This window comes from Mobula birostris, chromosome 8, assembly GCF_030028105.1.
Source record: "Mobula birostris isolate sMobBir1 chromosome 8, sMobBir1.hap1, whole genome shotgun sequence".
Classification (NCBI taxonomy): Eukaryota; Metazoa; Chordata; class Chondrichthyes; order Myliobatiformes; family Myliobatidae; genus Mobula; species Mobula birostris.
In genome coordinates, this window is record NC_092377.1 from 164,505,983 (window position 1) to 164,765,297 (window position 259,315).

Below are 259,315 nucleotides of genomic sequence, written 5' to 3' on the forward strand. Positions count from 1 at the left end.
CTGTAAATGTCCTGAACAGTGGGAAGCTCACACTACAGATGTACTGGGCTGTCCGCACCACTCTGCAGAGTCCTGTGATTGAGGGAAGTACAGTTCCCATACCAGGTAGTGATGCAGCCAGTCAGGATGCTCTCAATTGTGCCCCTGTAGAAAGTCCTTAGGATTTCGGGACTCATGCCAAACTTTTTCAACTATCTATAAGGCGAAAGAGGCGCTATTCACCACACAGCCAGTACGTACAGACCTCGTGAGATCCTTGGTGATGTGTATGCCGAAGGACTTAAAGCTGTTCACCCTCTCAACCCCAGATCCATTGATGTCAATAAGCCTGTCTCCATTCCTCTTGTAAGCCACAACCAGCTCCTTTGTTTTTGCAACACTGAGGGAAAGGTTGTTTTCTTGACACCACTGTGTCGGGGTGATGACTTCTCTGTAGGCTGCCTTGTTATTATTTTAGATAAGGCCAATCAATGTAGTATCATCAGCAAATTTAAGCTGTGGGAGGCGACACAGTTATGGGTATACAGAGAATAAAGGAGGGGGCTTAGCACACAGCCCAGACGGGCACCTGTGTTGAGAGTCAGAGGTGAGGAAGCCTACTCTTAACACCTGCCAGCCATCTGACAGGAAGTCCATGATCCAGCTGCACAAGGCAGGGTGAAAGCTGAGGTCTCTGAGCTTCTTGTCAAGCCTGGAGGGAATTATGGTGTTGAATGCTGAACAGTAAGTCCAAGAACAGCATTCTCACAAAAGCATTCTTCTTCTCCAGGTGTGTAGAGCTGTGGCTATTGCATCATCTATTGATTAGTTGTCAGCAGGTGAACTGTAGAGGGTCCAGTGTGGGTGGCAACATGCTGCAGGTATAGTCCTTGACCAGCCTCTCAAAGCATTTGCTCGTTGAGGTGATTGTGACAGGACGCTAGTCCTTCAGACACAGTCTTTTTAGGTACAGGGACAACGATGGACATTTTGAAGCAGGACAGCACCCTACACTGGGAGAGGGAGAGATTAAAAATGTCAGTAAACACACCTGCCAGTTGTGCCGCGCACATCCTGAGTACCCGCCCTGGGATGCCGTCCGGTCCCGCAGCCTTGCAACTGTCTTTCGCAGCACTGCAAACTGCTGCTTGCTTGCTTTTATTATTTGCACGATTTTTTTTAAACATTAGATGTTTGCTGGATTTTATTTTTTGTTGAGTTCTGTTGAGTTTCTTTGTTTCACGGCTGCCTGTTAGGAGACAAATCTCAAGATGTATATGTACGTACACTGAACTTTACATTTTTTGGTTTCTCTGTCAGAATCAGAATTAGTTATCATCACTGATGGGTTATGACATTTACTTGTGGTACCAGTACAGCGTTGAGATGGCCTCATGGCCCTAGGTACACACAGAAGACCACCAAGGTTGTCACCATATCTCCAGCACAGATGTGATACACGGAGAAGATAGATTTGGGGTTGAGAGGGAAATGGATCAGCCATGATGAAATGGCAAAGCAGACTCAATGGTGAAATGGCCCAATTCTGCTCCTATATCTTATAGTCTTATGCATTAAATAAAGAACTGACAGACACATAGAGCCAAGAAAAGTTTTTATTCAAATAGTTTAACAATTTGTAATGGGTCAAACCAACAAGAACTCAATGTTCTAGTCCATAGTGATCTGGTATAAAAAGCAGGTTATATATTTCACATGTTCAGAAATGTAAAAGTGGGCTACAGTCATCACTTCATCTCACGCCCAACATATTTACATATTCCTGCCACTCTGCAGGAGATTTCAGGTCAAATGTCACACAGGATTTCACAGATTACTAAAAGGTAGAGGAGAGAATGACATGTTATGGATCAGACAAGAAAAAGCAGAGGCAAGACCAAGTGGGTTTCTTTAATCCTAGAGTTAAATTTCTTTACAGTTGATTAGTACCATCTCTCAACTGCGACATCAGGGCACTACTGTCCTGGAGTGGCCTGGATTCAAAGTGAAGGGTCTGGTAAAGTATCAGCACATTTACTGCCCAAAGCAACATACCTTCCCTGACTTATAACCCAACTTCCTTAAGGAGGGGTCAACAGAATCAAGGAAAAAGTTAAAACGTTGTTTACACCTGCCAGCCCATTGTCTTGCTATGCGTATATACCCAATGTCCTAGAGGATACCTGAAAGCTTACCAATACCAGGCCAATGACCATCTTTCAATGAAGAAAACACAGAAAACTCCAGGGTTAGCAGTGACTTTTGTCATGTAACACTTTATTAGAGAATGATTTAGTAAATAGCACCACACAGTGATTATATAGAGAATTAAAAGAACCCCTTTGTACTCGTGACTATTGTAGGCTCCTAGTTTGGGGAATAATTTTTGCTTTAACAACGTTAAAGAGCTTGTTATATGGCTCAGTGCGAACAATGACTGATGGATGACACACACAAAATGCTGGAGGAACTCAGCAGGTCAGGCAGCATCCATGGAGGGAAATAATCAGTCAAAGTTTCAGGTGAAGACCCTTCATCAGGACTGGAAAGGGGGAAGAGGCCAGAGTAAGAAGGTGGGGGAGAGGAGGAGGAGTACAAGCTGGCAGGTGACAGGTGAGACCAGGTGAGGGGGAAGGTATGTCGGTGGGAGAGGGAAGGGATGAAGTGAGAAGTTGGCAGGTGATAGCTGAAATGGGGTGAGGGGAAGGTAGGTGAGATAGGAAGCTGGCAGGTGATAGGTGGAAGAGGTAAAGGGCTGAAGGATGACAGTGGACCATGGAAGAAAGGGGCATCGGAGAGAGATAAGGAGAAGAGATGGTGTAAGAGTGGAGCCAAGAATTGGGAATGGAAAAATAAATTACTGGAAGTCAGAGAAAGCTATGTTCATGACATTGAGAATGAAGATCTAAGCTGAAAGACAAATGGATATAGGATTCCTGTCAACACAAGTACATAACCACGAATGCAAAACCAGAAACGAACTGAACTTTTACACATAACACTAATGAACAGGAGAGAAAGTACAGGATGTGGTGCAAGTGTACTGTATTTTATTCTGGTTTGCATCTTAATCAAAACTCACTAAATTGATGGGATTCACACAGGCAGAAAAATGGAAAAGGAATACTACTAGCAGAGACAAAATAATCATTTGTAGCAGAAGCATGAAATGCAACATGGATGCAAAGAAAAAACAGTTTAGGCAACTTAGAATGTCTGCAATGGTGGAGACCAACTGCTCATGTACATTGTTCTCTCATTCCTTCTAATCATCTGGTCTTACCTAATTCAATGCTCTCCTTTCTAAAGTTAATGGGAGCGGAAATATGGGTCTTGTAGAGCTAGACGGCTTTTAGCTGGATGTCTTAATGACAAAAGGCTGCAAATTCAGAAACAGATCTCAGACTTTAAGACACAGAAGCAGGAAAGCTAGACACCACCTTTGCTTCCTAACAGTTCCCTTCCAACATCTAAAAGCTCTGTATCACAGAGAGAAATATGCTGTACTATTTATTCTTTGCTGGTGTACATATATTCTCAGAGCTTTTTGAACAATGGAGAGGTAACAAAATCCAAACCAATCTCAGGCTAATGCACTGAACATAATTCATTTTATTGAACATCCTGTAGGGACACAAGATCTCTCACCCACTGAGGTATATCAGTCTGATGGGCTGTCCTCACCAATTGACCAGACTATTTGCTTACTTTTATGGTTTGCACAATTATTTTTTCTCTGTCTCTCTCTTTGCACATTGAGGGTTTGCCAGCCTTTTTAATGGGTTCTTTTGGGTTTCTTGTTTTGTGACTGCCTGTACGGAGACAAACCTCAAGGATGTATGATGTATACATACTTTGATAATAAATATACTTTGAACTTTGGACTCTGAGGAACAAGTATGAATTATTAATCACAAAGCATTGGAGGTACTCAGCATCTACAGAGAGGAATAAAGAGCTGACATTTTGGATTGAGAACCTTCACCAGTCCTGATTCCCCTCCATAGCTGCTGCCTGACCTGCTGAGTCTCTCCAGCATTGTTTGTGTGTGTGTGTGTGTGTGTGTGTGTGTGGTAGTTACTCTGGATTTCCAGCATGTGCAGGATCTCCTGAGTTTATGTTCGTCCATCACACACAAGGACACCAGTTTGGTGACGGTGACCAGGCTGTTCTCCTCGTGCACAAGTAAATAGGCATGCTGATCAGATGCTGGCTGTACCCAAGAACCTGCTCTAGAAAAGTGTTCATGACTTGGAGAACATTTAGTGATCACGTCAAAGCACATGGTGAGTTGGGAGTTCATCTGAAGTGGACAATCACATATTTACACATAGGAATCAAATCTGACTGTAGATAATAAAGATAGCCATAAATTACTAACAGTTAATAAAAAGAGTAGCTGAGTACTGAGGATCCCAGTGTGCAAACAGAAGGTGTTCCAGACCTCTGTCTGTCTCCCAGAACAAAAGCTTCAGTACCAACATAACTAAAGTATGAGATGTGCAGAAGACTGGAGATTGCCATCTTGGTGTCACACTGGTCAGTTGTTTATGTTGGCAAAGGAAACGTTCAATATCTTTAAGCAGATATTTTCTTGATTTTTTAAGATTTCCCTTTGGGATAACTTCCATCCCTTTAAACTGGGCCAGTATTCACTGGAGTTTAGAAGAATGAAGGGGATATAATTGAAATCTATTGATGTGAAAGTGTGGATGTGGCAAGGATGTTTTCTATGGTGGGGAAGTCTAAGACCAGAGGGCACAGCCTCAGAATAGAGATGAGGAGCAATTACCTTAGCCAGAGAGTGGTGAATCTGTGTAATTCATTGCCACAGATAGCTGTGGATGCCATCACTGGGTATACTTGGAGTCATAGAAAAGTACAGCACAGAAACAGGCCCTTCAGCCCTAGTCCATGCTGAGCATTTAAAGCAGACGTTGATAGGTTCTTGATTAGTAAGGAGGTCAAAGGTTACAGGAGAAGGCAGGATTATGGCTTCTCAAAGTCCAACCCTACATCCCCGCCTTGAGAGGTGGAAATGGGTAAGGCCAGCCAACAGGCTTCCAGTGAAGCTGTACAGGCCAATCCCCTGTACAGTGGATGCAGAAGCATTGATGAACCCCAACCAGACCATCCACTTCAGAGGACGATGGAGATGGGAGGTCACTGATGGTCTATGCTCCACTGGAGCAAAGAGCCCAAAGCAAGCAGAACGGGGTTGAAAGGGATAATAAGTCAGCCATGATGGAATGCCAGAGCAAACTCAATGGCAGTTTTTCCTAATTTGCTATGTCTTATGGTCTAAACCCAGAGGAAACACCATAAAGAATTCTCAATCATGCTATTTTGACCATTCTGCCCGTTGTTTCTCCAGTATTTTCTGTTTTTTAAAACATAAAGTTGAGTCCAATTTCAGTGACATTAAGGTGTGTGTGTGTGTGTGTGTGTGTGTGTGTGTGTGTGTGTCAGCATGGAGACAGGAACCCTCTGCACAGCTCCAACATACACACCACTGTACAGTGAACCTACACATGATGCCAGTATCTAACCTGTCACTTGGTGTGCATGGTTTCAGTTAGTGTCAAGTCAACATGACATGGACAGATCCTTCCACTGAGTTCCTTTATCCACTTACATTTACTCAATCGATCCAAATTGTAATCAGATGTAGTATTTCCCTTCAATGAGTTTAACTTTTTCTTGTGTTGCCATGGTTGCCAATCACTATCTACGTGACAGGAAACAGGACAATGGTTGTTAAGAGTCGTGCAGTGTGCTTGTACTCCTAGACACCATGCTGCGGACTGACCGGACACAGTTCAGCATCCACAACCCTCCATGTTGCGAGTCCCGGGTCTCATCCTGGCAGTGCCAGGGAGACGGTGAGTGGCAGCCATTGTGGATTGCCCTGAACCGCTCTCTCACACACACCTCTCAGCTGCCGGTCAACAGCGACATTGACGGAGGCCTGGGATCAGGGATCTGTCCTCTCAGCCTAAGAATGATGCATGGCATGGAGGATCTAAACAGATGGGAGAAATAAAAATTACAAAAAGAAAAACTGACCACGAAGTAATCACTCAGAATAGAAGGACATCCCTTTAGAACAGAGATGAGGAAGAATTTCTTTAGCCAGAGGGTGGTGAATCCGTGGAACTCATTGCCACAAATGGCTGTCAAGGCCAAGTAAATGGATATATTTAAAGTGAAGGTTGACAGGTTCTTGATTAGTAAGGGAATCAAAGGTTATGTGGAGAAGGCAGGAGAATAGGTTTGAGAGGGATAATAAATCAGCCATGATAGAATGGCAGGGCAGACTTGATGGGCTGAATGGCCTAACCCTGCTCCTACGTCTTACGTCTCAGCATTTCAGCAAGTTCTGGGAATCCTGAAAACCTCAAAGAAATCCCAGAACCTCTGTACCTGCTGAGCTGGTGGGCGAGAGAGAGAAGAGAATGAGATTTCTGTGACAGATCTATATTTCCAGATTTGCTTCATAGGTGACACAAAATGACAGCGGGAAATGTTCTGCTGTTCGGTTTACTTGCAACTATTTGAAAACCCAATGGAACTCAAAAAGCAATTTTTAATTGCCCTTCAACCTTTGACAATGGGGATGAAAACAACTTCGGTTAAAATAAACCGTACAAGACAAAAAGCAACCCGTTCAATGTAGTAAAATCAATTCATCAGCATTTGACATTAACAATGTTATACAACACACCAGCACAGAAACGTCAGTTGATAGCAGGGCAAAGATAAGTGCATTAAATCGAAACTTCAGGTGAACTGAAACATAACCCCAACTATCACTGTTTAAAAAAAAACTTGGCTAGGAAGTTCCAGCAAACTCAACAGAGCATTCCAAAAATGTTCACCCCTACTTGACTGGGCTAAATATAAAGGAAAGCACAGAAATAATTTAGCATTAAATTCCCTAACAGAAAAAATCCTTGTGTTCTAGGAAGGGAGTCTGGGTCATCCCCACCTCCTTGAGTATGAGCTTAGTGCTGTGGCATTTCAAAAATAAATGGAAATACAATTAATCTGACCATTTTTGGTTTCTCGCAACTCATAATTATAAACTTAGTTTAATAAATGTTCTGAAAGGCCTTGGAAAAACACAGACCCAGGTTTTTCTTCACCAAGTTTCAGAATGGAAAAGTACCAAACGTACATTCAAAAACAGTCAGCTATCCCTGTGCAAACGGGATGAGATAAGGAGGGAAGCACTTCATATGGATTAATAAAGCTCCCTTTATTCAATCCACTGGCAGTCCAGTTGAGGGCCGTGCTTAAGCTAAACTTCTCTTAGACATCAAGAAGAAATCCCTGAATAAGTGCCAATAGAACTGATGGTGAGGCTACAATTTGAATTCAAAACTGGTAAAGAGGCCAATGCTGACCAATGCTTACAAGGTCGACCTTTTCCCTTTGTGAACTTCTGCTGTCACCCTAGTCCTTACTGGTGGAAGAATTTCACTGGCACTGTGATTCTTCACTGTGACTCTTCATTCAAGCACAGTACATCACGAGTGAACTGCATTTCTGGCTTCTAGCTGTCTGATCAACCCAAGCCCACTTTCAGTGCTCGTGGTCATTGGAGAGAAATAAGAAGCAGGAACGAAGTCTGGTTTTCACGTCCGTTTTCCAAACAGGCAGACAAGACTGGGCACAGAACCTAGCCCTTGTGACCCTGGCTAATGTCCCACATGGTCCACGTACTCTCCAAATGGACGCAGTTTCACCTCTAAAAAAATTAATACACTTACTTTATGCCCTGGATCACTGTTTAAGCAGCAAATTTTTTCCACAACTGTCACAACTGGGTTAAACCTTCGAATGCAAGAGTCCCTGTAACTCTTAAGTTAGTAAAACTCTCAATACCATTACTGAGACGCAGGGTTGTCAGACTTGCTCTCCTGGCTTGATGGTGGTTTACTGTTCCAAGGACTGCTACTCCCCAAGGTTGGCAAGTTATGGAAGTCGTCCTCGTCATCGATACCATTGGCTGCATCATACTGGCCGTTCTCTAACCGCGTGATTAGGCGCTCATCCTCGTCACCGAACTCCCCACCCATTAGTGCTGGCTCACCCACAACCATAACGTCCTACAATAAGTAGGTCGCATCGATTACACCACAGCAAAGATGACAATCAAAATGAATTGTTCTGTTTCCCCTACACTTCAACCCTGCACCGATTGAAGCAATTTCTTTGATTGGAATGCAGTAATCCTGCATGTACAACTGGAATGGGAGCGGTAGACCCAGGTATGCTGTCTCAGTTTGGTTCTACTGCTTGTGTCTGCGTGTCTTTCACTCTGCGCGCGTGCATGTGCGTGTCTTCCTATCTACTGTTGTGTCTTTAAATAAACCAGCCAACTACTTTTTTTTGTTAACTAAGCTGAAAAATGGTTTTAGAAATATCAGTTCTGTACTATTCTTAACTCATATGTATATTGTGCTTGTTTAATTCAGTGAGGAGATCTCATTGACCAATCAACTGAGCCCAGATGACTGATGATCAGATCTGTTTCTCGGTACAACTAACATCTCATGCCAATACAGGCACAGGAGCAGTGTGTACAAAGTGTGAACAATCCTACCTCCGGGGCCAATATGAGATTAGTAAACTGACGAAATTGTTCAAATTTCTCTGAATTTTATATGTTTATGAATAAAGAAACAATTTTCTAAAAAGGATATGATTTATATTGTACTTTTCAGAATGTTCCAGAGAGCTTTACAACCAATAAAGCACAATGGGAGATGGCCTTTTGTCTACAGAATGAAATAGGGCCAATCAGCTCACAAGAAAAGTGATAATGCTCTGGTAATCGGTTCGTAACAATACCGGCTCAGGAATACTGAGATTAACTTCCCCGATTTTCTCCAGTCATCATGGAATCTGTTACATCCACCCGAGAGAGCAGAAGGGGCCTCGATTTAATGACTTGATCAAGAAAATCAATGGAATGGGTTTAGAACGGTTCCCACTTGGAGATGGGCAGCAGGCACGGGTGCCAGTAACAGAAAGAAATATTTCACAGTGGTGCACTAGGATGGAAACTGTACTAATGTGAAAAACCCAGAGTATGAAATAGAATGAGTGCGATGCAGACATGACTGAAGTCCACACTGCCTGCAAAAGGGAAGGGGAGCAGGGCATCAATCAACTTTACTGTAACAAGCAATAGCTCAGACTGCAGACAATTCCTATTGGCCTCACCTGCAGTTGACAAGCACATACTGGGCTCTCCACACCTAACAGAGTGAGAGCACAGTGTCCACATGACGATGGGGACCAGAGATGAGGTACCCACAATTTCTGTTTGTTCTTTGGTGAGAGAAACCCAGAAAAGTTTTTGCAATGCAGTAAGTAGGGTGACCATCCACCGGAGCTCTTTAATTCGGAACCGCTTGCGTCCTTTGTGCTTCAACATATGATGAATAGCAGGGTCTCACGTGGTATTTGGTGACTCGGGCACAACAAATTTAAAGGCTACTTTCAGATCAGCTTTAAAAGCTTACAGTCCTTAGGTAAACCAATACATTCCCCTTAGCATTGAAATGTAACTTAGGAAAGAATGTGCTTGCATTCGCTGTTACCCAATGACCATAGCTGGTACTCTCACTGAGGAATCTGGTGTTAAGTTTCACTATTGGCTTAAGGTACACCATCTCCTGTATCTTTTCCACTGACAAAAGGCTTAGCTCCAGTTTACATGCAGCAAGAAACGAACTGCTGGAAGAATTCAACAAGTCCGGCAGCATCTGTGGAGGCAAAGGGATGGCCGACATTTCCCAGTAGCCAAACATTTTGATTCCCATCTCCATTCCGACATGTTGGTCCATGGCCTCCTCTTCTGCCACGATGAGGCCACTGGAGGAGCAACTTCTCATATTCCATCTGGGTAGTCTCCAACCTGATGGCATGAACATCCATTTATCCTTCTGGTAAAATACTTTTCCCTCCCTCTTCTTCTATTCCCCACCCTGGGCTTTTACCTCTTCTCACCTATCATCTCCCACTGGGTACTCCCTCCCTTCCCTTTCTCTCATAGTCCACTCTCCTCTCCTACCTGATTCCTTCTTCTCCAGCCCTTTACCTTTCCCACCCACCTGGCTTCACCCATCACCTTCTGGTCATCCTCCTTCCCTTTCCCCCACCTTTTTACTCTGGTGTTTTCCCCATTCCTTCTCAGTCCTGAAGAACGGTCTCAGACCAAAACATCAACTGTTTATTCATTTCCATAGATCTTGCTTGACTTGCTGAGTTCCTCTAGCATTTTGTGTGTGTTGTTTTGGAATTCCAGCATCTGCAGAACCTCCTGTATTTACAAGAGGAGTCCTGGTTCAGACTCCATCAGCATTGTGTGCGTGTGTTGCTCTGGAATTCGAGAATCTGCAGAATCTCGAGCTCACAAGGTAAGGAATCCTAGTGCAGTGCCTTGACCTGAAATATGAACCATCCAACTGAACATTCACTGATGCTGTCTGACCTACTGAGTTCTTCCAGTGAGTTCTCTTTTTGCTCCAGGTCCCAGTAATTGGAGTCTCTCGTGTTTTCAGTTTGTATGCACATACACTCAGCTGCCACTTTATTGGGTACAGGAGTGGAACACGGTGCAGTCTTCTGCTGCTGTAGCCCATCCACTTCAAGGTTCGATGTGTTGTGCATTCAGAGATGCTCTTCTGCACATCACTGTTGTAATGTGTGATTATTAGAATTACAGTAATCTTCCTGTCAGCATGAACTGGTCCAACCTCTGACCTCAATCGTTAACGTTTTCACCCACAGAATTGCTGCTCACTGGATGTTTTGTTTTGTTTGTCATACCACTCTCTGTAAACTCTAGAGACATTGTGCATGAAAACCCCAAGAGATCAGCAGTTTCTGAGATACTCAAATCATCCTGTCTGGCACCAATAATCATTCCATGATCAAAGTCACTTAGGTCACATTTCTTTCCCATTTTGATGTTTGGTCTGAACAACGACTGAACTTCGTGTCTGTGTGCTTTTATCATTGAGTTGTTGCACCGTGATTGGCTGATTAGATATTTACATTAATGATCAGGCGTACAAGTGTGCCTGATAAAGTGGCCACAGAGTGTAAATCAGTGCTTTCCCCTCCTCCACCCCATTATTCATGAATGCTCTGTATCCATGTATTGTTGACTTTGTCACTGTAATCCCGCCAATCTCTTCTGCTTCCCCTTCCTTGTTGTGGCAGCTAGATCAGGCTTCCATAAAATTAGCAATCACATAATACAACTCAACTTTCGATGCTCATGGATAAAATGTGGATGTAAAAAAAACATGCAGCCCTCAGTTACGTTGGACAATCCAATCTCTGAATTTCAACGACTTCTCTGGATGTCTGTTAAGGATGCAGCTCTAACTTGTCTATCTTCTTTGCTCTCTCAGTTCAATGCCCACTATTGCGGTAATTTGTGCAGAGAATCTTCTCACATGGGGGAGAGGTGGTTATCATCTGTTAATTCTCCTTCTCATGTCAGGTTTGATCTCCAGCTTCCTCTAAGGAAATCTACACAGATTTTAATGAATAAAGTCTCTCTGGATTATATTTAATAAATCTTAAAAGTTATAAAGAGCTACCTTGTACAAAATGTCTGCGGACTGCTCAGTATGAAAAAGTTTCTTTAAAAAAACTTTGATGTGCAGAAATACACCACTTATTGGCCAGAATCTGGCCAAACCACCTTAGTCTTCAACACATTACAGTTTTGCCCTATTTACCAACGTCCTAGAAGCATCAACTAACCACTGGGTAATCCTTGTTCAATTCTGCCAGGGCAGAATCTGAAGGTGAAGTAGTCCAGAGCTCAACCTGGACTATTATAATGTTCTGTCAGCCAATTATTCCATTCCTCAATATTTTCCAGACAAGGCCATTAGCTTTAATGGTCTGATTTTCAAAGTGTAGAGTGAAATGCTGACGGGTTTCAGTCCATTTGCAATCTCTCTGTCCCATAACCACACCAGGCACCGACAGAATCAAAGACTGGTTGGATTCAAGGAATAGAACTCATTTGGTTAGATTCAAGGAAATCCTAACAGCATTAACGTGATTCTTTTAAATGTTTGTCCGCCTTTATATCTACAACATGGAGGGTAGGATGAAAACCAATCTCCTGAGTTTTTGAAGCAGTCTGCCTTGTCCCCAGCTGCCGAAACCCACCTATTGTCTAACAATGTTCTACCTTGGCCTAGATTGGTGCAGGGACAGGGTCACAAACCCTACCCTCTTAGCCCAGCAAGTTACTCTCAGGCTGAACCTGCAAGAGAAGAGGGCACTCTTAATCAAAGGCTCGTCTTGCCAACCCATTCTTCACTTATTCACTACATGCAATTCCTCAAATTTTATTTGGGATTTTTAAAAAATAGTTGGGAACAACTTGTATTCCTTTTTAGGTATCACATCCAATGTATGATACAGGAATCTGCTGTGTTCTTTAGCAAAGGTGTAATAGGTCATTGTTTCCCTGGAGGCTTAAAGATGATCTAACTTCAATCAATGCAAAGGAGAGTGGTCAATACTTTAATTATTAGCAGGTGATGCTTGAGGATCATTTTTCATACAACACTCTCTGGTAACATATTAAAATATTGTCTTATCAAACCAAGTACCAAAATAAACTAAAGATTGCCACTCAATGAGACAATGACATTAATTCTCTCAGCAAAATTAAGTTGTTTATTGTTCCTTTCCGCGTCTCGTGGCGCATGGTGTGGCAATCTTGCTATTTCTTTAGCATTTCTGTCTGTATTTTACAAGGCCGAGTTGCTAGATCAACACTCAGTACAGCACGGATGGAAAGCGTGCAAGGAACCAGTTGGATTGGAACCTGGGATCACTCACCTCGAAGTCCAGTGCTGATGTCACTACACTACCAGCTGACTTCAGCAAAGACTAATATATCAAAATAGTATTGTTCTGGTCATCCATTTTATTGAAGTCTTTGGTAACACAAAATGGGCCTTAGTGGAATGTTTTTGGAAAAGGCAATGATGATGAAAATTTGGTTCCCCTGATACAAGATGCCAATTAACCTACAATGGTGGCTGATCAATGATTTTTGTGCCAGCTGAGGTAGTAAGACAGCCAACTCATTCAGAATCTGGGACTTAGAAATGTGTTCTTTACCTGAGCTCTAACCAAGATTACAGCCTCACACACAAAATACTGGAAAAACTCAGCAGGTCAGACAGCATCAATGGAGGGGAACAAACAGCTGGCATTTTAGTTGAGGCTCTTCATTGGGACTGGAAAGAGTGGCGGGAGGGGGAGAAGATGGAACAAGGGAGAGGAGGAGTGCAAGCTTGAAAGTGGTAGATGAAAACAGGTGAGGGAGAAGGTGGGTGGGAGAGGCAGAATGAAGTAAGATGCTGGGAGAGTGATAAATGGCTGAAGAAGGAGGAATTTGATAGGAGATGAGGATGGACCATGGGGGAGAGGGAAGGAAGAGGGAAACCAGAGGGAGGTGAACAGTAGGAGAGGAGAAAGGGAGAAAGGGGAACCAGAATGGGGAGTGGGAATGGCCTAAAATGTCAACTGCTTATCCCTGACTGATGCTACCTGACTTGCTGCGTTTCTCCAGCACTTTGGTGTTACTCAAGATTTCCAGCATCTGCTGAACCTCTTGTGTTTAAGATTACAGCCTCTGTGCTCAGCATATCAGCCACGTGCTGAACTACAACATTAATCCATCTATTCTCCACAGAAAAGGGCACCACCATTATCACTTTCAAACTTTATAATGTGTACCTTCAATATCACGCATAGTCCCACAGATGGAGCAAACAACTATTGCCAAATTGGGATTCAAGGCAGAAGACTGGGGCAATCCAGATTGAAAGGGAAATTACAACTGGAGTTTAAAACACCAATAAAAGGTGACGTGTGGCTTTAAGGCGAACCTCGGTGAGAGCTTGAGAATTTGAGAAGGTGTGTAAAATTATAATTCATGAACTACAGAATGTAAAGAACACAGCAGGTCAGTGCTACACCAAAAACAGACACCTCTGTAAACCCGACTTCCCACACCTATAGAACATTCAGAGTAAGGAACAGCAAATGTTTCACATGATTGTTAAGGAAAGAAGACAAGAGCTTATTGACAGTTTCAAACACTCAGCTTCCATCTACAATCACAGACTGGTTGAGGATGGCATCTATATTTGAAGGTCAGTAAGCTGCTTGCTGAATTTAAAGGTGTCAAAATGCTTCCACAGAATTTATTAGCCAGTTAGCTTCCCCATCCTTCCGTATAAGCCCATATCTGCACACGAATCCAGCAGACCTGTTTACACAGCACTTGCACTGGCCACTGCATTCTGCTTTTGAATTCATATCCAAATGTGTATCATCTAAGGTAAATTCAGGATTGCAGAACCATAAATAAGAAATAAGACAACTCTTTATTTATCTAGATATTTAAGATTCATGGTTTTATCAGCATGATTTATGATGTCCCTTGGTTTTACCCTCCAAGGTCACCTAAAGCAGGGGTTTACAACCTTTTTTTATGCCATGAACCCCTACCATTAACCGAGGGGGTCTGTGAACCCCAGGTTGGGAACCCCTGATCTAAGGAATGCTTCTACATTTCAGCAATCCTTGCTGAACTGCACATGAATAGTAACTTACCCAAGACCCATGACTAATCCCAACACAACTTGAAGTATTTTTCTACCATGCTCTCCCCTACCACAACACCAGCTATTTCTTTGAGTAACACACACAAAATGATGGAGGAACTCAACAGGTCAAACAGTATCTGCAGAGGAGAATAAACAGTCGATGTTTCAGACCGAACCCCTTCATCAGGGCTGAAAAACTGCGGGGGGGGGGGGGTCAAAAGCCAGAATAAAATGGGGAGAGGGGAGGTGGGGGAGTACAAGCTGGTAGGGGATAGGTGAGGCCGGGTGACGGGGAGGGAGGATGAAGTGAGAAGCCAGGAGGTGATAGGTGGAAAAAGTAAAGGACTGAATGAAAAATCTGAGCTATTTCTTTCTGTAATCAAGTTAAGAAATATATTTTCTTGCTTGCAGTAAGAAATAGCTGGTTCCTATGAGATTCATCTTTTAATCACCTTCCTCATCCTTAACTATTTCAATCCTCTAACTCCCTTTCCTAATGTCCCTGCCTCAACTGTGCACTTTCTGTTACAGTACTATACACTCACACCAGCACCTTATTTCTCTCCTTATAAACATGGCCACAAGTATCTTGTAACAGCCAGATGGGAGTACAAGCACAAATAATAACACTTTTGATGTTCTTAACTCATGGTACATCTGACAGGAATCCACACACAAGTGATATTTTACTTTATTTGAAGGAACTTTGTTTTCAAATTAGTGCCACTTAGCCTCACTTGCAGATAACTGTCTATATTGCCTGACCCTGATCTTCAGTCAATTAGCATTTATTAGTGCAGATAACACTTGAGTAACAGCCAACCGTTAGAGACAGACAACCATCATGAAAGCTGCTCCACACACAGTTGGGGATATTAGCTTTTATCAGGAGTAGCCAGTGGTATAGTATATCAATTTTCTCTGAAGAATTAGAACCAGTTCCGTAAGAACTAGAAAAAGAATTAGGCTATTCGGCCATCGAGTCTGCTCTGCCACTTCATCTTGGCGGATTTATTACCCCTCTCAACCCCATAGCATCTGATACTAAACAACCTCTGCTTCAAATACATCCAATGACTTGTGCTCCACAGCCGTCTGTGGCAATAAAACCTACAGGTTCATCACTCTGGCTCATAAACTTCCTCACCTCCACCCTAAAGGGATGTTCTTGTGTCCTCTGGTCATAGACTCCCCCACTATAGGAAACATCCTCTCCTCATCCACTTTATCCAGGCCTTTCAATATTTGATGGGTTTAAGTGTCAACTTGAGCTAATTTTGTAGCAATGCCTCTACTATTTATCTAAGCCTCATTTATGGAAACACTGTAGACTTGCATTCTGTACTAGAAGAACAATTCTCTCAACCTAACCCGGGACAGAACATTTCAGATGACACCCAGATTGAACGTCCCAGCGGATACGTCACTCACAGATTGCCCAAGGTCTGTGTAAAGAGGCCAGCTGGTTTCACAGTGTTAGCGATAGTCGACTCAGTAGAGAAGGATGCTTACAGGTACCTGACTGGACAGACTGAAGCCCGTGGCAGGACTGCTCTTTCTTTTACTGCCCCCGCTGCTGTTAGTGGATGGCCCCACACTGGATGTGTTGCCCCCGGACTGTTTCCTCTTTCGCCGCTTAGCAGTTGGAGGTCTGACGGGTTCCGCTATGTGAAAATAAGAAAAACAAGCTGAAAAGCTGTTGGAAATTAATTTGAACAAGTGGTTAAATATGGAGCCCATCGCCTATTTCTATTTCTGGGCAACACGTGCAAGCTGCCCAGCACAATCCTCACTGATTTGATGCAAACGACACATTTCACTGTACGTTTCAACGTAGGTGTGACAAGATAAAACTGATCCTTAATCCCCTCTCTTTCATTGAAATCCCAGTGCTCACAAGTAATTACATTCAACATGTGGGTGAGAGATGGTCCAAAGTAAATACCTCTCCTGACCCGAAAGGTGCCATAGTGGCTGGCTGCTGTCCCAGATGGCAGACACAGTGACGCCGCAGAGAGTGTGGAACATTCACAGATCAGTGTGGTTCTGATCTCAGCTTCCATGTGTGGAGTTTGCACGTTCTTCTTATAACTGTGTGTTTCCCCCCATGTGCTTTTGTATCCTCCCACATCCCAAAGACAAATAGAATATCAATTGTCCACTGTAAACTGGAGGTGGTTCATGAGAGAAGCTGGAGGGGGTTGTTAGCGGGGGACTAGGTCACTGGGAAAAAAAAACATGTCACAGAGCCACCAATAGGGGTTCAATGCCTTCACAGGCAGCTTGTACGTTCTCCCCGTGACCGCGTGGGTTTCCTTCCACAATCCAAAGACGTGCAGGTTAGGGTTAGGATTGGTGAGCTGTGGGCATGCTATGTTTGCACTGGAAACATGGCGGCACTGGGGGGCTACCCCGGTATGTCCTCGGACTGCATAGGTCGTTAACGTAACTGACACATTTCACTATATGCTTCAACGTACATGTGACAAATAAAGGTAACCTTTCTCATCTTTACTGGTACCTTTCTGCAGATATTCCCAGCCACCGGCAACATAGGCTCCTCTGCCACTTACCGGGAGGAGCCACCATCCGCTGCCACTTCTGAAACAGGCAGGTCTTCAGACAGTCTCGAGGGCTAAGGTTATAGGTTTTGTGTCTTGACATCAGTTCCTGCATTGGCTCCAAAATAACGCAGAGCTGGATTGTGCAAAAGCAAAATAAATAGATAAATAAATCACACAATCTGTCCAAGATAGTTGATTTTAGAACCAGTTTTATCAGTTTTTACAGCAAAGTCCTAGACACAAAACGTGCCATAAATACCTCTTACTGCAACTTTCTTTGTTCCCCGCACTTCTATTACATACACATTATTAAGAAAAATCCAAGGAAAATGCCTTTTTCTCAACTGTGATCCGATAACATGAATCCGCAAGTTTGAGAAGAATTCTGTTGTCCGGTTGAGTGATCGTATCATCATCATGTGCCATGACGTATGACACAGGTGACTATGGTCTCATGACCATGATTATTCTTGGCATATTTTTCTACAGAAGTGGTTTGCCATTGCCTTCCTCTGGGCAGTGTCTTTACAAGATGGGTGACCCCAGCCATTATCAATACTCTTCAGAGATTATCTGCCTGGAGTCAGTGGTCACATAACCAGGACTTGTGATAGACACCAGTTACTCATACGACCATCCAATACCTGTTCCCTTGGATTCACGTGACCCTGATCGGAGGGAAGCTAAGCAGGTGGGGAGCTAAACATCTTGTCCAAGGGCGACCTGCAGGCTAGCGGAGGGAAGGAGCGCCTTACACCTCCTTTTGTGGAGACATATCTCCACCATCTTGCCACCTTATTACACAGTCATATCAGGAAAAATCCAAGGAAAACACTTTTGCTACAAATGTGATTTGGTAACATGAGTTTCAGAAAAACACTGTTGTCCATCTGGGTGAGCCCAGGGTTTGAAAGACTTCACAACTTTAGCCTTATCCCTTCCTCAACTCCATCCCCCAAAAAAATCCTATAATCCTTTCTGAAAGACAGTGACTTCTTTATTTTGTTAGGACCAGAGGCATCCATCAGAAACCACAGAATTTGCCAGAATTGCTTCAGCGCGACTGGAAAATCATTTTGATGCAGTCTACGGCCTGTTGAAAGTCTCAGATCTCACTTCTTGTAATGGAACCACTTCAAAACAAATGGGTTTGCTCCTGCACCTGCACTTTCTACCGCAGTCTGCAACTGAGTTTCTATTCATGGTGACAACATACTGAACACTTTTGTAAAACCACGAGGTGGTCTGGTAAAGACATCAGTATCTGCCTATGGAAAAACAGGCACAAACAACAGCTCTTATTACATCTTTTAACAGGCTGCAGGCAGATACTGTTCTCTAACATCTCCTTTCCTAACTTCACTCTTTACTGATGCCTTATTTAGCTCCAGAACATCTCTGCAGGAGTTGCTAGGCCCAACCACCTTCAGCTGCTTCATCAATAACTTTCCTTCCATTGAGATGGGATGCATTACAGTCTTCAACTCCACTCACAACTCTTCAACAAATGAAAGCAATTCAAGAGAGATCTGGACAACATTTGAATGTGGGCCACAAGTAACATCTGTACTAGAAAATTGACAAAGACAATCTCTAACAAAAAAGGATCTACCCATCTACTCCTGATATTGAATGACATTATCATTGCTGAATCCCCTACCACCAACAATCTTGTCCAACAGCTCAATGGTGTTGTGATTGTGACTAACTCACCAGAGAAACTGGTGAATATGAAAGTCTTTATCCATCACAACAAGCAGGCATTTTCTTGGGGAGACCCTCTTGGTAGTCTCCCAAACTCAAAGAACATCAAGATTTTATACTTTTGAAGGCAATGGTAACAGTAGGTATTTCAATATAATTTCGGAAGCTACACTGACATTGATTTCTTCAACATTTTGTGTCTGACAAATGATTCCTTTGAGAAACCAAATTGTAATTGATAAGACACCTCTGAAGGTTTAAACACCTTTGCTGAGACAAACTAATTCACACAAGTGCTCTAAAAGCTTTAGGACAGGGAACCTGGACCCCAAGATAAGTGCTGTACGGGCTGTCTTTGAGTACACAGATATCCCAACTATTGATAAATTAGCTATGCCTGTGACCATGCTTGATGTGCTGAGTGACAATATCAGTCTGGTCTGCAAGCTTCCTTGAACTTGGTTACAATAGCGTAAATAATTTAGCTCATAGCTGGTTTGACACAGGCCAATTAACATGATGTTTAACGTTCGGCCAATACACTCATGGTGGCCACTTCGCCAACCATATCTCTGAGCAGCCAACCTGCAGCAGTAATTTTACTGAGTGGATTTCCTGAGCATGCCCACAAAAAGAAACTAACCTCAGGTTCATATATGGTGAAATATGTGCTTTGAACTTTGCTCCACAGGCAGTACTGTTTCTTATCAAAACTATCCTTAAACTGATTATTTCTAAAGCAATTTTAAACAATAAAGACTTAATTAATATTTGCCATGTTCTTATAATTCCATAACTCCTGAGCAATCCCCAACAGATGGGACCACATTTATTCAAGGGACCCTACTGTTTCACCACCAACTTCTCAAAGGTAGTTAGAGACGGATAGCAATGCTGATCCTGCCAGTAATGCAGAGATCCCAAACACTAACTAAACAAGACAGAACTGCATTTACACACAAAAATAAATTCCTGTCAACGCTTAAGAACAGGTGATCAGTTTCAAACACTGACCAGGCGGAGCACAGTAAGATGGGCAAATGCTTTTTAATCCTATCAGGTTAGATTCGGTACTTTCAATCACAAGAACTGCCTCTTCATCGACTTCAAGAACTCTACTAAGTGTCCCGACAGCAGAGAAAAGTGCCTGTTTCATACCAAATAATTCTAAATTTAAAATAAAAACAGAAGTCTTGACTCATAGACCTCAGCTACCACTTGAGTAGCCACACTTACTCTGAGGTAGTTAAGAGTGAAGTTCGAGAGGCCAGAGCGGGTGATACTATTGGATAGCTGTTCCAACATTGGAGGATCCTGGGCCTAAAAGAAATAACACAACAGGATCAAAACCACAAAATGTTTTTCCCAAGATCATCATCTCTGTGCTTCAAACTATCACAACTTTATACCTCACTTAATACTTTGTTGGTAAGTACAGCCAATTCAAATCCCGATTACAACCAAGGATAGTGTATGACATTTAAGAAAATATCTACTTGTTCAAGTGGACAAAAGTGAATTTAATCAGCTTTGTACATAATACTATAGAGAGACATCAGAATATACAGGCAGCACAGTAGTATAGTGAATAGTACAATGCTTTACAGTACCAGGGACCCGAGTTCATTTCCCACTGCTGTCCACAAGGAGTTTGCGCGTTCTCCCTGTGACTGCTTGGGTTTCCTCCAGGTGCTCCGGTTTCCTCCCACAGTCCAAAGGCATACTGGTTAGTAGGTTACTTGGTCATTGTAAACTGTCCTGTGGTTAGGCTAGGATCAAATTGGGGGATTACTGGGCAGTTCAGCTCAAAGGGCCTGTTCCCTGTTGTATCTCTATAAAATAAATATTATGCAGAGTGCAACAAAAACCTTTATTGTTCTTTTCCCTCTACACATTCCAAAAGTCTGAACACTGACTAATGAGCCTGCCTTGATAGTCTAAGTTTCGCCAAGCATACTGCTCACGCACATAAAGAGTTAAACATTAACAACATCATTCAGATGTTGCAGAAGTCACATTTCAGGAACGTGGGAATTGGTCGCTGCTATGCTGTGATCATTCCATGATCTCAGAACACCTTGTGGTCATTCAATGTGTGGAAGATGTTTTTATTTTGCCCGCCACATGGCAAAGCATTTAGCGTGACACCATTATAACTCAGGGCATTCCAGCATTTGGAGCTCAGCTCTGGCGTTGTCCATGAGGAGCTCGTACGTTCTTCCCTGTGAACTGTGTGGATTTCCTCCGGGTGCTCTGGTCTCCTACCACATTCCAAAGACGTAATGATTAGTAGAGTAATTGATCATTGTAAATTGTCCTGTTTTAGGCTAGGGTTAAATCGGTGGGTTGCTGGGTGGTGTAACTCAAAGGGCCAGAAGGGCCTGTTCTAAGCTGTGTCTGTAAATAAATAAACAAATCTCCCAGTTTCATTGGTAATGAACTTTACTTTGCAAGGTGACAAATAATAATGTGGTTAGTTATACAAAATACTAAAATATAAAATGAAAACAAAATGAATTCATTTTTTAAAGTTTTTTTTCCTAATATCAAACCTGCCACTAACAGAATAAACTCTATGACTACAAAGTCAGGTAAACTTTCAGGAATGTACACTCAGTGGCCACTTTATTAGGTACACCTGCCTAATAATGCAAATATCTAATCAACCAATCATGTGACAGTAGCTCAATGCATAGAAACATGCAGATACAGTCAAGAAATTCAGTTGTTGACAGCAGAATGAGGAACAAACACGTTCTAAGAGATCTTGACTGTGGATTGATTATTGGTGCCAGACAGGGTGGTTTCAGTATCTGAGAAACTGCTGATCCCTTGGGATTTTCATGCACAGCAGTCTCTGGAGATTTCAGAGAAACATGCAAAACACAAAAAAAAACATCCAGTGGGCGGCAGATCTGTGTGCGAAAATGACCTGTTAATGAGAGAGGTCAGAGGAGAATGGGCAGACTGGTTCAAGCTGACAGGAAGGTGACAGTAACTCAAATTACCATGCGTTACAGAAGTGGCATGCATCTCTGAATACACAACACGTCAAACCTTGACGTAGATGGGCTACAGTAGAAGAAGACCACACCTGGTTCCATTCCTGTACCCAATAAAGAGGCCACTGTGTGTATTTTTGTCATGTACCCTCTTTTGTAGGGAGCTGCCTTTTAGGGTGGCTTTCCGTAACACCATCAGTGAATACATCTTCATGTGGTGTTAGACTAACCAGCTGAAACCACTTTTAAGTAAAAGTCAGATACTCACGTGCGTTGCAAGGATGCTGCGTGAGAGGAGTTCACGATTTTGTCTGATATTAAAATGCCAATTCTTTATGCGCATCAAATCATCAAAGGTAAATTCAAGGTAGAGGCGACCTTCTGTACACACCTGGATAAAGAGACAGGTGCAAACTGAATGACACAACACCTCATTCAACTTCAATTCATCAAGGCTATGGTTCATAATCAAACTGTCTCTTAAATTCATAATTTATCAGTCTTATCCTGCATCCTTGTTCTACCAGTACCAACACACACAAAATGCTGGAGGAACTCAGCAGGTCAGGCAGCATCTATAGAGGGGAATTAACAGGGAACACTTGGGCCCGAGACCATTCATCAGGACTGGAATGGAAGGGGGCAGAAGCCAGTATAAGAAGGTGGAAGGGGCGGGGAAAGAGTACAAGCTGGCAGGTGATAGGTGGGACCAGATGAGGGAAAAGGTGTGTGTGGGGGTGTGGTGTTGCTTGAAGTGAGAAGCTGGAGGTGATAGGTGGAAGAAGGGCTGGAGAATAACGAGTAGGATTCATCTGATGAAGGGTCTCAGCCAAAAACGTCAACTGTTTATTCTCCTCCAAAGATGCTGCCTCACCTGCTGAGTTTTTCCAGCATTTTGTGTGTGTTACTCTGGATTTTCAGCATTTGCAGAATCTTGTGTTAATGTCCTTGTTCTATTAAACTCTGCCTCTCTGTTGTCCTAGATACTATTGCTTGGGCCCTGGACCATATTTTTCAATAAAAACTACACCAGAATTTGGTCCAAAACATCGACTGTTTATTCCTTTCCATAGCTGCTGTCTTACCCGCTGAGCTTCTCCAGTATTTTGCTTGTGTTGCATCAGAACTAAAAAGTTGTGCAAAGCATCTACAAGTTAGGACTAATATTCTGCAAACTCGATTCTCTACTTTTGACACTAGCCACTTTTTTTTAGCTCATCTGTATTTCTAAATGAATGCCAGAGCAAAAATTAACTGGGATAAATAGCAAAATATAAAACACAAGATAAAAACTAAATAAGTAGTTCCCGATCTAACTGCAGGTTCAGAGTGGCAGCAAGAACTCAAGCCACCCACTCAAATATGCAGGCTTGTCCTACCTTGGTGAAGATAGGTTTGTTGTGTAGTGTGACCATGCTGCACAGATCACAGTCCAATATCACCAGATTGCCATGGAATGATTCTTTTGAGTGCTTCAAGTTAAAATAAAGGTCTGTTGCTCCACCATCAAAGATACTACGAAAATAGCGAGGGATTAGGGTCCGGCCAATTGCTTAGTAGAAACAAGAGATAGGAATAGTTAAACTTCAGATTTTGAACCAGCTTTTCCACAATGTAATGAATTGAAAGCATCTAGTAGTCTGCAGAATGCTGGATATTTCTCATCTGTAAAGTGAGTAACATACATTTCAGAATCAGAATAAGGTTTAATATCACCAGCATATGTCATGAAATTTGTTAACTTTGCAGCAGTAGTACAACGAATACATCATAATTGCGAGAAAAAAAACTTAATTACAATACAAATACAGCTGAATTAGATAAATAATGACGTAATGCTCATGGGTTCACTGTCCATTCAGAAATCAGATGGCAGAAGAGAAGAACCTGTTCCTGAATTGCTGAGTGGGTGCCTTTAGGCCTAATGGCAACAATGAGAAGAGAACATGTCCTGGGTGGTTGGGAGACCATAGTGGTGGACACCAGCTTTCAGAGGCACCGCTCCTTGAAGATGTCCTGGATACTTCGGAGGCTAGTATCCATGATGGAGATGACTAATTCTAGCCTCTGAGCTGTCCTTGTAGCCACATAACTGTCCTAGCTGAGTTAACAGTGACCCCAGGATACTGACAGTGGGGACTCAGCAATAGTAATGCCAGTAAATAGAAAATTCTAAGTATATTTTGTTGGAGAGAGTCACTGTCTAGCACTTCTATGACATAAATGTTACTTACCATTTACTGGCCTATGCCTGAATGTTGTCCATTTCCTGCTACATTCGACATGGGCTGGTTTAGTTGTTGAGGAGTTGTGAATAAAGTTGAACCAATGATATTAAAGAGGATACCAAAAGTTTCTTCAAACACATAAGTGTCAAAGAGAGGCAAAAGTGGATATCGGACCACCAGAAACAAAGCTGGAGAGGTAGTAATGAGGGACAACGAAATGGCAGACGAACTGAAAAAGTATTATGCATTGGTCTTTACCGTGGAAGACACTAGCAGTATGGTGGAAGCTCCAGGTGTCAGGGGTCATGAAGTGTGTGAAGTTACCATTACAAGGGAGAAGGTTCTTGGGAAACTGAAATGTCTGAAGGTAAAAAAAAAGTCACCTAGACCAGAATGAGGTGGCTGAAGAGATTGTGAAGGCATTAGTAATCTCTCAAGAATCACCAGATTCTGGAATGGTTCCAGAACACTGGAAAATTGCAAAAGTCACTCTACTTTTTAAGAAGGGAGAAAGGCAGAAGAAAGAAAACTATAGGCTAGTTAGTCTTCAGTGGTAGGGAAGATACTGGTCTATTATTAAGGATGAGGTCTCAGGGTACTTGGAGGCACATGATAAAATAGGCCGTAGTCAGCATGGTTTTCTCAAGGGAAAATCTCGCCCGACAAATCCGTTGGAATTCTTTGAAGAAATAACAAGCAAGATAGACAATGGATAATCAGTTGATGTTGTGTACTTAAACTTCCAGAAGGCCTTTGACAAAGTGCCACACATGAGGCTGCTTAACAAGTTCAAGCCCATGGCATTCTAGCATGGATAAAGCAGAGCTGACTGGTAGGAAGCAAAGAGTGGGAATAAACAAAGCCATTTCTACCTGGCTGCCGGCGACTAGCGGTGTTCCACAGGGTCTGTGTTGAGACCGATTCTTTTTACATTATATGTCAATGATTTGGATGATGGAATTGATGGCTTTGTTGCAAAGTTTGCCAACCATATGAAGATAGATGGAGGGGCATGTAGGTTTGAGGAAGTAGAGAAGCTACAGAGGACTTAGATTAAGAGAATGGGCAAAGAAGTGGCAGATGGAATGCAACATCAGGAAGTGTATGGTCATGCACTTCGGTAGAATAAATAAAAGGGTTGATATTTTCTAAATGGAGGGAAAATACAAAAACTAAGGTGAAGAGACTTGGGAAATTGAGTCAGGATGAGTCTGTGGTGAGGAAGTTAAATGCAATGTTAGCATTCATTTCAAGAGGACTAGAATATAAAATCAAGGATGTAATATTGAAACTTTATAAAGCACTGGTGAGGCCTCACTTGGAGCATTGTGAGCAGTTTTAGGCCCTTATCTTAGAAAGGATGTGCTGAATTTGGACAGGGTTCAAAGAAGGTTCACAAAAATTAAACATCATTGAAACCTATCAAATGGTGAATGGCCTTGGTGGAGTGGATGTGGAGAGGATGTTTCCTATGGTGGGGGAGCCTGACATTTGAAGGTACAGCCTCAGAATGAAGATGAGGAGGAATTTCTTTAACCAGAGAGTGGTGAATCTGTGGAATTCGTTGCCACGGGCAGCTGTGGAAGCCAAGTCTTTATGTATATTTAAAGCAGAGGTTAATAGATTCTTTATTGGTCAGGGCATGAAGGGATATGGGGAGAAGACAGGAGATTGGGACTCAGAGGAAAATTGGATCAGCCATGGTGAAATAATGGAGCAGAGTCGATAGGCCAAATGGCCTAATCTGCTCCTGTATCTTATGGTCGTCTGCACTCTACTGAACTTATCATGAAAGGAAGGTCAATGAAGCAGATAAATACGGTTGGACCAAGGACACTGCCCTAAGGAATTCCTGCAGTAACATCCTGGATCTAAAGTTAAATTGATTTTACAAAAATTAGTTTTAATTGTCACATGTACATTAACACATACAGTGAAATGCACTGTTTTGCATCAAAGTCCAACACAGCCCCTGGATTGTGCTGGGAGCAGTCCACAAGTGTCATCGTGCTTCCAGCACCAACATAGCATGCCCACAGTTTACTAACCCCAGCCTGTACGTCACAGGGAGAACATCAAACCCCTTACAGACAGCAGCAAGAATCCAACCCTAACTGGTGATCACTAGCTCTGTAAAGCGATTGCGCTAACCCCTACACTACCATGCTGCCTACCTCCAGAAAGACAGACAACAACCATCTGTCTTGGTGGAGATATGACCACAACCTTTGGAGTATTTTCCCAGTTGATTTCAGTTTTATCAGCCCACCCTGGTGCCATTGTCTATCAAGTGCTGCCTCCTTGGCAACGGCCGTCACTCCAACCTCAGTAAAGAGCTCTTTCACCCACATCTATATTGGTAGCGTAAAGGTTAGCATAAATCTTTACAGCTCCTGAGATTGGAAGATCGTGGTACGACTCCCGTTGCTGTCTCCAAGTTTATACTCTTCATCATGTCCACGTGGGTTTTCTCCGGTACTCCAGTTTCCTCCCACATTCTAAAGACGGACGCATCAGGGTCATTATGTTGAACCGTGTTATGTTGGTGCTGTTAAGTGTGGCTACACTTGCATGCTGCCCCCAGCATATCCTCAGACTGTGCTGCTCATTGATGCAAATGGCATGTTTCACTATATATTTCAACATACTTGCAACAAATCAAGCTAATATCTACTTCTCTTTATTTATCTGCAACATGGTTGTGATGAGATCTGGAGCCAAAAGGTTCTGCTGAAGCCTAAACCAGGGTGGTGGCGTGGAGATGCATCTCCATCAAAGGAGGTATAAGGAGCTCCATCCCTCCGCGAGTCAGGTCATCCTTGGAAAAGGTGTAGCACCTGCTTAGCCCCTACACAAATCAGGGTCACGTGAAGCCATGGGAGCAGGTGGTGGATGATCGTATGAGCAGCTGGTACATATCACAAGTCCTGGTTATGTGACCACTGACACCAGGCAGACAGTCTCTGAAGAGTATTGATAATGGCTGGGGTCACCCATCTTGTAAAGACCCTGCCCAGAAGAAGGCAAAGACAAATCACTTCTGTAGAAAAATTTGGCAAGAACAATCAAGGTCATGGAGCCATGATCACCTACGTCACTTGTCATGGCACAGAATGATGATGATGAAGCCTAAATTGGGTAACTGTGAGTAAACATTTGGTAAGTACTGGCTGATAACAATTTACTGATATACAGGGTATTTGTAGAGGTCATTTTACAATACTTGACACATTTTATCAATTCTTCTTGCTAATTTTTATGCCTTTAAATAAAAGCACAGTATTTTGTAATTTACTTTATTACATGCTTTTTACTTGAAATATGTGCAAGCTGTGATGGAGAACAGCAAAAACTCACTGTATCTTTTCGGTCCATCTTCTAGGCAGCAGGCCACAGTCAATACCGCATCGTCTTCAAAAAATTCCGTGGTGAAAGCATCCCACCAAAGGTTGTCACACTCCTGCGGAGAGAGAGGGAAAAAAAAAAATCACACTAACAATGTACTCACTGGAGACAAAAGTCCTTCACACTTGTTGAACAAGGAACCAAATTAAACTAGCAGAGAAACATACATGAGATTAGCTTTGTCAGATGTACAGTACATTACAACATCCAGTGAAATGTGCCGTTTGCTTCAAATCAAATCAATGAAGATTGTGCTGGGCAGCCCACAAGTATCACCACGCTACCGGCATCAACATGGTATACCCACGACTCATTAACCCTGTCTTTTTTCACTTTCAAAGGGACTTGTGTTCAGAAACCCCACGGTGGAACAACACTAATTTAATTGAAGATCACTCTGGAAGAGTACTAAGAAAAGCATGGCTGCAGTGGCACTGTACCCCAGAGACTAGTGAATGATGCCAGGAGTAGTAAAGGAAATTGGTCACAGACCCTCCTGATGCAGGTAGTTACAGGTTAGTTTTTCTCTGTCTATTTATTTACTTACAGATAGAGCACAGAGTAGGCCCTTTCAGCTATTCAAGCCACACTGCCCAACAACCGCAATTTAACCCTAACCTAATCACGGGACAATTAACAATGACCAACTAACCCACCCAGTACGCCTTTGGACTGTGGGAGGAAACTGGAGCACCCAGACGTTCCATGGGAAGACGTACAAACTCCTTACAGAGAATGCCGGGATTGAACTCTGATGCTCTGAATTGTAATATTGTCATGCTAACTGCTATGCTACCTCGACCAATTCGGTTTCTTACATTTCCGGATAATAACTTTACTAATTTTCACTATGGAGTTTAAACAGACGACAAATTTTAGCTATAAGCGGATTGGAAGTTCAGACAATATACATAACTTAAACCCCTACTGACTAACCACCTTGAAATTACTTACCTCTGTCCAGTTCTGGAGACGTTTGTTGAGTTCATAGATCCTGAACTCGGGTTGTGACATATAGGGTGTGTGTCTTCTGAAACAGTGGGATTGCATTAGTAAGCAAATTAAATTTAAAAAGATCTGTGACAACTGTTACACAAATAGACTACCATTTCAAAGACTATAACAAGACACCTGATATTACCAAAACAATTATGAAATAATTGTATATTTGATATAATAGTGTGAGCTAGAAAGAATTGGGCCAATTTTCACATTATTTACATTACTATTGACAGTGAATAAGTAGCTGACTTGTTTGTACATATGGCGGGAGCAAAGCATGTTGGGATTGTTGAGGGTGGAGCGCTGCGGGGGGGGGGACAGGTGGCAGCGAAGGAGTACTGGGGTGGGGGGTGGCACAGGTGCAGACACACCCAGCCCTGAGACACCAGGAAAGGTCATTTGATTCCAAACAGTCAGTTTATTGATCATTACAGAATGTCGCTGGTGCCTCCCGCTCCCTGCCCTCTCCCTTCCCCTTTTCCCAACCATGATTCCCTTCTCCCTGCCCCCTTCCCACTCAGTCCACAATAAAGACCCATTTTAGAATCAGGTTTATCATCACTCACATACCTCATGAAATTTCTTTTTTTGTGGCAGCAGTACAGCGTAATACATAAAATTACCACAGTACTGTGCAAAAGTCTTAAACACCCTAGCAATATATGTATGCCTAAGACTTGTCCAGTACTGTAATACAAAAATGGTGTATAATCAGTTAGCCAGCAGAGATCTACTTTTCAAATCATCAGTAGCTCTTGCCGAACTGCTAAACTTCCATGGCAATAATAAAATCAGCTCAATATTTAAAGTCTATATAAGGTACAATACAAAGATTATAGTTGACACCCAGAATATGGATCCATAACAGAATGAAAGGTCCTTTCAATTAAAGATATTTCATAGATACCAAGCAGAACTAAAATGTCCTTACCCGATATTGGGCTCCGGATACGTAGCAGGGTAAGACGGGGTTGGACTACAAATGAAAATGAAAGTGGCAATGTTAATTGCTGATGCACTCAGTAACATTATTGCTCTTTTAAGAGTAGATTCTGAATTATTTATCACGCGCACATCAAAACATACAGAGAACTGCATCACCTGCATTAAAACCAGCACAGTCTGGAGATGTGCTGGGAGCAGCCCACAAGAGTCGCCACACATTCCGGCAACAACATAGCATGTCCACAAATTTTGGCAAAACAACATAGACGACCACAAGCGACAAAACAACAACAGCAAGACAGGCCCCAATCCTCCCTCCGATTCACCACATAGTCCTCCAACTCCAGGACTGACCTCCTGGCTTGGGCCATTGGCCCTCGACGATTGATCGACCTTCGGTTTTGACACCCGCACCCCAAGACAAGCCAATGATGGGACCCGAATTCCGGGCTTGAATTCCAAATATGTCAACTGCCTGGATCTCATGCCTCCTCCTCGCATGGACATCCAATGATGGGACACACTGACACAGCAGTCCTTCATCACTGGCCTTCGAGCACAGAGCTGAAGCCTGGACTGTAGATTTCCTTTGTCTTACATCCACACTGCTAGAACTTCCAGCGCAGAGCGGAGACTTGGACTGTAGATTTCCTTTGTCTTACATCCACACTGCCAGAACTTCGAGCGCAGAGCGGAGACTTGGACTGCAGATACCCTTTGTCACCCGTCCGCGTTGCTGGACTTTGAACAGAGTGGAGGCCTGATCTCGAACTCCTCCACATCCCTATCCCCAATCTGACCTCTAATATCTCCACATCTAACACACTTGTACTCTCCTTAGATCATCACGACCAAGGATGAGAACGGGTAGCAAGCCTTCTCTAGAGAACAGAGGCTGTGCCACTCTGAATTGGTCAATAAAAAGGCTGCAGGACATCTTAGGGAGAGCAAATGGAGAGGCACGGACTCCTCAGAGATAAGTCTGCAGTTTGGTAGATAAAAGTAGAAGACCATGATTAAATATCATTGCTCACTACCATCCCAATGCTGTAGGATGTGCCGTTCCAGTTCTGACTATAACAGAGAAACAGCAACCAAAAGGAATTAAGGATGTGTGTATCAAAAGGAAATCTCAGTTAACAGAAACTGTCCATTAAAAACTCAACAGTAAGTTCTAACTGGGCAGCTTTTGTTTATGGTAATAGAATATTCATATCCATGTAATCTCCAAATTCAACACTGCACGTTAGAGTTGGATCCTGGTTAAACAGCTGATCAGCTTTGAGTTAAGAACTGAACATTAACAGCAAGCTGCAATTCAAAGATAATTTACAGAAATATTCGCGACATTCTACTTTAGTTAATACAATTCCCAGATAATTCTGGGCTGGATTTCCCTCTGAGGCACTAAAATACTGAACACTTAATCAAATCCAGCAGTTTGACCAATTGCAATTGAGTTTCAGCTACTAATCTGCAATAAATACTAGGGTAAATTGTTCTACATATTGCCAAGCTCTGTCCAAAATCGCCTCATATTACACATAATTTGTTTAGGTGATCCAATTCAGATTTATTTATCACATGCACACTGAAGCATACAGAGATGTGGCATTTGCATTAGCAACCAACACATATGAAGATGCGATGGGGGAAGCCCGCAAGTCTGGCATATATTTCTGTGCCAACATAGCATGCCCACAGTGCTAGGCAAACACAAGCAGCAAAACAATAGCAAAAAAAAAAAACAAGCCCCTTCCCTCCCAATACCCACACCCACCAATGGCCCTCCAACCTCAGGGCAGGACTCTGGGCCTCCAGCCTCCCACCATAGGGCTATGACTTCCAAACTTCTGATCAATCTTTGGACTCTGACCCCTGGACTAGCCAACGATGGGACACTGGATTCCCAACTCAAAATCTGGGGGACAGGTGTGCCTCCAGCTCGCACAGACTTTCGAACCCAGAACCCTCCAACCTGGAACAGCCTAACATCTACCGCTGCCCTTCACCACCCGTATGAAGTTTTAAATCCCAATACTGAATTGGGTGTATGGGGTGTCCAGGGAGGGATAGCACCTCTGGTGAAGGGGCTTGTCATGTCCATTCTGGGGCAGCTCACTCACCTTTGGTCCCCACCCAAAACTCAGCTCTCACCTGTGGCTCTAAGTAGCTGTTTGCATGTGACAGTGGCCACACCCCAATACACCGCTTTGACAAGTGGGCTTAACCAAGTGACGGTGGCCTGCAGCTTCATACCTCAATGAGATAAGGACATACCTGTCCTAGCATGCAAAGTCAGCTCCTGCGGACTGGGCGGATGGGATCTACAGAGGGATGGAACTGCAGCGCTCCGTGGAGAGCAAAGGGCACGACGAGACAAAGACGACATCACGGTCATCCACTGTAACTAAGGAGGGCTCCAGTTTGTGATACTTGTTCACGTTACTTCACCCAGACTTGTGAGAATCAGAGAGTGGAACTGCCCGTACAACGGTTTTTCCACATTAAAAGCTCTCCCGCACAGATTTCCTGCTGTTGTCAGACATGATAGACAACCACCAGCACTGAATGCCTCACCATTAACTGAATTTAACATCAATCAGTTAGTCTGATATATGACATCAGGTTATTATAACAAATTTTCAGCCGATTGCAAAATCAACACAATCTGTTTAACCTATTTGCTAAATACAATACTGACTCCATCCTGAAACGATGACTTGCCCAGCTAAACAGTCCTGATTCAAACTAATGTGCAACAAGAAATAGGACACTTTTAAAATATCCTCCAAGAGGACCACAACCTTGTCGTTGGGTTTGGGGGCTTTCATGCCTCAATGACCCAGAGAGCGATGTTGACTCGAGTCAGGGCTTTATGCTTTGGCTCTTGGTTGGGACACCCATGCTAAACAGGTCAAAGATTCATTTTATTATCAAAGCATACAACTCTAAAATCCTTCAATTCTCTGGTAGCCATAACCAAAAAAGAAAGAAACGAAAGGCAACAGGATCATCGACCCCCAAATTCCACCTCCCCACAAAAATAGAACAGACACATCAACCCCCCAAATCCCTCCTCCCGCACAAAAAAAATCAGCAAAATGGATCAGAAACCTCAACCCTCCCCCAAATCCCTCTTCCCACACAAAAAACAAGCAAAATGGATCAGAAACATTAACCCACACCCGCATCCCTCCTCCTGCATAAAAAAATGAACAAAATGGATCAGGCACATTGCCCCCCCCCCCAATCCTCTTTCCCACACAAAAAAACCCAGAAGATGGGAAGAAAAAACAGAATATAAAAACTAAAAGACTGAAACAAAGATGTTATAGTCCAAGTCCACATCCAAGATGCAGAAAAACCTGGAAAACACTACCTGAGCCCAGCGGCAGACCTTTCCAGCTCCTGTACAGAGCGATCAAGACAGGCAGCTGGTGCTCACCCTCTGCACTTGCTTCAATCTCCCTCGAAGCTTTCGTCGGTGAACAACAGAAGCTTTAATCGGCAAAACATCAGCTTGTGCCCCGCCCTGCAGCCTGCCCACTATGGGGTGCCCACATGCAGTCTCTACCTCTTGGAGACGGCAGAGTGCTGGAACACCTAAATGATATCCAAACTTCCACACTTGCCTTAATGTTTCAATCACCCTCGTCGCTTTTATCGGCAAACAATGGAAGCTACTATCAGTGAAATGTGGTCAAATATTGGCACATGCGCCAGCCTGCAAGCTGCTCGCCACAAGGTTCGCTCACACTGCCTCGGCGTCTCAGAATCTCAGAGACTGTAGAGTAGCAAAGCACCCAAACGATCTCCAAACAGCAAAAGTCTCCAATAGTTCCAGAATCACATCCAAGACAAGAAACAAATGTAAATGACATAAAAGAGAAAAAGAGGGTTCCATGATCTATCCAGAAGATGTCAACCAAAGGAGCGTCGTATGCAGGCACCACCTTGGTAAGAAGTTCATGGCCAAAAGTCAGACTAAGAGTGGTCACCGGTTCTCCAGGTTCGGGGGATCAGCTCAGGGCTAACAACCCCGAATGGTAAAACAAAGTTGTTCCGGAAACAGCAATGAAGAATCTTTCTACAACTGAACGCGATGGTATTCCTGAGTCTTCACCCTGGACTTGCAAGGCTGACAGTAGTGAAAACCCAGAGAAAGCTACTGACATGATGAAAGAAGCCCTGAACACCACCAGAGATGGAGGACCTTCATTGCTGCCCTAAATGCCAGCCATAATAGACAGTAAGCTCTAAAATACACAGTGACAATGACATGCATTCTTAGATCGCAGTGTAACAACTTTGCATAGAATGACACCAAATTTACAGAACAGAAACAGGTCACCTGATGTCTGAGCTCATGCCTTCTCCCAGCATCACCCCAACAAATACTCGCTGTTTCTTATGTACACATCTAGTTATCCTTCACCATTCACCTCAACAACAGGTGACACCCCCCCCACCCCCCATCCACCAGCTCCCATCTCGGGTGGAGCTTAAATTCCTAAGTAACGGTCCATCATTTTTCATAACACCAAACTGCATATGTTAAGAAATACAAGTTGAAAATCCAGATGAAATCCTGAGCCCTGATGAAGTGTCTCGGTCCAAAATTTTCACTGCTTATTCCTCCCCATAGGTGCTGCCTGACCTGTTGAGTTCCTTCAGGATTTTGTGTGACAAGTTGAAAATAAACTGTTTTAACTTTTTCACAAAAATTCCACAAGAGCAAATTTTATTCCATACCTCAAACGTCTAGTTTGTATAAGTGTCAATTACTATTTCTCATAATGCCAGAGTAGCCTGCTCTTGTATTGCCTTTTCCCACATGCTTGCAATGAATCCCCTTACAGGGTTATCATCTTACATGTCCATTAATATTAGCGTTTTTGTCATGAAAAAGCCCAATTCATTCCTCAGTATGATCGTCAGCTTCATCCAGCTCTGTTGAGTCTTCTCCTAATCCACCTGCTGCGTAAATTTCATGCCAGTTGACCAAGCAACTCCAGTCAAATCTGATAGTCCAATAACACTAGTTTTCAAATTTTTAAGTAAATTTATTATCAAAGTTAACTATATATCACCATATACTACCTGGAGATTTGTTTTTTTTGGAGGCATTTACAGGAAAATCAAGAAAAGGAGTAGAATTTATGGAAAAAACTATAATAACAAAGACTGCCAATCAATGAGAACATCCCAATCCTGGCTAACTGTCATATAGCCTCAGTTTATCACTAAATTTTATTGGCTCTCAAAGAGTATTCTTCTGGAAGAAGTTGCTGATAAACAGAGAAACAGGATACTAGATTGCAGACCAACAACTGAATGTTCCGTTTCACAAGTTGTATACCCACCCGAGGTCTCGGTCCAGCATAACTGCCTCAGTCTCCGGAATGCACTTCAGGGTGGAATAATAGCAAAATGGGCTCAGACTAGATATCCGGACTAGGTACCCTGTAACAAAGCAAAAACATAAATGAGGAAAACTGCAACAACTACTTCATTCATGTCACCAGCCCATCATGGGCAAAGCTCTCACCTCCATTAGGCACATATTCATACAGTGCTGTTACAAGAGAGCAGTATCCATCGTCCAGGACCCCCACTCTAGTCCGGGGCTCAGTCCCAGAGACCCTTTCCACCCATGAATCTCCGATGAGGCCATGCTCTCTTCTCACTGCTACCATTGGGAAGGAGGTACAGGAGCCTTGGGTCCCACACCACCAGGTTCAGGAACAGTTCCACTGAACTGATTCCACAACCTATAGAATCACTGTCAAGGGCTCCATAACTCATCTTTTCATGTTTCTCTTATTTGCGATTTGTCTTGTTTTACCCATTATCAACACTCTTCAGAGATTGTCTGCCTGGTGTCAGTGGTCACATAACCAGGGTTTGTGTTATGCACCAGCTGCTCATACAACCATTCTCCACTTGCTCTTATGGTTTCACATGACCCTGATCGGGGGCTAAGCAGGTGTTACACCTTGTTCAAGGGTGACCTGCAGGCTAGCAGAGGGAAAAAGCACCTTACACCTCCTTTGGTAGGATGTATCTCCACTCCGCCACCCATATAGATGTGTTTGGTAATAAATTTACTTTGAACACCATCTGTCTCTCTTGCTTTCTCTCTGAGCTTGCACACTGGAAGCAGCATTGATAAATTCATTTTGACTTTCAGCCATTATACTGTAAGACAAAAGGAATTCCGAAGTTTTACTAATGGAAATGCTATGGACTGCAAATGACTGCCTCTTACACTTCATGAATAACACTCCTAAGGATACGGAGAATCTGCAGAGAGACATCGATAGGTTTAGTGAGTGGGCAGATGGAGTAAATGTTGGTAAATGCGAGGTCACCCACTTTGGAAGGAAGAATGGAAGACCAGGTTACTATTTAAATGGTAAATCATCACAGCATGCTGCTGTGCAGAGGGACTTGGGAGTGCTTGTGCATGGATTGCAAAAGGTTGGCTTGCAGGTGCAGCAGACTATCAAGGCAAATGGAATGTTGACCTTTATTGCTAGGGGTATTGAAGTTAAGAGCAGAGAGGTTATGCTGCAACTGTACAGGGTACTGGTGAGGCCACATCTGGAGTACTGCATGCAATTCTAGTCTCCTTACTTGAAGAACGATATACTGGCTTTGGAGGCGGTGCAGAGGAGGTTCAGCAGGTTGATTCCAGAGATGAGGGGGTTAGTCTATGAAGAGAGACTGAGTCACCTGGGATTGTACTCACTGAAATTCAGAAGAATGAGAGGAGATCTTATAGAAACATATACAATTGTGAAAGGGATAGATAAGATAGAGGCAGGAAAGTTGTTTCCACTGGTAGGTGAGACTAGAACTAGGGGCCATAGCCTCAAGATTTGGGGGAATAAATTTAGGATGGAGATGAGGAGGAACTGCTTTTCCCAAAGAGTGGTGAATCCGTGGAATTCTATTCCCAATGAAGCAGTGGGGGCTACCTCAGCAAGTATATTTAAGGCAAGGTTGGATAGATTTTTTCACAGTAGGGGAATTAAGCATTATGGGGAAAAGGCAAGTAGGTGCAGATAAGTCCATAGCCAGATCAACCATGATTTTATTAAATGGCAGAGCAGGCCTGACTGGCCAGGTAGCCTATTCCTGCTCCTATTTCTTATCTTCTGTCTCTCTGCTCATTACACCGCTGGCATTTAGGGCAGCAATGAAGATCCTCCATCTCTGGTGGTGTTCAGGGCTTCCTTCATCATGTCAGTAGCTTCCTCTCGATTTTCACTACTGTCAGCCATGCAAGTCCCAGGTGGAGACTCAGGAATACCGTCACATTCAGATGTATAAGGATTCTTCATTATCAAGAAAAAATGTACAGATGTTGGAAATCCAAGCAACAATGCTGGAGGAACCCAGTATGTCAGGTAGTATCTACAGAAAAGAGAACAGTCAGCACATTGGGCCGAGACCCTTCATCAGGACTGGAGTAAAAAGATGATAAGTCAGAGTGAGAAGGTGGAGGGGCGGGGGGGGGGGGGGGAGTACAAGGTGGTCCATTATAGGTGAAACTGGGAGAGGGGGAGGGGAAAACAAGACTATTGAAGGGATTGAGTAAAAAAAGTTGGAAAATCAGTCTCACCCATGACTCTTAACACATGAAATGAATCAGATGAAGATGGCTGATCCAAGTCATTTCCAAGCAGGGGTCCACGGTCCCCTTACTTAATAGCTGGGAACCACTGTTCCCAGGGAACTCTTCCAATTATGACCACACAAAGGATGTATTCTATGTGGAATCAGCTGCCAAAGGAAATTATTGAGGAAGGAACAATAACAACTTTTAAAAAGCTGGTTGAGCAGGTACATGGATTGGAAAGGTTTAGGTTATGGGTCCAACGGGATAGGGAATATTGGTCAACACTGCCAATTGAGGCAAAGAGTCTGTTTCCATGCAGTATAACGCAATGAATCTAATCTATAAACTGTGTTAAAACAACCACTTTCTTCCATAAGTGACTCCCCAAAGTGGATGTTCAACACAGGCCTCAACTTTATTTAAAGCCCGCTTTAATTTTTGGGGTGACTAGAGTCATGGTGATAAATCCTAGTTATCCAATACATCCAAGTCAACTGTCAAGCACTATTCACACTAATCTCATCTCCTGGCATTGGAAAGGGATAGGACCCAAATGGTTCTAACAAAATCCAAAATGGACATTACTCTTTTAATCAACAGCAAATGGTAATCTTCATTACCAGACTGCAAGCTATCAATCCTCAGGGTAGTAAAACATTAACAATTTCAATCTTTTCCCTTCTGGGATAATTTTTAGTGTTCTTGATTTAGAAATGTATTAATCTTTTCCTGCTACGAATTTGAGGTATAAAGTTCATTTTGAAAGGAGCAGGGAACAGGGGGATCACCGGACACCTGTCCCACCAGCCCCTCCAACTGCCCAGCAGGACCCTCTTTACCCCATCCAATCCATTTATCAATCACCCACATCCACATCTCAAATATCAGCTATTGCTGACACGGTATCCCCACCTATCAACCCTCTCCAACCTCCTCCGCCTCTCTGAAAGATGAGTACAATTCAGCCTTCTGCAGTGATGAGCAATGCTTTCCTGACACCACCCTCCGATTTCCCCCTTCACACTCTCGTGTTCTTTCCAACTCCCTCAAAACAATCAGACATCTCTAGCTGTCCCCAAACAAACTCTCCCTGCAACCACCTTATGAGGGTTTTCCACCCAGCTGCCATGCACCCTCACCCACAGGCCACACCCCTTCTCCCCAGGCCACAGCCCCTCCCCAGTCTCCCTCCAGGCCACAACCCCTCTCCCCAGTTTTTCCCCAGACCCCCCAGGCCTCACCCCCTCTCCCCAGTTCCCCCAGGCCTCACCCCCTCTCTCCAGTTCCCCCAGGCTTCACCTCCTCTCCCCAGTTTCATCCCAGGCCTCACCCCCTCTCCCCAGTTTCACCCCAGGCAACACCCGTCTCCCCAGTTCCCCCCCAGACCTCACCCCCTCTCCCCAATCCCCCCCAGGCCACATCCCCTCTCCCCAGTTTCACCCCAGGCAACACCCCTCTCCCCAGTTCCCCCCCAGATCTCACCCCCTCTCCTCAATCCCCCCCAAGTCACATCCCCTCTCCCCAGTTCCCCCCCCAGGCCACACCCCCTCCCCAGTTTCACCCCAGGCCACTCCTCCTCTCCTCAGTTTCACCCCAGGCCTCACCCTCTCTCCCCAGTTTCACCCCAGGCCACACCCCCTCCCCAGTTTCACCCCAGGCCACTCCTCCTCTCCTCAGTTTCACCCCCAGGCCTCACCCTCTCTCCCCAGTTTCACCCCAGGCCACACCCCCTCTCCCCAGTTCTCCCCCCTAGGCCTCACCCCCTCTCCCCAGTTTCACCCCAGGCCACTCCCCTCTACCCAGTTCCCCTCAGGTCACACCCCCTCTCTCCAGTTCCCCCCCCCAGACCTCACCCCCTCTCCCCTCAGGTCACACCCCCTCTCCCCAGTTCCCCTCAGGTCACACTCCCTCTCCCCAGTTCCCCCAGGCCTCAGCCCCTCTCCCCAGTTCCCCCCCAGGCCACACCCTTTCTCCCCAGGCCACACCCCCTCTCCCCAGTTCCCCCCCAGGCCACACCCCTTCTCCCCAGGCCACACCCCCTCTCCCCAGTTCCCCTCAGGTCACACTCCCTCTCCCCAGTTCCCCCAGGCCTCAGCCCCTCTCCCCAGTTCCCCCCCCAGGCCACATCCCTTCTCCCCAGTTCCCCCAGGCCACTCCCCTTAGTCTCCCCTAGGCCACACCCCTCTTTCCAGTCTCCCCAGGCCACACCCCCTTCCCCCCCCAGGATACAGCCTACCTCCCCAGTTCCCCCACGACCCAACCCCTTCACCCCAGACTCCCACCCATCGCCCCCACTCCTCAGTCAGCTATCCAGGCCCCGCCCCCTCCACAGTCCCCCAGTTCCCCCTCATCTCCTCAGGAGAGTCCGGTGCTTATCCCGGGCCTCAGCCCTCTCAGCACCCCTCCATTTCCCAGCTATCCCGATCGCCGGCTCTACTACTCCGGCCAACCCTGCCGCCGAACGGCCCGCGGTCCCCCTCACTCACCGACCCTTCCGCCGCAACTCGACGCGGGACCCTCACTTCCGGCGGAAGAGAGTGGAGGCGGCGGCGGCGCGCGGCAGGCGGGAGCGCGCTTTCGGTGACGTCACTGCTGCTCTGTGTCGGTGGATGAGGAGGGAAGGGGAGGGTTGATAGGTGAGGGAGGCAGGGAAGGGAAGAGTTGCCTCATGGTTTGGGATGGCATTTTGATTGTGCAGGAATGTAAGAATCTGCAGAGTACTGGAATCTCTGCCCAATACATCCAACCAACCATCTACAGGAGGTTCATGAATTGAATTGACTTTATTTCTCACATCCTTCATTCACATCCAGGAGGAGTAAAAATCTTTACGTTACGTCTCCATCTAAACGTGCAATACACAATCATAGTAATTTATAATAAATAGAACAGTCAGTGTAATATAAAGTACTCCAGTTCGCCTACCAGCCCCGACTAGGAGTTGAGGATGCCATAGTCTACCTGCTGAACTGTGTCTACGCCCACCTGGACAAGCCAGCGAGCACTGTGAGGGTCATGTTTTTTGACTTCTCCAGTGCGTTCAACACCATCTGCCCTGCTCTGCTGGAGGAGAAGCTGACAGCGATGCAGGTGGATGCTTTCCTGGTGTCATGGATTCTTGATTACCTGACTGGCAGACCGCAGTACGTGTGCTTGCAACACTGTGTGTCCGACAGAGTGATCAGCAGCACTGGGGCTCCACAGGGGACTGTCTTGTCTCCCTTTCTCTTCACCATTTACACCTCGAACTTCAACTACTGCACAGAGTCTTGTCATCTTCAGAAGTTTTCAGATGACTCTGCCATAGCTGGATGCATCAGCAAGGGAGATGAGGCTGAGTACAGGGCTACGGTAGAAAACTTTGTCACATGGTGTGAGCAGAATTATCTGCAGCTTAATGTGAAAGAGACTAAGGAGCTGGTGGTAGACCTGAGGAGAGCTAAGGTACCGGTGACCCCTGTTTCCATCCAGGGGGTCGGTGTGGACATGGTGGAGGATTACAGATACCTGGGGATACGAATTGACAATAAACTGGACTGGTCAAAGAACACTGAGGCTGTCTACAAGAAGGGTCAGAGCTGTCTCTAATTCCTAAGAAGACTAAGGTCCTTTAACATCTGCCGGACGATGCTGAGGATGTTCTACGAGTCTGTGGTGGGCCAGTGCTATCATGTTTGCTGTTGTGTGCTGGAGCAGCAGGCTGAGGGTAGCAGACACCAACAGAATCAACGAACTCATTCGTAAGGCCAGTGATGTGGTGGGGATGGAACTGGACTCTCCGACGGTGGTGTCTGAAAAGAGGATGCTGTCCAAGTTGCATGCCATCTTGGTCAATGCCTCCCATCCACTACATAATGTACTGGTTGGGCACAGGAGTACATTCAGCCAGAGACTCATTCCACCGAGATGCAACACAGAGCGTCATAGGAAGTCATTCCTGCCTGTGGCCATCAAACTTTACAACTCCTCCCTTGGACGGTCAGACATTCTGAGCCAATAGGCTGCTCCTGGACTTATTTCATAATTTACTGGCATAATTTACATATTACTATTTAACTATTTATGGTTCTATTACTATTTATTATTTATGGAGCAACTGTAACGAAAACCAATTTCCCCCGGGATCAATAAAGTATGACTATGACTATGACTAAATCAGCGTGAGGTCATCAGTCTGATAACCTGGTGGAAGAAGGAGCCTGTTGGTCCTGGCTTTTATGCTGCGGTACCACTTCCCCGATGGTAGCAGTTGGAATAGATTCTGGTTGGGATGAGTTGGGTCCCCAATGATCATATGGGCCTTATTTACATATCTGTCTTTGTAAATGTCCTGAATCATGGGAAGTTCACAACTACAGATGCACTGGGCTGTCTGCACCACTCTCTGCAGAGTCCTGCGATTAAGGGAGGTACAGTTCCCATAGCAGGCAGTGATGCAGCCAGTCAGGATGCTCTCAATTGTGCCCCTGTAGAAAGGTCTTTGGATTTGGGGGGCCCATACCAAACTTCTTCACCAGTCTGAGGTGAAAGAGGTGCTGTTGTGCCTTTTTCACCACACAGCCGGCGTGCACAGACCACATGAGGTCCTCGGTGGTGTGGATGCTGAGGAACCTAAAGCTGTTTACTCTCTCAACCCCATATCTATTGATGTCTATAGGGCTTAGCCTGTCTCCATTCCTCTTGTAATCCACAACCAGCTCCTTGTTTTTGCGACATTCAAGGAGAGGTTGTTTTCTTGACACCACTGTGTCAGGGTGATGACTTCTTCCCTGTAGGCTACCTCGTTATTGTTTAAGATTAGATCAATCAATGTAGTGTCGTCGGCAAATTTAATTAGCAGATTGGAGCTGTGGGTGGCGACACAGTCACGGGTATACAGGGAATAAAGGAGGGAAGTCAGTACACAGCCCTGAGGGGCTCCTGTATTGAGAGTCAGAGGGATGGAGGTGAGGGAGCCCACTCTTACAACCTGCTGGCGATCTGACAGGAAGTCCAGGATCCAGCCGCACAAGGCAGGATCAAGGCCGAGGCCTCTGAGCTTCTTGTCGAGCCTGGATGGATTTATGTTGTTGAATGTTGAATCAAAGATCCCCAGCATCCAGGCTATGCCATCTTCACGCAGTTCTATTGGGCAGGAGGTGCAGAAGCGTGGAGCCCCACAGCATCATGTTCAATGGAACACGCACAGCACGCTGGAGGAACTCAGCAGGTCGGGCAGCATCAGTGGAAACGATGCTGAACGTCGACTCATCGTTTCCACCGATGCTGCCCGACCTGCTGAGTTCCTCAAGCGTGCTGTGAGCGTTGCTTTGATCCCAGCATCTGCAGATTATTTTGTGTTTACGCATCATGTTCAATACCATCCACTTCTTGAACCAACCTAATCACTGCATCGAAGTCTCAGCATTAGCTCAACAATTACATTTATACAGACTGTCATGCTGTTCTAGTAAAATGGGTTTGACTGCATGGTTATAGAATCATAGAATGCTACCCCTCAACCCACCTAGTCAGTGGCAGACTAGTAATCTGACTAGTACATATTCGAATTTTCTTAAAAGTTGAACTTAAACCTAAATGCACAACCTCTGCTGGCAGCTCATTCTGCACTCTCAGCACCCTCTGAGTGAAGAAGTTTCACACTCAGTTCACCTTTCACCCTTAACCCATGACCTTTAGTTCTAGTCCCACCCAACCTCAGTGGAAAAAGTCTGCTTGCATTTACCCTAACTATGCCCCTCATAATTTTGTATACCTCTATCAAATCTCCTCTCATTCTTCTATGCTCTGGAGAATAATGTTCAAACTTTTTCAACCTTTTTTTGTAACTCTTTAAGTCCTTACGTCCTAGCAACACCCTTGTGAAATCTCTTTGGACTCTTTCAATGTTACTGATATCTCTCCTGCACACAATTCTCTAAAGGCCTCACCAACGTCTTACACAACTTCAACATCCCAACTCCTGTATTCAATATTTTGATTTATGAAGGCGAATGTTCCAAAACCTTTCTTTTAGTCACTCTCAAGGAATTATGGATCTGTATTCCTAGATCTCTCTGTTCTACCATACTCCTCAGTGCCCTGTCACTCACTGTGTAGATGCTACCCTGGTTTGTCCTCCCAAAGTGCAACACCTCACACTTGTCTGCATTAAGTTCCATCTGCCATTTTTAGCTCATTTTTCCAGCTGTTCCAGATCCCACTGCACGCTTTGATAAGTTTCGTCACTGTTATCTACATTCCCAGTCTCGGTACCATCCACAAATTTGCTGATCCAGTTTACCACACCATCATCAAGATCGTTGACATAGATGATAAAAAAAATTGGACCCAGCACCAGTTCCTGCAGCACACCAGTAGTTTCAAGCCGCGGTCAGAGAGGTATCCATCTACAACCACCCTCTGGCTTCTCCCACAGAGCCAATGTCCAACCCAATTTACTACCTCATCTTGAACGCTGAGCGCCTGAACCATTTTGACCAATCTCCCATGCGAGACCTTGTCAAAGGCCTTGCTAAATTATTCATTGTTTTTTTTGTATTTGCATAGTTTGCCTCCTTTTGCACATTGGTTGTTTGTCGTCTTTGTGTGTAGTTTGTTTATATTGATTCCATTGTATTTCTTTAAACCTATTGTGAATGCCCACAAGTAAATGAATCACATTCAAAGGAAATATATTATCAAAGTGCCTATATACAATGTTGAGATTCATTTTCTTGTAGGCATTGACAGTAAGTACAAGAAATACAATCAAATCAATGAAAGGCCATCCTCACCATTGAGCAAAAGACAAACAGCTGATACAGAAACAAAATAAATAAATAGATAAGCAATAAATATGGAGAACCGAAGATGAAGAGTCCTTGAAAGTGAGTTTATAGGTTGTGGGAAGATTTCAATGATAGGGCAGGGGAAGTTATCCCCTCCGGTTCAGGAGCCTGATGGTTGAGGGGTGGTAACTGTTCCTGAACCTGGTGGTGTGAGTCCTGAGGCTCTTGCACCTTCTACCTGATGGTCGCAGTGGGCAGAGATCATGGCAGGGTGGTGAGGTCCCTCGATGTCGAATTCTGCTTTCCTGCAACGGTACTCCCTGTAGATGTGCTCAGTGGTTGGGAGGACTTTGCCTGTGATGAATTGGACCATTTCCACTACTTTATGTAGGCTTCTAAATGCAAGAGCATTGGTGTCCCCATACCAGATTGGTAACCAGTCAACATACTCTGCACCACAAATCTATAGAAGTTTGTCAGAGATTTAGAAAACTTGCTGAATCTTCACAAACTTTTAAGTAGAGGTACTGCTGTGCTTTCTATGTAAGAGCACTGCCTTGCTGGGCCCAAGACAGATCCTCTGAAATGGTAACACCAAGGAATTTAAAGTTGCTGACCCTCTCCACCTCCGATCCTCTGGCTCAAAGAACTTTAGTTTCCTCTTCCAGAAGTCAATAATCAACTCCTTAGTCTTGCTGACATTGTGTAAGAGGATGTTGGTTATGACATTACTCAGCCAGATTTTCAGTTTTCCTCTTATATGCTGATTCATCACCACCTTTGATCCAGCCAACAGCAGTAGTGTCATCAGAAAACATATTGGACATACAGTATATATGTACCTGATAATAAATCTACTTTGAACTACGATTGTTTTACACTCAAATTGACTTCGTATTTTTGTTGCAGTTGTGTTCTTTCTTGTAAAAATTGTGTATGATTTATGCTTAATTTGTTTATCTTTTGAATGCAAGTTTGTTAAGGTTCTTATAGCCCGGTGTGGTAGTGGGTATAAGCTCCCACTACCAATTGAATGCTCCCAATGGTGTGCATCTCAAATAGCCTCTAACGACCCAACGTGTGGCTTAGCTACTAACCCCAGCAGAACTGTTTCGACTGACAGGGAGAAGAGGCAGAGGCAGGTAACTGGTGCCTTAAAACCTGTCACTTTGGACAAATGGGGCTCATCAGCCACAGTTAGTAGCTCATCAAGGAGAAAGAAAGCTCTGATCCTTAATGCCTTGCAGCTATACCCACTCGTGGAGAACGCCTTGGGGGTAAACCCCAAGGGAAAATCCAGAGCTGAAGGCAATAGACAATAGGTGCAGGAGCAGGCCATTTGGCCCTTTGAGCCAGCACCGCCATTCACTGTGATCATGGCTGATCATCCACAATCAGTATCCAGTTCCTGCCTTATCCCCATAACCTTTGATTCCGCTATCTTTAAGAGCTCTATCCATCTCTTTCTTGAAAGCATCCAGAGACTTGGCCTCCACAGCCTTCTGGGGCAGAGCATTCCACATATCCACCACTCTCTGGGTGAAATAGTTTTTCCTCAACTCCGTTCTAAATGGCCTACCCCTTATCTTAAACTATGGCCTCCGGTTCTGGACTCACCCATCAGCGGGAACATGCTTCCTGCCTCCAGCATGTCCAATTCCTTAATAATCTTATATGTTTCAATAAGATCCCCTCTCAGCCTCCTAAATTCCAGTGTATACAAGCCCAGTCACTCCAATCGTTCAATATATGATAGTCCCGCCATGCTGGGAATTAACCTTGTGAACCTACGCTGCACTCCCTCAATAGCTAGAATGTCCTTCTTCAGATTTGGAGACCAAAGCTGCACACAATACTCTGGGTGTGGTCTCACCAGGGCCCTGTACAGCTGCAGAAGGACCTCTTTGTTCCTATATTTAATTCCCCTTGTTATGAAGGCCAGCATGCCATTAGCACTCCTATGTTGACCGGTAACTCCAGTGGTGCTGCTGGTGCCAAACTGTATTGGTCTCTGTTGTTCCTTTGGTTTTATCAGCTGCGTGAAGAGGGGGAGCCTGCTACATGGCAACAACTTGCTCTCCGTATCATGTTGCGTATCACATGGACAGCTGGTATGCGACAAGCACAGTCCACCCAGACCAATGGAAGGAAGGCTATGATGCTCGTGGTGATGTTGCTGCCAGTAGGTTTTTCATTGCACCTGTTAAGCTTGGCTACACGTGAAGGCCAGAGCTGGGGTTGGTTGTCAGGGACTGTTAGAGACATATGCCATTCAGTAGCTAGTGGGACCTTGCCCCCGTTACCACCACCTCAACCCCCCCGCAACCTTTAAGGAACCATATGTTAACATAAACAATACTGCCGGGAGGTAATTTTCTTGATGAATTTACAGGAAAACAAAGAAATACAAACAACCAATGAGCAAAAAGGGAGTCTGTAGGTTGTGGAATCAGCTCAGAGTTGTGGTTACAGGCAGATAACATTGGTCACTCCTATCACAGACTGGAAAGGATAGTTACTAGAAATCTATTCCAGCGGCAACGGAGACACTTCGCCTGAAGCTGCTCCTCTCCTCGCCGACAGACAGGAGACTGCAGATGCTGGAATCCGCAGCAAGTCACGAAAAGCTTATGGAACTCAGCGGGTCAGAGAGCATCTGGGGAGGGAAACGGACAGCCCGCGGCCACGGCCGAGACGCTTCACATGCATGCCGACTGTCTGTCTGTCGCCGTCTCTCGCTCTCTCCCTGTCCGACAATGACTAACCCGCTACGCCCTTTCTCCCCACCCGGCCATGGCTGCCGGGGGAAGAGAGGGAGAGACGGATTCCCGACTGCGCCTGCGCACCGCCCGCTAGCCCCCCCACCCCTCCGGATGGTTTTTTTTCATTCCTCCCGAGGTACTGTAAATGAGGGGAAGGGTTTAAACGCCGGAACGGTTTCCGGGAGTGACGTGTGCAGGTCGGGGATTTTGGGGTGAGTTAATGAGTGAGGGAGGCTCTGGCAATGGAGGGGAGGGAAAGATAAAAAAGGAAACTGGGTGAGGAGAATTGTCGGTTGGCGTATGCCTAGGCTGGGAGTGGAGGTGTGTATGGGGCCGCTGGGGCGGACGTTCCCAATGGTGGATGGGGTCGGGGGTGTGGCAAGGCTGGTGAGTATGCCCTGGGGTGGTAAGACACGGGGCTTCTGTTGTGATGGGCTGAGATCGGACTTTGGGGAAGTGGCGGGGGGGCGGGATGGTCTCTGGGGTAGGGAACGGTGGGATTGGGGCTGGGGAGCAATGAGGGTGTTAGGCATGGGCGTTTGTTGGGACAATGGAGGGAGGATGTGGGACTGAGGCCGTGATTTGGTGCCGGGAGGGAGAATGATTGTAAACACAAAATAATTTGCAGATGCTGGGATCAAAGCAACAACTTACAGTACGCTGGATGAACTCAGCAGGTCGAGAATGATTGACCAAGGAAGGAAATTGTGACATGGGGCTGGAAGGGGAGTACGTGGATCCTGTGTGTGAAGGACACAGAATTAGAACACTTAGAAACATAGAAAACCTACAGCACAGGCCCTTCAGCCCACAATGCTGTGCTGAACATGTACCTACTTTAGAAATTACCTAGGGTTACCTGTAGCCCTCTATTTTTATAATCTCCATGTACCTATCCAGGAGTCTCTTATCATATCCGCCTCCACCACCGTTGCCAGTGGACCATTCCACGCACTTTCCACTCTCTGCGTAAAAAAAAAGTAGTAACAACTTACCCCTGACAGCTCCTCTGTACCTACTTCCAAGCAGCTTAAAACTGTGCCCTCTTGTGTTAGCCATTTCAGCCCTGGGGGAAAAAGCCTCTGACTATCCACACAATCAATGCCTCTCATCATCTTATTTCTCAAAGAATGACAAGCAACCAGCTGAAGAGCATAGAGTTATTCTTTGCAACGTTCTAGCTGGATAGAAGCAGGTTTTGTTGTAACTTTTAGCTGGGATTTGGACTTCTAAGGAATGGGCAATATCACAGAGGGAGTGAATCAAATCCTTGAGGATGCTGTTACAGATACAGTAAGCTGAATGTGTGTCTTGTTATGTTGAATTGTGCTAGGATTGGCATGGACTTGATTGCCTCAGTTACTGGGGTGGGGGGAGGAGGAGACTGGGCAGGTGACATCTTTATTTGTTGGAATATAGAAGACTGAAGGGCAGACCTTACAGGGGTACCAAAATCATGAGGGCCGTAGTTGGATGATAGCACATAGTTTCTTTTCCCGGGGAAAAATAAGCTCAAAACTAGACAGCAGAGGTTAAGATGAGAGGGGAAAGATGTAAATGGGACCTCGAGCAAATTCATGCAGAAAGTGGTGTGTGTATGTGTGTAAGGAGATGTTGGAGGAAATTGTTGAGGTAGATACAATGACACCTGTCTGGATGGCAGAGATTTAGAGCAGGGGTTCCCAACCTAGGGTCCACAGACCCCTCTGTTAATGGTATCGGTCCAGGGCATATAATGGTTGGGAGCCCCTAGGATAGAGGAATCTGGGCCAAATGTGGTAAGTGGGACCAACTTAGCTGCAGCTTTCAGTTGGCATGGGCCAGCTGAACTGAAGGGCCTGTATCTGTGCTGTTTGACGATGACTGGCTGTATTTTAAAAGAAAAAAATGCTGTATTCATTGGGGGGGGGTGAGGCTGAAATTAAAACCATTAGATTGTAAGACACAGGAGCAGAATTGAGCCATTTGGCCCATCAAGTCTCGCAGTGTGAAAAGGGAGTGACTGGTGGGGAGTTATTTGTGTCCAACCCTCGCCTGGGTTGATCATTCCGCCACAGAAGAACAGTCCTCTCATGGCTGATTTATTATCCCTCTTCTGCCTTCTCCCTGTAACCTTTGACGCACTTACTAATCAACAACCTATCAACCTCTGCCTTAAATATGACTTGGCCTCCACAGCTGTCTGTGGCTATGAATTCCACAGATTTGCTACCCTCTGCCTAAAGAACATCCTCCTCATCTTTGCAGGACTGCCTTAAGGACTCCAGCTCTGGATTTTTCCTCAGGGTTTACTCCCGGAGCCTTCCTCATGAGTGGGTATAGCTATGTCAGTGGAGATCAGAGTTTTCTTTCTCCTAGATGAGCTGCCAGCCACAGCTGATGAGCCCAATCTGCCCGAAGCAACTGGCTTTAAGGTGCCAGTAACCCATCTTTGCCCCTTCTCCTGTCATTAGAAACAGTTCCGCTGAGCTTAATAGTTAAGCCACGTGTGATGGCCAGGAGTTGGACTTAATTTTCAGAGGCTATTTGAGTCCCACACCATTGGGAGCATTTAATAGGTATTGGGAGCTTATCCCCACTACCACACCCAGTTATGACAACCTTGAGGAACTGATGAAATAAGAAAGATTCAAAATAAGCTGGCCCTATTGCAATGGCATGATTTAACTGGCATTCCGTAAGTCAGTGCTGGTATGACGACTGTTGCAATGTGTGAGTTGAAATAGTGATTTTAAAAAAGCATCTAATGATGGAAGACTGTGAAGAAAACCACCATTGTCTGTAAGGAGTTTGTACGTTCTCCTGACCCCATGGGTTTCCTGTGGGTGCTCCTGCTTCCTCCCACGGTCCAAAGTGTACTGGTTGTAAGGTTAATTGGTCATTGTAAATTGTCCCATGATTAGGCTGGAGTTAAAATAGGATGGTTGCAGGAAGGGCCTACTTTTCACTATATTACAATAAATATGTAAAAGGACATATGCGGGCAAGTGTGAGGTTTTGCACTTCAGTAGGACCAACTAGGTCTTACACAGTGAACAATAGGGCACTGAGGAGTGTAGTAGAACAAAGGGATCTGGGAATACAGGTCCATAATTTGTTGAAAGTGGCGTCACAGGTATATAGGGTCATAAAGAAAGCTTTTGGCACACTGGCCTTCATAAATCAATGTATTGAGTACAGGAAATAGAATGTTGTTGCTTTGACCCTAGCATCTGCAGGGTATTTTGTGTTTCTTATGAATGTTAATGTCTCTAATAGGCTTAAGATCACTAAAGCTGCTGCTTAGACCATTATTTAATTATATTGCTAGTTTTAGTTTTTCGTCTTTACAGGATTGTTTGTCTCGGCTAGCTTCTTAAAGAAAATGTTGAAGTACTCTTTTCAACTTTGGAACTTTGTTACTTGGAGTGCAGGTTCATCTCTGAGATGTTATATACACACACGCGTACAGTGTCAACCCTCGTGTTTAGTCTCTGAGATGTTTTGGTTTGTTTTCTAGTAACCACTACAGAGTTACTTGATGTATACAAAGCAGTTTATTCAATTTCAGACTCCTTTCATGTTTAGAGAGAGATTTGCAAAATGATCCCTTAGATAATATAGTTGTTCTCTGAAGAAAAATAAATCATAGGAAAAGCCCTTCCTGCCATTGAACAAACTACAAGGAGTGTTGACACAGAAAGCCTTAGAAGGGACCCCCCACCATCCAAGCCATGCTCTCTTCTTGCTGCTGCCATCAGGCAGGAGGTTCAGGAGCCTCAGTTCCCATGTTACCAAATTTAACCATCAGGCTCCTTAACCAGAGTGGATAATTTCACTCACCTCAACACTGAACTGCTTCCACAACCTACAGACTCGCTTTCAATGACTCCACAACTCATGTTCTTGGTTTTATTTACTTGTATTTGCACAGTTTGTCTTTTGCATATTGTTGGTCTTTTTGTGTAGTTTTTCCACAAATTCAATTGTATTTCTTTGTTCTACCTGCAAGAAAATGAATCTCAGGGTAGTATATGTACTTTAATAATTGACTTTGAGTGTACAGACAAGAGATGGCAGGCATGGTTGTTCCCTGTGAAGATCGGCTGCAGAGGTTTCCCAGCCAAATCAGCATGGCGGTTGTTGTCAGATCTGGGCCTGGACGAAAGGAGCAAAAAACAAGCAGCTCGTAGGATGGGGGAAGAGGCAGAACGAGCCTCCTGTTGGATTTGGAGTAGGCGAGAGGAGGGAAGCTGGAAGCCAGGAGCAGATGGGCAGTGATTTGGCCACCACTGCCGGCCCACCAGCTGGAGAGTGTCGTGGTTAAAGGTCGAAACACTCGGTGAAGGTTGGGAACCACTTGATGACATCTGCTCCTGGCTGAAGAATGCACCCTAACAGGTGTTTGTAACAAGAACTTTGAGATAAGTTTGGTAAGAATTATCTATATCAGCAAGGATGATTGAGATCTCTGTGAAACTGTAAGCTTGCCAGGGTGGATGCTGAGAGCCTGTTTGAAAATCTGGAGCTATAAGTACTAAATTTCAGTGGCACTTGGGATTTTTCTCCCAAAGGCTTTGAATCTTTGGAATTTTCTATCTTAGGGCTGTGGGTGTTTAATCTTTGAATATATTCTAGGGTGATCATCTTGGGTACCATTTTGACCTTTAGGGTGCATATTCCTATCATAGTTTCCTTACCAACTGCCTTCATGGAGTTGCCTTTGAAGACTTTTAACAAGTTCTGAAGTTTACATGACTGGCAGACTGACTATTAGTGGAGTTGTTCCTGTGACCGTGGTGACCTTGGGTGCTATCTGATAATTGTTCTGTCTCAGCCTGGCACCACGTTTTATTCTTTCTCCTTAGGCGTGCCAGCAGTGCAGACATGAAGTTATACAGCCTGAGTGTATTGTACAAAGGCGCCACAAAGGTTAACCTTCTCAAAGCTGCATATGATGTCTCGTCCTTCAGCTTTTTCCAGCGATCCAGGTACGAGGGGTTTCAGTCAAATGCTTCTATCTAAGGCTGGGAAGTGGGAGATTAATTAAACCAGGGGTCCAAGGACCCCTTGCTTAATGCTTCACGGGATTAAAAATACGTTTGGGAACCCAGCTGCTCTCTCTGTCTTTTGACTTCATTGTCAATTAATCTGAGTGAACTTTTAAATAGTAAAATTGGAAAGCTAATGTCTCAGTTTAAAAACAATAGCCACTAGTGATGGGTGAGTTCCTACACTAAGCACACTGCTTTGCACAAGTGAATATTAATTAGAAGGAATATGAGGTGTTAAATCTGTGTATTTTCTGATCCTTGGAATTCTTCAGGGAGTCAGGAACGATGAGCGGTCTTAATTCAAATGATCGTTTATTTTATTGAATTGACTTTATTTTTTGTATCCTTCACATATCTTTATGTTATGTCTCCATCTAAATGTGCCATGTGCAATCATAGTGATTTATAATAAATAGAACAGTCAATATAATATAGAGTACACTCAAATCAGCGTGAGTTCATCAGTCTGATGGCCTGGTGGAAGAAGCTGTCCCGGAGCCTGTTGGTCCTGGCTTTTATGCTGCAGTACCGCTTCCTGAAGGTAGCAGCTGGAATAGATTGTGGTTGGGATGACTTGGGTCCCCAATGATCCTACGGGCCCTTTTTACACACCTGTCCTTGTAAATGTCCTGAATCATGGGAGGTTCCCAACTACAGATGTACTGGGCTGTCCGCACCACTCTCTGCAGAGACCTGTGATTGAGGGAGGTACAGTTCCCATACCAGGCAGTGATGCAGCCAGTCAGGATGCTCTCAGTTGTGCCCCTGTAGAAAGTTCTTAGGATTTGGGGGCCCACACCAAACTACTTCAACCGCCTAAGGTGAAAGAGACGCTGTTGTGCCTTTTTCACCACACAAACATACAAATACTAAGCAAATTAAATAAAGAGCTGAGAAGGAGGCTAAGAGAGGAGTGAACGACAAAGGATGCAAAGACAGAAGAAAAAAGATGGGATCTCTGCAAAATCCATCACCTTTACAGAAAAGATGAGGAAAATTCCTCAGATAGGAGTAAACTAGTTAATAGGGTACATAATTAAAACAATGACATAATGTGGGTAATGTGCTATACTTAGCCAATGAAAAATGAGAAAGATGATGAGCCTTTAGTTTAGCTGCTCTACATCCTTCTGCCAGTGAGTGGGGATGAGCCACCATGCACTGAAAAATACATAAGTTTGTTTAAAAAGTACAAATCTTATAAAAAGTATTATTTTAAAAAAACAGTAGTTTCCAGCAGTGGGCATATTTCAGTATTTGGGCTTGGTCAAGGAGTTGACGATAGATTTTCCAAAAAGGCCATCGCTGCTTTTTCTGTATAGCTGATGATAGGTTTTCCAAAAGGGCCATCATGGCTTTTTCTCCACAGCATGTTGACATCCTTCAGAAATGCATTGTGGACATGCAAGTCCAGCTGCTGGTCTGAGAAATGTATTGTTGAATATCATGAAAATAATTTGGGACAATGATGGTTTTAACCCTACAACATTTCCATGTGGGTCCTTCATATTTTTGTAAAATATTGCTCCTGGTGGACTGGAAGGTTGTATACAGAGCAACACACACAAAATGCTGGAGGAACTCAGCAGATCAGGCAGCATCTATGGAGAGGAATAAACAGCCAAGGTTTTGGGCTGAGACTTTTTGTGTGATGTTACTACTCAGTAACTGAAAGTGTCACTTTAACCTATTAAGAGAGGAAATGCGTGTAAAATATTAGTGGAGATATCCATGTGATTTCAACTGTTTTTGACGACTATACATCTGACTGAATTTGTAGATTATTCCTTTAGTAACGGGTGTAAAATTATTCTGGATGGCAACATTTTCCTGTGCAAGAAGTGACAGAACAATGCAGGACCTTGACTCGAATCTTATAATTTCACCTTCCAGTAAAAAAAAAACCTCCTCCTCCATTCCCACTCTGGCCCCTTACCTCATCTCACTTGCCTATCACCTCCCCTGGATCCTCTCCTCCTTCCCTTTCTCCTATGGTCCACTCTCCTCTATCAGTCTCCTTCCTCTCTAGCCCTTTACCTTTCCCAGCCACCTGGCTTCACCTGTTACCTTCCAGCTGTCCTCCTTCCCTTCCCTCCACCTTTTTATTCTGTCATCTTCCTTCTTTCCTTTCCAGTCTCGAACTTTCTCAACTTGAAATGTCAACCGTTTATTCATTTCCACAGATGCTGCCTAACCTGCTGAGTTCCTCCAGCATCTTGTATGTGCTGCTTTGGATTTCCAGAATCTGCAGAATTTCTGATGTTTAATTGCTAGTTGTCTTTGTCACCTTCCTATGACAGGTGTCTTAATGCTGCATTAACTTTCTTTGTTCATGCACTGTCTTGTGAAATCAGGTTCTCTTCTTGTACAAAGGTGTTGTTGGATTATAATTTCTGTTTGTTACCCCTAGTGTCCAGGAGTTCATGACATTCACAAGTCAACTAATTGTGGAGCGGTCGCAGAAAGGAAACCGGGCTGCAGTGAAGGAGCAAGGTAAGGAGCAGCACACTGGTACATTCAGTTTGTACAATAACCATTAATTACTAAATTCAAGTGTAACCCTCATTGGGGACTTGTATATAAATCTGACTCATTATCTAACTCTGCTGACACTCGTGACTCAGCAGTGAGGAAGCCACCTTTCATAAGCAACACGCGTCTAGGGTGGGTATGACTTGGGTTCAACCAAACGGGAAAGTTGGAATGTCCCAGGGAGGGACGTGAATGTTGCGTAAATACTGCCCCATGCAAAATTATTGTTCACCAGAAAAATAACATTGTACACTGGCATAAAATTACAAAGGAAATATATTTGTTAGTATTTTAACTTTAACAAACAGTTAACAGAAAAAGAAAATTAAAGATAAAAGGGCCCATTACAGTTAAACCAGTCCAAATGTGCACATAAACATTGGAGCTCGTTTCTGGTGCTTTGCTTTGATTATTCATGTGCTGGTCCCACATTCTGCAGAGGGACACCAGCCATAGTTCGAACTTCTCGCAGACCATTTCAAGTGAACTGGCTAACTCCGGAGTATTGGCACTTCCTCCTCTGAACCATTTTCCTGCACAAAGCACTTCTTACAAAGGAGTCTCCCCTTCAGGTGGAATCCTCCAAACATCTTCCCTTGTGCTCTTCTTTGCACTTGCTCAAAAAATACCCCAAAATAGACTACTGTCCTTCAAAAATTTGATACTGCCCAGTTCTCTCAAATGTTCTATAGTAAATGTTCCTTGTCTTCAGCTGAAGCCAAAACAATAGTCCCTGAAGCTTACTAACAGGACACACGGTGTTTGCAGAAACTGCTTAAATAAAAATTCTTCCCAGCATAGCAGTAGAAATCTTAACCAGGGTATTACACAGGTGTTTACCTCTGAACCTTTACCAGTCATCTACACTTGTGTCTGACTTTCTGTTACCACTGCAATTAATGGTCGACTGCAAGAGCACACTTTCTTATGGTGCGGTGAATGTGTCGTTAGTGTCCAATTTTTGAGCTGAAACAAGTGAAACTACATTGCGCTTGATTGGGAACGGGACAACAGTGATGTTGCTTGTTCTGTCTGTCCTGACCTGTCTGTAGCCTGTCATGTGCTCTCTCTCAGCACCTTCCTTGTGTTAAGCTTGTTGGGTCACAAGGGTTTGTTTTCGTGCTGTATGACTGTAACACCAGTGAGTAAGAATCAGCCGTTGTAAAGGTTTGTATGGCCACCATGGATAGATATGGTATCATATCTACCTACTTCACTTCAGTCTCTCCTGAAGGAAGGCCTCTGCATTCAAATGGTCTCTCTCTCCCTTGGTGCTGTTGGAGGATGATACCGAAATTCTGTGTCTGTGATTTATGGATTGGACTGTAGTTCTCTTAGATTCTTTCAGTTTTATGCTTTTATATTCTGTGTTTTTGCTAGTTCTTTGTGTTGTTTGTACAATTTGTTTGTTTTTTTGTGCGGGGAGAGGTTTGGGATTTGATTTTCTTGTTGCTGTATACGTGATTTGGGTTTTATTTGTGTTTGGGAGGGAGTTGATATTTTTCTTTGAATGGTTGCCATGGTTTTCTTTGTTCCGTGGCTGTCTGGAGAAGATGAATCTCAGAGTTGTATACTGCATACATAGTTTGATAATAAATGTACCTAGAAACCCGTACAAATGCTGTTGCTTACTCACTGGTGTTAAGAGTCATACAGGATGGAAAGAAGCCCTTTGTCCCAGCTGGTCCATGTTCTCCAAGGACTTAACACCTTCTCCAAACATCTATTATTCTTCATCCATGTGCTGCCACTCGGTAAAGCCACCAAAAGCATGGCAGAACATTCCTTTTCTATATGGAGACTGAAAAAGAAATGTCTGTGGAGGTGGAGTATGTAGTTGAAATTCCTAACAAATACTGTAAAGGTTGTCCTTGAAAAAGATGGGGGGCACTGGTGATGTTGTGGTTAAGGAGGATGAGCAAGAATTGTTGGATAGATAAATATAATAAGAGGAAGTTTAGTATGCAGCTTATTTTTATTTATTTAGAGATCTGTGGAATAGGCCCTTCCAACCCAGCGATCCACACTGCCCAGCGATCCACCTATTTAAAGCTAGCCTAATCACAGCACAGTTCACAATGACCAATTAACCTACTGACCAGTACAATTTTGGACTGTGGGAGGAAATTGGAAAGCCTGAAGGAAACCTACATGGGCATGGGAGAACGTGCTAACGCCTTACAGATGTCGCTGGAATTGAACTCCTAACTGCAATGCCCCAAGGTGAAATATCATTGCACTAACACTGCGCTATGGCGGGGCCCTAGGCCTGCATAAACTCTATACCATATTATGTGAAGTTGCAGAGGATCTTCCTGTCACTTTTCATTCCCCAAAGTCAAAGGATTGAATAAGAATAACCGCTGTCACTGAATTGGATTGTATGTTGTTGTACCGACCATGTTTTCATTTCTGCCAATTCTCCTTGTTCTTCACAGACTACTTGTGTCATGTCTACATTCGCAATGATTCACTGGCAGGGGTGGTTATTGCAGACAGCGAATATCCATCAAGAGTTTGCTTCACACTACTCGATAAGGTTTGGTCCACTATCTGCTTTTAAGTGTTGTCCAGAAACAGTGGATTTGGGTTCTGGAGTTCGTTTCCTCACATTTCAGAATCAGGTTTATTATCGCAGCTATGTCATGAAATATCATTTTGTGGCGGCAGTACAGTGAAATACTTGTATAGTACTCCAAGTAAGAACAAGAAGTATAAAATAAATAAGTAGTTCAAAAGGGCAATCAAATAGTAAGGGAGCGTTCATGGATCCACCATTGAACACGTGTACAAAGAGCACTACCACAAGAAAGCAACATCCATCAAGGACCCCCACCATCGAGACTATGCTCTCTTATTGCTGCTACCATCGGACAGGAGGTACAGGAGCCTTGAGTCTCATGCCACCAAGTTCAAGAACAGTAATTACCCCATGACCATCAGGTCCCACACCACCAGGTTTAGGAACAGTTATTACCCCTCAACCATCAGGTCCCACACCACCATGTTCAGGAACAGTTATTACCCCTCAACCATCAGGTCCCACACCACCAGGTTCAGGAACAGTTATTACCCCTCAACCATCAGGTCCCACATCACCAGGTTCAGGAACAGTTATTACCCTACAACCATCAGGTCCCACACCACCAGATTCAGGAACAGTTATTACCCTACAACCATCAGGTCCCACACAACCAGGTTCAGGAACAGTTATTACCCTACAACCATCAGGTCCCACACCACCAGGTTCAGGAACAGTTATTACCCCTCAACCATCAGGTCCCACACCACCAGGTTTAGGAACAGTTATTACCCCTCAACCATCAGGTCCCACACCACCATGTTCAGGAACAGTTATTACCCCTCAACCATCAGGTCCCACACCACCAGGTTCAGGAACAGTTATTACCCCTCAACCATCAGGTCCCACATCACCAGGTTCAGGAACAGTTATTACCCCAACCATCAGGTCCCACACCACCAGATTCAGGAACAGTTATTACCCCTCAACCATCAGGTCCCACACAACCAGGTTCAGGAACAGTTATTACCCTACAACCATCAGGTCCCACACAACCAGGTTCAGGAACAGTTATTACCCTACAACCATCAGGTCCCACACCACCAGGTTCAGGAACAGTTATTACCCCTCAACCATCAGGTCCCACACCACCAGGTTCAGGAACAGTTATTACCCCTCAACCATCAGATCCCACACCACCAGGGTCAGGAACAGTTATTACCCTAAACCATCAGGTCCCACACCACCAGGTTCAGGAACAGTTATTACCCCTCAACCATCAGGCTCCCAAACCAACATGCACAACTTCACTCACCCCAATTCTCAACTGATTCCACAACCTACAGACTCTGTCTGAAATACTCTACTACTCATGTTCTCAATATTATTTCTTTTGTATTGATTGCTTGTACTATTTGTCCTTTGCAAATTGGTTTGTCAATCTTTTCATAAATTCTATTGTACTATATCTTACTGTGAATGCCTGCAAGAAAATGAATCTTGATGTAGTATATGGTAACATACACTCAGTGGCCAAGTTGTTAGATACACCCCTTCGTTAATTGGCGGGTTAGATATTTGTATTATGTGGCAGCAACTCAGTGTATAAAAACATGCAGAAATAGTCAAGGCGTTCAGTTGTTCAGATCAAACATCAGAAAAGAAATGTGATCGAAGTGACTTTGATTGTGGAATGATTGTTGGTGCCAGATGGGGTGGTTTGAGTATCTTAAACTGCTGACCTGCGGTTTTCATACATGACAGTGTCTGGGGTTTACAGAGAATGATGGAAAAAACATCCAGTGAGCAGCAGTTCTGTGGGTCAAAACGCCTTGCTAATGAGAGAGGTCAGAGGAGAATGGTCAGACTGGTTCAAGCTGACAGGAAGGTGACAGTAACTCAAATAACCACGCATTATTAACAGTGGTGTGTAGAAGAGCTTCTCTGAACACAATACATCGAACATTGAAGTGGATGAATTATAGCAGTGGAAGACCTCAACCTTTGCCCAGTGGCCACTTTATGCACAGTTGGTACTTAATAGACCATAAGATATAGGAGCAGAATAACACCATTTGGCCTATCAAGTCTGCTCCACCATTTCATCATTGCTGATCCATTTCCCTTTCAGCTCCAGTCGCCCGCCTTTTCCCCGATAAGGTCAAAAAGTGGCTACTGAGTGTGTATGTACTTTGATAGTAAATTAACTTTGAACTATGAGTGCAGAAAGTTCACACTAAGCTGAATGGCTTTTTCTTGTCTGGTGCAAATGCTTTTCAATTGCACAGATCGTCTCTAAATTCCACTGAAATAACCGTACAACCCAACACGTAGAGCAGCTGCTTGACGGTGGACCTGGCTTTGTTCCAGACCTCCAGTGCTATCAGTGTGGAGTTTGCACGCTCTCCCTGAGATGGCATAAACTTCCCTTGTGTTTCAGGTGGTGAATCTGTGGAATTCATTCCCATGGATGACAATGGAGGCCAGGTCAGTGGGTATATGGATCAGCCACAGTGAAATGGCAGAGCAGGCTCAGTGGGCCAGATGCCTGATTCTGCTCCCGTATCTTATGGTCTTGCATTTAAAGCCATGATTAATTTGAAAGGGGGGAGGTGGGAGAATAGGCCTGAGAGGGAAAACAAGCTAGCCGTGATAGAATGGTGAAGCAGACTCAAAGGGCTGAATGGCCCGATTCTGCTCCTCTGTCTTGTGGTCTTGTATGTCCTTCCTCATCCCAACAGTTTGGGGTTAATTGCCCATTTGAGGGAAGTTGGATGAGAATATGGTGGGGGGTGGTACGAGCCAGTTTTGGTAGGGTTAATGTAACGATGGGTGCTTGATTATTGGAGTGGGCTGAAGGGCCTGTCTCTCTGTCTCTCTGTCTCTCTGTCTCTCTGTCTCTCTGTCTCTCTGTCTCTCTGTCTCTCTGTCTCCCCCTGTCTCACAGTCTTCTGATGTTCTCTTTGTGTTTAGGTACTAGATGACTTCTCCAAGCAGGTGGACAGTATAGACTGGCCGTCAGGAAATCCAAACACTATTCACTACACAGGACTGGATGCTCAGCTGGCTCGCTATCAGGTACTGTACCAGCCAAGAGTTGATCTTTGTTTCTACACAACTGCATTTCATTGCAGGGAGGGTCAGAGGTGACCCTATCCCTCCGCTTCCTGGCTTCTTCCCTCTTCCTTTCCAGTCTTGAAGAAGGGTCTCGGCCTGAAGCATTAACTGTTTATTCATTTCCATCGATGCTGTTTGACCTGCTGAGTTTCTCCCAGCATCTTGTGTACGTCTTTATGAAAGAACTGCCCTATTTGATTTGCTCCCCTGCCTGTTTCCCATAGTCCTTGGTACCTTTTCCTTTAAGAATTATTATTTATTCACATACATTGTTTTGTAAAGAGAGTATTGCAGGGAAACTCAGAGTTAGGTTTATTATCAAAGATAAAGATTAGTTTTATTCATCACATGTACATCGAGACGTACAGTGAAATGCGTCATATCAAATCGAATCAAGGATACAAACTCCTTATAGTGGTGAAATTAAACGTCAGTCACTGCCACTGTAATAAAACATACTTGCTGCTGTTATCAAACCGCTTGTGTGTTTACTTTCAGTGATTAGTGGACAATACACCATCAACATTTTCCAACCTTTTAAACATCTTTTAAATAATACTTTGCTTTTAGACCATAGCATATAGAAACAGGTTTAGGCCATTTGGCCCATCGAGTCTACGTCACCATTATATCATGACTGATCCAATTTTCCTCTCGGCCCCAATGTCCTGCCTTCTCCCCATATCCCTTCATACCCTGATCAATCAAGAATCTATCAACCTCTGCCTTAAAGATACATATAAAGACTTGGCCTGAGCAGCTGCCTGTGGCAAAAAATTCCACTCTGGCCATTCTCTGGCTAAAGTAATTCCCCCTCATCTCCATTCTAAAAGGACTCCCCTATATTCTGAGGCAGTGTCCTCTTGATTTTGCTGTCCCACGATAGGAAACATTCTCTCCACAGCCACTCTATCAAGGCTTTTCACCGTTTAGTAGGTTTCACCCCTCACTCTTCCGACGCCGTTCATATGACAAAACCATTCAATCCTTAATCATTTTTGTGAGCCTTCTTTGAACCCCCTCCAGTTTCAGCACATTCTTTCTAAGATAAGGGGCCCAAACCTCACAGTACTCAGTAAGGCCTTACCAGTGCTTTATAAAATTTCCACATTACATCCTTGCTTCTATGTTTTAGTCCTCTTGAAATGAATGCGGACATTGCATTTGCCTTCCTCACAGACTCGACCTGCAAATTAATCTTTATGGAATCCTGCACAAGGGCTCCAAGTCCCTTCGTGTCTCAGTTCTTCTACCAAAGGGCATGACCATACACTTCCTGACACTGTATTCTATCTTCCGTTTCTTTACCCATTCTCCTAGTCTGTCTTTCTGTAGCCTCTCTGATTCTTCAAAACTACCTGCCCCTCCACCTATCTTCATATCATCTGCAAACTTTGCAACAAAGCCATCAGTTCCACTACCCATCTCATTGACAAATAATGTTAAATGAGTACCACCAGTCACTGGCAGCCAGTTAGGAAAGGTTTCCTTTATTCCCAAGTCAGAAAAAGCTCCCTTTATTTCCCACTGGTTGTCCTACTCCTAGATTTTTTAAAGTCTTCAAATAGTTTTGCTTATTAAAGTATCTATAGCTGTGACTGTAGACATCAAGCGGATTATCATGACCTTGAGCAAGACAGGAAAGAATGGTCACCATTTCTGTTCAGTGCAGTGAGGTGATGATAGAAAGAAAAGCGAAGAAGAAAATCCATTGTTACACCAACATAATGAAAGAGCAACCCTATTAGAATTGCAAGCCTGCCTTTTTTCCTTAGTCCCTGGTTCATTTTCCCTTTTTTTTTTGGGATCATTATTTATCAAAATACTTTGCAATATTTTTCACCTGGAATTTTGGAGAGTGCATCACAGGTGAAAGTTTGTGTCAAATTAATTCACTCCTCTTGCGTGTAGTTCTTCAGACAATGGTTGCCCTACAACCATCAGGCTCCTGAACCAGCTTGGATAACCTCACTCACCTCAATGCTAAATTGACTCCAGAAGCCTGAAGGCACACACTCAGCGAGTCAGGAACTGCTTCTTTCCCTCTGCCATCCGATTCCTAAATGGACATTGAACCCATGAACACTACCGCACTTTTTAAAATCAATATTATATCTGCTTTTTGCAAGATTTTTAATCTATTCAATATGTGTGTACTGTAATTGCTTTACTTTATTATTTTTTTCTTTTATATTGTGTATTGCATTGATCAGCTGCTGCTAAGTTAACAAATTTCATGACATGCCAGTGATAATAAACTGAAAACTATAGATTCACTTTCAAGGATTATGCAGCTCGTATTCTCAGTACAGGTTGAGTACCTCATCTGAAAGACCAAAATCCAAAAAAAAATTTTGAGTGCAGACATGACATTGCAGTTGGAAAAATCCCACAAGGCGCTGATATGCAGATCTCCAGGCATCACAGACAGTTCTAAGAAGTCACCTCACATATGTAATGAACTGAAGTTAATGAAAAATAGAAAAACACTGCATAAAGTGAATAATGAAGATCTCGATTGTGTATTGAAAGAGTGGATTTGTCAGCGTTGTAGTGAACATGCTGCTTGGTGTGCTGATCATGAAACAAGCAAAGGTCTATCATGTTGAACTGAAGATTGAAAGTAATTGTAAATACTCAGCAGGTTGGTTGAAGAAATTTAAGATACACAGCATTAAATTTTTAAGGATTGTCTCTGCTGATCACAAAGCAACAGCGAAATGCATTGATAAGTTCGCCAAGATCGTTGCTGACTAAAATTTAACGCTAGAACAAGTCTACATTGCTGATTGTTTTTGTACTTTACATAAAACCTTAAAAAAAGTAAGATATAAATACAGTGTATAGTAACCTTTTAATCAAAGCATGGCAGGGTAGTTGGAGATTGAAAGGCTGCAGTTATTGTTATTCAACAGCTGATTCAGGTATTCTCCAGAAGCTGCTGTACTGCTTTTGTTACCCTACACACACATTTTCATTATATTAATGGTATGTAATAATTTTTACTAAGTACATGAACAAGTATAAGATAGACTGCTTTCCAGTAGCACACAGATTCAGAGTCGGAAGTGATTGCAATCACAAGCTGTTTCATTATATATTCCAAAATCCAGAACAGTTCTGGCCCCAAGCATTTCGGATAAGGTATTACTCACAGTATTATATTTTATTATTTGCATGATTTGTCTTTTGCCCATTGGTTGTTTTTGTTTATGGCTTTTCAAAAGTTCTATTGTATTCCCTTATTTTTCTGTGAATACCTGCGAGGAAGTGAATCTCACGGTGGTACATGGTGGCATATATGTACTTTAAATTACATTAAAGTTGCTGTCTCTGTGTTGCACATCCTTGCTCTGGGTTAAGGTGATTTGTCATGTGAGCGTGTGTGTGGAAGTTAACGGACAGTGCGTGGCGGTTAAAATAAACGAATATAGTCACCTGTTTGCCTACTTGGCGGTATAGAGAGGGAGTGAGTAGGGAGCATATTTTTCATTGACTGCACATCTTTGACCCCTTGATCTTGTTTGAATTTGATTCAATTACGCTCATTTTTGTTCTACATGAAGTTGAGTAATTTTTTTGTAATTAAGGATTAAACATACTATTTTGACCTGGAATTCAGTTAGTTGGAAGCACATCAATAAGTGCAGTACTCCCTCAGTTTTACATGCTTCCCTCTAGATCACTATTTCACCCACTATGTTTGCCTGCCTTTCTACAGAACCCTCGAGAAGCCGACGCAATGACTAAAGTACGAGCGGAACTGGATGAGACCAAAGTCATCTTGGTAAGAGTCGGGGTGAATGACTAGTGATGTTTGAACCTGGTTGTACGGTATGGAGCTGGTATCCCCTCTCCTTCCTTGACCCCTTTCGCTGACTACCAGCTGACTGCTTCAATGCCATTTCCCGTCTCTGTCGATCAACCCTACCAGACTGTGCACCCATCGTGCTTGCATTCTACACACTGCTGCTTTTCTCGGTCTAGAGAGTCGCTGACTTTTTGATGAGGTGAGCTGGCACAGACAAGTAGGCCACGTGGCCCCGTCCAGCCTATTCGACCATCCATTCATTGAGATAAGGTGTGGAATAGAACAGGCCCATACAGCACTCTGAGCCACGCTGCCCAGCAATCCCCCGATTTAATCGCGGGACAGTTTACAATGACCAACTAACCTAGCAACCCATAAGCCTTTGGACTGTGGGTGGAAACCAGAGCACCCAGAGAAAACCACGCAATCTCAGGGAGAATGTACAACCTCCTTACAGGCAGCAGCGGGAATTGAACCCAGGTCACTGGTACTGTAAAGTGTTCATACGAACCACTACATTCATTAATTTGAGCTTTGATCAGTTTAACTGCCTAGAAGACTGTAACTGTGCACACCTGCCTGCCAGTGCTCTAAATAATTTTTGCCTCCACTATGCTTTAAAGAGTTTCAGAGACCCACTACCCCAGGGGTTCCCAACATGGGGTCTGTGGACCCCTCTAATGGTAGGGGTTAATGGCATAAAGTTTGGGAACACCTGCTTTATCCTCTAGGAGTCGAGAGTTCTGCCATGTCTAATTTAAATAGGTGATCCCTTTTTAAACAATGGCTTCTAGTTCTAGATTCTTCCTCAAGGGTCAAGGATCAACTTAGTCACCATTTACATTCACATGTATTAGGAATTTGCTGTGTTGGTCAGGGTGTGATATTCAACAGAAAACAACAGTTAACAAATATAAAGAATTGGATAAAAAGTAAATTTGGATATTAAAATACAGATATGGAATAAAATGTGCATGTATTTACAATGTAAATAGCATTATAAAGTGGTTTGGAGTCTTTACAGTACAGTGTTAATTGGAATGGTTGATTCTATTGTATTTTGTTTTACTGAGAATTCTACTGTAAGTTAATCTCAGGAGACATATACATGCTTTGATATAAATTTACTTTGAACTTTGATCAGGTTAACTGCCTAGGGGAAGAAACATTTAAGATGTCAATAGCCTTAGAGTGCTTTCCATAAGGGAGTTTTTGGGAAAGGTAGTGTCCGCAATGATTTTTTTCCTGCCTGATTCCTTGTACTGGTCACATTCAAGTCCTGCGGTGATGGTAGATTCCAGCCAATTACCTGCCCTGCTGACCTGACATTTCACTGTAGTTTTCATGCATTGTGGGGGTGTGCTGCATCAAACCAGACAGTAACGGATGATGTGAAGAGAAAAATATTCTCTCCATATCCACCCTGTTAAGTCCCTTCAGCATCTTTGTGTTTTATTAATCTCTTATGAACTTCAATTGATACTAGCCTGGTCCGTCCAACTTTTCTCAGAGATGGCCCTCCAACTGTAGGCATTAGTCTAGTAAACTCTTCTGAATTTTCTTGAACACATTACCATCCTTCCTGAAATAAGTAGACCAATACTGTGCATTCCAGATGTATAAACTCTTACTTCTGCACTCAATTGCCATTGCAATAATTAAACATTTGTTTTCTGGTCCTGTATAATTTTACAAATGATGTACATGGATACGTGTGTATCACGGAGCAGTACAGTTTCTCACTATTGAAATGGTGCTACGCCTGCCCATTCACCAACTCCCTCGTCTCCATTCAGGGCCCCAAACAGTGCTTGCAGATGAGGCAACACTTCACCTGCGAGTATGCTGGGCTCATTGATTATGCCCAGTGCTCCCAATGCAGCCTCCTTTACGGTAGTGAGACCCATCGTAAATTGGAGGAGGTCCTTCACTCCATCTGCCAAAAGCAGAACTTCCCAGTGGCTAAACATTTTAATTCTGATTCCCGTTCCAGCGTGTCGGTCCCGGCCACCTCTTGTGCCAAGATGAGGCCACCCTCAGGGTGGAGGAGCAACACCTTGTATTCCTTCTGGGTAGCCTCCAACATGATAGCATAAATATTGATTTCTTCTTCCAGTTTAAAAAAGAAACTCCCTATCCCTCCCCTCTTCTATTCCCCATTCTGGCATCTTGCCTCTTCTCTCCTGTCAGATTCCTCTCTCTCCAGCCCTTTACCTTTCCCACCCAATTAGCTTCACCTATCACCTTCTAGCTTGTCCAACTTTCCCCACCCCCCAAACATTTTTATTCTGGCATTTCCCCCTTTCTTTCCAGTCCTGAAGAAGGGTCTTGTCCCAAACCATTCATTTACACAGATTCGACCTGACCCGAATTCCTTCAGCATTTTGTGTGTGTTGCTTTGGATTTCCTGCATCTGCTGACTTTCCCATACTTTTAATATTTTTGATTTTGCATTACCATGGACAGTTTTACATTTTCTGACATTGTGTTCCATTTTCCCAGTCATTTAACCTTTTGTCTTCCATGTGTTACACCTTACCTATAGACTCCTCTAGGATTATAATTTCCTGTTAATCATTCACTCTTGCTCCACAGTCACCATTTAATGAGAGTTATAAAATAGAAACAATGTTCAGATCTGTGAAATTCAGAAAATAATTTTACTTATCTTTCATGAACTGTAAATAATTGCAGGCATGATAGACAGCTACATTTGTACTTAAACACAAGAGATTGTGTAAATGTTGGAATTCCAGACCTGCACACAATGCTGGAGGAACTCAGCACATCTACAATGGCCTGAAGGCTGAGGAGGGAAAAAGGTTCAGCCATGATTAAATGGCGATGCAGACTTGATTGGCCTATTTCTGCTCCCATGTCTTATGGAAACACTAACTGTTTGTTAAAACCATTAGGCATGGGAACAGAATTGGGGCATTCAGTCCAGAGTCTGCGCTACCAGTCAATCATAACTGATTTATTTTCTCTGTCAACCCCATTCTCCCCATAGTGTTTAACACCCTTACTAATCAAGAACCTTTGCTTTAAATATACCCAGTGACTTGGCCTCCACAATCATCTGTGATAATGAATTTCACCCTCTAGCTAAAGAAATGCGTCCTCTTCTCTCTTCTAAAGGGGCATCCATAGTTCCTCCAGCATTTTGTGTGATGCATTTGTACATGGGTGTAGCATAAAGAATTATCACCTGTTGTAAATCTGTTTGGCTTATAACTGTGGTGCTTTGCAGCATAACACAATGGAGTCTCTGCTAGAACGAGGAGAGAAACTAGATGATCTGGTGTCAAAGTCAGAAGTTTTAGGCACACAATCAAAAGCTTTCTACAAAACGGTAAGTTTGTGCTTCTGAGTCAGTGGAATCACAGAATGTCCTATTTCCTTTATTTGCCCTTTTGGTCTCTGGCCCAAAATGTTAATTACAGTGGATTCTGCTTAATTGGGACACATCAGGACACATTTTGGCCCAATTAAGCAGCTGCCCCAATTGACTAAAGTTTCATAGTATAAAAAGACAAATTACTGTTTAGCTGAGTAAAAATTTATCTATTTGAATGAAATTCAGAACAAATTACAATACTACCAATACTACTACAGCTCCTTAAAACTGTATTAGTTCCTAATAGTTATAGATGGAGAAACTGATCCTGTGAATGCTGCTGTGTTCTTTTGACTGTAAATGGACAAAATCAGTGCAGACACCTTCATTGTCTTCAAGCATGAAGTAGTATTGTAATCCAACAATAAATTTCCTGGTATCCTGTGTAGTCACCAGCTCAAGTTCAGATATGTCATCTTCGTAACCTTCCTTGTCTTCATATTTCCCACCTTGGTATTTTTGGTACAATGCTTTCAATGATTGCATCCAACAAATCTTCATTTTCATTATGATCATATTCTTCATAGTTCCTAACTTGAAGTAGTGAAATCATTTAATTTTCACCGTTCACATTAAGCAAGGTGTAATGTCTAACGGCCACTCAAGTGCACATGATTGATGCTAGTTAGAAACGATTTGGCAACAGTTTCATGTTCCAATTAAAGGAACATAGTGTCCCAAATCAACAAAGGGAATCCTGGCTATTTTCTCAATTACTTGAGTTATCCAAAGTAATCTGAAAAGAGTGCAAAAAAGATTTGAGAATGGTGCCAGGTCTTTAGGGGCTGGGTTATCAGAAGGGGTTGGGCTGACTAGGACTTAAAATGTAGGTGATAGAGAGATGCGTCTGAAATCATGAGGGACATGGGTAGGTACAGTCTTTTTTCTAGAGTTGGGGAATCAAGATCTAGAGAGCATAGGTTTAAGGTAAGAAGAGCGTAACTAATATGAACCGAGGGGGAAACCATTCCACACACGGGTATGTAAGTACCAGAGAATGTAGTTGAGGCAGATACAGTAACAGCATTGATTTAAAAGCCCTTTTGACAGGTACGTGGGTAGGAAGGGTTTGAATTATGGGTCATACACAGCTGAATGGGACTAGTTTAAATGGGATCTCGCTCGCCATTGACAAGTTGGGCTGAAGGCCTGCTTCTGTGCTCTGACTGTCCCTGAGATGGGCTAAGTGGTCACCTTTATCTCACATACTCTGATTGTTCTAATGTTGAGTGAGAGGTTGTTGTGGCACAATTCAGTTAGGTTTTCAATCTCCCCCCCCCATGGGCCGATTCGACAAGCTTAACTATGGAATTGGAGCTGTGCCTAACCACACGGTCATAAGTGTAAAGTGAGTAGAGCAGGGAGCTAAGCGGAGAGCCTGTGGGGCACCTGTGCTAACGGTGATTGTAGAAGAGATGCTATTTCTTTCTTCATTTGTTGAGGTACAGTGTGGAGTGTGCCATTCGAGCCACACTGCCCAATTTAAATCCTCACCTAATACAGGACAATTTACAGTGGCCGATTAACCTTCCAACTGGTAGATCTGTGGACTGTGGGAGGAAACCGGAGCACCCAGAGGAAATCCACGCGGTCCCAGGGAGAACGTATAAATTGCTTACAGGCAGCGGTGGGATTTGAACACAGGTCACAGTACTGTAAAGCACTGGTACTAACCACTACGGTACTGTGCTGCCACAATCCGTACAGACCGTCTGCAAGTGAACTCTGAGCTGATTCCACAACTTGCAGAGTCACTTCCTTAATATTTATTTAAATTTTTTTGCACATTGGTTATTAGGCTTTATTTATGTATAGTTTTTCATAAATTCTATTGTATTTATTTTCCTGTAAATGCCTGCAAGAAAATAAATCTCTAGGTAGTAGGTAAATAGTGATGTGTGTACATTGATAATGCATTTATTTGGTAAGAATTGGCATGTCAACAAATACACTCAAAATCTTCTATAGTTGTACAGTGGAGAGCATTCTGACAGGCTGCAGCACTGTCTGGTATGGAGAAGCTGCATATGGAGAGGCTGTAAATCTAGTCAGCCCCATCTTGGGCACTAGTCTACAAAGTACCCAGACATCTTCAGGGAGCGGTGTCTCAGAAAGGCAGCGTCCAATATTAAGGACGTCCAGCACCCAGAGCATGCCCTTTTCTCACTGTTACCATCAGGTAGAAGGTACAGAAGCCTGAAGGCACACACTCAGTGATTCAGGAACAGCTTCTTCACCTTTGCCATCCAATTCCTAAATAGACATTGAAACTTCTTTAATGTACTGTATTTCTATTTTTGCTGGTTTTTAATTATTCAATATATGTTTACTGTAATTGATTTACTTATTATTATTTTATTTTTTTCTCTCTGCTAACTTGTGTATTGCATTGAACTGCTGCTGCTAAGTTAACAAATTTCACGTCACATGCCGGAGATAATAAACCCGATTCTGATATTTTGACTTAGACTCTTGTTTGCCTTTCAAGAAATGGAACTGCTCGTGGTCAGCTTCATCCATGTTTGAGACAGGCCTTGGATGTGTGAAGGTGCTCAGAACGGGCTCAGTGGTTTTCGTGTTTTTTTAAAAAAAACACTTAATTTGTTTTCTCTTCTTCCTTAAGGCTCGGAAACAGAACTCCTGCTGTGAGATCATGTGATCTGCGCACTGGCCCACTCCTCTGCCTTCACTAACATTTGGTTTTTGAGAAATGTCTTCAGCCCGTCTGGCAAATAACGGTCCCATCACGTGGACAACCGCAGAACATCATACTGAGGCTAGCCTGCCGACACCATGGCACACATGGGTTGAAGACGGCTATTTCTTTTGTTTTGGTGTGCAGCTGTGAGTGAGCGCAGCCTCTTCTGGTCCTCCCTAAATCGCCGACGGAGTTGTGATCGTTTCCTGTTGGCTACCGGCGGTTGTCATGGTGATTGCAGCAGCTTTCAGTCTCTGCTTGTGTGATGTCCCTTGTTAAAATGAACTTTGTGAAACTCAATCTGAGTGCTTGTGTGACGCTGGGCATTCTGTATGTTAGTGATGAGCCCACCTGGCAGCATCTGGTGGAGAATTAACTTGGGGACCTCTTTTCCCCTTTGCAAATGTGGCAGTGTGCTTGGTGTACAGTTTCTGGGTGATGGTGTCTTCCATGGTCCACACTGGTGTGCCTTGACATTGCATCCATCACAGCTTAATACTGTCCCTTCCTGTGTTAGACCTGCCTGCCTGTAGATCAGAAACAGGGGTCTTGGTTTTATTATTGTGATTTGTTACCAGCTACTGTCTTTGCTTGTGTTGAGATGATAACAGTTTTGCCCACTAAAGCCATTAGAGCGGGGTTCACGGCCTGGTTTTTTTTTACTGCCATGGACCCCTACCATTAACCGAAGGTCTGTGGACCCCTGGTTGGGAGCCCCTGCACTAGAAGAAAGCCTTAATTTAACCAAACTGGCTTGAACAATTTGCTTTCAATGCATGAGGCAAAATGCAGGAACAAAATAAGGGTCCAGGGTCCTCTCTATTGTGCACTGATCTAGATTGTCCAGTTTTGGCACACGGGAATTGATTTTGACTAAACCAAAGGTTACACTGAGGCGGAGCCCTGGTGGCCAGTGCTGTGGAAGATGTGTGTAACTGTTTGTGTCTTTCTAGTTAATCTTTTAAGTGGTGAGAACTATCTCCACCAGTGAAGCTATTTCATTACTGTATCAGCTATTCTCTTGCCTCAGCAGGTTACTTGCTCCCCCTAGTGAACTACTTTGATCATCTTTTTGGATGAGGTTTGCCCTTTGACAACGCCACTCACAAACCAGCTTTGAAGGTAGGAGTGGCACAGAATGGATTTGAATTCCCTCCACCCTGCTCCCTGGGAATGGCATGCAGCTGATGTCGTGACCTGGACACACTCACCATTAAGGTACCAACCCTAAAGCGAAGCTGCTCATTTTAATTGTCTCCCCGATCCAGCAATCCAAAATCAGTGTGCAAGTGCATTTCTGTACAAATGTCGCCTTGTCTGTGCGTGCACACAACTGTGGCACTGTTCTTGTTTCCGGTCTCTCCTGCTCAAGTGGTGTACACCATTATAGTGAGATTATCTCCACGTGGAGAAGTTTAGCTTTTATGCTTGAGGACGGTTCTCGACAAGCATTCCAATTTCTGTGACGTAGCTTGAAAGCAAGTTTTCATATTGCCTCTAATATAGAAATGGCTTCTGGAAATAATTGGGAAGATGTCTAGCTCAGGTGGTTGATGGGTTGAGTTCTGTGATCTTGGCGATTTATGAGTGTTTTGTCAGCATACGAGGAGACATTGTCAGTGCGCTGTTGAAGTCTCCTCGCATAGTAACAAAACATTTGCAAGCAAATTGCCAGGATTGGAGAATAACTCAACCCAACCGGAAGAGGCTTCTGTTCACTGTACAATACCTCAGTCAAGTTCAAGGAGGGTCTTAATATCAAAAAGCATGTCAGATTCTGTAGTTCAGCTGCACAAGCCGAGTTTCTTAGTGCTTCACTGAATACACTAAATTATTCCATACAAGAGCAAACCTGCTCGAGGCAATACCTATGATTGGTAGCAATGAGCAAGTATGATTCCACAATGTAATGAGTACTTTCCCAGCGATGGAGGACTGCTTTAAAACTGTACTTCAGTGGCTGGATTGGAAATGATGACATTTTGGAAACTATGAAATATACTTCTGGGAACATATTCCATGTACCATTTTAGTATTACTATTTAATACAGCGTCTAATATAGCAACAAGCATCTCGCTTATGATCACCTTGTGAGTTACTAGATGTTTAATTCTCTACCAGGTTCTTCTCTCCCCCCCCCCCCCCCCCCCACACCCCCCAAGAGATACACACAAGAGATTCTGCAGATGCTCTAACACACACAAAAATGCTGGAGGAGCTCAGCAGGGCAGGCAGCATCTATGGATAAACATAACTTTAGTCTTTGTAAAATGACAAATGTTTGTGTATGAATACTGGTGAACTTTAGTGGAAATTGTATTTGAAGTTACTGATTGGGTTCTAATGTGTTGATTACTTACACTGTTGTAATCTTGCCTTTTCCAAGTGTACAAAGTTCACCTTCAAAAAATATTCTATGGATAAATAGTCAATGTTTTGGGCCAAGACCCTTCAGGACTAGAAAGGAAGGGGGAAGAAGCCAGTGTCCTCTCTTATCAGATTCATTCTTCTTTGGCCTTTTAACCTCTTCCGCCCATCTCCACCTACCTTCTGAATTCATCCTTCTGTGCCCACCTGTCTTCCTCCTTACCTGGTCTCATCTATCACCTGTCAGCTTATACTCCTCCCCCCGCTCCCCTTTCTCCTTCCTTTCCAGTCCCGATGAAAGCTTTTGTCCCATAACGTTGCCTGTTTATTCCCCTCCATGGGTGCTGCCTGGCCTGCTCAGTTTCTTCAGCATTTTCTGTATGTCTGTTATCCCCCAACAGATGCTTTGCTTAATTAAGCCAACAGACATCTGTCTTAATTTTCAGCAAATGGCCACGTCATTAGCTGCATGTTTTTAACCAGCTCTTCAAGGCACGATCATTAAGCAGGAATGTGCAGAGGCTCACACAGACTAGTCTCGTCAGAGTCTGTCAGATCCTGGTCCTGCACAAGCTTTTAATCTTGTGTGCTATCAGAAGTTAAAATGCAGCTTTATCAGTTTTCCAGCTTGTTCTGAAATCTGCTTATCATTGGTGCTCTGCGCTTTGCATTACATTGGTGTAATGGTTAACATCTGAAATAGACTTTCATCAGTCTGTGATTTAGAATCTAAGGGTTTAAATTTAACTACATTGTTATCCTGCATTTTATCCTACACTTAAACGTAGGACTATTTTACTCGCATCCATTGTCTGGGCTTCATTTGCTACATTACTTTGTGGTATCGGTACTGAAGTGACCAGTCTGTGCCCAGACAAAGACTCCTTCATGTAGAATAGGGTTGCCACCTTTGATTATTCTTTTGTTTACATGTCTTTTGCAAAGTCCACCATGATCTTGCAAGTCTCCATCTCCATATCTGGCTGTTCTGGCTTTTGCAAACATGTCTGGCAAATGCCTGGAGTCTTTTTCTCGAGTAACACACTCAAAATGCAGCAGGTCAGATATCATCCATGGAGAGAAATAAACATTTGACATCTCAGCCCAACACAGACTTTTAACTCCTCTCCATAGATGCTGACTGACCTGAGTTGCTCCGGCATTTTGTGTGGTGTAACTCTGGATTTCCAGCACCTGCAGAATCTCTTGTGTTCATTGTGTTTTTTTTTCCCCTTCTGCATTGATGTGTCCTTTTGGAATTGTTAGCACTGTGATCCTTGGTCCAACCCGTATCGTGTTCACAAGGCCTGTGTCAACACGTGCTTTTAAATGATGATTGTGGGGTGTTCCTTTCATGGCTGCATCACAAGCAAGAATGAGAACTTTCGATATCCTCTACTGTCATAACTCTGGAATTTATCCAGCTGACACCTTTTGAACCAAACTGTTCTGCTTAGTGACAGGTTGCAACAAGAACAAGTTTCCACTTTTCTCCATTTTCCCACTTGAATAAGGCACAGGCTGACTATCAGGCCAGGGAGCAGACCACCCCAACAATGCTCACTTCCCTAAAATACTTTCTAAGTAGGTGCTGGGTGTAATATTACATCACTGCCTCATGGAAGGAGACGTCAAATAACTTTGTATGTGGCCTTTTTTTTTTTTAAAGAATGTATCATGCTTGAGCTCTCAACGGATCAGTTGGTCCTGGCCATTTTGATTGATTAGTGAAGAGTTTCTTGTGTTTGGTCGCACAAGGGTGATCTTGAACGGAAAGCGATTTGGGCTACCCTTGGAAATGGCATAAGCACTTGCGGGAGTATGGCGGGAGCATGGCCTGTGACGTTAAAACAAATCGTGCGACAGTTGGAACAAACCTGCAGCACTTCTGGTGTGGCTTGCCTCCCACGCTGGTTTCCATAACCACAGAAAGTGTCCATCATCCACAGTCTCATCCCAGTGAATGCTGCCCTGATGACAATGGGTGCATCGGAAAGGGGGCTGTACCATCTGAAAAAGCACTCCATGCAATGTAGCTACTATGAGTGAGGATTAAATACAATTTGTACAAGTATTTTGCTTTTTCTAATCAGTCAAACTGTAAATGTGCTGTAACAAATAACTTTAGTCTTAATTGTAAAATAACAAATGTTTCTGTATGAATACTGGTGATCTTTAATGGAAATTGTATTTGAAGTTACTGGTTTGGTTCTAATGTATTGATTACTTACACTGTTGTAATCTTGCCTTTTCCAAATGTATAAAGTTTACTTTCAAAATAATCATGGTCATTTAGAATGGATGTGTCGTCTGCTTTATAGAGATGGGATTTGACAATTGGGCATCAAGCACAAATCTCATATTTAATAACTCAAACCTATTGTTGAAAATCTTGAGCAGCACCCACAAAATGTTGGAAAAATTCAGCTGGTCAGTCAGTACCTGTGGAAGGAAATGAATAAGTGATGTGGTGTCTGAGACCCTTCAGGCCTGGAGAGGAAGGGGACAGAAGCTAGACCAGGAAGGGGAGGGGTGGGGGAAGAGTACAAGCCAGCAGGAGATGGGTGAGACCAAGAGGGTTGCTGGTTGGTAGAGGAGGGGAAATTAAGAAAGAACCTGGGAGGTGATTGATGGAAGAAGTAAAAGGGCTGAAGAAGAAAAATATCTGAAGGACAGTGGGCCATGGAAGAATGGGAAGGAGGTGGGGCAGTAGGGAGGTGAGGAGAAGCAATGGGAAAAGAGGAGGGAGAAATTACTGGATTTTGAAGAAATCAATGGTTTTGTTATCAGTTTAATATTATATTCTATCCTGAGGCTGTGCCCTTTTGTCCTAGACATCCCCCACCATGAGAAACTAGGGGTTTGGTGGTGTCACGTACCCCGTCACGGGAATAAAGTACCAGCAGAGATGGAAAACACTTTGGAGTCCAATACTGCTATAAATTAATAATATTTATTAGTAACTATGCAACACAGTGATAGAAATGTAAATAAATCAAACAGGTTAGCAATGATTATATATAAAAGTAAGTAAGTCAGTAAGTGTGGAAATATATGTATGAAAAACCAAGCTTTTTTAAGTCTGGGGTAAAAAGATACAGTCTTACGATGTTGAGTAAAGTTCAGTTCAGTTCGTGGTATTGAGTTGAGTAGTGATGGAGAGAGAGAGAGAGTTGAGTCTTCAGGTGAGCTGTTGCCATCGATCTTCTCATCATCCTCCAAAATCCTTCACAAGTCACCGACTGTGACTTTAACCAGGGGGACCGGTTTTCTTGTGGTGGAGCTATCACCCCGGCAAGGGTGGACACATAGACAACTCCCCACCAGTCAACCCCTTCTGCTACGTTGGAATAGCAATTTGGATCGATCCTCCAAAACCCACTTTCTCCTGTGGGCACAAAATGCTCATTTAGTGTCCGGATCATGTGTCTGAGGTCTGTATCACCTGACCTCCCATTTATTTCACCAGGCTGAGCATCACCTGTCACTCAAAGAGCCCCTCCTCCTTTGTGAAGAAATGCACAAGCAGGCAACAAGTCCTTGGAAGTAACATCAACAATCGGCCTTTGGTCACCATAGCAACTTACGAGCTGCTCGGTGCTGTCTCTAACTCCAAACTCAGTAAAAATCCAAAGTTACTTCCAATGCTTTAAAGTGACAGTCCAACCGTTAATCTTAGTCTCTCTCTCTTTTCAATCAGTTAATAGGAGTACCCCAGGATCTCCTCACAGTGGTTACTGCCTGTTGTGTGTTGGTGTTTAGGGTAGCAATGAAGGTCCTCCATCTCTGGCAGTGTTCATGTCAGTAGGTTCCTCTCAGTTTTCGCTGCTGTCAGGCACAGAAGCTCAGATGGAGACTAAGGACTCAGTCAGGGTTGTTTGCCCTGAACCTGGAGGAGCGGCGGCTCACTCTCAGTCTGGCCTTTGACTGTTTGGCAAGAGCCAAAGCATAAATCCCTGACTCTAGTGAATATCACTCACTGGGTCATTGAGGCACACAAGCCTCCAAACCCTATGACAAGATTTCAATGCAGCCATAGCCAAAACAGGCATTTTCCACTTGGGTTGGGTGAGGGAGAAAGGCAAATAATTTTAAAAGGAAACTTCCTGACTCTGGGAGCGCTGCAAGTGTGGAACGAGCTGTCAGTGGAAATGGGGCATGTGGGTTCAATTGTAACATATCAGACAAGCTGGATAGCTACATGGATGTGAGAGGTTTGGAGGGATGTAGTCAAGGTGCAGTTAGATAGGACTGGGATTTGTTTGTTTATTTAGAGTACAGTAACAGGCCCTTCTGGCCCAGTGCGCCCAATGCAGCCCAGTTACACCCATGTGACCAACTAACCTGTACATCTTTGGAATGTAGGAGTGGCAGAATTGAACTCTGGTTTTAGCACTGTAAAGTGATACATTAACTGCTATATTACTGTACTGTAATGGCATGGAACAAATTTGCCAAAGGGCCTATTTCAGTGCTTTAGGTAGTCTCCAGCCCCTTGGTATGAACATAGAATTCTCCAACTTCTGGTAATTCCCTCTCCCTCCCTTCCTCTATCCCTATGTCACTCTGCCCCTCCCCCAGCTGCCTATCACCTCCCTCATGGTTTGTCCTCCTCCTACTACCCATTGTGTTTTCCCCTATTCCTTCTTCACCTTTCCTGCCTATCACTTCCCTGCTTCCTCTCCCCCACCCCTTTATCTTTCCCCTTACTGGTTTTTCACCTGGAACCTACCAGCCTTCTCCTTCCCACCCTCTCCCCACCTTCTTTATAGGGCCGCTGCCCCCTCCCTCTACAGTCCTGACGAAGGGTTCCGGCCCGAAACGTCGACCGATCTTTTCCACAGATGCTGCCCGACTTGCTGAGTTCCTCCAGCATGTTGTGAGTGTTGCTTTCATGATGGACAGTTGATCCATCATGTCCATCAGTTATCAGAGTTTTTAAAGGATGCATCGAAAAACTAGAGACAGATTTACAACTTTGGTCAGGTGTCGTCACTATGCACAAGGAAATGCCCAAGTATTTTGCTTGGGGGAATTCTGTAGATGAGGATCAGGAGTTGATCATGAAGTAGCCTGCGATTGTGAGTCATTGCGGCTGTCTCCTGACGCGTGTGGCTAAGAAAAGTAAGATGGGCAAAGTACTGAAATAAAATGAGTAATCTGCAGCTCAGTTCGTGACTGTCAGAAATGAGAACTGTTTGCGGGATAGCAGTTTCTAAATGCAGAGAGAAAGGCAAGGGGAATGAGGGGGATGGATGCAGGAAGATTTAATTCCTTGTTGGATTATTTATTCTTGTTGCTAGGTTTCCATGGTGATTTTCCTCATGTGATGTCTCCATGTTCCATGAAGGTCAGGGGTTCCCACACGGTTTTATTCCATGGAGCCTTACCAGTAACCAAGGTGTCCGTGGATCCCAGGTTGGGAACCCCTGATGTAGGTAGTACCTGCAGGAGGTGGAGGAACTCAACAGATTGGGCAACATCTATGGAGGGAAACGGACAGACCTTTCTAAGTTTGTTGATACTGAAGATACAGCATTATCACCTCAGAGTGGAAATCGACAGTGTCTTTAATTGAATGTCCTCTCCCTTAATCCTGTTGTGTGCATTGTCCAACTGTACATACAACACCCTGACAATATGCCTAAACCATTACACTCATCACACAAATACACACAGACACTCTCTCATCCTTTCTCTTCCACCCTCCCCACTCTCTCTCTCTGACCCTCTGCTTTCTCTCACTTTTCCTCTTACCCCCCTCTCCTTCTCCCTCTTCCCCCTTCCTGTCTCCTCTGTCCCAGTCGTCGTGCCCTGTCGCTGTAGAAGAGCCAGTAGAGAGTGGGAGTCTGGCCTCAGACATGATCGGGTGAAGGAGCCTGATTCTGGTGAGCAGTGGAGGCTGATGGGAAACCTGACAGAAGTTTCTAAAGTTAGGAGGTGGCTATACAGAAAAGACAGCCAGTGTCCTTTTACCGGGGTCACAATGTCTAATACCGGAGGGCATGAATTTAGAATGAGGGGGTAAGTTCAATGGAGATGTGCAGGGCAAGCTTTTACACAGAGTGGTGGGTGCTTGGAATGTGCGGCCTGGGGTGGAGATGGAGGCAGATACGTTAGAAGTGATAAAAAGACTCCTAGGCACATGAATATGCAGAGATGGAGGAATATGGGCATTGTGTAAACAGAAGGAGGGGGCTTAGTTTAGTTAAAGTTATTTTATTATCAAAGTCACCACCATCATTATGTGCCGTGTTGTATGACGTGGGTCATCATTACCCCATGACCATGATTGTTCTTGGCAAACTTTTCTACAAAAGTGGTTTGCATTGCCTTCTGACGGGTGAGCCCAGCCGTTACCAATACTCTTCAGAGATTGTCTGCCTGACGTCAGTGGTCACATAACCAGGACTTGTGATATGCACCAGCTGCTCATACGACCGTCCACCACCAGCTCTCACGGCACATGACCCTGATCAGGGGCTAAGCAGGTGCTCCACCTTGCCCAAGAGTGACCTGCAGGCTAGCAGAGGGAAGGACACGTTACATCTCCCTTGGTACAGATGTACTGTATCTCCATCCCAGTGGAGTCCTTGCAAGTTAGTCTGTAGGTCATGGAATCAGTTCAGAATTGAGTTAATTAGTTCTGCGCATCATCATGCACTGTGGAGTCTGTTTCTGAGCTGTACCGTTTTATGTTTCAGAGAAAATAAGAAGATACATCAGTAAATGCACCTGCAATGATCCCCACATATGTGATCTATCTATATCACAGACATTCTAGACAACTTCCTACAAACTGGTGCTTTGTTATAAACTCTAAACTGAGGAATTTTGTCAGATCTTTTTGAAGTTATGCAGACTCCTTTAGTTTGAATTTAAACAGCCAGTATATTAATGACAAGCCAGGCTGTTGCATGACTTCAACACTTACATGTCAAAAATGTTATTGTAAGCGAATTCTTACGGGGTGGGGCAGTTTATAGCTTTAGGTACTGAATACTCCCTGAGCAGATGAGTAGACATGGAGAGAATGTTTCCAATAGTGTGGGAGTCTAGGACCAGAGGGCACAGTCTAAGGCTAGGAGCAACACAGCAGTGTAGTGGTTAGCACAACACTGTGCAGTACAGGTGACCTGTGTTCAATACCTGCCACTGTCTGTAAGGAGTTTGTACGTCCTCCCCATGACTGCGCGAGTTTCCTCCGCGTGCTCTGGTTTCCTCCCACATTCCAAAGACATACCTGTTGGGAGGATAATTTGTCATTGTGAATTGTCCTGTGATTAGGCTAGGGTTAAATCAGAGGCTTGCTGGACAACATGGCTCGAAGGGCTGTATCTCAATAAATAAATAGAGGGGCGTCCCTTTAGAACAGAGATGTGGAGGAATTTCTTTAGCCAGAGGGTGGTGAATCTGTGGAATTCTTCGCCAGTCAGCTGTAGAGACCAAGTCATCAGGTATATTTAAAGCCGAGGTTGATAGGTTCTTTAGTAGTCAGGGTGTGAAACTAACTCCTCATTCAGGGAGGAGGCAGGAGGATGGGATTGAGGGAGATAATAAATCAGCCATGATGGAATGGCAGAACAGACTTGAAGAGCTGAATGGCTCAGTTCCGCTCCTTTGTCTCCTGCTCTTATGGTGTACATTTACAAATGATTTAGACATCGAAGTTTCAGATTCAGATTTATGTAACATGTCTTACATTGAAACATGGTGCAAAATGCACATTGCTTGCATTAACAACCAACACACACAAGAATGTGCTGGGGGCAGCCCACAAGTGTTGCCAAACATTCCAGTGCCAACATATCATACCCACAATGTTGAAAAGAACAACACAGAACACGACAAGCAACAAAACAACAGCAGCGAAGCTTCCTCCCTAACACCCATGCAGATAGACTTCCAAATCCAGGACAGGTGTCCAGACCTCCAGGCTTTGGCCATTGGGTTTCTGGTTCACCTTCAGGCTCCGATCTTTGGTATCAACCCCCAGACTATCCACTCCTCAGTTGTGGCCGCATGAGGCGTCCTCTTATAGGAGATTTTTGATGCCAGTCAAAAATGGCCCAAAACATCGACTGTTTATTCCCCTCCATAGATGCTGCCTGACCTGCTGAGGTCCTCCAGCATTTTGTGTGTGTGTTGCAAACACAAGGAAATCTGCAGATGCTGGAAATCCAAAGCAACACACATACACAAAATGCTGGAGGAACTCAGCTGGTCGGACGGCATCTATGGAAAAGTATAAACAGTTGACTTTTCGGGTCGAGACCCTTCATCAGGACTGGAAAGAAAGGGAAGTCAGAGAAAGAGGGTGGGGGGAGGGGAGGAAGAGGTTCAAGGTGGTAGGCGATAGGTGACACTAGGAGGGGGAGGGGTGAAGTAAAGAGCAGCGATGTTGATTGGTGAAAGAGATAAAGGGCTGGAGAAGGGGGAATCTGATAGGAGAGGATGGAAGGCATGGAAGAAAGGGAAGGGGGAGGAGCACTAGAGGGAGGTGATGAGCAGGTAAGAAGGGAGAGGGAAATGGGAATGGAGAACCTATCTCCTTCCTGTGCATCACCCCTCTCTGGTGTTCCTGCCCCTTTCCTGTTCTGCATTCCGTGCATTGTACCAGTGAAATGGTCTGTCTGAATGGTATGCAAGTCAAGTTTTTAGTCATAGTCATACTTTATTGATCCCAGGAGAAATTGGTTTTCGTTACAGTTGCACCATAAATAATAAATAGTAATAGAACCATAAATAGTTAAATAGGAATATGTAAATTATGCCAGGAAATAAGTCCAGGATCAGCCTATTGGCTCAGGGTGTCTGACCCTCCAAGGGAGGAGTTGTAAAGTTTGATGGCCACAGGCAGGAATGACTTCCTATGATGCTCTGTGTTGCATCTCGGTGGAATGAGTCTCTGGCTGAATGTACTCCTGTGCCCACCCAGTACATTATGTAGTGGATGGGAGACATTGTCCAGGATGGCATGCAACTTGGACAGCATCCTCTTTTCAGACACCACCGTCAGAGAGTACACTGTACACGTGACGATAAACCCATTTTTCTCCCCCGTCCGATCCAATCCTAACTAAGGATCTCGGCCCGATACGCCGGCTGTTTATTCCTCTCCATAGATGCTGCCTGACCCGCGGAGTTCCTCCAGCACTTTGTGTGTGTGTTACTCAAGATTTCCAGAATCTCTTGTGTTTATCTACTTCCATCGTGCATTCTACAATATTTCTACACTTTGCATTGTAGATCATTCTTTATCAATCACATTGAATGATTTGATTGTGATCGACGACCAAAACTTTGCGAGTGAGGGAGGAGAGGTGGCTCTCCTGCCTGTATTCCTCCGCGACACGCCGCCCCTGCCAAAAGCGGGGGACTAGTTGTCTCCAGGTGGAGGAGAGCGGGGCGGTGAGATGGCGGGCGCTGGTTGAGTTCGGACCCGGCGGCAGCCCGCAGGGGACGCGACCCAGTTCAGGCTGAGCATTACTTTCAACAGCGGCGAACAGGTAAGAGAGAGCTATGGGTGAATCCCCGCCGAGTTTAAACTGGAACCGTGTGAATGCTGACTTTCTGTCTCTGCGAACAGTTTAAATTTGCACGGATTTTTAGGCAGCATTTCTCCCTGTATGTTCTTTAAGTGTGTTCCAAAAGCGACGTGTGTTGTATTAAGGCAGGGTCCTGTCTGCTTTAAATGTTCACGTTTGCATTTGCCTCCGCTTTCACATTCTATCACAACAGTCTGGGCGTCCCAGTACTGATCTGAAGAACACAAGCCCTCGCTAAAGGTTGCTAATGTTTGGTTGCGGTTCGGTTAGCAGCCTGGCTTGGCGCTGACAGGGATATCATCGTTATGAGCCCACGGACGTTCCCAAAACAGAATACAGCGCACGCCCACAAATTCTGTGCCGCACTGATTACATTAGTAATTAAATACCCGACTAAACGAATCACTTCTGCCTACACCATTTCCTGCACGTGTATTGAGCCCCTTGAACTCCGGTGCCTCTTCCACCGTCCCTGGGAGGGCGTTCCGGGCTCCAAAGACAAAATGCTGGAGGAGCTCTGCTGGTCAGGCAGCGTCTGTGGAGAGGAATAAACAGTCAACGTTCCGGGCCGGGATGCGTCAGCAGGGCTGGAAAGGAAAGGGGACAGAAGCCGGAATAAGAAACTTAAGAGCTTCTGCAGATGCTGGAAATCCAGAGGGACACACATAAAATGCTGGAGGAACTCAGCAGGTCAGGCAGCATCTGTGGGGGTGGGGGAATGAACCGTCAATGTTGCTGGCTGAGACCCTTCATCAGAAGCCAGAATAAGAAGGTAGGAGGGAGGGGAAGGAGTAGAAGTTTGCAGCTGGTTCCAGGCATCCATCACTGTGTGTTTTAAAAAAAACACTTGATTTATGAGTGTAGTTTTCACTGAGCCCTTCCCATTTTAAATGCTTGCCCTCTGGGAATAACAAATCATCCGTAATGGAACAGCAGAACAGATTCAATGGGCCTAATGGCCTAATTCTGCTATGTCTTATGGTATTAGATATTTAAACTCTGGGATAAAAAAATACACCCTGTCTGCTCTATCTATGCCTCTCATAACCTCCATCAGCTCCACTGTTCCCTCTGAGCTCAGTGAGTGTACGGCCACGCAATAACTGCAATGCTCCTGCGCACGTAGCCTCTGTTGCGTCGCAGCTGGAATTGGACACAACTAGAAAAAGTTTAGGAAACATGAAAGATTTGTTGTATTTCATTATACCCTTCAATTGAAAAATAGACTCAAAAAGTAAGTGATTTTTCAATTTTCATTCTGAATATTCATAGTATACATATTCCAAAAAAAACATATCGAGTGCCATGCATTTTCCAGGTCGTGTAAAAAAATTTCCTGTTCAGAGCAACAGTTGGTCTGCGCAGCTGTTTTTAAAACAAAGAATTAGAGGTAACATTGAACATAGAATAGTACAACACAGTACAGGCCCTTCGGCCCACAATGTTGTGCCGACCCTCAAACCCTGCCTCCCATATAAGCCCCCACCTTAAATTTCTCCATCTCTTAAACTTCACTAGTGTATCTGCCTCCACCACTGACTCAGGCAGTGCATTCCACACACCAACCACTCTGAGTAAAAAACCTTCCTCTAATATCTCCCCTGAACTTCCCACCCCTTACCTTAAAGCCATGTCCTCTTGTATTGAGCAGTGGTGCCCTGGGGAAGAGGTGCTGGCTATCCACTCTATCTATTCCTCTTATTATCTTGTACACCTCTGTCATGTCTTCTCTCATCCTCCTTCTCTCCAAAGGATAAAGCCCTAGCTCCCTTAATCTCTGATCATAATGCATACTCTAAACCAGGCAGCATCCTGGTAAATCTCCTCTGTAAACTCTCCCCTCTCCCCTCAGCCTCTGTATCTGAAGTAGCCCCACCTTCCTCTCCTACCCCTGAGATTGTGGATTCCATGGACTCTGGTGACTGGTAAAGCCCCCATGAGACCCACAGATTTTGATACAGGAGGGTAGGTGGGGCTGGATTAGAATGTTGACCCCTACCCCCTTTAGAACTCCTGCTTTGACTCGGAGCAGTCTTTTCCTCAGTGTCTTCATTGGTACTGGATTATTAATGTCACGTACTAAAATGCAAAGAAAATCTCTTTAGTACAGCACAGCAACAGGCTCCTAGGCCCACAATGTTGTATCGAACCAGCTAAAAGTAAATTTTAAAAAAACAAACACTCATCTCTCCAACCTACACAATGTCCATATCCCTCCATCTTCCTCACATCCATGTGCCTATCCAATCGTCTCTTAAAAGCCTCTAATGTATTTGCCTCTACCATCACACCAGGCATCCACCTCTCTGAGTAAAAAACTTACCCCTCACATCCCCTTTGAACCTACCCCCCTCTCACCTTCAATGCGTGTCTTCTGGTATGAGACATTTCAGCCCTAGGACGAAGATAGTCTCTGTCCACTCTATCAATGCCTCTCATAATCTTATAGACCTCTATCGGATGTCCCCCCAGTCTCTGCCGCTACAGAGGAAACAACCCAAGTTTATCCAGCTTCTGGTTATAGCACATGCCCTCTAATCCAGGCAGCGTCCTGGTAAACCTCTACTGTGCCCTCTCTGATGCCTCGACATCTTTCCTATAGTGGGGCAATGAGAACTGTATGCAACACAGTTTTGTATGGTTTTCTTTCAGATCATTCCATACATGGGTACATTGAGATAGTTGTTTTAAAATGCAGACTATAATGTTGCAGTTACAGAGAAAGCGTAGTGAGCAAATAAAGTATGAAGGCGCGATGGGGATGGATTCAGATATCAAGAGTTCATCTTGATCACAGGAGTCTCATTTTTAAAGTCTGATAACAGTGGGATAGAAGCTGTCCTTGAGCCTGGTGGTACGTGATCTCAAGATTTGATGTCTTGTGCCTGACAGGGGAAGAGTAAATATCTGGGGTGGGTGGGGTGTTATGTTCTTTAGTGGGGCAGTAAAAAGTGTAGACAGAGTCCGTAGAGGAGAAACTGGTTTCTGTGATGTGCTGATGAGCTGTGCCCACAACTGTGGTCTTGGCCAGAGCAGTTACTTTCTGTGGTGCACTTGTAAAAATTGGTGAGGATCAACAGGAAGCTGCTGATTTCCTTGGCCTCCTGATGAAGTATAGGCATTGACAAGCTTTCTTGCCTGTAGCATTCTTGATGTGGCTGATCCAGGACAAACTGATGATATTTATATCTCCCGGTCTATGCCAGCTCCCAATAGTGCTCTTAAACGTTCAAAGTAAGTATGTATCACCGTATACTACCTTGGTTTTCATCCCATCAACCAATCCCCTTCCAGGTCTCCTTGTTTCCCTGAATTCCTGCGATTTATTTTCCCTCACATGCCCCTCAACTCCCTATTGGTTCCTTTGCCCCGAAGGTGTAATTTATAGTGGCCAGTCAGGTTCATTTATTTATCACAGGTACATTGAAGCATGCAATGAAATGCATTGTTTGCATTAACAATTAACACACCCGGGGATGTGCTGGGGGCAAGCCGCAGGTGTTGCCACGCATATATCGGCACCAACATAGCATGCCCACCATGTTCGGCAGAACAACATGGGCAGCTACAGCAACAAAACAAGATCCACCCACCCACTCTCACGCACAGGTAATTCCCCTACCCAGGATAGGCCTCCTGTGGACTCATGGGCATTGGGCCTCCAACTTACCCAATGGACTTCCAGACTGGCAGACCCAGGGCTTAGACCTCCGAACTCGCTGACCCCCGATTTAACCCTAGCCTAATCACGGGACAGTTTACAACGACCAGTTAGCCTACTAAGCAGTACACCTTTGGTCTTTGGGAAGAAATTGGAGGACCCAGAGCAAACCCACACGTTCCTTAGGGAGGACGGACTTACAGATGATGTCAGAATTGAATTCTGATACCCTGAGCTGCAATAGCATTGTGCTAAAGAACAGATGGTGTCACTTTCACTGATAGTGCCAGGTGTGAGTCCTTGAACATCCCATCTCCTGAAGTCCAAGGAACCAGTTGTCATCTTCAACTAACAGTGGTGAGCCCGGACTTTTCTCTTTGAGGAGAAGGAGGACGGGAGGTGACTTGACAGATGTACAAGATGATTAGTAAAGGCATCCGTTCGTCTTGCGAGACCATGGATCTGCACCTGGAAAGTCTTCACTCTCCAGGGCACAGGCCTGGGCAAGGTTGTATGGAAGACCGGCAGTTGCCCATGCTGCAAGTCTCCCCTCTCCGCGCCACCGATGTTGTCCAAGGGAAGGGCATTAGGACCCATACAGCTTGGCACCAGTGTCGTCGCAGAGCATTGTGTGGTTAAGTGCCTCACTCAAGGACACAACACACTGCCTCGGCCGGGGCTCGAACTCACGACCTTCAGATCGCTAGCTGAATGCCTTAACCACTTGGCCACGTGCCCACACATACAAGATGATTAGAAGCATAGGACGAGTGGATAGCCAGCACCTTTTTCACAGGGTGGTAATAGTATAACCAGAGGATATAATTTTGAGGTGATTGGAGGAAAGTATAGGGAAGTTGTCAGAGGTAGGCCTTTTTTACACAGTAGTAAGTGTGTGGAACACCCTAGCAGGGGCGGTGGTAGGGGCAGGTACATTAGGGAGAATTAAGAGATTCCTAGATAGGCACATGGATGGATTAATGAAAAATGGAGGGTTATGGGCTGCGTAGCACGGAAGAGTTAAATTGATCCGAGAGTAGGTTTATAAAGGATGAATGAAAAAATTAAAAACCTATGTGGGAGTAAAGCATTAAATTCCAATGACCAATGAGATCCTCTCAGAATCACAGTGTGGATTCTTGCCAATCAGAAGGCAGAATAGCATCTTCACCGGTCAGACAGATCCCAGCGAGCAGCACGGAACAACGTGAGTGGCCAAGTAGTCCAATGTGCAGAACACAGACTGTGGAAGAGTGCAGCAAAGAGGCAGCCCTTCGACTTGTGATGCCTGCACAAAATCAAAGTCATTTATATTCGTAACCTATAGTAATCTTGGTGTCTTGAGTGGAAGTGAATGATGCCTATGCAATTCCTTGAAGAACATGGGAGGTCTCCCGTTCTCTGGATAGCCAGGAAAACACTTGTCTCTTAAGAAACAAAACTTGCAGATAGACAATAGGTGCAGGGGTAGGCCATTCGGCCCTTCGAGCCAGCACCACCATTCACTGTGATCATGGCTGATCATCCACAATCAGTACCCCGTTCCTGCCTTCTCCCCATATCCCTTCACTCCGCTATCTTTAAGAGCTCTATCTAACTCTTTCTTGAAAGAATCCAGAGAATTGGCCTCCACTGCCCTCTGAGGCAGAGCATTCCACAGATCGACAACTCTCTGGGTGAAAAAGTTTTTCCTCAGCTCCGTTCTAAATTGTCTTCCCCTTATTCTTAAACTGTGGCCTCTGGTTCTGGACTCCCCCAACATCGGGAACATGTTTCCTGCCTCTAGCGTGTCCAATCCCTTAATAATCTTATATGTTAACTTGTTAATATGTTAACTTGATCTTTTAACTTGTTCAATATTTGCTCACTACATCATAAAAATGGCTTGACTTCCCAAAGAATTGTCAAACCATGCATTTCACTGTATGTTTGATGTCATTATCATTATCTGCCATAGTGTACGACGTGGCGATCATGGTCTTTCCACGACCGTGAATGTTCTTTGGCAATATTTTCTGCAGAAATCATTTGCCATTGCTGCCTTCTGGGCAGTGTCTTTACAAGACGGGTGACCCCAGCCATTATCAATACTCTACAGTGATTGTCTGCCTGGTGTCAGTGGTCGCATAACCAGGACTTGTGATATGTACCAGCTGCTCATACGACCATCCACCACCTGCTCCCGTGGCTTCACGTGACCCTGATCGGGGGCAAAGCAGGTGCTACACTTTGCCCGAGGGTGACCTGCAGCCTGCGGGCTAGCGGAGTGACGGAGCACCTTGTAACTCCTTTGGTAAAGCCGTATCTCCACCCCACCACCCGGATGTTTTGATGTCCGCGTGTCAAGTAAAGCAGATCTTTTTAATCTGAGCTTTATAGACGGACATGTCTCAATTGGCAGCTTTGGCCCTCGGACCAGAAGTTGGGTACTTTCGGGCTCACTTTCAAAGACTCTACAACTTGTGCTCTCAGTATTGTCTGTTATCTATCACCTTAGTTAATTTTTTTTGTATGTGCACAGTTGTTCTTTTGCACATTGGTTATTTGTCAGTCTTTATTTGTGCGGAGCTTTTCATTGTACTTTTGTAGAAGAAGTACAATAGAATCAAAATTTAAAGTAAATTTTATAATCAAAGTACTATCAAAGTACATATTTGTCACCATATACAACCCTGAGATTCATTTTCTTGCAGGCATACTCAGCAAATCTATAGAATTGTAACTATAACAGGATCAATGAAAGATCAACCGGAGTGCAGAAGACAACAAACTGGCAAATGGAATATAAACAAAGAGCAATAAATAACAAGAACATCAGATAATGAGATAAAGAGTCTTTGAAGTGAGATCATTCATTGTGGGAAACATCTCAATGGATGGGCAAATGTGTGTAGTTATCCCCTTTTGTTCAAGAGCCTGTTGGTTGAGGAGTAATAACTGTTCCTGAACCTGGTGGTGTGGGACCTGATGGTTGACGGGTAATAACTGTTCCTGAACCTGGTGGTGTGGGACCTGATGGTTGAGGGGTAATAACTGTTCCTGAACCTGGTGGTGTGGGACCTGATGGTTGAGGGGTAATAACTGTTCCTGAACCTGGTGGTGTGGGACCTGATGGTTGAGGGGTAATAACTGTTCCTGAACCTGGTGGTGTGGGACCTGATGGTTGAGGGGTAATAACTGTTCCTGAATCTGGTGGTGTGGGACCTGATGGTTGAGGGGTAATAACTGTTCCTGAACCTGGTGGTGTGGGACCTGATGGTTGAGGGGTAATAACTGTTCCTGAACCTGGTGGTGTGGGACCTGATGGTTGAGGGGTAATAACTGTTCCTGAACCTGGTGGTGTGGGACCTGATGGTTGTAGGGTAATAACTGTTCCTGAACCTGGTGGTGTGGGACCTGATGGTTGAGGGGTAATAACTGTTCCTGAACCTGGTGGTGTGGGACCTGATGGATGAGGGGTAATAACTGTTCCTGAACCTGGTTGTGTGGAACCTGATGGTTGAGGGGTAATAACTGTTCCTGAACCTGGTGGTGTGGGACCTGATGGTTGAAGGGTAATAACTGTTCCTGAACTTGGTGGTGTGGGACCTGATGGTTGAGGGGTAATAACTGTTCCTGAACCTGGTGGTGTGGGACCTGATGGATGAGGGGTAATAATTGTTCCTGAACCTGGTGGCGTGAGGCTCTTGTACCTTCTTCCTGATGGCAGCTGTGAGTAAGGAGCATGCCCTGGATGGTGGTGATCTCTGATGCTGGTTTCCTATGGCAGAGTTTCACGTTGATGTGTTCAATGGTTACCTGCGATTTGTGGGCTGATTCCACTATCTTTTGTTTGATTTTCCATTCAAAGGCATTGGTGTTCCTATACCAAGCCGTGGTACAGCCTGGCTCCACTACACATCTATAGAAGTTTGTCAAAAGTTTGTAAGTGCCTGGGCGAGAAAATGAATCTCAGAGTAGCATATGGTGACATACACGTATTTGATAATAAATTTACTTTACACTTTTGAACATATGTTGAACATCTTCACGTGACCCTATGGGTGTATGAACCGAGTCAAGTCAAGTTTATTGTCATTTAACTCTATACATGCATGCCATCAAATGAGATGTTTCTCTGAACCAGGGTGTAAAGCACAGTAATACACATAACACATGATAACTTATTTTAAAAAGGATAAAATCTACTGATGAATTATGCATAAACAAACTAAAGCACATAAATTATTGTAAGGTACGGAACAGATTAACCAGTGACACTTTGAATGTGACACTCACAACACGCTGGAGGAACTCAGCAGGTCGGGCAGCATCCGTGGAAACGATCAGTCAACGTTTCGGGCTGGAACCCTTCGTCAGGACTGAAGAAGGAAGGAGCAGCGGCCCTATAAAGAAGATGGGGGGAGGGTGGGAAGGAGAAGGCTGGTAGGTTCCAGGTGAAAAAGCTGTAAGGGGAAAGATCAAGGGGTGGGGGAGGGGATAGGCAGGAAAGGTGAAGAAAGCATAGGGGAAAACACAATGGGTAGTGCAAGGAGGCGGAACAGATTATTTTGCGTTTACTTTGAATGTGATGTGGCAGGGAGTTCAGAAGCCTAATGGCCTGAGGGAAGAAACTGTTTCCCACCCTGACTATTCTTGTTTTTATACGTCGGAGTCTCCTGCCTGATGGTTGAAAGTCAAAGAGGATGCTGGATGGATGGGTGGGAAATGATAAGGGCCTTTAGTATTTGATCACCTTTGTTTTATTCACTGTTCTTACATTTTGTTTTTCATGTTAACACCCTTGGTATAATTGGCAGGGAGTTGAGCAATTCAGCAAATTGCAGAGTGTCTCTGCCAACAACAGGAAAAATGAGCCTGGGGCATTTGACCGGAGTTTGTATTTGTGCAGCAAGATAAGAATTGTACCATGTAACTGCAAAGCTGCTTATTCAGCAGTTTCTGGGTTCGTCAGTGACTGTTTATTGAGCCGCAGAAGATTTACTGCTTCTGTAACTGAAACCACTTGTTCCTTTCAGCAGGCGGAGGCCGTACACATTAGCGCAAGTTGCGGCTGCATGGTAGCACAGTGGTTAGCACAACACCCTACAGTACCAGTGACCCTGGTTCAATTCCCATCACTGTCTGTGAGGAGTTTGTATGTTCTCCCCGTGACCGCGTGGGTATCTTCCGGGTGCTCCAGTTTCCTCCCGCAGTCCAAGGATGTACCAGTAGGTAGGTTACTTTGTCACTATAACTTGTCCTGTGGTTAGGCTAGGATTGAATCGGGCATTGATTGCTGGCCGGTGCAGCTCCAAGGGCCAGAAAGGGCCTATTCAGTGCTGTATCTCAATAAACAAACACGAGATTACGGAGATGCCGGAAATCCACGGTAACACTCACAAAATGCCGGAGAAACTCTGCAGGTCAGGCTGAATCTATAGAGGGGAATAATAAACAGCTGACATTTCAGACTGGAAAGGAAGGGGTTAGTTGGTGGGGGAAGGGGGAAGAGGGGGGAAGGGAGAAGGTGGGGGAGGGGGAAGAAGCAGGGGAGGGGGGAAGGGAGAAGGTGGGGGAGGGGGAAGTGTACAAGCTGGCAGCTGACAGGTGAGACCAGATGAGGGAGAGGGTGGGTGGGTAGCAGGGTTGAGGTGAGAATCTGGGAGGTGATAGGTGGAAAGGGTAAAGGGCTTGGAGATGGTCACCAATGGATGTTTATGATGGGAATGTACCTTGCTTTGGACTCAGGAACATGAGATTCTGCAGGTGCTGGAAATCCACAGCAACACACACACAATGCTGGAGGAACTCAGCAGGTCAGGCAAGATCTATGGAAATGAATAAACAGTTGACTTTCAGGCCATAATTCTTCATCAGATCACGTGCCACACTCTGTTTTTATACATGTCACTTAACTTTCCTCCACTCACCCTAAAAAGATGTCCTCTGATGTTGGCCATTACCAAATGGGGAGAGAGTCTCAGGCTGTCCATTCAATCTGTGCCTCTTATCATTTTGTACACTTCTATCAAGTCACCTCTCATCCTCCTCCACTCCAAAGAGAAAAGCCCTTTCCTTCATACTGTTACTGTGCTTCCTCAAGCTGTTCCCTTGGTGGCTCATTTCTAGTTACAGATCACTGTGGGTGGAAGAATTTGCCCCTCAGTTCTTCTTCCCTCCCCCACCTTAAAGATTAGATTTCCCAAACCAGCTCCTGTAAACTGTCTTCCTTTTCACTTAAACTGTGTTGTTCCCTCGAATGTGTTCTTAGCCACATCTCCTCTGTTTCCTACTTGCCCGCTCGTGACCTCGACCTCCCCGTGCCTCCGTACTGGAATGAGGAGAAGGCTCCCCTCAATTTTCCCCTTTCTCCTTGGCCACCACACACTCACGGATTATCCACCGTAATCTCTGCTGCATTTTATGGGATTCCAGCTGATCGGCTGCTTCCAACAGGGTTTCTGTTCTCCCAGTTTCCACCTACATTGTATTACAGTACAGAAGCAGGCCCTTTGGCCCATCTGGTCCATGCTGACCAAGATTATCCCAGCTAATTCCACCACGGGTAATGGAACCTGATAGACTAAAGCAGAGACTGATAGCTTCTTTATTAGTAAGGGTGTCAGAAGTGACGGGGACAGGGCAGAAGGAGGAAGGTAAAGATTAGCTTTATTTGTCATAGGTACAACGAAGTATACAGTGAGAGGAAAGAGGAGGAAGTTATGGGGAAATGGGTTTGACAGGACTGCTGTGAGAGCTGGCATCTATTTGATGGGCTGAATGGCTGCATTATTATGGAATATGTAACTCCCTCTTCTCTTCTAACAATCAGTGGGCTGCACAATCCAGTGCTGTTAAAGAGAAATCTGACAATCCTTTTATTTTCAGAATTTAATTTTATTTAAGAATAAGGGGTCATTAAAAAAAAATCTTTTTGGAAGGTTGGAAACAGAGTCTTTGAATATCTTTAAGGCTGAGTTAGACTCATGATAATCTTTATCAGGTTCATTGGGATACTTAAAATATACTATAAATTACAATGAGAAGTGAGTGAATGAAGTCTCCGTTAGTCAGGATTGACCATGAATGTTGTGTCCTAGCTGTCTAGATATGCCAAGCGTGGGCAGTACGATATGGAGAGCAAGCTGTTGCCCATGCCCCCTCCATGCACCTGATGAGCCCAAAGGAACAGCAGACGCCGATACAGTTTGGTACCTACGACGTCACAGGTGCTGCCAGTCGGTGTTGAGTTCAACATAGGATTGCCTGAGGGACTCCAGCTCTGGATCTTTCCCTCAGGTTTTATTCCTGAAGTCTTCCCCATCAGTGGGTAGGGCCACAATGCAGCAGAGGCTTAAGATCAGAGTTTTCCTTCTCCTGGATGAGCTGCCGACCACAGCAGAAGAGCCCCATCTGCCCGAAGTGACCAGTTTTAAGGCACCAGTAATCCAACTTTACCCCTTCTCCTGTCAGTAAAAACGGTTCCATCAGACCTAGTAGCTAAGCCACATGTGAAGGCCAGGAGCCGGACTTGGCTGTCAGAGGCTGTTTGAGATGCACGCCATTGGGAGCATTTAATAGGCAGTGGGAGCTCATGACCACTATCGGCTGTAACAACCTTAAGGAGCCAATGAGAAATGTGTACTGTATTAAAAATTCAATAAGTAGTGCTTTCAGTCTGCTGAAGAGATCGGAATCTTCAGTAGTCTGTGAGGACGAAGGGCCCCTGACCACACTCCCCACCCTCCAAAAAATTAAACCCTTCTTCCTTTGTGTTAAGTTTGTTACTGCTACCATTTGCATACAAGTTTAGAGGTCTGGTTCTGAAAGGTAAACGTGTAACAATAACATTTGCATCATTTTCATTTGGGTAGCATGTTCAGACATATCCGGGCGGTGGTTTTAAAAGATCATCTTGTGCAGTTCCAGTTTGTGTTTGACCACACGAGGCCAAGTTCGGACTCCGGTCACCAAACACTGGAGATTCTGCAGGTGCTGGAAATCCAGAACCACATACACTGAATGCTGGAGATGCTCAGGCCAGGCAGCATCTATGGAGGGAGGAGAATGTCTTCACCCTATAAACACGAGATTCTCCAGATGGTGGTAATCCAGAGCAACACACAAAATGCTGGAGGAACTCAGCAGGTCAGGCAGCATCAACTTCCTCAGGACTGGAAAGGAACAGGGAGGATACCAGAATAAAAAGGTAAGGGCGAGGGAGAGAGATTAGCTAGAAGGTGACAGGTGAAGCCAGGTGGGTGGGAATGGTCAAGGAGTGGAGAGAAAGGAATCTGATACAAGGGGAAAGTGGACCATAAGAGACATCACAGCAGCTTAGTGGTTGGCACAACGCTATATCTGGGTTCAATTCCCACCACTGCCTGTAAGGGGTTTGTACATTCTCCCCTGTGACTGTGTGGGTTCTCTCTGGGTGCTCCAGTTTCCTCCCACAGTCCAAAGACGTACCAGTTGGTAGGTTAATTGGTCATTGTAAATTGTCCCGTGATTAGGCTCGGGTTACATTGGAGCATTGCTGGGTAAAGTGGCTTGAAGGGTTGGAAGGGCCTACTCTGTATTCAATCTAGATAGATAGAGTGCCCATCAAATGGATTCACACCCTTGGAAATTTTTGTGTTTTTTTGTTTTACAGCATTGAATCACAGTGGATTTAATTTGGTTTTTTTGACACCGGTCAACAGAAAAAGGCTCTTTCGTGTTAAAGTGAAAACAGATCTCTACAAACATAAAACACAAAATAATTGATTACATAAGTATTCACCCTCTTCAAGTCAGTATTTAGTAGATGCAGCTTTGGCAGCAATTACAGCCTGAGTGTGTCTAGACGCACTCTTTATCAATTTTGCACACCGGGACACTGCAATTTTTCCTCATTCTTCTCTACAAAACTGCTTAAGCTCTGTCAGATTGCATGGGGATCATGAGTGAACAACCCTTTTCAAGTCCAGTCACAAATTCTCAGTTGGTTAGAGGTCTGGACTCTGACTTGGCCACTCCAGGACATTAACTTTGTTGTTTTTAAGCCATTCCTATGTAGCTTTGGCTTTATGCTTAGAGTCATTGTCTTGCTGGAAAACAAGTCTCCAAGCTGTATTTTGCTGCATTCATTTTACCCTCTACCTTCACAAGCCTTCCAGGGCCCACTGCAGTGAAGCATCCCCACAGCATGGTGCAGCCACCACCTTGCTTCACAGTAGGGACAGTGCATTTTTGATGTGTGGTGTTGACTTACGCCAAACATAGCATCGAGTCTGATGGCCAAGAAGCTCAATTTTGGTTTCATCATACCAGAGAACCTTCTAGCTGACTTCAAAGTCTCCCACATGCCTTCTGGCATACTCTAGCCAAGATTTCATGTGAGTTATTTTCAATAGTGGCTTTCTCTTTGCCACTCTTGCATAAAGCTGTGACTGGTGAAGCACCCGGGCAACAGTTGTATGCGTAGTCTCTCCATCTCAGCCACTGAAGCTTGTAACTCCTCCAGAGCTGTCATAGGTCTCTTGGTGGCCTCCCTCACTAATCCCCTCCTTGCACGGTCACTTAGTTTTTGAGGACAGCCTGCTCCAGGCAGATTTACAGCTGTGCCATATTCTTTCCATTTCTTGATGATTGACTTAACTGTACTCCAAGGGATATTCAGTGACTTGGAAATGTTCTTGTATCCATCTCCTGACTTGTGCTTTTCAATAACCTTTTCACAGAGTTGCTTGGAGTGTTCTTTTGTCTTCATGGTGTAGTTTTTGCCAGGATACTGACTCACCAGCAGTTGGACCTTCCAGATACCGGTGTATTTTTAATACAATGAATTGAAACACCGTGTCCGTACACAGGTGATCTCCATTTAACTAATGATGTGACTTTAAAAACCAATTGGCTGCACCTGTGATTACTTGGTATGTCATTAAAGGGGGTGAGTACTTATGCAATCAATTATTTTGTGTTTTATATTTATAATCAATTTAGTTCACTTTGTAGAGATCTGTTTTCACTTTGACATGTAAGTTTTTTTCTTTCTGTTGATCAGTGTCAAAAAAGCCAAATTGAATCACGGTGGATTTAATGTTGTAAAACAATAAAACATGAAAACTTCCAGGGGTGGGTGTGAATACTTTTTCTAGGCACTGTGGATAGATGGATTGAGGAGGGTGGGTGGGTATAGGGCTGGAGGGGGAGGAATCTAATGAGAGGAGAGTAGACCGTGGAGAAAGGGAAGGAAGAGGGGACCCAGGAGGAGGTGATAGGCCAGAGTGGAGAATAGAAGAAGAGGGGAGAGGGAGGGAATTATTTTTACAGGAAGGAGAAATCGATATTCGTGCCATCAGGTTGGAGGCTACCCAGATGGAATATAAGGTGTTGCTCCTCCACCCTCAGGGTGGCCCCATCTTGGTAGAGATTTGTTTCCACTTTGACACGAAAGAGTCTTTTTCTGTTGATCAGTGTCCTTGGGACTGGAAAGGAACGGGGATAAAAGGTGGGGCAAGGAAATGGAGGACAAGCTAGAAGGTGATAGGTGAAGTCAGGTGAGGGAGAAGGTGACACAAAATGCTGGAGGAACTCAGGTCGGGCAGCTTCTACAGAGAGGAATGAACGGTTGACAGTGTGAGCCGAGACCCTTCATCGGGGAAGGTGGGTGGGGTAGGGGGATGAAGTGAGAGGCAGGGAGGTGATGAATTGATAGGTGGAAGAGGTAAAGGGCCGAAGAAGGAATCTGATAGAGGGCATTGGACCATGGGGGAGAGGGAGAAGGAGGAGAACCAGAGGGAGGTGATGGGCAGGTCACAAGGGGAGGTAAAGGGATGAGAGGGCCACCAAAATTTTGGACACAACAGTTTCTGCAGATGCTGAAAATTCAGAGCAACACACTGAAAGCGCTGGAAAAACTGAACAGATCAGGCAACATCTAATCCTCATTCTGACCTCGTCTCTTCTCACCTCCCCCTGGTGTCCATCTTCCTTCCTTTTCTCCTTCCACTCTCCTCCCATATTGGATTCCTTCCTCTCCCCTTTACCTTTCATACCCACCTGGCATCACCGGTCATCCTCCTGGAATCCTCCTTCCCCTCTCCTCCCACTTCTTTATCCTGGTGTCTTCCCCTTCCTTTCCAGTCCTGATGAAGGGTCTTGTCCCAAAATGTTGACTGTTCATTCCTCTCCATAGATGCTGCCTAACCTGCTGAGTACTTCCAGCATTGTGTGTGTGTTACTTTAGATTTCCAGCATCTGTAGAATTTCTCATGTTTATCTCTGAAGGGGAATAAGCAGTTGATGTTTCAGGTTGAGACCCTTCATCATGACTGGAAAGAGATCCTCCAACCAGCGGGTTGAGTGTAAAGCAGATGACTGGATTCCAGGGTCCAGGCATTGGGATGAGGATGTACAACCATCTCCATAGCAACTAAAATGTCCTGGTTTACAAGAGTCAGGGCTGTGTAAATGTGAGTCGGTCGATCAGCACAGATCAGATCAGAACTGTGATTAGCATTGCTCTAGGCACTGGGGAGGGGAACTGTAATGCATTCCTGACTGGGACATCTCACAACCACTATTTACATCTTTAACATCCCCAACACAAAGAAAGGAGGTCATAAACACAGGAGATTCTGCAGATGCTGGAAATCCAGAGCAACATGCACAAAGTACTGGAGGAACTCAGCAGGTTGGGCAGTAGCTATGGAAATGAGTAGACGGCCGATGTTTCAATAGCCCTGCGGAACAGTTTCAGCCCGAAACGTTGACTGTACTCTGCCTGACCTGCCGAGTTCCTCCAGCATTTTGTATGCGTTGCTCTGGATTTCCAGCACCTGCAGATTTTCTCTTGTCTGTGAGTTGATGCTTTTAGCTGAGACCCTTCATCAGGGCTGGAGGTGAAGGGGGCAGGAGCTGGGGAGAGGGGAAGAGTACAAGCTGGCAGGTGATCAGTGGGACCAGGTGAAGGGGGTAGGTGGGTGAGATCCATCTTGCAGGCATACTCAGTAAATCCCTGAAACGTACAGAATCAATGACAGAAGGCAGCCAACAGAACAGACAACCAATGTGCAAAAGACGACAAACTGTGCAAATATGAAAGAAAAAAAGAAATAATAATAATACTAAATAAATGAGCAATAAATATAAAGAACATGAGGTAAAAAGTCCTAGGTTGTAGGAACATTTCAGGAATGGGGTGAAGTTGTCCACACTGGTTCAAGAGCCTGATGAGTGAAGGTTAATAACTGTTCCTAAACCTGGTGGTGGGAGTTCTGAAGCTTCTGTACCTTCTTCCTGATAGTAGCAGTGAGAAGGGAGCGTGGCCTGGGTGGTGGGGGTCCTTCATGATAGATGCTGCTTTTCTGCGAACGTCCTCTGATTAGATGCGCTCAGTGATGGGAGGGGCTCTACCTGTGACGGACAAGCCTGAACCCACCACTTTTTGCAGGATTTTCTGTTCAATGGCGTTGGTGTTTCCGTACCAGGCCGTGCTACAACCAGCCAGTAAACTCCACCACACATCTGTAGCAGTTTGTCAGCGTTGTAGGTTACGTACCGAACCTTTGCAAACTCCTAACGAAGTAGAGGCACTGCTCTGCTTTCTTCACAATTGCACTTGCGTTGTGGGCCCAGGTCAGATAATCAGGAACAGTAACACAGAGGAGTGTGTTGCTGACACTCTCCACCTCCTGATCACCTGGTGAGACCATGATCTCTTCTTGCTACTGCTGCCGGGCAGAAGGTAAGTAATCCACAGATCCCACACCACCAGGTTCAGGAACAGTTATTGCCCACAACCATCAGGTCCCACACCACCAGGTTCAGGAACAGTTATTACCCTACGACCATCAGGTCCCACACCACCAGGTTCAGGAACAGTTATTACCCCTCAACCATCAGGTCCCACACCACCAGGTTCAGGAACAGTTATTACCCCACAACCATCAGATCCCACACCACCAGGTTCAGGAACAGTTATTGCCCCTCAACCATCAGGTCCCACACCACCAGGTTCAGGAACAGTTATTACCTCTCAACCATCAGGTCCCATACCACCAGGTTCAAGAACAGTTATTACCCTACAACCATCAGGTCCCACACCACCAGGTTCAGGAACAGTTATTACCCCACAACCATCAGATCCCACACGCCCAGGTTCAGGAACAGTTATTACCCCTCAACCATCAGGTCCCACACCACCAGGTTCAGGAACAGTTATTACCCTACAACCATCAGGTCCCACACCACCAGGTTCAGGAACAGTTATTACCCTATAACCATCAGATCCCACACCACCAGGTTCAGGAACAGTTATTACCCCTCAACCATCAGGTCCCACACCACCAGGTTCAGGAACAGTTATTACCCCTCAACCATCAGATCGCACACCACCAGGTTCAGGAACAGTTATTACCCAACAACCATCAGACTCTTAAATGGGTGTGGTCAACTTCACCTCACCACAACTCTGAACTGATACCACAATGTATAAACACACTTTCAGGACTCTACAACTCTTGTTTTCCATAACGTTTAATTTCTTATTTGACTATTTTGTCTTCTGTTGCACATTGGCCAGTTGTCAGCCTTTATTTACGTATAGCTTTCTGTAAATTCTATTGTATTTTTTATTTTCCTGTGAATGTCTGCACGAAAATGCTAGGAGTCACACTCATGTCCCCATCTACGTCAACGGAGCTGTAGTGGAGCGCGTATCAAGCTTCAAATTCTTTGGTGTCCACATTTCCGAGGATCTCACCTGGTCCCTGAACTCCTCCATCCTGATCAAAAAGGCGCAACAGCGCCTTTATTTCCTGCAGAGCATCAAGAAAGCTCACCTCTGTCCCAGGATACTGACGGACTTTTACCACTGTACCATTGAGAGCATATTCACCAATTGCATCTCAGTGTGGTATGGCAATTGTCCCGTATCGGACCGCAAAGCACTCCAGCGTGTGGTGAAAACTGCCCAGCGGGCAGGGCGAAAAGCATTATCAGGGATGCATCTCACCTTAACCATGGACTTTTTACTCTCCTCCCATCCGGTAGGCACTACAGGAGCCTCCGCTTCCGCACCAGCAGGCACAGGAAGAGCTTCTTCCCTGAGGCTGTGACACTGTTGAACCTTTCATCACAGCACGAAGCAGTATTGCACCCATATTGTACTGTCTCAGTACTTTTATATTTGTGTGCTGTAGCACTTACTTTTTATTCGCAGCTATTTTGTAAATAACACTATTCTTTGTATTTCTGATCAGATGCAAATTGCATTTCATTGGCTTTGTATCTGTACTCGGCACAATGAGAATAAAGTTAAATCTAATCTAGTCTAAAATAAATCTTACAGTAGTATACAGCGACTTTGATAATAAATTTACTTTGGATTTTGCTGGCTTAATGCCCTGGACTCTGAGCAAGTGCCTTCCAGCAGACTGAAGTGCAAATCTTCTTTGATAAAAGCTCCACGAAGAAGTCACCCAGATACACTGTTTATAAAATATTTCAATGACTACTTGTAGACATTGTAACTTCCATTGTGCAAGCTCAGAGAGAAAGCAGGGGTAACAGAGACAGAGTTCAAAGTTAATTCATTATCCAAAGTATGTACAAGTTACCATATACTACCCTGAGATTCATTTCCTTGCGTGCATTTACATGAAAATAAAAAATACAAAGAATTTATGAAAAACTATACATGAAGACTGTTCTCCTGTCTCTCAGATCTCAGCAATATTTATTTGCACAATTTAGGTGCCACGGTAGCGTAGCTATTGCACTATTGCAGTTGAGGGCGTTACGGAGTTTGGAGTTCAATTCCAGTGCTGTTCTATAAAGAGTATCCGTATGTCCTCCCCGTGGAATACGTGGGTTTTCTCCAGGACCTGATGGTTGAGGGGTAATAACTGTTCCTGAACCTGGTGGTGTGGGACCTGATGGTTGAGGGGTAATAACTGTTCCTGAACTTGGTGGTGTGGGACCTGATGGTTGTAGGGTAATAACTGTCCCTGAATCTGGTGGTGTGGGACCTGATGGTTGTAGGGTAATAACTGTTCCTGAACCTGGTGCTGTGGGACTTGATGGTTGTCGGGTAATAACTGTTCCTGAATCTGGTGCTGTGGGACCTGATGGTTGAGGGGTAATAATTGTTCCTGAACCTGGTGGTGTGGGACCTGATGGTTGAGGGGTAATAACTGTTCCTGAACCTGGTGGTGTGGGATCTAAGGCTCTGGTACCTCCTGTCTGATGGTAATAGTGAGAAGAGAGCATGACCTGGATGTTGGGGGTCCTTGATGATGGATGCTGCTTTCTTGTGACAGCGCTGCTTGTAAATGTGCTCAATGGTGGGGAGGGCTTTGCCTGTGATGGACTAGGCTGCATCCACCACCTTCTGTAGACTTTTCCATTCCTGGGCGTTGGTGTTTCCGTACCAGGCTGTGATGCAACCAGCTCGAATTATCTCCATTGTGCACCCATAGAGGTATATTAAAATTTTAGTTGACATACTGAATCCACACAAACGTCTGAGAAAGTGGAGGTGTCGACGTGATGACACTTGCACACTGGCCCTAGGACAGATCCTCTGTTACAATGATGCCAAGGGATTTATAGCTACTGACCCTCTCCGTCTCTGATTGCCTAATAAGCAGGCACACAATGGAGACGTGGCTTCACTTACATTTTTACTGGTGTTTGAGCTGACTGATGTGAACAAGGCAGAAACACGCTTTTGCAAACTCCAGGAAAGTGTTAACTGGTTCTTGATGGAAACACTATACAACAATGTTCAAAATCCATGAGGACCTGAGGATGTGCTCAGAGGTCAATGAGGCCAAGGGTGGATATTCAGACTGAGAAAGTCCTCTTTACAGCTGGTGTCCGTGCTTAGTGCAGTCAGCAGCAACCTCACTCCCGAAATGTGGGAAGTCTGCTCATGAAGTTTGAGTCTATTCAATAACCTGTTGCGTTATGCTCAGTGGCCTCTTTATTAGGTACCTCCAGAACCATATGAAATGGCCACTGACTGTAAGTTTGTGGTCTTCTGCTGCTGTAGCCCGTCCACTTCAAGGATTGACATGTTGTGCATTCAGAGATACTCTTCTGCACACCACTATTGCAATGTGTGGTTATTTGAGTTCCTGTCACCTTGAACCAGTCTGGGCATTCCCCTCTGACCTCCTCTCATTAATGAGACATTTTTGCCCATAGAGCTGCCACTCGCTGGATATTTTTGTGTTTTCAGACTATTCTGTGTAAACTTTAGAGATTGTTGGGTGTGCAGAACCCAGGAGATCAGTGGTTTCTGAAATACTCAATCCACCCTGTCTGGCACCAACAATCATTCCACAATCAAAATCACTTGGATCAAATTTCCTCCCCATTCTGATGTTTCATCTGAACAACAACTGAACCTCTTGACTATGCCAGCCTGTTTTTCTGTATGGAGTTGCTGTCACATGATTGGCTGTTTAGATATTTGCATTAATGAGCAGGTGTATCTAATGAAGTGGCCACTGAGCGAATTTGCAGAAAGGGGCAGTTGGTCATTTTTCCCGCTCTGAGTACAATGTGAATCTGTTCCCTTCTCTCTTTCTTGTCTTAGAACACCCAAGTCTCCCACAACCCTGTACCTTGGGCAGGTGTATGGATAGTAAGTATTCTTTACAACATTCTCTGTGCAAAATAGCTTTGGGTGTTGTTGCTCAATTCAGAGTTCCAAACTTGACACTGGATACATGCAACAAGATGCTGGAGCAGCTCAGCGGGTCAGGCGTTTGAGACCCTTCATCTGCACTGGGAGATTGGAAGGAGATACCCGGTGGAAAGAGGTGAGGGGAAGGGGTGGAGCAAGAGCTGGCAGGTAATATGGGTGGATCCTGGTGAGAGGGAGCGGTAAACGGACAGAGGAGGAGAGAGTGGGAATAGGGACAGAGACTGGGAGGTGATAGGTGGATCCTGGTGAGAGGGAGCGGTAAATGGACAGAGGAGGAGAGAGTGGGAATACGGACAGAGACTGGGAGGTGATAGGTGGATCCTGGTGAGAGGGAGCAGTAAACGGACAGAGGAGGAGAGAGTGGGAATAGGGACAGAGACTGGGAGGTGATAGGTGGATCCTGGTGAGGGGGAGCGGTAAACGGACAGAGGAGGAGAGAGTGGGAATAGGGACAGAGACTGGGAGGTGATAGGTGGATCCTGGTGAGGGGGAGCGGTAAACAGACAGAGGAGGAGAGAGTGGGAATAGGGACAGAGACTGGGAGGTGACAGATGCAGATGGTAGCATCTGATTGGAGAGGAAGGTGGAGCACAGAACCAAATAAGGGAGGTGGGGAGAGCAGGTGGGAGCACAGGGGGAAGGGAAATCTGGGAGGAATGTGTAGATGATGGGGCAAAGTTATGGGATGATGGAATTGGGGAAGAACTATCAAAAGTCCAAAGTAAAATTTATTATCAAAGTACATATATGTTACCATATACTATCTTAAGATTCGTTTTCTCGCAAGCATTTACAAGAAAATAGATGAATACTATAGAATTTATGAAAAATAAATAAAGACTGACAAACAACCAATGTGCAGATTAAACAAAATTACTGAGAACATGAGTTGAGTGTGAGTCTGTAGGTAGTAGAATCAATTCAGCACTGAGGTGAGTGAAGTTATCCATGAAGATTTAGGAGCCTGATGGTTGAGGGGTAATAACTGATCATGAACCTGCTGGTGTGGGACGTGATGGTTGAGGGTTAATAACTGTTCCTGAACCTGGTGGTGTGGGACCTGATGGTTGAGGGGTGATGACTGTGTCCTGAACCTGGTGGTGTGGGACCTGATGGTTGAGGGGTAATAACTGTTCCTGAACTTGGTGGTGTGGGACCTGATGGTTGTAGGGTAATAACTGTTCCTGAACCTGGTGGTGTGGGACCTGATGGTTGAGGGGTAATAACTGTTCCTGAACCTGGTGGTATGGGACCTAAGGCTCCTGTTCCTCCTGCCCGATGGGAGCAGAAGGAAGGGAGCATGGTCTGGATGATGGTTGTGCAGTTACCTGGAGCTGTAGATCAGGAGGTCAGGGAAAAGGGACAGAGAGGGAACAGTCCAAGACATTGATGGTCTATTTCCCGCCCCCCTCCAGGTGAAGGGCTGAATGAGAAAGAATCTGATAGGAGAGGAAAGTGGACAATGGAGAACTTAATGGCCATTGTTTCCCTGAGCATTGATAACTATTGGGTTAATTATTCTCACAAAACTCTGCTGGTCAGGCTGCATCTATGGAAATGAATGAACGATCAACATTTCAGGCCAAGGCCCATTGTCAGGTCCTCACACTTGAGTTCTTCCAGCATTTTGTCTGTGTGTTGCTTTGGATTTCCAGCACTGGCAGAACCTCTTGTGTTCAGGGCTAACTAATTCTGACTTTATTAATGGTCTGCCTGGGTGAATCAAATGTAACCTGCTCCTCATCTCTCCCCACAAGACGTGACACAAGTCCAGAAGTTCCATTCTGTTCCCAATCATTCCGATGGTCCATCATCAGCGAGTGGATTAATTCCAGGTAAGAGCTACTCATTGGGCTTGAATTGAGAGGCAAGGACTTGCATGGTGTTGGATTAGGGTTTAGAGTTTTTATTTACCTGGTATCCTTCAGATGCGCCGTTGAGAGCATCCTAACATGCTGCATCACTGGAAGGTATGGAAACTGCACCTCTACAGGCGGGAGGATTCTACTCATTCATTCGTAATGTGCCATGTTGTGTGACGTGAATGATCGTGGTTTTTCCATGACCATGATTGTTCTTGGCAAATTTTCCGAAAGGAGCAGTTTGCCATTGCCTTCTCCTTGGGCAGTGTCTTTACAAGATGGGTGACCCCGGCCATTATCAATACCCTTCAGAGATTGTCTGCCTGGTGTCAGTGGTCACATATCCAGTACCGGGTGCTTATACGACCATCCACCACCTGCTCCCCTGGGTTCACCTGACCCTGATCGGGGGGCTGAGCAGGTGCTACACCTTGCCCAAGGGTGACCTGCAGGGTAGCGGAGGGAAGGAGCATGTTACATCTCTTTTGGTAGAGACGCATCTCCATCCGGCCACGTGGTGGCCCTAATACAGGTAGTTAAAACTGCCCAACATGTCACTGGTAACAGCTTACCTACTACTGTACACACAGAGAAGTTGCTGGGAAAAGGCCAGCAATATCACGAAGGATCCCACCGCTCTGCTCGTGCACTGTTTGTCAGTCCCATCAGTATCCACTTCAGGACCCCCAGACTCAAAAATTGTTACTTCCTGCATTCCGGCCGGCTGATCAGCACCTCCCGCTGTGGCGCTGGTGACTGAGTTTCCAACCTTCTGCAGCTTTTTCCGAGCCCGTGCATTGGCGCTCCCGTACCAGACCGTAATGCAATCAGTCAGAATGCTCTCCACGGTACAGCTGTAGAGGTTTTGCTGACAGTAAATCTCAAGCTCTGAAAGAAATATCAATGCTGTTGTGCCTGCTTTGTACTTGCATCTCTATGTTGGACCCAGGATAGATCGTCAGAGATAGAAACATAGAAACATAGAAAATAGGTGCAGGAGTAGGCCATTCGGCCCTTCAAGCCTGCACCGCCATTTATTATGATCATAGCTGATCATCCAACTCAGAACCCTGCCCCAGCCTTCCCTCCATACCCCTTGATCCCCGTAGCCACAAGGGCCATATCTAACTCCCTCTTAAATATAGCCAATGAACTGGCCTCAACTGTTTCCTGTGGCAGAGAATTCCACAGATTCACCACTCTCTGAGTGAAGAAGTTTTTCCTAATCTCAGTCCTAAAAGGCTTCCCCTTTATCCTCAAACTGTGACCCCTCGTTCTGGACTTCTCCAACATCGGGAACAATCTTCCTGCATCTAGCCTGTCCAATCCCTTTAGGATTTTATACGTTTCAATCAGATCCCCCCTCAATCTTCTAAATTCCAACGAGTACAAGCCCAGTTCATCCAGTCTTTCTTCATATGAAAGTCCTGCCATCCCAGGAATCAATCTGGTGAACCTTCTTTGTACTCCCTCTATGGCAAGGATGTCTTTCCTCAGATTAGGGGACCAAAACTGCACTCAATACTCCAGGTGTGGTCTCACCAAGGCCTTGTACAACTGCAGTAGTACCTCCCTGCTCCTGTACTCGAATCCTCTCGCTATAAATGCCAGCATACCATTTGCCTTTTTCACCGCCTGCTGTACCTGCATGCCCACTTTCAATGACTGGTGTATAATGACACCCAGGTCTCGTTGCACCTCCCCTTTTCCTAATCGACCACCATTCAGATAATAATCTGTTTTCCTATTTTTGCCACCAAAGTGGATAACTTCACATTTATCCACATTAAATTGCATCTGCCATGAATTTGCCCACTCACCCAACCTATCCAAGTCACCCTGCATCCTCTTAGCATCCTCCTCACAGCTAACACTGCCACCCAGCTTCGTGTCATCCGCAAACTTGGAGATGCTGCATTTAATTCCCTCATCCAAGTCATTAATATATATTGTAAACAACTGGGGTCCCAGCACTGAGCCTTGCGGTACCCCACTAGTCACCGCCTGCCATTCTGAAAAGGTCCCGTTTATTCCCACTCTTTGCTTCCTGTCTGCTAACCAATTCTCCATCCATATCAATACCTTACCCCCAATACCGTGTGCTTTAAGTTTGCACACTAATCTCCTGTGTGGGACCTTGTCAAAAGCCTTTTGAAAATCCAAATATACCACATCCACTGGTTCTCCCCTATCCACTCTACTAGTTACATCCTCAAAAAATTCAATGAGATTCGTCAGACATGATTTTCCTTTCACAAATCCATGTTGACTTTGTCCGATGATTTCACCGCTTTCCAAATGTGCTGTTATCACATCTTTGATAACTGACTCCAGCAGTTTCCCCACCACCGACGTTAGGCTAACCGGTCTATAATTCCCTGGTTTCTCTCTCCCTCCTTTTTTAAAAAGTTGGGTTACATTAGCCACCCTCCAATCCTCAGGAACTAGTCCAGAATCTAATGAGTTTTGAAAAATTATCACTAATGCATCCACTATTTCTTGGGCTACTTCCTTAAGCACTCTAGGATGCAGACCATCTGGCCCTGGGGATTTATCTGCCTTCAATCCCTTCAATTTACCTAACACCACTTCCCTACTAACAAGTATTTCGCTCAGTTCCTCCATCTCACTGGACCCTCTGTCCCCTACTATTTCTGGAAGATTATTTATGTCCTCCTTAGTGAAGACAGAACCAAAGTAATTATTCAATTGGTCTGCCATGTCCTTGCTCCCCATAAGTCAATTCACCTGTTTCTGTCTGTAGGGGACCTACATTTGTCTTTACCAGTCTTTTCCTTTTTACATACCTATAAAAGCTTTTACAGTCTTTTAAAGTCAGATATTGACACCCAGGAACTTGAAACTACTTGCTGATCCCTCGAGGACTGGCGTGTGGTCCTTCGACTAGATCGACGAAGATCTATCTTCAAAGAACTGGATAGTGGATTATCAGAGTTTTCACTTGGATGGCTCCTCGTGAAGGAATTCACAATCTGTTCACAACTAACACGAGGCGGGATGGCAGGACTGTCATATGTCAGAAGATTGGAGTGACTGGGCTAGTATATTCTGGAACTTAGAAGGTTGAGAGGGGATCTTATTGAAAGATATAAGATTATTAAGGGATTGGACACGCTGGAGGCAGGAAGCATGTTCCCGCTGATGGGTGAGTCCAGAACCAGAGGCTACAGTTTAAGAATTAGGGGTAGGCTATTTAGAACGGAGTTGAGGAAAAACTTTTTCACCCAGAGAGTGGTGGATATATGGAATGCTCTGCCCCAGAAGGCTGTGGAGGCCAAGTCTCTGGATGCTTTCAAGAAAGAGATGGATAGAGCTCTTAAAGATAGCGGAATCAAAGGTTATGGGGATAAGGCAGGAACTGGATACTGATTGTGGATGATCAGCCATGATCACAGTGAATGGTGGTGCTGGCTCGAAGGGCTGAATGGCCTACTCCTGCACCTATTGTCTATTGAGGCTGTGAGGCGGTGGGGCCCAGGCCCAAGAGTGTATCGAAGTAACGGCCCGGATCCATGAGTGAGGAACAGCCCAAGGTTTGGATAATTTAAGCGCCAGGCCAGATTGAAAAGCTCAGGGTGTTGGGGTTGGAGGTGAGGGGTAGGCCAGCTCAGCCCACTGCTCCGCGAGGTCTACTCGTCTCTGCACCGAGCCTGAGGCTGTGGCCCTGCAACTAACAGGCTCCTGAATCGGCTGTGGACTCACTTCCGTGAACTTCAACTGATTGTTTGCTTTTGTTTGCACCATGTTTTTTTCCCTGCACGTTGGGTGTTTGAAGGTCGTCTTTGTTTTAGTTGGGTTCAGTTGGGTTTCTTTGCTTTTGTAGCTACTTGTAAGGAAATGAATCTCAAGGCTGAGTATAGTATACATACTTCAACAATAAATATACTTTGAATTTTGAGGTACAAACTGTGACCCTGAGTGTACAATAATCTCCATTTCCAGGCCTAAATGCAAACGAGTTGGCATACAGCTTGTAAATTAAGAATGCACTGTGTGTTACTTTAACTGACATTCCAAACAAATTTATGCAAACTACTTTGCAGGAATGACGGCAGCCGCGATCTTCATCGTCTTCCTGCTGGGATTGTACACGATTCTGTGGAAATGCATGAGCTTCCAGACTAAGAGGTAGGAATCGCCATGGATTCGCATGGCAGTCGCCAATCTCTGTTCAGTTACAGCAGACTTTCAGACCGAAGAATGAAGCATTTTCAGTCCTCTCCAGGTTACACCTCAGTTATTATCATGTAGTGGAGCCACAACACAATTTGCCATAAAAACAAAGGGACCGGGAAATACATCAGCCCTGGAGAGGAGGGGCACTGAAGCCAGGATAAGATTGGGGGAGGGGAAGAAACGCAAGGCCTCCTCTAGATAGACGTAGATCGGCGGACTGCTTATTTATACTTCTGTGTCAAATCGACGCCATAGCCGCGAACCCTATGCAGAGACTACGCGGATCCCTACGCCGTAGCCTGACGCGCACTTCTCCCAAAATGTAACTACGCGTTGTGGCAACGCAGACCGCAACAACTGTGATTGGTCCACTTGGTAGCATCGCATTTCCTCCTATGCTGCAACAGCTTCCCATTGGCCGACTGAAGGTCAGGGAAGGAACTCTGGCTGCAATGCTTTCCATAAAGCTTTACAGACCTCCAAAATTATGGAGGACACATTTCGCTTTTACGAAAAACGACGCTCGCTTTAAACTTGTTTACCCCGAGAAAGACTGCCAAGACCATGAAGCCTTGCGCGGGCAGGTGTGTGCGCATGAGTGACGTGCGTGAGATGCAGAGCGATGCAGACACACCAACGCACGAGTATAAATGACCACAACGCGCGTAGTCACTTGCGCAGGTTACAGCGTCGATTTGACGCACAAGTATAAATCAGCCTTTAGTCAAGCACCTTGGCCCTGTCAGCAAAAGGCAGAATTTTCCGGTGGCCAACCACTTTAATTCCAATCCCACTCTCATGTCGGTCCATGCCCTCCTCTACTGCCACAACGAGGTCACTCTCAGGTTGGAGGAGTAATATACATCTGGGTAGCCTCCAATCTGACAGCATAAACATCAATTTCTCCCACTCCCTCTCCCCTCTTTTCCATTCCTCATTCAGTGTTGGATATGGTTAATGAAGGCGCGGGCCAGATCAGAGTTGCGTGACACTGAATCTTGAGTGACAAGAGATGATTTTCCCACTGCACGCATAATCTCAACCTAACCCTAACCTCTTTGCTGCCCTCTTACCTCTTTGCTTCACCTCACCTGCCTTTCACATCCTCCTTGACATTCTCCCATGGTCCACACTGCTCTCCTGTCAGATCCCTTCTTCTTCAGCCCATTTACCTCTTCCACCTCCCCCTCCTCCCCAGCTTCTTACTTCATCCCCCTCCCCCACCAACTTCCCCCTCAACAGTTATCACCTGCCAGCTTGTACTCCTTCCCCTCACCACCACCTCCCCCCAACCCTCTTACTCTGGCTTCTCCCTTTCTTTCCCGTTCTGATCGAGGATCTCAGCTAGAAACATGACTTCTTTATTGCTCGCCATGGATGCTGCCTAACCTTCAGCAGTTTGTGTGTGTGTGTCAAGTCGACAGGTGGTAGGTGAGACCAGTGAAGGGAAGGTGGGTGGGTGGTGGAGGGGAGATGAAGGAAGATACTGGCAGGTGATAGGACTGAAGAAGAAGGAGAGAACAATGGACCATGGGAGAAAGGGAAGGAGGAGGGGAACCAGAGGGAGATGATGGGCAGGTGAGGAGAAGAGAAGGGGTGAGAGGGGAGCCAGAATGGGGAATGGAAAAAGTGAAGAAGAATGGGGAGAAATTATCGGAAGTTGGAGAAATCAATGTTCACACCATCACACTTGAGACTAGCTACCCAGATGGAATATGAGGTGTTGCTTCTCCAGCCTGAGCGAGGCTTCATTTTGGCAGCAGAGGAGGCCGCGGACTGACGTGTCTGAATGGGGAAATTGAAACGGGGTGGCCACCAGTAGCTCCTGTCTTCTGCGGCGGACAGAGCGAAGGTGTTCAACAAAGCAGTGCTCTGTGTTCGCTGGAGTTTGGCAGAGTGAGGGACGGGGAAACCACGCAGGAATGTACAGGGTCCTGAGCGGTTTGGACGGGGTGCAGATGTGGAGAGGGCGATTCCTCACGTGGCTGAATCTAGAACTGGAAGTCATGGTTTAAAAGGAGGCAGTCACCCACATAAAACAAACACCGGAGGGGGCAAGAGGGTTATGAGCCTTTTGAACTTCACGTCCTCCAAAAATGGTAGTACAGTTGTCATCTAATAATTTTAGGTAGATATCAATACAGTAGATACTTGATAAGCGAGAGTTGAAAGGTCATGGAGTACTAAGACTGTCGAACATTGAATGTTTCAGCACAGTACAGGCCCTTCGGCCCACGATGTTGTGCCAGCTTTTTAACCTACGCCAAGATCAAACTAACCCTTCCCTCCTACCTAGCCCTCCATTTCTCTGTCAGTCATGAGTTTATGGTTATGATCTTACTGAAGGGCAGAGAAGGCCTCAGGACTGAGTCCCACTCCCCGTTTGCCTGGTTTTAACCATCTGTGATTTCATCCACAGGCACCGAGGGAGCGGGCGGTCGAAGCTGAGGGCTGCGCACGTCTCCTGCTGACACCGGGTTTGACGCCTTCCGCCAGCTGCCACATGGGCCCCGTAGATCTGACAGACCTTCCGTGTGAGCGGCTGACTGGCCCACCGCTGAGCCGTTGTGAATGGAGCCTGTGCGACAGTCCCGGGGGGGTGGGGGGGTGTAAATGTCAGTGCGGGCACTGCATCTGCATTCAAGGCCTCCAGCCTGCGGAGACTGGATTGAGTCCTGCCGCTGTTCCACCTTTCCGCAACGCGAGCCGAGTGATGTGGGCGACCCTTCCTATCTGAATATAAATGGGACCCTGTAACTGGGTTGACTGGACAGCAAGCAACTTAAATTGCCTCTAACCCAACTCTCTGTAGTATTAAGCAGAAATATTAAAATCAGCTGGTTACTGTAAGGGTTAAAGCTGGCTGCTAACTGCAAGGTGTTTGGTAACCCTTGCCTGGGATTCGCCTTTAAATCAGGTTCCAGTTCGGCACGCTGACATTGTGATGTTTATCCCTGGCGCCTGGAAGCCTTGTGTTATGGAAGAACTGTTCATTGTATTCCCCAAGTGGAAGGGGAAATAACGGCTGGCCCTTCTCCCTATCTCAGTGAGAGTCCTCTTCAAGGGCGCTCCATGGGGACACAACTGCGGCTCGTTCGCTCGCGCCTTCTGAACAAACCGTAACCCAGGAGCTCCTGGGTGAGGGCGTACGAGCAGACGGCCGTCCACGTCTGGAAAGAACCACCAACTGAAGCAGGTGGCCTGCCAAGTGTGGAACAGCCGACCGGTGACCTCAGCGAGGAGCCGCTGCCGAAAGGGGACGGGATGGCTCTGGAATTACCTCCTCCCGATGGGGACGCATCCTCACTCCCAACGATTCAGTCCGATTAAAACATTACAGCGCAGTACAGGCCCTTCAGCCCACAATATTGTGCTGACCTTTTCAACTACCCTAAGATCAATCAAACCCTTCCCTCCACTTTTCTTTCTTCCTTGTGTCAATCTAAGAGCTTGTTAGATGTTCCAAGTATATCGCCTGTCCCACCACCCCTGGCAGCGCATTCCAAGCACCCACCACTCTGTGTAACAAAAAATAATTTACTCCTGACACCCTCCCTATATGTTCCTCCATTTGCCTTGTAATTATGTTCCCTCATATTAGCCATTTCTGCATTTCGAAAAAGTCTCTGGCTGCCCACTCTCTCTATGCCTCATCATCTTTTACACCTCTGTCATCTCCTCTCATTCTCCTCCTTCAATTGATCGTAGTTGACCCATTACTGAAAACAGGTAAGATCCAGTGGGTCGTTGGCTCCCAGCCGGGGGTAAGTGTTGAATAGTAACTCTCGGACCTTGTCACCCTGGAAGACGAGGAACCAAGAGCTGCAGTGATCTGGAATGTTTTGGTGTCCACCTCTGGAGCAAGTCAACAAGTAGAAACATAGAAAACCTACAGCACAATACAGGCCCTTCGGCCCACAAAGCTGTGCCGGACATGTCCTTACCCTAGAACTACCTAGGCTTATCCATAGCCCTCTATTTTTCTAAGCTCCATGTACCTATCCAGGAGTCTCTTAAAAGACCCTATTGTATCTGCCTGCACCACCGCCGCCAGCAGCCCATTCCACGCACTCAGCACTCTATGCGTAAAAAAACTTACCCCTGACATCTCCCCTGTACCTACTTCCCTCTCGTGGTAGCCATTTCAGCCCTGGGAAAAAGCCCCTGACTACCCACACAATCAATGCCTCTCATTATCTTGTACACCTTTAACAGGTCACTTCTCATCTTCTGTCACTCCAAGGAGAAAAGGCCGAGTTCACTCAACCTGTTCTCATAAGGCATGCTCCCCAATCCAAGCAACATCCTTGTAAATCTCCCCTGCACCCTTTCTATGGTTTTCACATCCTTCCTGTAGTGAGGTGACCAGAACTGAGCACAGTACTCCAAGTGGGGTCTGACTAGGGTCCTATATAGTTGTAACATTACCTCTCAGCTCTTAAACTCAAACCCATGGTTGTTGAAGGCCAATGCACGTACGCCTTCTTAACCACAGAGTCGACCTACATAGCAGCTTTGAGTGTCCCATGGACACGCACCCCAAGATCCCTCTGATCCTCCACACTGTCAACAGTCTTACCATTAATGCTATATTCTGCCATCATATTTGACCTACCAAAATGAACCACCTCACACTTATCTGGGTTGAACTCCATCTGCCACTTCTCAGCCCAGTTTTGCATCCTATCAATGTCCCACTGTAACTTTGACGGCCCTCCACACTATCCACAACACCCCAACCTTTGTGTCATCAGCAAATTTACTAACCCATTCCTCCACTTCCTCATCCATGTCATTTATAAAAATCACCAAGAGTAAGGGTCCCAGAACAGATCCCTGAGGCACACCACTGGTCACTGACCTCCATGCAGAATATGACCCATCTACAACCACTCTTTGCCTTCTGTGGGCAAGCCAGTTCTGGATCCACAAAGCAATGTCCCCTTGGATCCCATGCTTCCTTACTTTCTCAATAAGCCTTGCATGGAGTACCTTATCAAATGCCTTGCTGAAATCCATACACTACATCTACTGCTCTACCTTCATCAATGTGTTTAGTTACATCCTCAAAAAATTCAATTGGGCTCGTAAGGCACGACCTGCATTTGACAAAGCCATGCTGACTATTCCTAATCATATTGTGCCTCCCCAAGTAGAGAAATGATGTCAAAGACTTTATGAAGGAGCTGGAGTGGGACAGCATGATATTCCTTAACAGAAATGAGCCTTTCATTGGGAAGATAATGCTGTCCATGAAAGATTCCAACATGGTTTTCACAGGAATAGGGTTGGGGGGATGTTTGCTGTTGAGCCTGGCTTATGTCCTTTGACTCTTGGAATCTGTGGTGTGGGTGGTGAAAGGATTGGTAGGACAGTACACTAAGGAACAGGCCCTTCGGCTCACAATGTTGGTGCCAAACCAATTAAATAAGTAATGAAAATGATTAACTAATGTCTTTGGCCATGTCTAATGTCCATATCCTTCTGTTTCCCTCACCATCACGTGAGTCTGAGTCTCTTAAAAGTCTCTAATGTTTTTGCCTTTACCACCACCCTAGGCACCCACCACTTTGTGTATATATAAAAAAAAAATTCCCTCACATCTCCTCTGTAATTAATCCCTCTCACCTTAAATGCATGCTCTCTGATATTAAGGTATTTCAACTCTTGGAAAAAGATATTGTCATCTATCTATGCCTCTCATAATCTTATAAACCTCTATCAGATCTCCCCTCAGCCTCTGGCACTCCAGAGTAAACAACCCAAGTTTGTCCAGCCTCTCGTTATAGCACATTCCCTCTAATCCAGGCAGCATCCTGGTAAACCCTCCCCCCCAATGAAGTGTTGATGGAGTTCCTTTTATTGAGGGAATCTCAGGATGGAGAGGGGGTGAATTTTGGGATTAAGGCTAGTAATAAAGTTGTTTCAAGCAGTTGCGGCTTAAATTGAATGGCTGGGGGAAGAGTCAAACGTTGATAAAATAAGATGTCGATGGAATTAAGATGCCGAGGATGATCAGGAAAGTTCAGGGGAGCTATCCCTATACCTACTCCGCTTCTGAATATAGACCAAGAAAAACTTTAAATCCCTGGACTTTATTTATGTTTAAAGTCTGATGTGCAATAGGGCATTTATGTAGATATTTATCTCTGTGGAGAAAATATTAGCATATATAAATACAAAAAACGTTTTTTGGTGTTTCGTTATGTTACAAAATATTGCCACTTTATTACACTGCTGCAGTGTTTCATTAGTGGGGGGAAAGTCCCAGGAGCAGTGAGGACATCTCAAAGACCTGCAGATGCTGGAAACCTGAAATAAAATCAGCAAGCGCTGGAAAAACTTGGCAGGTCAGGTGACATATGCGAGAAGATCATCCAGCTGAAATATGCTGTGAAACAACAAATTTCACGACATATGCCAGTGATATTAAACCTGATTCTGAAACGTTTTCACTGCTTCCCTCTCCATGGGCGGTGCACCACCTGCTGGGTGTTTCTAGCATTTTTTAAGCCGAGCTTGATTTGTCACATGTACATCGAAATGTCTGGTGAAATGCGTCGTTTGCAACAACGGCCAACACGGTCCGAAATATGCTGGGGACAGCCCACAAGTGTCGCCTGCTACAACATGGGCAGAATCTTGTGTTTATAATTGGCTGCAGGAGTTCAGCAGCTCTGAGGGGAGAAATGGACTCTATTTCTGGTGGCGATGCTTCATTTGGACATGGAATGGGTGTCAACCCAAAACAATGACTGCCCATTTCCTTCCACAGATGCTGTCTGACCCTCCGGGTTTCTCCAGCACTTTGGTTGTTGCTTCAGTTTCCATCATCTCTCATGTATCCAAGGAGAAAACACAAACTGGAGCTCCCTCTACAGTAAGGAGGGAGCACTGCACCTCAAGGCACAATTAAAACCAAAAGACCGAGCTGAGAGTATAAATAACAATAGGAGGCACTGACATAAGTGTGATCTCCCTGACATGATAGTTAATTACTTAACCCACACCAATAAACATATGAACTAGGCATTAACTGCCATGTGGGACCGGGCTGTGCAAAAATTGAATGTTATGTTCCCTGCACAAAGCAAACTCAGTTTTGTTCTTAAGGTGTTATAGCTGGGGCTGGTAATGGGGATAAGCTCCCAGTACCTATTAAATATTCCCAGTGGCGTGCGCCTCAGATAGCCTCTGACAACCAAGTCCGGCTCCTGGCCTTCACGTGTGGCTTAGCTACTAAACCCGGCGGAACTGTTCCTACGAGCAGAACAGGGGGCAACAGCAGGTTACTGGTGCCTTAAAACCAGTGGCTTCGGGCAGATGGGGCTCGTCAGCCATGGTTGGCAGCTCATCTCGGAGAAGGAAAACTCTGATCTCAAACCTCCACTACCTTGCGGCTACACCCACTCATGGGGAAGCCTTTGGGAGTTAACCCAGAGGAGATGTCTGGAGCTGGAGTCCCTAAGGCAGTCCTACATTCAGTTCAATGCTGGCTGGCAACGCCGCAGGTACCCAAACTGTATTGGTCTCTGCGGTTCGTTTGGATTCATCAGCTGCATGGAGAGGGAGAGCTTGCAACATGGGCAACAGCTCACTCTCCATATTGTACTGCCCTGGCCTGCCCATCCCATAGACAATTAGGACATAGCATCATGATTGACCCTGACTAACAGAGGGCTTCCCTCAACTTGCGGCCTAGATTTTTTAAAAAATCTGCACGACTGGTGGGGGTGGGGTGGGGGGGTCTCACCGAAACCTGTCGAATATTGGAAAGCCTAGATAGAGTGGATGTGGAGAGGATGTTTCCTATAGTGGGGGAGCTGAGGGTTAGAGGACACAGCCTCAGAATAAAAGGACGTCACTTTAGAACAGAGACAGACAGAGGCAGAGGGTGGTGAATCCGTGGAATTCATTGCCACAGAGGACTTTGGAGGCCAAGTCATTGGGTGTACTGAAAGCAGAGGTTAATAGGTTTGTGCACACGTGTGTGTGTGTGTAAATGGGTGGGAGGGAAGGGGCTTGCATTGTCCTGCTGAACACTGTGGGTGCCGGAATGTGTGGTGACGCTTATGGGCTGTGCCCAGCACATCGTTCAGTTGGTTCAAAGATGCAAAGTACATTTATTATCAAAGTATGTATGCAGTATACAACCCTGAGATTTGTTGTTAACACAAACGCCACATTTCTGTTTCATGTGATAAACGAATGAATCTGATTAGTCAGGGTGTCAAAGGTTACAGGGAGACAACAGGGGAATGGGGTTGAGAAGGATTAATAAATCAGCCATAATGGAATGGTAGAGCAGACTTGATGGGCCAAATGGCTTAATTCTGCTCCCTGGTCTTCCACGTGTGCCACGCGTTGCAGAGGGATGGGTTGGAAAGTTCACAGTGTCCCACGGGGAAAGGTGTGGTAATTGCCGTTGAGTGAATGTGTTCCAGGAACTCAAGGGATTCTGCAGACACTGGAAACATAAGCAGGTCACTGGGAACTGAGCAGCAGAATACACAATTGATTCAGTCCAGCAGGTTATAGTAGGGGTGGGCACTGCATCTCCCGAGGGGTTAAACAGTAAACCATGTGATCCCAATGGGAGAATTCACCCCAATGAATTTCAGAGTTGGCTGACCAGCTGTTACCATATCCCCAGCTCCTCAGTGTGAGAGGTAGGACACAAGGAGGTTTCACAAGGGAGTGCCCAAGGGGCCTGTACAGTTCGTCTGTGTTTTGGACTGGGTGCAATCTTCCTCAGGAGAGGCTGTTGTGTGTCCTGGAGTTGAGGGTTCTTCCTGCTCAGCTGTTCCATTGCACTGCGCAGTGGGTGGGGGTTTCCAATCCTTGACGAGACCGTTGTACCCGGAGGCAATGCAGTATATGTTCTGGGCCGGAGTCTCACTGTCTGCTCGTCCTTGCTGGAGCGCTGCAGTGTTGATACTTGGGCCTGTATTTGGATGACAGTTGTTATTGAACTGGCTAATAGACTCACAGCAATGGGGTACAGATACCAGCCCTTCATCCTGTAAGATCAGATTTCATTCATTCAGATTTACTTACAACACAACCATTAGAGAACCCTGGCAGTGTAGCTGTTACTTTGCTGGCTTTTAGGGCAGCAATGAAGGTCCGTAATCTCTGGCTGCCCTGGGCCACTCAGATGTAGAAGGATTCTTCATTGCTATTTCCAAAGCTTTTTTGGATCAATCAGTATTATTAGCCCTGAGCTGAACCCCCAGACCTGGAGGACCAGTGGACCACTCTTGGTCTGGCCTCTATCCTTTGACCTGTTTGGCATGGGTGACCCTACCAAGAGCCAAAGCATGAAGCCTTGACTCCAGCCAGCACAACTCTCTGGTTATTGAGGCACGCGAGCCTCCAAACCCTACCACAAGGTTGTGATTCTCTTGGAGGAGCGTAGCAGTTAGTACAACACTTCCACAAAGTTCAATTCTGTCGCCATTCGGTAAGGGGCCCCCGTATGTCCTCCCCTGTGGAACGTGTGGGTTTTCTCCCGCAGTCCAAAGAGGTACCGGGAAGGTGAACTGGTCATGGTAAATTGCCCTGTGATTAGGTTGGAGTTAATTGGGGTTGTCGGTGGGCGAGGGGGGGGTTGCTGGAATGCTGGAACAGATTGGCTGGGAGGGGCCGAGACGGTGACTCCGCTGTGCTTTGCTAAATAAATAACTAAAGACTGAATAGGCCAGCACTTTCCACCACCATGGGTTAGATTATAATGGTTCCTCATTCACTGCGACCTCAAACCATGGCAAGTCGGTGGTCGTTACAAGCGTCAACTTTTGGTCACTGGTGACCAAATAATCACATCCCTTACCCTGCCCTTCTCTATCTCCAACGTCTCTTGGGCATGGAACAAGATTGAAAGAGCGCAGAGAAAATTTACAAGCATGCTGCCGGGACTTGAGGACCTCAATCACAGGGAAAGGTTGAATAGTTTACGACTTTGTTCCCTGAAGTGAGAGGAGATTTGATAGAGGTATACTAGACTGTGAGGGGTATAGATAGGGTAAATATAAGCAGGCTTTTCTGCTGAGGCTGGATGGGACTGGAACCAGAAATCATGCGTGAAATACGTAAGGGAACATGAGGAGAATGCCTTCACTCAGAGAGTGGGGAGAGTGTGGAACGAGCCACCAGAGGGAGTGGTGGATGAGGGTTTGATTTCAACATTCAACAGAAATTTGTTCAGGGGTAGAGGGCGGAGATATGTCTCTACCAAAGAAGGTGTAAGACACTCCTTCCCTCCGCTAGCCTGCAGGTCACCTTTGGGCGAGGTGTAGCACCTGCTTAGCCCCCGATCAGGGTCATGTGAAGCCATGGGAGCAGGTGGTGGATGGTCGTACGAGCAGCTGGTGCAGATCACAAGTCCTGGTTATGTGACCACTGACACCAGGCAGACAATCTCTGCAGAGTATTGGTAATGGCTTTACAAGACAGGTGGCAGAGAAGGAGTACCAACAGCACAGGAGGTGGTGGAGGTGCAGACACACCCAGCCCTGAGCCACCAGGCATGTTCATTTGATTCCAAACAATTGGTTTATCGATCGTTACAGAATCTCTCTCTCTGGTGCTTCCCACTCCTTCCTCTTTTCCCAATCATGATTCCCCTCTCCCTGCCCTGTTCCCACTCTCAGTCCAGAATAGAGACCCATATCAGAATCAGGTTTATCATCACTCACATATGTAGTGTAATGGCAAAATGGAGTTTAATACAGACAAGTGTGAGGTATTGCACGTTGGAAGGACAAACCAAGGTAGAACATACAGGGTTAATGGTAAGGCACTGAGGAGTGCAATAGAACAGAGGGATCTGGGAATACAGATACAAAATTCCCTAAAAGTGGTGTCACAGGTAGATAGGGTCGTAAAGAGAGCTTTTGGTACATTGGCCTTTATTAATCAAAGTACTGAGTATAAGAGCTGGAATGTTATGATGAGGTTGTATAAGGCATTGGTGAGGCCGAATCTGGAGTATTGTGTTCAGTTTTGGTCACCAAGTTACAGGAAGGATATAAATAAGGTTGAAAGAGTGCAGAGAAGGTTTACAAGGATGTTGCCAGGACTTGAGAAACTCAGTTACAGAGAAAGGTTGAATAGGTTAGGACTTTATTCCCTGGAGCGTAGAAGAATGAGGGGAGATTTGATAGAGGTATATAAAATTATGATGGGTATAGATAGAGTGAATGCAAGCAGGCTTTTTCCACTGAGGCAAGGGGAGAAAAAAACCAGAGGACATGGGTTAAGGGTGAGGGGGGGAAAGTTTAAAGGGAACATTCGGGGGGGGCTTCTTCACACAGAGAGTGGTGGGAGTATGGAATGAGCTGCCAGGCGAGGTGGTAAATGCGGGTTCTTTTTTTAACATTTAAGAATAAATTGGATGGATACATGGATGGGAGATGTATGGAGGGATATGGTCCGTGTGCAGGTCAGTGGGACTAGGCAGAAAATGGTTCGGCACAGCCAAGAAGGGCCAAAGGGCCTGTTTATGGGCTGTAGTTTTTCTGTGGTTTCTATGTCATGAAATTTGTTTTTTTTTTCTGGCAGCAGTACGATGCAAGACATAAAATTACTACAGTACTGTGCAAAAGTTTTAGGCACCCCAGCCACATATGAGCATAAGATTTTTGCACAGTACGCAGGGCCGGACACATTGTCAAGGATCGCTACCCATCCCACAATCTCTTTGACCCACTATTGTCAGGAAGGAGGAACAGGATCATCAGGAGTAGGACTGCCAGACTGGTTAACAGCTTCTTCCCTCAGGCTGTGAGACTAATGAAAACCCTGCCACCAGAGAGGTCTCGTCACTAGGACAGTGAGCTCTTTACTGTCCACCTGAGGTACATACTATATGCACTTCGAATGATATTTTATTAACTTATTTGTGATAGTATTTTGTTTTATGTACTATGTGTGGTAAATGTTTTGTGGGGGCACTGTGGTCTGGAGGAACATTGTTTTGTTTGGTTGTATATGTGTACAGTCAGATGACAATAAACTCCACAAGGCAAAAGCCTTACCTGACTCTATGTACTGTGTACACAGTGCACAGGGGTTAGAAATAGTGAGGGGGAAAGGTACGAAATGGTGAAAACTTTGGATCTGTTGTTCTAGGGCGAATGACTCAGATTAACTTGATCTGTGAGATGTACATTGAGACATCGAAGCATACGGTGAAATGTGTGGTCAATGACCAGCACGGTCCAAGGATGTGCTGGGGGCAGCCCACAAGGGTCACCATGTTTCCTGGGCCAACAGAGCATGCCCACAACTTCTAGCCCTAACTCTAACCCATACGTCTTTGGAATGTGGGAGGAAACATACGCAGTCACGGGCTCCTTACAGCAGCGTGAATTGAAACAGGGTCGCGTTAACCGCTACGCTGCCGTGCCGCCCCGTCTACGACCGGAGATATTGCGACACATTTAGGATAACAATGCGAGTTCACCGAAGGCCCTGTCCACCACCTTTGGACTTACCGAAGTAGCTGAGGAGAACGGGGAGGAAGATGAGGCCGTGAACCATACCCAGCAGCGTGATCACAAGGTTCAGACGGAAGAAGAAGATCTGGATGAGCTGCGCCTTTGCAAAGTACAGCACGATGATGCCGGGAAGGTTGGTCATGGCAACGCCAGCAAACACCTGGGCAAAGACCAGAAAACAGGTAAGTACGCCGGTGAATAGGCTGATAAACACAAGAGATTCTGCAGACACTGGCAACCCAGAGCAACACACACAAAACGCTGGAGGAAATCGGCAGGTCGGGCAGCGTCTATAGAGGGGAATATACAGTTAATGTTTCGGGCTGAGACCTTTCATCAGGACTAGAAAGGAAGGGGGAAAAAGACAGGTTGGAGGAGCAACGCCTCATATTCCATCTGGGTAGCCTCTAACATTGCATGAACATCGATTTCTCTAACTTCCAGTAATTTCTTGCCAGTTCCTGGTCTCTCTTCTCCCATTTCCCCATTCTGGCTCCCCTCTAACCCCTTCTCTTCTCACCTGCCTATCTCATCCCTCCGGTTCCCCTCCCCCTATGGTCCACTGTCTTCTCCAATCACAATCCTCCTCCTTCCACCTATCACCTTCCTGCTTCTTACATCATCCTCCCACCGCCCCCCCAAGCCATCCACTTACCCCCTCACCTGGTCTCACCTATCGCCTTCTAGCTTTCCTCCTTCCCCTCCTCCCGCCTTCTGACTCTTCCCCCTTCCTTTCTAGTTCTGATGAAGGGTCTCAGCCTGAAACATTGACTGTTCATTCCTCTCCCTAGATGCTGCCTGACCTGCTGAGTTCCACCAGCACTTTCATGTGTGTGTTGTCACAAGTACCGAGATGCGCAGGAGAGATTTTGTCCTGCGTGCTACCCATGCAAATCATTTCATTGCATCAGCACACTGAGGTAAAACAACAGCAGAATACAGACGGGTGTTAAAGTTACCAGGAAAATGCACTGTAGGGATACAATTAGCTTCAAGGGCCACGACGACGTAGGTGGGAAGTTGGGGCCCAGTGGCCTAGGCCCTGTGTCTGTAAGTGCTCGAGTCTACTGGGGAATCACAGGCCTGATGTCTGTGAGTCCATGGAGGACTGGATGTGGCCAGTCTCGAGAAGGACCACCGTCCGTGTGTGAGTGGGTGGGAGGGAGAGAAGAGGTTTTATTTATGGAGCACCGTTTGTGTGTGTGAGTGGGTGGGAGGGAGAGAAGGGGTTTTATTTATGGAGCACTGTCTGTGTGTGTGTGTGTGTGTGTGTGTGTGTGTGTGTGTGTGTGAGTGGGTGGGAGGGAGAAAAGGGGTTTTATTCATTTATTGAGATACAGCAGAGAGTAGGCTCTTCTGGCCCTTCGAGTCGCACCGCCCAGCAATCACGGGACAATTTACAACGACCAATTAACCTACCCACCATTACGTCTTTGGACTGTGGGAGGAAACCGGAGCACCCGGAGGAAACCCACACGGTCACGGGGAGAACGTGCAGTCTCCTTGCAGACAGTGGTGGGAATCGAACCTGGGTCGCTGGCGCTGTAAAGCGTTGCGCTGACCACTACACTACCGTGCCACCAACCCGTCTTGTTTTGCTGTGATTTTATTTCGTTGCTATGGTTGCCGTGTTGTCCTGCTGAACGTGGTGAGCACGCTATGTGGGTGCCGGAAGGTGTGGGGACACTTGCGGGTTGCCCCCAGCACATCCCTTGGTTGTGTTGGTTGTTAACGCATTTCACTGTACGTGTGATAAATAAATGAATCTGAATCTGAGGTTGTGAGGTCAAGCCTCCATCTCATTGTAACAGGAGACCAGGCAACAGGTAAATGATGTTCTACCGTGGGACGTGCCCCTCATTAGTGTACAGAGGTAGGGTGACGGGGCAGAGACGCCTCCACCAAACGAGGTGTAAGGTGCTCCTTCCCTCCGCTGGCCTGCAGGTCACCCTTGGGCAAGGTGTAGCACCTGCTCAGCCCCCGATCAGGGTCACGTGAGGCCGTGGGAGCAGGTGGTGGATGGTCGTACGAGCAGCTGGTGCAGATCACAAGTCCTGGTTACGTGACCACTGACACCAGGCAGACAATCTCTGAAGAGTATTGATAATGGCTGGGGTCACCTGACTTGTAAAGTCACTGCCCAGAAGAAGGCAATGGCAAACCACTTCTGTAGAAAACTTTGCCAAGGACAATCATGCTCATGAGACTGTGATTGTCTACGTCATACAACGCTGCACGTTATGAATGAAGTGTACAGAAGAGGTGGCTGGGAGTTCCCGCGAGTCAGGGACTCAGTTTGTGGGGTGTCACGTTCTCCCCGCGACCGTGTGGGCTTCCCCTGGGTGCTCCCGTTACCTCCCACGTCCCAAAGAAAGGCGGCGCTGTCGCGCAGCAGATAGTGCAATTGCTATACCGTACCAGCGATCGCTGATTGGAGTTCGATTCCCGCCTCTTGTCTGTAAGGAGTTGTCCCCGTGACCGTGTGGGTTTCCTCAGGGTGCTCCAGCTCCCCCCCCCACCCCAAAGACTAAAGCCTTGGTAACTTGCGTGTGTGTGCCATATTGGTGCCAGAAACATGGCCCCCACCACACCCTACAACTGTTCTTCAATGTTTCAATGTACATGTGACAAATAAATTAATCTTAAAATGTTTATCTTTAATGATGTGCAAATTGGCAGCATAATTGGGCACTGTTAATTGCTCCCAGTGTGCGGGTGAGTGGTAGAAACTTGGGGGGGGGTATAGTTGATGGGATATGTGGGGAGAACAGTACGGTGCAGTCGGTCTAATTGGATGGTTTACAGTTGGCGTGGACTTGCTGGGCCAAAGGGCCTTTTACAGACTCAATCTGTGTTAGTCATACCTAACATACAAACACAGTGAGCAGAGCCAATCTGAGGCCTCCTTGTCACATACCATAAGACCATAAGATATAGGAGCAGAATAAGGCCATCTGGCCCATCAGGACTTCTTTTCATCAAGACTGATCTGGTTTTCCTATCAGCCCCGCTCTCCTGCCTTCTCCCAGTATCCCTTCATACTCTGATCTGTCAAGAACCTATCAATCTCTGCCTTAAATATACGTAAAGACTTGGCTTCCACAGCTGCCTGTGGCGAAGAATTCCACAGATTCACCACACTCTGGCTAAAGAAATTCCTCCTCATCTCCATTCCATCAGGACATCCCTCTCTTCTGAGGCTGTGTCCTCTGGTCTTAGACTCTCCCAACATCGGAAACATCCTCTCCACATCCACTCTATTGTGGCTTTTCACCATTCCGTTCGATAGGCTTCAATCAGGTTTCCCCCCTCAATCTTCAGAATTCTAGTGAATACAGGCCCAGAGCCCTCAAACACTCTGCAAGCCATTCAATCCTGCAATCATTTTTGTGAACCTCTTTGAACCCTCTCCAGTTTCAGCATATCCTTTCTAAGAATAGGGGCCCAAAACTGTTCACGATACTCCATACGCCCCCACCCCCCCCCCCCCACCGCCTCCCAGGCCAGCCCCAACCACTCCATCCCACTTGACGTACTGCACTACCCATTATATTCTATACGCCCCCACCGCCTCCCAGGCCAGCCCCAACCACTCCATCCCACGACGTACCGCACTGCCCATGTTTGCGGTCGCTTCCTTCGCTCGTTCCACTTTACTCTCCTTGGTGCTGACAGCAAACGTGCGCGTGAGGTGAGAGACAAACTCCACAGACATGCCCACGGCCTGACGGACAAAGAAGAGGAGTTAAGTGTCGGGCCTGAGAGGAACATCAACAGCAAGCTGTGAGAAACAGGGAGGACTTTCTTTCTTTTTAAATCTTTTTATTGAATAAGTATACAAAAAGGTAAGCCATATAGGCACTAATACACTGTTAGAATATAATAAAATTACAGGAGGTATTAATACAAAAAAAATGATACAAACAATGTAATTTAAACATAACATACCAAGGTAACATAATAGTATACTAATTTATATATATATATCAATAGAGAAAAGGAAGAAAAAACCCCAAAAAAACCACCGTGCAACTAACTAAAAGCAAAGCAAAGCAATGGGCTAACTTGAAACCAAGCAGAGTTAAAAAACTTAAAATCACGTCCTCAATCCTGACCTCCATTAAAAACAGTAAAAAAAAAACAAGAAGGGTATATATTACATTAAATGAAAATATTGAATAAAAGATCTCCAGGTCTGTTCAAACTTAAGTGAGGAATCATAAAGATTGCTTCTAATTTTCTCCAAATTCAAGCATAATATCGTCTGAGAAAATCAAAAAAAGGTAGTTGGAGCATTAAGCTCTTTCCAATGTTGTAAGATACATCTTTTCGCCATTAAAGTAAGAAATGCAATCATTCTACGGACTGAAGGAGAAAAATTACTGGAAATTTTAGGTAGTCCAAAGATAGCAGTAATAGGGTGAGGAGAGATATCTATATTCAATACCTTGGAGATAATATTAAAAATGTCTCTCCAAAAGAAACAGGGAGGACTTTCAACCCATATTATAGAACAACACAGCAACAGGCCCTTTGGCCCATGAAGCTGTGTTGAACCAATCCTTTCTGTCCACACAATATCCATATTCCTCCATTCTCACATACACGGGAGATGCTGGAAACCCACAGCAACACATGCAAAATGCTGGAGGATCTCAGCAGATCAGGAGCATCTATAAAGGGGAACAAGGAGTCGATTTTTCAGGCTGAGACCATTCATCGGGACTGGGAAGGAAGGAGGAAGAAGGTGGGGGGGGGTGAGGGGAAGTAGTACAAACTGGCAGTGATGCGAGGCCACGTGAGGGAGAAGGTGGGCGGGTGGGGGGGGAGTATAGGTGAAAAAGGTAAAGGTATGAAGAATAAGGAATCTGATAGGAGAGGACAGTGGACCATGGGAGAAAGGGAAGGCAGAGGGGAACCAGAGGAAGACGATGAGCAGGTGAGGAGAAGAGAAGGGGTCAGAGGGGAGCCAGAATGGGGAATGGAAGAAGTTCAAGATACCTTTGTAATTTCATGCAATAAATAACACAAAATTCAGGAGAAGCAACATTTCATATCTCAAGGTAATGTTTGGTGACGTGTACCATACATACATTGATGTATTTTCTTTGAACTTTGGTCCCCTCGTCAAGTGACTGATATACACTCTGGCCACTTTATTAGTTATACCTGTACGCTAATGCAAAAAGCTAATCAGCCAATCATGTGGGAGCAACTCAATGCGTAAAAGCACGCAGACATGGTCAAGAGGTTCAGTTGTTGTTCAGAATGGGGAAGAACTCCGATCTAAGTGACATTGACCATGAAATGATTACGCTGGACAACTAAGATTTTGCTTCCTGCATACTTTTGGATGTATCTTTATGGATTTTGGGCTGCTGATCATGAAAGTCACCATGAAATTTCTCTATCATGCACCATTTTTTTCAAATTGCCTATATTTGTTATTTCAATTCAATAATTCAAGTCAGAATAACTGATGCCAAGAAGGTCCGCAAATCAAACAGGTCATCAATGACAGGAATTTTGAAGAACATCTGGTGGGACCAGAGAAAAGCACATGGAAAGTATTCAAGGATGTTGTTTAAAATTTTCTTGGCAACTACAGAGTATCAAACTGTGTGCAGCTGGTTGACAACATGCTTCAAGCATCCAAAACCAGAGTTATTTTCTGCATTCCCATTTAGACTTCTTCCCTGCAAATCCTGGCACGTCAGCAATCAGCATGGTGAAGGGTTTCAGCAGGACATTGCAGTCTGGAGAAACGGTATCAGGGCAACTGGAATCCATCAATGCCGGCTGATTACTGTTGGGCACTTAAGCAAGAAGCCTCAGACACTGAGTACAAATGAAAATCATCAGCAAAACATCTTTAGCTTAGTTGAACTATCGCAAAGCATCAGCACCGTCATGCAATTAAACGCATTATTTTCAATAAAAGTTACTTTCTATTTCTCCAAATTCCTACATGCTTCAAGTAGTCTGAAACTATATTCATGTTCAGCTTCAAGCGGTCTATCATAAAGAAAGCAAACTTCTGAGGAAGCAAAAACAAGAGATAATATTTCATGGTCATCTACCCTCTCCTATCAGATTCCCCCTTCTCCAGCCCTCCTATCACCTGCCACCTTGTACTTCTTCCTCCAACCCCCACCTTCTTGCCCTAACTTCTCATCTTTTTTTCCCAATCCTGGTGAAGGGTCTCGGCCCGAAACGTTGACTGTTTACTCTTTTCCATAGATGCTGCCTGGCCTGCTGAGTTCCTCCAGAACTTTGTGTGTTCCTGAGGAAGCAACACTTTCAAAGAGATTTGTTGTCCAGTGTTGTTGGTGCCAGATGGGGGCGGTTTGAGCATCTCAGAGACTGCTATTCTCTTGGGATTTCCACATGCTCACATTTTTACTGCTGTGCTGTGGGTATTGCATTTCAGCAGTTCTGTCAGAGCAGTCTGTTCTGCTTTCAGCCCGTCCGGGTGATCACCGAAGATAAGGGATGCTGAGGAACGTGTGTCATCCAATAAGGATTGTGGAACTGGGAGAAGGTTCCAGAGAACGCTAAGGCAGAGAGGTTTTGTGAGGGACACGAAGGTTAGTCTTGCTCTTTGTTCAGCGGGAGGTGAAGAGAGAAGATGCTGGAGGGAACCGGTCATAGGATTCGATCCAGTGGGAAACGCAAATTGATGGAGCCAAGGCGCGGAGACGTCAAGGATCGGTGAATATGGCTTTTAGAAGATTTGAGCTCTAGCCTGTGCACATTTGACTGTTTAATTATAATGGGCCCTTCTTGTTTCTTTCTTTCCTTTCTTTACTCACTCTTTGGTTAAGATAACGTTCATAAATATGCTTATTTATAATTGTCTGCAGCATGCAATCTGTTTTTCATGCTAATGGGCTATTGCAGGGGCAGTAAATCATACAGCATTCACACAATCCGGGGTCTGGGTGGATGAGAGATTCCAACCTCACCGATTTGGCGGGACTGGAGTCATATACTGTACTCCCTAGACGTAGGAAGCTGGAGGAAGGTGGGTTCTCGCCGCCGAATACAGTGGCTGTTAGCAAGGGGCGAAACAGCCACGTTTCCAGAGACTCCCAGTAAAAGGGGGTTTCAGGTGCACAGGGAGTTCTGTATCTAATAAAGTGGCCATCTCTGTATGATCACCTCTCATTCTGTCACACTCCATCGCAGCAAGTTCACTGCTCAGCTACTCTCTGTCATTCAGTGCAGAGTCCTGCCCACGAGTTGATCTTCTGAAAGAACGTCAATGCTTACCGTAACCAAGTTGATGAGAGAGACGGCATTGAAGTCGATATTCCACAGGGTCATCGCTCCGACCGTGTCCACGATGATCATGACTATAGTGATGAGGTTCAGGAAGCCCGACCGGATGTCCATTCCCAACAGGATGCAGCACACCATGAACGTCGGGATCAGGCAGATACCGACATTGAAAACCCCTTCACTGACTACGGTCAGATACTGTTCGTAGTACACGTAGGTAATTCTGTGAACCCGGGAGAAAGAGCAAACTCAGTAAACGGGCCCAGTGAACTCAGGCAAGCACGTGGACACACCCATGCATAATCCCTCCCGTACACAAACCCACCCACTCACAATCCCACCCGTACACAAACCCACCCACGCACAATCCCACCCGTACACAAACGCACCCACGCACAATCCCACCCGTACACAAACCCACTCTGCACAATCCCACCCGTACACAATCCCACTCACTCACAATCCCACCCGTACACAAACCCACTCACTCACAATCCCACCCGTACACAAACCCACTCTGCACAATCCCACCCGTACACAATCCCACTCACTCACAATCCCACCCGTACACAATCCCACTCTGCACAATCCCACCCGTACACAAACCCACTCACTCACAATCCCACCCGTACACAATCCCACTCTGCACAATCCCACCCGTACACAAACCCACTCACTCACAATCCCACCCGTACACAAACCCACTCTGCACAATCCCACCCGTACACAAACCCACTCTGCACAATCCCACCCGTACACAAACCCACTCACTCACAATCCCACCCGTACACAAACCCACTAACTCACAATCCCACCCGTACACAAACCCACTCACTCACAATCCCACCCGTACACAAACCCACTCTGCACAATCCCACCCGTACACAAACCCACTCACTCACAATCCCACCCGTACACAAACCCACTCACTCACAATCCCACCCGTACACAAACCCACTCACTCACAATCCCACCCGTACACAAACCCACTCACTCACAATCCCTCCCGTACACAAACCCACTCACTCACAATCCCACCCGTACACAAACCCACTCACTCACAATCCCACCCGTACACAAACCCACTCACTCACAATCCCACCCGTACACAAACCCACTCCGCACAATCCCACCCGTACACAAACCCACTCCGCACAATCCCACCCGTACACAATCCCACTCCGCACAATCCCACCCGTATACAAACCCACTCACTCACAATCCCACCCGTACACAAACCCACTCACTCACAATCCCACCCGAACACAAACCCACTCACTCACAATCCCACCCGTACACAAACCCACTCTGCACAATCCCACCCGTACACAAACCCACTCACTCAGAATCCCACCCGGACACAAACCCACTCACTCACAATCCCACCTGTACACAAACCCACTCACTCACAATCCCACCCGTACACAAACCCACTCACTCACAATCCCACCCGTACACAAACCCACTCACTCACAATCCCACCCGTACACAAACCCACTCCGCACAATCCCACCCGTACACAATCCCACTCCGCACAATCCCACCCGTACACAAACCCATTCACTCACAATCCCACCCGTACACAAACCCACTCTGCACAATCCCACCCGTACACAAACCCACTCACTCACAATCCCACCCGTACACAAACCCACTCACTCACAATCGCACCCGTACACAAACCCACTCACTCACAATCCCACCCGTACACAAACCCACTCACTCACAATCCCACCCGTACACAAACCCACTCACTCACAATCCCACCCGTACACAAACCCACTCACTCACAATCCCACCCGTACACAAACCCACTCACTCACAACCCCACCCGTACACAAACCCACTCACTCACAATCCCACCCGTACACAAACCCACTCTGCACAATCCCACCCGTACACAAACCCACTCCGCACAATCCCACCCGTACACAATCCCACTCCGCACAATCCCACCCGTATACAAACCCACTCACTCACAATCCCACCCGTACACAAACCCACTCACTCACAATCCCACCCGAACACAAACCCACTCACTCACAATCCCACCCGTACACAAACCCACTCTGCATAATCCCTCCCGTACACAAACCCACTCATTCACAATCCCACCCGTACACAAACCCACTCACTCACAATCCCACCCGTACACAAACCCACTCACTCACAATCCCACCCGTACACAAACCCACTCACTCACAATCCCACCCGTACACAAACCCACTCACTCACAATCCCACCCGTACACAAACCCACTCAGTCACAATCCCACCCGTACACAAACCCACTCACTCACAATCCCACCCGTACACAAACCCATTCACTCACAATCCCACCCGTACACAAACCCACTCTGCACAATACCACCCGTACACAAACCCACTCACTCAGAATCCCACCCGTACACAAACCCACTCACTCACCATCCCACCCGTACACAAACCCACTCTGCACAATCCCACCCGTACACAAACCCACTCTGCACAATCCCACCCGTACACAAACCCACTCACTCACAATCCCACCCGTACACAAACCCACTCACTCACAATCCCACCCGTACACAAACCCACTCACTCACAATCCCACCCGAACACAAACCCATTCACTCACAATCCCACCCGTACACAAACCCACTCTGCACAATCCCACCCGTACACATACCCACTCACTCACAATCCCACCCGTACACAAACCCACTCTGCACAATCCCACCCGTACACAAACCCACTCACTCAGAATCCCACCCGTACACAAACCCACTCACTCACAATCCCACCCGTACACAAACCCACTCTGCACAATCCCACCCGTACACAAACCCATTCACTCACAATCCCACCCGTACACAAACCCACTCTGCACAATCCCACCCGTACACAAACCCACTCACTCACAATCCCACCCGTACACAAACCCACTCTGCACAATCCCACCCGTACACAAACCCACTCTGCACAATCCCACCCGTACACAAACCCACTCACTCACAATCCCACCCGTACACAAACCCACTCTGCACAATCCCACCCGTACACAAACCCACTCACTCACAATCCCACCCGTACACAAACCCACTCACTCACAATCCCACCCGTACACAAACCCACTCTGCACAATCCCACCCGTACACAAACCCACTCACTCACAATCCCACCCGTACACAAACCCACTCCGCACAATCCCACCCGTATACAAACCCACTCACTCACAATTCCACCCGTACACAAACCCACTCTGCACAATCCCACCCGTATACAAACCCACTCACTCACAATCCCACCCGTACACAAACCCACTCTGCACAATCCCACCAGTACACAAACCCACTCACTCACAATCCCACCCGTACACAAACCCACTCCGCACAATCCCACCCGTATACAAACCCACTCACTCACAATCCCACCCGTACACAAACCCACTCTGCACAATCCCACCCGTATACAAACCCACTCACTCACAATCCCACTCGTACACAAACCCACTCTGCACAATCCCACCCGTACACAAACCCACTCCGCACAATCCCACCCGTACACAATCCCACTCACTCACAATCCCACCCGTACACAAACCCACTCACTCACAATCCCACCCGTGCACAAACCCACCCACTCACAATCCCACCCGTACACAAACCCACTCACTCACAATCCCACCCGTACACAAACCCACTCACTCACAATCCCACACGTACACAAACCCACTCTGCACAATCCCACCCGTACACAATCCCACTCTGCACAATCCCACCCGTACACAAACCCACTCTGCACAATCCCACCCGTACACAAACCCACTCACTCACAATCCCACCCGTACACAAACCCACTCACTCACAATCCCACCCGTACACAAACCCACTCACTCACAATCCCACCCGTGCACAAACCCACCCACTCACAATCCCACCCGTACACAAACCCACTCACTCACAATCCCACCCGTACACAAACCCACTCACTCACAATCCCACACGTACACAAACCCACTCTGCACAATCCCACCCGTACACAAACCCACTCTGCACAATCCCACCCGTACACAAACCCACTCTGCACAATCCCACCCGTACACAAACCCACTCACTCACAATCCCACCCGTACACAAACCCACTCTGCACAATCCCACCCGTACACAAACCCACTCACTCACAATCCCACCCGTACACAAACCCACTCACTCACAATCCCACCCGTATACAAACCCACTCACTCACAATCACACCCGTACACAAACCCACTCTGCACAATCCCACCCGTACACAAACCCACTCACTCACAATCCCACCCGTACACAATCCCACTCTGCACAATCCCACCCGTACACAAACACACTCACTCACAATCCCACCCGTACACAAACCCACTCTGCACAATCCCACCCGTACACAAACCCACTCTGCACAATCCCACCCGTACACAAACCCACTCACTCACAATCCCACCCGTACACAAACCCACTAACTCACAATCCCACCCGTACACAAACCCATTCACTCACAATCCCACCCGTACACAAACCCACTCACTCACAATCCCACCCGTACACAAACCCACTCTGCACAATCCCACCCGTACACAAACCCACTCACTCACAATCCCACCCGTACACAAACCCACTCACTCACAATCCCACCCGTACACAAACCCACTCACTCACAATCCCTCCCGTACACAAACCCACTCACTCACAATCCCACCCGTACACAAACCCACTCACTCACAATCCCACCCGTACACAAACCCACTCACTCACAATCCCACCCGTACACAAACCCACTCCGCACAATCCCACCCGTACACAAACCCACTCCGCACAATCACACCCGTACACAAAGCCACTCCGCACAATCCCTCCCGTACACAATCCCACTCCGCACAATCCCACCCGTATACAAACCCACTCACTCACAATCCCACCCGTACACAAACCCACTCACTCACAATACCACCCGAACACAAACCCACTCACTCACAATCCCACCCGTATACAAACCCACTCACTCACAATCCCACCCGTACACAAACCCACTCTGCACAATCCCACCCGTACACAAACCCACTCACTCACAATCCCACCCGGACACAAACCCACTCACTCACAATCCCACCCGTACACAAACCCACTCACTCACAATCCCACCCGTACACAAACCCACTCACTCACAATCCCACCCGTACACAACCCCACTCACTCACAATCACACCCGTACACAAACCCACTCTGCACAATCCCACCCGTACACAAACCCACTCCGCACAATCCCACCCGTACACAATCCCACTCCGCACAATCCCACCCGTACACAAACCCATTCACTCACAATCCCACCCGTACACAAACCCACTCTGCACAATCCCACCCGTACACAAACCCACTCACTCACAATCGCACCCGTACACAAACCCACTCACTCACAATCCCACCCGTACACAAACCCACTCACTCACAATCCCACCCGTACACAAACCCACTCACTCACAATCCCACCCGTACACAAACCCACTCACTCACAATCCCACCCGTACACAAACCCACTCACTCACAACCCCACCCGTACACAAACCCACTCACTCACAATCCCACCCGTACACAAACCCACTCACTCACAATCCCACCCGTACACAAACCCACTCACTCACAATCCCACCCGTACACAACCCCACTCACTCACAATCACACCCGTACACAAACCCACTCTGCACAATCCCACCCGTACACAAACCCACTCCGCACAATCCCACCCGTACACAATCCCACTCCGCACAATCCCACCCGTACACAAACCCATTCACTCACAATCCCACCCGTACACAAACCCACTCACTCACAATCCCACCCGTACACAAACCCACTCTGCACAATCCCACCCGTACACAAACCCACTCCGCACAATCCCACCCGTAGACAATCCCACTCCGCACAATCCCACCCGTATACAAACCCACTCACTCACAATCCCACCCGTACACAAACCCACTCACTCACAATCCCACCCGAACACAAACCCACTCACTCACAATCCCACCCGTACACAAACCCACTCTGCATAATCCCTCCCGTACACAAACCCACTCATTCACAATCCCACCCGTACACAAACCCACTCACTCACAATCCCACCCGTACACAAACCCACTCACTCACAATCCCACCCGTACACAAACCCACTCACTCACAATCCCACCCGTACACAAACCCACTCACTCACAATCCCACCCGTACACAAACCCACTCACTCACAATCCCACCCGTACACAAACCCATTCACTCACAATCCCACCCGTACACAAACCCACTCTGCACAATCCCACCCGTACACAAACCCACTCACTCAGAATCCCACCCGTACACAAACCCACTCACTCACCATCCCACCCGTACACAAACCCACTCTGCACAATCCCACCCGTACACAAACCCACTCTGCACAATCCCACCCGTACACAAACCCACTCACTCACAATCCCACCCGTACACAAACCCACTCACTCACAATCCCACCCGTACACAAACCCACTCACTCACAATCCCACCCGAACACAAACCCATTCACTCACAATCCCACCCGTACACAAACCCACTCTGCACAATCCCACCCGTACACATACCCACTCACTCACAATCCCACCCGTACACAAACCCACTCTGCACAATCCCACCCGTACACAAACCCACTCACTCACAATCCCACCCGTACACAAACCCACTCACTCACAATCCCACCCGTACACAAACCCACTCTGCACAATCCCACCCGTACACAAACCCATTCACTCACAATCCCACCCGTACACAAACCCACTCTGCACAATCCCACCTGTACACATACCCACTCACTCACAATCCCACCCGTACACAAACCCACTCTGCACAATCCCACCCGTACACAAACCCACTCACTCAGAATCCCACCCGTACACAAACCCACTCACTCACAATCCCACCCGTACACAAACCCACTCTGCACAATCCCACCCGTACACAAACCCATTCACTCACAATCCCACCCGTACACAAACCCACTCTGCACAATCCCATCCGTACACAAACCCACTCACTCACAATCCCACCCGTAAACAAACCCACTCACTCAGAATCCCACCCGTACACAATCCCACTCACTCACAATCCCACCCGTACACAAACCCACTCTGCACAATCCCACCCGTACACAAACCCACTCACTCACAATCCCACCCGTACACAAACCCACTCTGCACAATCCCACCCGTACACAAACCCACTCTGCACAATCCCACCCGTACACAAACCCACTCACTCACAATCCCACCCGTACACAAACCCACTCTGCACAATCCCACCCATACACAAACCCACTCACTCACAATCCCACCCGTACACAAACCCACTCACTCACAATCCCACCCGTACACAAACCCACTCACTCACAATCCCACCCGTATACAAACTCAGTCACAATCCCACCCGTACACAAACCCACTCACTCACAATCCCACCCGTACACAAACCCACTCACTCACAATCCCACCCGTACACAAACCCACTCACTCACAATCCCACCCGTACACAAACCCACTCCGCACAATCCCACCCGTATACAAACCCACTCACTCACAATCCCACCCGTACACAAACCCACTCAGTCACAATCCCACCCGTACGCAAACCCACTCACTCAGAATCCCACCCATATACAAACTCACTCACAATCCCACCCGTACACAAACCCACTCACTCACAATCCCACCCGTACACAAACCCACTCACTCACAATCCCACCCGTACACAATCCCACTCACTCACAATCCCACCCGTACACAAACCCACTCACTCACAATCCCACCCGTACACAAACCCACTCTGCACAATCCCACCCGTACACAAACCCACTCTGCACAATCCCACCCGTACACAACCCCACTCACTCACAATCCCACCCGTACACAAACCCACTCTGCACAATCCCACCCGTACACAAACCCACTCACTCAGAATCCCACCCGTACACAAACCCACTCCGCACAATCCCACCCGTACACAAACCCACTCTGCACAATCCCACCCGTACACAAACCCACTCACTCACAATCCCACCCGTACACAAACCCACTCTGCACAATCCCACCCGTACACAATCCCACTCCGCACAATCCCACCCGTACACAAACCCATTCACTCACAATCCCACCCGTACACAAACCCACTCCGCACAATCCCACCCGTACACAATCCCACTCCGCACAATCCCACCCGTACACAAACCCACTCACTCACAATCCCACCCGTACACAAACCCACTCTGCACAATCCCACCCGTACACGAACCCACTCACTCACAATCCCACCCGTACACAAACCCACTCTGCACAATCCCACCCGTACACAAACCCACTCTGCACAATCCCACCCGTACACAAACCCACTCACTCACAATCCCACCCGTACACAATCCCACTCTGCACAATCCCACCCGTACACAAACCCGCTCACTCACGATCCCACCCGTACACAAACCCACTCACTCACAATCCCACCCGTACACAAACCCACTCACTCACAATCCCACCCGTACACAAACCCACTCTGCACAATCCCACCCGTACACAAACCGACTCCGCACAATCCCACCCGTACACAAACCCACTCCGCACAATCCCACCCGTACACAATCCCACTCCGCACAATCCCACCCGTATACAAACCCACTCACTCACAATCCCACCCGTACACAAACCCACTCTGCACAATCCCACCCGTACACAAACCCACTCACTCACAATCCCACCCGTACACAAACCCACTCACTCACAATCCCACCCGTACACAAACCCACTCACTCACAATCCCACCCGTACACAAACCCACTCTGCACAATCCCACCCGTACACAAACCCATTCACTCACAATCCCACCCGTACACAAACCCACTCACTCACAATCCCACCCGTACACAATCCCACTCTGCACAATCCCACCCGTACACAATCCCACTCTGCACAATCCCACCCGTACACAACCACACTCACTCACAATCCCACCCGTACACAAACCCACTCTGCACAATCCCACCCGTACACAATCCCACTCCGCACAATCCCACCCGTATACAAACCCACTCACTCACAGTCCCACCCGTACACAAACCCACTCCGCACAATCCCACCCGTACACAAACCCACTCACTCACAATCCCACCCGTACACAAACCCACTCCGCACAATCCCACCCGTACACAAACCCACTCACTCACAATCCCACCCGTACACAAACCCATTCACTCACAATCCCACCCATACACAAACCCACTCTGCACAATCCCACCCGTATGCAAACCCACTCTGCACAATCCCACCCGTACACAAACCCACTCACTCACAATCCCACCCGTACACAAACCCACTCTGCACAATCCCACCCGTGCACAAACCCAGTCACTCACAATCCCACCCGTACACAAACCCACTCTGCACAATCCCACCCGTACACAAACCCACTCACTCACAATCCCACCCGTACACAAACCCACTCACTCACAATCCCACCCGTACACAAACCCACTCACTCACAATCCCACCCGTACACAAACCCACTCACTCACAATCCCACCCGTACACAAACCCACTCACTCACAATCCCACCCGTACACAAACCCACTCTGCACAATCCCACCCGTACACAAACCCACTCACTCACAATCCCACCCGTACACAAACCCACTCACTCACAATCCCACCCGTACACAAACCCACTCACTCACAATCCCACCCGTACACAAACCCACTCTGCACAATCCCACCCGTACACAAACCCACTCTGCACAATCCCACCCGTACACAAACCCACTCACTCACAATCCCACCCGTACACAAACCCACTCTGCACAATCCCACCCGTACACAAACCCACTCTGCACAATCCCACCTGTACACAAACCCACTCACTCACAATCCCACCCGTACACAAACCCACTCACTCACAATCCCACCCGTACACAAACCCACTCCGCACAATCCCCCCCGTTCACAATCCCACTCACTCACAATCCCACCCGTACACAAACCCACTCCGCACAATCGCACCCGTACACAATCCCACTCCGCACAATCCCATCCGTATACAAACCCACTCACTCACAATCCCACCCGTACACAAACCCACTCACTCACAATCCCACCCGTACACAAACCCACTCTGCACAATCCCACTCGTACACAAACCCACTCACTCACAATCCCACCCGTACACAAACCCACTCACTCACAATCCCACCCGTACACAAACCCACTCACTCACAATCCCACCCGTACACAAACCCACTCTGCACAATCCCACCCGTACACAAACCCACTCTGCACAATCCCACTCGTACACAATCCCACTCACTCACAATCCCACCCGTACACAAATGCACTCACTCACAATCCCACCCGTACACAAACCCACTCACTCACAATCCCACCCGTACACAAACCCACTCACTCACAATCCCACCCGTACACAAACCCACTCACTCACAATCCCACCCGTACACAAACCCACTCTGCACAATCGCACCCGTACACAAACCCACTCTGCACAATCCCACCCGTACACAACCCCACTCACTCACAATCCCACCCGTACACAAACCCACTCTGCACAATCCCACCCGTACACAATCCCACTGAATGGCACAATCCCACCCGTACACAAACCCACTCACTCACAATCCCTCCCGTACACAAACCCACTCACTCACAATCCCACCCGTACACAAACCCACCCACTCACAATCCCACCCGTACACAATCCCACTGAATGGCACAATCCCCGCCGACCCATACAAACGCACTCACACACAATCGCACCCACCCGTGCTCAGTCCCACCCTCACGTACAATCCCACCCATGCACAGTAATACATACAACATTAACCATACGCTCAGTCTCTCTCTTGCAGACACACAGTCACACAAGCATGCACGCACCTTACAGACATAAACTTCCACTAACAGCCTGGCTGAATTTTGGATTTTTCTGCAGTGCCCTTTCCATGCAGTTTGTAATTCCACAATCCGTACATTCCCATAGCTTGTTCCCCACCCCCTTTCGCAGTACACACCGGCCCCTCTAACTGCCCCCCCTCCCCCCAACAGATGCCAACTCTGCTTATAGACCTTCCCTGTTAAATCATGGGACTGGGCACTGGTTCAGCTGAATTAACCAGCCTGTCTTCTGGGGGCCAGGCTGGGAACAACGAGGGCTTTCTCCACTTGTACGTCTTGTGCAAATGGGGGCAAAATAAGACTGATAGTACCATTCTATGTTCTATTATGGGAGGCAGGGTTTAAGGGTCGGCACAACATTGTGGGCCGAAGGGCCTGTACTGTGCTGTACTATGTTCTTCTATAGTCAAGCAGAGACTTCCACAGACTGATGAAAGAAGAACTTCATCTTCACCTCCTCCTGGTTATGGGAGATCCCTTATACTGAGATGATCCAGATCCAACAAACTTAGTGGAGACCATATTGTTCTAGGTACCAGCACACACACTCTCTCCTCATCTACCCCCAGATTATCTGTCTCTCAGCAACAGAACACTACTGACCACCTCTTGCACCACTGTAGACTTGTCTGTGTGGCTTACTGGGATATATTGATTTGCAACATAATTTTCTTCACTGTCTTGTATAACTTATGTTAGAACACAGAACGTTACAGCACAGTACAGGCCCTTCAGCCCACCTTATCGTAATGACCTTTTAACCTCCTCTAAGATCAATCTAACCCTTCCCTCTCACATAGCCCTCCGTTTTTCTAGCATCCATGTGCCCTATCGTATCTGCGACTACCACCATCTCCGGCAGCCCGTTCCGCACACCCACACTCTGTGTAAAAGTATTATCTCTGATATCCCCCCCTATAGTTTCCTCCAATCACCTTAAAATTGTTCCCCTTAGTATTAGTCATTTCCACCTGGGAGAATGGGTATCTACTCAATTTAAGCTTCTTCTCACTTTGCACATCTCTATCAAGTTGCCTCCTATCCTCCTTCGCTCCAAAGTGTTCTCTGCATCTATCATAAAACCATAAGACACAGGAGTAAAATTATCCCTCTCAACCCCATCTCATGTCCTTTACCCTGTATCCTTTGCCTTCCATGTTAAATACTGTTTAATGACCACAAGACATAGGAGCAGAATTAGGCCATTCAGCCCATTGACTCTACTCTGCTGTTCCAACATGGCTGATTTATTATTCCTCCCACTCCTATTGTCCTGCCTTCTCCCCGTAACTTTTGACTCCCTGACTAATCAAGAACACATCAACCTCCACCAAATATACCCAATGACTTGGCCTCCACAGCCGTCAGTAGCGATGAATTCCACAGATTCACCACCCTCTGGCTAAAGAAATTCCTCCTCATCTCTGTTCTAAAGGGACATTCTTCACGTCAGAGGCTGTGCTCTCTGGTGACTTGGCCATCTGTAGCAATGAAGTCCAGAGATTCATCACTCTCACACTAAAGAAATGAGTCAGAGGTTGATGGATCTCTGTTCTGAGGGGACATCCTCGTACTCTGAGGCTGTGCCTTCTGATCCTAGACTCCCCCACTACTGGAAACTTCCTCTCCATGTCCACTCTCTCCAGGTGCGGGATGCTGCTGCAAACAGGGTTTTCTTTATGTCCCTACCTCGTGCACATGAACTACATGGATTTTAGTAAGGCATTTGACAAGGTTCCACACGGTAGGCTTATTCAGAAAGTCAGAAGGCATGGGATCCAGGGAAGTTTGGCCAGGTGGATTTAGAATTGGCTTGCCTGCAGAAAGCAGAGGGTCGTGGTGGAGGGAGTACAATCAGATTGGAGGGTGTGGTGTCCCACAAGGATCTGTTCTGGGACCTCTACTCTTCGTGATTTTTATTAACGACCTGGATGTGGGGGTAGAAGGGTGGGTTGGCAAGTTTGCAGACGACACAAAGGTTGGTGGTGTTGTAGATAGTCTAGAGGATTGTCAAAGATTGCAGAGAGACATTGATAGGATGCAGAAGTGGGCTGAGAAGTGGCAGATGGAGTTCAACCCGGAGAAGTGTGAAGTGGTACACTTTGGAAGGACAAACTCCAAGGCAGAGTACAAAGTAAATGGCAGGATACTTGGTAGTGTGGAGGAGCAGAGGGATCTGAGGGTACATGTCCACAGATCCCTGAAAGTTGCCTCACAGGTAGATAGGGTAGTTAAGAAAGCTTATGGGGTGTTAGCTTTCATAAGTTCAGGGACAGAGTTTAAGAGTTGCGATGTAATGATGCAGCTCTATAGAACTCTGGTTAGGCCACAATTGGAGTACTGCGTCCAGTTCTGGTCGCCTCACTATAGGAAGGATGTGGAAGCATTGGAAAGGGTACAGAAGAGATTTACCAGGATGCTGCCTGGTTTAGAGAGTATGGATTATGATCAGAGATTAAGGGAGCTAGGGCTTTACTCTTTGGAGAGAAGGAGGATGAGAGGAGACATGATAGAGGTGTACAAGATAATAAGAGGAGTAGATAGAGTGGATAGCCAGCGCCTCTTCCCCAGGGCACCACTGCTTAATACAAGAGGACATGGCTTTAAGGTAAGGGGTGGGAAGTTCAAGGGGGATATTAGAGGAAGGTTTTTTACTCAGAGAGTGGTTGGTGCGTGGAATGCACTGCCTGAGTCAGTGGTGGAGGCAGATACACTAGTGAAGTTTAAGAGACTACTAGACAGGTATATGGAGGAATTTAAGGTGGGGGGTTATATGGGAGGCAGGGTTTGAGGGTCAGCAGGACATCGTGGGCCGAAGGGCCTGTAATGTGCTATGTTCTATAATAAGCTCAACTTGACTTAACTTGATTCACTGCTTCTCTGTAGCACAAAAGCAAATTAATGAGGAGGGTTTGGCTCCTGACACCTACCCCCATCCAATCCTGGTCACCCATGTGATAAAGTCATGCCTGATCTGAGGTAACCTCAGCTCCACCTTGGTGTTCACCCTCAGTAACTCTCAGCCCCTCGCATCTGCCCACCTTAAAAATATTCAGATTGTCTACTCCCGCTGCCTAATCAGGAAGAAAGTCCCAAAAAATTGTGACCCTCCGAGGAGAAATCATTCTTGCATGTTACTCAACACTCTGAGAAATATCCACTGTTGAACGTATCCTGACCGGAAATACTTTGGAAGATGTGTATCTCTGGCGGTTGATGGTTGGGTTGAGTTGTTCTCTGAACTTCGCAGTTTTCATCACCATGCGGGAAGTCACCGTCAGTGCGCTGCTGATTGTGGCGTGTCCTCCGAATGCTTGGCCTTTATATGCTTTTCAATCAGCTGACTGGACGTCATTTCAGAAACTCGATCGTGATGTAGGGAGGAAATCTCGTCGCTGATTGTGGTGAACTTTGTGCTTTGTGGTCTGGAACTCTGCCCACATCGGCTCATAAATAGGAAACAGGTCTATGCGTTTGATCACTGACAATGTCTTCTCACATGGTGATGGACGTTTGCAAGTAAATTTCCAAGATCAGGGAGCAGCTCAACCCAACCAGTATCCTGACTGCTTTCATCATGGTTTGGTACGGGAATTGATAGAGATGTGCAGGTGGTGGATGGTCATATGAGCAGCCAGTGCAGATCACAAGTCCTGGTTATGTGACCACTGACACCAGGCAGACAATCTGTGAAGAGTATTGATAATGGCTGGGGTCTCTCATCTTGTAAGGACACTGCCCAGAAGAAGGCAATGGCAAACCACTTCTTTAGGAAAATTTGTCAAGAGCAATCATGGTCATGGAGCGAGGACCAGGATCGGCCAATCATACCACACGGCACATAATGATGATTTCATATGACAGGGCACATAATGATGATGTCATTCGACAGGGCACATTACAATAACTGTACTGCCACATAAAATAACAAATTTCATGACGTATGTCAGTGATAATAAACCTGATTTTGTTTCATAGAATCTGGGTTTAATATAGCTAAGAGTGTAACCTGCTATCGAAATTCTGACAATAATCTCATCCTCATTTGTTCTCAAGAATGCTGTCCTCACGTTTGCCAAGATCCCTCTCATTGGTGAAGACTGAAGCAAAGTATTCATTAAGGACTTCCCCTACCTCCTCTGACTCCAGGTATGTTTCCTCCTTTAACCCTGATTGATCCTACCTACCCTCCCTCCAGTTACCCTGTTCTTCATGTACATGAAGGTAGAACAGCCCCCATCCCCCAGCCCCGGGCTGAGTGTGGAATTAAGGAATGCAAGTTATTAGAAAGAGACCAAATACCCAATTGATTAATCAGCTGTCATCTTCAAAAGTATACATAAACGTACGAGTAAGGGAAGACTTCGAAGCTTGGGTCTGTCCCCGGAACCTTTCTCATGGTTTCTGTGATACTGTCGGCGATCACTCGAGCTGCCTTCAGTGCCGCGGTGTATTCCAGGGAGTTTTTCAGAGGTGTGTGATATGCCATGAATCTGGAGGCTGGTTAACAACACAGGAGTGAGATTAGCACGCCGAGGAGCAATTAACAAGGCCAAAGGGACTCTGGTTTACCATGAGGGAGTGTTAAGGGAAGGAGATCGGAGAACTGTAGGCGGTGAAAAAGAGGAGATAGGAGGTATTGCAGATGAAGGAATCTGGAGCAACGGGGAACCTGCAAGCCAAGAAACATCTGTGGTGGTGGTAGGCCAAACTGTCGATGTTTCAGGTCCAGAGCCTGCATCGGGACTGACCGTGTAGAGAGCAGGCAGCTGGGGTAGATAGTTAAGGTGGCCAAGACAGAGCCTGGAGTGAGCAGACTGTAAAGGGAGGAGGGGATTGTCGTAGCGGGCATGTAATGAAGGGGGCGGGAGACACCACTTGCGGGCAGCCCCCAGCACATCCTTAGATTGCATTGGTTGTTAATGCAAACGATGCACTTCACAACAAATAAACTTTTATCTTGATTGAACTGGATAAGCAACAAGAGATTCTGTAGATGCTGGAAATCCAGAGCAACACTATGGCACAGTGGCATACACTTTACAGCACCAGTGACCCGGGTTCAATTCCGGCCACTGTTTCTCTGTCTCTCCGTGACCACATGGGTTTCCTCCGGATGCTCCGGTTTCCACCCACAGTCCAAAGACGTACCCATCGGTCATTGTAAATTGTCCCGTGATTAAGATAGGGTTAAATCGGGGGATTGCTGGGCAGCACGGCTCGAAGGGCCAGAAGGCCCTATTCCATGCTGTATCTCAATAAGTAATAAATAATAAACAACACTGGAGGAACTCAGCAGGTCAGGCAGCATCTATGGAAAGGAATAAAGAGTTGGAGCTTCGGTCCATATAGGAATTTAGAAGAACAGAGGCAAGTCTAATGAAGCCCTGGTGAACAACGAGCAATGTTAGTGGAACTCTGGAGGAAAGGAATTGCTGAAGCCCTGCCTGGGGACCCTGTGTAAGAGCCCGAGACGAATAGAGGGGCACAGAGAGAGGGTCACACAGAACCACCGGGGGGAAAGCGAGGAAAACTGCTTCCAAGTCGGAGTCCCACAAAAAGACTTTGCAGTGGGGCGGTGGAACGGAGACACAAGAGACGGCATTTGCATCAACAACCAACACAGTGCGAGGATGTGCTGGGGGCAGCCCGCAAGTACCGCCATGCTTCTGGCGCCAACGTAGCACGCCCACAACATACCGACCCGTACTCCTTGGAATGTGGGAGGAAACCAGAGCACCCAGAGGAAATCCGCGCGGTCACAGAGAGAACATACAAACTCCTTACAGGCAGCAGCGGGAATTGAACCCAGATCACAATTACTGGTGTCGTAATAACGTTACGTTACCACGCCACGCTTAGGTGACCCCGCTAGGGTGGAATCTGGGAGAACGACTGCTCCGGTGGGAGACGCACTCTCTCGGGGGGGGTGTTTGCCTGCACCGTAACAGTGTGAAACTATGAATATTTAACATGGTCTGCCCCATTCAACAGGCAGTTGGGTTGATGTTCGGATACTTAGCAATCACAGGATTACGAGCTGGAACGGGAACATCGAGTGAGATGGGATTTTGGTTTTCTTCTTATCCACATGAGAAACCTTGTGCCTCTCATGCTTGTATCTAAGAGTTCTTCCATGAAGCTTGTCACCTTGTCACAGTGAAGAGGCTTCTGAGTTCTTGAGATCGGAAGAATCCCGGCGAAGAGCGATTCTGCCTGGTGTTTAGCTCCTGCTGGGGTCACCCGTGGCAGTAAGGTCAAGGGAGAGGATCCAGGCAAAGAGCAATCCAAACAAGACTACAATGCTGGAGCTGGCGGAAGGTGATCACATCACAGTGGCGGTGAAGACGGAGGAAGGCGACAGGAGTGAAGGGTCCCCGGTCGTCTTGTACTCCACGTCACTAAACCCTGACACTGATCTGTCAAGGACGGTGTAGCTGCTGCCCGCACATCAGCCACCCCACGTTGAACAGTGTCGAGCACAGGCAGTCGCCACTGAAATAATCTATCTATACATTTAAGAGTTACAATATTCCTGAGGCATCCCTTATGTTGAACAGAAAAGCTGAAGTTTCTTGAAATCTTGAAGTGTGTGTATCTGATCTGAGCGTGTGTGTCTGATCTGAGTGTGGGGGTTTGATCTGATTGTGTGGGTCTGATCGGAGTGTGTGGGTCTGATCTGAGTGTGTGGGTCTGATCTGAGTGTGTGTCTGATCTGAGTGTGTGTGTCTGATCTGAGTGTGTGTGTGTGTCTGATCTGATTGTGTGGGTCTGATCTGAGCGTGTGTGCCTGATCTGAGCGTGTGTGCCTGATCTGAGTGTGTGTGCCTGATCTGAGTGTGTGGGTCTGATCTCATTGTGGTGGTGGGTTGACACTGTTCAGTCTGAGTGGGTGTGATGATACACATTCTTTCTAGGGCTGAGGTATCTGCTGTATTCAAAATGACTCCTGATGAAGGCCCGAAACGTGGACTGTTTATTCTTCTCTGTAGATGCTACTTCACCTGCTGAATTATGTGTTCCTATTTATTTATTATTTAGAGATTCAGCGTGGAACTGGTCCTTCTGGCCCTTTGAGTCACAACACCCAGCAATCCCCCCTTTAATCCTAGCCTAATCATGGGGTTGACTAGGATTAAACTACCAATCGGTAGTTTTCCGGTACGTCTTTGGTCTGTACGATGAAACCGGAGCAGCCGGGGTAAAACCCGAGCACACACGGGAAGGAAGATGCAAACTTGCTGACAGAGGATGCTGGAACTGAACTCCGACGTCCAACGCTGGGAGCTTTGCTGGCATCGTGCTAACTGCTGAGCAACTGTGGCACCCACATTTCCTCCACCATTGTGTGTGTATGTGTCTGTGTGTGTGTGTGTGTGGGGGAGTTGTGTGTGTGTGTGCAGGGGTGGTGTCTGTGTGTGTGTGTGTGTGGGGGGGGGGTGTCTGTGTGTGTGTGGTGGTGTGTGTGTGTGTGTGTGTGGGGTGTGTGTGTGTGGGTGTGTGTGGTGGTGTGTGTGTGTGTGTGTGTGTGTGTGGGGTGTGGGTGTGTGTGTGGTGGTGTGTGTGTGTGTGGTATGTGTGTCTGTGTGGGGTGTGTGTGTGTGTGTGTGGGGTATGTGTGTCTGTGTGGGGGTGTGTCTGTGTGTGTGTGTGTGGGGTGTGTGTGTGTGTGTGTGGTATGTGTGTCTGTGTGGGGGTGTGTGTGTGTGTGTGGTATGTGTGTCTGTGTGGGGGTGTGCCTGTGTGTGTGGTGTGTGTGTGTGGGGTGTGTGTGTGTGTCTGTGTGTGTGGTGTGTGTGTGTGTGTGTGTGTGTGTGTGTGTGTGTCTGTGTGTGTGTCTGTGTTTCTCTGCATTTCCAACATCTGCAGAATCTCTTATGATTATTATCTACTGCACTCTGTGTGTGTGATTTACCGCAAGGACACAAAAGCATTCCCCCATGAGACTACCCTCCACACTTACCCAAAATTTCCCCTCCTTCACCTCTCCTCACAGCGTTCCCATAGGCTCCCAAACCCCTGAAAAATAAAACGTAACAAATAGAAGACAGAACTGAGAACTGTACAGCACAGGAACAGGCCCTTCAGCCCACAGTGTTGTGCTGCTCCCAAATAAATTAGTAATTAGATGGTCAATTAATCTCTTCTGCCTACACAAAAGTTCAAAGTATTTTTATTATCAAAGTACATATAAATTATGCTCCAATATCTTATGGTCTTTGGTCTCATAACTGTCAACACTTTAACAAAAAACCCTGTCATATTCAATTCCCAGGTTCAATTCCCGATGCTGGAGTTTGTACGTTCTCCCTGTGACTGCGGGGGTTTCCTCTGGGTGCTACAGTTTCCCCCCATGTTCCAAATCATATGGGTTAGTACTGATTAGAATGTTGTGGGCGTGCTATGTTGACATCAGAAATAAGGTTCTGGGCCTGTACTCACTGCAGTTTAGAAGAATGAAACCTATCGAATATTGAAAGGCCTGACTAGAGGTTGTAGAGAGGATGATTCCTATGGTGGGGGAGGAGTCTAGGAACAGAGGACACAAGGACGTCCCTTTAGAACAGAGATGAGGAGGAATTTCTTTAGCCAGAGGGTGGTGAATCTGTGGAATTCATTGCCACGGACATTGGGTATATTTAAAGTGGAGTTCGATAGGTTCTTGATTAGTCAGGGTGTCAAAGGTTACAGGAACAGGGCAGGAGAATGGGGTTGAAAGGGAACACGATGGTTTAATGGTGCAGCATATTTGATAGGCCGAATGGCCTAATTCTGTTCCTAACTCTTGCAGTCTTATGGCAACACCTTTGGGCTGCCTCCAGCACATCTGTCAACGTGAACCAGTCTGGCCATTCTCCTCCGACCTCGCTCTCACTGGATTTTTTTTTTGTCTTTTTGCACCACTCTCTGTAAAATCTAGGCACTGTTGTGGATGAAAATCCCAGGAGCTCAGCAGTTTCTGAGATACTCAAACCACCCCATCTGGCACCAACAATCATTCCATAGTCAAAGTCACTTAGATCACATTTCTGCCCCATTCTGATGTTTGGTCTGAACAACTGAACCTCTTGACCATGTCTGTATGCTTTTATGCATTGAGTTGCTGCCATGATTGGCTGATTAGATATTTGCATTAATGAGCAGGCGTACAGGTGTACCTAATAAAGAGGCCACTGAGTAAAATCGCAACATTTAAGAGTGTTTAAATAGGCACTTTAGTATACCGACTAGCGAAATTCTTAGCGCCAGCAATCAATACTGTGACAGTATGCATGACGAGTGAAAAACTTGCCTTGCGCGCTGTTCACTCAGATCATAAAGTCATAGAAAAGTACAGCACAGAAATAGGTCCTTTGGCCCATCTAGTCCGTGCCAAACCATTTAAGCTACCTACTCCCATCGACCTGCTCTAGGACTGTAGCCCCTACCATTCATGTACCTGTCCGGGTGCTGGAAATCCAGAATAACACACACAAAATGCTGGAGGAACTCAGCAGGTCAGGCAGCATCTATGGAAATTAATAAACAGTCGATATTTCGAGCTGAATTCCTTCTTCAGGACTTAGCGCATGTAAGTCGAGGGAAGGTGAAGTCATTATGTAGATATAGGTACCGAATGGCGTCTTATTACAGGAAAATCCTGGGGTAAAAGTTATCTTTGAGTCTTGAGGGGATGGGTCTTCAAGGGTAGAAAAAGGAGCACTTTTTTTGTGCAAGGGGAGAGATTTTCCCTTAGGCTTGGTCACGGGCAGTACCTGTGCTAAGAGTTGGAGAAGATAGGGACAGTTGTCCGGTGAAAATGATATCGTATCGGTTAAATAGGGGCCGTGGACAATTCTGATTTGATGGAGACAGACGTGAGAGCAGAGGAACATCTGGAGAAATTTCTGAAACGCCAGTTCACTGCCACTGTTACTGGGCGATCAAGAATCTTCCGGAGGATAGGCCCCAAAATCCCCGGCTTTGCCTGCTGCTGGCGACCAAGATTGAGGTCGAATCGTTCGGATAGCGATGGTGCTCGGTACTTGGTGTCGGAGGGCTGATCGGAGGCTCGAAGTTTTCGGATGACTCAGAGCCGGACTGTGGTCAGCATGGCAGGGAGAGTTTTCTTCCTTCTCCCGTCTGCATGAGATGTGGGACATTCGAGAGACTTTGAACTCTTTTACTGTGCCATGGACTGTTCTTCATCAAGTTATGGTATTGTTGCACTGTTGTACCTATATGTTATAATTATGTGGTTTTGTCAGTTTTTTCAGTCTTGGTTTGTCCTGTATTTTGTGATATCACACCGGAGGAATATTGTATCATTTCTTAATGCATGCATTACTAAATGACAGTAAAAGAGGACTGCGTGTCTTCATAATCTAATCTAATCTAAAAAAAGGTATGTCGAGAAAGTGAGAGTGAGTTGAGAGGGTGAGAGAAAGAGAGAGAGAAGGCTGCAGGGAAGGTTTTGGATTTGTGGTTCCCTCTGGCATTCTGCAGATCAGCCCGTTCAGTGCAGGAAGGGTCTCACCCCGAAACGTCAGCTATCTACTCTTTTCCATTGCTGCAGCCTGGCCTGCAGAGTTCCAGCATTTTGTATAAATTGCTTGGATTTCCAGCATCTGCAGATTTGCTCATGTTGAGGATAAATATTAGTTTGTTTTCTGTACTGCTATTTCATTAACCGCCATTTCTGCTTCTATAACTCCAACAAAGAGTGTTCGTGTATTTTACCACGGGTGCAGTGCCTCCCTTTGTTTCTGAATACATATGCAGATACCCTTGGCTGAGTCAGGGAAGAACACAGAATTAATCTTTAATATAATGTTCCTCACGTGATTGTGCTGGCTGCCTTGAAAACGTGGGCAGAGTTAATGGAAAGGAGGCTGAATCCCATAATGCTCTGAGCTGTGTGCAGACCAGTAGCATCATGGTTAGCAGAGACTTTGCAGGCCGAAGGGCCTGTCCCAGTGCTATACTGTCCTGCGTTGATTGTTCACGAGGCTGCAGACGCAGCCCAGCCCATGTTCGGTGAGGGTTACTTACCCCTTGGAGCACTCCAGCGTGGGGGTATCATTCAGAAAGTAGGGTAGGAACTTGTTAAACTTCCCAGTGGTTGGTCTGATGATGCCACTGAGGTTCGGCGGGAGGCATTTCTTCGCACAGAACAGTTTATCTGAAGACCAGAAAGCAGAAGCAAGAGTCACTTGGCAGCCCCATGTCACAGGGGAAAGCTGTACATGGCAGAGATCCCACCTCTCCCGGAAGTTCCGGGAGTCTCCCACATATTAATAGTGGCTCCCTGATGCCCGCAAATTATATACAATATCATGGAAATCAATTTTTTTGAGAGCGAGCGAGAGAGAGAGAGCGTGAGAGTGCGCCATGGCAGAGTGTTCCAAAAAAAAGAAAATATGAAACGTACGTCTCCCCAGACTACACTAAAGTGTACCCCTGCCTAATAGGGGTCAAAAATAATGACAGTGTTGCTCGCTGCACTGTTTGCAACAGTGACTTTTCTATTGCCCATGGTGGGTTAAGACTGTAAAAGACATGTTGAGGTGAGTTTAACAGGTGTCATTCGTTCATTAGCATAGCTAACGTTATTTAAACTAGCTGGCTAGCTGTTAAGGAGCTACTCTATTGCAGACATCCCACCTCTCCTGGAAGTTCCGGGAGTCTCCCGCAAATTGATAGTGCTACCTCCCTGAAATGAGTTTTTGCAGGGTGGGATGTCTGACATGGTTTTGTATGTATTTCCACGTACAGAACGGAAACAGGCCTGGAACATGGATTGCTCCACGTATGAAACTCGCATGGCCACAGGGAGAATGTGCAAACTCCACACGGGCAGTATTAGTGGTCAGGCTCGAACCTGGGTCTCTGGCAGGCTGAGGTAGCGGCACTTCCAGCTGTGTGGCTTTTAACGTGGTGGGTTCCCGTGTAACTAGCTTCTCACTTCGGTGATTACAATGCTATTCATTCTGCAGGTGGCAAATTAAAATGACTCCCTCACACTCCCACACTCCAGCCTCAGAGGAGATGCTACGGCCAAGAGAGCACACCGAGCGCCTCTACTCCCTCAGAAGGCTAAGGAAACTCAGTACCTCTCCGTTGACCCTCACCAACATTTACAGATGCACTACTGACAGCATCCTATCTCAAAGCATCACAGCTGGGCACGGTAACTGCTCTGCCCTCAAGGCAGACAGCTCTGGATACAGATCAGTCCCTCACAGAAAACCACCACCCAGATGAAGTAGGTACAGAGGAGATGTCAGGGTCAGTTTTTTTAAGCAGAGAGTGGTGAGTGCGTGGAAATGGGCTGCCGGCGACGGTGACGGTGGTGGAGGCTACAGGTAACCCATTTCTAAAGTACGTACATGTTTGGCACAACATCATGGGCCGAAAGGCCTGTATTGTGCTGTAGGTTTTCTATGTTTTCTACAAAAACCACATAGTCGCAGGAAGGAATGTACCAACTCCATATCGACTGCACTGGAATTGAACCCTGAACCCTGACCCCTGACCTGTAAGAGTGTTGATCTAATTGCCAGTATTTATGTATAACTGTGAAGTGAATTTTCCAGTAATTGTAACATAGCTGCTTCTGTAAGCTTCTTTGTTTTTCTGCAGCAGGTGTCATGTCTTTTGAACCTGGCTATTTCATAGTCTATTTGTTATCGTAAAATATACAAAATACTGGAGGAACTCTGCAGGCCAGGCAGCATCTATGGAGAGGAGAGGAGTAAACAGTCAACGTTCGGGCCGAGACCATTCATCAGGACTCGGCCTGAAACTTCCAACCGTATATTCGCCTCCGTAGAAGTTGCCTTGGACGGTCCCTAGCCCACCTGTGAAAGGACGGGGGGTTGGGCAACTCCATCCTGTGAAAACCCAGTGTTACAGAGAAGAAGCTCCAAAGACCTCAGCCCTGGGAGAGGAAGGATACAGCAGGAAGATGGACTACCCCAGAGACAACGGGAAAGACTGGTCCAAGGCAGAAGACTCTGGTGAGATACTGTTGGTGGCCTATGCCCCAGCAGGGGTGAGGGGGGGCTTCATAGATGCCCCCTGACCTGCCGAGTTCCTCCAGCATCTGTAGAATCTCTTGGGTTTACGTTTTCATGCAATGCTTTGTAATCTTTTGAGTCTGAGCTAGTTTTTATACAGAGCGACCGCAATGTCTTTGTTCTTTGTCATTTTCTTTGTTCATCCTTTGCTCTTGTAACACTCAAGAAATGGCAGAAAGCAACACGTTTCACGCCTCGTTCTTTACTTCTGAAGAACCCAAATCACCGGATCCAATGCCATGGGCATTGAGCAAAGAGACCTCACACGGGTGGGAAAGAGTGCATACCATTGGTAGCTGGGCAGAATTGGCCAGCATTGGGTCCAAGGATGAAGGTTCTACAGCAACGTGACATGGGGTTTAGCCAGTCAATAAAATCATCCACCCACGAGGAAGCAGGGATGGCCATATAGGACCTGAGGGGAGAGAGAGAGAGAGAGGGCTAGGGTGAGAAAAACAACACAAACTGTTCGGACACAAGAGAGTCTGCAGATGACGGAAATCCACAGCAACACACAAACAAAGTCTGGAGAAATTCAGCGGGTCAGGCAGCCTGTATGGAGAGGAATAACCAGTAATATTTTGGGCCAAGAACCAAGTTGTTCAATTTGGTCAACTCCAGAGAGGCTCAGTATCTTGGCAGATAGTCACAGCAACACAGAGCTGCTCAGTCCAAAGTCTCTGCGCAACCACAGAACATAGACCAGTACAGCACAATACAGGCCTTTCAGCCCACAATGTTGAGCTGACCCTTTAACCCACTCCAAGATCAAACTCTTCCCTCTCACATAACCCTCCATTTTTATTAGACCATAAGACCATGAGGCAAGGGTGCAGAATTAGCCAACTGAGTCAGCTATGTCATTCCATCAAGGCTGATTTATTATCCCTCTCAACCCCAGTCTCCTGCTTCTCCCTGTAACCTCTGACACCCTTACCAATCAAGGACCTATCAATCTCCGCCAATGACTTGCCCTCCACAGCCATCTCTGGCAATGGGTTCCACCAATTCACCACCCTCTTGTTGAAGAACTTCCTCCTCATCTCTGTTCTAAAGGGACGGAGTTGCTCTATTCTAAGGCTGTGCCCCCTGATCCTAGACACCCCCTCCGGGAAACATCCTCTCCACATCCATTCTACTTCGGCCTTTCAATATTTGATAGGTTTCAATGAGATCACCCTTCATTCATCTAAACTCCAGTGAGTACAGGCCCAGAACCATCAAATACTCCTCATATTTTAACCCTTTCGTTTCTAGGATGATTGTTGTGAATCTCCTCTGGAGCCTCTCCAATGCCAGCACATTATTCTTAAATCCAAGGAATTCTTTCATCCGTGTTACTTTCTAAGAGGGGGAGCAGGTGAGAGACTTACATGGTGCTGACCTATTTGTATTGTATTGGTTTATCATTGTCTCAAGTACCAAGGTGCAGGGAAAATCTTGACCGACAGATGTTATTCAAATGATACTCCCTCAATTCAACTGTCGTACACTGTAAAAATAATATTTTTTCCATTGAATCTGGTGAATTTATAGGGAGTGTGGCCAGAAAAGTCCTGGTAAGTTTCAAGATGGGCAGAAAACAGTTTGTCCATTACACACCGTGTTGTACGACGTGGGCGATCGTGGTCTTACACCTCCTTTGGTGGAAGCATAGCTCCACCCTGCCACACTGGAGAACAGTACCAGGTGAATTTAGAGGGGGCGCAGGCACTAGTGATGGCTGAGGTGTGCTTTGAGGGAAACCGAGCCCCGGTGGGTAGAAGAGAGTGCAGGAATCATCGGCGATGTATTAGGGTTCCCTAAGAGTTGGATGGTGAATTACCAATTCCACTATCAATGGAAGTATTTTTTTTAACGTGGTGGACTTTACACTGGACACACACACACACACACACACACACACACACACACACACGTGTGACTATCAGAGTCACAGAGCACTACAGCACAGAAACAGGCCCTTTGGCCCATCTAGTTCATGCCAACCTGAACTTCTGCCTAGTCTCATCGACCTGCGCCTGGACCATAGCTCTCCATACCCCTCCCATCCATGTAGCGGTCCGAATTTCTCTTCAATGTTACAACTGAGCCCACACCCACCAGTCCCACTGGCAGCTCATCCCACACTCACACCATTCCGAGTGAAAAAGCTCCCCTCGGATTCCCCTTAAACATTGCACCTTTCACCCGAAACCTATCACGTCTGATTGTAATGTCCCTGAGGAGAAAAGGCCTGCATGCATTCACCCTTATACCCTCATAACCTTGCAAACCCCTGTAAGACCTCTCATCAGATTCAGATTCTCACTCTGTAGCGCTCCACGGAATAAAGTCCCAACCTATTCAACCTTTCCCTCTAACTCGGGTCCTCGCGTCCTGGCAACATCCTCGTACATCTCCTTGGGGGCCACGAAACCATGACACTATTACAGCTCGGGGCACCGGAGTTTGGAGTTCAATTCTGAGGACTTTTCTGTGGATTTTTCTTCAGTTCCTCCAGTTTCCTCCCAGAGTCCAAATGTACCCGGTTAGTAGGTTAATTGGTCATTGTAAGTTGTCCCGTGGTCATACTAGGGTTAAATCAGGGGTTGCTGGGTGGTGCAGCTTGAAGGGCTGGAAGAGCCTATTCCGTGCTGTATCATAAATAAAATAAATAAATAAATAAAATCATTTTTTCTACACTCTTTCAAGCTTATCGATACCTTTTCTGTAGGTAGGCAATCAGAACTGCAAACAATACTCCAAATTTGGCCTCACCAACGTCTTGTACAACTGCAACATGGTTGCATGGTTTTGTGTGTGTGTGTGTGTGTGTATATGTGTGTTCGTGTGTGTGTGTATGTGTGTGTGTGTATGTGTATATGTGTGTGTGTATATATATGTGTGAGTGTATATGTGTATGTGTGTGTGTGTATATGTGTGTTCGTGTGTGTCTGTGTATATGTGTGTTTGTGTGTGTGTACATGTGTGTGTGTATGTGTATGTGTGTGTATGTATGTGTATGTGTGTGTGTATGTGTGTGTGTCTGTGTGAGTGACCTGTCTACGTTATTTCAATGACACTCACTCTTTGGAGAACTCCGTGGCGTACTGGATCTTCTGCGCCAGGGAGTTGTTGTCACATCCCACGCTGGCACAGACTCCGTTCATCCCAGCTCTGGTGGAGAAGTTGTAACCGGCAGTTGTGACGAAGTACACAGGGACACCCACTTCAAAATATTTGTTGAGGGCAGCAAAGTAATCCAACATGTATGAGTCCTGAGAGAAGTGAAGTTTAGATTGTAGGTCAGGCACGATGATAGCACATAGAACGTAATACAGTCCAGGCCTTTCGGCCCACAATGTTGTGCTGATCTTTCAACCTATTCTCATCCTTTCCTGCTACATAATCCTCCATTTTTTTATCCTCCACATGCCATCTAGATGTCCCTAATGTATCCACCTCTACCACCACCCCTGGCTCAGAACACCAGTATGCCTTGTGAGCTTCTCACATTCAGGACAGATGGAAGGCCGTGATCACCCGCTTCACGCGACGTGGCACATAACTGATGATGACGAGTACGCCCTGTGGGCACCGAGCTCTGCCCCTCCATTCAGTGAGACCAGTTTGATTCCCCACTCCCTTCCCAAATCAGCCAATTCCCTGAAAGTTCCCAAATCCATCAGTCCGAACAGAGACAGCCCTGGGAGGAGAGAACCTCTCAGTCAAAGCCATTCCAGTCATTACACAGACAGGCTCCTGGGTTCTAGATCTGCTGCATGAAGAACCAGCTTCCTGGTATCTCGCCCATCCATCCCTCATTCATCCCGGGGACGTCACCACTAATACTTCTGCAAACCTGTGGACTCACCTTCAAGGACTTTTCATCTCATGTTTATCATTATTGTTTGTGTATATTTTGTTTCTTTGTATTTACTGTGAATGCCTACAAGAAAATGAATCTCAACATTGTATATGGTGACATGTATGTTTGGGTGGTGTGGTGGGGATACATTTCTACCAAAGGAGGTGTGAGGTGCTCCTTCCCTCCGCTAGCCTGCAGGTCACCCTTGGGCAAGGTGTGGCACCTGCTTAGCCCCCGAACAGGGTCAGGTGAAGCCATGAGAGCAGGCGGTGGATGGTCGTATGAGCAGCCGGTGCACATCACAAGTCCTGGTTATGTGACCACTGACGCCAGGCAGACAATCTCTGAAGAGTATTGATAATGGCTGGGGTCACCTGTCTGGTAAAGACACTGCCCAGAAGAAGGCAATGGCAAACCACTTCTGTAGAAAAATTTGCCAAGCTGCGGAAAGACCATGATCGTTTATGTCATATTACATGGTACATCATGATCAGATGACAAATATGTACTTTGATAATAAAGTTAATTTCAACTTTTGATCGTAGGCCAAATTGGGCTCGATGGGCCCAATGGCCTCCTTTTGTACTCCCCTCTTCCCCATGGTGCTGTTCCGCAAGGAGCAGGCCACGCCTCCAGTCTGACTACTATGACCATCTCTGTGTCCGTTCGAGTCCCGCGGATCTTCACTGGTCCACAACCTTCACATTCGGACTCGCATCAACTCATCGATAACAACCAACACAACCCAAAGAGGTGCTGGGGGCAGCCCGCAAGTATGGCTACACATCCTAATGCCAATGTAGGATGCCCACAACGCTCGGCAGTAACAACACAGAGCACAGCAAGCAGCAAAGCCTTGATGATTCAGGTGCTTATCCAAATGCTTCCTAAATGTCATTCGCCTCTGCCTCCTATCTCCCACCCCCTTCAGTGTAATCCAGATTTCAACAGGAGGGAGGGGAGTTGGGGGTTCTTTGGGGTTCTTATGTTTAACTGTCGTTCATTCTTTGGGGCACTCCTCTGTTTTCGTGGATGTGTGCGAAGAACCTTTGAACCATCCTCTGGGTGTAAAAAATATCCCTCTCAGATCCCCTCTAAGCCTCCTTATATTCTTGTTTTAAGTACCCTCACACAGGGAAAATAAACTTTCTTACTACCTCAGATCTCCAACAGGACCACAACCTTGTCGTAGGGTTTGGAGGCTTGTGTGCCTCAATGACCCAGAGAGCTATGTTGGCTGGAGTCAGGGCTTTAAGTTGTGGCTCTTGGTAGGGTCACCCATGCTAAACAGGTCAAAGGGTAGAGACCAGTCTAAGAGTGGTCCACCCGTCCTCCACGTTTGGGGTTCAACCCAGGGCTAACAACGCTGACTGTTACGGAAACAGCAATGAAGAATCCTTCTACATCTGAGTGCGATGGTAATCCTGAGTTTCCACTCAGAACTTGCATCACTGACAGCAGTGAAACCCGAGCTACTGACACGATGAAGGAAGTCCTGAACACCACCAGAGATGGAGGACCTTCATTGCCGCCCTAAACACCAGCGGTGGAACAGGCAGTAGGATAGAGTACATGCGAGGACTGGGCCTCAAAACCACCAATTTGCCTAGAGGGAGTCGGGCTTCGGAGCAAGGACTGGGCCTTAAAGCAACGGTGTTGCCTAGCGGGAGTCAGGTATCGGGCCAAGGACCGGGCCTCAAAGCCATGGTGTCATCTGGAGAGGGTTGGGAGTCAGGGTGAGAACAAGGCCTCAAAGCCACGGATTCGCCTAGAGGGAGTCAGGCTTCAGGGTGGGGACTGGACCTCAAAGCCACCGATTCGCCTAGCGGGAGTCAGGTGTTGGGCCAAGGACCGGGCCTCAAAGCCATGGTGTCACCTAGAGAGAGCTGGGCGTCAGGGTGGGAACTGGGCCACAAAGCTACGGATTCGCCTAAAGGGAGTTGGGCTTCAGGACAAGGACTAGGCCTGAAAGCCATGGTACCACCTATTGGGCATCGGGGGCCAGTTGACAGATGATATCAGTGGGCTGGGAGGGTCTGGACTCTACATACGCATTTTCTGTGTCTTCATGTTTTTACCCATATTTTGTGGGTGGGTTTGTTGACTTGTACACATCAAACCGCGATGTCGCGAGGAGCGAGGAGGTGGATCTCGGGACTCTTATTACCTGCTTGTGATCTTGTGTGTGCTTACTGTGTGTGTCTTTGCACCTTGTCCCCACAGCAACACTGTCTCGTTTGGCCGTATTCATGAGTATTCATGTATGGTTAAATGACAATTAAACTTGAATTGAACTGAACTATTTCTGAGTGGATGTGCAGAAGATGTTTCCGATAGTGAGAGAGTCTCAGACCAGAGGGCACGGCCACAGAATAGAAGGACGTCCCTGTAGAACAGAGATGAGGAGGAATTTCTTTAACCAGAGGGCGGTGAATCTGTGGAATTCTTTGCCACAGATGGCTCAGAAGGCCAAGTCACTGGATATATTTAAAGCAGAAGATGATAAGTTCTTGATTAGTCAGGGTGTCAAAGGTTACAGGGGGAAGGCAGGAGAATGGTGTTGAGAGGGAAAATAAATCAGCCACGATGGAATGGTGGAGCAGACTAGATGGGCTGAATGGCCTAATTCTGCACCTATGTCTTCTGGTCTTACCGTATCAGCATGTCTTAAGGCAAAGGAGAGGAGGGAGAAAAGGGGAATATTGTGATATGGAGGAGGTTAAGTGACAGAGTGTATTTAAAACAGGTTGATAGGTTCTTGATTAGTCAGGGCATCAAAGGTTACAGGGAGAAGGCAGGAGAATAGTTTTCAGAGGAATAATAAATTCCACATGATGGAAGGGTAGAGCAGACTTGATGGGCCAAATTATGTTCCTGTCTATCTACCAGGAAACAGCCAGCCAGCTGGGGGAACGGTCCAGGCGGAGGGAGTGAGATGGCTGAACACTAACCGTTGGCAAAGCCAGTTCCTGGTCGAGGCCCACGCGGACATGTAACATCAAAAATATAGCAGCGCACAGCATGAAGAGGAACGTAATCATCTAGAAATAAAGAAAGATTTGTCAGTAAAGTTTGACACAGGGAGACCTACAATGGACAAGTGAGACCAGACGGACTGTGGGTAGAACATGGTGGCTGGGTGTGGGTGAGGGTGGGGGGGGTGCACGACAGCCTGCAGCATTGTGGACACATCACGGAAACCAGCCTCCCCTCCACAGACTCTGCCGGTACTTCCCGCAGCCTCAGTAAAACAGCCAGAGCAATCAAAGACCCCCACCCACCCCAAACATTCTCTCTTTTAGAACACAGGCTCTTCGGCCCACAACGTTGTGCCGACCTTTTAACCTACCAGGTCTGTGATCAATCTAACCCTTCTCTCCCGTAGCCCTCCATTTTTCTACTATCCATGTGCCTATCTAAGAGTCCCTTAAATGACCCCAATGTTCACACATCCACCACATCCTTCCTGTTAGGAGGTGACCGGAACTGAACACAATACACCAAGTGCGGTCTAACCAGAGTTTTATAGAGCCACAGCATTACCTCACGGCTCTTGAACTCAGTGCCCAGGCTAATGAAGGCCAACACACTCTACGCTTTCTAACCTCCCTATCAACTTGCGCTACAACTTGGAGGTATCTATGTACAAGGACCCAAACATGTAACTAGTAGAGTGGATAGGGGAGAACCAATGGATGTGGTATATTTGGATTTTCAGAAGGCTTTTGACAAGGTCCCACACAGGAGATTAGTGTGCAAACTTAAAGCACATGGTATTGGGGGTAAGGTATTGGTGTGGGTGGAGAGTTGGTTAGCAGACAGGAAGCAAAGAGTGGGAATAAACGGGACCTTTTCAGAATGGCAGGCGGTGACTAGTGGGGTACCGCAAGGCTCAGTGCTGGGACCCCAGTTGTTTACAATATATATTAATGACTTGGATGAGGGAATTAAATGCAGCATCTCCAAGTTTGCGGATGACACGAAGCTGGGTGGCAGTGTTAGCTGTGAGGAGGATGCTAAGAGGATGCAGGGTGACTTGGATAGGTTGGGTGAGTGGGCAAATTCATGGCAGATGCAATTTAATGTGGATAAATGTGAAGTTATCCACTTTGGTGGCAAAACTAGGAAAACAGATTATTATCTGAATGGTGGCCGATTAGGAAAAGGGGAGGTGCAACGAGACCTGGGTGTCATTATACACCAGTCATTGAAAGTGGGCATGCAGGTACAGCAGGCGGTGAAAAAGGCGAATGGTATGCTGGCATTTATAGCGAGAGGATTCGAGTACAGGAGCAGGGAGGTACTACTGCAGTTGTACAAGGCCTTGGTGAGACCACACCTGGAGTATTGTGTGCAGTTTTGGTCCCCTAATCTGAGGAAAGACATCCTTGCCATAGAGGGAGTACAAAGAAGGTTCACCAGATTGATTCCTGGGATGGCAGGACTTTCATATGAAGAAAGACTGGATGAACTGGGCTTGTACTCGTTGGAATTTAGAAGATTGAGGGGGGATCTGATTGAAACGTATAAGATCCTAAAGAGATTGGACAGGCTAGATGCAGGAAGATTGTTCCCGATGTTGGGGAAGTCCAGAACGAGGGGCCACAGTTTGAGGATAGAGGGGAAGCCTTTTAGGACCAAGATTAGGAAAAACTTCTTCACACAGAGAGTGGTGAATCTGTGGAATTCTCTGCCACAGGAAGCAGTTGAGACCAGTACATTGGCTATATTTAAGAGGGAGTTAGGTATGGCCCTTGTGGCTACGGGGATCAGGGGGTATGGAGGGAAGGCTGGGGCGGGGTTCTGAGTTGGATGATCAGCCATGATCATAATAAATGGCGGTGCAGGCTCGAAGGGCCGAATGGCCTACTCCTGCACCTATTTTCTATGTACGTTTCTAAGATCCCCCTGTTCCTCCACTCTGACTCCTCTTGTGCCTCGTCAAGCCCTTCGGTCTCCACGGAGCGCTGCAGTACCGTCTTCCTGGCCGTCAGATCTCCCTGTAGATCCCATCCGCCCAGTCTGCAGGAGCTGACTTTGCAGGTTAGGACAGGCATGTCCCTATCGCACTGGGGTGTGAGGGCAACAGCTACCCTCACCTGGTTTAATCCGGATGTCAAAGCATGCCAACAGCTACTTGGAGCCACAGGTGAGAGCTGAGTGTCCGGTGGGGACCAAAGGTGAGCAAGCTGCCCCAGAATGGACATGACAAGCCCCTTCACCAGAGGTGCTAACTCTCCCTAAGCGTTGGTACATCAGTACACGATCAGTATATCAAGTCAAGTCAAGCTATTGTTATCTAACTATATACATGTATATTGTCAAACAAAGACAACGTTTCTCTGGATCAGGGTGTAAAGCACAGTAGTACATATCTAATAATCTAATAGGCATCTGCTAGTCTCATGAGACCATGGAATTGCACCTTGAAAAGTTTCCAGGGCGCAGGCCTGGGCAAGGTTGTATGGAAGACCGGCGGCTGCCCATGCTGCAAGTCTCCCCTCTCCACGACACTGATGTTGTCTAAGGGAAGGGCATTAGGACCCATACAGCTTGGCACTGATGTCGTCGCAGAGCAATGTGTGGTTAAGTGCCTTGCTCAAGGACACAACACATTGCCTCAGCTGAGGCCCGAACTAGCGACCTTCAAATCGCTAGACGAACACCTTAACCACTTGGCCACGCGTCAACACAGTAGTACATATAACACACAGTAATTTAGGAAAGTAAGAATTAAATCTACAGATTAATTAGGCATAGATAAACAAAGTAAAGTACACAAATTAAATATTGTCGAGTGCAGTACAAATGATCCAGTGACACGTCAAATGCAACGTGGCAGGGAGTTCAGAAGCCTAATGGCCTGGGGGGAAGAATTTGTTTCCCATCCTGACCGTTCTTGTCTTTATACATCGGAGCTTCCTGCCTGATGGTAGAAAGTACCTGTGACAATACTAAACCAATTTCAATTCTCTTACCACAATAATCCTTGTAACAGAGTGCAGCAGGAAAGGGGCATAATACTCTCTCATTAAGGTCAGCAAGACACCGTCTCTCTTCTTCTTCTTCTTCCTATGTTTTGACTGTACGCAGCAACATATGTCAAACCTGGCTGCCTACAGGAGAGAGTGCAAGAATAGTGACATGCTTCAGATTTTATGTAAAGCAATGTGTTTTACATGCGCTGATCACAGAATTGGATTAATCAAAGAGGCAAATTCTTTGTGGCCATGTTATTTGTGTGTTCTTTACGTCTGCCTCAGATTATTTGATCAAGGATTGTAGGTAACGCACACAAAATACTAGAGGAACTCAGCAGGTCAGGCAGCAACAGAGGAAGGAACAGTCGATGTTTCAGACTGAGACCCCTCATCAGGAACTTGAAGGGTCTTGACCTGAAGGACTCTGAGTAGTCCTGAGAAAGGGTCTCGGCCTGAAACGTCAGCTGTTTATTCCCCTCTACAGCTGCTGCCTGACCTGCTCAGTTCCTCCAACATTGTGTCTGCTGCTTTGGATTTCCAGCATCTGCAGAATCTCATGTTGAGGACTGTAGATTTGATATGTTGCCTTATTTGTACTGAAAAATGTTTGTTTCAAATGTTTGTTAGACACTCTCTGCTTGGAGGTGACTGCTAGCTGACATTTAGGAGAGGAACGTATCTTGCTTTGTATTCAGAGACACAAGAGCTGCTGGAAATCTTGATCAATGAAGGCTGAGACCCTTCATCAAAGATTTATTCCCCTTGACAGATGTTGCCTCACTCGCTGACTTCCTCTAGTATTTTGTGTTCCTCGGGATTTGCAGCATCTGCAGAATCTTGTGTTTTCCCCCTTGCTTTCCAGTCCTGATGCAGGGCATTGGCCCGAAACGTTGACTGTTTATTCCCTTCCATAGATGCTGCCCGACCTGCTGAGCTCCTCCAGCGTTTTGTGTGTGTGTTGCTCTGGATTTCCAGCATCTGCAGAACCTCTTGTGTTTATTAATAACAGAAATGGATCAATCGAAGTGGCAAGTTCTTTGTGGCCATATTATTTGTGTATTAAAGTGCTACATATTATCTGTTGTGAGGTTATTTGATGGAGGGTTGTAGATGTGGGTTGGAAATGTTTGTAATCAATCTCCCAATGAGTGATCACACCAGTGATCTATGCTATCTGACTGTGTAAATGCTTCGATCGAGAGGCAGAATCAAGCCAGGGTGAGTCCACAGTACCTCCTCTCTCCGAGCGTCCAGGGACAACAGGGCTACGAAGGCCGACATCTGGAGCAGGAAGTCGAGGAGTACAGCCAGTGCCGCGTACAGTGCAAACGTGCGCACCGCTGGCATCTTGGTGAGGGCACCTGCGGCGACATTTCTCCTTTTAAGCCAGGCAGTTGCTCAAACCAGTGAAACAGCCATTACCATCCCCACCAACAATAACGGGTAATCGGTTTAAATCCTCCAGCTAGCTGCTCTGAGGCGTCAAGGTTAAACCACTCAGCTCCATGTTTGTATGCAACAGCATGGTAGTGTAGTGGTTATTTTAACACTATTGCAGTGTCAGTGATCTGGGTTCGATTCCCACCACTGACATTAAGTTTATACGCTCTTCCTGTACTCATAGTCATAGTTATAGTCATACTTTATTGATCCTGGGGGAAATTGGTTTTCATTACAGTTGCACCATAAATAATTAAATAGTGATAAAACCATAGATAATTAAATAGTAATATGAAAATTATGCCAGGAAATAAGTCCAGGGCCAGCCTATTTGCTCAGGGTGTCTGACCCTCCAAGGGAGGAGTTGTAAAGTTTGGTGGCCACAGGCAGGAATGACTTCCTATGACGCTCTGTGCTGCATCTCGCTGGAATGAGTCTCTGGCTGTAACTGCCATATTCTAACTTGCACCCACACTGGGGGCAACGTACAGGCGCCAGAAGCCTCACAACCCTTTGCAATGAGGAGCGCCGGGGGAACACACAGAGTCACAAGGAAAGTGTGCGTAAGTGTAGGCTCAGGATTGACAGGGGTCACAGGAGCCGTCGGACAGTGTCATTGCTACCTACCACATTCTGTCCTTCGAGCTAACCTGGTGTTCAAGATTACCACTCACAGAACTCTTCCATTTTACCAAAAACTCTCGCAAATTTCTACAGATGTGCTGTGGAAACTATTCTAACTGGCTGCACCAACGTCTGGTATTGGGGGCGGGGGGTGGGGGGAGGCTACTGCACAGTATCAAAGTAAGCCGCAAAGAGTTGTAAACTTCATCAGCTCCGTCATGGGCACTAGCCTCCGTAGTATCCATGACACCCTCAGAAAAGGTGGCGTCCATCATTAAGGACCTCCACCACCCAGGACATGCCCTCTTCTCATTGCTACCATCAGGAAGGAGGTACAGGAGCCTGAAAAGAACACACTCAGTGGTTCAGGAACAGCTTCTTCCCCTCTGCTGTCGATTTCTGAATGGGCACTGAACCCGTGAACGCTACCCCACTACTATTTTTTATTTCTTATTTTTTGCACTATTACTTAACTATTTTATATATGCACACTAACTATAATTCACATTTTTTCTCTCTTTTATCATGTATTGCATTGTACTGCTGCCGCAAAGTTAACAACAAACTTCATGGTGTACGCCGGTGACAGTAAACCTGATTCTGATGTGTGAAGTGTGGAAGGGGCTCGATACGCGCACTCAGTGATTCGGGAACAGCTTCTCCTGCTCTGCCGCCAGATTTCTGAGCCCGTGAACACTACCTCACTATTTGCTCTCTCTCGCATTACTTTTATTTTTTTATATTCCTTGTTGTATATTGTGGTCATTTTTTTAAACGTATTGCAGTGTACTGCTGCCACAAAATGTCAAATTTCACAACGTATCTCGGTGCTAACAAACCTGGCTCCGATCAGAATCAAACTGAAGGAGGTCTCGCGTTAGAGAAGAGGAATTGGGTCTGAAGCAAAGCCTGACTCGAAAGCTTTAAGGAACACTTTAAGTGACAGAGATGTAGAGGCAGAGATGTTTAGGGATGGATTTCGAAAGATTAGAGCTCTTGGAAAGCTAACATTTGAGTAGAACATTTAAACTTGGGTGGGGTGCGGGGAGTCAGCTGACCAGAATTGGAAGTTTCGGTACTTTGGAGGCAATGGAGCAGGAGGAGGTTACAGAGACAGGGAGAGGCAAAACCGCTGAGGGATTTAAAAAGCTGGAGAGTAATCTGAAATTTAAGGCTTCACTTAAGCAGGATGCTGTGGTGGTGGTGGCTGAGTAAGACACAACACACTCCTTACTTTGAACTTTGAACGCACGGACAGAAGATTTTCCGATATGAAATGAATGGGGTCAACCAAGAGAGTTGTTGGTATCACCAAACGAGGAGGTATTACAGCGGTGGGTGAGGGCTTCGGCGGGGGGTCAAGTCAAGTCATATTATGTAGATGGCAAAGGCTCGATCCTGACCTCTGGTGCTTTCTGTGCGGAGTTTTCACGTTCTCCCTGTTACTGTGGTTCCCTTCCAGGTCCCACTCCTCAGGCATCTTATCTGGGCTCGGAACGGCACCTGGCTCTGCCCGTGACCGTTAGAAACTGCAGAGAGTTGTGAGTGCAGCTCATCACATTGCAGAAACCAGCCTCCCCTCCATGGACTCTCTCCACACTTCTTGCTGCTGCCCCCAAATCAGCCAGCAGAATCAAAGATCCCAACTACCCCGGACATCTTCTCTTCCACCCTTTCCCGTCAGGCAGCAGATCCAAAATTCTGAAAGCACGTTACCACCAGGTTGAAGGAGAGCTTCTACCCTGCTGTTCACCAGACTTCTTGTGTGTTAAGATAGATTCTTGGCCTCACAATCTACCTTGTTATGGTGTTGCACTTTAACGTTTACCTGTGCTGCACTCTTTTGGTGGCTTATGGAGGTTTTCTGCATTGTTATTGTTCTACCTCAATGCAATGCTCTGATCTGTAGGAACAGTACGCAAGACTATCTATCTCAGCACATGTGACAATAATAAACCAATATCATTACCTCCTCTCCATGTCCACTCGGTCTAGGCCAGGGTTCCCCTGGGGTCCGTGGACCCTTTGGTTAATGGTAGGAGATCATGGTATAAAAAAGGTTGGGCAACCCTGATCTTTCAATATTCAGTAGGGTTCAATATCATCCTCCCCTCATCCTTCTAAACTCCATTGTGTACAGGCCAGAGACAATGAAGTCTCCTCATATATTAAGCCCTTCATTCTCACCAGGCCACACAACATACATATGTATATAAGCTAACCTTACGTTTATATCACTACACTCATTACGTTTATAGGATTGCATTTAGATTGTTATTTATTGTGTTCTTTATGCTTATTATGGTTCCTTAATATTGTTATAGCTGGGGGCGGTAATGGGGACAAGCTCCCACTACCTATTCAATGCTCCCAATGGCGAACATGTCAAATAGCCTCTGACAACCAAGTCCAGCTCCTGGCCTTTGTGTATGGCTTAGCTACTAAACCCGACAGAACTTTTTCTACTGACAGGGGAAAGGGCAAAGGGGCGCCTTAAAATCAGTCGCTTTGAACAGATTGAGCTCATCTGCTGTGGTTGGCAGCTCATCTAGGAGAAGGAAAACTCTGATCTCAAACCTCCGCTGCCTTGCGACTCCACCCGCTCATGGGGAAGGCTTCGGGAGCAAACCCCGAGGGAAAAATCTGGAGCTGGAATCCCTAAGGCAGTCCTACATTGAGTTCAATGTTGCCTGACAGCTCCCGTGACACCGCTGGTGCCAAACTGTATCAGTCTCTGCTGTACCTTTGGGTTCATCAGATGTGTCAAGAGGGAGAGCTTGCGACATGGGCAACCAGCTTGCTGTCTATATCGTACTGCCTGCCCAGGCTTGTGTATAAGACAGCTAGGATGCATTATCCATGGTCAGTCCTGACTGATGGAGGCCCTCACATGCTTATTGTGTTTCTTGATGCTGACTGGGATCCAGAGTACAATTATTTTGTTGTCCGTTACACACGTGGTAATAAACAACCTTGAATCTTTAACTTGCACTGGTCTGTGCTGGGGCCTTTATTGCTGTGGGAGGATCTCCCAGGGGAAGTTCTAATCCCCCCACGTCTGAGCATTGCTCGGCGAAGAAATAAAACGAAATGTAACTCTTACCAAGGAAGAAGCAGATGGACTCGGAGAAGCTGCAGAGAAGCATGCTGGGAGCCACCTCGCCCAGCACACGGCCAATCTGTTCCTCCCGACATTCTCCCGCTTTCCTCTCGTCCCTCTGTGAAGGGAAGGTCACAGTCTGTAAGCACCCTGTCAGCGGCAAGACGCCCGAGTCGGTCTTCGTTGAACTGTTCAGGGGCCCCACGCAGGAAGCTCCCTCCTCAACAATTCAGGAAGAGCTTCTTCCCCATCAGATTTCTCAAAGGCCCACGAACCCATGAGCACCACCGGCCATTTACACTGCTTATTCTCCCCACTTACAGCAACCTGATGACTTCCTCGAGCAGTTCCGCTCCATCTGCCAAAAGCAGAACTTCCCGGTGGCCAAACATTTTAATCCCTATTCCCACTCCCATTCCAACATGTCGGTCCATGCCCTCCTCTTGTGTGAAGATGAGGACACCCTCTGGGGGGAGGAGCAACATCTAACTGTCTGGGTCACCTCCAATCTGAAGTTATGAACATCGATTGCTCCCTCCAGTAAAACCATTTTCTCTTCTCCTCTTCTATTCCCCTTACCTCTTCTCACCTGCCTATCTGGGTCCCTTCCTCCCTCCTTTCTCCTATGGTCCATTCTCCTCTCCTATCAGATTCCTTCCTCCCCAGTCCTTTACCTTCTAGCTAGCCTCCATCCCCTCTCCGCACCTTTTTATTCTGGCATTCTACCCTTTCCTGTCTTGACGAAGGGGCTCAGCCCAAAACATCGCTGGTTTATTCCCCTCCATAGATGCTGCCTGACCTGCTGAGTCCCTCCAGCATTTTGTGTGCGTTGCTTTCGATTTCCTGCATCTGCAGCTTCTCTCGTGATTACGATTTGATGTCTTTGCACTGTTCCGCCACGGCAAGACAATAAAGTTCACATTGTGTAGGACAGTAATAATCAACCTGATTGCCCCTGAACAAGGTGGGCACACTATGCTGCCAATGCAATGCGTGGCGACATTCGCGGGCTGCCCCACAGCACACCCTTACCCGTGCTGGTTGTTAACACATTTCACTGTACATGCGAATCTGAATCAGAAACTGTGGCTGACCTGATAGTGGAGAACGAGGATGAATATATTGTCTGCACCCACAGCAAGCACTAGAAAGGGAACCACCTCCAGAACGACGAGGGAGGAAGGAACTCCAATATAAGCGTAAAAGCCCATGGACGATAGGACAGCTCCCAGCACCACAAGAATCCCGCCTAACCCAAGCGTAATCTTTGAGTCGATCTGTGGATGAAGAGAGTCCGGAAAAAAAATCAAGTTAATACTTTTTCATATCTTCCATTGTTCTTTCTCTTACTACATTGTCACATCTGTTCACAAAACACACCAGTCCTCATCGAGGGATCAGAAGTGGAAAGAGTTCCTGGGTGTCTATATCTCTGAGGATCTAACCTGGGCAAAACTATTCGATGCAGCTACAAAGAAGGCACAACAGTGGTTATGTTTCATTAGGAGTTTGCGGAGATTTGGTATGCTACCAAAGATCCTCACAAATTCCTACAGATGTACCGTGGAGAGCATTGTCAATAAAGTATGACTATGACTATACTAACTGGTTGCATCACCGTCTGGTACGGGGTTGGGGCGCTGCTGCACAGGACTGGAAAAAGCTGCAGAAAGTTGTAGACTTAGTCATCTCCATCAGGGGCATGAGCCTCCCCAGTATCCAGGACGTCTTCAAAAAGCAATGCCTTAAAAACGTGGCGTCCATCATTAAGGACCCCCATCACCCAGGTCATGCCTTGTTCTCATTGCTACCACCAGGGAGGAGGTACAGAAGCCTGAAGACACACAATCAACGTTTCAGGAACAGCTTCTTCCCAACAGCCATCAGATTTCTGAACAGACAATGAACCCATGAACACTACCTCACTAATTTTTGTTCTCTTTTTTCACTATTAATTTAATTTAATTTTTAGATATATATTTCTTATTGCAATATATTATTTTTTACTGCAATGTACGGCTGCTGCAAAATAACAAAATTCACAACGTATGTCAGTGTTAAACCTGACTCTGATTCTGGAGATCAGGGACAAGGCACAAAACCTGTTACTTCTGTTTCTTTTATTAAGTGCTACAAGGGGGGAGAGGAGGAGGAGGAGGAGGAGGAGGGGGAGGGGGAGGGGGAGGGGGAGGGGGAGGAGGGGGAGGAGGAGGAGGGGAGGGGGAGGAGGGGGAGGGGGAGGGGAGGGGGAGGGGGAGGGGGAGGGGGAGGGGGAGGGGGAGGGGGAAGAGGGGGAGGAGGGGGAGGAGGGGGAGGGGGAGGAGGGGGAGGAGGGGGAGGAGGGGGAGGGGGAGGGGGAGGAGGAGGAGGAGGGGGAGGGGAGGAGGAGGAGGAGGGGAGGAGGAGGAGGAGGAGGGGAGGAGGGGGAGGAGGGGGAGGGGAGGAGGAGGGGGAGGGGAGGAGGGGGAGGAGGAGGGGGGGAGGGGGAGGAGGAGGGGGGGAGGGGGAGGAGGAGGGGGGGAGGGGGAGGAGGAGGGGGGGAGGGGAGGAGGAGGGGGGGAGGGGGAGGAGGAGGGGGGGAGGGGGAGGAGGAGGGGGGGAGGGGGAGGAGGGGGAGGAGGGGGAGGAGGAGGGGGAGGAGGGGGAGGAGGAGGGGGAGGAGGGGGAGGAGGAGGGGGAGGAGGGGGAGGAGGAGGGGGAGGAGGGGGAGGAGGAGGGGGAGGAGGGGGAGGAGGAGGGGGAGGAGGGGGAGGAGGAGGGGGAGGAGGGGGAGGAGGAGGGGGAGGAGGGGGAGGAGGAGGGGGAGGAGGGGGAGGAGGAGGGGAGGAGGGGGAGGAGGAGGAGGGGGGGAGGGGGAGGGGGAGGGGGAGGGGAGGGGGAGGGGGAGGGGGAGGAGGGGGAGGAGGAGGAGGGGGAGGAGGAGGAGGGGGAGGAGGAGGAGGGGGAGGAGGAGGGGGAGGAGGAGGAGGGGGAGGAGGAGGAGGGGGAGGAGGAGGAGGGGGAGGGGGAGGGGGAGGGGGAGGGGGAGGGGGAGGGGGAGGGGGAGGGGGAGGGGGAGGGGGGAGGGGGGAGGAGGAGGGGGAGGGGGAGGGGGAGGGGGAGGGGGAGGGGGAGGGGGAGGGGGAGGGGGAGGGGGAGGAGGAGGAGGAGGAGGAGGAGGAGGAGGAGGAGGAGGAGGAAGAGAAGAAAAAAAAACAAAGAGAAAAGCATCAGACTAAAGTGTGGTGTGGTTTTCCCAAACCGGACGACTGAAAACAGAACATTTCATTGATAACAGTTAACCATTGAGATAGCCAGATTCAAGTATTGTGATACCTGCCACTGAAACCAAGCAGTTACAGTAACAATGGCGGCCCCTGTTTCCATCCAGGGGGTCAGTGTGGACATGGTGGAGGATTACAAATACCTGGGGATACGAATTGACAATAAACTGGACTGGTCAAAGAACACTGAGGCTGTCTACAAGAAGAGTCAGAGCCGTCTCTATTTCCTGAGGAGACTGAGGTCCTTTAACATCTGCCGGACGATGCTGAGGATGTTCTACGAGTCTGTGGTGGCCAGTGCTATCATGCTTGCTGTTGTGTGCTGGGGCAGCAGGCTGAGCGTAGCAGACACCAACAGAATCAACAAATTCATTCGTAAGGCCAGTGATGTTGTGGGGATGGAACTAGTCTCTCTCACGGTGGTGTCTGAAAAGAGGATACTGTCCAAGTCGCATGCCATCTTGGACAATGTCTCCCATCCACTACATAATGTACTGGGTGGGCACAGGAGTACATTCAGCCAGAGACTCATTCCACCCAGATGCAACACAGAGCGTCGTAGGAAGTCATTCCTGCCTGTGGCCATCAAACTTTACAACTCCTCCCTTGGAGGGTCAGACACCCTGAGCCAATAGGCTGGTCCTGGACTTATTTCCTGGCATAATTTACATATTACTATTTATTATTTATGGTGCAACTGTAATGAAAACCAATTTCCCCTGGGATCAATAAAGTATGACTATGACTATGACTATAACTGGACAACTCACTGAACAAGCAGTCTATAGGTGATTATATAAAAATACTAGCAAGCAACCACAAGGAAATAAACAATTCTACAGCCTGATCCAACACAACATATACTTTAACAAGAAAAAAATCTACAGTCGCTGGAATTCCAAGAGACGCACACAAAATGGTAGGGGAACTCAGCAGGCCAGGCAGCATCCATGGAAAAGAGTAAACAGTCAACGTTTCGGGCCGAGACCCTTCATCAGGACTGGAGAAAAACAGATAAGGAGTCAAGAGTTAGAAGGTGGGGGGAGGGGGAGGAAGAAACACAGGGTGATCGGTGAAACCAGGAGGGCTAAAGAACTGGGAAGTTGATTGGTAAAGAGATACAGGGTTGGAGAAGGGGAATCTGATAGGAGAGGACAGAAGACCGTGGAAGAAAGGGAAGGGGGAGGAGCACCTGAGGGAGTTGATGGGCAGGTAAGGAGATGAGGTGAGAGAGGGAAAGGGGATGGGGAGCAGTGAAGGGGGGTGGGGGGATTACCGGAAGTTCAAGAAATCGATGTTCAAGTTGGAGGCTACCCAGGCAGAATATAAGCTGTTGCTCCTCCAACCTGAGTGTGGCCTCAGCACATCAGTAGAGGAGGCCATGGATGTACATGTTAGAATGGGAATGGGAAGTGGAATTAAACAAGTAGAAACATTAAATTTAAATAAGTAAAATTAAACATTCTCTAGTATTTGGACATCATACCAAATCTGGGCCGACAGTAATTTAGTGGTAAGCCAGTGTTAGAACTCAGAATCAGAATCAGAATATTGTTTATTAGCACTGACACGTTGTGAAATCTGTTGTTTTGTGGCAGCAGTACAGAACAATACAAAAACGATCACTATACATCATACTGAAAAATGTACACTCCGTGGCCACTTTATTAGGTACACCTGCTCTTTAATGCAAATATCCAATCAGCCAATTGTGTTGCAACAACTCAATGCATAAAAGCATGTTGATACGGTCAAGAGGTTCAGTTGTTGTTCAGACCAAACATCAGAATGGGGAAGAAATGTGATCTAAGTGACTTTGACCATGAGATGCTTGTTGGTGCCAGACAGGGTGGTTTGAGTATCTCAGAAACTGCTGATCTCCTGGGATTTTCATGCACAACAGTTCCTAGAGTTTACGGAAAATTGTGTGAAAAGCAAAAAACACCTAGTGAGTGGCAGCTCTGTGGGTGAAAATGCCTTGTTAATGAGAGGGGTCAGAGGAGAATGGCCAGACCGGTTCAAGCTGACAGGAAGGCGATAGTAACTCAGATAACCACATGTTACAACAGTGATGTGCAGAAGAGCATCTCTGAACGCAGAACATGTTGCACCTTGAGGTGGATGGGCTACAGCAGCAGAAGACCACAAACACACCCAGAAGCCAGTTTATTATGTGCAGGAGGTCCCTAATGAAGCAGCCACAGAGCCTCGACAATTAACAACGTTGAGACACACCCAAGGCTGCGCTGGGACACATCATCAGTGATATAACCTGGGATCGAGTGCTCCTGCTCTTTCAACATCAGACACCCTTGCCAAGGTGACCCAGCCAGGGTTGATCAGGCCCTGGCTTGTGTCCCAGCACCACTGGTCCACAGGTCACACCTCTTGATCATTTGGAGCCTCTGTGACACTCTTTTCTTTGCAGCCCCCTACTGCCAAGGAGAGAGTAGGTTCTGCAGAGCAAGCAGCTAGCAAAGCCTCTACACCCCACCTCTATAGGCTCGCATCGTGCCCTCCACCCCTGTCCCTGGCACCGCTCTGCCAACTCCTGCCATTTGGCTTTCTTACAGTCAAACGCCTCTTCAATGTGGAATTCCCAAGGCTCTGTCAGTTCTACCGTGACCACCTGCTGCATGGTGTCTGACAGAACCACCATGTCAGGCCTCAGTGACGACGATGTCGTGCAAAAAGAGATAGCAAGATATAAACATATGAATTAGGTGTAGAGTGGGCTATAGGCAAATTCAATGAGGCCTTAGCTAATTTTAATAATTTCATTCTCTCCAGCCCTGGTTACCTCTCACCCTTTTGATTATTAAGACACGTCTGCTTTTAAAATGGGTAAATATATTCCGAGTACTGGGTGGTGCAATTTTAGAGATACTGCCCCTCAACTCCCGTCAGCTGCTGTGGTCTTGACCGAGAGCAGGACGAGAATATAAAAACGAGGATGTGATGCTAAGGCTTTATGAGGCACTGGTCAGAGCACGCGCGCGCTTGGGGTGTTCTGAGCTGTTCTGGGCCCCTTATCTGAGAAAGGATGTTTTGGCATTAACGAGGTTCCAGAGGAGGTTCATGAAAATTATCCCAGGAATGAAAGAGTTAATGTAGGAGGAGCTCTGGGCCTGTACTCACTGACGTTTAGAAAAATAAGGGGGTTTCATTGAATCCTATCGAATATTGAAAGGCCTAGACAGAGTGGAGATGATGCTTCCTGTAGTGGGTGAGTCTAGGACTAGAGGGCACAGCTTCAGAACAGAGGGATGTCCATTTAGAACAAAGATTTCTTTAGCCAGAGGATGGTGAATCTGTGAAATTCATTGCCACAGGCAGCTGTGGCGACCAAATCACTGGGTATATTTACTGGAGTTCTTTGAGGATATAACGAGTGCAGTTGCTTCCACTGGTAGGCGGGACTAGAACTAGCAAGAAGAGAGCATGATCTGGGTGGAGGGGTTCCCCGATGATGGATGTTTCCCTGCCTTCTTTGTGTTAAATAGTCCGCCATCTCTTTTCAATCAATAGCCTTTATACATTCACCCCTCATCCACCCTCTCAAAACCACTCAGGATCCAATCAATAAGGGGGGGTGTCAAGGATAAGTTTTTTGCACAGAGAGTAGTGGGTGCGTGGTAGAGGCAGTTATAATAGGGGATTTAAGAAAGTCTTAGATAGGTACATGGATGTGAGGAAGATGGGGGGTTATGGACATTGTGTAAGTAAGAGGGATTAGTGTTTGGGTGCTTTTGATTTGCTTTTTAGCTGTTCTGGTGCTGTACTATTCTATGTTCTTAAAAATGGAGGGTGGTAAAGGTAGGTATAATCGGGCAATTACGTATCTCTTAGATAAGCACATGGATGATAGGCACATGGGGACTATGTAGGAGGGAAGGGCTAGATTGATTTTAGCTTACAGTAGGTTTACAGATTGGCACAACATCATGGGTTGAGGGCCTGTACAGTGCTGTAATGTTCTAGATGTCCGTTTGTCATGTGCCATGTTGTATGACGTGAGCCATCGTGGTCTTGGTCAATTTTTCCACAGAAGTGATTTGCCATTGCCTTCTTCTGGTCAGTGTCTTTACAAGACGAGTAACCCCAGCCATTATCAATACTCCTCAGAGATTGTCTGCCTGGTGTCAGTGGTCATATAACCAGGACTTGTGATCTGCACCAGCTGCTCGTATGACCATCCACCACCTGCTCCCATGGCTTCACCTGACCCTGATAGGGGGCTAAGCAGGTGCTACACCTTGCCCGAGGGTGACCTGCAGGCTAGAGGAGGGAAGGAGCACCTTACACCTCCTTTGGTAGAGACATATCTCCACCCAGCCACCCACTTAAATTAAACTTTCAGAAAAGGTTCCGTGAAAAATGTGATCGAACATGTGTAGGAGCAAGTTACATACCATAATAGTCTTCCAGCTGGAATACTCCCCAAGGGCCAAGGCAATGTAAATAAATATAACCAAGTAACTGATGGCAAAAATTGGAATATCTTGTGCCGTGGTTCTGTTGATCTCATCTTCCAGGGAGCGCTACAACCCAAGAGGAAACAAAGTTCAAAGTTCAAAATTATTATCAAAGTACATATATGTCATCATATACAACCCTGAGATTCAGTTTCTTGTGGGCATACTCAATGAATCTATAGAATCATAACCATAACAGAAATGAGTGGAAGTCTGGGGGTTCAACCTATGTACTAGAGACAAGCTGTGCAAATACAAAAAGAAATAATTAATAATAATAAATAAAAAAGCAATAAATATCAAGAACATGAGATGAAGCGTCCTTGAAAGTGAGTCCATAGGTTATGGGAACATATCAAAGATGGGGCAAGTGAAGTTATCTCCTTTGGTTTAAGGGCCTGATGGCTGAGTCCTGGGCGGTGGGGGTCCCTGGTGATTGATGCTGCTTTCCTGCATCAACATTTCATGCAGATGTGCTCAGTGGTGGGAAGGCTTCACCTGTGATGGACTGGGCCATATCCACTACTTTTTGTAGGATTAAAGCAAACAAGCTCTTAAACTACACAATGGCCAAACTACACTTCTATTCAGGTCTCACAGAGGAGCGTCGTCTCAGGATGGTCAATGTGTCCGCAGACTGAGTGAAGAGAGTATTATACTGGCCACATTATCTGGTACACCTGTACACCTGCTCGTTAATGCAAATATCTAATCAGCCAATCATGTGCCAGCAACTCAATGCATAAAAGCATGGGGACATGGTCAAGAGGTTCTGATAAAGCATGTAAAAGGCTTAACACATTAGTTAAAGAATAGCAGCCTGTTATTTCTGAAAGAAATTGCTGATGATCAACAGATGTGCTAAGCCACGCTGAGCCACATTTCTTCTCGGAGTTAGACAGTGTTTCAAGGTCTTTGCTTCTTCGTGCAGTCATGCGCAGTGATAAGACCAGCCTGTTCTGTGTATGTTCTGTCCATTATACCTAGTCTGTAATTTGTCTCTCGGTACTGTCAAGCAATAGATAGGTCTGACTGCAGCTTGGTATGTGTGGGGGTATCTGAACACTATATCTCTTCTGTAAGGGGAATTGTGAGTTAGTTGGTGGATGAGGCAGGAATAGTCACAGACAGACTGTTCCTGTTTTGAGCAACTATCTGAGTAAGCCCCGGGTGTTTTGAATAAAGAGTTTGTACTCATACGGTCTGTGAGTGACTTTATCTGGATTTGACTACCACAGTTCAGTTTAACTACATGTCGTATATACGCTTTGTGTCAAATTGTACAGAGAACATACAAGAGTACAGAACAGGAACAGGCCATTTGGCCCACAGTGTTGTGCTGGACCGACTAAAAAGCAAATCAAAAACACCCAAACACTAATCCCTCCCACCTACACCATGTCCATATCCTCGATCTTCCTCACACCCATGTTCCTATCCAAACGTCTCTTAAAAGCCTCTAATGTAGGTACTTACCTCTACCACCATAACAGGCAGCACATTCCAGGCGTTCACCACTCTCTGAGTAAAAAACTTACCCCTCACATCCCCCTTGAACCTACTCTCTCTCTCCTTCAAAGCTCAGGTTGTAGATACTTCAACCCTGGGAAACAGATACTCTCTGCCCACTCTATCCATTCATCTCATAATCTTATAAACCTGTATCAGATCTCCCCTCAGTCTCCGGTGCTACAGAGAAAACATCTGCAGAATACTTTTTTATCTGTTCATGTATTGTATTAATACTATTTTATGTGCTGTATGTTGTACCTCCTGACTACAGAGGAGGTGTTGAGGGACCAGGTGAGATCATTTATGATGTACAGTCCAAGAAACGTGGTGCTCCTGACTCTTTCTAAGGAGAAGCCGGTGATATGCAGAGGGGAGTGGTCAGCCTGTACCTTCCTAAAGTCCACAATCATCTCTTTAGTCTCATCCGTGTTGAGAGTAAAGTTGTTGTGCTCGTATAGTGTTTCACACCGTGGGTCCTGAGGATCTTAGTTTCGTTTAGCTGTATACATGTGTAGGGTTAGATGACAATAAACTTCAACTTAAAAGAATTTGACAGGGTTGAGACTTTGGAGATACCATACCTCTGACATGTAGACAAAGTTGAAACTGATGGATTTGTTCTGCTTGTACTGTTGTAGAATTTTTAAGTATTCTTTCTCCCAGAGCAACGTAAATTCGAATTTGGGATCGTCGCGACTGTAGCTGTTTAGAGAGAATGTCATGATGAGTGCTTGGGCTTGGGAGAAATCTTCACCTGTCAGACGACAAAGCAGAGGTTAAAGTAGAATGCTGGAGTGACCATAACGCTGTCCCAAATGCCAGAGGCTCAACATTTCCAGGGGATAAACTGAAGGGGAAGTTACATGCCAGGTAGGCTCAGCAAAATCCCCCGGGATTTTCCAGGCTTTGTTAAATCAGCAGAAAGGCGGTTTTCTGAGTGGGAATGATCCCAGGAATTAAACCAATTATTCTGGGGAGCAGCTTCAGTAAGATTGAGGAGGAATTTCTTTTGCCAGAGGGTGGTGAATCTGTGGAATTTACTGCCACAGACAGGGGTGGCCAGCTCATTGGGTATATTTAAAGCAGAGGGTGATAGGTTCTTGATTAGTCTGGGTGACAAAGGTTGTTTATTTACATATTTAGAGACACAGCACCAAATCGGCCCTCTGGCCCAACGAGCCACGCCTAGCAACCCACTAGCCTAATCACAGCGAAATTTACAATGGCCGATTAACCCACTAACCGGTCTTTGGACTGTGGGAGGAAACCGGAACGCTCAGAGGAAACCCACGCGGTCACAGGGGACGGCGCAGGCATTGACCTCTGAACTCCGACACTCCATGCTCCCAATAGCATCGCGCCAACTGCTACGCTACGCCACCATGGCGCTGTATGGGGAGGAGGCAGGAGGATGGGACTGAGGGAACAATAAATCAGCCGTAACAGACCGACTCAGTGTGCCAAATTGCCTAATTCTGCTCCTACGTGTTGTGGTTTCATCAGACCCGGGCATCCATTTCTCATTTCCAACTATTCCACTCTCCTCTCCACATTCCTCAGCTACTTTTTCCCCACAGAACTACAAGTTTCCTGAACATATTGATCATTTTTTGTAATTCATTAATGCGACATGTTGAGGCTTGGGCGGGCTGTTCTTGCGAAGGCCGCGTTCAGCCGCTGTGATGAAAATACTGAAACACTGCTGCTCGGGCAGACCCTGCGGGGCTAAAGTAACTGGGGTATATTTCCAAGTGGGAATTGTGGGCTACCTGCAGTTGGGACCTGCAAAGGGCTGGTAGGTCCCATATACCTGCGGCCCCGTGTAGAGCTCACGGGTTTACACAGAACCTCCAAAGAAGGCTTGATGTCAGCTTTGGAATGGAGGAAGTTTAGTGGGGTCTTAACTGGGGTGAATAAAGTAATGTGGGGCTGAGACTATCCCTTAGCAGAGTATCAACAAATTGAAGCACAGAGACTGAGGGACAGATTAGATGGTAAGGCCATAAGACAGCAGAAGCAGAATTAGGCCATTTGGCCCATCGAGTCTGTTCCGTCATTCCATCACGGTTTATTTATTACTCCCCTCCTCCCCCATTCTCCTGACTTCTCCCCGTAACCTGCCTTATCGTCCTATGAAACTGGTGTTTAATGGTCAGCATGGATTTGACGGGCCAAAGGGCCTGCTTTTCATGCTGACTGAGCCCAAGGCAAAACAGGCCACTGAAAATCTTACCTGAGTATCCACCAACCGCCAAGAATGGAAAGACGGGCGCACCGTAATCGGCCATGCAGCTCAAACCCATCTCTGTATTGTCCTTGAATGACAGAGGAGAGCTGCAGAAAGAAAGACATTCTCACTCGCAGGGAGCCACTGCAGCCAACAGAATCGCTACCTCTTAGTGCGGTCACATGTACTGAGGTACAGTCAAAAGCTCATTCGCATACCACCCTGACAGATCACTCCACATGCAAGCACGTCAAAGTAGTTAAAAAGGAACACAGACTGCAGAGACACAAGAGATTGTCCGGGTGCCGGAAATCTTTAGCAACACACACACACACAATGCTGGAGGAACCCAGCAGGTCAGGCAGCATCTATGGAGGGGAATGAAAGTCCATCTATGGGTGGGTGGGGATAGGAAGTGAAGAAAGAAGCCGAGATTTCAAAGCTCAAAGTAAATTTACTACCAAAATACTGTGTATATGTCACCACATACTACCCTGAGATGCATTCTATTGCAGGCATTCACAGTAGAACAAAGAAATACAACAGAATCCATGACTGACAGAGAGCCAAAGTGCAAAATAAGACAAATATGCAAATACAAAATAGATAAATAATGACTGAATAGATGAATGAATAAATAATATTGAGAACTTGATCTGAATGTGAGTCCATAATTTGTGGAATCAGTTCAGGGTTGAGGTGAGTAAAGTTATTATCAAAGGCAGAGCAAGATGTGAACTGCAAATCTAACACTATATTCTGTACCAACTACAACATGCTGGAGGATCTCAGCAGGTCAGGCAGCATCTAAGGAGGGAAATGAACAGGGCCAAGACCCTTCAACAGGATGTCTTGGTGCAAAATGCAACTGTTTACTCCTCCCCATGGATGCTGCCTGACCTGCTGAGTTCCTCCAGCATTTAATACAGTACTGTGCAAAAGTCTTAGGCACATACAGTATATATAGGGAGGGTGCCTGAGACTTTACACAGTACTGTATTTGTCAATGTGGGGCAGAGAGTGGGTTTGTAGGTCTGACAGGAGCAAAGGATATTGGGAAAAGCAAGGGTGGAGGGGTGGGGGACAGATGGCAGAGGAGTGCCAGAGGTGGGGATTAGCGTGGGTGCACACACACCCAGCTGTGAGTCACCAGGCAAGGTCATTTGGTTCCAAGCTATTGGCTTATTGATCATTACAGAATGTCTCTCTGGTGCTTCCCACTCCCTCCCTTCTCCCCTCCCCTTTTCCCAACCATGATTCCCCCTCTCCCTACCCCCTTCCCACTCTCAGTCCACAACAGAGACTCACATCAGAATCAGGTTTATCATCACTCACATATGTCATGAAATTAGTTTTTTTGTTTGCAGCAGTACAGTGCAAGATATAAAATTACTCTGGTACTGTGCAGAAGTCTTGGGGGCAGTAGCTGTGTTGATCAAGATTTCCAGCATCTACGGAATCTCTTGTATTTCCACAATGTTCTGCATTTTATTCTGGCTTTCCCCTTTGTAGCACCTCAACATACCCACGTTTTAAGGTCGGCCTATAGATAACATGCAAACAAAGTTGCTCCACTGTACCTTGGTAAATGTGAGAATAAAAATCCAATTACCACAGCACCAGTTCAGGCACCGGTACCGCGTCCAGGCGGTGAACAGGACAGCCAATGAAAGGCTTTGTCCCTGCTGGAATGGGAGGTTGTGTTTGGAACAGAAATGGCTTGGGGAAGTTTCAACAGAGCATTGGGGTTTGGCACGCTAAATAAAAGCTGTGCAGCAGATGAGTCTGCAATTGATGGGAACAGATTCACAGTTACTGGCCGGAAGAAGGGGGAATGATGTCCAGGTTGCAGCCTCTGAGGGTGAGTGATAGTAGGGATGTCCAAACAGGGATCAGGTAAATACCGAGTCGACAGAAGGGGGCTACTGGATAGCTCCTGCCAAGAGCCAGACTTGAAGGAACAGGAAAAGTGCCTGACCTTTGCACTTTCATCAGCTGATTTGACGGGACCAAGGTAAGGGCAGAAAGCCGACTCTCCAGATCTTACTGTCTCTGCCTTCAGTCAGTCCTGACGAAGGGTCTCGGCCTGAAACGTCGACTGTACCTCTTCCTAGAGATGCTGCCTGGCCTGCTGCGTTCACCAGCAACTTTGATGTGTGTCGCTCTCCAGATGTTCCCCAGCCTCAAGCCAATTGTGTCCCGTTCTCACTTTCTGGGCATCCCATTCACTGCAATACCCTTCCCCTGCTGTGCCCTGCGCTCCAGCTGCCCGCCAATCCAGATGTGTTTCATTCTCCAGCTGTGCCCTACTCCAGTTGTGACCCACCCTCCAGCTTTAACCCCTTCCAGCCATGGCCCTCTCCCCACCTGTGACCCGAACCCAAGCTGTGACCCAGGTACCTACTTAACACAGTAGAGGAAATGGTCCCGCCAGTCCACGGTGCCGTTCCTGCCGGCTACAGTCTGCTGGGCCACGGCGTTGATCCTGCTCCTGTTGTTCTGGAAGTACTGGAGGAGGCTGTTCACGGCGCAGTCGCTGGAGCCCGGATTGTAAGGGTTGAGCGGTGCGAAGCAGAAGTCCTTGAGGCTGACGTTCCTCTGGGCCTTTTCGGACCACACCTGGATGTTCTGCAGCCTGGTCTGGAAGTCCAGCAGTTCCAGGAGGATGCCCTTGTCGAAGATGCCCGAGAACTTGTTTTTGCCGAACAGCACCGACTCGTAGGTGTAGTCCGACCGGTTGCTCACGGTGATAATGACCTGATCGGTGCGGAAGAAGGGGCCGAAGTTGGCGTCGTGGAAGTCTTTCTCCCGCCGGGCGCGGCTGTTGGGCGCCGACCACAGCTGCACCGGATCGGTGGTCAGCGTGATGTAGGTCAGGCCGGCCGAGAGCACCACCACGGCGGCCACCGAGGCGCCGATGACCAGCAGCGGGTGTCGCGCCACCATCGTCCCCCAGCGCCTGAAGGCGTCGGCCACCCACCCTTGGGTGACCTGGCTTACCCTGTAGGCGCAGTCCCCTTCGGCCAGGGCCGCCGGGGAAGCCTTGCCCGCCAGCCGGCTCCTCCGCGCCCAGCGGAGAGTCAGGTAGAGGGCGAAGAGGGCGGTCAGAGAACAGAAGACGGCGATGCAAACCACCAAGGAGCCGGGGAGGCTTCCGATCTTCCAGGGGGCCGGGGGCGGCGGCGGGCCCGGGATGGGTGGGCAGGAGGCCGGGCAGTCCTGGCAGGAACAGGCCTGGCCGTGGCTGGACGTGGACTCGTTGCACCTCCAGGAGTGGCCGTCGTAGGGCACGAAGCCGCCGCCGGGCCTCGTCGCGTTGGCGGCCAGCAGCACGAAGTCGATGTCGAAGGGGGCCAGGCCGTTGCTGGAGTCCCCCTGGAAGTCGAGCCAGCGCTGGGTGGTACAGAGCGCCGCGCCGTACTTGCCGCACATGGGCGAGATGGCGTAGCCGCCGGTGGCCGGGATCCGCACGTTCTTGCAGGAGTCGAAGGCCCCGTCCGCGAACTGCCGCTGGTAGTAACACCGGTACTCGAGCACCGCCGGGCGCAGCAGCCCCGACACGTTGGACATGAAGGTCCTGCTGACCTCGATGTGGAGGCTTTGGTTGGGGCTGCACGTGTTCTGGCAGTGGAGGTTGATGAAGTTCTGCACGCAGGAGGGGCAGCGGACCAGCAGCGCCTTGGAGAGGGACAGACTCTGCTCCAGCATCTTCAGCTGCTTGGTGGCACAGCATGCCCGGGTGCTGGAGCTTCCGGTGTAGAGCATGGGGCACACCTTCCTCAGCAGGGACAGGTGACTCCCAGTCAAGTTGAGGGCCGGCCCATTATATACACAGGGCACCCTGGCCGGGAGTAGGTTGTTGCTCACCTGCGGGTTCTTGCCGCAGTCCTCACTGAAGGAGCAGTACCCGGCCTGGTGGATGGCCGTGCAATTCGCCTGCTGGGTAGGAACAGACAAAGTGAGATTCCAGACATCTTCAGCAAAGCACACATAATGCTGGAGGAACTCAGTAGGTCAGGCAGCATCTAAGGGGGGAAATACTTCCCTTCATAGACGTTGCCTGGCCTGCTGAGACCCTTAGACAACAGGTTCTCCACTGACCAGAGACATTATCCCATTCTCCACGAGGTGACCACCATCTGAATCCAGGAACCTGCCCCTTGCCAGCATAAGAATCAAAAGTGAGATTCAGTTGGCCCTTGGCCAGTCTGCAGACCACCATCGTTGGGCAATTAAATGCTGGCCAACCCTGCCAAGTTCATGTCTCTACCAAGACCTTCTACCATGTACAGCCATGCCCTCTTCTCACCGCTGTCAGTAGGAAAGAGGCACAGGAGCCTTAGGTCCCACACTACCAGGTTTAGGAAGCTATTACCCTACAACCATCAGGTCCCACAACACCAGGTTCAGGAACAGTTATTACCCCTCAACCATCAGGTCCCACACCACCAGGTTCAGGAGCAGTTATTACCCCTCAACCATCAGGTCCCACACCACCAGGTTCAGGAGCAGTTATTACCCCTCAATCATCAGGTCCCACACCACCAGGTTCAGGAACAGTTATTACCCCTCAACCATCAGGTACCACACCACCAGGTTCAGGAACAGTTATTACCCCTCAACCATCAGGTCCCACACCACCAGGTTCAGGAACAATTATTACCCCTCAACCATCAGGTCCCACACCACCAGGTTCAGGAACAGTTATTATCCTACAACCATCAGGTCCCACATCACCAGGTTCAGGAACAGTTATTACCCCTCAACCATCAGGTCCCACACCACCAGGTTCAGGAACAGTTATTACCCTACAACCATCAGGTCCCACAACACCAGGTTCAGGAACAGTTATTACCCTCAACCATCAGGTCCCACACCACCAGGTTCAGGAACAGTTATTACCCCTCAACCATCAGGTCCCACACCACCAGGTTCAGGAACAGTTATTACCCCTTAACCATCAGGTCCCGCACCACCAGGTTCAGGAACAGTTATTACCTTTTAACCTTCAGGTTCATGAACCAGTGTGGATAACTTCACTGACCTCAATGCTGGACTGACTCAAAAACCTGCAGACCATGGGTTCTTAAACTTTTTTGTGCCATGGACCTTTTGAAGATTGGTGAAGCCCAAGACCCTTCTCAGAATCATATGTTTAAATATATAAAATAAAGGACATAGGGTTACTAAGGAAACCAATTATATTGAAATACAGTTAACAAAATATTTTTTTTTTAAAAATTGTGACATTGTATGTGCTCCTTTACCAAAGTATTAAATAACAAGTAGTGGTGAGTGTGCTGTACACGATATCTTGAGATATCTGTAACAACTGTAGTGTGATACGAAACGATCTGTGATTTCTATAGGTGACAAAATCACCGGAACTGCTAATACTACTGTGGTTTGTTGCTTACATTCATAAGTGAAGGAATCGCTAAATTTGAGTTGGAGGTTAGTGAAAATAAAACCACAAATATTTTCCATTCCAAGTTCACAGACCCCTTGGAAACTGTCCACGGACTCCCGAGGGGTTCGTGGACTCCAGGTTAAAAACCTCTGCTATACACTCACTTTCAGGGGTTCTATAACCCATGTTCTCGGTATTATTTATTTACTTCTTTATTATTTGCACAAATGTCTTCTTTTGCACATGAGTTGTCTGTCAGTCTTTGTTGTTTATAGTTGTTCTTAACTCTATTGTATTTCATTTTCCTGTGAATGCCTGCAAGAAAATAAGTCTCAAGGTAGAGGATGGTGACATATATGTAGTTCGGTAATAAATTTACTTTGACTTTGACTTTGAGGAGAGACGGGATACACTGGGCATTTTTCCAGGAATGGAGGAGGCATGGGGTGGGAGACCTGACACAGGTTTACAACTTAAGGGAGTCATAGATGGTGTAGATGCAGGGAGACTTTTCTCGTGGCTGAGGAGTCTAGAGCTTGGGGCCAGAAAGAGAGTTTTAGAAGGAAGAGTTTGAGGAAGAACTCTTCCGTTTGGGTAAGGTTGGAGTCAAGTCTGCACTGCCTGAGGAGGTGGTGGAGGCAAAAACTCTCACAACATCGAAGAGATTCTAAATGAGGGCTCTGGACATGTGGCCATCTTGCCATCCTTGATCAGGACATTGGGTTCAAAGGTCAAGAAGTCAGGTTTCTGCTACTGTATGTAAAACTTTGATTAGTGCTGTCAGATTTCTGAACAGTCCATGAAACTCTATTTTGCTCTCATTTTACACAATTTATTCATTATATTTCTTGTAACTTTCTAGTAATATTTTTGTGTATCGCTCTTGTACTGCTGCTGCCAAACAAACTAATTTCATGACATACATCAGTGATGATAAAGCTGATTCTGATTCTGAGGATCGGCTGCTCTGCTCCAGACAGGGTGTGGAGGCTTTGGAGGAGATGCAGGTGATGGGAGCACCACAGCAGTTCAATGGAGCTGGAGTAAAGCCAGGGGTTTGCTGCCAGACCCTCGGCTAGAGGGAACAGCAAAGACTTTCTTGTGAGATGCATCTTAGAGAAGGGAGGTTGGGGCATGTAGATTGCTGGATAAAGGAGCTTTGGCAACGTTGGTGGGGGGCGGGGAGAGCTCAATAAGCAACTTCCATGATAGTAGGTTCTGTTTCTGATACAGGGAATGTCTTCTTCTGCTGTTGGTGGGACAGCAGTTCCTCAACTGATTGGCCTGAGGCAGTTGTGATCTTGCTCACTGCCCTGTTCCATTGTGTTTGTAGTCACCATCACTTCTTCTGTTTCCTAAGGGTTTCATCAAGATGCTGCCTAGATTGCAAGAAGAGTTAGGACAAACTTGAGTTGCTTTCTCTATTCTATCAGAGGCCAAAGGGAAACTTGACAGAAGTTTATAGAATTATGAGAGGTACAGATGGAGTGGACATTCGGAGTTTTGTGTGACAAGGGTACAGCACGGGAAATGGTACATGGGTGACAAGTGAGGTGGAAAACCTAGTCAGATGGAAGAAGGCAGCATACATGAGGTTTAGGAAGCAAGGATCAAGTGGGTCTATTGAGGAATATAGGGAAGCAAGAAAGGAGCTTAAGAAGGGGCTGAGAAGAGCAAACAGGGGGCATGAGAAGGCCTTGGCGAGTAGGGTAAAGGAAAACCCCAAGGCATTCTTCTATTACGTGAAGAAAAATAGGATGACAGGAGTGAAGGTAGGACTGATTAGAGATAAAGGTGGGAAGATGTGCCTGGAGGCTGTGGAAGTGAGCGAGGTCTTCAATGAATACTTCTCTTCGGTATTCACCAATGAGAGGGAACTTGATGATGGTGAGGACAATATGAGTGAGGTTGATGTTCTGGAGCATGTTGATATCAAGGGAGAGGAGGGTTGGAGTTGTTAGTCATAGTCATAGTCATACTTTATTGATCCCGGGGGAAATTGGTTTTTGTTACGGTTGCACTGTAAATAATAAATAGTAATAAAACCATAAATAGTTAAATAGTAATATGTAAAATTATGCCAGGAAATAAGTTAAAATACATTAGGATGGATAAGTCCCCGGGGCCTGACGGAATATTTCCCAGGCTGCTCCACGAGGCGAGGGAAGAGATTGCTGAGCCTCTGGCTAGGATCTTTATGTTCTCATTGTCCACAGGAATGGTACCAGCGGATTAGAGGGAGGCGAATGTGGTCCCCTTGTTCAAAAAAGGTAGTAGGGATAGTGAGCCTTACGTCTGTGGTGGGAAAGTTGTTGGAAAAGATTCTCAGAGACAGGATCTATGGGCATTTAGAGAACCATGGTCTGATCAGGAACAGTCAGCATGGCTTTGTGAAGGGCAGATCGTGTCTAACAAGCCTGATAGAGTTCTTTGAGGAGGTGACCAGGCATATAGATGAGGGTAGTGCAGTGGATGTGATCTATATGGATTTTAGTAAGGCATTTGACAAGGTTCCACACGGTAGGCTTATTCAGAAAGTCAGAAGGCATGGGATCCAGAGAAGTTTGGTCAGATGGATTCAGAATTGGCTTGCCTGCAGAAGGCAGAGGGTCGTGGTGGAGGGAGTACATTCAGATTGGAGGATTGTGACTAGTGGTGTCCCACAAGGATCTGTTCTGGGACCTCTACTTTTCGTGATTTTTATTAACGACATGGATGTGGGGGTAGAGGGGAGGGTTGGCAAGTTTGCAGATGACACAAAGGTTGGTGGTGTTGTAGATCGTGTAGAGGATTGTCAAAGATTGCAGAGAGACATTGATAGGATGCAGAAGTGGGCTGAGAAGTGGCAGATGGAGTTCAACCCGGAGAAGTGTGAGGTGGTGCACTTTGGAAGGACAAACTCCAAGGCAGAGTACAAAGTAAATGGCAGGATACTTGGTAGTGTGGAGGAGCAGAGGGATCTGGGGGTACATGTCCACAGATCCCTGAAAGTTGCCTCACAGGTGGATAGGGTAGTTAAGAAAGCTTATGGGGTGTTAGTTTCATAAGTCGAGGGATAGAGTTTAAGAGTTGCGATGTAATGATGCAGCTCTATAAAACTCTGGTTAGGCCACACTTGGAGTACTGTGTCCAGTTCTGGTCGCCTCACTATAGGAAAGATGTGGAAGCATTGGAAAGGGTTCAGAGGAGACTTAACAGGATGCTCCCTGGTTTAGAGAGTATGCATTATGATCAGAGATTAAGGGAGCTAGGGCTTTACTCTTTGGAGAGAAGGAGGATGAGAGGAGACATGACAGAGGTGTACAGGATAATAAGAGGAATAGATAGAGTGGATAGCCAGCGCCTCTTCCTCGGGGCACCACTGCTCAATACAAGAGGACATGGCTTTAAGGTAAGGGGTGGGAAGTTCAAGGGGGATATTAGAGGAAGGTTTTTTACTCAGAGAGTGGTTGGTGCATGGAATGCACTGCCTGAGTCAGTGGTGAAGGCAGATACACTCGTGAAGTTTAAGCGATTACTAGACAGGTATATGGAGGAATTTAAGGTGGGGGTTTATATGGGAGGCAGGGTTTGAGGGTCAGCACAACATTGTGGGCCAAAGGGCCTGTAATGTGCTGTACTATTCTATGTTCTATGTTTAACATATTGTTGGGCGCCACCGTACTGTAGCAGTTAGCGCAACGCCATTACGGCTCGGAGCATCAATTCAGTTCCGAGGTTTTCCCTGTGGAATGGGTGGGTTTTCTCTGGTTTCCTCCAAAGGTGTACCGGTTAGCAGGTTAATGGGTCACTGTACATTGTCCCGTGATTAGGCTCGGGTTCATTCAGGAGGTGGGGGAGCGGCACAGCTTGAAGGGCAAAAGGGCATCCTCTGCACCGTATCTCAACGAGTAAAACAATAAATAAGTAAACACCAAATCAAACGTGCAAGGCTGGTGCTTAAGGGAAGCGTCACCACACTTCCAGCAGCAACATAGCGCACCAACAACTCACTAGCTCTTACTCTTATGTCTTTGGAGTGTGGGAGGAAACCGGAGCAACCGGAGGAAACCCTGTGGTCACGGGGAGAACGTACAAACTCCTTACAGACAGTGATTGGAAGTGAAGCCCGACCTTACAGCTGGCTCTGTAATGGCGTTACACTAACAACTACACAACCGCACTGGCTACTGGATTTCATTGCCTGTGACGGCGCTTCCAGTGAATGCCAGTTTCCATGAAGGGCACCACGGTAGTGTGGCGGTTTGCCTGATGCCATTACCGCCTGGGGGGTCAGAGTTCAAAGTTCAATTCTGACATCCTCTGTAAGGAGTTTGTACATTCTTCCCGTGTGTGCGTGGGTTTCCTCCGGGTGTTCTGGTTTCCTCTGACGTCCAAACTGGTTAGTAGGTTAACCGTCCTGTGATTAGACTAGAGTTTAATCGGTGGGTTGCTGGACAATACTCTTCAGTGGACCAGAGGGGCCTGTTCTGTATCTCTAAAATAAATAAAATCTGATGAGACCATCCAGACGTATCCTTCGACCACTTTGAATGTACTGTCCAATATTATCATGGAATGAACAACCCAATTGAATAGGCAACAGGGACTGAATCCCTGAGGGAAAGAATTCCAAATATTCACCCACTCCAAGGGAAGACATTTCCCCTCACTAGGGATCCGCGTAGAATTAATGAGGGTTCTCAGTAGGAAGTTGGACGGAGAGATGATAATTTACCAAGCCCTGAGGAAACTGCACCGACTCATCAAGACTCTTTAAACAGTACCTTTCAAACCAACAACCTCTACCAGCTCGAGGGACAAGGAGATCACCACCTGGAAGTTGCCCTCCAAGCCCCACACACCATCCTGACTTGGAGATGTGCCATTGTTCTCTGACCATCGCTGGGTCAAACACCTGGAGGTGTCGACCTAACAACATTGAGGGGCAACTCACACCTCAAAGACTGCGGTAGCTCAGATCATCTACACCTTCCCAAGGGCAACTACGGATGGGCAATTTACGTTTCATCCCCTGGGAAGTTAATCTGATCAATCATTCTAGTTAGCCCCCCCTCCGTCTACTAACCCTGTTACTGCGCTGCACTGTAAAATCTTTAAACCACTTTTTATAATGCTGTTTACATTGTAAATATAGGTTGGTATGTATGCATTTTTATCCTGCATCTGTACTTCATCCTCGAGCTTTATTCTTTCTGTAATTCTTCATGATTGTTGAACGTTGTTGTATTTTGTTGTCCTGACCAACACACTACAGTAAATTCCTAATACTTGTAAACATGCATTCAGAGGCCACTTTATTAGGTACACCTGTACACCTGCTCATTAATGCAAATATCTAATCAGTCAGTCGTGTGGCAGCAACTCAATGCATAAAAGCATGCAGACATGGTCAAGAGGTTCAGTTGTTGTTCAGACCAAACATCAGAATGGATAAGAAAGGTGATTTACAGTAAGTGACTTTGATTGTTGGTGTCAGATGGGGTGGTTTGAGTACCTCAGAAATTGCTGATCTCGTGGGATTTTCCTGCACAACAGTCTCTAGAGATTGGTGCAAAAAATACAAAACCTGTTTATTTATTTATTGAGAAGCAGCCTTCTGGCCCTTCTGGTCCTTTGAGCCGCGCCACCCAGCAATCCCCTGGGGTAATCCTAGCCTAATTACGGGACAATTTTCTATGACCAGTTAACCCGAGTTACAGGGAAAGTTTGATTAGGTTCGGACTTCATTCCCTGAAGCGTAGGAGCATTTATAATGACCACTTAACCCTCCAGCTTATACATCTTTGGAGGAAACCAGAGCACCGGGAGGAAACCCATGTGGTTTGTGAGGGGTGTAGACAGAGTAAATATGAATAGGCTCTTTCCACTTAGATTAGAAGAGATAAATACGAGAGGACATGGCTTTAGGGTGAAAGGGGAAAGGTTTAGGGGGAACTTCCTCACTCAGAGAGTGGTGGGAGTGTGGAACGAGCTGCCATCTGAAGTGGTAAATGGAGGCTCACTCTTAAGTTTTAAGAATAAGTTGGAGAGATACATGGATGGGAGAGGCCTGGAGGGTGATAGATTGGGTGCAGGTCAATGGGACTAGAGGAATAAAGTTTCAGCACAGACTAGAAGGGCTGAATGGCCTGATTTCTGTGCTGTAGTGTTCTATGGTTCTATGGCCACTGGGAGAACGTACAAACTCCTTGCAGACAGCAGCTTCCCATTCTCACCTTAAGGCTATGCCCTCTAGTATATTCCTGCCCGGACTGTAACTCTACCTGTGCCTCTGATACATCTCCCGGGTCCCCCCACCCCCCTCATTTCCTTGTCATGGATATGTTTTGGGCTTCTTTTTTTAATTGAACAAAAACATAGTATTTACACAGAACATCACAGCACAGTACAGGCCCTTTGGCCCATGATTTTGTGCCAACATTTTAACCTACTTCACAATCAATCTAACTCTTCCCTCCCATATAACCCATAACACAACATTTTTCTTTCGTTCATTTGCCTAAGAGTTTCTCATACGTCCCGAGTGCATCAACCTTTACCACCAACCCGGCAGTTTATTCAAGGCACTCACCGCTCTCTGTGTTAAAAAAAAGCTACCTCTGACAACTCTCCTAAATTATCCACCATTCAGTTTAAAATGATGTCCTCTACTTTTAAACCTTGCCATCCTGGGTAGAAGGTTCTCTACCTATCACTTGTGAAAATCAAAGTAAATTTAATATCAAAGTACGTGTACGTCTACGTCACCATACACTACCTTGAGATTTGTCATTTTCCAGGCATTTACAGGAAAATAAATACAATAACATTTGTGAAAAACTATATATGAGTGAAGACTAACAAATGAGCCATGTGCAAAAGACAAAGTTCAAAGTAAATATACTTAAGTACATATGTGTCACCATGTACAACCCTGACATTCATTTTCTTGCGGGTATACTTATTAAGTCCACAATAGAATCAATGAAAAACCACACCAACTGGGTGTTCAATCAGGGTGAAAAAGACAACAAGCTGTGCTAATACAAAAAGAAGAAACAAAAATAATAAATAAAATTGCAATAAATATTGAGAACATGAGATTAAAAATCTTTTAAAATGAGTCCATAGGTTGTGGGAACATTTCAATGATGGGGCAAGTGAAGTTATCCCCTTTGGTTCAAGAGCCTGATGGTTGAGGGGTATTAACTGTTCCTGAACCTGGTGGTGTGGGACCTGATGGTTGAGGGGTAATAACTGTTCCTGAACCTGGTGGTGTGGGACCTGATGGTTGAGGGGTAATAACTGTTCCTGAACCTGGTGGTGTGGGACCTGATGGTTGTAGGGTAATAACTGTCCCTGAACCTGGTGGTGTGGGACCTGATGGTTGTAGGGTAATAACTGTTCCTGAACCTGGTGGTGTGGGACCTGATGGTTGAGGGGTAATAACGGTTCCTGAACCTGGTGGTGTGGGACCTGATGGTTGAGGGGTAATAACTGTTCCTGAACCTGGTGGTGTGGGACCTGATGGTTGAGGGGTAATAACTGTTCCTGAACCTGGTGGTGTGGGACCTGATGGTTGTAGGGTAATAACTGTTCCTGAACCTGGTGGTGTGGGACCTGATTATTGAGGGGTAATAACTGTTCCTGAACCTGGTGGTGTGGGACCTGATGGTTGAGGGGTAATAACTGCTCCTGAACCTGTTGGTGTGGGACCTGATGGTTGAGGGGTAATAACTGCTCCTGAACCTGGTGGTGTGGGACCTGATGGTTGAGGGGTAATAACTGTTCCTGAACCTGGTGTTGTGGGACCTTATACTCTTATACACTGCTCAAGTCGCCCTAGGAAAAGGTCTCTGGCAGTCCACTCAACCTATGCCTCTTATCATCCTGTACACCTGAATGAAGTCTCCGCTCATCCTCCGTCACTCCAAAGTGAAAAGCACCAGCTCGCTCAACCTTTGCATATGTATAACTTTTGTAATATTTTCCGTACTTATAACTTTAATAAGATTATTAAATTAAGGCAGCACCTTCCCCATCCATAGAAACCATAGAAACTACAGCACAGAAACAGGCCTTTTGGCCCTTCTTGGCTGTGCCGAACCATTTTCTGCCTAGTCCCACTGACCTGCACACGGACTATATCCCTCCATACACCTCCCATCCATGTATCTGTCCAATTTATTCTTAAATGTTAAAAAAGAACCCGCATTTACCACCTCGCCTGGCAGCTCATTCCATACTCCCACCACTCTCCGTGTGAAGAAGCCCCCCCTAATGTTCCCTTTAAACTTTTCCCCCCTCACCCTTAACCCATGTCCTCTGGTTTTTTTCTCCCCTTGCCTCAGTGGAAAAAGCCTGCTTGCATTCACTCTATCTATACCCATCATAATTTTATATACCTCTATCAAATCTCCCCTCATTCTTCTGCGCTCCAGGGAATAAAGTCCTAACCTATTCAACCTTTCTCTGTAACTGAGTTTCTCAAGTCCTGGCAACATCCTTGTAAGCCTTCTCTGCATTCTTTCAACCTTATTTATATCCTTCCTGTAATTTGGTGACCAAAACTGAGCACAATACTCCAGATTCGGCCTCACCAATGCCTTATACAACCTCATCATAACATTCCAGCTCTTATACTCAATACTTTGATTAATAAAGGCCAATGTACCAAAAGCTCTCTTTACGACCCTATCTACTTGTGACGCCAATTTTAGGGAATTTTGTATCTGTATTCCCAGATCCCTCTGTTCTACTGCACTCCTCAGTGCCTTACCATTAACCCTGTATGTTCTACCTTGGTTTGTCCTTCCAACGTGCAATACCTCACACTTGTCTGCATTAAATTCCATCTGCCATTTTTCAGCCCATTTTTCCAGCTGGTCGAAGTCCCTCTGCAGGCTCTGAAAACCTTCCTCACTGTCTACTACATCTCCATTCTTTGTATCATCAGCAAATTTGCTGATCCAATTTACCACATTATCATCCAGATCACTGATATAGATGACAAATAACAATGGACCCAGCACTGATCCCTGTGGCACACCACTAGTCACAGGCCTCCGCTCAGAGAAGCAATTCTCTACCACCACTCTTTGGCTTCTTCCAGTGAGCCAATGTCTAATCCAATTTACCACCTCTCCATGTATACCTAGCGACTGAATTTTCCTAACAAACCTCCCATGCGGGACCTTGTCAAGGGCCTTACTGAAATCCATGTAGACAATATCCACTGCCTTCCCTTCATCCACTTTCCTGGTAACCTCCTCGAGAAACTCCAACAGATTGGTCAAACATGACCTACCACGCACAAAGCCATGTTGACTCTCCCTAATAAGTCCCTGTCTATCCAAATGCTTGTAGACTCTGTCTCTTAGTACTCCCTCCAATAACTTACCTACTACCGATGTTAAACTCACCGGGCTATAATTTCCCGGATTACTTTTCGATCCTTTTTTAAACAATGGAACAACATGAGCCACTCTCCAATCCTCCGGCACCTCACCCGTAGGCAGCGACATTTTAAATATTTCTGCCAGGGCTCCCGCAATTTCAACACTAGTCTCCTTCAAGGTCCGAGGGAACACTCTGTCAGGTCCCGGGGATTTATCCACTTTAATTTTCCTCAAGACAGCAAGCACCTCCTCCTTTTCAATCTGTACAGTTTCCATGATCTCACTACTTGATTCCCTCAATTCCATAGACTTCATGCCAGTTTCCTTAGTAAATACAGACGCAAAAAATCTATTTAAGATCTCCCCCATTTCCTTTGGTTCCGCACATAGCCCACCACTCTGATCTTCAAGAGGACCAATTTTATCCCTTACAATCCTTTTGTTCTTAATATACCTGTAAAAGCCCTTTGGATTATCCTTCACTTTGACTGCCAAGGCAACCTCATGTCTTCCTTTAGCCCTCATGATTACTTTCTTAAGTATTTTCTTGCACTTCTTATACTCCTCAAGCACCTGATTTACTCCCTGTTTCCTAGACATTTCAAACAACTCCCTCTTCTTCTTTATCAGAGTTGCAATATCCCTTGAGAACCAAGGTTCCTTATTCCTATTCAATTTGCCTTTAATCCTGACAGGAACATACAAACTCTGCGCTCTCAAAATTTCCCCTTTGAAGGCTTCCCACCTACCAATCACATCTTTGCCAGAGAACAACCTGTCCCAATCCACGCTTTTTAGATCCTTTCTCATTTCTTCAAATTTGGCCTTCTTCCAGTTCAGAACCTCAACCCTAGGACCAGATCTATCCTTGTCCATGATCAAGTTGAAACTAATGGTGTTATGATCACTGGAACCAAAGAGCTCCCCTACACAGACTTCCGTCACTTGTCCTAACTCGTTTCCTAACAGGAGATCCAATATTGCATCCCCTCTAGCTGGTCCCTCTATGTATTGATTTAGGAAACTTTCCTGAACACATTTTACAAACTCTAAACCATCTAGACCCCTAACAGTATGGGAGTCCCAATCAATGTATGGAAAATTAAAATCCCCTACCACCACAACTTTATGTTTCCTGCAGTTGCCTGCTATCTCTCTGCAGATTTGCTCTTCCAAGTCTCGTTGACTATTGGGTGGTCTGTAATACAATCCCACTAATGTGGCCATACCTTTCCTGTTTCTCAGCTCCACCCATAAGGACTCAGTAGACAAGCCCTCTAATCTGTCCTGCCTGAGCACTGCTGTAATATTTTCCCTAACAAGCAATGCTACTCCCCCACCTTTCATTCCTCTGCCTCGATCACATCTGAAACATCGAAACCCTGGAATATTAAGCTGCCAGTCCTGCCCCTCCTGTAGCCAAGTTTCACTAATTGCTATAACGTCATAATTCCATGTGTCAATCCACGCCCTCAACTCATCCGCCTTCCCCGCAATACTCCTAGCATTGAAATATATACACCTCAGAAGATTTTTACCACCACTCACAACCCTTCTAACAGCGGATTTGCTTGAACTTTTAACATCATTTATTTTCACCCCAGCCACACTGTCAGCTCTGGCACTCTGGCTCCCATCCCCCTGCAAATCTAGTTTAAAGCCTCCCCAATAGCACAAACCTCCCTGAAAGGATATTGGTCCCCCTGTAGTTCAAGTGTAACCCGTCTCTCTTGTACAGGTCCCACCTGCCCCAGAAGAGGTCCCAATGATCCTGAAATCTGAAACCCTGCCCCCTACACCAGTTCCTCAGCCACTTGTTCCTCCTCCAGAGCATCCTATTCCTACCCTCACTGGCACATAGCACAGGTAGCAATCCTGAGATTACCACCCTCGAGGTCCTGCTTTTCAACTTCCAACCAAGCTCCCTATGCTCACTCTCCAGGACCTCCTCACTCTTCCTTGCTATGTCATTGGTACCGATGTGCACCATGACATCTGGCTGATCACCCTCCCACTTCAGAATGTCATGCAATCGATCAGAGACATCCTTGACCCTGGTACCCGGGAGGCAACAAACCATCCTGGATTCTCTGTCATAACCACAGAACCTCCTATCTGCACCTCTAACTATCGAATCCCCTATCACTACCGCTCTCCTCTTTTTCCACCCTCCCTTCTGCAATACAGAGCCAGACTCAGTGCCAGAGATCTGGCTACTGCAGCTAGTCCCAGGTAAGTCATCCCTCCCAACAGTATCCAATGCGGTATACTTGTTGTTGAGGGGAATGGCCACAGGGGAACCCTGCTCTGCCTGCCCTTTCCCCTTCCCTCGCCTGACAGTGACCCAATTTCCTGTCCTTGGAGTACCCACTAGTCCCTCTGCAGACAGACCCACTTTGGTATCAAGTGCCAACAAAGTATCACTTGGGTGCATTTATATAGCAACTGACCCTTACTCTAGAAAGCGGGAAAAACCAGTGTAGAACTGTAACAAAAGTTGTGCGGCAATTAAAATACATTTTACTCACGAAATCTGATAGAAACTCACCGTGAACGAGTGACCAAGCAGCAGTAATACAACAGCTGGCAGCTTTGTGAACATTCTGGATTTCTCCCTCTTCTGCTTTACAATTATGCTTCTGTTAAATAAATCTCAGGTAATCCTAAACAGAGAGTTAATCCCAAATGGTAGCTCACTCAACAGTGAGGTCCTATATCAGGTTTATGGGCATTTTGTTATCGTTAATCTGGTCTGATGGGGAGCAACCAGTCAGGAAGAGAATATACTTATCAATTTTCAGTTATGATTAACCCATGGAATTGAATTTGAACAGTGTAAACCTCTGTCATTTAGCGATTAATTATTAGCCAGTACAGTAATATTTATGTAGCTGGCTTGGCTGTAGAGTTTGATTGGCTGGGAAACTCGTAACCTTGATCTGTGGCTTCTCCTGCACGCCAAGTAATCTCCTCCTCCTCCTGTAAAAAAAAATACTCAGGGATTCTCACTCAGGAAGAGAAGAAAATCCTATCAGGTAGAAACCTGACAACTTGTGTCTATTCGTTAACTTACATGGAGGCCAAGTCATTAGGTATATTTAAAGTGGAGGTTGCTCGGTCCTTGATTAGTAAGTGTGTCAAAGGTTACGGGGAGAAGGCAGGAGAATGGGGTTGAGAGGGAAAACAAATCAGCCATGATGGAATGGCAGAGCAGACTCAATGGGCCAAATAGCCTGATTATGTCTTAGATATTTATCTATTTATTTATTTGGTTATTTATTTTTAATTTTCCCAGTTTGTCCTCTTTTGCACGTTGATCGTTTGTCAGTCTTTGGGTATAGGTTTCAGCACAGTATGTGGTGACAATAGTCTTGGGCACCCGAGGTATTTTATATGGTTTCAGATGGCATGGCCTCCACAGAGCCCTGATATCAGCGAAGCTGTCTGGAATTGCCTCGGGAGACAGAAGCAAGCCTATGTCTGCAGAAGAACCGTGGGAAGTCCTCCAAGCTGCTTGGAACAACCTATCGTCGATTTTCTTATAAAACTGCATGATTGTGTATGTAAAAGAATTGATGCAGGTTTTAAAGGCCAAGGGTGGTCATACCAAATATTAATTTGATTTGGATTTTTACTGTTTACTGCTCCTTATTGCATTTTTTGATATTTAGAAACTTTTCATTAATCTTGAAAGCATCTTTGCTTTACAGCAGGGGTCCCCAACCTTTTTTGCACTGCGAACCAGTTTAATATTGACAATATTCTTGCGGACCAGCCAACCAGGCTGCCGGGGGGGGGGGTAGGGTAGCCAACGGACAAGAGTAGCAGTCAAATACGTTGTGTTTACCCCGAGAAAGACTACAATGACCATGAAGCCTTGCACGGGCACCTATGTGCGCATGCGTGTGCGTGCCCATTTTTTTTCTACAAATCATTTTTGGCGATTCTGTTCAGTGAAACTACACTGTACATACATTATTTCTGCTTTATATAGGCTGTGTATTTATCATATCATTCCTGCTTTTACTATATGTTAGTGTTATTTTAGGTTTTATGTAACACAGCGCATGAATATAGTGATAAGTCAATTATAAGTCACTTATAAGTCAATAGCATCATAACAACGTTTGGATATTAAACACACAGCACATATTTTCCCCGTATGAACATATAAAATCATTGCAACACACCAATATCGCTGAATCAGTGGGAACCCTGGGCTTGTTTCCCGGCAACAAGACGGTCCCATCAAGGGGTGATGGGAGACAGCGATACTCGAAGGGGGTTCCTTATGTCCAGTTTAGTCCGCAATTTAGTTTTCGTTGCATTCATTGCAGAAAAGCCCGCTTCGCAGAGATATGTTGGAAATGGAAGCAACGTTTTCAGTGATTTCGCGGCTATCTCAGGATATTTAGCCTTGACTTTGATCCGGAATGCTGGCAGAGATGTTATGTCAAACACACTTTTTCAGCCCGCCGTCATTTGCAAGCTCGAGGAGTTGATCTCCTCCCCGCGCTGACATGGATGATGCGTGGGTAATGACCTCGCGTGCGTTTAAGTTTCAACAGTGGGCGTGGCAGGGAATGAGGAAAGGTGCAGCTGACTCATATCACCAAATCATATCATTCCCTCGCGGCCTGGTGGCACGTGCTTTGCGGCCCGGTACCGGTCCATGGCCCGGTGGTTGGGGACCACTGCAATGTTTTTACATGTGCCTAAGGCATTTGCACAGAGCTGTATGTACTTTGATAATAAATCTGCTTAAAAGTGCTTTGAACTTTGTTGTTGGTGGATACGGACAGGACTGGGGTGTAGCTGTGCTGCCTCTTGTGGTTAAGTAGCCTGCTCTCATTTACTATCTGTGTTCAAAGCCCACACTAATGTAAAATTCAAAAAGGCAATGGGTTTAGTGGTGAGAGAAGGAGGAGAAATAGGGTCAAAAAAAGAGGAAGGTAAATGAAGCCCAAAAAACTGCAGATGCCAAAACCCAAAATACAAAGAATAAATACTGGAAGTATTAGTAGGAACACATACAAAATTGTTTAGACAGTCAGGCAGCATCTGTGGGGAGGGAAGAAGGCCTTCATCAAATAATAAACACAAGAGATTCTGCAGATGCTGGAAATCCAGAACAACACACGCAAAATGCTGGAGGAACTCAGCAGGTCAGGCAGCATCCATGGAAAAAAAAGTAAACAGCCAACATCTCGGGGGCCGACCCTTCATCTGGACCGGAAAGGAATGGAGAAGAAGCCAGAATAAGAAGGTTGGAGAGGGCAAGGAGTACAAGCTAGAAGATGCTGGATGAGACCAGGTAAGGGGGAAGGTAGGTGGGTGGGGGAGGGCGGCTGAATTGAGAAGCTGGGGCATGATAGGTCAGACACCGTCTGTGCGGAGAGGAAGCATCTCCGTGATTTTGGTCAGGGATCTGCCACTGGAGTTGGAACTATCAGGAAACAAGGACATTCGGATTCAAATTTACTTATCACATATACATTGTAACATACAGTAAAATTCATTGTTTGTGTTAAGAACTAGCACAACCTAAGAGTGTGCTGGGGGCAGCCCGCAAGCGTTGGCCCACACGTTCCTGAGCCAACATAGCATGCCCACATCGGCTCACTCTTTGCACACAGAATTCTACAGCAAAGTCAGAGAACATCTTCGTAAATCAAGCATGCTAGCCTGTATTCCCCTAACCCCATGGACACCAGAAATGATCCCAGCCATAATACCTGTCACGGTGAACGCTGGCAAATGACTGGACCCAGGCGCGGAGGAACAGAAGACCCCCCATGTTGAGACAGAAATAGGAGGCTATACGTAGGAACTTAAGCAGAACATCGGTGGCACGAACGAGCGAAACCTGTGATGCAAATCAAACTGAAGACAAGGACCCCGTGATGAGCACTAAATGGGGTATCTGTATTAAATAATCATAGAATGCGAGAAATCCGTGCCAGTCATAATTAAGTTGACAAGGTTAAACAGAAAACACCAGGGCTAAATGACTCTTGTTAAGACAACAGTTAGTAAATACAGATGCTTGAGAAACCTAGAACCCTAACGCTGCACAGCTGGTCGCAGAGATCTGTGGTGCTCATGGCAAATACCCAGCAATAGTCCAAAGGCTGGTCAAAAGTCTGGAAGTTGAAGCCGATGGTGGGAATCCCAAGTCTGCAAATCTCAGCAAGTCCAAAGTTCAAATAAATTTATTACCAAAATATGTATACAGTGTACAGCCTTGAGATTCGTCTCTTTACAGGCAGCCACAAAACAAGAAACCCAAAAGAACCCATTAAAAAAAGACTAACAATCACCCAATGTGCAGAGAGGGAGAGAGAGAAAAAAAAACAAATCGTGCTAACAATAAAAGTAAGCAAATAGCATTTAGAGACAAAGAGAGTCCTCAGACACAAAGCCCGGAGCAGGCCGCAGCCTCAGTCCTCAGACACGAAGCCCGGAGCAGGCCGCAGCCTCAGTCCTCAGACACGAAGCCCGGAGCAGGCCGCAGCCTCAGTCCTCAGACACGAAGCCAGGAGCAGGCCGCAGCCTCAGTCCTCAGACACGAAGCCCGGAGCAGGCCGCAGCCTCAGTCCTCAGACACGAAGCCCGGAGCAGGCCGCAGCCTCAGTCCTCAGACACGAAGCCCGGAGCAGGCCGCAGCCTCAGTCCTCAGACACGAAGCCAGGAGCAGGCCGCAGCCTCAGTCCTCAGACACGAAGCCAGGAGCAGGCCGTAGCCTCTGCCTCAGTTCATCACACGGCGGAGAAGACCGTAGGGAAAGTCAAAAGCCCAATGTCTGCAAATCCATACATCTGCTGGAGTGTGTGGGTGGGAGGAATGGGGCTTGTTTCATTGTTAATGCTTTGTCGGTTAGGAATGTTCTGTCCTGTGTTCTGTGTTGTTCTGCCGAGCATCGTGGGCATCTATGTTGGCAGCACTTGTGGGCTGCCCTCAGATCATTGTTTGGTGTGCTGGTTGTTAACACAAAGTATGCATTTCACCGTATGTTTCAATGATAAGTAAATCTGGATCAGAATTCTACATTGAATCTGTACCATATAAGCCAGTATTTCTGAAGGATGTAATGTACCTGTACTCCTGGACTGTCCAGGTATGAGTAACACACCTGAACAGTTCCAAGGTGTAAAATATTTGCCAGTTGCCTGACTATGGCCTCAAAATGCATCTCTATAGTTCCAATGTGCAAAATATATAATGGACCAAGTGACATTGATCTGTTTTGTGAATTTCCTAGAACTATATAGTATTATTGCAATATGTTTTAGAAGGTATGGCATCAATATGTGCAGTTTTGGTTGCCCCCATTACAGGGGGGGGTGGTTGGAGAGGGTACAGTGAGGTATTTATTTTATTTTATTTAGAGACGGGCAGCTTGCTCACCTTTGGCCCTTACCGGACACTCAGCTCTCACCTGTGGCTCCAAGCAGCCGTTCGCATGCGACAGCGGCCACCGCTCCGAGGGGCGGGCTAAACCAGGTGAGGGTAGCCGGTGGGCTTTGTACCCGGGCGAGACAGGGACATGCCTTGTCCTAGCACGCACAGCCAGCCCCGGCAGACTGGGTGGATGAGATCTGCAATAGGACCCAACGGCCAGGAAACGTCTCTGCAGTGCTGCGTGGAGAGCGAAGGCACAGAAGACGTCATGGTCATCCACTGCAACCAGGGAAGACCCCAGCTTGTGACGCTCGTTCGTACCACTGGACACAGACTTCTGAGGTTGAGAGAGTGGGACTGCCCCAGTCCTTACAGATAGCGGTGGGTTGCTGGCGCTGTATAGCATTATGTTAACCGCTATGCTACACCATACCACACCAATGTTTACCAGGATGCTGCCTAGATTACAGGATATGTGCTATCAGGAGAGGGTCAACAAATTTAATTTGCTCTTTCTAGAGTGTCAGAGCCTGAGGGGATACCTGATAGAAGTTTATAAAACTATGTAATTATAGGGTAAATGGTCAGATCTTTCATCGGGGGTGAAAATGTCAATTACTAGCAGCTTAAGGTGAGAGGAGGACAGTTTAAAGAAGTTTTGCAGGCACATTATTTTTACCCAAAGTAGTGGGTGCCAGGGAGAGCTGTGGAAGCAGATTTGGTAATGGCTTTTAAGTCAGATAGACTCATGAATAGGAGGAGGAGGAGGAGATTTGATAGAGGTATACAAATTACGAAGGGTGTAAATAAGGTAAATGCAAGCAGGCTTTTTCCACTGAGGTCATGGGTTAAGAGTGAAAGGTGAAAAGTTTAAGGGGAGCATGAGAGGAAACTTCTTCACTCGGAGGGTTGTGAGAGTGTGTCAGCACAAGTGGTCCGTGCAAGCTCGGTTTCAACATGGAACAGAAGTTTGGGTAGATACGTGGACGGGAGGGGTATGGACAGCGGTGATTCCGGTGCAGCTCGATGGGAGTAGGCTGTTTAAATGGTTCAGCACGGACTAGATGGGCTGAAGGGCCTGCTTCTCTGCTGTACTTTTCTATGTGAACATACAGGGAATGGAGGGATACGGATCACGTACAAGCCAAAGAGATTAGGCTTAATCTGTCTTCGTGCCCAGCACAGACATTGTGGGCCAAAGGTCTTGTTCCTGTACTACCATATTCTGTTAAATATAACAGCATTCTTCACGTACACCTCACCTTTAAATCCCATTGAATCAGAGTCCGGCTTAAGCATTGACTAATGGTATGAAATTTGTTGTTTTCCTGCAGCAGTCAGTGCAATACATGTCAAAGTACCGTGAGTTACAAGATGACATATACCAAATAGTGCAAAAAGAGAGCGAGATAGCGAGGTGGTATTGATAGGGTCGTTGTCCGTACTGAACCCTGATGGCGGAGAGAGGAAGAAGCTGTTGGACTGTCCACTTCGTACTCCATTCTTGCCAAGGCTGTTTTGTTTTTTCTCGCAACAGTCATTGTGAAGTGGAAAATTGATTTTCCCATGAGTGAAACGCAAGAACAGCTGCAGTCTCCTTTGCGAGTCCAGTCTCATGACAGAAAATCAATTAAGACATATCTTGCTGATACATTGAAGCGTGAAGGCACACACTCAGCGATTCAGGAACAGCTTCGTCCCCTCTGCCATCCGGTTTCTGAATGGACATTGACTCCATTAACACTACCTCAGTCCTTTATTTAAGCATTACTTATTTAATATAACTATATAATATATATAATTACTTTAATTTACAGTTTTTATTCTTATGTATTACATTGTACTGCTGCCACATAACAACAAATTTCACAACATCTGTCGGTGATATTAAACCTGACTGATTCTTCTGATTCTGAGTGGAGTTTCTTGGCTGTGGTTTGTTACTGTGCGTTTTGTATTAAATGTGTCTTTGATGAAGCAATGGGTGATGGCATTGTTACTGTTAATTGGCTGTTTACATCCAATGTTTTCTTGAATTCTTCATACACTGCACAGTATTGCTGTATAGTGTGCCCTTTGCCAGTTAGCCTCCTGCCTCTCTTATAAACCTAAAGAAAGATATAGATTAGCTTTATTTGTCTCACAGACGTCAAAACATACAGTGAAATGTGCAGAATTTGGAGAGGGTTCAAAGGAGCTTCACAAAATGATTCCAGAATTGAACCGCTTGTCATATGAGGAGCATTTGATGGCTCTGGGCCTCCATTCACTAGAATTCAGAAGAATGAGGGGTGACCTCACTGAAACCTATCAAATCTTGAAAGGCCTCGATAGAGTAGATGTGGAGAGGATGTTCCCGATGGTGGGGGAGTCTATGACCAGAGTACACAGCCCCAGAATAGAGGGTATCCTTTTAGAATGGAGATGGGGAAGGATTTCTTCAGCCATTAAGTGGTGAATCTGTGGAATTCTTTGCCACAGGCAGCTGTGGAGGCCAAGCCTTTCTGTATGTTTAAGGCAGAGATTGATAGATCCTTGATTATTCAGGGCATGAAGGGATATGGGGAGAAGTCAGGAGATTGGAGCTGAGAGGAAAATGGATCAGCCATACTGTTTGACAGAGCAGACTCGATGGGCCGAATAGCCTAGTTCTGCTCCGATATCTTATGATCTTATTTGTGTCATCGTTTATGTAGTGCTGTGGGTAGCCTGCAAGTGTCGCCACACTTCCAGTGCCAACATAGCATGCCAACAACCCACTAACCCTAACCCGTACCTATGTGGAATATGGGAGGGAACCCTCGCAATCACAGGAGAAGGTACAAACTCGCTACGGACAGTGACGGGAATTCAGCCCTTATCGCTGATCGCTGGTGCTGTAATAGAGTTCCGCTAACCGCTACATTGCGTAAAGGATGTCCCAAACTCCCAGGACATCTTTAGGGAGCAGTGTCTCAGAAAGGCAGCGTCCATCATTAAAGACCTCCAACTCCCAGGGCATGCCCTTTTCTCACTGTTACCATCAGGTAGGAGATACAGAAGCCTGAAGGCACACACTCAGCGATTCAGGAACAGCTTCTTCCCCTCTGCCATCCGATTCCTAAATGGACATTGAATCTTCTTCTTTTTTCTTCACTTTATAAAAATACACAGTATTTCTATTTTTGCATGTTTTTAAATCTATTCAATATATGTAATTGGTTTACGTGTTTATTATTATTAATTTTTATTTTATTTATTATTTTTTTTTCTCTCTGCTAGATTATGTATTGCATTGAACTGCTGCTGTTTAAGTTAACAAATTTCACGTCACATGCCGGTGATAATAAACCTGATTCTGATTCTGAAACTTGACGAGGGAAATAATTGGAAGGAAAGGAATTGATTGGGCGCTGAAGGATTCAGTATGAGTGAGTTGATTCTAGTGAATCCCATTGCTAATTTTCTGTGCAATAAAAACATAAAAGGCTAGAAACATGAGGAGATTCAGGCAGCGTCTACAGAAAGAGAAAGAGAATTAACGCGCACAAAATACTGGAGCAACTCAGCAAGTCAGGCAGCGTCTATGGAGAAGAATAAACAGTCCATGTTTATATTTGGAGGAAGAACAGCTTATATTCCACCTGGGTAGCCTCCAACCTGATGAAGTGAACATCGGTTTCTCCAAATTCCCGTAATTTCTCCCCATCCCTCTTCTCTCTTTTTTCCATTCCCCAATCTTGTTTGATTTAATTTTGTTGAGAAACAGCACACAATAGGCTGTTCCGGTCTAACGAGCCGCATCACACAGCAATCCCACAATTTAACCCTAGCCTAACCACGTGGCAATTTGCAATGATCACTATGTCTTTGAAGTGTGGGAGGAAACCACAGCACCTGGAGGAAACCCACGCGGTCACGGAGAGAACGTACAAACTCCTTACAGGCAGTGGTGGGAATTGAACCTGGATCACCTGTACTGTGAAGCGTTGTGCTAACCACTATGCTACTGTGTCACCCATTCTAGCCACTCTTTCATGCTTTCTATTCCCTGCATCGTCCCTCTAGTTCCCCTCCTCCTTCCCTTGCTTCTGTGGTCCACTCCTATCAGATTCTTTCTTCTTCTGCTCTTTACCACTTCCACCTGTCACCTTCCGGCTTCTCACTTCATCACCCCTCCCTCACACACCCACCTTCCTCCTCACTTGGTCTCACCTATCACCTGCCAGCTTATGCCTCCTTCCTTCCTCCCCCCTCACATTTTGGCTGCCCTCTTCATATGTTGTCCTGAAGAAGGGTCTCAGCCCAAAATGTCTACTGTTTATTCCCCTCCATGAACGCTGCCTGATCTGACCACAAGACCATAAGACAAAGGAGCAGAAGTCGGCCATTCGGCTTATCGAGTCTGCTCCTCCATTTTATCATGAGCTGATCCATTTTCTCCCATTTAGTCCCACTCCCCCACCTTCTCGCCATAACCTTTGATGCCCTGGCTACTCAGATTCCTATCAATCTCTGCCTTAAATACACCCAATGACTTGGCCTCCACTGCTGCCCGTGGCAACAAATTCCATAGATTCACCACCCTCTGACTAAAAAAATTTCTTCGCATTTCTGTTCTGAATGGGCGCCCTTCAATCCTGAAGTCATGCCCTCTCGTACTAGACTCCCCCATCATGGGAAACAACTTTGCCACATCCACCCTGTCCATGCCTTTCAACATCTGCTGAGTTTTGTGTGTGTTGCTGAAGATTTTGCATCTGCAGAATTTCTTGTGCTTAAGGAAATTAACAATCCATGCTTGAGACCCTTCACTGTGGAAATAAATTTCCAGAGAATTTCCAATCACGTATTTATCTTCGCCCTAATCAATGCTCATGATTGTATCAGTAGTTCTTGCACGAACACAACACCACTAATGAACCTCAGGGTGCGCGGTTTGGCCTTCAGCAGAAGAAGGATTTGTCAGTGTTTAAAGGTCTCTCCATTCAAGGACAGCAGATAAGTAGAAACTGAAGCAATTTCGGTAATCAGCGAGGCCCTGGAGATCAAGGCCAAGGACTGATTCCACATGGATTCAAAGTCTACTATGGGCAATCTCCAGAACAAATTGCAGCCTGGCGGGAGGCCAAGGTTGTTGCCTGTCCGTAGGAGCAGATAAAGGAGTTACATTTATCAAGGAGGTGTCAACACAACAGACCATAAATACATTGTGTCAGAAACTTTACACTGCAAGCAAAAAAAAACAAGCTATTATGTATAATACAAGGGAATAATTTTAAGGAGATTAGAGAAAAGAGGAAAGTGTGTGTGTGGGGGGGGGATGTCAGAGGTAACTTTTTTTTAACCCAAGGAGTGGTCAAACAGAAGTCTTAGAGAGGGTGCAGAAGAGATTCACCAGGACTCTGCCTGGATTAGAGAGGGTGCAGAGGAGATTCACCAGGACTCTGCCTGGACGAGAGAGGGTGCAGAGGAGATTCACCAGGACTCTGCCTGGACTAGAGAGGGTGCAGAGGAGATTCACCAGGACTCTGCCTGGATTAGAGAGGGTGCAGAGGAGAGTCACCAGGACGCTGCCTGGATTACAGATCATGTTTTATGAGGATAGGTTGAGTGAGCGAGGGGCTTTTCCCTTTGGAGCAAAGACGGATGAGAGGTGACTTGAGAGAGGTGTACTAAATCATAAGAGGTATTAATAGAGTGGACAGCCAGTGACTTTTTCCCAGGGCAGAAGTGGCTAAATTGAGGGGACATAATTTTAAGAGGATTGGAGTAAAGTATAAGGAGAGATGACGGGAGTAAGCTTTTTTTTTTTACACAGAGAGTGGTGGGTGCGTGGAACACCCTGCAGGGGGGCGTGATAGAGACAGGTACATTAGAGATTATGAGGACACTCAGTCCTCATTTATTGTCATTTAGAAATGCATGCATTAAGAAATGATACAATGTTCCTCCAGTATGATATCACAGAAACACTGGACAGACCAAGACTAAAACTGAACCACATAATTATAACATATAGTTACAACAGTACAAAGCGTTACCGTAATTTGATAAAGAGCAGACCATGGGCACGCTAAAACAAAGTCTCAAAGTCCCAATAGTCCCCATAAGGGACATTTAAGAAACTCTTAAATAGGCACATGAATGATGGTGGAATGGAGGGCTGTGTGGAAGGATTTAGTTGTCTGGGGTCATTTTGGTGGCAGTATACATTCCACCTCAGGCCAACGTCAATCAGGCTTTGGATGATCTGAGCAATGGGATCAACATGCACAAAACAGCGCACCCTAATGCCTTCACCATTGTTTTGGGAGATTTTAACCATGCCAGTCTGAAAAAAATCACTAAGCAGTTACCATCAACAGATCACATGCAATACCAGAGATAACAACACACTGGACCATTGCTACAGCACCATCAAGAATGTCTACCGTGCTATTTCACGCCCTCACGTCGGGAAGTCTGATCACTTGACTGTACTCCTACTCCCTGAGTATAGGCAGACTGAAGACTGCAGCACCAGTAGTGAGGACCAAGAAGGTTTGGACAAGGGAAGCACAGGAGCGCCTACAGGACTGCTTTGAATCGGTGAACTGGACTGCATTCAAGGATTCATCTTCGAACCTGGCTGCAGTCGTTACCGACTTCATTAAAACCTGTGTGGATGAGTGTGAGCCTACAAAGACCTACTGTACATTCCCAAACCAAAAGCCATGGATGAACCAGGAGGTACGTCATCTGCTGAAGGCTAAATAGACAATAGTCATAGTCATACTTTACTGATCCCGGGGGAAATTCGTTTTTGTTACAGTTGCACCATAGATGATTAAATAGTAATAAAACCATAAATGATTAAATAGTAATAAAACCATAAATAATTAAATAGTAATATGTAAATTATGCCAGGAAATAAGTCCAGGACCAGCCTATTGGCTCAGGGTGTCTGACCCTCCAAGGGAGGAGTTGTAAAGTTTGATGGCCACAGGCAGGAATGACTTCCTATGACGCTCTGTGTTGCATCTCGGTGGAATGAGTCTCTGGCTGAATGTACTCCTGTGCCCACCCAGAACATTATGTAGTGGATGGGAGACATTGTCCAAGATGGCATGCGACTTGGACAGCATCCTCTTTTCAGACACCACTGTCAGAAAGTCCAGTTCCATCTCCATAACATCACTGGCCTTACGAATGAGTTTTTTGATTCTTTTGGTGTCTGCTACCCTCAGCCTGCTGCCCCAGCACACAACAGCAAACATGATAGCACTGGCCACCACAGACTCGTAGAACATCCTCAGCATCGTCCAACAGATGTTAAAGGACCTCAGTCTCCTCAGGAAATAGAGACGGCTCTGACCCTTCTTGTAGACAGCCTCAGTGTTCTTTGACCAGTCCAGTTTATTGTCAATTCGTATCCCCAGGTATTTGTAATCCTCCACCATGTCCACACTGACCCCCTGGATGGAAACAGGGGTCACCGGTACCTTAGCTCTCCTCAGGTCTACCACCAGCTCCTTAGACTTTTTCACATTAAGCTGCAGATAATTCTGCTCACACCATGTGACAAAGTTTCCTACCGTAGCCCTGTACTCAGCCTCATCTCCCTTGCTGATGCATCCAGCTATGGCAGAGTCATCTGAAAACTTCTGAAGATGACAAGACTCTGTGCAGTAGTTGAAGTCCGAGGTGTAAATGGTGAAGAGAAAGGGAGACAAGACAGTTCCCTGTGGAGCCCCAGTGCTGCTGATCACTCTGTCAGACACACAGTGTTGCAAGCACACGTACTGTGGTCTGCCAGTCAGGTAATCAAGAATCCATGATACCAGGAAAGCACAGAAGCATAGAAAATAGGTGCAGGAGTAGGCCATTCGGCCCTTCGAGCCTGCACTGCCATTCAGTATGATCGTGGCTGATCATCCAACTCAGAACCCTGTACCAGCCTTCCCTCCATACCCCCTGATCCCTTTAGCCACAAGGGCCATATCTAACTCCCTCTTAAATATAGCCAATGAACTGGCCTCAACTGTTTCCTGTGGCAGAGAATTCCACAGATTCACCACTCTCAGTGTGAAGAAGTTTTTCCTAATCTCGGTCCTAAAAGGCTTCCCCTTTATCCTCAAACTGCGACCCCTCGTTCTGGACTTTCCCAACATCGGGAACAATCTTCCTGCATCTAGCCTGTCCAATCCCTTTAGGATTTTATACATTTCAATAAGATCCCCCCTCAATCTTCTAAATTCCAATGAGTATAAGCCTAGCCGATCCGTCTTTCATCATATGAAAGTCCTGCCATCCCAGCAATCAATCTGGTGAACCTTCTTTGTACTCCTTCTATGGCAAGAATGTCTTTCCTCAGATTAGGGGACCAAAACTGCACACAATACTCCAGGTGTGGTCTCACCAAGGCCTTGTACAACTGCAGTAGTACCTCCCTGCTCCTGTACTCGAATCCTCTCGCTATAAACGCCAGCATACCATTCACCTTTTTCACCGCCTGCTGTACCTGCATGCCCACTTTCAATGACTGGTGTATAATGACACCCAGGTCACGTTGCACCTCCCCTTTTCCTAATCGGCCACCATTCAGATAATAATCTGTTTTCCTATTTTTGCCACCAAAGTGGATAACTTCACATTTATCCACATTAAATTGCATCTGCCATGAATTTGCCCACTCACCCAACCTATCCAAGTCACCCTGCGTCCTCTTAGCATCCTCCTCACAGCTAACACCGCCACCCAGCTTCGTGTCATCCGCAAACTTGGAGATGCTGCATTTAATTCCCTCATCCAAGTCATTAATATATATTGTAAACAACTGGGGTCCCAGCACTGAGCCTTGCGGTACCCCACTAGTCACCGCCTGCCATTCTGAAAAGGTCCCGTTTATTCCCACTCTTTGCTTCCTGTCTGCTAACCAACTCTCCACCCACACCAATACCTTACCCCCAATACCATGTGCTTTAAGTTTGCACACTAATCTCCTGTGTGGGACCTTGTCAAAAGCCTTTTGAAAATCCAAGTATACCACATCCACTGGTTCTCCCCTATCCACTCTACTAGTTACATCCTCAAAAAATTCTGAGATTCGTCAGACACGATTTTACTTTCACAAATCCATGCTGACTTTGTCCGATGATTTCACCACTTTCCAAATGTGCTGTTATCACATCTTTGATAACTGACTCTAGCATTTTCCCCACCACCTATGTTAGGCTAACCGGTTTATAATTCCCCAGTTTCTCTCTCCCTCCTTTTTTAAAAAGCGGGGTTACATTAGCCACCCTCCAATCCTCAGGAACTAGTCCAGAATCTAAAGAGTTTTGAAAAATTATCACTAATGCATCCACTATTTCTTGGGCTACTTCCTTAAGCACTCTGGGATGCAGACCATCTGGCCCTGGGGATTTATCTGCCTTTAATCCCTTCAGTTTACCTAACACCACTTCCCTACTAACATGTATTTCCCTCAGTTCCTCCATCTCACCGGACCCTCTGTCCCCTACTATTTCCGGAAGATTATTTATGTCGTCCTTAGTGAAGACAGAACCAAAGTAGTTATTCAATTGGTCTGCATGTCCTTGTTTCCCATAATCAATTCACCTGCATCCACCTGCATCGCTGTCAGCTTCTCCCCCAGCAGAGCAGGGCGGATGGTGTTGAACGCACTGGAGAAGTCAAAAAACATGACCCTCACAGTGCTCGCTGGCTTGTCCAGGTGGGCGTAGACACGGTTCAGCAGGTAGACGCTGGCATCCTCAACTCCTAGTCGAGGCTGGTAGGCGAACTGGAGGAGATCTAAGTGTGGCCTGACCATAGGCCGGAGCAGCTCCAGAACAAGTCTCTTCAGGGTCTTCATGATGTGGGAGGTCAATGCCTCCGGTCTGTAGTCATTGAGGCCACTGGGGCGCGGCGTCTTCGGCACAGGGACAAGGCAGGACGTCTTCCAAGCACAGGAACCCTCTGGAGCCTCAGTCTCAGGTTGAAGACATGGCGAAGTACTCCACATAGCTGAGGGGCACAGACTTTGAGCACCCTGGTACTGACACCATCCGGTCCTGCAGCCTTGCTTGGGTTGAGACGTTTCAGCTGTCTTCTCACCTGTTCAGCTGTGAAGCCCACCGTGGTGGTTTCGTGTGGGGGAGGGGTATAGTCATGAGAGCAGGGTGGGGGACTGTGAGGAGGGGTAGGAGGGGAGAGTGGAATATGTGTTGTTTGGGGGCCAACAACAGATGGCTCATGTGGGGGATGGGCAGGGGTCACAATGTCAAATCTGTTAAAGAACAGGTTAAGTTCATTGGCCCTGTTCACACTGCCCTCAGCTCCTCTATTGTTAGTTTGCCAGAACCCAGTGATGGTCCTCATCCCCCTCCAGACCTCGCTCATGTTGTTCTGCTGGAGTTTCCACTCAAGATTCCTCCTGTACCTGTCTTTAGCCTCCCTGATCCTGGCTTTCAGGTCCCTCTGTATTGCCCTCAGCTCCTCCCTATTTCAATCTCTAACCGCCCCCTTTTTAGCGTTCAGGATGTCCTTAATGTCCTTTATCACCCATGGCTTGTTATTTGAATAACAAAGGACAGTTCTTGTCGGAACATTGCAGTCCACACAGAAGTTGATGTGATCAGTGATGCACTCTGTGAGCCCATCAATATCCTCTCCATGTGGCTCACAGACTGCCTGCCAGTCTCTCACCTCAAAACAACCCTGGAGCACCTCATAAGCCTCCTCCGACCATTTCCTCACTGTCCTCGAGGTTGCAGGTTTACTCTTCACCAGAGGCACGTAGCAGGGTTATAGACAATAGGCAATAGGTGCAGGAGTAGGCCATTCGGCCCTTCGAACCAGCACCACCATTCACTGTGATCATGGCTGATCATCCACAATCAGTATCCAGTTCCTGCCTTATCCCCATAACCCTTGATTCCGCTATCTTTAAGAGCTCTATCCATCTCTTTCTTGAAAGCATCCAGAGACTTGGCCTCCACAGCCTTCTGGGGCAGAGCATTCCATACATCCACCACTCTCTGGGCGAAAAAGTTTTTCCTCAACTCCGTTCTAAATGGCCTACTCCTTATTCTTAAACTGTGGCCTCTGGTTCTGGACTCCCCATCAACGGGAACAGGCTCCCAGCCTCCAGCGTGTCCAATCCTTTAATAATCTTATATGTTTCAATAAGATCCCCTCTCAGCCTTCTAAATTCCAGAGTATACAAGCCCAGTCGCTCCAATCTTTCGACATATGACAGTCCTGCCATCCCGGGAATTAACCTTGTGAACCTACGCTGCACTCCCTCAATAGCAAGAATGTCCTTCCTCAAATTTGGAGACCAGAACTGCACACAGTACTCCAGGTGTGGTCTCACCAGGGCCCTGTACAGCTGCAGAAGGACCCCTTTGCTCTTGTACTCAATTCCCCTTGTTATGAAGGCCAGCATACCATTAGCTTTCTTCACTGCCTGCTGTACTTGCATGCTTGCTTTCAGTGACTGATGTACAAGAACACCTAGATCTGTGGCATTCAAGTCTAGCGACTCAGACCTGTACCAGGAAACCAGGTATGATTTGCGGAGGGCTATTTCAAGGACGAAGAGACAATTTCGAATGAAGTTGGAGGCGACATGGGATGCACGGCAGCTCTGGCAGGGTCTGCAGGACATTACTTCTTACGAAGCGAAACCCAATAGCATGAATGGCAGCGATGCTTCACTACCAGATGAACTCAACACCTTCTATGCCCGCTTTGAAAGGGAGAACACAACTACAGCTGTGAAGATCCCTGCTGCACCTGATGACCCTGTGATCTCCGTCTCAGAGGCCGATGTTAGGCTGTCTTTAAAGAGGGTGAACCCTTGCCAGGCGGAATGTCCCAATAGAGTACCTGGTAAGGCTCTGAAAACCTGTGCCAACCAACTGGCGGGAGTATTCAAGGACATGTTCAACCTCTCACTGCTATCGGCAGAACTTCCCACTTGCTTCAAAAAAGTAACAATTATACCAGTGCCTAAGAAGAATAACAGCCGGTTTGTGGCGCAGTGACATCAGCAGTGGACTCCGGAGTTCGAATCCAGTCGGGCCGCTCCCGGGTGGTGTCCATTATTAAGGACCTCCAGCACCCAGGGCATGCCCTTTTCTCACTGTTACCGTCAGGTGGGAGGTACAGAAGTCTGAAGGCACACACTCAGCGATTCAGGAACAGCTTCTTCCCCTCTGCCATCCAATTCCTCAATAGACATTGAGTCCCCGGACACTACCTCTCTTTTTTTTAATCTATAGTATTTTTCTGTTTTTTGCAAAATTTTTAACCTATTCAATACATGTACACTGTATAAACTATACAAAATAATATTTATTTGTTTATTTATTTATTCATTCATTCTTTCTTCTATATTATGTATTGCATTGAACTGCTGCTGCTAAGTTCACAAATCTCATGTCACATGCCAGTGATAATAAACCTGATCCTGATTGATCTTGGAGGAAGAAAAAAGGTTGGCATAGCATAGTGGGCTGAAGGGCCTGTACTTTGCTGTACTGTTCTATATTCTATGTTCAAGCAAGACAATGGTGCAAAAGTCTCAGAGTTACACAGCATCAACACCACCACCCTGGCAGTGCTTTGCCATTATTTTTTGTTATAAATGGTTGTAACCACAGAATATGTGGCTCCTTCTTGACTTCCAAAGAACCTTCTGAACAATATTGTCTCCAGGTCCAACACCACCCTCACTGTTCCGGTGCCACTTTGAAAATTAACAGGAGGTCCGACTTCCCACACCCCCTTGAAATTTACTGGATTGATGTATTATACGGCCTTTGTGTGCAAGATCTTTAAAGAGAAGTGAATCAACATCCAATAGTCCAGAAAATGTGCAAGTCAAGCAAGACCAATGTCCCAACTGTGCCAGATTAACGGAATGAAAGATGGAACACCTTACGTGAAAGGTGGCGAGATCCTGGGCGTTGGTATACGAGGAAGAAAGTAGAAATTCGACGTGCTTTATCAAAAAGAGTCAGGAAAGATGCAAAGTTCAGAGTAAATTTATTATCAAAGTACATATATGTCATCATAAACAACCCTGAGATTCATTTTCCTGTGGGCATACTCAATAAATCTAAAAAATAATAACCATAACAGGATCAATGAAAGACCAGTGCATTCAACAGTGCAGAAAGCAACAAACTGTCCAAATACAAAAATAAATAAATAATAATAATAATAATAAATAAGTAAGCAATAAATATCAAGAACATGAGATGAGGAATCCTTGAAAGTGAGTCCATTGGTTAAGGGAATATTGCAATGACGGGGCATGAAGTTGAGTGAAACTAATCCTCCCCCCCCCCGACCTCGCCACCCAGTTCAAGAGCTTGATGATTGAGCGATAATGACAGTCTTTGAACCTGGTGGTGTGGGTCCTGAGGCAGCAGTGAGGAGAGAGCGTGCTTTTCCATGTTTTGGTCCCTATGCTGCCAATGTCTGAGCGCCCAGAACCCCTGCATTCAGACACAGAAACCGATCTTTTAATTTCATTGAAAGCTGACTGGAGGTGAGCAGTTATTTTCTGAAGAGTCATACACTAACAGGTGCTTTTTGTACCAGAGTTATTACCATAATTGCAACCATACAGCTGGCAGACTTTGGCCTTTGCAATAATTCTGGCAATGATTTTATTTTTTTCACCTGTTCCTGGTTTGATCTGTGTGACTTCATAAATGTGTTATTGGACCAGCATCTCTTTGGTCTTTATTGCGAGGGGCCAAGATAATTTCACTGACATTACTCACCCTGCTGCACCGTTTGGTTAAAGGGAATGTTCAAATGAAGTTCTCCCTGCAGCTTGCAATAGTGTGGGTGTTAGAGGTGTGGGGAAGGGTGATAATAGATTTGAATTATTAAAACTAAGTTTTTAACCAAGAAAAAAAGTGACAGAGTGATTTGGAATTGTTTTTTTATTGCCACAAGAACTGAGTTTCTGGAAAGCTTGGGCAGAACCTCCGAAAGAGGACCACAACTTTGTGATAGGGTTTGGAGGCTTCAATGTCTCAGTGACGCAGAGAGCTGTGTTGGCTGGAGTAAGTGCCTTGTGCTTTGGCAGGGCCAGGGTAAAGGGTAGAGGCCAGACTAGGAGCGATCCACCAGTCCTCCGGATTCAGGGATTCTGCTTAAGGTGCTCAGGGCTAGCAACCCTGACTCATCAAAAAAAAATAGATGTGGAAAGAGCAATGAAGAATCCTTCTACATCTGTGTGCGACAGTATGGACAGAAAAAGAAAGAGGATCTTCATTAACACCAGCAGCATAACGGGCAGTAGGCAAGTAAGTTGTGCAGGAAACTGCTATACTGCTGAAAAAGAAACAGCGGTAAACACATCCACAAGGAGCGCTGCCACAAGAAATCAACATTAATGGTCAAATACTCCCACCATCCAGGCTACAGGTTCAGGAACAGTTATTACTCCTCAACCATCAGGTCCCACGCCACCAGGTTCAGGAACAGTTATTACCCCTCAACCATCAGGTCCCACACCACCAGGTTCAGGAACAGTTATTACCCCTCAACCATCAGGTCCCACACCACCAGGTTCAGGAACAGTTATTACCCCTCAACCATCAGGTCCCACGCCACCAGGTTCAGGAACAGTTATTACCCCTCAGCCATCAGGTCCCACGCCACCAGGTTCAGGAACAGTTATTACCCCTCAACCATCAGGTCCCACACCACCAGGTTCAGGAACAGTTATTACCCCTCAACCATCAGGTCCCACGCCACCAGGTTCAGGAACAGTTATTACCCCTCAACCATCAGGTCCCACACCACCAGGTTCAGGAACAGTTATTACCCCTCAACCATCAGGTCCCACACCACCAGGTTCAGGAACAGTTATTACCCCTCAACCATCAGGTCCCACACCACCAGGTTCAGGAACAGTTATTACCCCTCAACCATCAGGTCCCACACCACCAGGTTCAGGAACAGTTATTACCCCTCAACCATCAGGTCCCACGCCACCAGGTTCAGGAACAGTTATTACCCCTCAACCATCAGGTCCCACGCCACCAGGTTCAGGAACAGTTATTACCCCTCAACCATCAGGTCCCACGCCACCAAGTTCAGGAACAGTTATTACCCCTCAACCATCAGGTCCCACGCCACCAAGTTCAGGAACAGTTATTACCCCTCAACCATCAGGTCCCACGCCACCAGGTTCAGGAACAATTATTACCCCTCAACCATCAGGTCCCACGCCACCAGGTTCAGGAACAGTTATTACCCCTCAACCATCAGGTCCCACACCACCAGGTTCAGGAACAGTTATTACCCCTCAACCATCAGGTCCCACACCACCAGGTTCAGGAACAGTTATTACCCCTCAACCATCAGGTCCCACACCACCAGGTTCAGGAACAGTTATTACCCCTCAACCATCAGGTCCCACACCACCAGGTTCAGGAACAGTTATTACCCCTCAACCATCAGGTCCCACACCACCAGGTTCAGGAACAGTTATTACCCCTCAACCATCAGGTCCCACACCACCAGGTCCAGGAACAGTTATTACCCCTCAACCATCAGGTCCCACACCACCAGGTTCAGGAACAATTATTACCCCTCAACCATCAGGTCCCACACCAACAGGTTCAGGAACAGTTGTTACCCGACAACCATCAGGTCCCACACCACCAGGTTCAGGGACAGTTATCACCCCTCAACCATCAGGTCCCACACCACCAGGTTCAGGGACAGTTATTACCCTACAACTATCAGGCTCCTGAGCTGGCTTGGATAACTTTACTCTCCCGAACGCTGAACTGATTCTGTAATCTACAGACTCATTTTTAAGGACTCCGCAATTTATGTTCTCACTACTTAGCTATGTATTTGTTTGTTTGTTTTGGATTTGTATAGTTTGTCTTTTTTTGCACATTGACTGTCAGCCTTTTGTGTGTAGATTTTCATTAATTCCATCATATTTCTTTGTTCTACTGTGAATGCCTGCAAGAAAATGAATCTCAGGGTAATATTTGGAGATGTTGCGTAGTTTGATAATATATTTACTTTCAACATTGAACTTGTTCTACTCTCCAAGAAGGGCTGGTAATTGTACCAACTAGAAATTCAGGTCTGGGCAATTTCATGACAGCATGGCAGTGTAGCAGTTGGTGTAACACTTTATCTGCCTGCTGTAAGATCAGAGTCAATTCCCAGTGCCATCTGTAAGGAGTTTCTACATTCTCCAACGTGATCGCGTGGGTTTCTTTCCATATTCCAAAAGCGTATGAGTTGGAATTGGGGTTAGTAAATTGTGGGCATGGTTTGTTGGCACCAGAAGTGTGACATCTCTTGTGGGCTGCCTGCAGCTGATGTGATTTGACACAAATGTCACACAGCACTGTATGTTTCAATGTGCATGTGACAAAATTAATCTGATCTTTTAATCACATGACAAAATTGTCATGTGATTAAAAGATCATGTGATTAATCTAGGGTCTTAAACATTAAGACCCTAGTTTAGTCAAAGTCAGTATAATATTTCACCAGGGAGACCCTGACGCTAGTGGATATAGAAGTGTTTCATTCAGCAAAAACAAGCAAAAGTCATCATATTGAGACACTCTTGTAAGAAAAAGGCCTGCCCGGCCCAATATTACGTGATATTACGTGATATGCTAAGGATCAAAGGTAACAGCAGGAGAATTCTATAGTTACAATATATCTACAATGCTTCCTTTAAATTGCATATAGTTTTCACATAGCTTCTTCTTCGCACCCACACTCCAGACACCCAAAATGAATGTTAATCTCCACTGACTCTAGGTTGCATTCATGCGTATGCAGGTATCTGAGGTCTAATTGTTCAGAGCTGCATTTTAAATTCAGTCGACAATCCATATTCAAATCTGAAGACTGGTTGCTGGTGAAATTAATATTTGCTATATACCCTAACTACAGACTGCTATGGTCACACGTCCTAACATTACAACAATGACTGCACTTCAGAAGGACTCACACTGACTGTAAAACACTTAGAGACATCCCACCACAATACTGGCTGCAACACCGTCTGGTAAGGGAGTTGTGGGGTGGGGGGAGGTTGTTGAAAGAGGCACTGCACAGAATCGAAAGAAGATGCAGGAAGTTGTGAACTCAATTGGCTCCATCATGTGCTCTAGGCTCCGTAGCATTCAAGACATCTTCAAAGAGCAGTGTCTCAAAAAGTGGCGTCTATCATTAAGGACCCCACCACCCAGGATATGCCCTCTTCTCATTGCCACCATCAGGTAGGAGATACAGAAGCCTGAAGACACACACTCAGTAATTCAGGAACAGCTTCTTTCCCTCTGCTGTCCGATTTCTGAATGGACATTGAACCCATGAACACCACCTCACTACCTCTTTTTTGCACTTATTCAATTTAACTATTTTATACATATATATTTATTTACTATAATTTGCAGCTTTTTCTCTATGATTCTGTATTGCAATGTACCATTGCCACAAAGACACCAAATTTCACAACATATGCAGGTGATATTAGACCTGATTCTGATTCTGATGTTTTGGGCAGAGTCACTACTCTCTGCAGCTTCTTATGGTCTTGCACGTTCAAATTACTGTACCAGAGCGTGATGTAACCAGTCAGGACTCTGTAGAAGTTTGCTAAAGTGTTTGCTGATGTTCCTGTGTGTTTCCTTGCTTTTGAATTGCCCTACCAAACCATAATGCAGCTTACTTAGACTGGTGGAGGGGCAGGTAGTGGTGAGGAAACAGATAAACTGCAGAAGGACTTAGGCAGATTAGAATAGACAAGAAAGTGGCAAATGAAATACAAAGTTGGAAAATGTATAGTCGTGCACTTTGGTAGTAGAAATAAATGTGCAGACTATTTTTTTAAACAAAGAGAAAATCAAAAATCTGAGATGCAAAGGGACTTGGGAGTCCTTGTGCAGAACATCCTAAAGGTTAACTTGCAGGTGGAGTCGGTGGTGAGGAAGGCAAATGCCACGTTAGCATTCATTTCAAGAGGTCTAGAATACAAGAGCAGGGACGAGATGCTGAGGCTTTGTAAGGCACTGGTGCTGCCTCAGCTTGAGTATTGTGAACAGTTTTGGGTTCCTCATCTAAGAAAAGATGTGCTGGCATTGGAGAGGGTCTAGAGGAGGTTCACAAGGATGATTCTGGGAATGAAAGGGTTATCATATGAGGAATGTATGATGGCTCTGGATCTGTACTCGCTGGAATTTAAAAGGATGAGGGGGATCTCATTGAAACCTTTCAAACGTTGAAAGGCCCAGACAGAGTAGATGTGGAAGGATGTTTCCCATGGTGGGAGAGTCTAGGACAAGAGGGCACAGCCTCAGGATAGAGGGATGCCCTTTCAAAACAGAGAAGCGGAGAAATTTCTTTAGCCAAAGGATGGTGAATTTGTGGGATTTATTACCACAGGCAGCTGTGGAGGCCAGGTCATTGGGCGTACTTACGGCAGAGCTTGAAAGGTTCTTCATTGCTTGAAAGCATCAAAGGTTATGGGGAGAAGGCCAGAGAGTGAGGCTAAGGGGGGGATAAAAGGATCTGCCGTGAATAAATGGGCCACGTGGTCTAATTCTGCTCCTATGTCTCACGGTCCAGTCCTTTTTCATGGTCTTGACATGCTTCCTAATTTTCCTGCTGCGAACCCAGTGAGCCAGAAGTGAAGAATTGGCTCTGGTTGCGACTAGTGCAAATCACAGCGGCAAGGAATTCTCCCGGAGCAGAACGGAGGGGCGGAACGCCACTGTCCACATAAATAAATGAGACACTACAGAGGCAGTCCAGAGCTGCAGATTCAGCCGATCACAGTATGCTATATAAACACAAATAAACCGCTTGAAAATTTATTACCAAATTACCCCCATAAGCATAGTTTATCATTATTGTGTAAATGAAAGCAGCCAATAAAGATGGACTGAGATAAACTAAACTCCTGAATTTATCTAAAATTAAAGAGGGTAAGATAACCTCTGATCAACAAACAGCCACTTCACACATGCCAACATTCGACGGCCTGCATTATTGCAGTGTCAAGGTGGTGGCTTCAGACCTTACCCAGAAAATCCAGCCACGGCAGCTGGCTTGTCTCCCTCTTAGCTGAACCTGCAACCTCCCACACCGTGACCCTCAATACTTCGTAGTGACCGGCCTCCGATGCTGACCATGGCCACTCATGTGAGGGAGCCACTGCACAGTTGCCTGCCCAACTTCGAGGACACCTCCAAAGGCGATGCCTCAAGAAGGCAGTATCCACAATTAAGGACCCTCATCACCCAGGACACGTCCCCTTCTCATTGCTACCAGCGTCACGGTCAGGACGTTTCAAAGTTCAGAGTTCAATTCCAGTGTCCTCTGTAGGAAGCCTTCACGTCCTCCCTGTGGAATGCGTGTGTTTTCTCTGGGTCCACCAGTTTCCCAAGGACATACCCGGGAGGTTAATTGGTCATTATACATTGTCCGTGATGAGGTGAGGATTAATCGGGTTCTTCGGGCGTGGCTCAAAGGGCTAGATGGGTCAACTGCGTGCTGTATCATTAAATAAAAAAAAATTAATTCAGAGAGGAGGTACAGGAGCCTGAAGACGTGTATATATATATATATATACACATACACATACATACATACATACCCACATATAAGACACACCAAATGGTTTTACAAGTCACATAATTAGTTAAATAGAGATCTGTTTTTGGAGACCTGTGTGCAGTCAAGGTGTTTCAATTCATTGTATTAAAACTACGCCTGTGTCTGGAAGATCAAACCACTGGTGAGTCAGTATCCTGGCAAAAACTACACCATGAAGACAAAAGAACACTCCAAGCAACTCTGTGAAAAGGTTATTGAAAAGCACAAGTCAGGAGATGATACAAGAAAACTTTCAAGTCACTGATCATCCCTTGGAGTACAGTTAAGTCAATCATCAAGAAATGGAAAGAATATGACACAGCTGTAAATCTGCCTAGAGCAGGCTGTCCTCAAAACCTGAGTGACCGTGCAAGACGGGGACTAGTGAGGGAGGCCACCAAGAGACCCATGACAGCTCTAGAGGAGTTACAAGCTTCAGTGGCTGAGATGGGAGAGACCATGCATACAACTGTTGCCCGGGAGCTTCACCAGTCACAGCTTTATGTGAGAGTGCCAAAGATAAAGCCACTGTTGATAAAATCTCAATGAAATCTTGGCTACAGTTTGCCAGAAGGCATGTGGGAGACTCTGCAGTCAGCTGAAAGAAGGGTCTAAGGTCTGATGAAACCAAAATTGAGCTTTTTGGCCATCAGACTAAACGGTATGTTTGACATAAACCAAACACCACACATCATCAAAAACACACCACCCTACCGAGAAGCATGGTGGCGGCTGCATCATGCTGTGGGGATGCTTCACTGCAGCAGGCCCTGGAAGGCTTGTGAGGCAGAGGGTAAAGTGAATACAGCAAAATACAGGTAAATCCTAGAGAAAAACCTGATGCAGTGCAAGAGAACTGTGACTTGGGAAAGGATTTGTTTTCCAGAAAGACAATGACCCCAAGCATAAAGCCAAAGCTACACAGTAATGGCTTAAAAACAACAAAGTTAATGTCCTGGAGTGGCCAAGTCAGAGTCCAGACCTCAATCCAATTAAGAATTTGAGGCTGGACTTGGAAGGGGCTGTTCACTCATGATCCCCACACAATCTGACAGAGCTTGAGCAGTTTTGTAAAGAAGAATGGGGAAAAATTGCAGAATCCAGATGTGCAAAGCTGATAGAGACCTATCCACACAGACTCAAAGCTGTAATTGCTGCCAAAGGTGCATCTACTAAATACTGACTTGAAGTGGGGAATACTTCTGTAATCAATTATTTGTGTTTTATATTTGAAATTAATTTAGATCACTTTGTAGAGATCTGTTTTCACGTTGACACGAGAGAGTCTTTTTCTGTTGATCAGTGTCAAAAAAGCCAAATCAAGTCCACTGTGATTCAATGTTGTAAAACATTAAAATATGTAAACTTCCAAGGGGGGGGGGTGAATACTTTTTATAGGCACTGAATATATAATTGCAAATTATAGTGTTCATTATATATTGCACTGTACTGTTGCCACAAAACAACAAATTTCAGGAAATATGCCAGTGATATTAAACCTGATTCCAATTCTGATTTTCCAATCAGTCTGCGGCCTCTTTGACTGTCACAGTGAGGTTCAACACAGTCTTGAGGAACAACACCTCATCTTCTGTCAAAGACTATAAACTGAATCCTACAACTACAGGTAAGATGATTTCTCTCCTATCAGATTTCATCATCTGCAGAACTTGGTCACCTCTACCCATCACCTCCTAGTCTTTCCTCCTAACCTGGATCCATCCATCACCTGGAATTGGCTAGCCATGGCCATTGGATAGCCATCACCTGAATCTACCCATCACCTGGGATTGGAGAGCTGTTACCTGGGGTTGGGGAGCCATCATCTAGATCCACCTATCACCTGGGATTGGAGAGCCATCACCTGGGGTTGGAGATGCATCACCTGGGGTTGGAGAGCCATCATCTGGGATTGGACAGACATCACCTGGGGTTGGAGAGCCATCAGCTCTGGTTGGAGAACCATCACCTGGGGTTGCAGAGACATCACCTGAATCGACCCATCATCTGGGATTGGAGAGCTGTTACTTGGGATTGGAGTGACATCACCTGGGATTGGAGACACATCACTTGGGATTGGAGAGACATCACCCTGGATTGGAGAGCCATTACCTGTGGTTGGACAGACATCACATGGGGTTGGAGAGACATCACCTGGGGTTGGAGAACCATCACCTGGGATTGGAGAGCCATCACCTGGGATTGGAGAGCCATCACCTGTGGTTGGACAGACATCACCTGGGATTGGAGAGACATCACCTGGGATTGGAGAACCATCACCTGGGGTTGGAGATGCATCACCTGGGGTTGGAGAGCCATCACCTGGGATTGGAGAGACATCACCTGGGGTTGGAGAGCCATCACCTGGGATTGGAGAGACATCACTTGGGATTGGAGAGCCATCACCTGGGGTTGGAAAGCCATCACCTGTGGTTGGAGAACCATCACCTGGGATTGGAGAGCCATCACCTGGGGTTGGACAGACATCACCTGGGGTTGGAGAACCATCACCTGGGGTTGGAGAGACATCACCTGGGGTTGGAGAGCCATCAGCTCTGGTTGGAGAACCATCACCTGGGGTTGGAGAGACATCACCTGGGGTTGGAGAGACATCACCTGAATCGACCCATCATCTGGGATTGGAGAGCTGTTACCTGGGATTGGAGTGACATCACCTGGGATTGGAGAGACATCACCCTGGATTGGAGAGCCATCACCTGTGGTTGGACAGACATCACATGGGGTTGGAGAGACATCACCTGGGGTTGGAGAACCATCACCTGGGATTGGAGAGCCATCACCTGGGATTGGAGAGACATCACCTGGGATTGGAGAACCATCACCTGGGGTTGGAGAGCCATCACCTGGGATTGGAGAGCCATCACCTGGGGTTGGAGAACCATCAGCTGTGGTTGGAGAACCATCAGCTGTGGTTGGAGAACCATCACCTGGGATTGGAAATCCATCACCTGGGATTGGAGAACCATCACCTGGGAGCATGCCTTTGGAGGATAGTTTGAGCAAGCTAGGGTCTTTCTCTTTGGAACAAAGGAAAATGAGGGGTGTACAAGATGATAAAATCTAGATCGAGTGAACAACTATAGACTGTTTTTCCCATGGTAGAAATGATTAAAATAAGGGGTATTGTTTAAAGTTTTTGAAGGAAAATATACATGGGATGTCAGAGGTAAGTTTTTTTTACACAGAGAATGGATAGTGCACAGAATACAGATAAGGTAGTAATGGTAAAGACAGATACATTAGAGACATTTAGGAGACTCTTAGACACATGGATGATAGAAAATTGGGGGACTATGTGGAAGGGAGAGGTTAGATTGATCTGAAAGTAGGGTAAAAGGTTGGCACAACATCATGTGCTATAATATTCTATGTATATCATGTATTTTAACCTGAGGTTGACACTGACAAAACCAACATATGCCTGTCGTAAGACGGTGCCTCGAATGTCTCCATGAGACAATGTACAGCTTTGTGACAGCAGTGGGTGGTGTTAGCATTAACACGGTCACCTCATGATTCACGCGAGAGTGATGAAATAAATATACACCAAGTCGCTATCAGCAGGCCTATGGAGATCTGTTTAATTGTTAGTATTTGGCAATAAACCATTTTATATGTGGTTTATCAGAGAAAAGGTCACAAATTTGATAAAAGAGATAATATTTCTTTATAATCTTTGAAATCACTCATTTCTAATGAATTTTATTGCACAGTTACACACCACATAAATATTATGGAAGGTTGATAGGACTGCACTCGGCTCTGAGGCACATTCCATTCTAGAGAGTTGCATGCTAACTGTGTGAACACAACAGGTTCAATATGTACCCAGGGTGCAAGGTAGAATTATTCAGGGCAATATGCAAATCTAATGGGTGTTGTAAGGTGCTCTGGGGGTCGTTGCTCTGTCCCGGTGCCTGTCACAAGAGGTTCTGCAGATGTAGGAGATACAGAGCAACGCGCACGCTCGGCGTGATAGGTGAGACCAGGTGAGGGGGAAGGTGGGTGGGCGGGGGAGGGGGATGAAGTAATAAGCTGGGAGGTGATAGGTGGAAGAGGTAAAGGGCTGAAGAAGAAGGAATCTGATAGGAGAAGTGAGTGGACCATGGGGGGAAGCAGGGGGAGGTGAAGGTCAGGTGAGGAGAAGAGAAAAGGTGGGGCAGGCAGAATGGGGAATAGAAGATGGACAAACTGCTGCATTCCTTCTGTACTTTGTGTTTGCCATTCCTTAATCTGGGAGGATGAGCAGTTAACCATTTCAGATTCAGATTCCAATTGATATACTTATCACAAGTATATTGAAACGTATAGTGAAACCATTTATTACAACGGTGGTAAGTGTAGAGGTACCATTTATTCTGAGTGTTGACAGCTTCATTTAGTTCATTGTAGTTAGATTAATTGTCTTTTATATGGACTTCCAGTAAATTGGCAACGTACTCAGACATAGAGGCTTCCACTGAGCCAATCAAAGGTGTTGTTATCTTTTTTTAACTTATATGATCACAAGACTGTGCTGGACATTAATAACTCAAGAGTTCTGCAGGTCCACCCCATCAGCGAGTTGCTTGTTTTCGGAGAAGCTGGACTTAATGCGGATCACGCTGCTGCCTGCGTCAGAGAGGCGTCTGAAGATCGGGTGACTGACTCAGTCACTCTTCTTGTGATCACAAGAGTCTGTTGCATATTCGTAATGTGGAATGCTGCAAGCTCGATTCACTGTGTATTGGTGAATGGCAAGCGGAGCTGCACAGCATGGACTGGGCCTCAAGCCGCGGTGTCTCCTGCTTGCAGCTGTCCAGGAGAGAAGCATTGGAATCAGTATGCTCCATCGGAATGCCGGAGGCTATGTGGCTTGGAGTTGGTGCTGCTCTCTAGTGTTTGATAGGCAGAAGACAAGATGTATTATGTTTGAATGCAGACTGCTACAACATTTATGGACACAGGGACTTGGATTATATTTTTTTGTGTGTGACTGTGTTTTACTGCTATCTATATGTGCTATGTGTGCCTTGTGATGTGCATGACTGTTGGTACTATGTTTTGCACCTTGACCCTCAGAGTAAATCTGTTTCATTTGATGATGATGATTATGAAAACACATCATCCTCTTTTATTGTCATTTAGTAATGCATGCATTAAGGAATGTATTTGGCTGTATTCTTGGTATTTTATGTATGGTTGAGTGGTAATTAAGCTTCAACTTGAACTTCAGCAGTTAAGGTTTTAAATTTCACCATTGACTTCAGGCAAAGCCCATCCATAAAACAGCTTTTGAAAACCTCTTACACTCAGTGGCCACTTTATTAGGTACACCTGCTTGTTAATACAAATATCTAATCAGCCAATCATATGGCAGCAACTCCATGCACAAACACATGCAGACATGGTCCAGAGGTTCAGTTGTTGTTCAGACCAAACATCAAAATGGAGGAAGAAATGCGATCTGAGTGACTTTGACCATGGAATGATTGTTGGTGCCAGATGGGGTGGTTTGAGTATCTCAGAAACTGCTGATCTCCTGGGGTTTTCATGCACAACAGCCTCTAGGGTTTACAGAGAATGATGCAAAAAAAAAACAAAAGAAAAGAACACCCAGTGAGTGGCTGTTCTGTGAGGTAAAATGCCTTTTTAATGAGAGACATCAGAAGAGAATGGCCAGACAGGTTCAAGCTGACAATAACTCAAATAACCACAATTTACAACAGTGGTGTGCTGAAGAGCTTCTCTGAATGCACAACACATCGAACTGTTGAAGCGGATGTGTTACAACAGCTGAAGCCCACCACATACTGGTTAATTTACTAGCTACAGGAGGTACCCAGTAAAGTGGTCATTGAGTGTAGATGGACTCATGAATATGCATAAAATGGAAGGATATGGACACTGTATGCAGAAGGGATTAGTTTAGTTCAGTTACTTAGTTCAGCACAACATTGTGGGTGTAGGGCCTGTTTCTGCCTAGTCTCATTGCCCCCAACCTGGACCATAGCCTTCCATACCCCTCACACCTATGTACTTATGCAAACTTCTCTTAACTGTTGCAATCAAACCCACATCCACCACTTCCACCAACAGCTCCTTCCACATTCTCACCATCTCCTGAGTGTAGAACTTCCCCCTCAGGTTCCCCTGAAACATTTCACCCTTAGCCTAAGCCCTCTAGAACTAGTCTCTGCCAACCTCAGTGGGAAAAGCCTGCTTGCATTGACCCTATCGATACCCCTCATAATTTTGTATACCTCTATCAAATCTCCCCTTGTTCCCCTACACTCCTGGGAATGAAGTCTTAATCTATTTAGCCTTTCCCTATAACCCTGGTCATCAAGTCCCAGCAACACCCTTGTAAATTTTCTCTGCACTGTTTCAATCTTATTGATACCTTTCCTGTAGGTAGGTAACCAGAACTGCACACAATACTCCAAATCAGGCCTCACCAAATCACGAAACCCAATTTCCCTCGGGATCAATAAAGTATATCTATCTATCTATCTATATACAAGTTTAACATAACTTCTTCCTGTGCAGGAAGAAAAACTGAGGAAAAACTTCTTCACACAGAGAGTGGTGAATCTGTGGAATTCTCTGCCACAGGAAACAGTTGAGGCCAGTTCATTGGCTATATTTAGAGGGAGTCAGATATGGCCCTTGTGGCTAAAGGGATCAGGGGGTATGGAGGGAAGGCTGGTACAGGGTTCTGAGTTGGATGATCAGCCATGATCATACTGAATGGTGGTGCAGGCTCGAAGGGCCAAATGGCCTACTCCTGCACCTATTTTCTATGTTTCTAACACCCCAACTCCTGTACTTAATACTCTGATTTATGAAGGCCAATGTACCAAAAGCTCAAATTGCAAATTATACTCTAACTAATAACTGCACAACACAGTTGTAAAGTAATAGTCTGGAGTGGCTTCAAATATTAACTTGCTGCATTGCATGGATGCAAATGACGCATTTCACTGGATGCTTCAATGTTTTGATGTACACATGACAAATGAAGCTAATCTTGAAAATCTTTACGTTCTTCCAGAGGTGAGAAGATAGGATTATAAAATCTTAAGAATCTTTATAATCTTCCAGAGATGGGAAGATAAGATTATAAGGTTAGCTTTATTTGACACGTACTTCAAAACATCGGAACAGCCAATGAAATGCATCTTTTGCGCCAATGGCCAACACAGTCCGAGGACGTGCTGGGGGTAGCCCGCAAGTGTCACCATGCTTCTGGCACCAACGTAGCGGGCCCACAACTCGCTGACCCGTACGTTGTTGGAATGTGGGAGGAAACTGGCAGAGATGTTTGTCACTAAAGGAAGGATTTGACAGTATGGAGCTGTGTTTCTGTGTATTTAGAAGAGAGAGGAGATATGTCACTGAAGCATGGGTTTCTGAGGGGCGGGTGTACACTGGATACCATGAAGATGTCATTGAGAGGGTGCAGAAAAGATTCACAAGGATGTTACTGGGACTGGCAGGCTTGAGTTATAAGGAGGGACTGGAAGGGCAGGGGTTGATTTCCCTGGAGCACAGGAGACTGAGGGGGACCTTGTGGAGGTTTAGAAAATCAAGAGAGGCAAAGATAAAATGGATGGTCACAGTATTTTTTATCCCAGCGTAGAAGAGTCTAAAACTAGAGGAGACAGATTTAAGGTGAAAGGGGAAAGATTTGAAATGGACCTGAGGGTCACGTTTTTCACACAGAGGATGATGTATAATCAGAACGAAATGGTAGAGACAGATACAATTACAGCATTTTAAAAAAACATTTGGACAGGTACACCATGTTTTCCCTTTCTGTGCCTTGCGGCACATCAGGTGGCAACCTTGCTGTTCCTTTAGAATTCTGACTGATTTTTAATGAGGCTGAATTGCTAGCTCGACACTCAACCCGGCATGGATAGAAAGAGTACAGGAGCCTGCTGGATTCGAGCCCGGAACCATTTGCCTCGAAGTCCAGTGCAGGTACCACTATGACACCAGCTGGCCATGGATACACCATAAACGTGAGAAATTCTGCAGTTGCTGAAAATCCATAGCAGCGCACATAAAATGCTGGAGGAACTCAGAAGATCAGGCAGCACCTATAGAAATGAACAATCAGTTGATGTTTTGGGCCGAGACCCTTCTTCAGGATTGGAAAGGAAGGGAGAGCACACCTCAAATGGGTAAATAGGTGGATACGGACACCATCCAGTGTGGGAATTGTAAGGTATCTGGCTGCAAGACCCTACAAAGGACTGCAAGGACTGCTGAGAGGATTATCAGGGTCTCTCTTCCATACCAGAGTTACTTATCCAGAGCACTGTCTATGTAGGGCCCTTAGCATTGTCGATGATCCTTCCCAAGTGGCCAACAATCTCTTTGACCCTGCTACCATCAGGCAGGAGGTACCGTAGCATTAGGAAAAGAATTGTTAGGATTGGAAACAGTTTCTTCCCCCAGGCTGGGAGGCGACTGGACTCCCGGCCTCTGTCTAGGTCTCATCGCGTGTGAAGCACCAGTAGCATTATACGGCTTACTTTTTAACTTGTGATGTAAATGAACCTTCTTATTTGTGGCAACATTACTTTGTGTGTTGCGTGTGACTTGTATGTACTGTGTTGTGCACCTTGGAGGAACATTGTTTTGTTTGGTTGTGTACGTGTGTACATTAAACTGAATTTGAACTTGAAATTGACCTCCATGCACCAGAAGAAACAGGATCTCCCAGTGACCACCCATCTTAATTCCACTTCCCATTCTCATTCCAACATGTCAGTCCACGGCCTCCTCTACTGTCGCGATGAGGTCACACTCTGGTTGGAGCAACAACACCCTATATTCCTTTTGGATAGCCTCCAACCTGACGGCATGAACATCTATTTCTCAAGCTTTCCCCCACCACTCCCCATTCTCATTCACCTTATCTCCTTACCAGCCCATCACCTCCCTCTGGCGCTCCTCCCCCTTCCCTTTCTTCCATGGCCTTCTGTCCGCTCCGATCACATTCCTCCTCCAGCCCGTTATCTCTTTCACCAATCGACTTCCCAGCTCTTTACTTCACTCCTCCCCCCTCCTGGTTTCACCTGTCACCTACTACCTTGTATTTCTTCCTCCCCTCCCACCACCTTCTTACTCAGACTTCTTATCTCTTACCTGCAGTCCTGATGAAGGGTCTCAGCCTGAAATGTTGACTGTTCATTTCCATAGATGCTGCCTGGGCTGCTGAGTTCCTCCAGCGTTTTGTGTGTGTTGCCTGGATTTCCAGCATCCGCAGATTTTCTCCTGTGTGCCAGTTTAGTCAGAGTTTTTTTAACCATTCACGTCTGAAAAGTGCTGGCCCTCCACTTTTCAACACATAAAGCTGTAACTGCTGTGTTTTGCCTCCATACGTCACATTCACTTTCAGTTTGCCTTTGGCAGACACTTTGTTTGCCTATTTAGGTCTTTAGCATCACCAAGGTCTTTTCTAATGGTAGCTTAGAAAACAATCTGTTGTAGTCAGCCTCTGATATTATAGACAAAACTTGCCCTGTATCCAGCTCTATTTTCAGTTTTATACCAAACACATCTGTTGTGATCCATATGATCTTGCAACCTACTTCAGTAGTACTATGTAGTTCTAGGCATGACAGCTCACCTTTGACAGACCCTGTGTGGTCTGATTCAGTTTCACATTCAGTCACCTTAAGCATTTGTTTAGTTTTGTGTCTGACACTTTTCACTCTGTGTGAATTTTCTCTTTGGTTGTGCTTTTTATCTGCCTTGCACACTCTCTCTATGTGATCTTGTCTGTGACACTTTCTGCAAACTTTTTCTTTGAACCAACAGTCAGTTGCATCATGGGAGGATATGTCACAATATTAAAATTTTTGGCTTTTTGCACCATTCAGGGATATTTTATGTGTTTCACATTCTAAACTCTTTTTCCGTAGTTCTGATGCATCCTCTGCTGCAGTATCTAACAATATTGCAATGGTCATTGCCTGTCTAAGGCTAGGTCTCTTTCTGACAGTAGCTTCTTTTGAGAGCTTTGACTATGCATGCCACATACAAGCCTGTCCCTTAATGCGCCAGAAGTCCTTCTCTAAAGTCGCAGTATTGGGAAAGTTTGTGCAGTTCAGCAATGTATTCAGAAATGCTTTCATCCTTTGACTGGTTCCTTTTGTGAAATCTAAATCTCTCAGCTATTACTAGCAGTTTTGGGCTCAAGCAATTTTGCAAAATTGCAACAATTTCATCAAACCTCTTGCTTGCTGGCTTTTCAGAAGTTGCATAAGAGACTGTATGTTCTAGCATCCATTAAGCATGGAGAATTTCTATCATTAGCATTACTATACAGTACAACCCTCTCAGTATACAATTCCCAGTCCTCATTAGCACTATCAAATTCATCAACTTTCCTGGCTAAGGCCATCATCATGTCATTTTTACTTTAGCTTCGCTAGTTGTGCATTTCTCACCGTGTACTGTGTACTGTTACTCACACACCCTTTTCTAGCATCCGTGACCGCCATATTGGCTCACTCTTCCCTCTCGCTGTCTCTCTCCCTCCCTCTGAGCCCTGTCCCCCTGTAACTGTCGGAGCAGCTGGTGATATTCGCTGACATTCAGGTTCACAGACATCCCACCCTGCAAAAACTCATTTCAGGGAGGTAGAACCATCAAATTGCAGGAGACTTCCGGGAGAGATGGGATGTCTGCAATAGAGTAGCTCCTTAGCAGTTGGCCAGCTAGTTTAAATAACGTTAGCTATGCTAATGAATGAATGACACCTGTTAAACTCACCTCAACACGTCTTTTACAGTCTTAACCCACCATGGGCAATAGAAAAGTCACTGTTGTAAACAGTGCAGCGAGCAACACTGTCATTATTTTGACCCCTATTAGGCAGGGGTACACTTTAGTGTAGTCTGGGGTGACGTACGTTTTATATTTTTTTTTGGAACACTCTGCAATGGCGCACTCTCGCTCGTGCGCTCTCTCTCTCTCTCTCTCTTGTGGTCGCTCGCGTGCTCTCAAGCACTCTCGCTTGCTTTTCTATCGCTCGCTCTCAAAAAAATTGTTTTCCGCGATATTGTATATAATTTGCGGGCATCAGGGAGCCGCTATTAATATGTAGGAGACTCCCGGAACTTCCGGGAGAGGTGGGATGTTTGGGTTCATACTCGTCACCAAATTGTTGTGTCTGTGCAGCTACAGATCAAATAACTAAAGGCACGTACCCCGAGCAGAAGTTAACTTGTATATTCACTTTGCAGAGAGAGCAACAAATCACTGCATGTGTGTAAGCTATCAGTCAGTAATTTGTGCTAAAGGGAGTCATTGCACTAAGAGAAATAGATCCATACACTACAGTGATCAAGCTGTTATTGAGTTAAAGAAGTCGTCTGGTTGCTATGTTGATGAGGGAGAGAGGGGCAGAGATAAAGAGATAGGAGAGGAGTGAGAGACAGGGAGAGAGAATGAGGGAGAGGCAGAGGGAGAAAGAGAGATGGAGAGAGGGAGTGGGAGAGGGAGGGAGGGAGAGAGAATGAGGGAGAGGCAGAGGGAGAAAGAGAGATGGAGAGAGGGAGTGGGAGAGGGAGGGAGGGAGAGAGACAGAGACAGAGATAGAGAAGAGGGGTGGGGGAGAAGCGAGAGAACAAGAGAGGCAGAGGGAGAAAGAGAATGGAGAGAGGGAGGAATTGCACTACAGGAAATACCCAGAAGATCAGTGTGTGTGTGTGTGTGTGTGTGTGTGGAGAGAGGGAAGCTAAATAACAGTACAGAGCAAGGGGGCTGAATTCACTGCTAGAGCCCAGAAAGCTGCAATATGCTCAGGCAGACAAGGGCTTCTTCCCATATACACTGAACCTCATTGGAAGAGAGCAGGAAGCAGTCAGAATGAAACGTTGTCTGAAGTTATCTTCAGTTTTGGCCTCTTATTCATTCCTTATTACTGTTGGAAGCTTGCCTTCAGATACCAAGATCTAAGCTCTGTGTCATCCTCACCTGTCCCTTTACCCGAGTGACTGGTTGCTGTGTATGCTGGGCGTTAAGCTTCATTTACTTAACCCTCCTGGAATCTCTAAGTGTGTCATATAGACAGTAGCTCCTTGAGGGAGGAGATGCAATTTTGAGCAATAGACCGAATTATTTATCATCACTTCCTGACTAAGGTAAAGGTTAAAAAAAATACATAAGATCATAAGACATAGGAGTAGAATTAGGCTGCTCGGCCCATCGAGTCTATTCTCACTACATGCAGCATCTAGTTCTATACCAACTGACCCATCCTCAGCCCTTTCATTCTGGTTCCCGTACCCCTGCCAAATTAGTTTAAGCCTCCCCATCAGCTCTAGCAGACCCACCCACAAGGATACTGGTCCCCCTCAAGATCAGGCATAAATCTCCCTTTTTGCGCAGGTCAGACCTTCCCCAGTAGAGATCCCAATGACCCAGAAATTTGAAACCCACCCTCTGCACCAAATCTTCAGCCGCATGTTCATCCGCTAAATAATCGTGTTCTTACCCTCACTGGAGCATGGCATAGGCAGCAATCCAGAGATTACGACCCTGGAGATCCTCCTTTTCAGCTTTCTACCTAACTCCTTATTCTCTCTTCCAGACCTCCTCCCTTTTCCTATGTATGGTGTTGGTACCAATATACACCACAACTTCCAGCTGGTCAGCCTCCCTGTTTAGAATTCTGTGGACTCAGTCTAAGACATCCCTAACCCCAGCACCATCTGGGTGACTCCCTCACATCTATAGTACCTGGTGTCTGCTTCTCTAATTATAGAATCCCTTATCACTCCCCTTCTCACCCCCTTCCCTGCCACAGAGCCGGAGACCTGCTTGCTGCGGTTTCTCCCTGATAGGTCGATCCCTCCCCCAACACTATCCAAATCAGTTTACTCTTTATAGAGGGGAATGGCCCCAGGGCTACTCTCACCAGCAGCTTATTCCCTTTCCCTCTCCTGACAGTCTCCCAGTCACCCGCCTCCCTGTAACTCCTCATTTTATCACCAACAACACGTCAGAGGTTATTCGAGTGTGCCTCTAAAGGTTAAAGCCACACTTTTAACCCTCTAATCTAAGAAAAAACTGGAACATAGCAAAGTAAATCTGTTGGGTAGCAGACAAACAGAAGCTGCAATGGTCCAGTTTGGCTGCAGAGCTGGGGAAGAATGCTTGAGATGAAATTCGAGTATTAGGACTGATATCCTCTGTTATGCTGGGCAAGAGCTCCTTAGATCTTCTGTACGAATACCGACTGTGAAATTGGAGCCTGAACAGGCCCTTCAGCCTTTCTAGTCTGTGCTACTTAGTCCCATGGACCCGCACCTGGATCATAGACTTCCATACCTCTCCCATCTATTTACTATCCAAACTTCCCTTAAATGTTGAAATCAAACCCTCCTCCACCTTCATCGGAAGCTGTTCCACACTCTCACCACTCTCTGAGTGAAGAAGTTCCCCCTCAGCTCCCCTTTAAATATTTCACCTTTCATCTTTAACTCATGACCCCTAGTTCTAGTCTAACCTGACCTCAGTGGAAAAAACCTGCTTGCATTAACCCTATCTATACCCCTCATAATTTTGTATACATCTATCAAATCATCCTTCGTTCTCCTTCACTCCAGGGAATAACCCCTCACCTATTCAACCTTTCCCTCCCTATAACGCAGGTCCTCAAGTCCAGGCAATATCCCGGCACTCTCCCAATCCTACGGATAATGTTCCTGTAGGCAGGCAACCAGAAATGCACACAATACTCCAAATTTGGCCTCACCAACATCGTATACAACTTCAACGTAACATCCCAACTGAGATTTAGATTCACAAGAGCATAAGACCTGGGAGCACAATTAGGCCATTCTGCCCATCGAGTCTACTCCGCCATTCCGTCATATGTGATTAGCTTTCCCTCCCGACCCCATTCCCTTGCCTTCTCCCTGATCAGATTAAGTAAGGTGAAATAAAGAGAGAGTGATTTTGCCACACGTCGATCGAAACATCCAAACACACAGTGAAATACGTCATTTACATCAAATTGCAACGATAATCACAAGTGTTGGTTAGCACAACACTTTACAGTACCAGTGACCTGAGTTCGATTTCCGCGGCTCTCCGTAAGGAGTTTGTACGTTCTCCCCTGTTCCCATCCAGGGGGTCAGTGTGGACATGGTGGAGGATTACAAATACCTGGGGATATGAATTGGCAATAAACTGGACTGGTCAAAGAACACTGAGGCTATCTACAAGAAGGGTCAGAGCCGTCTCTATTTCCTGAGGAGACTGAGGTCCTTTAACATCTGCCGGACGATGCTGAGGATGTTCTACGAGTCTGTGGTGGCCAGTGCGATCATGTTTGCTGTTGTGTGCTGGGGCAGCAGGCTGAGGGTAGCAGACACCAACAGAATCAACAAACTCATTCGTAAGGCCAGTGATGTTGTGGGGATGGAACTGGACTCTCTGACGGTGGTGTCTGAAAAGAGGATGCTGTCCAAGTTGCATGCCATCTTGGATAATGTCTCCCATCCACTACATAATGTACTGGTTGGGCACAGGAGTACATTCAGCCAGAGACTCATTCCACTGAGATGCAACACTGAGCGTCATAGGAAGTCATTCCTGCCTGTGGCCATCAAACTTTACAACTCCTCCCTTGGAGGGTCAGACACCCTGAGCCAATAGGCTGGTCCTGGACTTATTTCCTGGCATAATTTACATATTACTATTTAATTATTTATGGTTTTATTACTATTTAATTATTTATAGTGCAACTGTAACGAAAAGCAATTTCCCTCGGGATCAATAAAGTATGTCTATCTATCTATCTATCTATCTATCTATCCATGGCCACGTGGGTTTCCTCAGGGTGCTCCGGTTTCCTCCCACAGTCCAAAGGAGTAATGGTTGGTAGGTTAATTGGTCATCGTAAATTGTCCCGTGATTAGGCTAGGATTACATTGCAGCATGACTGGAAGGACTCGAAGGGCCTAGTCCATGCCATATCTCAATAATTAAACAAATAAATAAATGTCACCTGTGCTGTGGGCAGCCCGCAGGCATCACCAAGCCCCCGGCACCAACACAACATGTCCACAATTCACCAAGCCCCAACCCAAACATCTTTTGAGCGTAGAAGGAAAGCAGAGCAGACGTAGGAAACTCGCACAATAACAGGGAGGGTGCACAAGCCCCCGGCGGGCAGCTCAGATCCAGATTGATTCATCACATCTACGTGGAAGCAAGCCGCGAAATGCGCCATCGGCCTCGACAACCAACCGCAGCCAAGGATGTGCACGCTGGCGCCAAAGTAGCAAGTCGGCAATGCCTGGCGGAACAACACTGAACACCACAGGCAACAGAGCAACAACAGTGCAACAAGCCCTGTCCGCCCACGCACACACACAGTCCTCAGACTCCAGGGCAGGCCGACAGTCTGCAGGCCTCAGCTTCGAATTCTGGTCGTCCTTGGATTTACACTTGTTTTCGGACGGGACTGGACTGGATACAATACTTGGATTTATGAAAGCCAACACGCCAAGAGCTTTCTTTGCAACCTTATCTGCCTGTGAAGCCTCTTTCAGGGAATTATGGAACTGTATTCCCAGATCCCTTTATTTTACTGCACACTCCTCTGGGTTTTAAGCAGAAGGTCTTAAGGAAAAGTGATGAGTCACTTGTACTTTTAACCACCTTTGAGGTCGTGTTTGGTTTATGTTGTGTAAGAGCATTTACCTGCCTTAATGATCTTATCATAAAAGCAGAGATACACAGAGGTGTATAAGAAATTAAGCAGTGTTTAGTAACAAGATCTTTCGTGAACCTTAACACAATCAGACTGCCCAGCGATTTCTGCTGAGCTTGTCAATCTCCCGCACGTCTACTTTTACCTTGGCCCTTGGCGTCCACCACCCCCGCCACAATAAATTACCAATCCAGTTGAAGCAAAGTCTGGGAAATAGAACAGTTAGTTTAGCGTATCATAAACACAAGGGATTCTGCAAACACTGGAATTCCAGAGCAACACACACAAATTGCTGGAGGAACTCAGCAGGTCAGGCAGCATCGAGGGAGGGGATTAAGCAGTCGATGTTTCGGGCCGAGACCCTTCGTCCGGACTTAAAACTTAATGAGAGATTAAATTAAGTATCAGAAAGAGGAGAAGAATTCTCTTACCAAAAGGTAAACTGTTACACAGAGGCCCAGCAAGAGTTTAGAGACCAACAACTCGACTTCTGGACTCAATATGGAATTCTCCAACTTTAACTAACACGCTTTCCTTCTGTCTGTATCAGAGCTGGCTCTGCCTCCCTGTTGTTTTACAATACAGAACAGAGAAGTCTACAGAACGTTACAGGCCCTTTGGCCCACAATGTTTTGACGACCCTTTTAACCCACTCCAGTATCAATATCACCCTTCCCTCCCACATAACCCTCCATTTTTCTATCATCCATGTGCCAATTTAACAGTTTCTTAAATGCCCCCAATATTTCTGCATCTACCACCACCCTTGCCAGGGTGTTTCATCACCCACAACTACCTGTGAAAAAATACTGCCTCTAATATCCCTCTTAAACCCACCTGAAAATTATGCCTCTTCATATTAGCCATTTCCTCCTTGGCTAGCCACACGATCTATGCCTCTTATCATCTTGTATACCCCTTTCAAGTTGCTTTTGATTCTGTTTTTTTTTATGCACAGTCTCACAATTAACACATTACTGACCATACCCAAGTTCCAATTCTAAAATCACCCTTAAGTCAACTGAGATTTTAGATTATGAGGACGTGCAGTCGTCTTTTATTGTCATTTAGTAATGCATGCATTAAGAAATGATACAATATTCCTCCAGTGTGATATCACAGAAACACAGGACCGACCAAGACTGAAAAACTGACAAAATCCACATAATTATAACATATAGTTACAACAGTGCCAGCAATACCATAACTTGCTGAAGAACAGGCCATGGGCACGGTAAAAAGTGCTAAAGTCTCTCGAAAGTCCCACATCTCACACAGACGGGAGAAGGAAGAAAACTCTCCCTGCCATGCCTGACCACAGTCCAACTCTGAGTCGTCCGAAAACTTCGAGCTCCGACCAGCCCTCCGACACCGAGCACTTTGTCTAAAAGTTAGAAAAAAACCCAAAATCTCTCAATACAGTGACCTGCACAGTATTGTAACAACTGATGCCAATGATGGCCAGTTAACATGAATATTTATGTATTGGTCCTCCCTGCCACGTTACAATGGAGCAGTGTCCACAAGTCTCTCACTCAATGGGCTTGAGGTGGCATCGGTGGGAGCCAACTCTGCCGCTGACGGTCCCAAGCCCGGCTGTGAAAGGAGGAGGATTGGGCACGAGGCCAGCAACGCATCCCTGTAAAAACCCAGAGTTCAAACAGTGTTCTTAAGAGGTTGTGGTGTCTGATTACTGCATGAAGGTCACAGGTAAATTTTTTTTTAAAACACTGGTTCTCATTTGAACAAATACTATTTATGCAAGCTCAATTATATTTCCGCGGTGGCGGTAAGTCAGTGATCATAAGTGGGGATGATCTGTATGCAGACTAAGTACAACGTGCTGCGGAATTTTATGAACTGTGGAGGCCAAGTCATTGGGTATACTTAAAGTGGTTCTTGATTAGTCAGGACGTCAAAGATTATGGGGAGAATGAAGTTGAGAGGGATGATATATCAGCCTTGATAGAATGGTGTAGCAGACTATGAGGGCCGAATGGCCCAATTATGCTCCTGCACCTTATAGTCTTATGGTAGAAGATCGAGAGAAGCCACTTGCAGGAGCAAAATGGTGAGGCTGACATTACTTTACTACCTATTATCCCACTGGCGTTTAATGCAGCAGTAAAGGTCCTCCATCTCTAGTGTGTTCAGGCTACCTTTGTTGTGTCTGAAGTATCCTCTCGGTTTTCACTGCTGTCAGTCATGCAAGTCCCGGGTGGAGACTCAGGAACACCGTCACACTCAGATGTAGAAGGATTCTTCATTGCTGTTTCTGTAACAATTTTGTTTGACCAGTCAGGGTTGTTAGCCCTGAGCTGATCCCCCGAACCTGGAGGACCAATAGGCCACTCTTAGTCTGGCCTCTACCCTTTGACCTGTTTTGCATGAGTGACCCTACCAAGAGCCAAAGCACAAGGCCCTGACTCCAGGCAACATCGCTCTCTGGGTCATTGACGCACGCAAGCCTCCAAACTCTATGACAAGGTTGTGGTCCGCATTGATACATGACCCGCTCTCTGTGTGCAGGCCGACACACTGCTCTGCACTCGAGCCATTAGCGAGCCTCTACGCTGCACACAGAGAGATGGATGTTGTGAAGCACGGTGAGAGGTGTACGAGGTGAAAAGAGGCATAGATGGAATGGACAGCCAGAGCCTTTCCCAGGGTGGAAATGGCTAATACAAGAGGATATCATTTTAAGGTGATTGGAGGAAAGTGTAGGGGAGATGTCAGAGGCAAGTTCTTTACACAGAGCGAGGTGGGTGTGTGGAATCCCTAGGGGACAGGGGTGGTGCTAGAGGCAAATATATTAGGGACACTTACGAGAGTCTTAGATAGGCAATTGGATGATAGAAAAATGGGAGCTATGTAGGAGGGAAGGGTTCGATTGATCTTAGAGTAAGTTAAAAGGTCATCACGATACCATGGGCCAAGTGGCTGTACTGTGCTTTAGATTTCCATGTTCTATGTTCTCCATGTTATGTTCCAAGTGCCAAGTACACCTCATAACACCCAGAAAATAGACAACCATGATCCCAGTTCCTCGCTGCAGGGTCCCTACTGACCGCAGTAAACTAACTTCAGGAAGTAATGACTGGCTGCGAAACGTTTTGTATACTCTCAGTTCATAAAGCTGCAGACATAAATGCCAGTTACGGCTGTCTTATTTTCCCTTCTCCCTCTCCCCCACTTCCTCATGTCTTTCACTTTCACCCTCACTCTCTCCTAATGCAGGAGGGATTAGTGTAGATGGGCATAAAGTTTGGCATCAACATGGAGGGACAAAGGGCCTGTGTCTGTACTATACTACTATGTGACCCTGCCTTCCATCTCTCTCTCTCTCTCTCTCTCATTCTCACTCTCTCTCTCTCTTCTCCATCTCTGTCTTTTTCTCACTCCATCCCTCTCTGATTTACTGCATCTCTCTTTCTCTCACTCCATGTCTCTCTCTCTTTCTCATTCCATCTCCCCCTCTTTCTCACTTCATTTCTCTCTTTCTCACCCCACCTCTCTTTTTCTCACTCTATCTCTCTCTTTCTCGCTCTCAGACACCTCTTGCCAGCTGCAGATTACAGTCTTTTGAAGACACTATCAGGCGAGTGGTATAGTTCTACAGATGGCAATGTACAGTAGTCAGCTAGTATCAAGGTCATACTTTACATGCTTCAAACCACAGCAATTATTATCAGTCAGCAGATATGAGCAATATTTTATATCTAACAAATTATGAATCATTATCTTGACATGCAATAAAATCAATACTATCGGTAATTTCACAAGGCTTACTGCAAAACACACCCATTCCAGCTAAAAATCCCAAGCTGATTCCAGACTGTGAGTGCCCCTCTCTTCAACCAATCACCCCCCTCAACTAACCTCCTCTCCTCCCATAAGACCATAAGACCATAAGACAAAGGAGCAGAAGTAGGCCATTCGGCCCATCGGGTCTGCTCCGCCATTTTATCATGAGCTGATCCATTTTATCCTATTTAGTCCCACTGCCCCGCCTTCTCACCATAACCTTTGATGCCCTGGCTACTCAGATACCTATCAATCTCTGCCTTAAATACACCCAATGACTTGGCCTCCACTGCTGCCCGTGGCAACAAATTCCATAGATTCACCACCCTCTGACTAAAAAAATTTCTTCGCATTTCTGTTCTGAATGGGCGCCCTTCAATCCTGAAGTCATGCCCTCTCGTACTAGACTCCCCCATCATGGGAAACAACTTTGCCACATCCACTCTGTCCATGCCTTTTAACATTCGAAATGTTTCTATGAGGTCTCCCCTCATTCTTCTAAACTCCAAGGAATACAGTCCAAGAGCGGACAAACGTTCCTCATATGTTAACCCTCTCATTCCCGGAATCATTCCAGTGAATCTTCTCTGTACCCTCTCCAAAGTCAGCACACCCTTTCTTAAATAAGGAGATCAAAACTGCCCACAGTACTCCAAGTGAGGTCTCACCAGTGCCTTATAGAGCCTCAACATCACATCCCTGCTCCTATACTCTATTCCTCTAGGAATGAATGCCAACATTGCATTCGCCCTTTTCACTACCGACTCAACCTGGAGGTTAACTTTAAGGAAATCCTGTACGAGGACTCCCAAGTCCCATTGCATCTCAGAACTTTGAATTCTTTCCCCATTTAAATAATAGTCTGCCCATTTATTTTTTCTGCCAAAGTGCATAATCATACACTTTCCAACATTGTACTTCATTTGCCACTTCTCTGCCCATTCTTCCAATCTATCCAAGTCTCTCTGCAGACTCTCCGTTTCCTCAGCACTACTGGCCCCTCCACCTATCTTCGTATCGTCAGCAAACTTAGCCACAAAGCCATCTATTCCATAATCCAAATCGTTGATGTACAATTTAAAAAGAAGTGGCCCCAACACTGATCCCTGCAGAACACCACTGGTAACTGGCAGCCAACCAGAATAGGATCCCTTTATTCCCACTCTCTGTTTCCTGCCAATCAGCCAACGCTCTATCCACGTATGTAACTTTCCCGTAATTCCATGGGCTCTTATCTTGTTAAGTAGACTCATGTGTGGCACCTTGTCAAAGGCCTTCTGAAAATCCAAATATACAACATCCACTGCATCTCCCTTGTCTAGCCTACTGGTAGTTTCCTCAAAAAATTGTAATAGGTTTGTCAGGCAGGATTTTCCTTTAAGGAATCCATGCTGAGTTCTGCCTATCTTGTCATATGCCTCCAGGTACTCTGTAACCTCATCCTTGACAATCAACTCCAACAACTTCCCAACCACCGACGTCAAGCTAACAGGTGTATAATTTCCTTCTTGCTTCCTTGCCCCCTTCTTAAATAGCAGAGTGACATTTGCAATCTTCCAGTCCTCCGGAACCATGCCAGAATCTATCGACTTTTGAAAGATCATCGCTAATGCCTCCGCAATCTCCACAGCTACTTCCTTCAGAACACGAGGGTGCATTCCATCTGGTCCAGGAGATTTATCGACCTTTAGCCTATTCAGCTTCCTGAGTATTTTCTCTGTCGTAATTGTGACTGCACACACTTCTCTTCCCTGCCACCCTTGAGTGTCCAGTATCCTGCCGTCTTCCTCAGTGAAGACTGATGCAAAATACTTGTTCAGTTCCTCTGCCATCTCCTCATCTCCCATTACAATTTCTCCAGTATCTTTTTCTATTGGTCCTATATCTACTCTCACCTGTCTTTTACTCTTTATATACTTGAAAAAGCTTTTAGTATCCTCTTCGATATTATTTGCTAGTTTCCTTTCATAGTTAATCTTTTCTCTCTTAATGACCTTCTTGGTTTCCTTTTGTAAGGTTTTAAAGACTTCCCAATCCTCTGTCTTCCCACTAATTTTTGCCTCCCTTGTATGCCCTCTCCTTTGCTTTAACTTTGGCTTTGACTTCTCTTGTCAAACACGGTTGCATCCTTTTTCCACTCGAAAATTTCTTCTTTTTTGGAATATACCTGTCTTGCACATTCCTCATTTCTCGCATAAACTCCAGCCACTGCTGCTCTGCCGTCTTTCCCGCCAGTGTCTCTTTCCAGTCAACTTTGGCCAGTTCCTCTCTCATGCCACTGTAGTTTCCTTTACTCCACTGAAACACCGACACATCAGATTTCGGCTTCTCTTTTTCTAATTTCACAGTGAACTCAATCATGTTATGATCACTGCCTCCTAAGGGTTACTTCACCTCAATCTCTCCAATCACCTCCGGTTCATTACACAATACCCAATCCAGTACAGCCGATCCCCTAGTGGGCTCAACAACAAGCTGTTCTAAAAAGCCATCTCGCAGACATTCTACAAATTCTCTCTCTTGAGATCCAGTGCCGACCTGATTTTCCCAATCCACTTGCATGTTAAAATCCCCCACAATTATCATAACACTGCCCTTCTGACAAGCCTTTTCTATTTCCAGTTGTAATTTGTAGTCCACATCCCTGCAGCTGTTTGGAGGCCTATAAATAACTGCCATCAGGGTCCTTTTACCCCTGCTATTCCTTAGCTCAACCCATAAAGATTCTGCACCTTCCGATCCTATATCACCTCTTCCTAATGATTTAATATCATTTCTTACCAATAAAGCCACGCCTCCCCTCCCAATCTCTCCTCCCCCTTCCCTGCCCTCCCCAACCTCCCCTCCACTAACCGCTCTTCTTCTCCTTCTACCTTTCCTGTTCTCCCCTGACCTCTCCTCCGTCTCCATCCTCCTCTCCTCTCCCCTCACCTTCCCTCCCTGATCCCTTTTCTCCTCACCTCTACCCCTCCCAACCTCCCCAGACTTTCCGTCCCTTCTCTGGAGTGTTGGAGACTGAACAGGGACTGAATCTCCTCAAGCTCCTAACGAAGATGAGTTGAGGGGAGGATAAAAAGGGATTGGTGTAAACGGGTGGTTGGCAGTTGCGAAGAACCCGAGGCCCGTCTCTGTGCCATACGACCCTGCAACTGGCAAATCCGAGCAGATGCACCCAGAAGGGTGAGGAGCAACACTGGTCTTTGAGGGGAAGTTTATACAGGATCAATGCTTTACTTTCAAAGCAGAACACATTGCAATCTGGAATGTCAAGTGTGCTACGATTAGTACTGTTTAATATTACTCCACTTTGTAGTAGTGACTTGAGCATTGCTACAATCTGACTGGTTGCTTTTTAGGAATGTTAATAGGGGAATTAGATTAGTAGGCCAATATCCAAAAGCAATCTATTCTTATCACTTTCAGTTAGTCAGGCACGTACAAAGTTTCACTTTCAGCCTGCTTGCCACCACCTCCTTCGCTCTTGATCTCAATGTTTATCCGCTAGTCCTGAGACTTACTGCTCGTTACATCTCTGGTGCTCCATCTCTGTCTGTAGAGAATGATTCTTCAATGCTGTTTGCATAACTATTTTGTTTTACCAGCCAGGGTTGTTGGCCCTGAGCTGAACCCCCGAACCTGGAGGAACGGTGATCCACTCTTAGTCTGGCCTCTACCCTTTGACCTGTTTGGCATTGGTGACCCTACCAAGAGCCAAAGCATAAAGCCCTGACTCCAGCCAGCACAGCTCTCCGGGTCATTGAGGCACGCGAGCCTCCGAACCCAACGACAAGGTTCTGGTCCTCTTGGAGGAGTAGTTCTGTGAGCTGCTCACAAAAGGGCAGCACGGTCGCGTGGCGGCACGGTCGCGGGGCGGCACGGTTGCGTGGCCGCACGGTCGAGGGACGGCACGGTCGCGGGGCGGCACGGTCGCGCGGCAGCATGGTCAAGGGGCGGCACGGTCGCGTGGCGGTTCACGTGATGCTACTACAGCACCAGTGACCTGGGCTAAACTCCGCCAAGGAGTTTGTCATTACGTCTTCAATCGGGCGGCGCGGGCTCATTGGGCTGGAAGGGCCCGTTAACATGCTGCGCCTTCCGGGCGCCACAGTAGCACAGTGGTTACCGTGACGCTGTTATAACTTGGGGCATCAGAGTTCAGAATTCAATTCCGACGCTGCCAGTAAGAAATTTGTATGTCCTTCCCGTGAGCGCGTGGGTTTCCTCCTGGTGCTCTGGTTTCCTCCCACGTACCGGTTCATAGGTTAATTAGTCATTGGAATTTGTCCTGTGACCTGGTTAGGGTTCCACAGGTGGGTCGCTGGCCCAGAAGGTTCTGTTCCGTGCTGTATCTCTAAATCTAAATAAATAAGTAAAACGTTACCACATGACGGTAGCACTGTCTTGGAAACCGCATTCCCTTTAGTCTGTAACGTTTCCAGGTGTGGTAACGTAGAACTCAGATCCCACCGATAATCCATAAGACCATGAGACTTAGGAGTAGAACTCAGCCATTTGGCACATTGAGTCTGCTCCGCCATTTCAACATGGCTGATCCATTTTCCTCTCAACCCCATTCTCCTGCCAGCTCCTCTAACCTGTCACGCCATGACTAATTGATAATCTATCAACTTCCACCTTAAATACACCCAAAGGCCTAGCCTCTACAGCTGCTTGAAACAATGAATTCCACAGATTCACCATCCTCTGGCTAAAGGGATTCTGCTCACCTCCATTCTAAATGGGTGCCCCTCAATTCTGAAGCTATGCCCTCAAGTCCTAGACTCCCTCATCATAGGAAACATCCTCTCCACATCCACTCTATCGCGGCCTTTCAACATTCATTGAAACAGCAGGTCCTTCTAAATTCTAGTGAGTACAGGGCCAGATCTATCAAACTCTCGTCATATGATAAGGCTTTCATTCCTGGAATCATTTTTGTAAACCTCATTTGAACCATCTTCAAATGCCAGCACACCTTTTCTTAGATAAGGGGCACAAAACTGCTCACAATGCTCCAAGTGAGGCCTCACCAGTGCTTTATAAAGCCTCAGCATTACATCCTTGTTTTTATATTCTAGTCCTCTTGAAATGAATGTTAACTTTCTTCACCACCGACTCAACCTGCAGGTTATATCTGAGAGAGAATTTAGCAGAAAACAGGCATGCTGGGCAGTCGGAATTGTTGAGTTAAACTCAGAGTAAATTTATTATCAAAGTTGCTTCACAACAGCAGATGGCAGAGACTGGAACTAAGTATTATGGCAGGTTGTGCTACATCACCCCTGGCCTTCACTGGAGGTCATTATCAAGGCCTCAATATGGGAGGAAGGCAGTGAAAGCACAGGTGCTGGTCTTCACCCCCCCCCCCGTTAGGATGCACATGGACAATATAACAACACTGACCGCTACTGCAGCAGGCCCCAAGTGTCTACTTGGAAAGCTGCAGGAAAACATCAAGCGGATCAGAATGAAAATCAAACCCAGCAAGTCACAAAGTATCTCCATAGCCAAGGGAAGGCTGAAAGACACAAGGTTCTTCATCGGTGATGACCCAGTTCCAATAGTGTCTGAACAGCCTGTCAAAAGCCTGGGTAGATGGTACAACACCAGCCTCACGGACAACCAGCAGGTGCAGCAACTAAAGCTACATATTGCCAACGGCCTGGATAACATCGACAAGGCCATGCTGCCTGGAAAACTGAAGCTCTGGTGCTTAGAGTTTGGACTCCTACCCCGGGGGACGTGACCACTCACTGTCTGTGAGGTCCCACTAACAAGCATGAAGAAGCTCAAGTGAACCGTCACATCAGTGGCCCAAGGTGTATCAGTAACATCAGTCTCTATGGTAAAGGAGGCCTTGAACTACCTTTCACTGGCCTTACACAGGAATTCAAGTGTTAGAACATAGAACATAGAAATCTACAGCACATCACAGGCCCTTCGGCCCATATTGTTGTGCTGACCATGTAACCTACTCTAGAAGCTGCCTAGAATTTCCCTACCGCATAGCCCTCTATTTTTCTAAGCTCCATGTAGCTATATTAGAGTCTCTTAGGAGTCCCCATTGTATCCGCCTCTACCACCACTGCTGGCAGTGCATTCCAAACACCCACAACTCTCTGTGTGAAAAACTTACCTCTGACATCCCCCTTGTACCTACTTTCAAGCACCTTAAAACTATGCCCCCTCGTGTTAGCCATTTCAGCTCTGGGAAAAAGCCTCTGGCTATCCACACAATCAATACCTCTCATCTTCTTATACACCTCTCATCCTCCGTCGCTCCAAGGAGAAAAGGCCAAGTTCACTCAACCTATTCTCATAAGGCATACTCTCCAAGCCAGGCAACATCCTTGTAAATCTCCTCTGCACTCTCTCTATAGTATCCACATCCTTCCTGTAGTGAGGTGACCAGAACTGAGCACAGTACTCCAAGTGGGGTCTGATCAAGGTCTTATGTAGCTGTAACATTACCTCACGGCTCTTGAACTCAATCCCATGGTTGATGACTGCCAATACACTACATACCTTCTTAACCACACTGTCAACCTGAGCAGCAGCTTTGAGTGTCCTACGGACACGGACTCCAAGATCTCACTGATCTTCCAAACTGGCAAGAATCTTACCATTAATATCATATTCTGTCTTCCAATTTGACCTACCGAAATGAACCTCTTCCCACTTAACTGTGTTGAACTCCATCTGCCACTTCCCAGCCCAGTTCTGCATCTTATCGATGTCCTGCTGACAATCCTCCAGACTATCCACAACACCTCCAACTTTTGTGTCATCAGCAAACTTACTAACCCACCCTTCTACTTCCTCATCCAGGTCATTTATAAAAACCACAAAGAGGAGGGATCCCAGAACAGATCCCTATGGAACACCACTAGTCACCGACCTCCATGCAGAATACAAACCATCTACAACCACCCTTTGCCTTCTGTGGTCAAGCCAATTCTGGATCCACAAAGCAAGGACTCTGAGGATCCCAAGCCTCCTTACTTTCGGAATGAACCTCGCACGGGGAAACTTATCAAATGCCTTACTGAAATTCATATGCGCTACATCCACTGCTCTACCTTCATCAATAATGAAGGTGTGTCTACAGATGACAGTCAAAGACTCTCATGACAAGACCATCAGTAACGCTGCACGGGCCTCATCAACTGGGCGGAAATGGACCCCAGCTGATGCAGTGCAGCAAGCAACAGCAGCCCTTAGGCACAGAAACATTTTGGGGCAAGTCCAACAGGGCAGGGGTGGCTTTGGTCTGGCAGCAAGTAGACCCACCTGGCACAAGGCCACAATTCCAGAGCAAAGGAGAATGGTTGTTGAGGAAATGCGGTGACAGGGAGAGTCAGATGGAAGTGCAAAGCCTGCCTCCCTGGCTAAGCGGGGCAAAGGATGTGGTGGGAAAGCACTGAGAGGAGGAAAATCAGCTGGAAGATTATATGGGAGATGGAAGCAGGCAGACTTAGCTTTCTCCTCAGAGCTACATATGATGTGCTTCTCTCTCAATAAAACCTCCACCAGTGGTTTGGTGAGGACCCAACATGTTCCCTGTGTCCAATTCCGGCAACCCTCAAGCATATTCTGGCAAGCTGCAGGACCAGCCTCACACAAGGCAGATAAACATGGCGTCACAACCAAGTCTTAAAGAGTCTGACAGCGGCAATCAAGACCAAGAGGGTAGCAACCAACACCTTGCCCCCTAAAATGACTAATGCTCTGACATCAACAGCATTCGTCTGGGAGGGAGAGAAAAGACCAACTAATCTCCCTCCTTAGCCAGAAACAGGACAGATTAAGATGGCCAGTGACTGGAAAATGCTGGTGGATGTCAAAAAGCAACTCACTTTTCCACCGGACATTGCTGCCACTAACCTTAGGCCAGACTTGGTTCTCTGGTCCAATTCACCACAGATGGTCTACATCATGGAACTCACAGCCCCGTGGGAGGACTCAGTGGCTGAAGCATATGAGCGGAAGAGGCTACGCTATGCAGATCTAGCAGCTGAAGCTCAGCGACGGGCTGGAAAACCAACGTTTGTCCTGTGCAAGTGGGTTGTAGGGGATCTATAGCCACATCCACCATCGAATTGCTGAAGGAGATCCATGGTCAGACTTGACGGCAAACCATCAGACTCACATCAGAGGTGGTGGAAAAAAGCAGTCACTGGCTTTGAATCAAACGAAGAAACCTCTCCTGGGCTCCAGATAGCATCAAGAGAGTGGGAAGACATAATGGGGGGGTGGGAGAGGGGGGTCAGTGGTGACTCTGGGATGCCAGAAGTCTACGGCAAGCCCTCCAGAGACGTAATGGGCTAATTGGTGGAACATCGCGGAAGCAGGGTGCCCACTTGAAAACCCCTGCATGTCGCTCTGTGCCACTTCCAACATCAAGGCAGTCTCGAGCAAGTGCTCACAACCCATTGGGAACCATCCTGAACCTGGTGTTGTGGGACCTGATGGTTGTAGGGTAATAACTGTTCCTGAACCTGTTGGTGTGAGACCTGATGGTTGAGGGGTAATAACTGTTCCTGAACCTGGTGGTGTGGGACCTGATGGTTGAGGGGTAATAACTGTTCCTGAACCTGGTGGTGTGGGACCTGATGGTTGAGGGGTAATAACTGTTCCTGAACCTGGTGGTGTGGGACCTGATGGTTGAGGGGTAATAACTGTTCCTGAACCTGGTGGTGTGGGACCTGAGGCTCCTGTATCTCTTGTCCAATGTAAATAGTGAGAGAAGTGCATGGCCTGGATGGTGGAGGTCCTTGATGAAGAATGCCCTTCTCTTGTGCCATCGCTCCTTGTAGATGTGCTCATTGTTGGGGAAGGCCTTGCCTGTGATACACTGGGCTGGATCCATCTCTTTTCATAGACTTTCCCCATGAGGCTTAGTGGAAAACCGCTTGATTTGTCACAGCCCAGCAGACAGCAGCTAAGGTCAAGCAGCCCAGCCCCAGGACATTACAGCAGGGCAGGGTTCCTGGACCCACATCATTACTTCTCTCATCAGTGACTCTTCCACCACAAGCGTGACTGTGCACCATTTTCAATTCAATAGTCTCGGACAACAATTGAGCAATGGAGGATAAGTGGTGGTACAAACAGTGGCCATCACCAACCAGGAGAGAGCCCACCCGCCAAAGGTACTACCACTGCCAAATCCTCACTATCAGCTCCAACCTGAAACTCAAGCAGAGCAGCCACATCGATATAGTGAATACATGAGCAGGCCAGAGGCTGAAAATTCCGCAGTATGACTCACCTCCCTGACTCCCCAAGCCCTTTCCACCGTCAGCAAAGGCACAGGTCATAGAGTCATATTCATAGAGCATTTCAGCACAGAAATGGGCCCTTCAGCCCATCTAGTCCATACCAAACTGTTATTCTGCCTAGTCCCATTGACCCACATCTGGACCTCCATACCCCTCCCATCCATGAGGGAATCTGCAGATGTTGCAATTTCAAGCAACATACATAAAAGTTGCTGGTGAACGCAGCAGGCCAGGCAGCATCTCTAGGAAGAGGTACAGTTGACGTTTCAGGCCGAGACCCTTCGTCAGGACTAACTGAAGGAAGAGTTAGTAAGAGATTTGAAAGTGGGCGGGGGAGGCAGAGATCCAAAATGATAGGAGAAGACAGGAGGGGGAGGGATGGAGCCAAGAGCTGGACAGGTGATTGGCAAAAGGGATATGAGAGGATCGTGAGACAGGAGGCCCAGGGAGAAGGAAAAGGGGAGGGGGGAAAAACCCAGAGGATAGGCAAGGGGTATAGTCAGAGGGACAGAGGGAGAAAAAGGAGAGAGAGAAAAAAAGAATGTGTGTGTGTATGTATGTATAAATAAATAAATAAATAAATAAATAGATAATAAATAACGGATCGGGTACGAGGGGGAGGTGGGGCATTATCGGAAGTTAGAGAAATCAATGTTCATGCCATCAGGTTGGAGGCTACCTAGACGGAATATAAGGTGTTGTTCCTCCAACCTGAGTGTGGCTTCATCTCCCAGTGGCCACACATTTTAATTCCACGTCCCATTCCCATTCTGATATGTCTATCCACAGCCTCCTCTACTGTAAAGATGAAGCCACACTCAGGGCTCGAAACATCAACTGTACCTCTTCCTAGAGATGCTGCCTGGCCTGCTGCGTTCACCAGCAACTTTGATGTGTGTTCCCTCCCATCCATCTACCTTTCCAAACTTCACTTAAATGTTGCAATCAAACCTGTATACTCCACTTACACTGGCAGCTCGATCCATACTCTCACCACCCTCTGAGTGAAGATGTTCCCGTTAAATACTTTACCTTTGACCTCTATCAAATCGCCCCTCATTCACCTATGCACCAAGGAATAAAGCCTTAACATATTCAACCTTTCCCTATAGCTCAGGTCCTCAAATTCCAGCAACATTTTGAACCTATTGATAGCTTTCTTCTACGTAGGTGACCAGAGCTGCACACAATATTCCTAATTTGGCCTCTACAATGTTATACAACTTCATCATAACATCCCAACTCCTGTACTCAGTAGTCTGATTTATGAAAGCCAACGAGCCAGAAGCTCTCTGTACAACCCTACGTATATTACCGTGATGCCACTTACAAGGAATTATGGATCTGTATTCCCAGATCCCTCGTTTCTAATGCACTCCTCACTCACTGAGTAGGCCCTACCCTGGGTTGTCCTTCCAAAGTGCAACACCTCACACTTGTCTGCATTAAGTTCCATCTGCCATTCTTCAGCCCATTTTTCCCACCTGATGCAAACCATGATAGCCTTCCTCACTGGCCGCATCAGCCCCTATCCTGGTGTCATTTACAAATTTGCTGATTCAGTTTATCACATTATCATCCAGATAGATATGGATGACAAATAACAACGGACCCAGTACTGATCCCTGTGGCACACCACTAGTCATAGGACTCTGGTCAGAGGCGCTTCGCCCACAAGGCCAAAGTCTAATCCAATTTACTACCTCATCCTGAATGCCAAGCAACCAATGTTCCCTCTAATTTCTAATGACCAGTGTGCACAAAAACTTTCTGCTGTGTAATTTTTTTGCCCAATGACAACAACATGTGCGCACTGAATAATTTCTTCCATAAAAACAGTATAAGTAAGCCAGTTCTAAAATCTGCAGACAAATCATCATAAACTTCACGTTGTTAACACCATCCGCATCAGAAACCGGAAAAGGAAGCGTGATTGTGTACGATGGTGAAACGTACTTAACATGCCAATGAGGTAGACGGTGACGGCTTTTGTGCGCAGTTTAAATTCCTAGTAGCAAAAGATGTGTGCGTGCGTGTGCACGCCTTAGATAAAACATTGCGAGTGACTGAACCTTCTTGGCCAGCCTCCCGTGGGGGACTTTGTCAAGGACCTTGCTAAAGACCACGTAGAGAACTTTCTTTCATTGATTTTCCTGGTAACCACAGCAAATACTCTATAAGATTAGTTAGACCCTAATGAAATATGCTCCACTAGACTGGATGATTGCAGCTCAAACTCTACACAAGAGGCTCAACAGCATCCCAGACGGAGCAGCCCATTTGATCGTCATCCCATCCATCCAGCCATTACATTGACACCCCATTATCCAGCCCATTAGAGGAACATCCCATTATCCAGCCCAGTAGATCGACACCCCATTATCCAGCCAATAGATCGACCCCATTATCCAGCCCAGCAGATTGATGCTATTATCCAGCCCATTAGATCAACCCCATTATCCAGCCCATTAGATCGACCCCATTATCCAGCCCAGCAGATTGACACCCCATTATCCAGCCAATAGATCGACCCCATTATCCAGCCCAGCACATTGACACCCCATTATCCAGCCAATAGATCGACCCCATTATCCAGCCCAGCACATTGACACCCCATTATCCAGCCAATAGATCGACCCCATTATCCAGCCCAGTAGATTGACACCCCATTATCCAGCCAATAGATCGACCCCATTATCCAGCCCAGCAGATTGACACCCCATTATCCAGCCAATAGATCGAACCCATTATCCAGCAAATTAGATCGACACCCCATTATCCAGTCCATTAGATCAACACCCCATTATCCAGCCCATTAGATTAACATCCCATTATCCAGCCCATTAGATTAACATCCCATTATCCAGCCCATTAGATTGACCCCATTTTCCAGTCCGTTGAATTAACACCTCATTAGATCAGTGGTCCTCAACCACCGGGCCGCGAGGAAACAATATGATTTGGCGATATGAAACGATATGAGTCAGCTGCACCTTTCCTCATTCCCTGTCACGCAATGTTGAACTTGAACAACTCCCCCCACCCCCCCCGTCAGCCAGTCTGCAAGAATATTGTCAATATTAAATTGGTCCGCGGTGCACAAAAGGCGGGGACTCCTGCTTTTGGTTAACACCCCATTATCCAGCCCATTAGATTAACCCGATTATCCAGCCCATTAGATTAACCCGATTATCCAGCCCATTAGATCAACACCCCATTATCCAGCCCATTAGATTGACCCCATTATCCAGCCCATTAGATTAACCCGATTATCCAGCCCATTAGATCAACACCCCATTATCCAGCCCATTAGATTGACCCCATTATCCAGCCCATTAGATTAACCCGATTATCCAGCCCATTAGATCAACACCCCATTATCCAGCCCATTAGATTGACCCCATTATCCAGCCCATTAGATTAACCCGATTATCCAGCCCATTAGATCAACACCCCATTATTCAGCCCATTAGATTGACCCCATTATCCAGCCCATTAGATCGACATCCCATCCATTAATGTAACCATTCACCACCGGCACAAAGTGAATACAGAGTGTGCCACCTGACCCAGGCTACCCCGATGGCACCTCTCCAACCCACAGACTCTCCCACCAAGCAGGTCAAGGGCCGAAAGACCATGGGAATACCACTTTTTCAAAGGGGATGTGAGGGTTAGGTTTTTTTACTCAGAGAGAGGTGGATGCCTGGAATGTGCTGTCTGTTATGGTGGTAAAGGCAAATATATTAGAGGCTTTTAAGGGATGTTTGGATAGGCACATGGGTGTGAGGAAGATGGAGGGATATGGACATAGTGTAGGTAGGAGGGATTAGTGTTTGAAGGTTTTTGATTTACTTTTTAGAGGGTTCAGCACAACATTTGTGGGTTGAAGGACCTGTTCCTGTGTGTTCTATGTATTATGCAGGTTCCCTTTTAAAATTCACAGACAAATATCAGTGACATTAGACCATAAGACATAGGAGCAGAATTAGGCCACTCAGTCCATCGAGTCTGTTCTGCCATTTCATCATGGCTGATCCCAGATCCCACTCAACCCCATACACCTGCCTTCTCACCATATCCTTTAATGCTCTGACCGATCAGGAAATGATCAACTTTCTTAAATATACTCACGGACTTGGCCTCCACCGCAGTCTGTAGCAGAGCATTCCACAGATTTACTATTCTCAGGCTAAAAATATCCCTCCTTACCTCTGTTCTAAAGGGTTGCCCCTCAATTTTGAGGCTGTGCCCTCTAGTTCTGGATACCCCCACCACTGGAAACATCATCTTCACATCCACTTTATCTAGTCCTTTCAATATTCGGTAAGTTTCAATGAGATCCCCCAGCATTCTTCTAAATTCCAGTGAATACAAGCCCAATGCTGCCAAACGCTGCTTGTATGTTAACCCCTTCATTCCTGGAATCATCCGCGCAATCCTCCTCTGGACCCTCTCAAATGACAACACATCCCTTCTGAAATCTGGGGTCCAAAACTGTTGACAATACTCCAAATGCAGCCTGACCAGTGTCTTATAAAGGCTCAACATTATCTCCCTGCTTTTATATGCTACTCCTCTTGAAATAAATGCCAACATTGCATTTGCCTTCTTTACCACAGACTCAACCTGTAAATTAACCTCTGGGAGTCTTGCACAAGGACTCCAAAGTCTCTCTGCACCTCTGATGTTTGAACCTTCTCCCCATTTAGATAATAAACCGTACTATTGTTCCTTTTATCATACATTTCCTATTTCTGTATTCCATCTACCACATTCATGGCACACAGAAGAGAACAGCGAGGTACAGGCCATTCTGCCCAGGATGTTGTGATGACCCTTTAAAGATAAAAATTAAAGATTACAGATTAGTTTTATTTGTCACAAGTACATTGAAGCATACAGCGAAAGGTATCATCTGTGTCAATGTCCAACACAGTCCAAGGATGTGCTGAGGGCAGCACTCAAGTTGCTATGTTTGAGGCACCAACCTATCATGCCCACAACTTACTAACCCTAACCTGTGTGGCTTTGGATTGTGGGAGGGACCAGAACGCCTGAAGGAAAACCTACCTACACTAAAAGCAAACTGATCCTTCCTCCCCACATAGTCCTCTATTTATCTTTCATTCATATGTCTTTCTAAGAGTCTCTTAAGTGCCCCTAAAGTATCTGTCTCTACCACCATCCCTGACAGAGGGCTCCACACTTCCCCCCCCCCACTCTCTGTGTAAAAATCCCTACCCCTGACATCAACCCCCCCCTCCCATTTATTCAACAAATCACCTTAAAATGATGTCCCTGGTACTAGCCTTTTCCACTCTGGAAAAGTCTCTGGCCATGTCACAATCTACGCCTGTTGTCATATTGTACACCTCTATCAAGCCACATCTCCTCCTCCTTCGCTCCAAAGAGAAAAGCTCCAGCTCACCCAACCTCTCTCTCCAGCCATGCCCTCTAATCCAGCCAGCATTCTGGTAGATCTCCTCTGCACCCTCTCTAAAGCTTCCACATCCTTCCTATAAGGAGGTGACCAGAACTGAACACAGCATTCCAGGTGTGATCTAACCAGAGTTTTATAGGGTTGCAATATTACCTCGCAGGTCCTGAACTGAGACTCCCCACTGATGAAGGCCGACACACCATACATCTTCTTAACCACCTTATTAACTTCTGTGGCATCACCATCTAGTCAGGAAATATTCTCCTCTTGCCTGTATGAGTGCAGAGTAAACTCTACTCAAGGTTCTCAAGACTCAAGAAATCCTAGAACTGCAGAGCTGACATTGGAGAGTCTAGAGGAGGCTCACAAGAATGATCCTGAGATTGAAAGGGTTAACATATGAAGAGTGTTTGATGGCTCTGGGCTCGTGCTTGCTAGAGTTTAGAAGAATGGGGTGGATCTCATTGAAACCTATCAAACATTGAAAGGCCTAGATGGCGTTGACTTGGAGAGGATGCATACTATAGTGAGGGGGGGAGGGGAGGGGTTCTAGGAAGAGACAGCAGAGTCTCAGAAAAGACGTCCCTTTAGAACTGAGGTGAGGAGGGATTTCTTTAGCCAGAGGGTGGTGGATCTGTGAAACTCATTGCTACAGACAGCTGTGGTGGGCAAGACATTGGATATATAGTCATAGTCATACTTTATTGATCCCGGGGAAAATTGGTTTTCGTTAGTTGCACCATAAATAATTAAATAGTAATAAAACCATAAATAATTAAATAGTAATATGTAAATTATGCCAGGAAATAAGTCCAGGACCAGCCTATTGGCTCAGGGTGTCTGAACCTCCAAGGGAGGAGTTGTAAAGTTTGATGGCCACAGGCAGGAATGACTTCCTATGACGCTCTGTGTTGCATCTCGGTGGAATGAGTCTCTGGCTGAATGTACTCCTGTGCCCAACCAGTACATTATGTAGTGGATGGGAGACATTGTCCAAGATGGCATGCAACTTGGACAGCATCTTCTTTTCAGACACCACCGTCAGAGAGTCCAGTTCCATCCCCACAACATCACTGGCCTTACGAATGAGTTTGTTGATTCTATTGGCGTCTGCTACCCTCAGCCTGCTGCCCCAGCACACAACAGCAAACATGATAGCACTGGCTACCACATATTGAAAACGGAGGTTGATAGGTTCTTGATCCATAATGATGCCAAAGGTTACGGGAGGAGTGTAAGAGAATGGGGTCGAGAAGGTTAATAAATCAGCCGTGATGGAATGGTGGAACAGTCTCAATGGTCCAAATAGCTTAATTCTGCTCCTATTTCTTATGGTCATATAGTCTTCGGACGGCACTATGGGACATCGTCACTGACCAGAAAGATCAGACCATTACAGTAGTGCACTATGGTAGAGCAAGGTAAACCAATAACAGAATAAAGTGTAACAATTACAGAGAAAGTGCAGAGCGGGGAGGCAATGAGGTGCAAGGTCATAACAAGGTATGAGGTCAAGAGCCCTTCCTATTGTACGAGGTTCAGCAGTCGGAGATGGGACTCAAAGAACCAAATCTCACTCTTATTTATCTTGGAAACACTTAGATTTAAAGTCGGTGGCGATGATGGGAAGAAAGTTGGAAGAAATGTTCGCCAAGAGAGATCTGGAGACACGGAACAGTCTCCCAGAAAATAATTTGGGCAGGAACTAAAGGGCAAAAGACAAGGCCTTGGACAGCACAGCTCTGAATGAACGTACAGAACTCACAGGATTGCAGCTTCATTCTAGAGCAACCACAGAACATAGAACGGAGAACAGTACAGGCCCTTCGGCCCACAATGTTGTGCCAGCCTATTCTAAAATCAATCTAACCCTTCTCTCCCACATAGCCCTCCATTTTTCTGTCACCCATATGCCTACAGAGAACATAGAAACATAGAAAACCTACAGCACAATACAAGCCCTTCAGCCCACAAAGTTGTACCGAACATGTCCTTAACTGAGAAATTACTTAGGGTTACCCATAGCCCTCTATTTTTCTGAGCTCCTTATACCTATCCAGGAGTGTCTTAAAAGACCGTATCATATCCACCTCCACCACTGTTGCCAGCAGCCCATTCCACACACTCATCACTCTGCGTAAAAAACTTACCCCTGATATCTCCTTTGTACCCCCTTCCAAGCACCTTAAAACTGTGCCCTCTCATGTTAGCCATTTCAGCCCTGGGAAAAAGCCTCTGACTAGCCACGCGATCAATGCCTCTCATCCTCTTATACACTGTTATCAGGTCACCTCTCATCCTCCGTCGCTCCAAGGAGAAAAGGCCGAGTTCACTCAACCTGTTTTCATAAGGCATGTTCCCCAATCCAGGCAACATCCTTGTAAATCTCTTCTGCACCCTGTATGGTTTCCACATCCTCCTTATAGTGAGGCGACCAGAACTGAGCACAGTACTCCAAGTGGGGTCTGACCAGGGTCCTATATAGCTGCAACATTACCTCTCGGCTCCTAAATTCAATCCCACAATTGATGAAGGCCGATACACCGTATGCCTTCTTAACCACAGAGTCAACTTGCACAGCAGCTTTGAGTGTCCTGTATAAGAGTTTCTTAACTGTCCCTAATATACTGAACCACCAGCCCTGGCAGACCATCAATCCACTCACTACTCTCTGTGTAAAGAATTTACCTCTGACACACCCAACTTTCCTCCAATAATCATAGAATTATGTCCCCTCATACCAGCCATTTCCACTCTGGGAAAAAGTCTCTGACTCATTGTCTACCTAAGCTTCTTATCATCTTGTGCAGTGTGTCATGCAGTGATTTTCCATGACCACGGTTCCAGTGAGACAGGGGTGTGGAGGAGACAGTGAAGACTGTGAGATATTGGTCCTTTCCCAAACCCTGTTTCTTCCTAATGAATGGTTCCCTAGTTCGATGAGATAGACTCTTGACCTCACAATCTACCTCAATATGATCTTATATGGTCATAGAGCACTAAAAGCACAGAAACAGGCCGTTTGGCCCATCTAGTCCATGCCAAACTATTATTCTGCTCAGGCCAATTGACTTGCCAGTGGACCATAGCGCTCCGTACCCCTCCCACCCATGTACTTATCCAAACTTCTCTTTAATGTTTCAAACTTGCATCCACCACTTCTGCTGGCAGCTCATCCACACTCAGATTAAAGGACTTCCCTTTAAACATTTCACCTTTTGCCCTTAACCTGTGACCTCTAGTTCTAGACCCACCCAACCTCAGTAGACAAAGCCTGTTTGCACTTACCCTATCTATACCCCTCATAATTTTGTACACCTTAATCAAAACTCCCCTCATTCTCCTAGGCTTCTGGGAATAAAGTCCTAACCTATTCAACCCTTCCCTATAACTCAGCTCCCCAAGTCTTGTTTACCTACATTGCACTTTGTGGAATTGTGAACAAAGGAGATTCTGTGGAATTGTAAACGCAAGATATTCAGTGAATCAATATTTATGTCATCACATTGGAGGCTACCCAGATGGAATATAAGGTGTTGCTTCTCCAACCTGAGAGAGGCCTCATCGTGGCAGTAGGCTGACATATCGGAATGGGAATGGGCAGCAGCATTAAAGCTATTTGCCACCAGGAAATCCTGCTTGTTGCGGACAGAGCACCTCTCCCCTCACCTGGTCTCACCCATCACCTTCTAGTTTGTACTCCTTCCACTCTCCACACCTTCTTTCTTATTCTGGCTTCTTCACCCTTCCTTTCCAGTCTTGATGAAGGGTCTCAACCCAAAACACCAGCTGTTTATTCTCCTCCATAGATGCCGCCTGACCTGCTGAATTCCTCCAGCATTTTGTGAGTTTCTGTGGAGTGTTACACTTTATTGTGCATCCTTTTTTTTTTAAACCTTGCACTACCTCAATGCACTCTGGAGCGAATTATCTGTAGGAACAGTATGCAAAACAAGCCTTTCACTGCATCTTGGTACATGTAACCATAATAAACCAATTCCTTCAGTTGCAGTTATCTCTTCTGGCCACTAGGTGTCAACAGAGGATCATGTGGACCATTGTTAGAGATCAATTGTCAGCTGCTCCCCTGCAACTTAGTCATTACCGTAAGAGCACTATACATAGTACCACAATTGGGCCATTCAGCCCATCGGGTTCACTCTGCCATTCCATGAATTAACTTATTACCCCTCTCAACCCCATTCTCCTCTTAACCTTTGACAGCCTTATGAATCAAGACCCTACCAACTTCCGCTTGAAATATACCCTTGACTTGACCTCAGCTGTCTGCGGCCCTGAATTCCACAATTTCACCACCTTCTAGCCAAAGAAATGTCTGTTCACGTCTGGTCTAAAGGGACGTCCTTCGATTCTGAGGCTGTGCCCTCTGGTCGTAGGCTCCCCCGCCATTGGAAACATCCTCTCCCCATCCACTGTATCTAGACCTATTTGATAGGTTTCAATCCCAGCCAAAAGCCATCAAATGCTTCTCAGACATTAACCTTTTCATTCCTGAAGCTGCTTTGAACCCCTTCCAACGATAGCACATCCTTTCTTAAGTGAGGGGCTGAAAACTGTTCACAATACTCCAAGTGTGGTCTGACCAATGCTCTATCAAGCCTCACCATCAATTTCATCAGAACAGTCCAACCAGTCCATGGGACAGTGATTACCACACTAACCACCAATATAGGGCTCTTGCCATCCTGATTACTTATGATGAAAGACACCCTGATTTGGGGCATGGCCCTCACAAGAAATTCACTCTTACGGGAGGTGTTTGCCCTCAAAGTGGCATTACAGTAGCCCAAAGACCCACACAGCATTTTATGAACAGCTTCT

The 259,315-nt window shown here is 46.2% G+C and overlaps 3 protein-coding genes and 1 long non-coding RNA gene across 17 annotated transcripts; 2 read left to right on the forward strand and 2 right to left on the reverse strand.

Annotated features, from left to right (window-relative positions):
* Window positions 1–1,577: 1,577 nt before the first annotated feature.
* Window positions 1,578–39,681, reverse strand: LOC140201920 (LIM domain-binding protein 1-like). 9 transcript variants are annotated; one of them, XM_072266728.1, is made up of 11 exons: window positions 39,616–39,672; window positions 34,865–34,964; window positions 29,485–29,529; window positions 28,506–28,581; window positions 27,504–27,606; window positions 23,298–23,470; window positions 22,187–22,309; window positions 20,153–20,236; window positions 17,222–17,345; window positions 16,167–16,312; window positions 1,578–6,001 (listed from the first exon to the last, which is right to left on the reverse strand). In XM_072266728.1, exons 2-11 carry the CDS (start codon window positions 34,882–34,884, stop codon window positions 5,975–5,977), a joined length of 921 nt encoding a protein of 306 aa, XP_072122829.1. In that variant the 5' UTR covers window positions 34,885–34,964; window positions 39,616–39,672; the 3' UTR covers window positions 1,578–5,974. The 9 variants fall into 9 exon arrangements, with proteins under 9 accessions (XP_072122829.1, XP_072122825.1, XP_072122831.1 ...); XM_072266724.1 differs by having other exon boundaries at window positions 16,161–16,312; XM_072266730.1 differs by lacking the exon at window positions 1,578–6,001 and adding an exon at window positions 6,548–8,090 and having other exon boundaries at window positions 39,612–39,681.
* A 7,109-nt stretch (window positions 39,682–46,790) lies between these two features.
* Window positions 46,791–74,416, forward strand: ykt6 (YKT6 v-SNARE homolog (S. cerevisiae)). Of its 6 annotated transcripts, none has more exons than XR_011886986.1 (9): window positions 46,948–47,044; window positions 51,505–51,627; window positions 54,101–54,183; window positions 56,661–56,761; window positions 59,717–59,821; window positions 63,582–63,647; window positions 66,922–67,023; window positions 69,692–70,984; window positions 73,804–74,416. XR_011886986.1 is itself a non-coding variant. In XM_072266733.1 (8 exons), exons 2-8 carry the CDS (start codon window positions 51,524–51,526, stop codon window positions 69,725–69,727), a joined length of 597 nt encoding a protein of 198 aa, XP_072122834.1. In that variant the 5' UTR covers window positions 46,791–46,869; window positions 51,505–51,523; the 3' UTR covers window positions 69,728–74,416. The 6 variants fall into 6 exon arrangements, 3 of the variants coding, with proteins under 3 accessions (XP_072122834.1, XP_072122833.1, XP_072122832.1); XR_011886988.1 differs by having other exon boundaries at window positions 69,692–69,997; window positions 70,797–74,416; XR_011886987.1 differs by having other exon boundaries at window positions 69,692–69,997; window positions 70,800–74,416.
* A 7,139-nt stretch (window positions 74,417–81,555) lies between these two features.
* LOC140202351 (uncharacterized) lies at window positions 81,556–110,667 on the forward strand. Its single transcript, XR_011887080.1, has 5 exons — window positions 81,556–81,643; window positions 101,914–101,961; window positions 103,782–103,859; window positions 107,951–108,035; window positions 110,503–110,667. It is a non-coding gene; the product is annotated as an uncharacterized lncRNA (long non-coding RNA).
* Window positions 110,668–114,283: 3,616 nt separating this feature from the next.
* On the reverse strand, window positions 114,284–195,790 carry npc1l1 (NPC1-like 1). The gene is made up of 19 exons (XM_072267263.1): window positions 195,713–195,790; window positions 180,779–182,310; window positions 178,381–178,481; window positions 176,729–176,901; window positions 174,573–174,701; window positions 167,992–168,174; window positions 166,901–167,015; window positions 162,967–163,094; window positions 161,731–161,868; window positions 158,704–158,793; window positions 154,972–155,162; window positions 152,190–152,317; window positions 149,876–150,005; window positions 146,808–146,863; window positions 143,194–143,344; window positions 127,856–128,087; window positions 124,194–124,307; window positions 120,581–120,743; window positions 114,284–117,027 (listed from the first exon to the last, which is right to left on the reverse strand). Exons 1-19 carry the CDS (start codon window positions 195,764–195,766, stop codon window positions 116,771–116,773), a joined length of 4,065 nt encoding a protein of 1,354 aa, XP_072123364.1. The 5' UTR covers window positions 195,767–195,790; the 3' UTR covers window positions 114,284–116,770.
* Between the last annotated feature and the right edge of the window lie 63,525 nt (window positions 195,791–259,315).

Coding starts and splice junctions, on each gene's coding strand:
- npc1l1 (XM_072267263.1), bottom strand. CDS start 195,766: ATGTTCACAAAGCTGCCAGCTGTTGTATTACTGCTGCTTGGTCACTCG. Junction 168,175..174,572: donor CCAGCTGGAAGACTATTATG/GTATGTAACTTG, acceptor CTTCATCCACAG/ATCGACTCAAAGATTACGCT. Junction 143,345..146,807: donor TGAAGGAGGGGAAATTTTGG/GTAAGTGTGGAG, acceptor GTTGTTAACCAG/CCTCCAGATTCATGGCATAT.
- LOC140201920 (XM_072266730.1), bottom strand. CDS start 34,884: ATGCTGGACCGAGACCTCGG. Junction 29,530..34,864: donor ATGCTGGACCGAGACCTCGG/GTGGGTATACAA, acceptor TTTCATTTGTAG/TCCAACCCCGTCTTACCCTG. Junction 28,582..29,484: donor TATCCGGAGCCCAATATCGG/GTAAGGACATTT, acceptor CCACTGTTTCAG/AAGACACACACCCTATATGT.
- ykt6 (XM_072266731.1), top strand. CDS start 47,019: ATGGGGTCGGGGGTGTGGCAAGGCTG. Junction 54,184..56,660: donor GGCTGCAGTGAAGGAGCAAG/GTAAGGAGCAGC, acceptor TGTTCTTCACAG/ACTACTTGTGTCATGTCTAC. Junction 56,762..59,716: donor GCTTCACACTACTCGATAAG/GTTTGGTCCACT, acceptor CTTTGTGTTTAG/GTACTAGATGACTTCTCCAA.